This window comes from Mus musculus, chromosome 19 (genome assembly GCF_000001635.26).
Source record: "Mus musculus strain C57BL/6J chromosome 19, GRCm38.p6 C57BL/6J".
Classification (NCBI taxonomy): domain Eukaryota; kingdom Metazoa; phylum Chordata; class Mammalia; order Rodentia; family Muridae; genus Mus; species Mus musculus.
In genome coordinates this window covers 24,056,085-24,274,846 of record NC_000085.6, presented here as the reverse complement: position 1 = coordinate 24,274,846, position 218,762 = coordinate 24,056,085, and the positions used below count along the sequence as shown (strand labels likewise).

At 45.1% G+C, this 218,762-nt stretch overlaps 2 protein-coding genes and 1 long non-coding RNA gene across 13 annotated transcripts in view; 2 read left to right on the top strand and 1 right to left on the bottom strand.

The window, feature by feature from the left end:
* The window catches only part of Fxn (frataxin), a 21,046-nt gene extending 5,744 nt beyond the window's left edge, over window positions 1-15,302 (top strand). Inside the window, exons 3-5 of one of the 2 annotated variants that reach the window (NR_157400.1) lie at window positions 2,380-2,543; window positions 7,448-7,545; window positions 12,794-15,302. Coding sequence is in view for 1 of the 2 variants with exons in the window: in NM_008044.3 (NP_032070.1) it covers window positions 2,380-2,500; window positions 7,448-7,545; window positions 12,794-12,944 (370 nt within the window). In the remaining variant the exon portion in view is untranslated. The remainder of the gene's footprint in view (window positions 1-2,379; window positions 2,544-7,447; window positions 7,546-12,793) is intronic. The other variant, NM_008044.3, reaches the window with a different exon arrangement.
* A 34,416-nt stretch (window positions 15,303-49,718) lies between these two features.
* On the top strand, window positions 49,719-180,351 carry Tjp2 (tight junction protein 2). Of its 10 annotated transcripts, NM_001376368.1 has the most exons (24): window positions 49,821-49,996; window positions 81,018-81,138; window positions 136,015-136,068; window positions 139,873-139,997; window positions 142,139-142,241; window positions 143,374-143,992; window positions 149,039-149,142; window positions 150,126-150,279; window positions 152,476-152,584; window positions 152,689-152,822; window positions 153,944-154,010; window positions 154,752-154,902; window positions 160,663-160,771; window positions 161,891-162,101; window positions 163,228-163,421; window positions 163,731-163,826; window positions 165,037-165,116; window positions 165,992-166,202; window positions 172,850-172,950; window positions 173,933-174,145; window positions 175,284-175,394; window positions 176,532-176,846; window positions 178,178-178,263; window positions 179,257-180,351. In NM_001376368.1, exons 3-24 carry the CDS (start codon window positions 136,024-136,026, stop codon window positions 179,420-179,422), a joined length of 3,504 nt encoding a protein of 1,167 aa, NP_001363297.1. In that variant the 5' UTR covers window positions 49,821-49,996; window positions 81,018-81,138; window positions 136,015-136,023; the 3' UTR covers window positions 179,423-180,351. The 10 variants fall into 10 exon arrangements, with proteins under 10 accessions (NP_035727.2, NP_001347321.1, NP_001363297.1 ...); NM_011597.5 differs by lacking the exon at window positions 81,018-81,138 and having other exon boundaries at window positions 49,719-49,996; window positions 179,257-180,345; NM_001360392.1 differs by lacking the exon at window positions 175,284-175,394 and having other exon boundaries at window positions 49,719-49,996; window positions 179,257-180,345.
* A 3,730-nt stretch (window positions 180,352-184,081) lies between these two features.
* Gm41824 lies at window positions 184,082-193,916 on the bottom strand. The gene is made up of 3 exons (XR_877775.1): window positions 193,863-193,916; window positions 189,435-189,631; window positions 184,082-184,615 (listed from the first exon to the last, which is right to left on the bottom strand). It is a non-coding gene; the product is annotated as a predicted gene, 41824 (long non-coding RNA).
* Between the last annotated feature and the right edge of the window lie 24,846 nt (window positions 193,917-218,762).

Sequence of the window (218,762 nt, the reverse complement as noted above, 5' to 3'; positions counted from 1 at the left end):
CATGCTATTAAATAATAAAAGTAAATCTTCAAATTAGGAGAGAGAGAGAGAGAGAGAGAGAGAGAGAGAGAGAGAGAGAGAGAGACTGTCAGTAGAGCCTGGGCAAGCACCCTGCTCGCTCCAAGTCTAATATTAACCCCTTTAGCATAGCTGCCATTCTGATCTATAGCTGCTTGAATTGGCTTTTATGGTTGTTTATTTTGCACACACTCCATGTGGCTGAGTACCAATGTGTCTGTATGCAGCTCATCCCATCACTGTCATTTGTGACATCTGTCACATTGCTCTCAGAGTCTTAGACGATTCTATCTTGTTAGGTGGTGGTCCTTAGCTGGAGCTCAGTGCAATTCTTCTCTCCTGTTATCTTCATACCTGGGCGTTTCCCAGTTTGGTGCTATGAGATAGCTTCAATCCAACCATGCTAAAATAATACACCTCCTGTAGTGACCCTGGGAGTTTCTATTGTGCATATTCCCGAGAGTGGGCCTGAAGGGCCACAGGAAAGGCCACAGCCTGTGAGCATGTTCCACAGTGGTTTCCAAAGCAACTGATCTCTGCCTGCCCCTCAGCAGCAGAAAGCCCTGCTTGCCCCACCTCCTGTGCCTTTCATGACATATCTCATTTTTAAATCTTCTTTTTAAAATATTAACAAAGTTGATCATGCTCACAGGTCATGTGGCCATCTCTTATGTAATCGGTGCACACTATTTTACCACTTTTCTGTTGGATATTCCTCTTATTGATTTGTATTCTGGTTTAGTCCATTTTCAGATATATATAATACAAATATTTTTTCCCCACTTTGTGTCTTGACCAACAAATATTTAGTAACAAAAGCAATGAAAACAGCCCCAGTGTCCAGCAAGAGTGGATGTGTAAAATACAGAAAATATAATGAACTAGACACAGTAGTAGAGTACACATCTTTAATCACAGCTGCTTGGGAAACTGAGGCAGGAGAATTGTAAATCCAAAGCCAACCTGAGCTACCTAGGAAGAGCTTGTCTCAGAGAAAACAAACAAGGTACTTCGTTCTTATATTTTTAAAAATTTAAAGGCGTCTAGGAGATCACAGAAAAGACTTGGCAGATGTGACTGCCTCTGGCGATGGTCGCCATTTGGAAAAGAGGCTGCTTTTCTCTGTAACTCCTTTATGCAGTTAAAGTTTTTACTCTGTGCATGCTGGGTAGTTTCCATCAATTTAAAAATATAAATGAGGGGCTGGAGAGATGGCTTAGTGGTTAAGAGCACTTGGTGCTGTACCAGAGGACCCCGGTTCACTTCTCAGCACCTACATGGCATCTCATGACTGTCTGTAACTCCAGGTCCAGGGGCTCTGACACCCTCACACAGACATGCAGGCAAAACACCATGCACATAAAATAAAAATAAGTCGTTTAAAAACCGATAAACTGGGGCCTAGCAAACACAGAAGTGGATGTTCACAGTCAGCTGTTGGATGGATCACAGGGCCCCCAATGGAGGAGCTAGAGAAAGTATCCAAGGAGCTAAAGAGATCTGCAACCCTATCGGTGGAACAACATTATGAACTAACCAGTACCCCAGAGCTCTTGACTCTAGCTGCATATGTATCAAAAAGATGGCCTAGTCGGCCATCACTGGAAAGAGAGGCCCATTGGTCAGGCAAACTTTATATGCTCCAGTACAGGGGAACGCCAGGGCCAAAAAATGGGAATGGGTGGGTAGGGGAGTGGGGGGGTGTGTGGGGGGGACTTTTGGGATAGCATTGGAAATGTAATTGAGGAAAATACGTAATAAAAAAAAAAAAGAAAAAAAACCCGATAAACTCAATTGTCATTTAAGAACTAAATGAGCTGGGCAGTGGTGGTGCACGCCTTTAATCCCAGCACTTGGGAGGCAGAGACAGGCGGATTTCTGAGTTTGAGGCCAGCTTGGTCTACAGGGTGAGTTTCAGGACAGCCAGGACTACACAGAGAAACCCTGTCTCGAAAAAAAAAAAAAAAAAAAGAACTAAATGAAAGGTGAGTGGATGAGAAAAGCTAGGCCTGGTGTCTCTCACAGCTGTGACGTCAACAATTCTGAGGCTGGGGCAAGCCGGAGTGCTGCTGTGTGAGTTTGAAACCTCCCAGAACTACCTAGCCAGACTCTGCCTCAAGACCCAGGAAAGATAAAGGTAGATACATCATTTTGGTGTTAACGGGAAGTGACTTGGAGAATCAAGGTGGCTGACGGAGCAGGAAGGACTGTTGTGAACCCTAGTGCTTGGGTCTCACCCACACTCCATCTTGCTAGCTGGTTACTTCTGCTAGAAAGCCTTTTTTTTTTTTTTTTTTTTCAGTTTGTATGTATTTATTATGACTGCAGTTGGTAACATTGTCTGGGGTTTTCCCCCTGCAGCTCTCTAGACGAGACAGCGTATGAAAGACTGGCGGAAGAGACCCTGGACTCCCTGGCCGAGTTCTTTGAAGACCTCGCAGACAAGCCCTATACCCTGGAGGACTACGATGTCTCTTTTGGGGTACCTCTTGGCTCTGTTGCGTTCTGTCTTCTCCTTAATAACGGTAACTTAGGCTGGAGAGGTAGTTCGGTTGGTGGAGTGCTTGCCTGGCATACACAGAACCTTGGGTTCAATCCTCAGCGCCACCCACAGTTAGGCTTAGTAGCAAATCCCTGTAGTCCTAGTTAACTCCGGAAGCAGAGGCCGGAGGATTAGAAATTCAAGGCCATCTCCAGCAACATTGCAAGGTTGAAGGGAGCCCAGGCTATAGCCCTGGGCGAGGATCTGGATTTGCAAATCTTCCCTGTGTGTGGCTGAGAGAGACTTCGGAACTGGTTGAAGCATTAGCCCAGCCGCTGTAAGTGAGGGAAGTTTACATGCTGGCCACCAGGTGGCAGGCTAAGCAAGGATCTGCTTAAGCTTTTACCATGGGAGAAATATGTGTCTCCTCCTCGTGTTCTTACCCGTTCCCCTCCTCCACACTCCCAATCCGGGCAGAGGTTAATCCTCTTGAGAGCAATTCATTAATACCAGGAAATGTCATGAAGTGTGCATTTTGGAGTGAGTCATAGGGCTATGTAGGGCAGATGGCTGTCAAAAGGGGGGGGGGGCGGGAATAAAAAGTACTTTCAGATTCATTCTTTTTATTCCTTAGTACGTCACATGTATGTGAAGGTACATGGTTTATCATGACATCTCCCATTAGGTCTATTTCTACTTCTAAGGGTGACCAGGAGACAGCCGTCTTTGCCGTTTTAGTTCCTGCAGGGCAGGGCTGGCTAATCTTCACTGGGCCTAAGCCTGGCCAGCTAGGATTTGTTCTGCTCTGATTGGTTGGTGCGAGGGTCTCCTCTGATTGGTCACCGTTCCTTAGCAATTGCTTAGTAGTTTGTTTTTCTCTCTTGTGGTTTGATCTGTGTTGAAGGCCAGGTTCCCAGCTGAGAGGTGACTGGGTCATGAGGTCCCTGACCTAACTGAAGCATTGATCCAAGGCTGGCGTCGTGACTCTGTGGACCACAGGGGAACAGTGGAGAGTATGGCAGGAGCTGGGGGCTGTGGGAGGTTGGAAGAAGTCATTGGCGGAATGTCTTCAAAGATGCTCCTTATCGGTGGCCTCTTTCCCCTCTTTGCTTCCTGGCTGCCATGAGGAACAGTTTCCCACCATGCCCTTCTGCCATGAGGAACAGTTTCCCACCATACCCTCCTGCCGCTGTGTGCCATGCCTCAACCCTGAAACAACACAGCCAGCCACCCACGGACTGTGTCAGTCTTCCCTTATGTTTTCTCAAATATTTGTCACAGCAAGGAAAGTCTGCATAACACAGTCCCTTCCCCTGATCTTAAATATACCCACACTCCCAAAATGGACTCACGTTGGCTAAAGAACGGCAGTGGGGAGCTGAAAACCTTCCCTGTGTAATCTGCTTGCAGACAGTTCTAAATGCCTTAATGCCCCTGGTAAGCCAGCATAGCAGCTGGCTTATCCCCCCCCCCCCCTCGGCCTTTGTCATTTGGGATGGCTGGAAGTCCTAGGGGAAGCGTCTAATCACTGTAGCCTGGCTGATAGCCGGCACTGAGCTCCGTAGTCTCCACCTTAGCAACCTTACCCTTCACTTCGGCAGATAGTACCATAGGGTGTCTGGTCACTGTCTGTCCATGGGTTCATCCATCCACAAACATAATATCATTCCCGTGTTTGGGCTGAAGCATGTAAAATGTTGACGGAGTCTGAGATTGAGATTGTCTGTTCTTAGGGGCTCAAAATGGTGGAAATGGTGGGGGGACAGCAGGCCCCCTGACATACAAGTCGATGCAGAGGCAGTTCAAAGCAGGAGATAGTCTGTAAGGACTCTGCCAAGTGGAGAGCCCCAGGTAGCCTTCCCAGAGCCACCTGCACAGTCCCGGAGCAAGAGGGGACTTCAGGGAGGATGCTGGAAGACAGCCCAAGCACTGCAAGTCAGGTCTCTCATGGGTGGCTTTCTGCTTGGCTTATTTTGGTTTTGGAACACACAACTGTTTAATTAATATCCACTCCTGGATCTCTCCAAAGACTGGGGATCAGAGAGTAAATTGAGAACGCAGTGGTTAGGAGAGCTGTCCCTGGTGTGGTCACCTAGCTGTAGAAGGTGACAGGTACAGGTGTGGAGCCCTTGAGGAGGCCAGGCAGATGTTGGGAGCCAAGCCAGAGTGATGCAACTTGTGCAGGCCCAGGCTGGTTAGGAAGGAGAGCAGACCTGGAAGTCACATCTGGAGAGTTAGTCCTTGGCATTCATTTGCGCTGGACCTTCAGGCCTCGCCACGGGTGGAACACCCAGGGGGACATTTATTGCCTGGGTAAGTCAGAGGTGACTGATTTCACTGAGTGTTAGCCTATAGCTAGCAGCAGAAAACTGTGGAATTGGGTAGAGAGCCATGTGTTTGGGAGAAGTTAACATTGAATGTGTATACAGGGTTTCAGTTTTTACAATGTGGGGGTATTTCTGAATGGCTCTAGAGTAACAATATGAATGGACTCAATACTACTCCACTGTGTAACTTAGTTAGTTACAGGCAAATTTAATGTTTTTTTTTCCCAAAGATAAAAGAGAGAAAATATATAAACTAGCAGCCGAGAATGAAGGTTCCAGAGGGGGAACGGGTTGCCTACAAGAAAAACTGCTTTTGAGCCCAAACGGCCCTGCTTTTCAGCAACTCTACTGGTTGCTAATATTTTGCTTTGTTTTTTGCCACCATGAACCTCTTTGGCAAAACTGAGATAGTGAGTCCTACCTCCACACTGTGGTCTAGTTGAAAACAGTTACCTTGTCCAGACACAGATCCAGGCACACACTGGGCTCTAAGTCAGAGGTTCTCAACCTGTGGCTTGTGACCCCTTTGGCAAACCTCTATCTCCAAATATACATTATGATTCATAACGGTAGAAAAATTACAGTTATGAAGTAGTAACAAAAAGTGTTATGATTGAAGGTCACCACAACATTAGGAACTGTGTTGTACTAGAAAGGTTACAAACCCCTGGCCTAAATAAAGAGAGATTAGTATGTCTGTAGAAGGTCTGTCTGGGTTTGTTCTGCCTGAATGCCCACATCTCCATCAGGAACTTTTGTGGGGTTGGTTTGTGTCGCTTGTTTTTGTCGTTGTTGTTGTTGTTGCTATCTTGTTTCATTTTTTGATAGGGTTTCACGTTGCCCAGGCTGGCCTCAACTAGGATGTAGCCAAGGATGGCCTTGAGTTTCTGATCTTCTACCACCTGAGCCCTGGGATTACGAAGCCTGACCCCTGTGGGGAGGGAACCCAGAGCCTTGTGTGTCATAGGCAAGGATTCTCCCAGGGGAGCCTCAGCATCAGACCTATCTCTTCCTTGGCAAACAGAGGCACAAATATTACAAGGTTGTTACCTTCCTGAATTACCTAATGAAACCCTATCTCAGAGAGAGAGAGAGAGAGAGAGAGAGAGAGAGAGAGAGAGAAGAGAGCACTACTGTCCCCTCCCGTGTCTATTGGTTACATTATTATCCATCCCAGCCTCTAGTTTATATAAATGGTTGGCTGTGTTTCTAAGAGTGTGCTGTGAGAATCCGTCCAAGTCTCCTGATTGGATTGGCCCTCTGCAGAGTGCACAGAAAGGCGGGGGTGCATCTGGGCAACAAGAGGCTCCCACCTGCTTTCCAGAAGCAATACCCGGCCCCTTTAAAGTGTGCTTAGTGCCTAGCCTTTGTTTCATATTCTGCATTCTAAGGAGACTAAAGCCCTCAGAGTGAAGGGCTCCTTTGTGGGGTGCTTTCAAATTTAAATGTTCATTTATTGGGTAAAAATGGACTGGCCAGTCTTTTGAGAGTGCAAGGCTTTTTAGAGGGAACTAAAGCTGTATGGAGTCTGGAGCACTCGCTGGATGTCTGGGAAGGGTCTGGAACTAACACAGGTAGGCCTGGGCCGCTCCGTCCGCTCTTCTAAGACAAACGAGAAAGGGCATGGATTACTTTCTTCTCCTTTTCTGTTTTGCGTTCTGTGGTGCAGCCTGCTGGCCTCAAACTCACCATCCCCCACCTTAGCCTCCCAAATCCTGACCTTACAGATTTTGCCACCACAATCACTTTCTTTCCGTGTTTTCGTGATGGACTCAGGTCTGACACTTGGACAGACGCTGTTAGAGTTTAGTCTGCGTTAGTACGTGTTGCGGTTGGCTAGCGGTCCTGTTTACCATGGCTGAGATCTCAGGCAAGACTTAACTTGTCTTGGCGACCACACAGGCAGAGAGAAAGCGCTATGAGCTTCAGGCATTCATCGTATGCTATTACGATTCATTCACTCGTGGTGGCTGCAGAGATGGCTCCGTGGTTAAACGCTTGCTACTTTATCATGAGAACCAGAGCCTGGATCCCAGCAGCCATATCACATCAGGTGGCTTATAGATGCCTGTAACTCCGGCCCTGCAGCTGTCCTGTGTGTCTCTGGCCTCTAAGGGCATTCATGCACATACACGTGAACAGAAACACGTGCATAAATAAACGTAAAACAAACCTCTGACCCTAAGAGTAACGTTCTTACCATACAAGCTCCTGTTTTTGAGCATTAAAGTTTGTTTGGTTTTGGTGCCAAGAATTGAACATGGGGTTTCCCAAAGCCAGAACACACTGCCAGTGGGCTGTATCCCCAGCCCCCTTTTCTTAATGGTGTCTGTTATATCCTTGGATACATGAAAGGCATTGAGATATGAGCATGTATATGAACGCGAGTGTGTATGTGCATACGTGTGTGTGTGTGTGTGTGTTTGTGTGTGTGTGTGTTTGTGTATCCAAACATAGGAGCTTGTATGGTAAAAACATTACTCTCAGGGTCAGAATGGGTCAGAAACGTATTTTATTTTTATTTATGTTTATATATTTACGTGTGTGTGTGTGTGTGTGTGTGTGTATCACAGTACTAACTAATCTATTTTTTCACACTTCCTGCCACCTGACCCCCTAGGATGGCGTGCTCACCATTAAGCTGGGCGGGGATCTAGGGACCTACGTGATCAACAAGCAGACCCCAAACAAGCAAATCTGGCTGTCTTCTCCTTCCAGGTATGTTCAGAAGTCAAAATCCATAAGGGGTAAACTCATCTGGAATGCGGTGTTGGGGACCGTTTGAGAGGGAGTCAGTCACTGGCTTTGCCGTGACTTTACGGCTGTCTGCCTCGGCAGGGAGGCTGGCTTGTAGTTGAACCCTTCTCCTCATTGATACCCGGGTTGCTATGCAACTCAGGCATCAGGATGTTGACAAGACCTGAAGCAGAAGGAACTGTTCAGAGCCTGGCCCAGACTGGTTTTCTCCAGTATATCATTCCCCAGAAGAGAAAAACCACTGGCTTGCCTTTGAAAATGATACTTTTGCCAGACACAGTCTTAACATAGCTATAGTCCCAGCACTCAAGAAGTAGAGGCAAGAATTCAAGGCCTGCCTTGGCTACATAGCCAGTTCAAAGGCTAGTCTGAGCTATCATGTAAGACCCTATAGCAAAAGCAAATAAGCAAATCTGGTCCATATAGTGCGTTCCAGGATAGCCAGGGCTATCCATAAGCCACTTTTGTTAGGTACAGTGGCACATACCTGCGATTAAAAATAATAATCATTCATTCATTCATTCATTCATTAAAAAGCTACTTTGAGGGAACTAGAGAGATGGCTCAGTTTGCTCTAGAAATCCTGAGTTCATTTCCCAGCAGCTACTTAGTGGCTCACAACCATCTCTGATGGGATCTGATGCCCTCTTCTGGTCTGTCTGAAGAGAGCGATAGTGTACTCACATACATACAATAAATAAATAGATCTTTAAAAAAAAAAAAAGCTACTTTGAAGGCTGAGGGCATATCTCAGTGGGAGAGTGCTTATCCAGTAATCTATAAGCCCTGGATTCAGTTTCCAAAATGGAAAGGTAGGAAGGAGAAAGAGGGAGGAATTTTTTATATTGTAGTATCTGAGAAAACTTGCACTTTGTCCTCAAAGTAAGTTAAACTTTAACTCCTGGCCTACTTTGAAGGTCTCTGTAACTCTGCTGGCAGAGCTGGGCTCTGACTCTGTCACAACGGGACGGGACGGTGATTTTTATCAGCAGCCCCAGGGCCCCCAGCCTCATGCCTGCCTGCCCCGTGGCAATGCCTGCAGTTGAAGGAGCAGCAGGATGCACTGCAGTCAGACCCTGTCTCAGAACTAAGGACTTACTGATAAGTATACAGCTGCTGCCTCAGTGGTCTGGGAACAGCCTAGCGATGCCCACAGGGAGCCTTCACACTAACCTCCCTGAGGCTCAACAGCAGTACTGAAGGAGACATTTTGAAGGAGCCGTGGGAAATCTCAGCTAGAAGCAGTGTGGAATTCTTTGGAAGCCTAATGGTATTGGCAGTTTTTAAAAGGTGCCAAGGTGTGGCTCAGTGGCAAAGAACTTGCCTAGCATGTGAGAGAAGGCCCTGGGTTGGAATACCACCACAACAAACACACAGCAAACAAAATGGTTACCACTCAGGCTGGAGAGATGGCTTAAGAGCCCTTCTGCTCCAGCACAAGGGCTAGAGTTCAAATCCTGGCATCCGTGTCAGGGTAGTCACTTACAAGAAACTCCAAGGAAACTCTTTTTAAACCCGTAATTGGAGCTGGAGAGATGGCTCAGTGGTTAAGAGCACTCACCAACTCCTCTTCCAGAGGACCCAGGTTCAATTCCCAGCACCCACATAGCACCTCACAACTATCTGTAATTCCAGGTCCAGGAGATCTGACACCCTCACACAGATAAATATGCAAACAAAACACCAATGCATATAAAACAAATACATTTAAAACCTGTAATTTTAGGTGCTAGAGAGATGGCTGAGTGGTTAAGAGCGCTGACTGCACTTCCAAAGGTCCTGAGGTCAATCCCCAGCAACCACATGGTGGCCCACGACCATCTATAAAGGGATCTGATGCCCTCCTCTGGTCTGCAGGTATACTTGCAGACAGAGCACTCATATATCAAAACAACATAAAAGCAGTTAATTTAAAAACCAGATTATCTGTTTTAAAAACTAATGTATATGAGAGGCTTGGGGGGGCGTCTCATAAGTAACCCCGCTTCATCACAATTACGTCATAAAGGGGGACGGGCCTTTATATGTCTGTGGGTGTGGATATGGATGTGGTTGAGTGTCCATACCTACAGTAGCCAGCAGAGGGAGCCAGATCTTCTGGAGCTGTAGTCACAAGCAGTTGTAAGCAGCCCAGGGTAGTGAAAGACATCAAACCAGTCCTGCGGAAGAGCAGCAAGCGTCCTTAACCACTGAGCCCTCTCTCCATCACCCCGGAAGTAATATCATATTTATCCAGACTGTCTTTCACAGGGCCATGATTATAACTTCTTATTTCAGAAGAAAACCTTTGAGGTCCTGTGGAGACAGAATTTCCTGGCCCCCTTGCCATAGAATGTGGGGGACGCCTGGGCCCCAGAATCTGGGCGCAGAACCCTGGACAATGTGGAGGGGTCTTGAGTTGTTCCAACTCTACCTGAGAGCAGGGCTGTGGTGCAGGATCAAAGAACATTCTTTGGTTTCTCCTGGTTTTGTTTTGCTTTCATGTGACCGGGGTACTTTGTGTTCAGAGAGGTTTCTGCTCTTGTAACGGAAGCCCTGCCTGTCCATTTGCCCTTTTCTCTGTATGTCCAGCATTTGATTGGCAGTATTAAAAGCCCTCGTGTATCTATACCTACACAAGATACTTCCCATCTCTTCCCTCTACCCTGCCTTCCCACCACACCTCAGTCTCCTCATGGTTTTGTGATGCTGGAGATCTAACAATGCGGTCACCACGCTGGGACCGCTCAAGCACTGTGCTGCTAAGCTGTGTCCCCACTCTTCTAGTGTGGGGTTCTTCGAAAGTTCCCTCGAGTGTTCTCAGTGGTGAACTCTCAGGGTTCATTGTCTGTTACTGTGTCCACTGTTCTCCAGGCCATGAGGAGCTAGAACGTGAGACAAGGGTCTTATACATCTGGAATAACAAATCATGGCCAACACCAGCTACCGATTTGTCCGCAGTACCGTGTATTAGTCAGCTTCACATCGCTACCCTGAATACCTGAGACAAGTTACCGATAAAAGGGAAAGGTTTCTTTATCTCGTGGTTTTCAAGGTTCAGGGTCCAAGACTGAGGAATGCAAGGGACGGCTACTTTAGCCTCTTATACAATGGTGTACCCTGATGGGAGAATGTGTAGGAACAATGTCCCATCTTAGGATGGGAAGCAGAGAAAGATCAGACAGGTCCCCCATTTCCTTTTGTGGACACATCGCAATGACCCCAGGAAGTCACTCCTCTTAAAGGTAGCAAAAGGAGGTAGTATAAAACCGCATCCCAAATGCTTTCTCCTCTCACCTGAAGAGTGGGGTAGATGCAGCAACAGAACGGGAAGGAAGGGGACACACTGATAGAGCTCTCAATTTCACAGCTTTAATTTTCAATAAAGAAAACTACTTTTAGCTAGAAATTATGGAGCAAGCCAGTAATCCCAACACTTGAGCGATAAAGGCAAGAAAATCAAGAGTTCAGGGTTATCCTTGGCTATAGAAGGAATTGGAGGCTAGCTGAGGCTATGGGAGACCCTGTCGAAAGAAGAAAGTTTTGTTTTGTTGGTTTTTTGAGGCAGGGTCTTAACTTGTGTGCTGGCTGGTTTTGTGTGTCAACTTGACACAGGCTGGAGTTATCACAGAGAAAGGAGCCTTCCTTGAGGAAATGCCTCCATGAGATCCAGCTGTGAGGCATTTTCTCAATTAGTGATCAAGGGGGAAGGGCCTAGCCCATTGTGGTTGGTGCCATCCCTGGGATGGTAGTCTTGGGTTCTGTAAGAGAGCAGGCTGAGCAAACCAGGGGAAGCAAGCCAGTAAAGAACATCCCTCCATGGCCTCTGCATCAGCTTCTGCTTCCTGACCTGCTTGAGTTCCAGTCCTGACTTCCTTTGGTGATGAACAGCAGTATGGAAGTGTAAGCTGAATAAACCCTTTCCTCCCCAACTTGCTTTTTGGTCATGATGTTTGTGCAGGAATACAAACCCTCACTAAGACACCTTGGATCCCTGGCTGGCTTGGAATTTGCTGGAGAGACCAAGCCAGCTTCTGTCCACTAATCGCTGGAATTAAAGGCCTGTACCACCATGCCCAGCAAAGTTTTTAATAATAGCACAGGTGGTAGCCAAGGCTGGAAGAGGCAAGGTAGCTGATTAGTAGGTATTAGGGCTTCTTTCAGGGTAATAGGGGTGTTTCGGATGTAGACAGAGTTAGTGGCGACACAGTAGTGTAGGTTGGGCATTGATCAGCACATCCGTGGTACAAAATTAGCATCACTTCCCAAACCTGGCTGTAAGATAGCATCTGTCCTAGGAAAAAAAGCGATGGAATGAATGTGCTGCAGAGAGTTTCACGGGGGCGGGGCTGTGGAGTGTTCCAGAGGACAGACTGCACAGTCAGTCGCCCTCAGGAAGGTGCTGAGGAAAGCAAAGGCTCGCCTCACTGCGTGTCACGCAAAGCCGCACTTGGTCTCTGGGTACCGGCAGCTCTGGATTCCGTTAGCTCTTCACTGAAAGGAGGAGGCATTTGTTTTTGGTTCACGGTGTCAGAGACTTTAGTTGCCGTTGCCTTTGGGCCTACAGTGAGACAGACCATGGCCAGGGAGATTTGATGGAGGGAAACAGGACGGACTCCCCATCGCCCATCCAAGGCACACTGCCAGTGACCTAACACACCACGTCTAGGCCTTACCAGATCAAGTTCCCACCCCCTGCAGTAGGGTCATGAGCTAGATCGTGAGCTTCTAACCACAGCTGCCGTGGGACTTTTAAGATTCAGTCCAGCCAAATGTGGTTGCTGATAATCCCAGCACTTAGGCTGAAACAGAAGAGTGCTACAAATTGAAGGGTAGCCTTGGCTACACAAGTGAGGTCCAGGCTACCTGTCCGGGGATACAGATAGGAATCTATCTTCAAAGACAGATCGATAAGCTGGGCAGTGGTGGCCATACGCTTTTAGTTCCAGCACTCAAGAGGCAGAGACAGGTGGAACTCTGAGTTCAAGACCGCCTAGTCTACAGATACAGTTCAAAGACAGCCAGAGCTACACAGGGAAATCCTATCTTGAAAAACAACACAAAAGTAGATAGATAGATAAATAGATAGATGGATGGATAGATAGATAGATGCATGTATGCATGCATACATACATACATACTCACACACACAGATTGATTTAGTCCAAACACAGTGGCTCTCCTGAAGAGGATCCTCACTAACTTACCATGAATTTGTTTTGTCTCGCAGCGGCCCCAAGCGCTATGACTGGACCGGGAAGAACTGGGTGTACTCTCATGACGGCGTGTCTCTGCATGAGCTGCTGGCCAGGGAGCTGACTAAAGCTTTAAACACCAAACTGGACTTGTCTTCATTGGCCTATTCTGGAAAAGGCACTTGACTGCCAGCCAGATTCCAAGACATTAAACACTGTCAGGTGAAGACCCCCAGCCTCCTCCTGTAGCTGAATGTCTGCCTTCCCATACCTGCTCCTGAAGATAGTCACACCGTGTGTGACAGCTCTGTGAAAAAAGTGTGTTCCCTCCCACCCTGTCCCCGGACCTGGCTCTTCATTTCTACAGACATTTGTTAGGATTATGTCATTTGCTCCCCAACCTGAGACCTCTGGTCTCTTAGAAAGTCTTATATGCTGGGCAGTGGTGGCGCACGCCTTTAATCCCAGCACTCGGGAGGCAGAGGCAGGCGGATTTCTGAGTTCGAGGCCAGCCTGGTCTACAGAGTGAGTTCCAGGACAGCCAGGACTACACAGAGAAACCCTGTCTCGAAAAAAAAAAAAAAAAAAGAAAGAAAGAAAGTCTTACACCACAAGTGTGTCCATGATATAACAGCCTCAAAATGTCTTACACTGTGTGTGCTAATAACCTACACCATGTGTGCTAATAACCTCCTGAAAAGGAAAAAGGCTCAGAGGGAGACATGAGTCGTTCCCACTCTTCCATTGTCTCTGAAAAGATACTCTAAAAGTAACTTCTAAATGTACCCAAGACTCCAAGTATGTACACTTCTGAGTCCTGAGCAGCAAAGAGTCAAAAGAAACCATCTTAAAATGCCCTTTCGTGCTTTGTCACCTACACTCGGTACCCAGGACCTGGTGCTATTAACTCTGTGCCTTCATAGTGGGGGTCATTTACACAGTTGGCAGCTACGACATGGACCTGAGATGTCTGAAAATTTTGAAAATTGAGCTGGGCATGGTGGGGCATGCCTTTAATCCCAGCAATCAGGTGGCAGAGGCATGCAGATATCTCGGTGAGTTTGAGGCCAGCCTGGTCTATAAATCCAGGAGAGTCAGGCCAATTACACAGAGAAACCCTGTCTAAGGAAAATACGAAGAAAATTTGAGCTGGAGAGATCACTTAGTCCACACAAGCATGAAGACTCAAGTTTGATCCTAGGCGTCCACGTTTAAAGCCCAGGCATATTCTTCACTCGGAAAGTGGAGATGAGGGGCTTGCAGCCTCAGCAGTAAGCCTGGGGTCTCTGAGAAACACTATTTCAAAGAAGGAAACTTGCCTGGCTTCAGTTGACCTGTCCTACACATATGTGCACATGCACTAGTATAGACATAAACATGCACACAAATTCACACATGTTAAATAAATGCAGAAATAACTACAGGCAAGGAGGACAGACAAAAATCCCTACCATAAACCAAAGAACTAAACAGTGTCATGGAGCCGAGGTCTCGGTTATCCATGAGAGAGATGTCTGTACTGGTACAGAGAGCCCGGCCCTTCATTTCCAATCTACTCAGGGAGAGGGTAGAATATAGCTGATACCTGACATCCAGTGGAGTGGACCTATCAGGCCATCCACAAAGCTCTCCTTGTTCCCACTGGGTAGGTGGAAGAAATGGTATTGTTCTTGCTACTGCTCTGTTAGAATTTCAGATGAATTCCTAGGGAGCTAGCAGCTGCCCCTTGCTCTCTCTGCTGAATCCGGAGCACCATTGCCCTGCCTTAAGTGTGACAGGCTGCGCTTTGTACTGGAAGCAACACAGCTCCAGAACACCCACACGGAGCAACTCTAAACTCGGGTTTGTTTCGGGTTCAGTTCGTTTCTAACTGAAGGAAAATTGAGAGCAGGGACTCTAGCCCAGTGTGAAGGCTTGCCTAGCATGCAGAAGGGCCCTAAAGTTCCATCCCCACACTACAAAGGGCTGAGAGATTTGTCAGTGACAACTCTTATGCAAATGCCCAGCAGAGGCTATGCAGGGTGAACTGAACACATTACATCATAGACAAAACAATGGAACAGTGTAAACAGGCTAAGTGACTATTTAAGATATTTCCTTCTTCACAATTTTTTTTTTAGTCTGGTGGAAATTTTTGAGTGGTGTAAGTCGGTGCTAGAGAGATAATAAATAGGACCATGTGTGGACATGCCTATGGGTGTCCCTTTGTCTTCTTATGAAAGACACACACACACCCCACACCCCGCTTGACCCTTATCAGACCTTCAGAATGTGCACAGGGCGCGTTCTGAATGTGTATGGACGTTAGGGAGTCAGATGTTATGGGCTCCTCCTGGACCAGTTTTTGGACTTCTTAACTTTCACTTTATGTATTTCTCTGACTGGGTTTCAAGGCAGCCTCGATCACACTTAAGAGAGAGTATGAACACTGTGTTGTGTGAGTCAAGTCATTCTGAACTCCAGGCATGGGGATGCTCTTCTGTAGTCCTGGCACTTTGAACTCCAAGGCTCAAAGGTAAAAGAAGGATGGAAGTTTGGACTTGAGATTTTGTTTGGTCATTGTTTTTGTGACATTGATATGTAGCCCAGACTGACTTGGAATTTAAAATAAGTCTCCTGCCTTTGTCTCAAAGTGCTAGGACTACAGGTGTGCCACCATGCCTGATGAGTTAAAATTGTGATATACAACTGCCTAGGTTTTCCGATGCACAGTTCAAGATACCACTATCCAAAGACGACAGTAACTGTGATGGGGTATAAATGGTGCCACCCACCAAGAACTGCTCAGACTGAACTGCAGAGATAGGAGCATCGAAAATTCAAGCCTGAGCCACATAACAAGACCCTGTGTGACTCATATCCTAGCCAGGCATGGTAGCGCACATCTTTAATCCCAGCACTCAGAGGCAGAGACAGGATGATCTCATGAGTTTGAAGTCAGCCTCGTCTAAGTAGTGGGTTCTAGGCCAGCCACACAAAAGATAAACTCATATTCTGGAAGCAAGCTGAAAATAAACCCCACACCATGAGCCACAACACAAGCCTAAGACCCGGGAGTGTTTCCTCATTCCGTAGTCTAGTCACCACAGACAACATTGTAGCTACATTGCTACATGTTCGGTCTATAAACACTAGAAAGCTATTTTGTTGTTATTCTAGATTTGTTTTCTCTGGTGCTGGGGATTGGACTCAGGGCCTTAGCATGCTCACTGAATGTTTTGTCGTTGAACTATGTTCCTAGCTTCTGTGTGTGTGTGTGTGTGTGTGTGTGTGTGTGTGTGCACGTGCACATGTGTTAGAGCTAAGTCTAATAAGTTTGATATTTTCATTAAATAGTCACTTTGTAATAAGCCTTCTCACATTGCACCTGCCCCAATTTAAACCCATTAACCACCTCTAAAGAAAAAACAATGTCTGTAAGGGTGAACTTTGTGGGGATCCAGGGTTGCCAAGGGAACTCACTACCTTCCATCCTGTAAGGCCAAAGCAACAGGAAATCATATCCCATTGAATTCTTGGCACAGGCTTATCTTTTACAAACTGAAGCGGCTGTGTGCCACACAGAGAGGAAGACGGCCCAACGCTCTGAAGCTTCTTATAAATATAGACGACTTTTTGACTGGGGATTAAGTTCCGTTGGTAGAATACTCTTGCCTAATGTGGACAAAGTTCTGAGTTCAACTCCCCAGCACTACATAAGTGGCCTGGTTGCCCATGCCTGGAATCCCATCCCTTGTGGGGGTTACGGCAGGAAAATCAGAAATTTAAGAATATAGCAAGTTGAAGGTCAGCTTGGAATATGCACATGAGAGCCTGTCTCCCACTGTTCAAAAGAACTTTGACTGTGTGTACATGAGACATTCCTTGGAGGGCCTGGAGAGATGGCAATGTTGGTAAAGTGACTGCCACAAAAGCTTGAGGACCTAAGCTCAGACTCCTAGCACTTGGTTGCTAGGGCATGGCACACCCTTGTCACCTCAGAGCAGACGTCATCGTGAGACAGGTAACTCTCGAGTTCCCTGGCCATGCGCCACAGATTCAGAAGGACACCCATCATTCTGTCAGGAGCCTCTCACCTCCACACGTGCACACATAAATAAGTGTCATGTATCCTTGGCTTGTGTAGTAGAACCAATCCAAGCTTATCCCCAACTACGTTACAAATATATAAGACTTATACTATGGTTATTTTATTTGGCTTTGACAATTACGGGAGTAACCCCTAATCTACTCTTCTTTTTTTTAAATATTTTTTATTACATATTTTCCTCAATTACATTTCCAATGCTATCCCAAAAGTCCCCCATACCCTCCCCCCCACTTCCCTACCCACCCATTCCCATTTTTTTGGCCCTGGCGTTCCCCTGTACTGGGGCATATACAGTTTGCGTGTCCAATGGGCCTCTCTTTCCAGTGATGGCCGACTAGGCCATCTTTTGATACATATGCAGCTAGAGTCAAGAGCTCCGGGGTACTGGTTAGTTCATAATGTTGTTCCACCTATAGGGTTGCAGATCTCTTTAGCTCCTTGGGTACTTTCTCTAGCTCCTACATTGGGAGCCCTGTGATCCATCCAACAGCTGACTATGAGCATCCACTTCTGTGTTTGCTAGGCCCCGGCATAGTCTCACAAGAGACAGCTACATCTGGGTCCTTTCGATAAAATCTTGCTAGTGTATGCAATGGTGTCAGCGTTTGGAAACTGATTATGGGGTGGATCCCTGGATATGGCAGTCTCTAGATGGTTCATCCTTTCGTCTCAGCTCCAAACTTTGTCTCTGTAACTCCTTCCATGGGTGTTTTGCTCCCAAATCTAAGGAGGGGCATAGTGTCCACACTTCAGTCTTCATTCTTCTTGAGTTTCATGTGTTTAGCAAATTGTATCTTATATCTTGGGTATCCTAGGTTTTGGGCTAATATCCACTTATCAGTGAGTACATATTGTGTGAGTTCCTTTGTGAATATGTTACCTCACTCAGGATGATGCCCTCCAGGTCCATCCATTTGGCTAGGAATTTCATAAATTCATTCTTTTTAATAGCTGAGTAGTACTCCATTGTGTAGATGTACCACATTTTCTGTATCCATTCCTCTGTTGAGGGGCATCTGGGTTCTTTCCAGCTTCTGGCTATTATAAATAAGGCTGCTATGAACATAGTAGCTGGTCTGACTACCTCGCCAGCAGTGTACATCAGATAACTTGTTTCTCCTGGCCCCAGTGCTCATGGTCCATCTCCCCTCATGACAGCTTCCTCCTCTCTTTGTTGTCCTTCCGGATCCTGGTCTCTCCTCGCTCCTCTGTCTTCCCCAACCCCAACCAAGTCACTCAAAACCTACCTACCTCCAATCCCTCCAGCAATTGCCTGCAGCCAATTTTATTTAACCAATGAGTTTTTGTTTGTTTGTTTGTTTGTTTGTTGTTGTTGTTTTGGGACAGGGTTTCTCTGTGTAGCCCTGGCTGTCCTGGAACTCACTTTGTAGACCAGGCAGGCTGGCCTCGAATAACCAATGGTTTTAAATCAAGGAACAAGGTTTGCACAACAAAATCCTGTAAAGGAGAGAATTCACTCCTATCCTAGACCTTTGGGTACAGAATTTAGCATTATAATACATAGCAACAGACCAAACCTCAACAGGTTTGACTTAACTAGTGATGGTACTGGAGTAGACACTGAGGCCTTGATTAAGGGCATGGAATGTGTACAGGTACTTACATTATTTTTGATATTGTTTTTCTTCATTCCCAGGAACTTAATTTAGGGTGTCACACATTCTAGGTAAACCTACCTCTGAGCTATACTTTCAGTCCAGCCTGCATCTGCTAAAGACAAAATGTAAAACCCAATGTCCCATCTCCCCTGATCGTGTTGATGAAGAAATAGAATGTACACGAATAGGTTTATTGAACTGTTTATTAGAATGTTGAGAAAAACACCCATACCCACTGGCGACATTGCCTCCCAAGGACTCCTTCCTATCTAAGAGAAGAGTCAGGCATAGGAGGCCACTGTAAGCACAAAACTTAGTTTACACCAGGCCTTTGCAGACCACTGGAGTCTCTATGCTCTGCCTTGGCATTTGGAAGCCCACTTGATGTTGTTACTGTTTATCTCTTTCAAAAGAATGTGTTTGAAGCTGGACAGTGGTGATTCCTGCCTTTAATCCCAGAGCTCAGGAGACAGGTAGGCAGATCTCTTGAGTTCCAGGCCACCCTGGTCTACAGAGTGAGTTTCAGGATAGCCAAGGCTACACAGAGAAACCCTGTCTTGAAAAAAAAAAATTCATTTGTGGGACTGCAGCAATGGCTTGGTGGTTAAGGGTGCTTGGTGCTGTGACAGAGGACCAGGGTCTTCAATTCCCAGCACCCGTGTATAGCAACTCTCAACTGCCTGTAACTTTAGCTCCAGGGGATCAGATGTCTTCTGGCATCTGCAAGTACCCCCATATATGTAGCAGTGTTGTGTGACAATTTTTTTTTAAGGAGATGCAACCCTAGATATGGAACTCATGGCAGACCAAAGTCCAAATACCGCCAAAGTCCAACTTGGTGAACCAATGGATTTTATTGGGGTTACTTCAGGAATATGGGGTTATTATGAGAACAGAAATGGCTCAAAGACAGTTGCATCACCAAGGCCCACTGTAGCATGGGTGACAGCTCACAAAAGCTGAGAAACCCAGATCATGCTGCAGAGCCTGCAGGCAGCTCTAAAGGTTAGAGAATGTCCTTTCCAAGAGACTCCGGTCTCTTCCAGGAAGCTCAGCTGTTCCTCCCAAGTAGCTGGTCTGGTCTCAGAGTCTTCTTTGCATCTTATCTGAGAGAGATTCTCAGCTTTTATTGCTTACTCTGGCAAGGAGGGGCCTAGTGAATCTGCTCAGTTTCCGGAACTTCTAGAGGCTTTTCTGAGTTTTTTGCCTTCCTGTTTAAGACCTTTCTTATATAGTGGAATGTTTTAATCTCAGAGGAAACTGTTATACAACAGGTATACATTCATACACACACACACACAATATATATATATATATATTCACCACTCATTAGACAGAGGCAGGTGGATATCTTGAGTTTTGAAGCTAGCTTAGTCTATGTATCAAGTCAGAACAACCAAGGCTACATAGTATGACCCTGTCTCAAAAAAACAAACAAACAAACAAACAAAAAAAGACAGGTGGAAGAGTGGCTCAGCAGTTCCTAGCACCATGTGATAACTCATAAACCTGTCACTCCAGTTCTTGTGATATGACTCCCTCTTTTGGCACCAGGCATGAACACAAGCACACTGGCATGTGCACACACACACCACACAGACACATACATACACACAAAAAAAGCAAAACACTGATACACATAAACTTCTGAAAAGAAACATAGTATTTGTTACAGAGTCGCTTGACTCCATCTTGAGCTGAACATGGAATTTCTGTGTCCAAAAGGATTTTGTTCACTTATTTTTACAAATGTTAAAGTGTTCAAAATACAATATTTATTTATTTATTGTTTATTTATTTATTTATTATTAGAATTTGGCATATCTAGAAAAGGCTAGAGGAAGTCAGAACCATTCACTGTGTAAAACCAGGGAAGAAATCAACAATTCCAAATTCTTCATTAGGTCAGGGTCCTGAGTTGAGATCACATCTGCTACAGGTGTTTTAAGTCAGAACTGCTGTGTTTTGTAACTAAGGAGCCCAAACCTAGACTTGATTAGTGAAGACTTACAGGTGTGTATGAGTAACAGCGTTCTAGCAGCCAATTGGCTGATTCTAGCATGCGTGCTATTTGGCTTGTAAAAATTTTATAAATATTTCTTAAATCCAGCCTCCTGGTTCTCGGAAATCAGTTGCCTTCATCTGATTCCAAGACCTGTTTGAACAAATAAACACCTTCTATTTCCCCTTACAAGATCACACACTTAAGTGTCAGCTGCCTGTGGATAGATGCAGAGAAAGCAGGTCCTGCTGTGAGTTTAAAAACCAGCTGGTAAGGTGTGTCTTTGAGCTAAGAAAGGCCCACACCGCCACCCCCACGGAGCCCTTAAGTAACCATCGCCCAGCAGCTGCTAATGAGGGCCCTCTTTATTCATCAGCTTTCAAGACAGCTTTTCCCAGGGGCAGTTTGCCCATTGAGCGTGCCTCTCCAGTGCTTTAGGGGTAGGTAAAACAGGGTTTCCCTTGGAGGACAGAGTCAGACACACAGTACCAGACCCAGTGACAGAAGTTCCAGGGTCCCCCACCAGCCAAGGGGGAAGTGAGAAACAGCCACCGAATTCCTTCCGGGAGAATTTGAAAGTCTCTGGATGACCTAAGCACTTTCCCTTCTCCCAACCCCCAGGGCCAGCTCAAGCGGCCAAACTTAAGACTAGAGCTCTATAATGCCAACGTCATTTGCTTAAATAAATCCTAAGAGGAAAGAGAGACCCTAAAACCTCTAAGGTTAAAAAAACAAGTAAGCAGGGGGCTGGAGAGATGGCTCAGTGGTTAAGAGCACTGACTGCTCTTCCCAAGGTCCTGAGTTCAAATCTCGGCAACCACTTGTTGGTTCACAACCATTTGTAATGAGATCAGATGCCATACTTCTGGTGTGTCTAAAAACAGCTGCAGTGTACTCATATAATAAGTACATCTTTTAAAAAAAAAAAAAAAGCAAATAAGTTTAGATTTAGAATTATAGTTTGTTTTATAGCCCAGACTGAGTTTAAAACAATCCTCCTGCCTCTGCCTCCCAAATGCTTGGATTGCCGGTGAGCCACCATGCTTAGCAAGAGTTAACATTGTGATGCAGAGCTGCCCAGACTTTGCATTGCACAATTCAGGATGCCAATTTTCAGACACGACAGTAACTATGATGATGCCACCAGACCCTGCATAGGCCATCTAAAGTATGTCCACCTCATCCTGCTAGACCTTGACTTGCCAGTCCACTCACAATCCATCGGGTTCCACAAAAAACACCCTCCGGTCTGCCTCAGCCAGTAACTTGCTGATCAGGCACCCCTGTTAAACATCCTGAGTGCTTAGGCCAGAGAAGGCTGGCTCCACCCTCTCCCTCCATTCTTGCACTACACAGTGGAGAGGTGGCTCAGTGGTTAGGAGTACTCATTATTGCTTCTGCAGATTTTGTGGTAAATAGTATTGGGGGCTTCTAGCCCACCTTAGATCATTTAGTTCCCAAAATAAAAGACACAAAACCTTTCTATTTATAATAAGCCTTAAAGCACTAAAGCTGGGCAGATATCAACCCTCTATGTTATTTTGTCTACTCTCCCATCAATAATCCTGAGATACCAGTTGCCACATTTTGTCTGGGCTGCTCCTACTCTAACTGGCTGGCCCTCGTGGCCATGTGCTCACCATCCACCTACCCCATGCGCCTCCTTTCTTCTTCCCTATTTGTCTATGCTGTAGACCCCAAATCTGAGGACCCAAAGCCCCCACCTACCTCTTTTCTGCCCAGCTACAGGTTGTAGGCACCTTTATTCAACCAATAGTTTTAAATTAAGGAGTAAGGTTTGCACAACAAAAGCTGGTATACATGAGCATTCATTCCTCTTGAGGCAACTAAACCTTAGGATACAGAATTTAGCAATGCAGTACATAGTAACAGAGCAATAGCTGAGGACCTGGGTTTGGTTCCCAGCATCCACATGGTGGCTCAAAAACATCTGTAGGTCCAGTTCCAGAGGATCTGACACTCGTTTCTGACCTCCTCAGGCACCAGGCATTTATGATGCGCATAAAAATGTTCAAGCAAAACATTCATAGATAATTCATACATATAGAATAAAAGTAAAAAAAAAAAAATTTTTGCAGGATACACCAAAAGGTAGAAAACGACCCAAGTCGGAAGGAATGCTGTTTAAATATACAAACAAAGCCCTGAGCCACAGGAGGAACAGAGAAAAGGCTACGCCCTGAGCAGCAGGGCAGGAGAGCTTAGAGACGACAGAACCATTCCATTCCCATCTGGAGGAGAATCAAGACCTTTTCTTTCTTCCTGCTCAGAGAGGGGGCGGAGGAGGGTAATTATTTCTTGGATCCAGTGGAGTGGCTATCTGCCTTCAGAGGAAGTGGAAGGCTGCAGAAGAGGAAAGAAAAGGGGGTCTATTAATAGCCCTGGCTGTGTCCGAAGCACAGGGATCTACAGAGCTGGAGGGAAGGGAAGCCTGAGCAAGCAGTCACTTCCATTGCTGTGCCTGGTGGCAAGGCTTTGACAGGAAGAAGGAAGGAATCCCAAGGGAGGCTTGGAAAAGGGGGAGACCCCCCCTACATAGCTACAGTCCCCCCCAAAAAAACGCATTCTTCACTAGGGTCAGTTAGAAGCGGTGAGAAGTCGTTTAATGTAAACAATAAGCCAGGTGTGCTGTTGCAAAGCAGTAATGCTAGCACTTGGCAAATAGGAGGATCACCACCTGAAGCAGAAGGCAGTAGCGTGAAGCAGGGGGATTACCAGGAGTGTAGGTGCATAGTGACTTCCAGGACAGTTTGGGTTACAGATTGAGATTCTGCCTCAAACGATAAAAGAGCAGATCTTGGTGGTGTTGGCCTGAATCCTAGTGTTTTGGAGATGAAAGCAGGGGGGTGAAAAGTTCTGGGAACTGAAAATACCCCTCCTCCTCGGTGGTCAAGGGTGCTTGATGCTCTTCCAGCGGATCAGACTTTCTTCCCAGCACCCACTTTGTGCAGCTCACAGCCACTGCTGACTGCAACCCCTGGACATCCAATAGCCTCTTCTTGTCGCGGTAGGCATCCAGGAACATGTAGCATACATACACAGCCACACACAGAGACATGTAAATTAAAATTAAAATCTGGGGCTGGAGAGATGGCTCAGTAACCACTGAGCACCGCCTGCTCTTCCAGAGGTCCTGAGTTCAATTCCCAGCAACCACGTGGTGGCTCACAACCACCTGTAATGGGATCCAATCCCCTCTTCTGGTGTGTTTGTAGACAGCGACAGTGTATTCAAATACATCAAATAAATACACCTTTTAAAAAAAATTAAAATCTTGGAAAAAAAAGTTTGCAAGACCAGTTTTAGCAACATACGGGGATTTGAGCCCAGCCTGGATGCCATAAAACCCTGTCTCAAAAAACTACAATAGGAAGGAAGAGGGGTGGTTAGTGGTTGGTTAGACCAAAATTAAAGATGCATAAAACTCTTCATGAAAACCAGTTATTTTGCTTATTGAAGATAGTTTTGGTTTTTTTTTTCATATTATATATTCTGATTATGGTTTCCCCTCCCCCAACTCCTCCCAGATCCTCCCCACCTCTCCACCCACCCAAATCTATACCCTTTTGTTAGCATTCCTTCTAGGATCCACCCCACAGTTACCTGGCAACAGCCAGGTATGCCTGACTCACTACAAAAGGGGCTGCTTGCCCCCTCCTCACTCTCTTATCCATTTATCCTCTTATTCTCTGCCCCTTCTCCCTCTTTCCTCATCCCCCTCCTCCACGTTTCTGCTCTCTCTCTCTCTCTCTCTCTTCCCTCCTCTCTGTCCCTTCTTTCCCCATACCCCCATTCCCCTCCTCCCTCTCTCTCCACTTGTCTATGCCCGCCTCTTCTCTCTCTCTCTCTCTCTCTCTCTCTCTCTCTCTCTCTCTCTCTCTCTCTCTGCCTTTCTCTGTCTCTACTCCCTCCTCAACTCCCCTCCCCTCCCCTAAATAAACTCAATTCCATACTATATGGCTGATCCCTCAGGGGGAAGGGATGCCTCAACATGGACCCGCAAAGGCACCCCCCTTCCACCTCACTATACCTCACCTCTACAAAACATATACTGCCTCTCTTCTTTTTTTTATAAAACACAACACTTTTCTTGCTTACTCTCTTTAAAAAACAAACAGAGGCCTGACAATGATGGCACATGCTTGAAATCCCAGCACTTGGGAGGCAGAGGCAGGTGGATTTCTGATTTCCAGGCCAGCCTGGTCTACAGAGTGAGTTCTAGGACATCCTGGGCTACACAGAGAAACCCTGTCTTGAAAATATACACACACACCACCACCACCACAACAATAACCAACCAACTAAAGCCATGCATCTTAAACAATATTTTAAAAAATTAAAATAAAAAATAAAAGGATCAAAGAAATAAAACACCAGAGATACATATCATGTATAGACACAGAGACACACACTCATTTACACACACAGAAATCCCATGAAGACACAAAACTAGAAACCATGATACAGCAGGGAAACAAAACAAAACAAAACAATGGCCAGACAAAGCATTATAAGACAAAAATCCCTGCAGAAATATATACAATTAAACATGGCCATCTACTGTTGGGCGTGGGGCCTGTCCTTAACTGTGGAAAACTAATTAATTACTTTAAAATCTAATTTAAAAATATTTTTTTAAAGAGGGCGCAGTTTTGTGGGGAGCCAAGGAAGCCCTGAGTGAGTGTTTAGTGTCTGACATGGGCATGCCCTTGGGAAATCAGCAAAGCCTTCCCGCTTGGTCAGACTGGGAAAGGTGAAACCTTCTAGCAACTGCAGGCTCCTCCTCCTGGGAGTTTAAAACCTGTGGCTGCTCACTTACAGACACCCCCAAACTACCTAACTCCTCTCACTGTCCTGTACAATACAAATGCACCGAGCAGCTGAGTGGTCTGCATCACCCATTACAGTCCACACAGCCCATCTGACCCCAGCGTTTCCGTGTATGCGTTTGTCATTTCCTTTGCACCACTGTCCTTTCTTCATTCCCTTCTCCACCCCTACTCAGAGTTCCAGGACCGAGCCACAAGGGATGTGGCAGGGTTCCCTGCAGGTACCTTCCTCCAGCAGGCACAGTTATTACATACAAATCTCTATGTGCCTGGGGTGTACAAAAACTCATGCAGGCACACACACATCCACATAAAGATGAGGAGAGAGAGAGAGAAAGAGCCATAGGAAGATGTGAGGAGTACCTCTTGGTGGTGTGTATTGTGTGTGGGAGGGGGTAACTGAGGGTGGATATGATCAAGGTATGTTATATACATGTATGAAATTGTTAAGGAATAAAAGAAATCTATTTTTAAAACAATTAAGAAATAATTAGTAGTATTAATAACACAGGCATAAGTAGTGTTGACATTGCTTCTCCAAGTTGCTTACAGGCTCGGGAAGGACAGTGACAGAGTTTAGTAGACAAGAATTATAGGATTAGCACACGCAGCTATGGAGATGATGGCTCAGAAGCTTCGGCTGATTTTCGTTTGGATCTTTCCGAGTAGGTAGGGGTGCCTGTGTGTGTGTGCGTGTGCGTGTGCGTGTGTGTGTGTGTTTAATGATTTTTTAAAGATTTATTCTATTTATATGAGTGCACTGTAGCTGTCTTCAGACACACCAGAAGAGGGTATCAGATCCCATTACAGATGGCTGTGAGCCACCATGTGGTTGCTGGGAATTGAACTCAGGACCTCTGGAAGAGCAACCAGTGCTCCTAACCACTGAGCCATCTCTCCAGCCCCCGATTTTTTTTTTCTAGTCTCTACTCATTTTAAAAAGTAAAATTTTAAATGGTGAAATGTGGCTAACACATGTGATAATCTGCGTTTATGTTAAAAGAATTGCCTTGGTAGCATGTGATGTGTATGGCCACATCTCAGAACTTGGGAGACCAAGGCAGGAGGACTGGGGATCTCTGGCCAACCTGGGCTACAAAGTAAAGCTTTGTCTCCAAAACAAGCAAAACAAACACAGAGAAGCAGAGGCGGGAAGATCCCGAGTTCACGGGTAAGCAGAGGGCAGGGACTATGAAGCAGGGAAAGTATGTGAGGGGTGAGAGGTAGACAGAGAGGCCCCACTTGAGCATGTTTCTAGTATTTGCTGAAGTTCTAAGGCTAACGGCAAAGTTCTATAGTCCCAGTAGCTTGGGCTGACCAGTCCTAACATGATAGTGAAGGAAGGGGACAGAGGTGATGCCTAGAGAGAGTTAGCCAGTGTGATCATGTGACACACATGGAATTCTGTCACCTCCAGTCTCTCTGCAGGACTTCAGGACTCCCAGACTGACAGGGAAGGGAGCAAAGGAGGAAGTGGATGTCTGTTAAGAAGGTGATCTGAGTCTATGGTGGTCTGACCTATGTCATATCTTAGTCCTGGTTCTGCAAGACTTCTGGAGATTATGTCTTTTCTGTCCTTGCTCCTTGTAGGAGGAATATGGGGCTATGCTTTTCAGTTACATAGCCTTATTAACTACTATACGAGACGGTTATGTTCAGAGAAATGAAGATGTCATGCTGGCTGCTAAGTTTGGATCTCTGCCATGATAACAAGCCACAGCCAGTTTGGAGGATTTTTTAAAATTCTCATTATTCATGGAGTCATTTTGCTTATGACAAAATATCTTTATTACTTCTTATCTGAGACTGGAATCTGGAGAGATCATGTTAGCATTTATTTTCCTTTCTATTTTGAAAAACGGCATGTGCAGGGTTTTGTTGGGTTTTGTTTTTGTTTTTATTTTTTCCCCCCGAACATGAAAAAAATTTAGGGCCTGGGAAAATAATAAGAGCAGGTTTGTGGTTTTAAAAGATAACCTTGATAACTTTGGGGTCAGCATTCAGGACGGACTGGATTAGTAAGGAAGAACCAGGCATGGAAAGAATAATTTCAGACCTAACTTTCCTGCTCTTTATTCATTCATTCATTCATTCATCCATCCATCCATCCATCCATTCATTCAAAAACTCTTTAGGAATGTCGGTAATATCTCAGGTACAGTTGTGGACATCATGACACAACAATAAATAAAGCAATTGCCATCTTGGGGCTAACTCTTCACTGGGGAAATATCATCAACAGGGTAGGAATGGTGCCAATAGCTTGTCAATATCCAGCATTGATACTGGGAAGTGATGGGGAGAACAGCTAAACAAAAGAGATGGAGTATGCTGGGTACATTGTAGTAAATGGAATTGACAGGAAATTTACCATAGTAACCACCTTTTAAGAGTACAATTCGGTAGCATTGAGTTTACTGACACTAGTGTGTGGCTGTCATCGCCAACCATCTCTGTAACTTTTTCAGGTGGCACTTTCTGATAGGGTGTTTGAAGGTCCTGGTAATATCCAGTCATATGGGAGCCGAAGCCTGACGGAGGTAAGAGAATGAGTCTTGCACATCTTCACATAGGGAGATGTGGTCCAGCCCCTGGAAGCAGCCTAGACTATTTCCATAGCCCAGCTAAGAGGTGGTGCACAAGTTCTGTGTTGCTGAAACTACTGCTCAGAGCATCGGTGAGGATGGGTTGGGTATTTAGTCTAGCTAAGAGGCAAGTCTCAGTCCAGGAAGAGACAATTCATTGCTGTTTTCATTGGGTTTCTGTTGCTGTGATAAAATCCTGACCTAAAGCAAGTTGGAGAGGAAAGGATTATTATTTGGCTTGTGTGTCCAGGTCACAGTCCATTAAGGGAAGCCAAGGCAGGAACCTGGAGGCAGGAACTGAAGCAGGCCACATGAAGGGGTGCTGCTTACAGCTCACTCTTCATAGCTTGCTCAACCTGCTTTCTTATACAACCCAGGACCACCTGCCCAGGATGGCATCCCCTCAAAGTGAGCTGGGCCCTCCCACACCAATCATTAATCAAGAAAATGCCTCCACAGACTACAGGCCAATCTGACGGAGGCAATTTCTCAGTTGAGCTTCCCTCTTCCCAGATATATCTAGGTTTGTGTCACGTTGACAAGAACCAACCACACAGTTGCTAAGCACAAGAACGATGCTTTTAGCATGGAGAGGATTTTCCAATGTGTCCTGTGATTTAACGTCAAAGAGCACATGGTGATGGTAAAGGAAAATTTATGAGACGGGGAACAACTCAAATGTGTTCCCTTTCTGCCTTTCTTTCATCAGACGCGAGCCTGGACTCATGAATTTGTTTTGGAATACACCCTTTAGCCTGTTCATACATGTTTTGCTTCTGATAGGGACAGTTACTCATACATTATTAAGCACGTTCCATTTTTCTGGGTACAGAGGGCAAGAGGGAAATGGGCACATCTGTACTTGGTAAACAGAAATACCTGTAGACCATTTGTCGGTCAACAAATGTTCATGCAACCTTTGGGTGTCCTGTACCTTGTGTCCAATACCAAGTTCTTCTCAGAAAGCAAAAACGAAAACAAAAACACAACAAGATCTCCATCTTGATTTTCTGACATGTCCAATATTTGAAAGATTGACTCTCTGTGGTAAGGCCACACACAGGAGTCACAGAACCAGGTCCGTGTCTCAAAGGTCCCAAGTTAGTGAGGAGATTCACGAAGTTATGCCATGTGTCGGCCTTTGGAGTCAGTCTTCTGCCTGTCTTTCTCAGGAAGCTTGCAGAGAGACTTGGGCATGTTTGCTCTGGGTGGATGCTTATTTTCTTACTGATAGGAAAGCCAGGAAGAGGAAATGGCTTTGCTTCGCCCATAAGGAGGGACAGCCCCTGTAAATATAGGCAGGCCAGTATACATTTCTGCTGTTAATGTTTTCTTGGGAGTATAATAATTTTGAAATTTTTTTCTACAAGGCTGATAGGGTATGCCATTAGAGGAAGGGCTGATGCGCTGTAAAGTGTTTGGGCCCAGATTCTCCTCTAAGAAAAGTGTTTCACATGCCATTTACAGGTGTGGTGAACAACACGCCTGTAGCTGCTCACTTTCTAGAGGTCTCAGGTTACAGGTCCCTACTCTTTTATCTGTTCTTACTGGTTTTTGAGACAGGGTTTCATGTATTCCATCTGGTCTAGAACTTAGTAAGTACCCGAGGATGACCTTGAACTTGGGATCTTCCTGCCTCTGCTTCCCAAGTGCTGAGATTACAGGCGGTTTGCCTCTCCATATGGTTTATGTGATTCGGAGAGCAAGCCCAGGACTTGGCTCATGCTTAGTAAGTGATGAACCAGCTGAACAATATCCCTAGTCCTTTATCCAAAGCCCTTGAGCCGTGAATTGTAGAACTGCTCATTTTTAAAAGAAATATGGTAATGCATGTTATTATAGAATGCCTTCAGGAAAGACTGGGCCAGTACTCTATAATTCAGCAGTCCTCAGCCCATGAGTCAGAACTCCTTTGGGGGGGGGGGGAGTCAAATGACCCTTTCACAGGAGTTCCATATCAGATATCCTGCATATTAGATATTTACATTGCGATTTGTAACAGTAGCAAAATTACAGTTATAAAGTAGCAACTATGGGTGGAGATCACCACAGCATGAAGAATTATATTAAAGGCTCACAGCATTAGCAAGGTTGAGAGCCTCAGCTATAATAACAGGATGTGTGCCCGTCAAAGCGTGCAACTATTTAATACTGATAGATGAAGGATCGGAATGTATCTACTTCAGTGCAGGTCAGATTTTGCTGCCAAAATATTTTTGGGCATCAGACTTTTAGTTTCAGAAATAAAACACTAAATAAAATTTCAGAATTATAGTAATGATATCTTAGACTTGTGTAAAACTTTATTTAATTAGGGAAACAGAGGCAGGAAATTCACTGCAAGTTTCAGGCCACCCTGGTCTACACAGTGAATCCCAGGCCAGTCTTTAACAGAGTAAAACCTTCTCTAAGAGCTGAGGAGGATGTGGCTCCGAGGCACAGTGGTTACCTTACACTCAGTGTGCCATGGGTTTGATACCCCATACTGCAACACAATAAATAGAAGATAAAAAAAAGCAACCTCTAAGTAACTCCAGAAAACAAACAACTGTGTGGCCAATCCTATGAGTAGCTGTGCTCAGTGGAGCTAGACAGGGTGGATTGGGTAGAATAGAAGCCTTTCTGCTCTATGCCACGCACCTGCGTACCAGTCACCAGGAGCTGCTGAAGGGACATAGAAGCACTGTTAACATTCACCTCTGTCCCCAGTCTCTGCTTCTGGGTCTTGGCTACCTGAAGAAAGAGGTCTCCATTTGGTAAACACAGGGATGTAACTCTGCCCACCGAACCCCCTTAATCTGAATATCTGAAACCCAAAATGCAAGCTCCAAAACATTTCCATCAATGGACCCTCCACCCCTGCTTCCCTGCTGTTTCCTCTCAGGTCAGGCCTCTCTGGCATCAGCATCTGCCTTAGTTAATGTCTCTAGTGCTGTGAAGAGACACCATGGCCATGGCAATTCTTATAAAAGAAAACATTCAACTTAGAGTTCAGAGGTTTAGTCCATTATCATCGTGGTGGGAAGCATGGCAGCATGCAGGCGGACATGGTGTTGAAGAAGATGCTCAGAGGTCTATATCAGGAGCGACAGAGACACACTGAGCCTGGCTTGAGCATCTGAGACCTCAAAGCCCACCCACAGTGACACACCTCCTCCAACAAGGCCACACCTACTTTAATACGGCCACACCTCCTAATAGTGCCACTCCTTATGGCACTGTTTTCATTCAAACAACCATAGCATCCTTCCACGAATGATGGATGCATCTGTAGCACAAGGCCCTTATGTGGAGAGCCTTAGGGTATCCGACTGGGACCTGCAGAGACATAAGAACTGATGGATATGCTTTTGCTAGCTGCCTGTACACTTCCCAGAGGCAAAGCCCTATGACTCATAACCAGGTAGGTAGTTACAGACAACTGATACCTCCCAAGGGGGTTAGAAGGGATCTTGTTGCGAACGATCCTCTGGGAGTTGTTGCTTTGGGAACCATTAGGTGAGGATAATTAACTCAGCTACTTGTTTTGTCAACTCCCGCTTTTTCCACACAACCTTTTACAGATACGGCAGCCTGACAGTTGCTAGATCCATCTGGGACACTCTCCTTATTCTGGAAGGCTGGCAGAACTTGTGGTTGTTCTACTGAGGAGAGGGTGGGGACCACGCTTTCTAAACAGGCCACACAGTGAGCGATCTCTGATCTGTCTCCAGGGATTCCAATTGGCCAGTGCCATGTACTGCTACCTGGGCAGTGAGGTTTGGAAGATGGCATGGAAAACAGGTGAGAGTTTTGTTTGTTTGTTTCTCACTGAGGGCTTTAAGTACTGAAGGAACATAAGAATAGTAACAGGGATATTGCATCATCCCATATCAAGTCAAGAAATTGATATTTCATTCTGATTTATTTAATAATCTAAGAAATGTATACTATTTGTGGAGTCTATTCTATGAGCTGTTTTGTCAGATATGGGCTCTATCTGTAAAGAGCTTAGACTTGCATCAGGTATTTGGGGTATATCTGTGGGTGTGTGCCTATATAACAGAGGGAACTTGTAAGATGAAGGGCAAGCAAACAGAAAAGCTAACACCCAGGGCAATGGAGAGAATCAGAAACGATGGAGTAGGCTTGAGCGAACACACATAGTGGAATCCTAGGTCGAGTGCATGGGTACATAAGGTTTTCACTGGGCAGTTAGAGGGTAGGAGGATGCCTCAGAAAGAGTATCTTTAAAACAAAACAAAACAAATCAATCAATCAAACAAACATAAAAACCAACAGCCCTCCTGGGAGAAGTCCATTATCTAGAGAAGCACTTAGGAAAAAAAAAATACATTGAGTTGTTTTGTAACTTGAGTGCCAGACAGCTAGGGGCTGCTTCTTTTAGGACGGCAGAAAAGAGGTCTAACCTGGAGAACTCGTTCAAAGGAGCTCAAGCTGGATGTGATGTCACGGCGGCGGGAAGGAACCCCGGGTAGACAGCCTGAGTCCCACAAGATCTACTAACAGACAAGGAGAATGAGGGATGCAGCTGCGGGGGAGGGTGCCATGGAAGCCTTGGATGGAGCTGCTGAGTAGGGTCACAAGCAGGTCAGGCCTGCCGGTAAGGATCAGGCCGTTTGCAGCTGGGGTTTCATGTGAAGGGCGGGTGCTGATTCATGAAAATCAAAGCACAAGAGGAAGTCTCCCCTGCAGTTCCCTGCTCAGGAGCAGAGCAGGTCAGACGTTACAGATGACTGTGTGCAGCCAAGGCAGGAGAGAATGCTTTCTTGTCACTTGCTCTCTTTTTACAGTTTACCCTACTGTATGCTTTAGCTTTTTAAGTTGTGAGATGTGACACGTGGAAAACGTATAAAACAACAAAGAGTTGTTTGGCAGAGTTGGGGTAGAGATTTGACAGAGGCATTACTCATGCTACAACCACAGCACCAACAAGGTCTCACCATGTAGCCTTGGCTTGCCTGGAGCTCACTATGTAGATATCGGGCTGGCCTCAAAATCACAGAGATCTGTCTGTCTCTGTCTCTGCCTCTGGTTCCCGAATGCAGATAGTAAGGGCATACATTACCATGTTTGGCTGCATGCATAGATTTAATTAAGGCTCAACCCTCCAGGATCATAAGGGGGCATCAGATCCCTGGAACTTGGAGTTAAGGGCTGTTATGGGTTGCCATAGAGGTGCCAGGAACTGAACTGGGTTCTCTGCAAGAGCAGCAAGTGTTCTTAACCACTGAGCCATCTCTCCAGCCCCAAGGCTCAATTAATTTTTGTGAAGCCAATGACTCTGTCACCACTTCCCAAGTACAGGGACAGCACACCTGCGGCACACCCAAAGCCTCTGGGTCATGTGATCCTTTTTCACGAGAGAGAGAGAGAGAGAGAGAGAGAGAGAGAGAGAGAGAGAGAGAGAACTTAGCATCATTTAGACACATTTCAAGTTCAGCCGCCGGGAACCGGTTCTGTCTACCCCGAGGAGGGCCAGTTGCTGAAGAGTTTGAGCTAATTCTTAGTGACAGGGATAGGAGAAAAGGATGGGGGAACTCAGAGCTGTTAAAAACCTGATGTGGAGAAGGTGGGCTGCCAGATGCAGACATATTAACAGTGACCAGGGGCTTCGGTGTAGCTCCGTGGTAGTCTAGTTGCCTGGTAATGTACAAGGTCCCATGATGGATCTCCAGTATAATTAAAAACTAAATAATTCCTTCCCAGAATGCCTCGAAATGAGGACCAGCCTTAGGCTCTAAATGCAATGACCATCAGGCAAGCTAAACAGCTTGCAAGCTGACTCAGACTTAGATCGAGACATGATCTTAGACCTATAGGGTTCGAAGCCACAGGCAAAGATGACAGGACAACCCTCCCCCCCACCAACCCCCAAAACCCTAGGGAAACCTCATCCACTGTTTCAATCGGAAAGTTACTATGAAAACATGGGGCAGTCTGCCTTCATATATTTTATGATATAGAAAGAAAGACAGAAAGAAACCCTGCAGCTAATCACAATCCTAACATAGTACCTTTCTAGCTGTTTCTCTATGAGTACACATGCATGGGATTTTTCAGCACTAAGAAACCTATGAGGTAGGTCATACTATCTTCTTCTGTTGCTGTTGTTTTGAGATAGGGATTTGCATGGAGGTCTTCTGGGATCAGAACTTGCAGTGTAGATGAGGTTGGCCTGGGACTGACAGTGATCTTCCTGTCTTTACTCTCCTTTCTAAAGGGAATGCAGGCTCCTTTAGGTCCACTCACATGAGTAGAAAGTGACAGAATTATGACTTGACCCCAGGTCTGTGGGATTTTTCTCCTGAACAACATGCCCTTATCTAAGCCTCTTCTTCAGCTGGCGGGGAAAAAATACAGTGACTCTAAGAACTTGAGCCATCGGCACTCACATAAGTTTCTTGAAGGAAGGGGAGTTAGCTAAGATGACTGTCTTAGTCAGGGTTTCTATTCCTGCACAAACATCAGGACCAAGAAGCAAGTTGGGGAGGAAAGGGTTTATTCGGCTTACACTTCCATACTGCTGTTCATCACCAAGGAAGTCAGGACTGGAACTCAAACAGGTCAGGAAGCAGAAGCTGATGCAGAGGCCATGGAGGGATGTTCTGTACTGGCTTGCCTCCCCTGGCTTGCTCAGCCTGCTTTCTTATAGAACCCAAGACTACCAGCCCAGAGATGGTCCCACCCACAAGGGCCTTTCCCCCTTGATCACTAATTGAGAAAATGCCTTACAGTTGGATCTCATGGAGGCATTTCCTCAACAGAAGCTCCTTTCTCTGTGATAACTCCAGCTGTGTCAAGTTGACACAAAACTAGCCAGTACAATGATGTTATCTTTTCAATTCCGGATGCTTTCAGTGCAGAGGCAGAGTTGCAGATGTTTCACAAGCATTGGTTATTATTAAGATTTATTTATTTATTTATTTATTTATTTAAAGATTTATTTATTATTTTATGTAAGTACACTGTAGCTGTCTTCAGACGCACCAGAGGGCATCAGATGTCATTACGGATGGTTGTAAGCCACCATGTGGTTGCTGGGATTTGAACTCAGGACCTTCAGAAGAGCAGTCAGTGCTCTTAACCACTGAGCCATCTCTCCAGCCCTGATTTATTTATTTTTATTTTATGTCCATTGGTGTTTTACCTGCATGCATGTCGGTGTGAGAGTGTAGGATCTCCTGGAACTAAAGTAACAGACAGCTGTGCACTGCCATGTGGTTGCTGGGAATTGGGAATCCTCTGGAAGAACAGCCAGTGCTCTTAATTGCTGAGCCATCTCTCCAGTCCCCATGCTATTATTTAATCAGTGATAGTCTTTCTTGTTATTACTGTATATATACACACACACACATACACAGAGACAGACAGACACATATATATAATTTTACATTTGTGTGTATGCTCAAGTATCTACATGTGCATATATATGTGCATATGCATGTTCATGTGCATATACATGTGCCTGCACACATGTGAGCACATGCATGTGAAGACCAGAAGATGGCCTTAGGTTTCACTATCTTTTTAATCAGTCAATCAATCAATCAATCAAACAAACAAGGGGCATCCATGTATTCATGTATACTGTGTGGGAGTGCCTCATTTTGAGTGTGGTAGTCAGAGATATCTGTGTTCTGCAAATAGAACTCGGGTGACCAGGCTCATGTAGCAAGTACCTTTGCCCACTGACTCTTACCTTGGGTTTTGAGGCAGGGTCTGTTCATTGGCTTGAAGCTCACTGATTAATCTAAGTTGGCTAGGCCAGTCCGTGAACCTCAGGGATATGCCTGTCTCTGCCCTCCAGCACTTGAAGCAAAACTGCACACCACCATGCCTGGTTTTTCCGCCTGGGTCTTGGGTTTCAAGCTCCGGGTTCAGGCTTCTTCAGCAGGCATTTATTAAATAAGAGGCTCTCTGCTCAGCCTCTCCTTTGATATTTTTAAGGAAACCACCAACTCCAGGCTTTAAATTGTTGCCAAAGAGGAATTAGGACCTGGTTTTTGTGGCCATTGGTGCATGGAGTTCATTTCTACACGGGAGTGATTATAATTTGTGAGTTTCGCATGCTCTCCTTTCTACTGGACATTAACTACACATTTCCTCAGGAGCTCCACTGAAGCAAAACCTGCCATTTTGTGCACAAGTGTGCTGACAGAGTATAAAGCTGGCTCAATAGCCAGAATAAATAGTGCCGAGTGTCCTTCCTAAATAGTATATATGTCCTTTTAGTAAGTATACATTAATTTACTTAACTTTAAAAATTATCATGTGTTTTAATTGTTTCTATATGTGACTTTTATGAACGAGCTGGTGAAAAGTTTATATAATTTTCTCCTTTTTTCCCTGAATTTACATTTTATTGTTCTGTAGGAATTCTGACAGTAAAATTAAGAAGGCAAATTATTTAATACATGCATTATATATATGTGCATGCACATGCCACGTGTGTGTGTGTGTGTGTGTGTGTTGTTTTATTTGAGACAGGGTTTCTCTGTGTAGCCCTGGCTGTCCTGGAACTCACTCTGGAGATCAGGCTGGCCTCGAATGCTAAGATTCTCCTGCCTTTTCCTCCCGGTGGGGGAAAAAAAAAAAGAAAAAAAAATTGTTTTGTGCTGTGGCTTAAGCCCAGAGCCTCATGCAAGCAAAGCACCTGTATATCCTTGAGCTACAGGCCAGGCCTGCAAATGCTTTTGTAAATGGCTGGAGCAGTTTGATCTATAGCTTGGTGGTTCAACTCCCAATGCCAAAACCAACAGAACATTACACAACAGGCTGGAACAGTTTCTAAAGGCAATAAATAGCAAGATACCTGACTTCGCACACGTGAATCTGCCTTGGGTTTCCTTATTTTTATTTTTTTTTATTTATTTTATTTTTTAAAAATATTTATTTATTTATTTATTTTATGTGTACACCATAGCTGTCTTCAGACACAACCAGAAGAGAGCATCAGATCCCATTACAGATGGTTGTGAGCCACCATGTGGTTGCTGGGAATTGAACTCAGGACCTCTGGAAGAGCAGTCAGTGCTCTTAACCGCTGAGCCATCTCTCCAGCAAGATACCTGACTTTGCACACGTGAATTTGCCTTGGGTTTCCTTATTTTTACATTGAGGCTACCGAGCAAGGTTTTTTGTTTGTTTGTTTGTTTGTTTGTTTGTTTTCTGTTTGTTTGTTTGTTCTGGTATAGTATCTCACTGTGTCACCCACTCTGGTCTTGAACTTGAATCCTTGTAAGTCAGTGGCTGGGATTACAGCTGTGTGCCACTGTGCCTGGCTCGATGTTAAACATGAGAACCTTGTCATCAGTTAGCATGCCTCTTTAACCTCAGTTGCATGTTACAAAAATGATGTACCACCGATATACTCATTAAATAAGAGATATTATTATTTTGGTTGTATCCCCAATAGCCCCACTATTACCCAAAGCATAGTAAGAAATTATGTGCATGCAATTCAATTGTATCTCTGCCCCTAATTTCACTATTGGTCTATGTAAAAAAAAATGCCCATTGTAATTAATACCAAGCAATTATAGTATTTCATAGTGCTTATCAGTTTTTAAGCCTAACAATGAATGATGTTGTACTGGCTAGTTTTGTGTCAACTTGACACGAGCTGGAGTTATCACAGAGAAAGGAGCTTCAGTTGGGAAAATGCCTCCACGAGATCCAGCTGTAAGGCATTTTCTCAATTAGTGATCAAGGTAGGGGAGGTCCCCTTGTGGGTGGGACCATCACTGGGCTGGTAGTCTTGGGTTCTATAAGAGAGCAGGCTGAGCAAGCCAGTAAGTAACATCCCACCATGGCCTCTGCATCAGCTCCTGCTTTCTGACCTGCTTGAGTTCCAGTCCTGACTTCCTTGGTGATGAACAGCAGTATGGAAGTGTAAGCTGAACAAACCCTTCCCTCCCCAACTTATTCTTGGTCATGATGTCTGTGCAGGAATAGAAACCCTGCCTATGACAGATGTCTTCACTTTCTGCAAAGGTACCCAATCACTATACTCGTACTGTTCTGTGATAAAGTGTTTCCAGGGGAGACTATAACACACATGTCTCTTCACCCCAAACAGAAGCCGATGACAGATCAAAGTGCAGATACCACTAAAGTCCAGCTTGGTGAAGCAATGAGTTTTATTGTGGTTACTTACAGAACCGTGGAAGAGGGGTTATTTGCAGGAACAGTAATGACCTCAAGCCAACGGCATCATCAAGCCCCCCCACCTCCCCACCCTGCCAAGTATGGCTAATTGCTCACAAAAGCTGCAAAACCTGGAGTGCTTTTCACAGCCTGTCATAGGGCAACAGTGTCCTTTCTGACTGATCCAGTTGGTCTAAACCTCTTTCGGGTAGCTCAGCTGGTTTCTGTTTCTCTCGGGTGGCTCATCTCTTTTTTTCTGTAGCATGGCTTGTCTAAGAGTCTTTGAAGTTTACAACTTACTCTGGGAGGGAGGGAGGCTAGTAAGTGTGCTCAACTTCAGGGACTTCCTGAAGCAACTTTTGAGCTCTTTCTCTTCCTGCTAAGGAGTTTCCCTTCAGGATAGAATGCTTCAAACTCCAAGAAACAGACAATTCACGTCTCTCTCTCTATATATATTTTTTTCTGTATTTCCATCTTCCTCACTGCAAATTCATAGTCAATCCAGGCTCTAGAGAAATTATGACTTTCTATCTGAATTTAAAATTAACATCCGCCAAAGGCTTACCTAAAATGTCAGTGATCTTCGGACTATTAACAAATGACTAAAAAGAACTGGTAGATAGTTCAAGTCAGTCAGTAAAGTGCTTGCCTTCCAAGTATTAGTAGGACCTGAGTTCAATTCTCAGAACTCATATTTAAACTTTTTTTTAATGATGTAATGCTGTGTACTGTCCTCTCAGCCCTAGGAAGGCAGAGCTAAGCACATCCTTCAGGCCTGCTGGCCAGCCATCCTGGAAAGGAAGACTATCACTTCAGGACCCCAAGATCAAGTTCTCAGCACAAAGATTCATTTTCCCCAGAGGAACAGAGGGCAGGGAATAAAAGACAAAGACAGGAGATGGAGGATGAAGGAGAAGGGAACAAGGGAGAGGGGGGAGGGTTGTTTGTCCCGGACTGAGACAAAGGACAGCCTCTGGATAAAGAGGAGACAGATGAGGCACACAGGAAAATGGTGGTTTATAAAGCTACCAGGGAAACCCTGTGTTAGGATGAGGTGTTAAATTTTAATTGGGCACATTAATTAGGTGAACCAAAGGGGCCTTTTGATTGCTGGGCTTCAATACTTTGATATCTGGACCTTGGTAGTCAGCCTCAGGAGGAGGAAATGGCCAAATAACGGAATAGAATTTGGGATAGAAGCCTTAGGAATGTAATCTAACTTTATTCTTTTTTTTTTTTTTTTTTTTTTTTTAGCAAGGCAGAGGAAATGGCAGAGAAGGGTGGCAAGGTCTGCCAGAGCCATGCTCGAGCTGGCCAGAGTCCCTTCAGTCCTAGCCTGCCTGGTGAGTTTCAGGCCAGTGAGAGACCTGTCTCAAAAAACGAACTGTACACAAAAAATAGCACTTGAGGTTTCTTGCTGATCTCCGCACACAAATGCACAGCATACATGTGCCTCCCCCATACACGTGCACAGCAGCACACAGAGGAAAATCATGCCAATATACCAAATGACCAACACACAGGGCTAGAGAGATGGCTCAGCAGTTGAGAGCACTGGCTACTCTTGTAGAGGATTTGGTTTATAGCACCACATGGTAACTACTGGCTCAGAGGATCTGATACCTCCTTTGGCTACTATGTATATTACATGCATGTAGGGCACAGACATACATGCAGGCAAAACACCCACATACATAAAGCAAAGAAAAAAAAAATCTTTAAGAATGACCAACATAGGGCTGGTGAGATGGCTCAGCAGTTAAGAGCACCGACTGCTCTTCCAAAGGTCCTGAGTTCAAATCCCAGCAGCCACATGGTGGCTCACAACCATCTGTAACAAAAATCTGATGCCCTCTTCTGGAGTGTTCTAAAGACAGCTACAGTGTACACGGACATAATAAATAAATAAATAAATAAATAAATAAATAAATAAATAAATAAATAAATCTTAAAAAAAAAAGAATAAGCAACATAGAGTAGTTATGAGCTGTTTACCAGAGTCCATGTAACCAATGTCACTGAATGCTGACTGAAGTGGTGGGAAGGCCACCAATTTGAACTGATATACTTAAAAAGGCTTGACCAAAGAAATGATGAATTGAGACTTAACCGTTGGCTCTGAACTACTGCATAGAGGGTTTAAATTGAGGGTTTGCCGCACATAGCATACACAGTTGTTCTCAAAGCACCCGGGGGGTTGAGGCAGGAGAATTGAGAGTTTGAGAACAGTCTGAGTTTTTAGCAAAATCCTTTCTTGGGAAAAAAAATAGAATCAACCAAATAAAGACAACACAGCATAATAGAGTAGATTAAAAAGTATGTTAAAGGGGGTCAGAGCTACCTTTAACCCAATGGCTTCTGGGTATGGAAAACGGAGAGTTCCTGACTGTGGCTCTTGACTTACATCCCCGAACTGAAGTGGGCTGAAAGTCAGCTGCTCACAGGCTCCATTTTGCTGCCGCTCAGAGAAGGTGGAAGGTACGTCTACTGTCTACTGAGCTACTTCCATTAAGTAAAGACCCCATGGTACTCCAGATCCACTATGGCCCCACCCTGAGACTGTACGGCTGGGGATGAAGCCCTTGTAAGAATGTTGAGAGGGTTCTCAGCAATCACACGACCTTTGCATACCAGGCTGACCTATTTCTTAGAGCCACACCCGGTTCTAGTCCGTGTTTAGGAAGTGCCAGGATTTCATGGCCTCAGCCTCTTACTGGGTCTCCTCTGAGACCTCTTCCGTGTCCCTAGGATAACCGCACTTACATGTCTTTAGTCCATTATTTTCGCTTTGGACTTTACTATTTTGTTCATTTGTGGGCTTAGTTCTGCCATGCTGAAGAGTGAACCTACAGACTCATCAACACTCTGTCAGTGACCTACATCCTGCACCCCACTTTGGCTTTCAGTTAACATTTAAAACTGTTCTGAGATGTGCGGGTCAATCTGTACCACCCATCACCTCACACCATCTGGTCCCCTCCTTATCCATGGGACTACTGTCACCAAGTTGCTGGGCCTCCTTTCTAATGTTTTCCTGCTAATTTAAACACACGTGCTATGGTTTGGATGTAAGGTGTCTCCCCCTGCTTATGTGAATGCTAGGAATAGAACCTGGGTCTTCTGGAAGAATGGCTAGTGCTCTTAACCCTTGAGCCATTTCTCCTGGCCATCGTGTGTTTGTTTTACTATATCCTCCCAATCTTACTAAGATGCTATATGTTTGATTTTGTATCCATCAGATATTATATAATACCTTTGGGGATGGTTGAGCCAGAGTCTCATGTAACTCAGTCTGACCTTGAAGCAGATGATGACCTTGGACTCTTGATTCTCTCTTCCAGCCTCTGCTTTCTGCCCACTGCTGAGAGTTTGGGCATTACCATTATTCCTCGTTACATAATAACATTTTATAAGTTAAAACACTAGCTTTTAGAAAGACACTACTAAAACATATACAGTGAAAGCGTAAATGAAATGGAAGTGTTAGGTTTGTAACGTCTATTAACCAAACACTCATTTTGGAAGCGAAGCAATCTGTGGATGTCCCATAGAAAAACTACCTTGTGCTGACAAGATCATTAGGTGTTTGCTGGCAAGCCAGATGACTTGAGTTTGATTCCCAAGACACACGTAGTGGAAGGACACAGACTGACCTCTGACATAAACACACACATGCACACACACACACACACACACACACACACACTAAATCAATTTAATAAAAATTAAAAAAAAAAACCCAGACATAGTGATACACACTTTATCTCAGCATCCAGGCCTCAAACTCACAGAGATACAGAATTTGCCTGCCTTTGTCTCCTCAATGGGAATTTAGCATTTTTCTTTTCTATTATAGACAGGTAACTTGGATATTTTGTTTTTGTTTTTGTTGTTGTTATTGTTGTTTTCCTTCTGTTCTTTAGTTAGATTACAAAAGAAGAGTTGTGGAGAGGGTACAGTTTATGACCACAAAGGCATCAAGTAGCAAAATCAAAAGGGGGAACTAAGGTCCTTTCTGGGGCTGCACAGTACCTTACTGCATGGTACCCCATTGCAGGTTACATCACTGTACAGTACCCCACAGCACATTACATCACTGAAAACTACCCCAGTGCACAGTACCCTCACTGAACAGTATCCCACTGCAGGGTACATCACTGCACAGTGCTTTACTGTACAGTACATCACTGCACGGTACTCCACTGCACTGTACATCACTGCACAGTACCCCACTACACAGTATCCCAGTAACCCTACTGCACAATACCTCACTGCACAGTACCCCACTGTACTGGCTAGTTTAATGTGTCAACTTGACACAGGCTGGGGTTATCACAGAGAAAGGAGCTTCAGTTGGGGAAGTGCCTCCATGAGATCCAGCTGTAAGGCATTTTCTCAATTAGTGATCAAGGGGGAAAGGCCCCTTGTGGGTGGGACCATCTCTGGGCTGGTAGTCTTGGTTCTATAAGAGAGCAGGCTGAGCAAGCCAGGGGAAGCAAGCCAGTAAGTAACATCCCTCCATGGCCTCTGCATCAGCTCCTGCTTCCTGACCTGCTTGAGTTCCAGTCCTGACTTCCTTGGTGATGAAAAGCAATGTGGAAGAGTAAGCTAAATAAAACCTTTCCTCCCCAACTTGCTTCTTGGTTATGATGTTTGTGCAGGAATAGAAACCCTGACTAAGACACCCACTGTCAGCTAGAAAATTAGTCTCGTCGGGGGGGGGGGGGATGCTCGCTTGCCCACCCCCACCCACCCCCACTTTTTTTGAGACAGGGTTTCTCTGTGTAGTCCTGACTGGAATTCACTCTGTAGACCAGGCTGGCCTCGAACTCAGAAATCCACCTGCCTCCCAAGTGCTGGGATTAAAGGCATGTACCACCACTTGCCCCTTCTTGTCTTCTAGCTTTTATATGAAGCACAGCACCAAGTCTAGCATCTCAGCGCACAGGGCATAAGAGCCCTCTGTCACCAACGGCAACAGAACAGGGCTTTGTCCCCCAGAAGGGCTCCCTGGCTTCCTCCGAAGTGCCTCGGTGCCACGACTGCTAAGCGGGTACTGCTGTGCCACTATCAGAACTCAGAGTTCATGACCCCTTTTCATGCCATTGCCCTTGTGACCCGTGGAGGTGGCTCATTTTATCTTTTCTGAGCTAGTTTAAAGATGGTTAATCTTCAGAGTAGATGTGTTTATTAGCTACTGAGAATGCTGTGGTCCTGATGACAGAACACACAGACAAAGGAGTACATACACACAGCTCGTACCCAGCAGAAGGAGTGGGAGAGGAGACAATGGCACTGTCAGACCAGAGGCCTTCTGTCCTACCCGAAGAGCCTCACAGTAAAAGCCCAGCTCTGTTGGAAACGCCCATCTAACTCATTTCAGATACGGAAAGAAACTCAACAGATGTTTTCATCTTGTGTTGCGTATGTAAATAAATACTTACAAGTATGCCACTCACATACACACCGGAGCCACAGCAGCCCCATCTACTAAAACAATATGAATACATCATTTAAAACATTGGCGGGAGGCTGGGTGGTGGTGGCACATTCCTTTAATCTCAGCACTCAGGAGGCAGAGGAAGATGCATCTCTGAGTTTGAGGCCAGCCTGATCTAAGAGCTAGCTCCCAGACAGCAAGGCCTACATAGAGAAACTCTGTCTCAAACAAACAAACAAACAAACAATTTTTTGGTGTTTCTCTGTGTCTGGCATATATGTGTTTGTGTAGGTGTGTGCACATGTGCATTCATGTATGCAGCAGTGGAAGCCAGCGGGCTTAGGCTTGGTGTCTTAATCTATCGCTTGCACTCTACATTCTTTTTTGAGGCAGGGTCTCTCACTGAACCCAGAGCTTACCAACTCAGCTAGACTGTCTGGCTGATTTATTTCAGGGATCCATCCACCTGCCTCTTCCTGCCCCTAGCACTGGGGTTACACATATTCCTGAGCCCAGATTTTCCCAGGGTGCTGGGGATCCAAACTTGTGGGAAGCCACATGTGCCGTTGCAGAGTGGTGCTGACTACTTCTGGCCACCACGCATAAGTTTGGACAAACAACCAATGTGTACATATGCAGTAAAGCTTTTTGCCAAGTCACTGCCTGGCCCGGGCATGTTAATGATGTACTGAGAATATAACAAATCAGATGTGAGACATGCAAATGAGGTATGTTAATGAGGTTCTGTAAGGTACTGAGAGAGAGTAGATGAGGAACATGCAAATGAGGCATAGTGAATAACCAATCCGGGTGTGAGACACGCCTCTCCTAGGCCTATATAAGCAGCACCAGTTCTGGGCTCGGGGTCTCTTTGCCTCTGCAATCAAGCTCTCCCAATAAATGTGTGCAGAAGGATCCTGTTGCAGCGTCGTTCTTGCTGGTCGAGTCGGGCGCGTGCAAGACAAACTCAGATTTTTATGGTTGCCAGCAGGTACTTTACAGACTGAAGTATCTTCCCGGCACCTCATTTTATTGTTTCTTCCTAAATTTTCATTCGCTTAGAGAACACAGAACCCCAGACTTGTTATGCAGCTAAGAATGACTTTAATCTTCTGATTCTCAGGCCTCCGAGGCCCAAGTGCTGAGGACTGAGCCTAGGGCCTCACACACGCGAGTAGAGAGCGTGCTACCAGCCTATCTGTATCCCTAGTCCCCACCTCTGTGTGTGTGTATATATATATATATATATATATATGTACACACATACACACATATACATATATATGTATAATATGTGTATATATAAAACACATATATAAATATATTTATATAAAATACATTATATAAATTTATATTACATAATATATCAAAATGTTTTATACACACATATATGCATATATACATATATATACATAATGCATATGTGTATATCTATGTATATATGTGTGTGTATGTGTATATATGTGTGTGTATATATACATATACATACATATATACACACACACACACACACACACACACACACATATATATATATATATATATATACATACATACACACATACACACATAATTCATGTGGAAGTAGAGGGCAGCTTTCAGGACTTGGTTTTCTCCTATCATGGGGATGGATCCTGGGATGGAACTCTGGTCATCAGGCTGAGTTGCAAGTGCCTCTTACCTGCTGAGCCATCTTGCCTATCTTCTGAGCCATCTTGTCTGTCCCAGCTTCGTTGTTTTGAGACAGGTCTCATGTAGTCCAGGCAGACAGGCCTTGAACTTGCTGTGTAGCCCTGATATTGAAATTCTGGCTCTGTGCCTGTACCTTCCTAGTTCTGGTACCAACTTCTGTCTTATGGTTTTACTGCTGTGAACAGACACCATGACCAGGGCAACTCTTATAAGGATGACATTTCATTGGGGCTGGCTTACAGGTTGATAAGATAAGTTGAGTCTATCATCATCAAGGCAGGAGCAGAGCAGAGTCCAGGCAGGTCTGATGTAGGAGGAACAGAGTTCTACAGCTTCATCTGAAGGCTGCTAGAAGACTTGACTTCCAGGCAGCTAGGATAAGGGTCTAAAGCCCATGATGACACAGACACACCTACTCTACAAGGCCACACCTACTCCAACAAATCCACACCTCCAAATAGTGCCACTCCCTGGCCAAGCATATTCCAACCACCACATTCCACTCCCTAGGCCCCATAGGCTGGTTCAAACACATGAGTCTATAGAGGCCATACCTGGCCATAGCATCATAAGAAAAGAACAGATAGTCCAACTTCCAGAGTCCCCGTAGGCTATAGCAGTTTCAACAATGTTAAAAGTCCAAAGTTCAAAGTCTCTTCTGAGATTCATCCAATCACTTAACTGTAATCCCCAAGGCAAGACAGGAAACCACCTAGACACAATCCAAACTCTGCTTCTCTGTGTCTGATGTCAAAATGGTCTTCAGATCTCCACTCCTTTTTCATCTTTGTTGACTACAACCCACTTCTTTCTCCTGGGCTGGTTCCACTCCCTGTTAGCAGCTTTCCTCAGCAGGTATCCCACAACTCTCACAGCTCTAACATCTTGGGGTGTCCAAGGCAACTTCAATGTTATAACTTCTTGTTCCAGTGTGTCCCGGATCCACACACGATCTTCTGGGCTCCTCCAAAGGGCTTGGGTTACATCTCCAGCTCTGCCCTCTGTAGTATTCTAGGCTCTGGTTGACTCCACTCCACTGTTGCTGCTGTTCTTGATGATCATCCTATGGTACAGGCATCTCCAATACACTGGGGTCTTGCTGCAACTAGGCTTCACCCATATCCTCTCATAGGCTCCCTTCATGGTGCCAAGCCTCAACTTCTTTGCATGACCCCTTCAGTACTGGGCTATCAGCTGCAACTGAGGCCGCACTTTTACCAATGGCCTGCCCTGGCCTCTGACAGTCCCAGTCCTCAGCTGCTCTTCATGACTCCTTCATGTCTTTAAAACCAATACAACCAGGGATGGGGGGTGGGTGGGGGAGGGTTGACTCTTACCCATTACCTAGTCCAGCTGCAGCATGAGGTACGACCTTGGCTACCTCTGGAACACAGCTTCTTTGTGGTCTCAGGTAACACTTCCCAGAAGATTTCACCTCAGTGGTTTTGGTCTCTTCTTAATCACTGCTAATTTCTTAGCTCCAACTAGCCAGCATCAATTGTCCCAGTAGTTCCTTCTATCTTGACTGTAAAGCCAGAGCCACATGGCCGGCCGAAGCTCCTGAATCCTGCTGCTTGCTGGGATTGGAGCATGGCTCCCCTTATCATATCAACAGCTTTCTGTTTTCCAACTCCCTCACTTCATAAGCTTGGCTGCCCTGGAACTTGCTCTGGAGATCGTCCTTGAACTCAGAGATCTGCATGGCTCTGTCTCCTGGGATTAATGGTGTGAACCTCCATGCCTGGACCTAAACTTATTGAGCTTGGAGAAGCCTCTGGCTATACAGATAATGTGAGGATCACTTAGACTTTTAGATATCTCCAGGCCTGGTTATGGGAGCTTGGGGAGTCCCTGGCTGTAAGGGTCATTTAGACTACTAGCCACTGCCAGTCCTGGGTGTGGGAGCTTGCTATGGTCTGGCTCACTGGTAACATACAACACCAGGCTATAAGTCGCTTCTAGTTCTCAGCTTTCTCAATGGAACAACAGGTTTTGGGTTGTTGATTCTGTTTGTTTGTTTGTTTGTTTGTTTTACATCTTTCTCATTGGAAAGGCAATCCTGTGTGCTTAACATTCCTGGTTTCCCTGGAGATTTGTGGGCACAAGGACTTCACGCTGTACTCCCAACAGGGTCTCAGGCTAGCAATAGACTGTAACTCTACTTCCAGGGAATCCAATGGCCTCTTTTAGCCTCTGACAGTACCAGACATGTACACAGTGCACAGACATACATGCAGACAAAACAACCATACTATCAAATGCAAACATAAATAATTTTTTAAAAAAAATTTACTTATTTATTATATGTAAGTACACTGTAGCTGTCTTCAGACACTCCACAAGAGGGAGTCAGATCTCATTATAGATGGCTGTGAGCCACCATGTGGTTGCTGGGATTTGAACTCAGGACCTTCGGAAAAGCAGTCAGTGCTCTTAACCGCTGAGCCATCTCTCCAGGCCCCCCATAAATAATTTAAAATGCACACACACACACACACACACACACACACACACACACACACACACACACACACACACAACTGGACATGGTAGTTTTTTAACTCTGCCCCACAGTTACCTGGCAATAGCCAGGTGTGCCTGACTTACTATAAAAGGGGCTGCTTGTCCCCTCCTCACTCTCTTCTTCTCCTCTTCCCTCTCTGTCCCTTCTCTCCCCATTCCTCTCCCCCTCTTTCTCCACATGTTAATGGCTGGCCTCTGCTCCTCTTCTCGCTCTCTTTATCTCTCTCTCTCTCTCTGTCTCTACTCTCTCGACTCCTCATGCTCTAAATAAACTCTATTCCATGCTATATCTGTCATATGGCTGGTACCTCAGGGGGTTGGGATGCCTCAGCATGGGCCCAGAGTCACCCCTTCACCGTACCTCACCCTACAAACATATTCCAAGTTCTTTCTCTCTCTCTGTCTCTCTCTCTTTTTTAAAAACACAACAGCAGTGTTCACCCCATTATTCCAGTACTTGGGAGGCTGAGGCAGGAGGATTACCCCAAAATTGGAACCAGCAGGATTGCATGGAAGGGCCATTAGGGCCATAGTAACTAAGACCTCAACTCAAAAAAAGAAAAAGCAAATTCATGGGTAGGTGTTTTTCCTTTCTTAGTAAATGGAGGCACAATTGGTATGCTTTTATTTGCTTAACAGTTTGCTTGTGCTCATTTTTCTTAAAGTGATACTTTCTTAAAGCCTGAGCCTTCAGGTTTGATCTTCCTTTGCCTGGGGCGTGTGTGTGTGTGTGTGTGTGTGTGTGTGTGTGTGTGTGTATTGGCAGGTCTGATAACACCTGTTCCTCAGGATCTGTCCATGTTGGTTTATAAGACCGGGTCTTTCATTTTTCGGGGGCTGGTAAATCCAAGGATCTGTCTCCCCAGCTCTGGGATTACAAATCTGTGCTACCACTCCTGGTTTCTCTTGTTGGGGTTTTGTTTTTGTTGTTGTTGTTTTTGTTCTTTTTTTTTTTTCCTTGAGAGAGTGTCTCAGTTGACATAGTTACTCCTGGCGAAAGGGTTTTGTGGGGAGGAGAGGGCGCTCGTGCGCGAAGTTGCCTGGAATAGAACCTCAGCATCCTTTACAGGATTTTTAAAAAAGCAAACTAAAATACTTAAAATTGCAACGCAGTGGGCAAGTGCGAGCATTCACACCGCACAACTATCACCACTATCCATCTCGCCATCACCACAACTTTTATCCTGTACCCTGGAATCTTCTTAGGATTTTTTTTCCCCCCTGAGACAGGGTTTCTCTGTGTAGCCTGGCTATCCTCGAACTCACTCTGTAGATCAGGCTGGCCTCGAACTCAGAAATCCGTCTACCTATGCCTCCCAAGGGCTGGGATTAAAGGCATACGCTACCACTATCCAGCTTTTCTTTTTATTTTTTTTTTTTTCTTTTTCTTTTCTTTTCTTTTTTTCTTCCTAGGATTTTTTAACCAGACTAGGTTAAATGGAAGGCGAACTTGCGCCCCGGGTGCAGCCTTGGGCACTAGGCACATTCCTCCTTCCCCGCGGTGTGACTAAGCAGGCTCTGGGCTTAGTGCTCCGCCCTCACCTATTGTCCCCCGAGAGGAACCGGTATTTCCGGATTGGAGCCTCAGAGCCAGAGAACCAGGGAGGTTGGAGGGGGAGGGGGATTGAAATTGATCTTAAAACTTATCTTTCACCGATACCATTACCCGTTTCTCTTCTTCCCCAAACAAAAATCAACCCGTTCCACTCCCCTACCGTATACATACAGTGACCCACAAACACCCTTCCCGTGGTTTCTGAGGGGTGACTGACCTTTCCTCGCCAGCACCTGCGGAAAGACTGAAAGCAGATCTGGGCACGAATTAGATAAACCCTGCGAATGTTTATACTCTTGAGCCGAAGCTTGGGGGTTTTGCTGAGAAAAGAGGCGGAAGCGTCGCTCAATCCCTGCCCCACCGCTGGGTGGCGCCGGTGAGGCCTCCCCCTCCGCCAACAGGACGACCCAAAGTGGCGCGAGCTACTTTTTTTTTTTTTTTCCGGGTCTGGAGGAAGCAGGTGATGGCCACCGCCCATCTACCCTCCCCCTAACCACACACACTCTAGATAGGCACTTGTCCCCCTTTCTTCTAGCCCTCCAAACAGGAAATAGGTTGAGTCACAACAATACCCAGGAACGGCCGGTGGCGGAGGTCACTGGCTCCCGCCTGCTGCGGCAGCCCGCGGCACTCCGCCTCCGGACAGGCGCTGCCCGCGCTGCGCCGCCCGACGCCTGGGACCGTCGCTTTCTGCGCGCTGACTCTGCTGGCTGCCGCCGCCCCCCTTCTCCAGGCGAGTACCTGCGGCTCTGTCCCTCCCGGGGTACAAGATTGCTCTGGAGCCTTGGCTCGCCGCGGGGCAGCGTGCGTGAACGCCGGTTGTCCCCGTGGGGTTTGGGATGTGATTTCTTGAGCACTGCTTTTTGCGTGCGTACTTCCATCTCCCACCCTTGGGCAGCCTCGCATCACCGGGGTTGACTTAGGGTCACCCGGGATCTGAGTTTACGCCGCTGCTACAGGTGCCTGGCTCCTCCTTGTCCTTCCAGGCGGGGACATTGTTTCGCTCCCGCAGAGCGTCTCTTCTGCTAGATTCAGAGGGCCTTTGGGTTTCTGTTGGCAGCGATGGTATCTAAGGGGTGGGTGACCTGAACGGGCGCGGAGCGAGGGAAAGCTGGTGTCTGTGTGCAGGTGGGGGCGATCCTGGTGACCATGAGTCTGCCCCCTCCCCCGCCGCCGACAGGAAAACAGTCCCGTCGCTTTGTGAAACATTTAATTCGACTTTGTGTGTGTGTGTATATATATATTTGGGGTCTTTCGACTCTTTTATAAAGGACGAGCCGAGTTGTCAACACAGGGCGTTGTCAGCTCTCCAGGGCTGCTTTCCGTGGCTTTTCTATGGGACTCTCAGTCAAAGCCGAGTTGGAGATTTTTATGTTGGAAAAAGGCCACCGAATGCCAAGCATTCTCCGAGCTTGAAAAGGGTGTTTTCCAGGCTGCTGCAGTGTGCGAGAGGGTTTCTGAGCTACTGTCTCTGAGTTGTCCACCGCGCCTTCCCAGGTCCGCAGGTGTGCGGGTTCTGTTCAGAGGCTCCTCTGGCCTCTAAAAGTTTCCCGACTTTCCTAGTTCATTTGAAAGACCAGTTTCCTGGTAAGGAGAGAGGGATTCTGGGACATTGCCTGGGGGCCTCTTGAAAACCCAGGTTTCAGGCCGCACCCTAGACCTGTTAGCCCTGGGATCTATTTGCACTTTGACCTTTGGGAACCTTTGGCCCAAGAAAAGTGGCGGTGCCCAGCTAAGGAATGAATCACGTCGGACTCCTACTCAGCCTTAAATCTGAATGCTATTTTAAAAATGGGGACAGACAGTACAGCCACACTGGACCTACCCACTCCGCCCCCAGAGCCATTGGCTCTTTATTGAGATTTGAAGATATTTGGCTAACATATAAGGCTGCAGGTTTTTTTGTTTCTGGCCTTGAAATGTGCCTTAAAATGATACGGAACGTGAAATTGAGCATTTTAACCTTCCTAAATGTTAAGTTAAACGGCACCGAATGCCCTCAGTTTTCTTCAGGGGGCTGAGAATCCTGACTAGGAATGTAATAGGCAGAATAGATGCAACATTACTAAGTGGCCAAGGTAGGCTAGCTGCAGGATTCTGTTGTGTGCTTTCCATTAAGGAAGATAAAGAGCCAGGAGGGTTTTCTTTTGTCTAGACTGCAATGGAATGGAGTCACCTAGGGAGTGGACTCAGCCCGCATGAATTAACTAAGTATAGATTCCCCGAAATCTCTTAATTCCTCATTGCCTTGGTACTAAGTAATGAAACTGCACTTAAAAAAAAATTACAGGGCTGGAGAGATGGCCCAGAGGTATTAGCACTGACTGCTCTTCCAGAGGTCCTGGAGTTCAATTCCCAGCAACCACATGGTAGCTCACAACCATCTGAAATAGGATCTGGTGCCTTCTTCTGGTGTGTCTGAAGACAGTTACAGTGTACACATATGCATTAAATAAATAAGTCTTTAAAAAACTTACTTTTTATAACAGAGCTTGGTGGCACTCAGCTTTAATCTCAGCGCTCAGAAGACAGCAGGATGAATTCTGTGAGGTCCAGGCCAGCATGGTTACTAGCAAACTCTAGGCTAGCTAATGAGTGTTTTCTCCTACCTTATGGGTCCTGGGGTGGGAGGGAGCCTTAGACTTGGCTGCAAGCCCCTCTACTGCATGAGTCTTCATTGCTACCCCCACCTCCACCCCACCCCACCCCCTTGTGTGTGAGTGTGTGTGTGTGTGTGTGTGTGTGTGTGGTTGTGTGTATGTGTGGTATGTGTATGTGTTTGTGTGAGTGAGTGTATGTGTGTGTGTGGTATGTATAGTGTGTGTGTATGTGTGTGTGGTGTGAGTGTGTTTATGTGGTGTGTGTATGTGTGTGCTTGTGTGAGTGTGTATGTGTGTGTGTATGTGTGTGTGTGGTATGTGTGTGTTGTGTGTATGTATGTATGTGTGTGTATTGGTGTGTGTGTGTGTATGTGTGTGTATGTGTGTGTTTGTGTGTGTGTGTGGTGTGTGAGTGTGTATGTTGTATGTGTGTGTGTTGTGTGTGTGTATATGTGTGTGGGTGTGTGTGTGGTGTGTGTGCGGGTGTGAGCGCTGTATGCACCGGCATGTGGAAGCCAGAACTTGACATCAGGTGGCTTCCTACCTTCTATCCTGAGGCAATGTCTCTCTCTCACTTGAACCCAGAGCTTCCTGATTTGCCTGTCCAGCTCGCCAGCTTGCTCTGAGGGTCCCTGTCTTCGATTCCCAGTGAGATTACAGTCTGGGCTCTGCCCCACAGTTACTGTTGTCCACAAGTGAAGTTTGAGTGGCAAGTTCTTTACCCACTGAGCGGTCTCTCCAGTCCCTCCCCTACTTTCATATATATATATATATATATATATATATACACACACACACACACACACACAAACACACACACACACACACACACACACACACACACACACACACACATATATATATATATATTTATAGTAAAGTGTATATGGGTGTTTTGGTGTTTTGCCTGACTAAAAGTCTGTGAGCCGTGGTCTGTCTAGTGCTCTTGGAGACCAGAAGAGGGCATTGTATTCATTAACTTTGAGGTTACAAATATTGGGTTTTGGGGAAATCAAACCTAGGTCCTCTGGAAGAACAGCCAGCGCTCTTAACCACTGTGATGTCTCTCCAACACGCCGCCCTCCCCACTTCATTTAACACGGACTTTTAAGTTTTAAAAGTAGCCTGAATGAACTTTAAGAAAAAGCTTCTCTCCGCAAATATTGGAGCCACAGCAAGACTTGAGGGGACTAAAAAAAGATTTTAAATAGAAATTTAAAATATTTCCACCTGTTTTTAAAATATATTTGTAAAAGATTTATTTTATGTTTGTCTATGTGTCCATGTGTGGGTGTGTGCCCGATAAGACCGGAAGAGGGCGTTAGATCCCTTGGAGCTGTAGTTCAAAGACTGGGTGTGTTGGGAACCCAACCTTATAGAGTTCTGCACTTAACCTCTGAGCTCCAATCCCTTCCTGTTATGTTAATGTTCAGGGTGAGGGTCCAGTAGCCCCATCCACAGTAATAAGGATGTTTCTATAGCTTAGGAAATTGTTATAGTGATGAGTTGTTTTCATTTGTTAAAAGCTTCAGTTTGTGGTCTGGCGGCACATTTTCCATGAGAACATAAATGTGAACAGGTCTCAGAAGTCATTGTGATAGATCAAGAACATGACTCAGGACACACAGCAGACGGGGCGCAACGGTGCTGGGCACTTTAATAAATAACTGCCTAGTGGCAGGTCCTTCAAACAGGCTCCTTCTTTTCTTTCTTAAGACTCATGACTGATTGTGTTGGGACTTTCATCTGAAGGAGGTACGCACACGGAGGAAGGAGTTTACAGCTTCCTTTGATTGAAAAGTCCCTTTGAAATTGTTGACAATAACTCAGCCAAGATCTAGCAAGAAAGTCTGTCCATTCCCCGCCCCCCCCCCCCCCCCCCAGAGATTCCGGCATTCACAGCGTTCCAACCGCTAATTCTTCTTACTTCTGCAAGGCTGAGTGGAGCGGAGTTTCCCTCCTTTCTTAGAATAGCTTTGAAAACATACTGTAGTTTCATGTTTTATCTAGCGACAAATGCTGTTTTGTTTGCAGTCCACAGAGAAGGGGGAAAAATCTTTAGGAAACAACCGAGGAAAAATGTTATTAAAAATGAAAACCTGCCAAGTCTTTGGCTCACTAAATCCGGGGTTTATATTGGAATATGTAGGTGTAGGCACCTGTAGTGGTTCTCTTATATAAACAGGTTTAGGAGTCAACTCGGGAAACTGTGCATGCACACACACTTGAGTGGACATTCAAACTAAGACACTGTTTTAAACTTTATTATTTTATCAATTCTTATGTATGGGCCTTTTGCCCATGTATAGGCCAGTGCACCACATCATTTAGTGCCCTCAGAGGTCAGAAAGGGCATGTGGTGCGCAGATGTACATTTGAACAAAACACCCATACAGAAAGCAGAGGATAACAACAATAAAGACATAAGAATCAGTCTGAGCCGGGCAGTGGTGGCACACTCCTTTAATCCCAGCACTTGGGAGGCAGAGGCAGACGGATTTCTGAGTTCAAGGCCAGCCTGGTCTACAGAGTGAGTTCCAGGACAGCCAGGGCTATACAGAGAAACCCTGTCTTGAAAAAAACCAAAACAAACAACCAAACAAAAACTCAGTCTTAGTTTGCCAGTTCTAATCTGCACCCCCTCTCCTCTTCCTCCTCCTTTTTTGAGACAAGGTCTCTGTTTATAACCCTGGCTGTCCTGGGACTCATTCTATGGACTAGGCTGGTGTTGAAATCATAGATAGATATCCTCCTGCCTCTGCTTCCCAAGTGCTGGGATTAAAGGCATCTGATCCATCACCATGCCAGGCCTCTCTTTTTCTAAATGAATGCTTCTTGATACTAGTCTTCATGGAGATTTGGAATACTGGTTTCTCCATAAGAAAGATTAAGGCATTTAACTTTGATTTAGTGTTAGTAAACACTTGGTGTATGATCATTGTAAACCAGAAATTTCTGAATATACTGTGATCCAATCGCCTTCACAATAACCTCAGAGGGCTCTCCAGCTCCTCCCTGCAGCCCCCTCCACTCCTCCCTGCAGCCCCCTCCAGCTCCTCCCTGCAGCCCCCTCCAGCTCCTTCCTGCAGCCCCCTCCAGCTCTCCCTGCAGCCCCCTCCAGCTCCTCCCTGCAGCCCCCTCCAGCTCTCCCTGCAGCCCCCTCCAGCTCTCCCTCCAGCCCCCTCCAGCTCCTCCCTGCAGCCCCCTCCGACTCTCCCTCCAGCCCCCTCCAGCTCCAGCTCCCTCTCCAGTCCCCCTCCTGCCACGCCCCCCCCCCCCCCCCAGCCTCTCTCCTCTCATTTCACAGAACCGACATTGAGGTCGCCCTGATCATCTTGCTTGAAACCATGGTTCCTTCTCTTGTCATTCACCCGTATCAAATCAGAAGCGCTTGGCTGCCTGTTCTCGCTCACTGCCAGGAAGCTAGATACCCACCCATTCATTCTTCATTTGATTCTTCTGGAATATCAGGTTCTGCACTATAAGTGCACTAAAGTCAATGGAAAAAAAAAAAAGAACCAACACAGAAATAAATGCCAAAGGAGCAGAAGGTTCTTTTGTTGGTCCTTGAGACCTCCAATGACCTTGCTGATGCTTGGCCTGACAGTAGTCAGACTAGCGCCTGACAAGCCAACTCTGGAACACTTTTATTACTGACAAGGATGGATAATGTTATTCTCGCATGCCAACCTGAATGTACTATCTGGTACCCCAAAATGCGGTCTAGCAGCACACAGCTGGATGTGGAGACACACGTCCACCTGTGAGAGTGTGCTCCCAGCGCTCTCGAACTGGGCAGGAGGATGGAGAGGTCTGTGCTCGTCTGTGCTACCTAGCAGAGCTGACCCTTACTTCCTGGTGCAATCAACAGGAGCATATACCACAAACTCAGAGATGCTGCAAGCTTTGTGTAAAATTAGAGGAATAATTATCTCCTTCTGGGTTTGTAGCGAGGCCTCAAAAGCTCTTACGTGTAAAAGTGCTTGTAAACTGTAAAATGGCAACAAAAGCTGCATCTTCTCCCTGTCGGGAGGAATTTATAATGCAAAGGAGCTAGGAAAAGCCACCCAGCTGCCTAGCGCTCTGTAATTTATCTAACACTTCTCAGTTAACAAGTCTGTTTGTAATTCTCTCAGTAGATTTAAGCCAATTAAAAAACATTTTTTTTCCCACAAAATGTGAAGCTGGGCATGGTGGTGTATGCCTTTAATCCCAGCAAAAGGCAGGCAGATCTCTGAGTTTGAGGCTAACCTTGTCTACACAGGACCTAGCTTACACAGTGAGACCCTGCTGCAGGAATAGACAGAAACACACACACACAAAAAAACGGATTTTATTTTGGTTACTCATTTACCATCCAATTCAACTACTATAATGAATAATTCAGTGTATATTCATTGTATAACTATCACAATGATGATCAATTTTAGAACTTTTTAAAAAAAAAGATCTATTTGTTATGCAAGCAATGTTCTGCTTGCAGGCATGCCTGCATACCAGAAGAGGGCACCAGATCTCATTATAGATGGTTGTGAGCTACCACGTGTTTGCTGGGAATTGAACTCTGGAAGGGCAGCCAGTGCTCTTAACCTCTGAGCCATCTCACCAGCCCAATTTTAGAACATTTTGTCTGCCTGAAAAGAACACTTTCTCCCTAAGATCTTCTACTTGTCTGGCATGACTCAGTTTCCCTCCCCAAATGTCCCAAGGGTAATCATTGGTCTCTCTCTCTTAGGGTTTCTATTGCTGAGATGAAACACTATGACTCCCTACTCCCTCTACCCTCCCCCAAAAAAGAAGCAAGCTGGGGAGGAAAGCATTTATTTAGTTTACATTTCCATATCACTGTTCATCACTGAGGGAAGTAAGGACAGGAACTCAAACAGGGCAGGAACCTGGAGGCAGGAGCCAAAGTAGAGGTCTTGGAGTGGGTGCTCCTTTCTGGCTTTCTTATGGAACCCAGGCCTAGGGATGGCCCCACCCACAATGGGCTGGGCCTCCCCCATCAATCATTATTTAAGAAAATACCCACAGGCTGCCTATAGCTTGATCTTATCAAGGCTCCTTCCTTTCCTGTGACTCTAGCTTGTGTCAAATTGACACAAAACTAGCCAGGATGGTCTTACTGCTCATAGATTGATCTATTTCAGGCATTATCTAATTTATAAATTTGTTTTAGTTTTTTTTTTTTTTTTTTTTTTTAAACAGGGATTCTCTGTGTAGGCCTGGCTGTTCTAGAACTCGATCTGTAGACTAGGCTGTCCTGAACTCACAGAAATTCACATTTCTCTCTCCTTGAGTGCTGGGATTAATGGCATATACCTCCACTGTGTGATCCTGTTTGTTTGAGACAGGGTCTCACTATGTAGACCAGTCTGGCCTTGAACTTTTAGCCATCTTCCTGCCTCTGCCTCCCAAGTGCTGGGATTGCAGTCAGGAGCCATCACCCATGACTACCATTCTTTATAAATGAGATTATATAATATGTAGTCCTTCATGTTGGCTTCAACTTCGCCCTACTCAGTGTTCAAGATTTTGGTAGAGCTGGAGGAGTCGAGAGCTTTACCCATGTTAATCAGTGTTTTCCCAGTGACTTAGATACCTGGTCCCGACTTGATTTCCTTTTGTTGATCATCATTTTGATATCCATTCATCTACATTTTGGCTAGTGTGAATATCGATACTGTGAGCATTCATGTAGAAGTTTTTTTTTTTTAAGATTTATTTATTTATTATATGTAAGTACACTGTAGCTGTCTTCAGACACACCAGAAGAAGGAGTCAGATTTCGTTAGGGATGGTTGTGAGCCACCATGTGGTTGCTGAGATTTGAACTCAGGTCCTCCAGAAGAGCAGTCGGGTGCTCTTACCTGCTGAGCCATCTTACCAGCCCCCAGAAGTTTTTGTATGAACATACATTCTTGTTCTTCTTGGTTCTATTCCTAGAAGTGGAACATCTGTGGCAAGTCTATAGAAATGGGGGTCTGCTGAGCTGGTTTCCACGGCGACTGCGTCGGTCTGTAGGCAGCAGCCTTGTTAAACTGGCTCTGTTCTTCACATCTTCATCCGCTTGAATGGCTGTAGCTTTCTGTATTTTTTTTGTGTGTGTATGTATGTGTGGTGTATGAACGAATGTGTGTGCGTATGTATGGGGTGGGATTGAGTTCAGGTGTCTTCCTCTATTACGTTCCATCCATCTTGCTTAAAAAAAAAAGATTCATTTATTTTTATTTTATACTATTTTATGCAAACACTGTTTTATGAGTGTTTTGCCTAGTTGTAAGGGCACTCTGTGTGCAGTGCCCTTGGAGGCCAGAAAAGTGTGGAATTATATGTGGTTTCAAGCTGCCATGTGGATGCTTGAAACTGAAACTGAGTTCTCTGAAAGAATAGCAAGTGTTCTTAACCTCAGCCGCCATCCCTCCAGATGCCCCTCCATCTTTTTTTTTTTTTTTTTTTTTTTTTTTAAATAAATAGAGTCTTTCCTATATCTGGAACTCACAGCTTCAACTAAACTTGATGCCTGTCTCTGTATCACCCAGGCCTGAGGTTACCGTCAGACACCACAGTGCCTGGGTTGTATATGGGTGCCGGGGATCCAAATTCAGGTCCTTATTTCTGTGCAGCAAGGTTGTTGACTGAGCCATCTCCCCCGCTATAGGGTTTATTTAGGGTGTCCACTGGCCTGGGGATGTAGGAAGTTGACTGGGCTTGCTCCATACTGACACCGAGCGGGCTGGTGTCGGGGCTATGGAGTGGAGTCCCACAGTCTGGGATCCCCGGGACAGCCGGAGCTGGCTGGTCCTCAAGCTTTTGAGCACCCAGGCACCGCAGAATGCCACGGAAGAACTGAGAACGGAGTGGGGGCTCAAGGGCTGGATGTAGCCCAGGCCGAAGGGGAAAAGAAGGGAGAACTCTGCCTGGGTCCCTCGGGGTGGAGAGAGTCCTCGGCTTGTCTGCAGGCAGCTTGCTTGGCTTGGTGGATCCAGACCGTGGCTGGGAGCGCTGAGAGGCCTTCTGAGGGAGATTAGGCTGTCGGCTCTTTAGACGAAGGCCTGTTCCATGGCTCCCCGAGGTGGATCCCGATGAAAAGAGACAGTCCATGGTTTTAAGACATTTATTGTCATGGCGGAAAGTAGGTGAATAAAACCATACTCCACTTTCTCAGGGCGGTCCTGTGGTTAAATTCCTTTTGCAGGGAGGAATGTCTGGGAAGGGGAGTTTATTGGCTAAGCCTCCAGGCCTTTAGGTACTTTGTTAAAAGGGAGATCTGTCTTGAGGCTAAGTGACCTGTGGTCACATCTTCTACCTGTAGAGGGACTTGGGCCATTGCCCTATGTGACTGATGGCCACAAATCTGTGGAGGACTGGGGCCTCCTGTCAGGAGCCTGGTGTCCAGGAACGTGGCAAAATGCCTTCCATCCCTTCAGGGTCATCGGGGTTTCAAGCCTGTGCTCGGCCAGAAACCAGGCCACCTTTCACTGCCACCATGTTCTGGGTTTTTAATTTGAGCTCTCTAACTTGGCATGGAGTGGTGTTGATTTGTGTTTTTCTGATAGCTGATGATGCTTGGTATCTTTTGTAAATGATTTGTTTGTTTGTGTTTGTTTTTTGGGTTAGGGTAACTCTTATTATTTAGCCCTGACTGTCCTGGAACCTTGATATGAAGACCAGTCTAGCCTTGAACTCATAGAGATCTGTCCCCTCTCCCTCCAAGTGCCCAACTTATTAAATTGTTTTTAAGACAGAAACTCCTGTAGCTAAGATTGGCCTCCAACTCATACATACATAGCTAAGAAGGACTTTGACCCTCTGACCCTCTGCCTCCACCTCCTGGCGTGTTTTATGAGATACACGCCTGGTTCGTGTGGTGCTGAAGGCTGAACTTCAGGCTTTCTGTGTGGTGTTCTCTCTAGGCAAGGTGCTCCAGTAAATTATGTCCCCGGCCGCTCGTGTGTTTCTAGGACCGGTTTTTCTTGGCATGTTTTCCCCTTGAAAATTAGACACAGAAGGAAATCTACTTTGAAGTAGACTCTCTGATGAAGTGTAAGTTGAGCTCTTTGTTCTTCTATTTTGTTTTGCTTAGCTTTTGATTTGCTTCAAGACTTGATGTAGTTCCTGATCTTCCAAAAGATTTGACTGAAAAACTAGTAAGTACACAGAGCATCTTTGCAGTGTGTATTTGCGTAGGTAAGCGAGGACCAGTTCCATGGGCCGACTTCATGTCTGTAAAAACAATGTGCTCCTGCCCTACTTAGGGTGATTGTTGCTGTGATGAAACATGATGACCAAGAAGCAAGTTGGGGAGAAAAGGGTTTATTCGGCTTACATTTCCACATCACAGTTTACTGCTAAAGGAGGTCGAGACAGGAATCAAGCAGGGCAGGAACCTGGAGGCCAGAGCTGATACAGGGGCCATGGAGGGATGCTGCTTACTGCCTTGCTCCTCGTGGCTTGCTCAGTCTGCTTTCTTATAGAACCCAGGATCATCAGCCCAGGGATAGCACCACTTACAATGGTCTTGGCCCTCCCCCACTAATTGAGAAAATGTTCTACCAGTTTGTCTACATCCCAGTCTTATAGAGTCCAACCTCTCAAGTGACTTTAATTTATGTCAAGTGAACATAAAACTGTCCAGCATAACACCCATCCAAATGTTAATAACATGATAAGAGGTGACCATTTAAAAGTTCTTCTTGATTAGCATCCGTCCATTCTACTCATTAAAATATCCAGTGAAACTGGAACCGTAGCTCAGTGGTAGGGTGTGTGCTTAGCATGCTCAAGGCCTTGAGTTTTTCCTCAGCACCTAAGCTGGGTTTGGTGGTAGATAGTTCCATCCTTGCCTGTGGAAGGATGAGGCTGGAGGCTGGAGAGTTCAAGGGCCAGCCTGGTCTCCAGGGTGAGCGAGATTCTATCTCAAGCAAAACAAAACAGAAACCCAACACCAAAAGTAAATAACCTATATACACTGTTATACTTTAAAACCCCGTTAATATAATTTACTGAAGGATATCTAGTATCACGTTCCCTCAGAAGAGGTCTTAGTATATTTGTTATTTTCCAAGCTTCCTGTCAGGATTTCTTCTTTGTTGTGTGGGAGATTATCTATCTTCATGTTGTATAATCAAAAATCAGTATTGGATTTCTTAGTTGCCCGCTGTGTTTTATGGGGGCTCAGTTTATCAAAGTCAAGTTTTAGTTTCCTATGATGAGGAAAGGCTAGGAGCCTCAGGAGAAATGGAGAAATGAGCTGTATGTAGTACAAGAGAGTTATTTCCTGTTGAGCACTGCCTGAGACAATGGTGGCCGGCTGGCTTCTCAAACATGAGTCTATGTCCGCACCATAGGAGAGCTGGGTAAAACACGGGCCTCTGTCTGACCTTAGACCTTTCCGCTGGAAGTCTCTCTGAGGGAGTCTGAGAATGGATGTCTCTAACAAGCCCCTCCTCAGAGCAGATGGTGCTGACACGGCAGGGGAAGCTTCCAGGCTGAGAGCTGATATGATGGTTTGTGGGCATTTGACAGCAGGGCTGGATTGTGTGAGGTGGAAAGGATGGAGCGGGGTTGGGCTCCTGGCACTCGGGTGTTTGGTAGAGTCAGGGGTGTGATGGGGGTAGGGGACAGCCAGGAGTCAATCACTGACTGCAGGGATGTTATAGGGAGTGGGGTGGGGTGGGGTGGGGTACAGGCTGGAAGGAGAACTGGAGCCTCCAAGGGATTAGAGGTAGCTGACAGAGGGTGGGGACATGACCAGGGTAGCCAGGGCCTACTAGCTCTCCCTAAAAAAGGAGAGTAAGGACCTGGGAGGTACTGGTTTCAGGGGAGGGTCTGAGCTGCCATCAGGGGGCAGGCTGGAGGAATCGGAGGAATCTAGGTCCTGCTTTCCCAGGGTTTCTGGAAGGCACACTTTGCCAAGGGTCCAGTTGTGCAGCTTACAGTCCCAGGACGGGTGTGGACTTTCCTTTAAGATATCAGGACCCTCTTTTGTCCTTCAGGCCACAGTCCCAGGACTTAGGATGGTCTCATCCCTCTTCTCGCCCAGCATCGCTAATTGGCCTAGAACCAAGGTGAACGCTGGGATTCTTTCTTGTACACAGAGCCCACATCACTAAAACTCACTCCCCTCCTTGGCCGTACAGCTTAATAGCTTTAAAGATTTGTGCAGCCCTGGGCCCAGTGTTCTTAGCATAACTGGATATAAGCCGATTCTGAGAGTGGGTGCTGACATGCGCGAGTGTTTGTGACAGTCCTCATCGTGAAGGTCAGAAGGTTTGCTACAGGGAAGAATTCCCGGCAGGGTGGTGGCCTGTCACTCAAAGCCATCAGGCCTTCTACCCTTCCTGCGGGGTGCACAAGTCCAGGTTCACATCCTCTTATTTGCTTGCCTATTCCAATTGGAAGGAATGTTTAGTACATCTGAAGATGTAAAAGATTCTCTTAGGTTTGGGGAAGAGGCACTCGTTTGTCCTAAGCATTCTCTCGTCTGGGGAACCTGCAGCCAGCAGAGCGTGGTTATTTAATATCTGTGCTTTATAACCGCCTGGCTTTGTCTGACTGCTGAGCAGGGCCTGGGTAGCTTGGACATGCTTCAGACATTCCAGTCTGTCCTCCCTCCTTCTCAGGCCTCTGTATGCATTCACCTTCCCATGTTCCCCAGAGGATGTGTGAGGTTCCTGCTTAATGGCCAGGAACCATGGACAAGCTTCCTTCTGTGGAGTGGTTGGTCCCCAAGACCATAGCCAGCTTTGGTAGGTTCAGGTGGATTCATCAGGCTCAGCACATGGCTGTACTTAGGACTAATTTATTATAGTGCATGGACACACTAGCAAGGGGACAGTGGAGCAAAGCTTAGAGAACCCAAGAACCAGCTTGCAGTGCCACTGGAGCACCGGGGGAGTCACAGCAGACATGTTTAATTCCCACGGCAACGTATTATCAACCTGGGAAGACCATTAGAGCAGCGTTTCTCAACCTGTGGATCGAGACCTCCTTTGGAGTTGAACAACGCTTTCATGGGGTTGCCCAAGACCGTTGAAAAGCACAGCTATTTACATCGCAATATGTAACAGTAACCAAACTACAGTTATGAAGTAGCAACAAAAATAATTTTATGGTGGTGGTGGGGGAGGGGAAATCACCGTCACCGCAACATGAGGAACTGTGTTAAAGGGCCACAGCGTTAGGGAGGTTGAGAGCCACTCACTACCTCAGAGGCTCAGCACCAGGGATTTGGTTGGGGAGTTGTTACATGGGCATTTGCTGCCAACCTGTGCCAAACCCCCAAATTCAAATTCCGTAAAGGAACTCAGATGTTGAGCAGAACCCGTACTTGTGTCAGTAGCTTAGAGACAGTCAGCCACTCTAATTGTTTCAGTTCTGGGACTGGGAAGCTCTGCCACCCATTGAGCAAGACCCGAGGGCAACCCCAGTCGTTCCCCCCTCCTCCCCGACTCCCCCTGTGGAGGCAGGATCTTTCTGGGTAGCTCAGGATGTCTTGGAATTTACTGTGTGAGCCAAGCTAGCCAGCATCATACTTGTGACACCTCATACATCCAGTCCCGGCTTCCTAAGTGCTGAGATCATAGGTGTTCTTGTAGGGCCACCCTTGTAAGCGGTATCCTCAGAAGGACAGCAGGCTGGTCTGGGATGTTAGCGTTTGTGTGTGTGTAGATAGGAATAAGACTAGTGAAGTTGGTGGTGGAGTCCTTGAACTTGAGACGGGGATCTATACAGAGTCTGTGCTGCAGGAGAGGGCAGAGACACGTGTGTCCCTTTACCTTACCTTCGTCTTGACTGGCATGGTAGCCCGGAATGCTCACTACAGAGACATAATGTGGTAATGCTCTCTGGAACATAGTTGAAAGTCCCGTTCCTCCATTGCTTTTTGTTTGTTTTGAAACTGTAACTGTAACCCCAGCTGGCCTTGAGAGCGGAGCAGTTTCTCCTCTTCCGTTTCCCACATGCTGGGGTTATAATTGTGAGCCACCATGCCCAGCAATTCATTCATCCATCCATTCATTCATTCATTCACTCACTCACTCACTCACTCACTCACTCACTCACTCACTCACTCACTCAATCACTCACTTTTTTTCACTGTTCACACGGCTGGCCCCGAAATCACAGATCTGCCTACCTCTGCCTCATAAGTGCTGAGATCAAAGGCCCACGTCATCACCCCCAGTTCATTCTTTTCATTAAGAAAAAAATATTGCATGGGTGGTTTTGCTTGGATGTGTACCTGAGCACTCCTGTGTGTCTGGTGCCTGAGGAGAGGTGTCAGAAGAGGGTGTCGAGATCTTCTGCAAACTGCAGTGCAGAGGTTTGTGAGCTGTCACATGAGTGCTGGCTGGGACTGGAACCCAGGTCCTCTGGCAGTGTTCTTAACTGCTGAGCCTTCTCTCTAGCCCTCATTCATTCATTCATTCATTCATTCTTATTGTGCTTATTTTTATTGCCGCTTATATACTGGCTAGGCAGAGTCCCAGGTAATGGGTATACAGCGTTGAGCACCGAAGTCTCTGGCCTCATGAGACCTGTGTTCTAGGGAGAAATGAATATGTTCAGTGTCAATTACATCACTCTGAGAGGTCCATTCCAGGGTCCCCAGGGCAGCCAGGCTTCTGTTAGGAGGACTGGAAGGCTTTAATCAGACTAACCAGAGAAGAAATCACATCTCCACTATTAACTGTGAGGCCTTTTTCAAGTCACTTATTTACAGCGGTGCCTTTCTTCCTTCAAAGACATGGGGCATTTATAGTCAAAATAGTCTGAAGGCTATTTTGAGAAGTAGACAGGAGAGTGTAACTAGAATGTTTATGTTGGTGACTGTCACAAGAGAAGTGTTCACTAAATGATGGTTTAGTGACAGCTAGCCAAGGGGGAAGCTGTGTCTGTCAGAGGCTGTCATCTGCTAAGCTCCTGATCTGTGTAGCCCAGTCAGGATGCTTCTGTCCCCCAAGCTCCAGCCCTGGTTCACAGGCTCACAGTATGTCTGTGTTTTGAAGCAGGGTCTCTCCATTGTATAGTCTTGGCTGTCCTGCAACTTGCTACATAGACCAGGCTGGCCTTGAATGTTGCGCCCACCTCATCCGGCAAGGGAAACGCAACACGGTCGGATTCTTCTCAACAGCTTTATTGCAGGAACGCCTTGATGCTTCGGGAAGCCCAGGAACCCAGGGAGGACTCCTTATATACACCCCCAGCACTGGGTAGGGCTATGTGTCCTCCTGGGATTGGTCAGTCTGCCGGCCCCTTAATTTGCATGCACCCCCTCAGGAGGGGTTGGCGCCAGATTCCGGCTAGTGCGCAGTGGTGTTGTTTACAGCCACAGTGTACCGGAAACTGGCGCCATCTTTTAGGCATCGGCTGCCTACACTTACTTGAACTTGAAAAGATTGTCTACTTCTGCCTCCTGAGTGCTGGGATTAAAGGCGTGCACCAACATTGTCAAACTTCCCACAGCTCATTAGCTGGGAAGCCGGATTCAAACCCAGGCATCTCATTCTAGATTCAGGGACCTAGCTTTTCTGCTGCCTAATCAGAGAGAGAGCTTTAATACTAGTCTCTGTCATTTCATATGCTGGTTCCTGAGAAAGGAGACATGTATTAGAGATTCAAGGATGAATGTTGTATCAAACCCCTTTTTAGGTCCTTTCAGAATGCTCAAGTAGACAATTTGTACAAACATCATTCTTTCTAGGCTGGTCTTGAACTCATTATGTAGCTAACTATTGACTCTGACCTCTAACCCTCCTGCTCCTACTCTCTCGTGCTTGCGTGTATACAGTATTGTGGTTTGAATGCCGAGCTTCACACACAGCTAATAAGCACCGTGTTTATAGCCAAACAAAAACAAAACCCCACCCTTTCTTTTTCTCTGTGTGTGTGTGTAAGTGTGTGTGAGTGTGAGCACGTGTGCCGCATGCCACAGCACCCATGTGGAGGCCAGAGGACAACTTAGAGTCAGTTCTCTCTTTCTGGGTGGGCCCTGCAGGTTGAATCCAGGTTATCAGGTGGAGATGGCCAAACAGAGCCCCTTGCTCAGTCTGTAGCCTCTGGCCACAGGTGGGTGGGTGTATCTCAACACCTTGGTGCCTTCTCCATTGGGACTTGGAGTAGACTGTCTTTGTCCTTCAATTCAGCTCCTAATTATATTTTCCCAGAGTAAATGGCTAAGCACTTCTCGCCTTAAACTAGCTCCTATGGTGTTCTGAATCCGGGGTCAGGCCTAGTTGCTCCTGTGATCCCAGGCAAGAGCCATCCCTGACTCCCTCCCCCTTTCCCTCCCTCCCCTCCCCCTTCCCCTCTCCTTCTCCCTCTCCCTCTCCCTCCCTCCCTCCCTCCCTCCCTCCCTCCACCTCTCTTTTTGGACTTAGGGTATTTGTAGGCCTAGTCCTCATAGAGGTCTTCTTACCTCAGTCACTGAGTGTTTGAATTACAAAATTGAACCAAGTCTGACTGAGGAAGATTTGGTTTTTGAGGCCAGGTCTTGCTGGGTTTCTGTAATAAAAAACTACACTTCTTGCTCCATAAGGGACTAAAGGATAGTGTCTTAGTTAAGGTTTTACTGCTGTGAACAAATATCATGACCAAGACAACTCTTATAAGGACAACATTTAACTGGGGCTGGCTTACAGTTTTAGAGGTCCAGTCCATTATCATTAAGGTGAGAGCATGGCAGCATCCAGGCAGGCATGGTGCAGGAGTTGAGAGTTTTACATTTTCATCTGGAGGTTGCTAGGGGAAGACTGATTTCCAGGTAGCTAGGAGGAGGGTTTCAAAGCCTACTCCCACAGTGACACATTCCTCCAACAAGGCCACACCCACTCTAACAGAGCCACGCCTCCTAATAGTGCCACTCCCTGGGCCAAGGATATTCAAACCACCACAGACAGTTTATTTGGAACCAATATGCCCAAGGGCAAGGAACACAGATTTGGGTTGTCCTGAATAATGCATTCCAGAGAGAGAGAGAGAGAGATATCACATGGGTTTTTATAGTCACTAAACAAGAAAGTCATAAACCAATGTGTTTAGTAAACACCTCTGGGACCAGTGGGTGGGTTCCAGCAGATGGAAGCCAGAGCTCTGCTAAATGTAACAATAAGTTTGGAAATTTTTCTTCTAGTAGTTACAAAGACAATAGGTCAGACATAGAGGTTGGAAGTAAATGTCTATTATAATTCTGGCTCTTAACTTGCTACATTCTATCTCAGCCAGTCCATCTGCAGGATCCTCAGCACACATATGTCTTCTTCAGACAGTTACAGTTCACCTGCCCAGGGTTGGTCTTCAACTCCTGGGCTCAAGTGGTCCTCCTGCCTCAGCCTCCTGAGTAACTTGGACCATAAGGAGCAGCTGATTGTATAATGGTGTTTCTGCACCAAGCTTGGAAAATTCTCTTTTTAGTGAGGAGGGGAGGGAATTTCGAACCCTATACAGTGTTTCTCTGTATAACCCTGGCTGTCCTGGAGCTCACTTTGTAGACTAGGCTGTCTTCGAACTCAGAAATCCGCCTGTATCTGCTTCCTATAGTGCTGGCACTAAAGGTATGCACCACTACACCTGAAAATTAGATACCACATCACAAGGAAAGTTTCTTAGATCAGGATTTTGCATGAGAAAAGATGGGCAGAAGAAAGCTCAGATGTGAACCTCTGGAATGAATGTGCTCTAAGGACATGTCTGGAGGAAGGAGGTGAGTCTGACCTGAGCCCCCTCCCCCTTTTTAAAAACTCCCTGACTTTTCTACTTTGAGTTCAGGCTTTTCCAGCCCCCTGAAAGTAGACCACACCCAGAGACACAGGCTGTTTGCAGGTATTTCCAGTTTTATGCTCTGAAAGCAAAGGCATGGTTAAAGTACCCACCGGCAAAGGATGCCTGCTCTTCTTTAGTAAAACATAGGAATGGCTCAAAAGAGCACCAGGCTGAGCTGGGATTTTTTTTTTCCCCTTTTGAGATGAGGTCATGACATATACATCCCGGCTTGGTCTGACAGTCACCGGATCGACTGCGCAGGCCTAGAACTTTCAGGGATTCCTCTGTCTCTGCCTCCTAGCTGTTGGAGATATACATACAGCCATACTCCTATGTCTGTTGGCTGATGTGTGGATTTTGTATATTACGTTTTTTTTTTTAATTTATTTTTATTTATGTGTATGTTTGTAGTTGTGTGCAAGTACATGCTGCATATTGCGCAGTTGCCCTTGGATGCCCGAGGAGGGCACTGGGGCCACAGGTAGACATGGGTGCTGAGAACCAAATTCATGTCCTCTAGAAGAGCAGCAAAGACTCATAATTGCTGAGCCATCTCTCCAGCCTCTACATTCAGGTTTAATCTTCTGGAGAGAAAACTTAAACATCTTGATCTTAAAGTTTTTTGGGGTGAGAGATATTTTACATTTTAAATAGCTATTGACGGATACCTGTAATTCCAGCACTTATGAAGCTAAGGCAGGAGGATTACCTGGATTTGGAAGCTAGCCTGGGCTACATACCGAATTCTAGGTCAGCCTGGGCTACATAGCATGACCCTATTTCAACAAACAAACGAACATACAAACTAAAACTTAAAAACAAAAACAAGACCACAAATGTAATGTAATGAATTCACAAATAAAAACATCACACAGCTAAATAAAGGTGGCCACTCAGACATACACTTGTTCGTCCCAAACTCAAGCTCAGTGAATTTCTGTGCAGTTACAGCAGCCATTCTAAAGCACTGGAGCTTCAAGTAAGGTTTTTGTTTGCTTGCTTTGGGTTACTTTAAAGCACAAGTTGTATGTGTAAAGAATTTCTAGAACTCTAAGCCTGACACCTTTAATCCCAGCACTGGGGACCCACAGGTATCTCTGAGTTTGAGGCTAGTCTGGTCTACAGAGCCTAGGATAGCCTGGGCTACACAGAACAACTCTCCCCCCCCCCACACACACACTTTTTCTTTCAAAAAAGAATTTCTATAACTCCAAGGAAATAGGAAATTAGCTTCATGAATACACATTTCTAAAGAACCTTTAGAATGCTAAAGAACACATCACATATAGAAGGGGTATTTTATCCAGATTAAATTTTTCTATATTACTGTCTGTATTACAAAGGGATTCACACAAAGATGATAGTATAAGAAATAAATAAATACATCAGAAAGCTGAATAATCTAATTTGGGTTTTGTTGTTGTTGTTGTTGTTGTTTCGAGACAGGGTTTCTCTGTATAGCCCTGGCTGTCCTGGAACTCACTCTGTAGACCAGGCTGGTCTCGAACTCAGAAATATGCCTGCCTCTGCCTCCCAAGTGCTGGGATTAAAGACAGGCGTGCACCACCACGCCCAGCTTGAATAATCTAATTTGTAAGAGCAAAGTCAATTCCTTACTGTATTTTCTAATGTATAATTATTTTCCTAAGGAAAGATCCAAATTTAGTTTTGTGTGAGGTCATCGTCGATAAGAATCATTTTGTAAGAGCTCTGGGTTAAATGTTGGGATAAAAAAAAATCCAGTAGCAAATGACACTTGACAACATGCCATGTATAAGCTATTTTGGCATTTCACCATACATAGTAAAACAGCTTCCATGGCTAACAAGTTCAACTTGATTTTTTTCCTCCTGTGGTTAGCTCAGGCCTCTTATTTGGGAGGGTTACATAGTAATTTTTATCACACTCATTAGAAACACAATTTGTTAGAACAAAGTCTGTTGCAAAAGTGTAATTACATCTTCCTGTGTGGTTAAATGAGGGCTGAATGGAACTTTTTCCAGGGGTGGCAGATGTAGCTTGCCAAGTTCAAGTTCACCCTATAAAAGAATTCTTGTGCTACTTGTTTGCAAAACAGCCAGTGGGAGTAAAACTCATGAAAGCTATGGAAATGAACTCTTTCAATACCAAACGGGCTGTCTCATGTTTTTCTGCTCTGTTTTCTGTGTTGTGGTCAGATGATGCTAAATTGCTTAACTGGACAGAGTGAAGAGAGCACTTGGTCTTTTATAGTTGTTAGGAGGAATCATATCTTGTATGTCCTCAATCTTCTCACCGTTAAAAATGGGAAAAACGGGACTGGAGAGATGACTCAGTGGTTAAGAGCACTGACTGCTCTCCCAGAGGTCCTGACTTAAATTCCCAGCAAGCACATGGTGGCTCTTATATAACCATCTGTAATGGGATCTGATGCCCTCTTCTGGTGTGTCTGAAGACAGCTACAGTGTACTCATATATGTAAAATAAACAAAGAAATCTTAAAAAAAAAAAATAGGGAGAAATGGACCAGGCATGGCAACCTATGTCTTTTATTCCAACACCTGGGAGGCTGAGGCATGCAGTTTCTGTGAGTTCGAGGCCAGCCTGGTCTACAAGTTCCAGGACAGCCAAAAATAGATAATGAGACCTTTTATATATATATATAAAAGATTATATATATATAATCAGAGAGAGAGAGAGAATACACACACACACATACATAAAATCTTAGGGTAAATATTATGAATACATAAAATCATAAACACTCAAGTTTTGACTCTTATTTATTCTTTGACAATTTTATGCATATATACATTATATCTTGACTCTATCCATTCCTAGCTATCACACTGCTACCCCCTTCAGTGGCTCCCCAACAAAGCTCCTCCTACCTTTACTTCTTTTTCTCTGTACCCTGCGATCACGTGAGTGCTACTCTTGGAATGGTGAACGATACTCTTGACTTACCTTGGGTGGGTAACTGCAGCTGTGCTGAGACAGGAGTGCAATGGTTACATCATGTCCAGAGGACAGCACTTCCCAGCATCCCTCCCATCCTCTGACTCTTACAGTCTTTCCACATCCTATTCAGTGTTCCCTGAGCCTTGGTGGGGGAGGGGTTTGATATAGTTGTCCCATTTAAGACTGAATACTCAACAGTCACTTATTCTCCACACGTTGACCAGGTATAAGTATTTGCATTGACCTCTACAGTGCAAAAAGAAGCGTCTCTGGCCAGAGTTGGGACCAGCACTAGTGTACAGGTACAAACGTATTGGGTTGAACCCTAGGGCCTTTGAGCCAGGAGCTTTTGAGTAGGTTTATAGTACTAGGTATGAATTTATCTTGTGGAGCAGGCCTCAAATCACACAGAAAGCAATTGGTTACCCCCATGACTTAGTTAGAGTTTTACTGCTGTGAACAGACACCATGACCAAGGCAAGTCTTATAAAGGACAGCATTTAATTGGGGCTGGCTTACAGGTTCAGAGGTTCAGTCCATTATCATCAAGGTGAGAACATGGCAATATCCAGGCAGGCATGATGCAGGAGGAGCTGAGAGTTCTACATCTTCATCTGAGGGCTGCTAGCAGAATACTGATTTCCAGGCAGCTAGGACTAGGGTATTATAGCCCATGTCCACGGTGACACACCTACTCCAACAAGGCCACACCTCCTAATAGTGCCACTCCCTGGGCCGAGCATATACAAACCATGATGCCCCATAACCTTCATGCCACTGTGGCACTAGTGATGGCCACTTAGGCATCTTGGCTGAGAGGTCAGTTTTGTACAATCTTCGTTGCTGGCTAGTCCTGTTGACATCTTGCCTCCCCAGCAGCCTGCACATCACCCTGCAGCACCATGAAAGCTAGCTGGCAAAACCAGCTACAGCTTGATGTCTCTATGTCCTGCAACAGACTGTATTATTGTGTCTTCAGCAAGAGGGTCTGTCCATCTAGTGATGGTAGGCAACCAACAGAAATGGCAGTCGCGTATGTCCTGGTCAATAAAAAGGAGGTATCCCACATCTAGCACTGAGCGTTTCATTTCATAGTCCATAAACATTCAAAAATTAAGGAAATATATGTGGAAATGGAAAGTTTCAGTGGTTGACTTGAGTCACCCTGAATGTGTCGTCGTCGCATCATCATCATCATCATTGTAGTCGTCGTCTAGTGTCGTCATCTTGTCTCGTCGTCCTCGTATGGACGAGGGTCCTGGACTGAAGCAAAACGTGAAAAGGGGGAAAGGCAGCTGAGTACCAGCTTTCCCTCTGTCTGATTCAAACTGCCACCATGTCCCCTTGTCAAGATGGACCCCAGCCTCTGAACCATGGGCCAAAATTAACCTTTTCTCTTTCAAGGTGGTTCTTGTCAGGTATTTGGTCACACTGTCAGGAAAAAGAAAAAAAATACACATGGTTTAATGTTTTCTTATTGAATTTCAAGGAATTTGAGAGACTACTAATTTAAGTCGTGGGGGTGGCGCACAGAAAAAGAGAGAGAGAGAGAGACAGAGACAGAGACAAAGTCTAGGAAAAGCTGTGAACATGGAACATTTATAGAAGTAGAATTCTCGAGAGGAGGGGGTGAGGAGGCTGAGACACCTGTGTTGATCGGAACCGCTAGTGGATGGCTCCTCCTCGTTTTATGTTCCCTTTATATGTGGGTTTTCTTAGACAAGGAAGGACAGCGTGGTTCTTGACGGCTGGGAAAAGAGAACTGGGGGCATGTTCTCATGGATCCCAGGCTGTGTAGCCAAGGGTGGCCTGAAACTTCTGATCTTCCTGCTTCCACCTCCTGATTGCTAGGACTGTAGGTATGTGCTCAAAACCCAGTTTGTACCATGTGGGGAATTGAACCCAGGACTTTGTGTATGCTGGTCAAGTGCTCTACTACCTGAACTGTATTCTCAGCCAGCTTTTCCCTCTCTCTCTCTCCCCCCTCCCTCCCTCCCTCCCTCCCTCCCTCCCTCCCTCCCTCCCTCCCCCTTTACCTCCTTCCCCTCCTCTCCCCCTTCCCCTCTCCTTCTCCCTCCTCCTCTCCCTCTCCAATCTCCTGGAATAGCCGGTGCCTTGCACACAGCTGAATCTAGAAGCCCAAAGGATGCCGTTTCTTTCCATGTTGTTTTTCTCGACCTCTTGTCCTACCATGAGGTAGGACATGTGGCTGCTAACAGTCTTGTCTCCCTGCCAGCTTCTGTTACTGACTCTAATGCAAGAAGGCAGTCCTTTTTTTTTTTTTTTTTTTTTTTTTTTTTTTTTTGCTGTTTTAAAGATTTATTTATTTTCTTTTAAGTGTATGAGTGTTTTGATTTTATGTATATGTGGACCATGTGTACACACATTCCGGGTACTCATGAAGGTTACAAGAAGGCACCACGTCCCCTGAACTGAAATTATGGACGGCCATGAGCTACCATGTGGGTTCTGAGACCCAAACCCAGGTCCTCTGCAAGAGCCACACGTGCCGTTAACCACTGAGCCATCTCCTGTCTTGGCATTCCTCTTTTAAAGTCATATTCATCTCAGAAAAGACTAGTGATCAGGTCTGGATCATGTGCACCATGAGCCATCATTGGATGGGGTCCACTTTACCACGTGAGCAGAGAGTGAGGAAGGCCCTTCAAAGGGAAGTCTTACAAAAAGGAGGAGGGATGTGGTTTCTAAGTATCTCTAGTCCAGATTTTTCTTTTTTGCTGTTCTTAAAGATTTTATTTATTCTATGTATGTGAGTACACTGTAGCTGTCTTCAGACACAGCAGAAGAGGGTATTGGATCCCATTACAGATGGTTGTGAGCCACCATGTGGTTGCTGAGAATTGAACTCAGGACCTCTGGAAGAGTAGTCAGTGCTCTTAAACACTGAGCCATTTCTCCAGCCCCAGGTTTGGGATATTTTTATTTGAACAGGGTTTACCTGTCTTGAGTTTTATGATATTTCAAAATATCCTAAGAAGGAATAGACAAGATGTGATGCCCAGGCCTGTCATCTCATCCCTTAGGAATAGACAAGATGTGCTGCCCAGGCCTGTCATCTCATCACTTAGGAAGCTGAGCTGGGAGAGTCCCCACGAGTCTGAGGCCAGTCTGGGCTACCTAGTGAGACCCTGTCTCAAAACAAACTAGTAATCATAAAAGAAACAGTCCGAAGATACCATGATGACACCTTATTTACAAATTAATATGTTAGTCTTTTTAAAAGAAAAAGATAAAAATAGTCATTCGAATTTAAAAAAAAAAAAAACCCAAACGAAACAAACAGAATTGTTTGCAATTAATTAGACTTTGCTGTTGGCCCAAGCAAGCAGTTCATAGCCGAGGTGTATTGCTATAAAATGGCAGATGGAATTCCTTTCTCATTTGCCAAAGCACAGCTTTCCCGGAGGGATTTGCAGAAAGAGCAAATCTGTTCCTGATTTTAATACATCCACAGGCAAGTAGGCTTTTGACCAATTACTACAGGTCCCGAGATCAATCACCTACGCCATTAGTACGTGAAGGATTAGTGGCCTCAAAGATTTATGTGCGGATTAATCGGGGAGTGTACATTAGATGCTGTGTTTAAAGCCACCCTCATCCCTGCAGATCATTTCTGTTAGTGCTTTTTCGCAGACTCGTTAGCTTTACCTAATACTGACGTTGTGGGATCTGAAAGACCTCTTTCCGTCCGCCCTGGCTTGGCTTCCCCACACCCCCTACCCTCGATGATTGGACAGGTCCAGCCCAGGAGACACAGAGCACGGTAGAGATGGAGCAGTAGCATTGAGCAGAGCAAATGCTGAGTTGCTGTAGTTGAACAGTGACCACAATTTATGGGACTGTGTACCGAGAGAGACAAGATGAGGTACAAGAAATACATAGCTATTCTGGAAGCGGCCGTGGGTATCACCCCACTTAACAAAAGAGAGCTCCTACCCGAGAGCCGGAGACACGTAAACCTTTGGCAGCACCCTGGGTAAGCAGAGGTCTGGGCGTCTCTCCTAATGATGGAAACCAGTTTTGGGTGTGTGTGGAGAGAGAGAGAGAGAGAGAGAGAGAGAGAGAGAGAGAGAGAGAGAGAGAGAGACCTCTCTTGTGGAGATGACAGCATTAAGTTCAGCACTGAGAATGGTTTTTCCTTCTTCCTTGATTCGTATAGTGCTCTCAAACAGATTTTACAATATCTAAAGCAGACAACTGAACACACAAGAAGATGAAGTAACGGGTGTGTTAGAACCTCTTTTACTACTTAGCCTTTTAATGTTCTAAGTGTGTGTGCCTTGGGGCATCCAGGCCATAGCCCACATGTAGAGGTCAGAAGACAACCCTCCTGAGTAATACATTCTTCCCTACTGCCCCTACACGGCAGACACTTCAACCTGCTGAGCCACCTCCCCGGCCTGATTTTGTGTTCATAGCTACTTTTCCTTTCCTTTCCTTTCCTTTCCTTTCCTTTCCTCTCTCTCTCTCTCTCTCTCTCTCTCTCTCTCTCTCTCTCTGTATAGTACAAATGTTTTTCACTATGGTGTACTGTATGTTGGCGGTTGTGGGCTCAGTATTCTAACACTTGGCTAGAAGGATGGTGAGGGCCATTCCTAGCACTGGTGTGAGTGTGTGTGTGTGTGTGTGTGTGTGTGTGTGTGTGTGTGAATGTGTATTCGGTATGTGTGTGCACAAGTGTGCGTGTACTGCAGGGATATTTGACCTGAAGCTAGTCTCCCTGCTCCCATTTTTTGTCATGCTGGAGAAAAGCTGAGTTCTTTGTGCAGGGTCATAGGTCTTAGTGCAAACATTTCTAAGGTCTTTCTTCTGTTTCTTCGCACGATGACAGTAACTTTAGGGTCCTGAATTTTATTTTTAAGCTGCGTGAGTTACGCAGCAGCAGTCACCATCCCACGTGGGTGGGATTTCTCCTTAAAAATTAACATCACCGGCTTCAATATACATTCATTATGGAAGACATAGAAAATATAGAAACACGAGTGGATTATTTATAGTTCTTCCTGAAGAGAATCTCTAGAGTCATGAAAGTTAGTGCTTTTCAGCATAGGAAGAGGAGAAGAATTTTGCTGTCTACTCCCAGGGGACGTTTTGTACTGTGTTGGAGCATTTTTGGTTGTTAGAATTCAAGGTTGGTGCTGGCACCGAGTGGAGAAAGACCAGGGCATGCCTACCTACCTCCTGCCGTGCATAAGCACAACCGCTCCACACACTGACTCAGCTACAGCTGCTCCTGAGACATTTGGTTCGGGTAGATTTCCTGTCTGTAAAGTAAGGGGGGGTATTTTTTTAGACAGGTCCCCCCCCCACACCCCCTTCATTAATTCAGGCCTGCAATTGACTTTGGAGACATTACTACTTATTATTATATCATGTACTGTTTATCTTCCTAAAGTGTGGTGAAGTCGTGCTGTAATGAAAAACAGATTTTCTGTTGCTGTTGTTTCTTTTTTGTTATCTGAGAAAGGCTCCCTCTGTGTAGCCTGACTGTCTAAGAGGTGACTACGCAGTTCAGGCTACCCTTAAACTCACACACGTCTGTTGGCCTCAGCCTCCTGAGTACTGGATATAAGGCGGATCGTATCACACCTAGCATCTTTTTCTTTCTTTCCTTTTTTTTTTAGATTTATTTATTTATTATATGTAAGTACACTGTAGCTGTCTTCAGACACACCAGAAGAGGGCGTCAGATCTCGTTACGGATGGTTGTGAGCCACCGTGTGGTTGCTGGGACTTGAACACTGGACCTTTGGAAGAGCAATCGGGTATTCTTACCCACTGAGCCATCACACCAGCCCTCTTTCCTTTTTTTAAAAAAAAAGATTTATTTTTATGCCAAGCAGTGGTGGCTCACACCTTTAATCCCAGCAAGAGACAGAGGCAGGAGGATCTCTGTGAGTTTGAGGCCAGCCTGGTTTACAGAGCTAGTTCCAAGACAGTCAGGGCTACGCCAAGAAACATTGTCTTGAAGAACTAAACCAAAAAAAAAAAAAGTATTTTTAGTGGAGTTCTATCAAATTTATTTTCTTTAATTTTTAAAAAGTATTTGTGTGTGTGTGTGTGTGTGTGTGTGTGTGTGTGTGTTGCCTGTGTGTATTTCTATATATCATAGGCATGCCTGGTACCCATAGAGGCCAGAAGATGTTGCATTTCCCAGAAGAACTGGAGTCACAGAGAGTTGTAAGCCACACGTGGGTGCTGGGAATTGAACTTAGATTCTCTGGAAGAGCAGCCAACGAATGCTCTTAATCGCAGAGCCATCGCTTCAGTCCTGAAGCTATTATTTCTCTTTATTTAAAAAATTTAAATATAATTACTTTATTCTCCCCTCCCCCTTAACTATATATTGTGTGTGTGTGTGTGTGTGGTATATGCATGTAGTTCCAGGGGCCCTTGGAGGGTAGAGGCATTGTATCCTCCTGGAACTGGAGATGCAGGCAGCTATGAGCCACTTGACATGCATGCTGGGAACAGAACTTGGCTCTTCCGTCCGAAAGAGGAGAACTTGCTCTTAACCACGGAGCTATTTCTCCAGCCCCCAAACTGATTCTTGAGGGAGCCTCTGAGTGTGGCCACACTGAATGAAGCTTAGACCTTGGTCTAAGAGGAGCAGAATTGTAGAGCTGTGGTGAGATCCTCTGCTGGGGAGGCCACCAGTTTCTGTGGCACACAGGTGCCAGGTGATGGGGGCCACTGGAGAGTCTGGCTGTCGAGGAGCTGGAGGACAAGTCTGGGCTTGTTAAAACTGAATCAGGGATGCTCGTTCTGAACACAGAGTCAGGGAATTGGGAGCTATGACATGTGGTCTGTGTATTTTCCGTTTCTGAATTCTAATTTAGTCTTTACTTGTTAGATTGTGAAATAGCCTCATTAAAGTCATCATTACAGAGGGCTTGGTCCTCAGACACAAGCTGCATGTCTTTACTGTCTGGTCTAGGGCGGCTTGTGATGGTGTTCACCCCTAAACTGGCAGATTAGTAGTTTGTTTAGAGATTCCTAGCAACTGGCATGAATAAGTCTCATATGGAGAACCATTTCCTCTCTGGTCCTTGTCTCCCTAAATGATGCAAAACCATTTGTTGCAAACTGGTCCTTCATAAACAAAGTTACCCTCTGGTTTTGCTCTTTGCTTCTGAGCAGAACATTCCTGCAGGCCTGAGGCACTGGCCACATTGTCCTAAGGAGTGACCTGCTCCTCCCATGAATGAGGGCTCACTGCTTTGAATTCACCAAAACACAATGTAGTTTCCCTTATTTCCACACAGCTTTGTTGGGACCAGACTTTCATCTCACACTAAGCTTAGTGACCCCCCCCCCCCTTTCTGGGTATCCTAAGAGGGTTGATTTCTTGTCTATGTGTTAATTGATTTTGGTTAATTTTTATGTGTATTGGCATTTTGTCTGCATATATATCTGCACCACATGTGTGCCTGGTGCCTTTGGGAGACCGAAGAGGGCGTTGGACAGAATAGGGTAATTCCCTATTACTGACTGGAATTATTGGTGGTTGTGAGCCATCATATGGGTGCTGGGAATTGAACCCAGGATCTTTACCAGAGCAACACGTGCTCTTATTCACCGAGCCATCTCTCCAGCCCCTAATGTGTTAACTTCATTCTTTAGTTCTTCATCTTTCACAGACTTCAACATCTTATTTTCTCTCTCTCTTTTTAAAAAGATTTTATTTATTTATTTTTTTAATATATATGACAAGCACACTGTAGCTGTCTTCAGACACATCAGAAGAGGGCATCAGATCCCATTACAGATGGTTGTGAGCCACCATGTGGTTGCTGGGAATTGAATTCAGGACCTCTGGAAGAGCTGTCAGTGTTCTTAACCACTGAGCCATCTCTCCAGCCTCTTATTTCTCTTTTAAATTAATTAATTAATTTTATTTTTTATGTGTATTGGTGTTTTGCCTGCAGGTTTACTGTGTGTATGCAGTACCTACAGTGGCCAGAAGTACAGTTAGTTGTTAGCTGCCCTGTGGGTGCTGGGAATAGAACCAGTTCCTATGGGAGAGCAACCAGTGCTCTTAACCACTGAGCATCTCTCTGGCCCCCAGATGCCTTATTTTGTAAACTTTAGCATATATGTTAATCACTCTGCTAAAATGTAGATTCAGGTTGTCCGTCCACCTGTCAGCCCCACCATCCCTGTTCTTTGCGACACAGATTTACTGTGTTTTAGCCCCAGCTGGGCTTGAACTCTTGGCAGGCAGGCTTCCTTCTTCAACCTGTTGTACTGTATTTGCATCACACTCACAGGTGGTGCAGAGGGGCAAGGTGCTGATATGGGCTTGGTCCATGGGTCACACGGGGAGCATCCAGAGTTACACTTCCCATTGCACTTGCTGTGTGTCTTGAGACCTTGTACTTTCGGATTATCCTGCTGGTTTTCTATCCTCATTCCTTCTCTCCCAGAAACTGTTCAAGATCTCAGAGGTAGGAAGGTAGATTGTTGGCTGCACAGGTAAAATTTCCAGTGAATATTCTCCATGAACTGGGTGTGCTGGTGTGTAGAGGCAAGAACTATAGAGAAAGTTTGAGGTCAGCCTGGACTACATGAGATTGTCTCCAAATTAAAGGAAAAAAGAAAAAAAGAAAAAGTAAGTTAAATCCAGGATGTTTAGATACACACACAAAAAAAGTATGTTAAAAAGCAAGATGTTTCTCTAGAAGAAACTGTTTAGAACTGATACCTGCAGGAAGAAAAAACCAAAAAAACAAAAAACTTCACATTCAGGCCAAAGGCAACCAAGTATACCTTGATTTGCTTGCCAGTTTATTTATCTTTGGAAGTAATAATAGAAACTACGAATGGGCTGGGCTCCATCTGCGGCTTGCTTTGTAGGAAGTCCAGATGACCTCGGCTTAGCCTCAGCCTACATTTCCTGCTGATCCTTGGAGCTGGGGGGGTGGGGGTGGGGGTGATGGAGCGGGGGTGGGGGGGTGGGGGTGGGGAGGGGACAGGGACGGGACAACGACACAGGGAAGGCCTCTTGCCTGAACAAACAAAATCAACACCGTCCTTCACTTCTAGTTTGGCGGTCTAGGAAGAAGCGAGCTTAATGAAGATAGCCAGTATCTTTTTGTGCCACAGAAAGAAGAATGGGCCCAGAAGCGGCCAGAGGGCACATTCTCCCTCCCAGTGCAGGGTTCCCCAGGACTGCCTCCGCGGATTCAGTACAGTCGCCCTGTGGCGGTGGGTAGGCATGTGTAGGGTTAAATGTTTTTTTATTGAGAGATACAAAGGACCTGTCTCCTGAGATGCTGGTGGTCAGGAACATAGATTCAAAGCAATCAGCCAGTTTTACTGAAGTCATACAAACAAACCCCTTTGTAGTTTCAAGTGTTTTCTCTTTTCATGCTTTAAAATGCAACATTTTAGGTACATTTTACCATATTAAAGTTTTCTTACCAGGCCCGGGAGACACATCTGTAATCCCAGCCCTGGATGGGAGGGAAGAGGAGGGTTGTGAGTTTGAGACCCCGTGTTAAAGGGGACAAAGGTTTTTCTACTTCTCACTTGTTTTCTTATCTGCTGAGTTTCCCCTCCACCCCTCCCTCCATTCCCATGAAGGAAAAATCTCTGAAATTCTTGTATTTGGGGATTATGCTCAGGTGGGTTGGGCCTAGCCCAGCATCTCTCTCATAAATTGTGGTTTGTCCTTATGGTGGGATGCTATTTGGCTGCTAGAAGTAATGGGGCATCGAGGGCTGGAGAGGCAGCTCAGTGGTGAAGAGTGTACACTGCTTTTGCCGAGCACCAGAGCTCAGTTCCTAGCACCAACATTGGGATTCTTGCAACCTGCTGTAATGCTAGTTCAAGGGACTCCGCCACCCTCTTGTGGCCCCTGTAGGTACTGCATACACATGGTGCCCAGACAAGCAGAAACTCATATACAGGAAACAAAAATGAATACATTTTTTAAAAAAGATTAAAAAATATCAGGTAACTCTCTAGAAATATAAGTGAGACTGGTAATTGCCTGGGCCCGGAGGGCAGGAGAGAATTGATGCTGGGTTTCTTTGTGGGGGATAATAGGTGTTTGTGTGTGTGTGTGGGGGGGGGGGGGGGAGCTGGAGAGATGGCTCAGCGGTTAAGAGCACTGATTGCTCTTCCAGAGGTCCTGAGTTCAATTCCCAACAACCAAATGGTGGCTCACAACCATCTGTAATGGGATCTGATGCCCTCTTCTGGTGTGTCTGAAGAGAGTGACAGTGTATTCACATACCTAAAGTAAATTAATCTTAAAAAAGAAATAGATGTTGGGTGTTGTGCGATAGATGACAGTGCCTGCTGTATAAGTCTGTGTCTATTGCCATCCTGGATGAGCTATGATATTCAGACGTCAGTGTATTCTCTAGGAGCTCATCGGGCTGAGTGAGGGTGAACACTTAGATCTAACCAATCTGTCTTCTCCAGGGCGCGGAGTCCTGCCTTACTCTCTTCTCCCTGTGAGTGGGACTGGCACCCAGGCTACAGCTCCAGGCCCAGGTACTCAGGAGGCCACAGACCGGTGTCCACCTACAGCCTGCTCTCCCAGGTACTTGCTGACTTGTCTCTTAGTAACCGAGTCACTGGCTCACACAAAGTTTGATCTATTATTTCACATCATAGATAAAGACAAGGTCACTATGTTCCAGGTTGCCAGAATGTTTATGTGTGCTTTCTCAAGAAATCTGATTGTAATCTCTTTTTTGTTTGTTCTTTTGTTGGTTGTTTTGTTTTGTTTTATTTTGTTTTGTTTTAACTAGGTGTCTCTGTTTAGTTTGATTGTCCTGGAACTTACTTTAAAACCAAAATGGCATTGAACTCAGAGATCTGCCTGTCTCTGCCTCCCTAGTGCCAGATAAAAGGTGTGTGCCACCACTGCCCACCTGTACTGCCCGCCTGTTGGTGATATCTTTTTTACAGAGTGAAGAGATGAAGTCCTATCTGGGCTGTAGACATAGTTCGGACTCTAGTCTCAATCTCCATTCTTTCATAAAAAATGAAGGAGGAGGAAGGATGGCTTAGCCTGTTGCATCCTGCCAAGGTTGGGTGATGTATTTTCTTGGCTGAGGCACGTGTGTAGGTAGAGCTCTTATGACTCATGATAACCCCATAGCTGGTGGGAGTAGTTTTTGGTATGCCTGGTGTCTGGCGTTGGCGATCATTTTGCTGTAGATCACATTTAGCTCATCCTCATTGAGATGGAAAAAAATTATTGTTCTATCGAATGGTACTTGGGAGTAGATTAAAAAAAGAACACACTGGCTTCTAAAGATAGAATATTTACTTGATTTTAGTGAGTACTAAGGGCATTACCTATTTCCCGACTCACTTTTAAGGATGAATTATACAAGATTTACAAGGTATTAGGTATTATTTCGACAGATGTTTGGGCGTGTATTTATTCTTAGTTACGGTTTAGTCCTGATGTGGCCTGTCTGTGGCAAGCCCACAATGGGGTTGGATTTTTCTTCATGTACTTGGTTCATAATTCCATCTGCGTTAGCGGGCATCTCCTGCCTGGGTGGAGAAGTGGAGTCTAGTGGTGTGTGAACTGCATACCCTCGATTGACAAGTAGCTGCTCAGGGCCCAGGCTGTATCGTGTGGTCTTAGATACAGGCCTTATTGCTGTGATCCTCAGATTCAGGGCAAAGTCAGCCTGGAGCTTAACCATCAGCAGGGAGAGATGGGATGGACACAGGACAAGGTACAGTCACAAAGACTCGTCCCCACCATTGAGTTCCTACAGCCAGGGCCAACCTAAAGCAATGGTTCTCAACCTGTGGGTCGCCACTCCTTTTACAGGGGTCGAATATCAGATATCCTGCATATAAGATATTAACATCACAATTCAAAACAGAAACAAGGTTACAGTTACGAAGTAGCAACAAAATAATTTTATGTTTGGGGGGGGGGGTTCACCACAACAGGAAGAACTGTGTTAAAGGGTCGAGGGGCATTAGGGAGGTTGAGAACCACTATACTAAAGCTTCTAGCGCTTCTCCAATCTAGAGACCTTCTCTTTAATGCATGGATCTGGGGTAGACATTTCACATTTAGTTCCAGCGAGCACACTTGACCGGAGTAGGTCTCCATTGAGTCCCCAGGGTTATGAGTGCGATGTCCTATATAGCATTCTGAAAGGTTTCGAATTTGCTTATCCAGATTGCAGAAGTGCTTTGTGACATGAGAGTTGAGAGTTCTATATGGGATCTGCTAATTTAGTCAAATCAACTGGAAGGACATTGTAGACTATGGCAGAGTGTGCCTTGGGCCTTCCGAGATGCTGTAACAAAACTTAAGCTGTGTAACCTAAAAGCAATAAATCTGGGCTGGAGAGGTGGCTCAGTGGTTAGGTCCTGAGTTCAATTCCCAGCAACCACATGGTGGCTCACAACCATCTGTAATGGGATCTGATGCCCTCTTCTGGTGTGTCAGTGTATTCACATATATAAAACAAACAAATCTTTAAAAAAAAAACCCAAAACAATAAATCCCTCTCCTCCCTCCTTCCCTCCCTCCCTTCCTCTCTCTCTCCCTGTGTGTGTGTGTGTGTGTGTGAGAGAGAGAGAGAGAGAGAGAGAGAGAGAGAGAGAGAGAGAGACAGAGACAGAGACAGAGACAGGGTTTTACTGTGTAGCTCCTGGTTGTCCTGGAACTCACTCTGTAGACCAGGCTGGCCTCGAACTCAGAAATCAGCCAGGCTCTGCTCCCCAAGTGCTGTGATTAAAGGTGTGCACATCACCACTGTCTGGCTTTTTTTTTTTTTTTTTTTTTTTGAGGCAGGGTCTCACTATACCACTCTGGTTGACCTAGAACTCATTATGTAGACCCAAGTGGCCTCAGATTTACCAAGATCTGCCTGCTTCTGCCTCCTGAGTACTGGAACTGAAGGTATATGCCACCTCCCCCTTTATGATTTTTGAGACAGGGCCTCCCTACTGTGTCCTCTTGGCTGACCTGGAACTCTCTGTTGTAGAACAGGCTGGCCTCGAATCTCTGGTGGTCCCCTGCTGGAGTCTGAAAGAACGGTCTCCTCCACAGGACACAGTGGTAGTAGCTCACCTGGACCACCGTGTGCTTGTCCTAACACACACACACACACACACACACACACACACACACATTTGAACCACCTGGGTGTGATGGTACTTAGGAGTTGTCTTAAGGCGTGATTCGGTTATGAGGATTCTGCCCTCAAAACTAATGCTTTTATAAAGGAGGCTCCAAGCCAGCTATGGAAGCACCTCACAAGACAGGCTTTCTTAAAAGTCGATCAGGAGAACTGACTTTCAAGGAAGCCTGGCTGCTATGGGGAAGACTTGCCAGTCAGAGTTGCAAAAATCAGAACGTAGAAGGACCTCCTAGGAGCGAAGCTGCCCCGAGTTAAGGATTCCTAGATGCTCCTAAGTTCATTGAGCAAGGACGCTATGATCTACTAGCACTGTCTGGCCTGAGGGGAGGAGGGTGTATGCAGAGCCTCCTCTGGATCATTATCTGTCTTGTTCTTGGGGTCTCCTCTCATCAGCACGGTTTGAAGGTGGATTACTGAGTTCCAGCAGCCTGGTCTACCTAGTGAGTTCCAGGTCAACCAGGTCTACCTAGTGAATTCCTGTCTATAAGAAAGAAAGGGGCAGCGTTGTTATAGGCTGGGTGGAATTTTATGGCAGAACATTTGACTAGCATGCTTGAGGCCCTGGTTTTCACTCCTGGTACTGCAAGGAAAAAAGAAAAAAGGGTGACGGTGGCTATGTTCTTCCAGATGATACTCTTGCTGAGTTTTAAGTGTTTTTTGTTGTTCTGGTGTCTGTGTGTTTTTGTCTGTCTGTCTGTCTGTCTGTGTATGCACACAGAGGCCAGAGCATTGAATCCTCCTGGAGCTGAAGTCACAGGCAGGTGTGAACTGTCCACCTGGGGTCCTCTTAACGGCTGAGCCATCTCTCCAGCCCTATGCTTTTAGTCCGAGACAGGCTCTCATTGAGTTGCCCAGGCCAGCACTGAACTCGAGCCCTGTCTGCCTCTGTTTCCTTTGTAGTTGGGATGGGAAGCCTGTGCCACCAGTCCTGGCTCTGTTATCCCCTTCCTTCCTATCACTTGTCACTTGTAATAGTTTTTCCTCCATCAATGTCAGCCATGTTGGGTACCTGTCACTGGCTTGGGATCCCCCACAGGCCACACCCAGCTCTGTCTGAGGAACTCAGATGGACAGGCTATATATGCACTTAGAGCTGTGGTTCTGTGTACTTCAGCAGCCAGTCACATTGCTGTGTGTAGCTGTCCTTTGGGTCCCTCTTATGGTGGCTATGTGTGGAAGCCTAGAAGAGTTTCTTCTATGATTTCAAGGAACCTGGGGAGATGGCACCACAGCTTCTGGCTGATAGCAGGTCATCACTGAGCCTTGGTTTTGATATTGTGCATAAAGCAACTGGTGACAACAGTTTTCAGTTTGTCCCCAATTTGGGTTCATTCAGAGGTCATGTGTTACAGTGGGGATAGAAATGATGGCAGGCAGCATGCTCCCTCACACCTCACTCCAATTATTTATTTGAATTTCCACCAAACATATAAGACTATTTAATTATAATTATTGCTACTTGATGTTGATGTTAAGATGTAATAGTCAAAGTAATAACATACGTGTAAGATTCGTTTTGATTTTTTAAGTTTAAGCTTCGTTACTAAAATAATTAACTCCATTAATATACTTTGCAAAAGGTTTCTTTTTTTAAAGATTTATTTATTTATTTACTTATTATATGTAAGTATACTGTAGCTGTCTTCAGACACTCCAGAAGAGGGTGTCAGATTTCATTAAGGATGGTTGTGAGCCACCATGTGGTTGCTGGGAATTGAACTCAGGACCTTTGGAAGAGCAGTCAGTGCTCTTAACCGCTGAGCCATCTCTCTAGCCCTGTAAGAGGCTTCTTGTACAGGCTCAAGTCCACAATCCCAGCACCCAGGAGTTAGAAGCAGGAAAGCAACTGCAAGTTCAAAAGCCCGGATAGACTGACTACATAGTGAATTCCAGGCCAGCCAGAGCTACATCGTGAAACTCACTGTCCAAAAATCACAACTCCCAGGAAACAACAACAAATGAACAGGCAAACAAAACAAAAAAAGAAAGAGGCTTCCTTCTGATAGTGGCTTGTGCCAGGAGAGAGAGAGAGAGAGAGAGAGAGAGAGAGAGAGAGGGAGGGAGGGAGGGAGGGAGGGAGGGAGGGAGGGAGGGAGGAGGGGGAGGGGGAGGGGGAGGGGGAAGAGATATGCTTTCTCAGTCTGCTGAACCAGAGATGCTAAAGGAAGGCTTTAACTGGATTATGGTTCCAGCAGATCTGGAAGAGAAAAGACATTCAAACAATAAGACCACTAGGATAATAACTATAATTGCTTCTGATAAAAATAGCAAGATTTTTTGGGGTTTGGGGTTTAGAATGTAAATCTCAAGGAATTTGGGCATCTCTTGGAAGTCACCCTTGCCTACTTTGTTTTAAAACACAGATCAGCCAGGTGGCGGTGACACATTCCTTTAATCCTGGCACTCAGAGGCAGAGGCAAAGGTATCTCTCTGAGTTTAAGGCCAGCCTGGTCTAAGAGGCCCAGGACAGCCAGGACTATACAGAGAAACCCTGTCTCAGGAAACAAACAAACAAACAAACAAACAAAAGCTAATATCAGTGCTGGCAGTGGTGTGCTAGAGGCCAGCCTAGACCACAAAGTGAGTGCCAGGACAGGCAGGGTTAAAAAGAGAAACCCTGTCTTGAAACAACAAAACAACAACAACAACAATAACACAGACCAAAGACTCTCCCTTGATTGTCTGGGGTTGCCCCCCTTTGGGTCTGTCTTATTTTCTTAACTCTCTTAGAGGGCCTCCTGGGTATGTCATAGCTGACTTCCGGGGCACCTTTCTTAACCCTTGTGCTGAAGCCTATGTCAGACATCTTTATTAAAACCCAGCTGCTTTTATGAACAACTAGACCATAACTTGGGAGGCAGGAAAGGTTGCATGCATTCTGGAACTTGAATAACGTTTTTCATTACTGAAGTAAATGGGATGGTACATGCCTGCAAACTCATCACTCAGGTGGAAGATTGCTGCGAGCCTGAGGCCAGCCTGAGGTATATAGTAAGACCCTGCCTGGGGAGAGAAAAAAAAAGTTGTATTTGTATTTTTAACTTGGCCTACACATCCTGGATTAGGAAAGACTTTGATTTGCCCTCTTGTACACCTTTCTTAGGGCCCTCACCCTACCCACTCCAGAAGTGTGGGAGTAGTTTGGTACAGTCAGCCTCTGAGAACATGAGAATACTGCCAAGCAAGCGCTCCCAGAAGTCCCTGGGGCAGAGGCAAAAGCATTCAGACCAGTCATCCCAAGTCCCACTTATTCCACTTAAATATACATGGGGAGAAGCAAGGCAAGAGAGATGGGGCCTTTTGATATAATTAGGATGCAAATGGGACAGTTGGTTTACAAAACACTTACCTTTCCAAGCTGGCATGTGGCCACAAAGACCAGATGAGCCTGTGCCACCAGTCCTGGCTCCATTATTCCATGTCCTTTCTATCACTTGTCCTCTCTGTAATAGTTTTTCCTCTACTAATGCCAGTGATTTTGGGTACCTGTCACTGGCTTGGGATCCCCCACAGGCCACACCCAGCGCTGTCTGAGGAACTCAGATGGACAGGCTATTTATGCACTTAGAGCTGTGGTTCTGTGTACTTCAGCAGCCAGTCACTGAAGTCATGGCTGTCCTTTGGTTCCCTCTTATGGTGGCTATGTGTGGAAGCCTAGAAGAGTTTCTTCTATGATTTCAAGGAACCTGGGGAGATGGCACCACAGCTTCTGGCTGATAGCAGGTCATCACTGAGCCCTGGTTTTGATATTGTGCATAAAGCAACTGGTGACAACAGTTTTCAGTTTGTCCCCAATTTGGGTTCATTCAGAGGTCATGTGTTACAGTGGGGATAGAAATGATGGCAGGCAGCATGCACCCTCACACCTCACTCCAATTATTTATTTGAATTTTGACCAAACATATAAGACCGTTTGGGTATAATTATTGCTATTGCACTAGAGGGTTCAGCAGAGGGCAGGTGTCTGAGGCCAGCTTTGCTTACCTTGTGGTAAGGACCCACCACAGCCTGCCTGGCCAATAGCTGTGACCCAACAAGAATCAGTGTTTTGTCTTCAGTTCAGGGAGGTCTATATGGGGCCAGGATATGATGTGTGCCCTCTGTGGGTAACCATTGTAGGGATGTCAGCTGTCAACCCGGAGAGAGTATGAGTTTGGTTTTATTATAATACTGTTTATAAACTATATTAATAACTTAAATAGCAAATCATGAGATACTGTAATTATATAAAAATACAGTTATGGACTGGAAAGAAGTCTTAGCAATTAAGAGCACTGGCTGCTTTTTCAGAGGACCACATAGTGAGTGGCTCATAATTATCCGCAACTCCATTTCTAGGGCATATGCTGTCCTCTTCAGTCCTCCACTGGCAGCATAGCACACAGACATACGTATTGGCAAAGTACATATAAAAATTTTAAAATATGGGCTGGAGAGATGGCTCAGTGGGTAAGAACACTGACTGCTCTTCCAAAGGTCCTGATTTCAAATCCTAGCAACCACATGGTGGCTCACAACCACATGTAATGAGATCCGACGCCCTCTTCTGGTGTGTCTGAAGACAGCTACAGTATACTTATTTATAATAATAAATAAATCCTTGGGCCAGAGCGAGAAGGGACTGAGTGGGGTTGACTGGAGTAAGCAGAGGTCCTAAATTTAATTCCCAACAACCACATGAAAGCTCACAACCATCTGTATAGCTACAGTGTACTCATATATAAAATAAATAAATAAATAAATATTTAAAATACAATTATAAGTATTACTATTAAATTATTTAAACTTATTCAATAAATATTATGAGTTGAGATTTATTTTCTTGTTACATCCCTTCTGTCATAACACCTGGTCCAGTCTTTAAATATATATCCCATAGGTTATTAACTTCTCTAATTAGGTTATTGTATACACTTAACTAGTCATATAGTTTATGCCTGATTCTTTTTTTAAATTTTTTTTTCAAGATTTACTTATTTCATTTATATAAGTACACTGTAGCTGTCTTCAGACACACCAGAAGAGGGCATTGGATCCCATTACAGATGGCTGTGAGTCACCATGTGGTTGCTGGGAATTGAACTCAGGACCTTTGGAAGGACAAGCAGTCAGTGCTCTTCTGAGCCATCTCTCCAGCCCTTAGGCCTGATTCTTAAAGCTGCTTCTACACTATTTGTGTTAAAAATAAATCTGGGGGCTGGTGAGATGGCTCAGTGGGTAAGAGCACCCGACTGCTCTTCCGAAGGTCCGGAGTTCAAATCCCAGCAACCACAGGGTGGCTCACAACCATCTGTAACGAAATATGACGCCCTCTTCTGGAGTGTCTGAAGACAGCTACAGTGTACTTACATATAAAATAAATAAATCTTTAAAAAAAAAAATCTGAAGAGTTTCATACATCTTTTTTCCTAGGTCTATGTGCTAATTTTATTTCTCTTATGTTTAAAATTATTAATTATTATTATTATTATTATTATTGTGTGTGTCTCACAACAACTCAGTGGAGTCGCTTTTTCCTTTTTCCTTTAAGAGGGGATCAGGTCACCAGGCTTATGTGGCAATTGTTTCATATTCTACATGCTAATCCATGCCCATCATGGCAGGGAGCATGGCAGCAGGCGGCAGGCATGGTGCTGGAGCACAAGCTGAGAGTTCGCATCCTTATCGACACAGAGAAGGCTAACTAGGAATAATGCTATCCACACCTGGTGGCACACTCCCTAATCAAGACCACACCTCCTAATCCTTCCCCAACAGTTCCACCAACTGGAGGCCAAGCATTTAAACACATACGCCTATGGGGGCTATTCTCAGTCAAACCACCACAGCTCCCCATCACTGGAGTGGGGTCAAGCTATGGCCCAGAACCCACTGACAAGACTGAGTATGACCTCCGCCTCTGTCGATGGCCTGAACAAACCTGACACTTTGCCTTGGATGTCTCCTAAAAGCAAGGGCCCACATAGACTATAGCTGCCTCTTTCCAACTTAAAATTTCCTCCAAATAGCAGTGTAGCCCTCCTCAGGGGGTTTAAAAATATGTATTTATGTCCGTCTGTCTGCCTGCCTGCCTATATGTATGTCTGTGAGAGAGAACACATATGTGTCATGGTACGTATGTGGTCGGAGACAACTTTCAGGGGTTTGTTGTAGCTGTGGGTTTTGCCACCTATATTCAAGTTCCTTGAAAGAATGACTCTGAGACTTAATATTTTATGAATAAATGTCCAGGCCAATAGATTTGATTTTTTTCTCTGACTAGCTCATAACTTAATTACCCATTTATTCTATTTTATGAATGCCACATGGTTGGTGTATCTCTCTTCAACTTCAAACGACTGTCTCCTTCCCGAGCCTTTCTCTATCTGAGAATGTTCTTTTTCTCTGTCAGATGTCTTACCTTCTAATCCTGCCTCAGCTTGGTGGCCATAGGCTTTTTTTATTGACAGTTGAAGCTTCTATACTATATATGGCACAAGAGATTCTAGCGTCCATTCTCTGCTTATATCATGTGGGTCCTGGGAATAGGGGTCGTCAGGCTTGGCTACAGGACAAGCTTTGCCCACTGAGGCATCTTGGCAGGCCTCTTTCCCAGATTCTTAAACTGCCTAGGCCAAAGCCGAATCTGAACTGCAGAATCAATTCTTTTGTCACTTTTTTTTTTTTTTTCTTGGAGACAGGGTTTCTCTGTATCGCCCTGGCTGACCTGGAACTCACTGTGTAGACCAGGCTGTCCTCGAACTCAGAAATCCACCTGTCACTGCCTCCTAAGTGCTGGGATTAAAGGTGTGCGCTACCACCGCCTGGCTTCTTTTGTCAATTTTGAGGTCAACTGAACTCATCATACTCAGAAATATTACTGATCCTTAACACCAAGCGGTGCATGCTGGGATTGGGATATTTCCGGCGGGGAGGCGGAGGAGGAGGCGGTGGAAAGGTATCCTCTGCTAAGAAGTTATCCCTGTGAGTCTGACTACTTGGTACTTACAACATCTTTTCATCACAGCGATAGCATTCATGGTGATGCATTGCCAGTGATAACAATGTAGCTCAGAAGAGGGAGACGTGGCTAATCGGCTCCTTTGCTTTCTTTGGCGGCGACCTTTCTATTGTGCTCCTTCGACTGAACTTTCTCTAGCCAGACCACCCAGGGCTCCGGGCCTTTTCATACTGGTCCTATGTTCCAGAATGGTTTATTTATTAGACTCTATTAACTGTATCTATAACTTAGATCTCTACTCTGGGCAGTGCTTGCTGGTATCCACTCAAGCGGCGCTTCCTACTTGAGGCAGAGAAAGGAATCGGGGCAGGACGCCAGCCATGCCCATCTGTAAATGTGGAGGACTGAGGCAGGAAGAAGATCACAAGTTGTAAGCCAGGCTGGGTGCTTGTGTTCCAAACACAAAGCAAAAGAAGGAGGAAAGGGGAAGGGAAAGGAAGGGGGGAGGGAGGGAGGGAGGGAGGAAGGGAGGGAAGGAAGGAAGGAAGGAAGGAAGGAAGGAAGGAAGGAAGGAAGGAAGGACGGACGGAGGAGGAAAGGTCCAGGTCCAGCGAGAAGATTCTGGAACATGAATGACTGGGGCAGAGAATCAGAAGCCACAGCCACAAAGAAATCCAAGCGTGATTGCGGGCAGTGAGCTTGCCCGTGAGGTTGGAGAAGATGGGGTGGCCTCATGCGGACCTTGGAGGTTGTTTTGGATCTGGCTGCTGTAGCAAGCTACTGTGCACTGGAGGTAGGGGACTCAAGGCTCAGATGTTTCTCAGTCCTGGAGATGAGGCAGTCCAAGATCAGCATGCTGGATAATTCTGTTCTTTTAAATTTTTTTAATGTAATTTTATTAGTTTGTGTTTTTACCTGCATGTGTGCAGTGAATGCCCTTGAAGGCTAGAGAAGGGTGCTCTGGAGTTGCAGGGGTTGGGAGCTGCCATGTGGGTGCTGGGGACTGAACCCAGGTCCCTTTTAAGAGCAACCAGTGTTCTTAACTGCTGAGCCGTCCTTCCAGTCTCCCTAGATTCATTTCTTGATGAAGACCCTCTCTGTTTTGGCTGGCTGGAAGAGACTTCCTTTTGTTTGTTTGTTTTGTTTTGTTTTTCGAGACAGGGTTTCTCTGTGTAGCCCTGGCTGTCCTGGAACTCACTCTGTAGACCAGGCTGGCCTCGAACTCAGAAATTCGCCTGTCTCTGCCTCCCAAGTGCTGGGATTAAAGGTGTGCACCACCATGCCTGGTGAGACTTCATTTTTTAACATAGCATTTCCTCAGGATGAGGTGGGTAGGGGCAAAATGCCAATGAGTCCACTCATCCCATTATGAGGATACCACTTTATTTATTTATTTATTTATTTATTTTGCATGTCCATGTGTGAATTTGTATGTGTATGATGTATGCAGACGTGTGTGTGTGTGTGTGTGTGTGTGTGTGTGTGTGTGTGTGTGTGTGGTGTAGGGACAGAGGTTGATGTCAGGTTTCCTCCTGGATTACTTTCTACCTTATTTACTGAGCTGTTTCTTACTGGGCTCACAGCTTGCTGACTTTGCCTAGTTAGCTAGCTTGTCCGGGCATCCCCTCCTCACGTCTGTGCCGGGATTGACACGTACGTGGGTACCAGGGCTCTGTCTTTCTGCTTGTGTGGCAGGCACTTTATCCAGGGAGCCACCTCGTCAGCTCCCAAGGGTCCCACTTCTAAATCTAAGTTTAGACTGGTGACTTTATGAGTGCTTGGTGACCTCTCAGGTCTTTAAACAAGAAAACCAGCAGGATCTCCCTTTCCCAAGACAAAGATCCTCTTGGCTTCCAGGGGAACTGGAGGGGAGGGGAGACAGTGAGGCTGGGTCCAGGGCAGGCACCGAAGAGGCAGGTTTCGAGATATTCCACAATAAAAACACGTAATCTCAAAAATAAAAATAAAAGATGATCTCATAATGTTTTCCCTTTTGATTGTTATTAATTCCCAAAGTATTTTTGGAAACTCACTTCCGTAAAACTGTCTGTGGGTGATTCCCATCTTTACTCGTTTGATGATATTTTTGGAGTTTCTTCAACATGTTATTTATTTATTTAAATGTTCTTCAACATGCTTGCTTGCTTGCTTTCTCTCTCTCTCCCTCCCTCTCCCCTCTTTCTTTCTCTCTCTCTCTCTCTCTCTCTCTCTCTTTCTTTCTCTCTCTCTCTCTCTCTCTCTCTCTCTCTCTCTCTCTCTCTCTTTCTTTCTTTCTTTCTTTCTTTCTTTCTTTGCTCTGTCTGTGTCAACGCCTGTAAAGGGCATCAGATCCCATTACAGATGGTTGTGAGCCACCGTGTGGTTGCTGGGAATTGAACTCAGGACCCCTGGAAGAGCAGCCAGTGCTAGTTAACTGCTGAGCTGCCTCTCCAGCTCTCTCTCTCTTAAGTTTAAAAAAGAATGTATTCATCTTAGTTTATGCATATGAGTGTTTTGCCTACATGTATGTATCTAAGTGTACTACTATGTGCCCGTCTTTGGGGGGCAGAAGAGGGTATCAGGTCCACTGCAGTTCTGGATGGTTGTGAGTTGCCATGTGGGTTGTGGGAGTTGAACTTAGGTCCTCTACAGGAGCACCAAGTACTATTCATCACTGAGACATCTCTCTAGCCCATAGACAGAAGTTTTCACCGCTTAATAGATAATATGCTTTATTTTTAGACACTAGGAGTAATTTTTTTAAATCACAAGGTTTGGGGGCTCAGCAGTTAAAAGCATGTATTACTCTTAACAGAGGATATATCAGAGGGCTCACTGCCACATTTAACTTCAGCCCCAGGGGATCTGATGCCCTTTTCTGGCCTCTGAGGGCACTGCATTCATGTCTGTTGTCTCTCTGTCCGGCTCTCTCTGTCTGTCTCTCTGCCTCTCTTGTCTTTCTGTCTCTGTCTCTCTCTGTCTCTCTCTCTCACACACAGAATAAAAATAAAATCTATAAAATCTGAAAAGTTTTGAGTTTCTTTTTAACTCTAGTCATGATATATAAGCTGAAGTCCTACTGAGCATATTTTCTAACAGGTGTGAAATCACAACAGACTACATCAATTAAAATATAACCAACAAGTATTTTCCAGCCATATACCGTGTAATTTTTTGTTGAATTTAGGCCATTATGTATGACATAACGGCTTCACTTTGGGAATTAGATCGTCTCCCTTCCTCTGGCTTTCTCTTGGTATTTATCATGGATTATAATTTTTTAGTTTGTTTACTTTCTTGATTCTCCATCTCTATTTTTAAATTTCTAGCTCGTGTGCAAAAAAACTGGATTTCATTGACACACACACACACACATGTTATATCTTGCTCATATTTGCAGAAATACGGGGTTACTTCATGATTCTTTGTGCTGGGGTTGTGCCCATCTCTGTTCATCTCTGACGTTGATTCGAATGAGGACCTCAAAGTTCTAACGCCTGAGGATGTAGCTCAGGTCGGGTATATGTCTGTTAGGAATGTGCTTGTGAGGCCCCAGGTTCTGTCTCTAGCACCGTGGAGATGGGAGAGGAGGAAATAAGTCATTATTCTATCAGGGCGGACAGGTTAGGCAAGAACTACAAGTTCCACTGTTCAAGTAAACAGTTCTTTAGGAATGTAGGATTTAGAAAGCTAGATAGCCAATCACCTGTCTCCATTCTCCACAAAAGAAAACAAAATGAATCAAAGATGGGTAGTTTAACCACTGTTTCGAGTAAAAGGACCAATATGTGACAGCTAACAAGGAATGAGTAAAGTGGAGATGCCCCACCCCACTCCCAAGTAACTTTAGGGGATGGGGAGTGCAGCAGGGTGGCGCAGTAGAATCTGTCCTGAAAGGCTAGTGTTTGGAGTGAGGAGGGTGCAGAAGCCAGGAGAGAAGATGTGTTCCCCAGGGAGGGAAGAGAGGTTTGCCATTCTCTTGAGAAGTGTCAGGGATCATATGGGGCTTTAGTTGCTGCTTGGGCAATTCTTTTGACTCTGTCATTTGTCATCTTTTGTGTGTTTATCTTTCTCTTCATCATACTGTAGGCAGCTTTCTGTTATAAGTTGTCCTTATCTCTCTCTGCCTACCCTAGGGGATAGGGTAGGCATTTAAAAAATGTTTGTGGGAGGGGTGGGTCTGTATGATTCCAATCTGCCTTAGGTGCAGAGAGCAGCCTAGAGACTTTTCAGTGTGAGTTTACATTGTTTCCAACTGAAGAAACTAGGTAACCATGTTGTAAGTATATACACACATAGATACATATGTATATAAATATATTCTCTGTATGTGTGTGTGGTACAGAATATCTCTGCATATAGATCTCAAATCTTAACTTACTTTTTCTTTCATTACTGGGCTAGATGCTGATACAAACTAGGCAAGCACTTTAACCCCACCTCACCCCCCTTTTTCTGTTTAGGTTTTCCTAGAACTGGCTGTATAGTTCAGGCCGACTTTGAACTGGAGACTTTTCTACTTCAGCTAGTATGATCTGGTTTCTTTCTTAGAACCCTCTCTCTCTGCTGGTGAGAAAAATCTTAACATTCCATAGGAAATCTGACTAAGTGCATTAAGTTTGTTATGTTTGTTTGAGTTATTTTATTTTATTTTATTTATTTATTTGAGATGGGGTCTTACTTTGTAGCCCTGTCTGACTTGAAGCTCACCATGGAGACCAGGCTGTCCTGCAACTCAAGAGATCCATTCTACTTCCAGTGTGCTGACACAGATTTATTTTAACTAATCTATTTCAGAGACTTAATAAGTCATAATTTACAAACTACAGAAGCATTGTCTGTAATTAAAAAAAAAAGATTTATTTATTGTTATGAATAAGTATGCTGTAGTTGTCTTTAGACACACCAGAAGAGAGCATCAGATCTCATTACGGATGGTTGTGAGCCACCATGTGGTTGTGGGATTTGAACTCAGGACCTCTGGAAGAGCAGTCAGTGCTCTTACCTGCTGAGCCATCTCGCCAGCCCCCATTGACTGTAATTTTAAGAGGAAAACTCTATTCATAATGCTGTCATCAAAACATTTTCCAAGTATACTTTCTTTTTCTTACATATTTTTCATGCTTTATTAATGTGATCATAGGTTAGATAAAACTTGTGTTCATTCTCATTGACAGATTTTTGTTTGTTTGTTTCTCAAGACATAGTTTCCCTGTGTAGCCCTGGCTGTTCTGGAATTCACTCTGTAGACCAGCCTGGCCTCAAACTCACAGAAATCTGCCTGCCTCTGCCTCTTGAACGCTGGGATTAAAGGCCTGCATCACCCTTGCCCGGCCCCTTGACAGTTTATTAACATTGTCATTATTATTCTTGCTATATAAATTTTCTCATATTGTAGTTAACCCTTCTGTACTGGCTAGTTTTGTGTCAACTTGACACAGCTGGAGTTATCACAGAGAAAGGAGCTTCAGTTGAGGAAATGCCTCCATGAGATCCAGCTGTAAGGCATTTTCTCAATTAGTGATCAAGGGGGAAAGGCCCCTTGTGGGTGGGACCATCCCTGGGCTGGTAGTCTTGGGTTCTATAAGAGAGCAGGCTGAGCAAGCCAGGGGAAGCAAGCCAGTAAGTAACATTCCTCCATGGCCTCTGCATCAGCTCCTGCTTCCTGACCTGCTTGAGTTCCAGTCCTGACTTCCTGGGTGATGAACAGCAATGTGGAAGTGTAAGCTGAATAAACCCTTTCCTCCCCAACTTGTTTCTTGGTCATGATGTTTGTGCAGGAATAGAAACCCTGACTAAGACACCCCCCCCCCTTTAGTTTTGTCTATACTGATGATTACACATGGCCTCCTACATGCTAGGCAGGAATTCTACCACTGAACCACATTCCTGGTCCTTGAGATAGGATCTTGCTAATTTGCTCAAGCTAGTCTGGGTAGGTCATGACCTTGAACAGCTCCCTTCCAAGCAGCTAAACAGCTAGGATTACGGGCCTGACTAGTTTATGTGTTTGTATTTATAGTTTTGTTTTTCATTGAAGCAGAGCCTCCCAGGGAAGTTGAGGCTGACCTGTAACTCAAAATTCTCCTGTAAGAGTGCCAGGTTATAGACATCGGTTACTACACTATGCCTGCTTTCTGTCAAGTAGGATAGGATTTAATAGCTCTTTATCCCTGGCCATAGATGACTTCCATCTCTTCTGACTAGGAATGGACACCTTGGGAAGTAATGAAACTTTGATATGGAACAATTTTGGCCAACTTCAGCGGTGGGTCTATCTGAAGCAATTAGGTTCAGAGTCTGTATTTCTTCTCATTTCTCTTTTGAAAGAGGGATGATGTCATATAGCCCAGGCTGGCCTTCAACTCAGTATATAGCAAAGGGGACATCTAATTCTCCTGTCCCCAACTTCTGAGTGTGCCACCACATCGTTTATGTTGTACTGGGGGTCAAACTCAGGACTTCCTGTGCTGGCTAAGTCTACCAACCAAGCTGTATCTCCAGTCCCAGTCAGTTCTTGACTGACTTCCTCACAGTTCTGTGTTAACTGACTATGTTCCCCCTTTTAAAGCTCACTCTTCCTATGGCTTTTTGACCACCTTTCTCCAGAAAGTGTCTTCTGCTTGTTGTGATCTTTGCACAGCCTCAGTAGGACCACACCAGGCCAAACAGTTCCATGTGAGGTTTATTGAGAGAGAGAGAAGGGCAAGGTGGTGATGGAGAGAGAGAGAAGGGGGGAGGAGAGAGATCAGAGGGACCTTTATATATGGATGGTGACATAGTCAGGTAAAGGTGGGAGGTGGAATGGATTCTGGGAATATGGTGGCTGTTGCTTGGCAACAGGTGTGCCGGTTGTGCCGTGATGTCACGGGTTTTGGAGGTCCTGATACCAACACTGCCCTTTCAGGTTTGCTTTGATTTTTATTTACTTATTTTTTTGTCCAGCAGAGTTTGTAATTCCTATAGGCAGGTCCTGTCTTTGGTCCACCTTTGCCTCTAACTGCATCAGGTGTCTAAAAGGTGTCATGCCTTCTCTTGCCTTCTCTTGATGGCAACTTTCACAACTCATTGGTGACTTCCAGAGCTCTCTAGCCAGGTGCTCATTAATACCTCGTGGAGCTGACATGCTCAGTGTGGAGCTACTGAGCATCTCCACCTGGATGACACATAGCCCTTGACTGCTCTACATCCCTAAACTCATTCATTATCCTTCCTCGGGCCCCTCCCAAGGTATGCTCGGCTCCTGAATTCTCCATTGTAGTCAAAGCACTGTCTACTTAAATAGGCCACACACCCGAGAGTCACACTGGGCTCACTTCCCTTTTGTCCTTCACAGCTAGTTGGAGTTACCCAGCCCATTGAGCTACTTCCTCTGTTTCTTTGGAGTCTGGCTTCCTTTCATCTAATGCTGCATTCCATTTTGCCTGCTTGCCCACAATGGTAGTATGTACAGGTCAAATTATTTATTTATTTATTTTCGAGACAGGGTTTCTCTGTATAGCCCTGGCTGTCCTGGAACTCACTTTGTAGACCAGGCTGGCCTCGAACTCAGAAATCCTCCTGCCTCTGCCTCTCGAGTGCTGGGATTAAAGGCGTGCGCCGCCACCACGCCCAGGGATTTATTTATTTATAAAGATTTATTTATTTTACATCCGTGAGTACACTGTCACTCTTGCTGTCCTCGGACACACCAGAAGAGGGCATCGGATCCCATTACAGATGGTTATGAGCCACCATTTGGTTGCTGGGAATTGAACTCAGGACCTCTGAAAGAGCAGTCAGTGCTCTTAACCACTGAGCCATCTCTCCAGCACCCCAGATTAAATTCTTACCACTGCTCCCCAGACTATAAGTGGTATAACCGTCTTCCCAGACTACAACAGAGCGATCTATATAAAATGCACCTGAATCCCACTTCTGTAAGGATGCTCAGCGCCTGCTGACCTGGGTCACTTCACATTGTTACACTCTCAGGAAAGGCTGGGGGCTGCCTTCTTTGTTTCTACACATTATTTTCACCAGGAAGACCTTTTCCTTTAATTTTGTCTCACACGTGCATCCTTATTAGTGAGCTATCTCCGGGAAGCTTTCTGTGAACCCAGTCCTTCCATATCAGTAGGGAAACACTTCCATTTTCTCCTTGCTTGCTTACTTCGAGCTGTAATGGATTACCTGAGGCAGGAGAAAGGCTAGCCTGATCTACATAGTGATACTCTGCCTCTAAGGGGAGGGGAAATTCCAGGAGTAGGTTTGAGATATTGTATCTCTACGAAATACATTGCTTCCCAGAAGAGTGTAGTTAATTTCGCTGTAATCTCAGCACTTCAAGACCTCAGGGAGGCAAATCTCTAGGTTGAGGGTGGCCTTTGCTACATAGCAAGAGTATTTCACACATTCCAGAGTTGTATGGCTTATACTGCCATCACAAAGACAGTGTAGCAACTGAATCGAGTTTTCAATCGTTGGTGGAATGCATCCATTCCGGTGTTGGGTCAGAAGAATTGGTATTATGGCGTCTAAATCTGTCATCATTTGTCACGATGGGAATATTCTTTATTTGTTCTGCCCAGTCCAGTCATTAGGCACATGTGACGGTCATCCCTGGAATTGTAGGTATTATGACCGAGAAACCGAAACGTTCATTGCCTCTAATGTTAGTCAACTGAAAGTGAAATGTAAATACAGGCAGGTGGCAAGGACTGCCCAACTTGGACAGCCCCACTCTAGGGAGGAAAAGGTACCCAAGGTGTAATTGCTGCATCCTGGACCTTTCCTCCTTTGTTGATGCTTTGTTGACGTAATGCGCCCGTGAGAGTAAGGTGTGACCGACCGGTTCATAAATGCAGTCATTACCACTCTAAGTCACCACCACCTAATTTGGAGACCCATTTTTAAATAGGTGCTTAGATCAGGAGGAGAGCAACACAACGCGCCAGTCAGGAAGACCAGCCCCGCGTCCCTGTGGAAACTGGCGATAAAGTGGGAAATGTTACTCACAGCGCTTACTCAGAGGCGGGGACTTCCTACTCCAAAGGAGGCCAGCAGCACCATAACGCTATGAGGGCAGCATCTGTAAGACTTGTTTTTCCACATATACTGCCAAACTTGTTCTGATTAGACCGGAAGTGAAGGCACTTTTCAGAGAGCCCGCCGGCATCTGGATCTTGTCACAGGGCTATCCAGACCTTTCTACCTTTTATCTTTCCATTGTGGACCAAGGCTCGGGGTTGCTCTCCAATTTAAGGGAAGAAAACCGGGGTGTGAGGGGTGCAACTCTTTCATTTCTAATCCCAAATCATGTGTATCAGTTTTGACTCTCAAAATACTCAACGTCCTTCTATAATAGGACAGTTTATTTGAATCGCACGATTCTTGCACAAGGGGGACTCTGAATAAATCTTGTGGGATCAGCTTTGTGACCACCTGTCTTTTATAAACAGGCGACGGAGAGGAATTTCAATCTCTCTTGGAGTTGCTGGTCATATGCCAAGGAGGTAACCTGGCCGGCATTGTCCTAAAAAGTCCCGCTTTACTATTTAATCCAAACACCTTTGAATCCTTGGAATCTGGGTCAGCAGTGGAGCTGCGAAATTTGGGGTGCAACACTTGTCTGGGCTGGCTAACTCCAAAGCAAACCTTCGTGCTTTCCCCAGTTGTTCTCTAGAAGAGAAGGCAAGCTCTGCCTGTCGGAAGCCCCGCGATGCTCTTTAAAGAGTGTTCCCCCCGGGCCCGCCGCGCGACCTCCCGGGCATCCGCGGACGCGGGCCCTCCTCGCCAACGCGCTGAGCTTCCCCGGGCGCGCGCTCGGCTGGACCTGCTGGCTTCTAAGCGCGCGGCGGAGCGAACCATCCGGCCAGCGAGGCGGGGGTGCAGGCGGGACGCGAGAGCTCGGGAGCCTCCTGCCGCTCCAGGTCCTCCGCCGCCGGCCGGGAGTCAGAGTGCATGACGCTGCCCGCCTCGGGGCCTCGGGCGCGGCGCCGGCGAGCTCTCCCCTGGCGGCGGGGGTGGTAGCGGCCGTTGGAGTTTCCCCGGCCGGGCGGCCGGCGTGGGCGCAGCTAGGCGCGGGGCGGGCCGGCTGCGCCGCGGGAGGAGGGACAAAGGGGAGGCTCCCGGTGGTGGCGAACCGGGTCCTCCACTGCAGCTTGTAGTTCTGAGCCGCGGCGAGGAGGACGTGCGGGAAGCGCGCGCGAGATGCCGGTGCGGGGAGACCGCGGGTTCCCACCGCGGCGGGAGCTGTCGGGCTGGCAGCGCGTAAGTTTCCTCCCGGGCCGGGCGGCGAGCGGTTGCGTGGGAGCTGGTGCGTTCCGTGAGGCTCCCCACTATCCGCCGGCAACTCTTTGGGCTGTAGTTAGCAAGGGTCCTCCCGAAGGGGAGGATCGGGAGGATGGCGCTGATGACCTTTTGAAGTCACTTGGCTTTGAGATGAAATCGCAAGTAGGGGAAAGTGTGGAGTCCAGAGCCCTGGTGTTGGCTCCCAAGACTTTCTGTGCCTATGGTCACCGACTGGACGCCTGTGTATGTGTGTGTGCTCTTTCCAACTTAATGCAGAAGTTCTGAGCCATGTACCGAGAAAAACAGAGGACTCTTTGGTACCCAAATCCTCACTTTCCTTTTCAGTCAGTCCTTTTCAGCCTCTGTGTTACAGCTTATTTTGCAGTAGGGAATGGAGATGGGGTTTTGGAAGAAGCCCCAGAAGGGAGTGATGAATGGTTTGTATTCTGGTAGTATCTTACCTGTCATCAGTCTCTTTTATTTTATGTCTCCATTTGTTAAGTTTCCGCTTTTACACAGTAGTTTATTTTAAGGTTTAAATAATCAGGGATTTCGACCTCAAGGCCTTTTCACATTCTTGAAATGGGAAGAACTTGGGAGGGAACCTGCCAGGACTCAGTAATGGAATATAGCCTTCCCCTCGATTTCAGTTGTAGTTCTGAGGCTGAGTTGCTTCTCTGGCGACTGTCTGACCTGAGTAATGGTTGTGGCTTTCCTGAGGTTCCCAGGGAAGAGTCATCCCCTCCCAGAAACTGCCCTGCGCTGCGCACTCCCTGCTTCCACTTTGGAATCCCAGCAGAGGCAAAGACGCCTCCATAGCTTCCTCTGTGGTCTGTGTTTGCTATGCCCACAACCCTTTACAGAAAACAGGTCTATCCTGGGAAGAAGGTAGTTTTGGCTGACAAGTTAGGAAGTAGTAATTGTATTTGTCACAAAGGGCCATTCAGTAATCCTGGTTAGGATAAGGATTATTAGCCAATCCAATATGTTTTCTTGACTGATGCTGCTTCAGTGTGGGGAATGCAAAGGTAAGTGAAGGCCGTGCGTTTGTTTCATCCACAGTTTTGTAGGGAATGGGTGGCGTCAGTAGTGCCAGTTAGGAGTCTGGGCAGGGTGCTGTTCTTGGGAGAGGTGAGAGAAGAGAGTGCGCTATAGTCAAGTTAACAGTGGCTTTTGAGGTTTTTGTTCTTGTTTTCCCTCGACAGAGCTTCTTGCAAAGATTGAATAAAGAGAGGCTTTTTCTTTTTGAAATTCTGGTACAATCCGGTGTGTGCCAGAATCACCCAACTTACTACTAGTTTGGTGAATGTGTTTGTTTGTGTGTTTCTGTGGGTGCGGGGGAGTGGTGCTGGGGATTGAACCCAGGGCCTTAAGCATAGTTTTTTTTGAGCTTTATCCCCAGTTGTAGCTTTCTAGTACCATTGAGCTACCATTTAATGAGCACCTACTTAGTGCTAGTCACCTCTCGGACTTGACTGAGTCCCAGATTGACTGGATCTCTGCTTGCAGGAGTCTAGTGCACACGAGTATGGCGGACTGCTTTATTTAGATGGCTCTGGCTTTCGATGATCCCTGGCACTGAGGGAGAGATGTGTAATACAGATGCACACCCTGCTATTCAGAGGTGCAACAAAGGGTGGGATTGTCTTCTCGGCATCCCTTCGGGGATTCTTTCAGGGAAGAAAGCATGTGAGCAGATACTTCCTCATGCAAGTCACCATAGAGAATGGCTGGGAATGCATTTACCTCACGGTGCACTGGCAGAGAGTAGGCGCCTAGGGACACAGTGGTCATGGGTCCCCAAAGTTAAGCACGAGAATCAAGTGAAGGGTTTTGGGTTGATAAGGGAGGCGAGGTCTAGAAATCTAGAAGTGCCAGATAATTGCCAATGGAAAGTCTGAGAGGCCAAAAAGGTGGTACAACTCTTTTTGGAAGGCCTGGGATGGCACTGACCCAACCTTGGGAAGGACAATCATAGAAACTCCTAATGTAGTAATTAGTGGTTCGGCTCTCCTAACAGCCCAGTGAGCTGCGTTCAGAGTAAAGGCCACTCCACTTCCAACACGGTAAAGGGTCCTCTTTTTGAGGTTTGCTTAGGACCAGTTTCATCTTTGTATCGCCTTATGGGGAGTTTGTTTGAAGTGACTACTGCCTGAATTGGCTTCACTCTTGATCTAGTTCCTTGCACGTGGACAGCAGATCGCAGCTAACCAGCTATGTCCTGTGTGTGGACAGATCACAGTTAACCAGCTGTGTCCTGTGTGAGGACAGCAAATCGCTGCTAACCAGCTATGTCCTGTGTGAGTGGTGAGCTCTTCTTGAATGTATCTGAGTGCTTGGGCAATGACAATATCCCCTCTGTTAGCTTTCTTTTCTTTTTTTTTTTTTTTTTAAGATTTATTTATTAATATATGTAAGTACACTGTAGCTGTCTTCAGACACTCCAGAAGAGGGAGTCAGATCTTGTTGCAGATGGTTGTGAGCCACCATGTGGTTGCCGGGATTTGAACTCTGGACCTTCGGAAGAGCAGTCGGGTGCTCTTACCCACTGAGCCATCTCACCAGCCCCCTCCGTTAGCTTTCTTTTCACACAATTTTCCCCCCTCCTGAGGTTATTTTTTAAGGAGACAGATTCTTGAAAGTAGGTGTGAGGGGGGTTACCTTAGGTCACTGTAGCTCTGTGTACAAGAGTAGTTGTTTAAAAAGACATTTGATTAGGTTTTGGCTTGAGATGTGGTAGCCATAGGGCAGCAGTAGAATTGGGGAGGACCAATGATCACTCGACTTTCATCATCTCCCAAGATAACTAGCCATTAGGGAATTCCTTGCCTAATCCCTAAAACAAATCTCATTAAGCAGCCTGACCATATTAAAGCTTTATCTCAAATAAGAGCTGTCTCTCAATAAAATGCCTCGTTGGTTATATATATCCTTAGCAACAATCAGGGATGCAAAAACTTGTGGCCCCAGTGACCTTGATGTTGTGAGATAAAGATGTTTTGGGTTTGGGGCTATCTTGTGCATGGTTTCCCCAGGCTTGGGTGGAGGGGAGCTAAAGTATCCTGTCAGCCCGTCTATTGAGAGTCTCTGGATTCCAAGCCCAAGAGTCAGGGCCATAGACTGAGACACCCAACCTAATACCAGTGTGGTGAATTTAAGCACATCAGAGTTCATGGAAACCAGGTTTAAAAATAGAGAATGGGGGCTGAAGGGATGGCTCAGCGTTTAAGAGGACTGACTGCTCTTCCAGAGGTCCCTGAGTTCAATTCCCAGCAACCACATGGTGCCTCACAACCATCTGTAATGGGATGCCATGCCTTCTTCTGGTGTGTCTGAAGAGAGTGACAGTGTATTCATATACATTAAATAAATAAATGAATAAATAAATTAATCTTAAAGAAAAAAAGAACAGAGAGCCATGTAGTGGCCAGTTAACCAGTACAGGAAATGTTGTGATGCCCCGTCCTCCTTTTTAGTAGCAGCTCTTACACCTGTGACATTCTAAGGAGGTGTTAGCTTTAACTGTTAAAAAGAACGATCCTGGTATCCAGTATCCATCATTGCAATGGCTAGTGTTTATTTGGGAGGTACCTGGGAAGGCAGTCCATAGGCTTGCAGGGTTTTTGTGTAATGCTGAACTGTGAGTTGGAGTTCTTCTCTTTCTTTCCACTTGATTTAGACTTGTGCTTCTAAGAATTTGGCAACTGCGCTAATTTCCTAAGCACCCGGAGGTCATTGTGTGCTTGGGCCGTGGTGTTGCTGATCAGAAGTGTGATGGGCAAGAACCCTGATACTGGGCTGCACCACCGCTCTCTGTCCTGGTGGTGTGTGTGTGTTTTTTTTTTTTTTTTTTAAATGACAGGTGCCTATTATTTTGGCCATTATCCCTAAGCCTCTCAGAAAACACACTAAGGACTTTGACCAGCCATTTGATTGTTTTTTTGTTTTTGTTTTCCCCCTTTGGAGTATTTTCTCAGTTGTGGTTCATAAAAACTTGCAGTACAAAAGGTTCTTTAAAATGTAATTAATTAGTTTTATGTGTATGCTGCTTTGTTGCATGGAAGTCTATATATTGCTTTTATGTGTTTGCTGCTGGAAGTGGGGATTGGATTTCCTGGGACTATAGTTACAGATGGTTTTATGAGTAGCCATCTTGGGGCTGGGTCCTCATCAAGAGCAGCAAATGCTTTTAATGTTGGGAACCACTTCTTCAGCCCCGTTTTTGTTTTGCTTTTGTTTTTCCAAGACAGGGTTTCTCTCTGTAGCCCCGGCTGTACTAGAACTCCATAGACCAGGCTGGTCTTGAACTCAGAGATCTGCCTGCCTCTGTTTCCAGAGTGCTGGGATTAAAGGCATGTACCACTTTTAATTTAGATAATTTAATTAATAAGTTAATTTAAATAATGAAACAGCAATAATGGAGTAATCCAGCCGCTTGTGGCAGCACACGCCTTTAATCCTACCACTCCTGGAGGGGCAAGTTTGCAGATCTCTGTGAGTTCTAGGTTAGCCTGGGCAACATAATAAGATCCTGTCTCAAAATAAACACAAACAGAAAACCACCACCACCACCAAAACCTACCCAATAATTCTCTTCGACAGGAATTAAATTCTATCTTTTTTATTAGCTTCTTGGATGGGACATATTCTGTTTTTCAGTTGTTATACATTAATATCGAGTGAGGAGTGGAAGCCAAAGCCAGTCAGCATTCCCACTTATTTGAAGGTTGGGTAGCTTAGGATGAAACAAAAATAAATGTGAAGTAAAACCGCATTAAGATTTGTGAACTTTTCATGGTAAGTCAGTAGTAGACTGTACAAATTGAAAGCATGAAGGCTATTGCTCTCTGAGCCTTGGGTGTCACTGTGTAAAGCACATGTGACTTGGTTCAGGAGAGCTCTCGAGTATATACCTTCCCAGCCCCACCATACCTTCATGAGCAGCACATGCAGAGACATCCTGGGAGAGCAGAAGTGTTGAGCACATGGCCTCTGTCTTGAGCCTGTGGACAACCCCACTCCCCCACCCCCATCCCCCATTTCTGCAATTCTTCTGACTGTTTGCCCATGGTGTGTCTGTGGGGCTCTTTTAACATCTGGCTGGATTCCCTTCCTTTTTCTGCTTTCTCCGAGTAGGTGATACATCGAAAGTTGCATGGCCAAATGCTGTTCATTCTTTTGTGATAAAGTGGTGGGGCGGGGAGGAGGTACTCCCGCCCTTCCAGGGAATAGCACTTTGTTTTCAAGTGCGGCCTGAAGAATGCAGATCACCAAATAGCTTGCCACGCGTAAAGGTTTTAACTTCTCAGGGTCTTTACAGAATGTGTTGTGTGGCGGGATTCTTGGTTTTCGTTAATGAATTAGCTTTATGGTGCTGCGGATGGAACCTACTTATATACTTCTGGTGCATACATGGAGCTATAAAGGGGGCTCTGACAAGGATGCTGTAGGAACCGCAAAGTTTGAGGTAGAAAAACAACCCCTTGCTTTGACTTAAGGAGGACAGTTGAGGTGCACGCTGATGTGAAGGAAAAGGAAAAGGAGACACTCTGAATTATAGCCGTTCTCTAGTTGTGTGCCTGTGGCGCCATTTGTGAAGTGTCCGAAGCCTCTGGCTGGTGACTTGTATTTAGTCATTTCATAGCAGGACATGCTATTTGATGAGTGCCGCCTGGCAGATGGTTACAGTTGGGTCTTTAACAGGATACAGGCTGCCATCCAGCCACAGTAGAGTATACTTTGTAATGTGCTTATTTGAACTTAGACTAATGTTTTAGCCTGACTAGACTTTGATGGGTGTGGCTTTTATGTTTCTCCTCCTCCTCCTGTTCTGTGTGAGGAGTAAATATAGTAATGGGGAAAATGTAATCTTGACACATCTCTGAATGAACACCTCCCGTCCCCTTTGTTGCTTCAGGAAGCTGTGGGTGGAACCCAGGGCCTGGAATATCCTAAGTACCTGCTGTGCCAGGTACTTATTAGAGTTAAAATTATTTTATTATATGCCTGCACTTATATTGCACAACAATGGGTACCTGTTGTCCCTTGGAGGCCAGAAGAGGCTTGGCAGATCCTCTGGGTCTGGGCTGACAGGTGATTGTGAGCAGAGAATGAAGTTCTGGGAATCAAACCCTGGTCCTTGGCAAGAACAGCTAGTGCTTTTAACTGCTGAGACACCTGTCCAGACCAGGTTTGTAGCTTTTTTTGGTGGTAAGTTTTTAGACTGTACACCAGTCTCAAAGTCCAGTTACATTTTTGCCATCCTAACAAAGGAAAACGTGGATCGTGATAGAGAAACTTTAGTTCCTTGAGTTGAAGGTAAGGCGAGCCAGGTGTTGTGTGACTTAATTTTTTATTTTACGGGGTGGACAAAACACTCAATCCCAGATTGGGAACCCATGATACACCCAATTTTTAGTGGTAAGGATACCACCAAAGTCCAGCTTGGCGACCCAGTGAGTTTTATTGGGGTTCCCTACAGGAATCTGAATTCAGGAATAGAAATGATCCCATATGGATGAGCACAGATCACCCCAGAATAACTCTTATCGCCAAAGTTCACCCCGGCATGGGTGACAGCTCACAAAGGCTGGGAACCTGGACCACACTGGACAGCCTGCAGGCAGCTCAGCAGATTGGAGGGTCCTTTGCAGCTTCAGGTGGCAGAAATGTCTTCCAAGCAGGTCTTTTTGCTTGAGAGTCGTCTTCCCCGCAGGGGTGTGTGTGTGTGTGTGTGTGTTTACCTCCCTGCCTAAGGAGCTCCCCTGCAGGACCAAAAGTTTTTAAGGTCTAATGCTTTCTAGTAGTATTTGTTCCTTCTAGGGCTTGGAGCTTCTAGGGCCTTTGTTCTCAGGAGGAAGGAAAAAGAAATTTGTCAGCCGGCCTCATTGCTTTAATGTCCGACTATAGCAATTTGTTTACATGATCTGAGAGCTGATCCTACCCACTTGGCTCAAGTTCAGTTTCTTCTTTTTGCCTTACAAGGATAGCAGGCGCACCTGAGAACCTGGGTGGGTGGGGTTTCACCCAGGAGAGTCATCCCTGTAGCTCGGAGACAACACCTTCACGTCACCGGCCACTCTCAGTCTCCGGAGGATTCAGCGGAGTAGAATCGATGAGATTAGTGAGGGAGGTTCTTAGCAAAACTAAAGGACTTCCTGGTGAGCTCAGTTTCCGACCGAGGAGCAGGCTTCTTCCTCTTTAGCCCTCTTCAGTGAGGAGTCAGCTGCTCGGCTGTGTGGGATTGGCTGGTGTACACCTGCCCCTGTTTCCTCCGGCCACTGCATACCGCCAGTCACTTCCCATTAGCTGTGAGCCCTGCCCTTGTGTGAGTCAGAGTGGTAGGCACAAGGGCTCTCGGGGCAGGGCATCAGACGAAGTCACTGTGTACTTATCAGATTGACTCGATTTGGGAAGGCATGAGCTAGCATGACTCAGACTAGTGGCGAACTTAATTGAGAGAATTCCTCATATTTCTGTAGCGAATGGATGATAGTTGGATGAACTAAAAAGTCTTAACCAAAAAAAGTGTAGAATTGCTTCTGGACCTCTCAGTGTGCTGTTGTTGAGATGGGGCTGTGTTTAGCTCAGGTTGGTCTCCATTAAAATTGTTACTGTGTTGCAGAACTTAGGCCCAGAAGCAGCAGAAACTGCAGCGCTAATTAACTGGCCACTTTATGTGAGTTGCAGACCTCAGCTCTGCTTAGTTTAGATGGCTAATAAAGTCATCTGTGGCCCCTAACTTCCTGGGGGCTCTCAGTGCTCGAGTGTAAAGCTTAGAGAACATTCTAAGGAGTTTGGAGCAAGATATTCCAAATTACTTGCTCTTTCAGCTATATGTGTGTGTTATTTTCTTATTTTTTTTCTTTTAAAAAGGCATCCATTGGATTCTTTCAGAAAGACGTTTTTAAAAAGACATACTGTTTAACGGCAAAGGTCCCAGGGAGCCTGGTAGTTGCTTAGCTCACAGAGCAATGGAAAGATCTGTTATTAAGTTGCAGCTTGAATAATGTACTAGCCAGAGCCACAGGGTTCTCTTCCCTCAAGCCAGTAGCGACTGTCTTCTCCTCCCTTTTCCAGATTTTATTTTAATTTTTTTCTGGAATTATTTTTTTCTCTATATGTATGGTGTTTTGCCGTCTTGTATGTCTGTGTACTCGGTGGTTGTTTGCGCCTTATACTCTCAGAGGCCAGACAAGAATCTCACATCCCTGGAGCCGGAGCTAGAGACTTCCTTTTTCCTCCATCTGTATATTAGGTCTGGCTGTGTGTCCTGGAGCTCACTATGTAGACTAGGTGAGATCCTCCTGACTGGGATTAAAGATGTGCACCACCATGCCCAGTTTATAGACACAGACTTGTTAAAAGGAAAAATGTGCGCTTAGCACAAAGGAGATGTATTTGCTCTGGAGGGACAGAGGTCAGGGTTAAGGGATGAGACAGGAGCCAGAGGAAGAGGGAGAACGGAGAGAAAAGAAAGAAGAGGGTTATTTGTCTTGGAATGGGATAAAGGGCTGCCTCTGGATGGAGAGGGGACAGGCAAATGATGGTTTATAAAGGTGAAATGGGAAACCCTGTGCTGAGATGAAGTGTTTAATTTTAATTGTGCATGTTAATTAGGTGCCTGAAGGGAGCTTTTGATTGCTAGACTTTACAGCTGGACCTTGGTAGTCAGTTTCTGGAATAGGAATTAGCAATAAGGAAATAGACCATGGGGGGTTAGCCTTTGGAATGGATAGCAGTTTGGTGTGTTTGTTTGTTTGTTTTTGTTGTTGTTTTTAAGCGAGGCAGAGGGAATGGAGGAGAAGGGCCAGGTCTGCTAGAGTCATGCTGGCCAACTCAAGGTAGCTAGAGTCCCTTCAGTTGTGAGCTGCCCCGTGGGTCCTAGAAAATGAACCCAGGTTCTCTGTAAGAGCAGCAAGTGCTCTTATCCACTGGGGAGTCTTTCCAACCCTTATTATTTAAAAATAAGTTTGGTTTATTATTTTTTTTAAAGATTTATTTATTTATTATATGTAAGTACACTGTAGCTGTCTTCAGACACTCCAGAAGAGGGCGTCAGATCTCATTACGGATGGTTGTGAGCCACCATGTGGTTGCTGGGATTTGAACTCAGGACCTTTGGAAGAGCAGTCGGGTGCTCTTACCTGCTGAGCCATCTCACCAGCCCCCGGTTTATTTTTAATGTGTATGTGTGCACCCACATATCCCTGGAGGCCTGTTGTCAGATTCCCTGGAGCTGGGCTTACAGGCAATTGTGAGCCCCCTGATGGGGTGCTGGGAACTGAATTCAGCAGAAGAGGAAGCACTCTGAATCACCCCCTGGACTGGAGTTCTAAGCAGTTGTGAGCCGCCTGCTGTGGCTCCTGGGAACGGAAGGAGGGTCCTCTAAAGAGCAGTAAGCCTTCCTCCCTCCAGCCCCACTCCAGCTTTCTTGGAGGGCTTCTTGAGAATCCATTTTCATTCTTTTCTCCACCTTTTCCAGGCAAAGCTGCTTGTGGGGGAGGGTGGCGTCCCGGGGGAGGGTGGCGTCCCCTGGGAGGGGGAAGCCTCCCACACACCCTTGCCTTTTGCCATAGACTTTCCCCCCAGGGTGAACTTTTGCAGGGATGAGCACAGAAGGGGCCCCAGGCTGCAGTTGGGAGCCTCTTCTGGCTCCCCTTCCAGCCAGGCTAGAAACCAGACTTCTGATTGATGGTTGCGAGAGGAACTTCCTCATTCAGGGACTCCTGTGAAAGTGCTTGCTCTCCGTTGCTTCAGCTGGAGTCCAGCACTTCTGAGCATGTCCTCCAGGAAGGCACTTCTCCAGCCTCAGGCTGCTCTGGTTAGTGTCTGGGTGAGTTTTAAGAGGGGAGAGAGATTTGTGGCATCTTAGACACTCCCTGAAATTTCCCAGGTATGAAACTGAAAACGTTTGTTTCTTTCCTCCTAGTGTTATTGTTACCGGGGCAAATCAGGCTGCTGGAGACTCTTGGAAAGTAAGAGGCCCCCAGGTGGTCCAGAGTTGCATATGGCCTGTGTCAGGATTTATTTTCTTTCCTTTTTGGGCTGCTGGGAAAAACTCAGGCCTCTGTTCCTGTTAGGCAAGCGTTCTAACCTCAGAGCTACAGCCCTAAGCGAAGCCTATGTGTTTGTTTTTTCTAAGATAGAGTTTTCCTGTGTGCTTTGGCTGTTCTGGAAATCACTCTGTAGACCACGAACTCAGAGATCTGCCTGCCTCTGCTTCCAGAGTGCTGGGATTAAAGGCAACCTGGCCTAAAGTGAAGGTTTTAATCTAAAGTCTGGGAGGCGTATTAGTTGGATACACTGCTCAAATGCCCAGCTTGGCAGCTGACTCTAGGAGGGAGTGGTTGGAGAGGGAAAGAAAGATACTCTGAGCCTTCTTAAGAACTGGAGTTTAAAACAGTTTGTCTGGAATGTTTCCATACAGAAAGAATTTACCAAAGCAACAGAAGGATCCAGGAAAGATCTGCCCTCTACAGTCTACAGAGTCATTTTCAAACATTTTCTAGATTGCCATGTTTATGGTGTTTGGTGAAGTATTTATATATAGATTTGTGTTTACTTTTCAAATAAAAGGCTTAATTTTTTTTTTTTTTTGGATTTGGTGCTGAAAGTAAGGGTATTTTATTGTGGTAAAGTATAATATTAAATTTAATATTTTAAATATATGACTCATTAGTACTTGTTCTGTGTTGTGCCATCTAGTCACAGGCTTCCAGGAAGTCAGTGGTGTGGTTACCATTTGGATAGAAAGGTGGACACTTTGTATCATCGTCAAACTGGCCCCACCAAGAGAACCTTATTTAATTCCCCTCTCCGGGAACAGTTTTGTTTGACATGAAGACTTCAGTGTTTATGGCTTCCTTCTTTCCAGGGAATCTCCATGACATGTCTGTGTTGTTGTGTGAGACTCACTAGTTCGTTTGTTGCTTAGTAACATTCCACGCGTGCGCATGTGCATGTTCAACTTCATTCCACGTGTGCATACCCAACATCATCCTATGCCTATGTACATGCATCGTCATTCCATGTATATACATGCAGCGTCTTCCCATGTGTGTGCACACTCATCACTCCATGTATTACACATGCAGCATCATTCCTTGTGTGTGCACACTCATCACTCCATGTGTATTCACATTCAGCATTTTATTCTTTTGATGGACTTTTTTTTAAAGTTGCTATTATGAATAAAGCTCTTTTAAAAAAAATTCCTGCACATCATTTTGGGTACACATACATATCTTTCAGGTGTGAATTCCAAGTATTCGAATCCTTATGTTGTGACCTATGGATGATTGTGTCAATCTGTAACTCTGACGTCCCATAGACCTGACCATGACTTATTTTATCTTGTTGCTTCTTTCCCTGATCAGAAGCAGTTTACTATTTATCATGTTCAGTCTTTGTGTCTGTAAACCAGGCATTAAATGCAGAGCCTATTGGTCAGGGTTTAGTCAGGAGAAAAAAATATATAGGTGTGTGTGCGTGTGTATATATATATATATATATATACACACGCACGCACACACACACACACACACACACACACACACACACACACACACACATATATATAGGTTATTTCTAGGAAAGAGAAACTAGTGCAGAATATTGGCATTGCCAGTCCACCAAACAATTGAAGGCATAAAAACCAGGGTTTCATCACCAGCATTCATATTTGCCCCACAGACTCCGGTTGTACGAGGCTCCTAAGACCCTTCCTCAGCCTTGGTGGTCCTGAGGCTGGCGAGGGGAAGGGAAGTGGGGAATCCGCTTGCTGCTGCTGGTGAAGAAAGGAGGAACGCTGAAGGCTTCAGCTTTCTTTCATGCGTTCAGATCATCCATGTGTACTTCCCTGGCCCCGGGTTCTTCACCCAGAGATCTGGAGGTGTCTGGCCTCTGGTAAAAGAGCTCTCTGTGCTAGAAAGGCCTGGGTGCCTCTTGGGATTGCTCTGAGGTACTCAGTAGTCAGTGGAAGTGGCTGTCATTTCTTATTTTCTTCATCATTTCAGGGGAGTACTAGACTTTCTGGTTGCACGCTCCCAAGGCTGTCCTTTGACTTTATAGTCAGTCACCTGATACAGCCCAGGTGACCGGTAACAGCTACCTTCTCCATAAGGTATCTTACCTTTGGAAGGGCCTGCATCCTGAGGTTTAGCTCTGTTTCCTGCTTCCCATCACACTATATTGCTTATCTAGACTGGTCTCAAATTCTGTTAGGGACCACAGGCAAGTGCCACCATTTCTGGCTCTGCTATAGGAGGAATAAGCTTGCAGAGTTACACTCCAAGGCCAAAGGGTGTTGCTTACTGGTGGAACACCTGCCTAGCGTGTTCTAGGTCCTGGATTCACTCCCCAGAAATGGAAAAAAAAAAGAAAACCAGATAGCTGTGGTATCAGTCTTGCAATATCAGCACTTGGGAAAGCTAAAACAGGAGAATTAAGAGCTTGAGGCTAGCCTGGGCTACCTAGCAATCTTAGGCTATCAAGGGAGACCAAAGAATAATGATTTTCAAATTTACAAGTTAATGAATAGAAGATGGCTTAATTCCGTTAACTTAATTCTTTGATGAGTTACTTATCAACCCCAGTGAGTACGTTGTCTTAGACATCCTTCTCATCTGATTGTATAAGTATATAAATCTGATTTTTTTTATAATGAGCCCTACTCATCTTTCACTTCTTTTGAATTTTGTCAAATGAAATGGACAGAGATTATATTTATCCCAGTTTGTGCTTCATATCTCATGCTGACCGAATAGTCCGTCAAAACTGTGGGCAGTAGTGATCTCAGCCATTTGCGTTTGTTTTATAAAATCTTAAGTTTTTTAAAATGTTAGCTTTAAAAATCTTTAGCCCCATTGACAATGCCCGCTGTCACCCCTGGGGAAAACTTGACTTGTTTCTTTTCCCCCCTAACTTTGGAATATTGGTGAATTTTTTCTCCTTCATTCAAATTATCTTCTCTACCACTCCAACCCACTCTACCCTGACTGTCTATTACTGTTACTAATTGTTAGCGGGGAAACAGTGGCCACCAAATACCAAATGGTATTTGATTCACCAAATACCATTTGAGGCTCCTGGCCGCACAGTACTGCTTCTCCGAGAAACTGGAAGCGCTACGCGGAGAGTAGACTTGTAAGCGACTGCACTGGGAAGCCCAGGACCCGTGACTGAGCTCCTACCCTGGAGTAGCTGGAGCTGCCTATTTGCAGAGCTTGTGTGGATTTGAAAGTACCAGAACTATATTCACAGAATCCATTTTATCCCCCCCCCCCAACCCCCCAACTCCAGACTTGGAGTCAGCCAGAGCTCACAATAGATGTGCAAACAGTTTACAGTGTCTGAGACAATGAACAAAGGGTCCCACTGTGTGAGCTTAGAAAACGGAGCTGCAGGGAAACTTCTGGGGAGTGACCTAATTCACTCCCTCAGCAGCCCTCCTTGTGCTGGAGCTTAAATATATGTGTATGTGTGTGTGTGCCCGCGTGTGTTTTATTTTTTGCTGGGGATGAGACCCAGGGCCTCATGCATGGTAGGGAAACATTGACTACCTATTTCCACCTGTAGCTCCCTGCACATACACATGAATATGTATTCATTCATATTCTCTCTCTCTCTCTCTCTCTCCTTCCCTCCCTCCCTAGATATCTATAAATATTTAGGCTTAGTGTTATAACTTGAAGAGGGATCTGTCCTGTTGCTTTATGTATTTTTTTGTATAGTACAGTATTTATTTTTATCTTCATTTATTTATTTTAAGTCAATTTCTGGAGTTGACTGGTCTTTGCCACACAAAAGTCAGGAACTTCAGAAAGGCAGCTGACAGTCTTCCTCCGCAACTTGTTCTCTGGCCGGAACGAGGCATCTGCTGTTCGAAGATAAATTTCTCACTGGGCTTTTCTGCTGAAAAAGATGGTCAAGCAGAACTGGGTTAAAAATAAATTTAGCTTGGGCATTGCCAAGTTTCTAAGTGTCGTGTTTGTGATTGACTTCTAAGGCAAACACAGGAGGTCATGCTTGAGTTCCACGCTCTTGGCAGAGAGGACTCTCTTGTCATCTGGGTAGCACCAGGCACGTCCCTCGGGCTTCTGAATAGGAAAGAGCAAAGAACATCCATCTAGTGTGGGTTCCGACCCTCACTAAGACAACTCAGGCTGGAGAGATGGGATGGAGATGACTTGTTAATTAAATGCATTAGCAGTGGGGGGGGGGGTTCCTCAGCTCTAAATCACCGCTGCACTGTGTCGTGCCCCCCCCCCCCCCCCCTTCATCTGGAGTGTAATTTGAAGACTTAAATGTCAGGGCTGGTTCAGTTGGATCATGACCTGGCAATGAACTGTCCTAAGGACACAACGGTAGCACATCCCGCCCGACAGTTCCCAGCCGTACGCCTTTGGCTTCATTCTTAGGATAGTGATTTATGGATTGACAAATGTTATACGCTGGGAAGCTGACATCCCTGTCTGTCCCTGGTCTTGATTGTTCCCACCTGGCTACTATCATTCACGGTGTAAACAGCAGAGGCCCTTTGATTGTGGAGAAGTTGACTATAACTTGCTCTTTGAAATGGTGGGCTTACAAAAATGTCCTCAAAAATAGAAACCCAAGTATCCTTTGAAATGTGTGTATATAATCAGAAGATCAGAGAGTTTTTTTTTTTTTTTTTTTATGTGTACACGTGTGTGCCTGAGTATAGGTATATGTACCAACATGTGTCCAGAAGTCTGTGCACACAAGTCAGAAGAGGGTGTTGGATCCCCTGGGACTGAAGATACAGGTGGTTGTGGGCAGCCATGTGGGTGTTGAGCACTGAACCTAAGTCCTTTGTAAGAGCAGCCAGTGCTCTTAACTAATGAGCCACCTCTCCAGTCCATCCTTCTAGTCCCAGTCTGAACCATACTGGATATATAATCCTATCGGAGGCAGCTTGGGGCAGACGTTACTGCTCGGGGAATGAAAGAATATGCAAAGAAGAGAAAGGAGAACCTGGATCCTAAGGACTGGGACTTCTTGCACTCCTCCCTGCTCCTCCCTACTTTCCTGCTTCAGCATCTCTTCCCTTCTCTCTTTTAGATTAATAGGAAGGCATGTTTATGGCATACATGTTTATGTATATAAATATGTACGCACACGCATACATATGTGTGTGTGTGTGTGTGTGTGTGTATATATATATATATATATATATATATATATATGATTATGGCCGGGATGCAGGTCAGTGCCCTCCCCCCACATCCACCCACCCTGAGAAGCACCTTGCAGAAGGCACCTTTGGAGTGACAAGTCTAAGATGCTCCTGAGTGAAGCTTGCAGATGGCTCGGAGTCCATGTCCTGGTTTTCACTGATGCTGCGGTGTTCACTGGGGACAGGTTCATTTCAGCTCAGCTTCCAAGCCTTGGACAGAGCTCTGAATGAGATGCCTCATCAGATACCCACAGGACAGGGTGAGGCGCCGCTCTGGCCTAGTGCTCTCACACTGCGTTTGGTTGCGTGTTTTTTTTTCTGGGGGAAGCTGGGGCAGGAGGTCTCAGGGTTTAGTAATGGTAGGCCCTGGGTATAAAGCTCACTGAAGTTTTCTGGACAGTTGGGAAGGAGGCGTTGTATTCATTTTATAAGCTAGGAGACCAGGGCTCAGAAACAGTGAGCACGTACTTGATGTATGTTCCGGGGAAGAAATGTGAGCCCCAGTCCATTTGAAACCTGCAGGTAATCTTGATTCCGCCAGCTTCTGTGTCTTACCTCAGACTGGAAGCGAGCAAGAGGAGAAGGCCTTCTAGCACGCTGAGCCTTCAGCCCAGGGCACCTGTGAATGTAGCCTATAAATTGTAAACATATTTAATGCAGGTCTCCCCTTCCTCCCATCTCAGGATCTCAGGAGGGCCCCAAACTTTGTAGCTGAGGATAGCCTAGAACTTCCGCGTGCTGGGCTGACCAGGCACAGACCATACACGAGGTTTATGTGTACTGGGAATGGAACCTAGGGCTTCGTGCACGCTTCGCAAGGAACCTACCAACTGAGCATGTCCCCAGCCCACGATATGAGATCTACTTTGGTTTACTACGACTACTACTACTACTCTTATTATTATTATTATTATTATTATTATTATTATTATTACTTGGTTGTGCAGTATTCAGATACATATTTTGTAAATGACAATGCTGTGTCTCAGGTCAAAAGGTTGCATATTCTCTGTTTATTTCTCAACGTGTAAACTTTATTCCTGAAAGTATGTAGGATGAATTTTTTTGCCACTGGGCAATCATATGTAAAAATTATACATTAGTATTCCTTTTTGTTTTTTTTTTTGAAACAGGGTTTTTTTGTGTAGGCCTGGCTGTCCTGTAACTCTTTCTGTAGACCCTGCTGGCCTTGAATTCACAGGTTGACCTGCCTCTGCCTCCTGAGTGTTGGGATTAAAGGCATGAGCCACCACAGCCTGGCTGATATATCAATATTTTTCTGTTTTAAAGATGTATTTATTTTATGTCTATGAGTGCTCTATTTGCATGCCAGAAGAAGGCATCAGATCCCAGTACAGATGGTTTTGAGCCACCACATGGTTGCTGGGAATTGAACTCACCCTCTGGAAGAGGAGCCAGTGCTCTTAACTGGTGAGCCATCTCTCCGGCCTGAAACAATATTTTTAAGAGCTGTTTTCTTCCAGAGACTCTGTGTCTCCAGGACTTTATGAGGTCCCAGAGACTCAGAGATGAGTAAGACACAGGTTAGAGGAGGTAGATTACATAGACACCTGGCTAAAGCCATACCTTTAATTATAGAAGTATTGTCAGCCCAGTGTGTTTTCCTCAGGTCTTCATGGCTTCTGGTAGAAATAACTGTTACCCCTCAACCCAGTTGGAAAGCTATTATTGACATCAAGGTATTTCGTGGCTCCAAAATGTGGATTGAGAAATAGAAAAAAAAAATAACCGTGCTGGGAAACTTGCATGTTGTGAGGGTCACAATTCTGTAAGTTGTATTGCGGTCAGAGTACAACTCTTAAAACATGAGATGTCTCTAGGAGGGTTAGGGTCCACGCTTTTACAGCAGACCTGTCTGAGTTCTTCTCATTTGCCTGGAAACACATGTGTTGGTAGAGTGGGAGATGTTTGTTTGTTTGTTTGTTTGTTTGTTTGAGACATGGTCTCACAATGTAGCTCTGGCTGGCCTGGAACTCACTATATAGACCAGGCTGGCCTTGAACTCACAGATCTACCTGCATCTGTCTTCCTGAGTGCTGGAATTGAAGGTGTATAGTCATGCCACTGCACCTGACTATAGTGGGAATTTTGACTTTGGAGCCAGACAATTGTGGTGACGGGGCAGATACAGAGCATCAGTTGCTGCCCTAGGGTCCAGGAAGGAAGCCCATGAAACCTGGGCCAGCCAAACCAGGGGCTAGAAGGGGCTGGGAAGACTTTCCTTGGAATTTAGTTAGGGCTGTTTCTATTTCTTCCTGGTTTTCTCACGGTATGGTTCTCTGCCAGAGTTAATGGGTTAATGGTGTTTGCATGGGCAGCTTACAGTTGTTGCACTATTCAAAATGTTGTTTCTCAGTTCTAAGCTCTGTTCTGCCCAGTCGTGGACATACAGTTATGACTGGATTCTTGGCTGGACGTCATTGAGGGCAGAGGCAACAGCTAGAGTTTATGCTTCCTCTTTTACATGTGTCATCTAAGGCTTTGGGTTGTGACTGTCACTTCTCTAGTGTCTTTAACCACACTCTGGCTTGGAATCAAGACACACAGGTTTGGTCAGAGGATAAAGTGTTTGCCTCCTAGGCTCAGTGACCCAAGCTCCAGCTCCAGGACCTGTGTAAAAGGTGAAAGGGGAGACGCGACCCCCGGAAGTTGTCCTTTGACCTTGTGTCTGCCTGCTTGAGTGCACATACGCGTCACACGATAAATTTAAAGTTGTTTTTTTTTTTCTTTAAAGGATTTATTTATTTATTTTTTACTTCTTTTGTTTCTTCCACAGAGTGAGTGTCTCGAGGGACCCATGTGTAGTGACTGTTCCTGACAGGAGTTAATGATCTACCTGGGATTAAGTAAAGCAAGATTTTGCTCTCAGCTAGCCTTTCCTTGCATTGTGTGTTTAGAAGCTGTGAACAGTTTGATTTTTAGTTCAAGGGCAAAACAACCTGGAATCTTCATTGCTACCCAAACCCAGGGAGCTTACCTAATTTTGGTGGATTATCTACGCACTGAGAGTTTATCCCTTGATAATTAAACAAATACATAAACAAAGAAAACCATGGACAACAGGATTGTCACTTAATGGCTGTGCTGTAAGGACAGATGAGCTCTCTGAGGGGGTAAGGTCCACAGAACGCAGCTGTGGTCCTCTTGTAGGCGGGCACTGTAAGTGATGGCCTGTATGTCAGGCAGCTGGCCTCTTACTGAGCTGTACAATAGATATCTGCCGGGAACTGCCAAACCATAGCCTGCTACTTGCCTTTCTTCTGTTTTCCTGTCCTCTTAGTAAGAAACATTCTCAAATGTTGTTTTTGTTTTTGTTTTTTTTTTTTTCGAGACAGGGTTTCTCTGTGTAGCCCTGGCTATCCTGGAACTCATTCTGTAGACCAGGCTGGCCTCGAACTCAGAAATCCGCCTGCCTCTGCCTCCCAAGTGCTGGGATTAAAGGCGTGCACCACCACGCCCAGCTTCAAATGTTTTTTGAATTACATTTTATTTAATTTTTAAAACTGTGTGTGTGTGTGTGCTTGCATGCGCACGCACGAATGCATGTGCTGGTGTGCATGCCACAGTGTGTTCCTGGATGTCAGTCTCCACCTTCCACCTTGCTTGAGATAGTCTCTTATTTATTGCTGTGCATACCAGGTTGTTGCATGCATCAAGTTAGCTGTCCCACGGGCTTCTGGGAAATCTCATGTATCTGCCTCCCACCTAGGAGTTCTGGGATGATAAACACACGCTAGCACATGGGGCTTTATGTGAGTTCTGGAGATCCAATCCTAGATCCTCAGTTTCTGTGGCAAGTGCTTTACCCATTGAGCCACTTGTCCTTCATTAAAGGGTTAAATTTTAAACGGTCATGCTTTCAATTTGAAGTCCGGTGTCTGAAAGTGTGTGATGGAAAATTCAAGAAGGAAACAAACTTTGAATAATCTTTATTGCATTATGCTGTTTGATTATTATATATTTTAAAAAACAATTCCACTTGATCATTAGTAGCTGCAATCTCTTACTGTTCCTTGATTCTGAAATTATATTTTATCATGTACATGCACAATATGTATCATGTACAAGCCTGGTGGCTTGGGATGTACTTGTTCACATGGTGCACACAGTTGCGCTCATCTCTGTCTCATCTCTAGTGTGGCCAGACCCTGGGGGGCCAGCAACATTTGTAGGCTTTTTCAATCATAGCATTGACAGTAGAGGCTGAGTAGCCAATCTCCACCAGGGAGTGCTTGATTACAGCCTTGGAGCAGAGCACCAGGTCCCGATTATCCCTCTGCAGCAGATCACTCTTGCTGGCTGTAGGGAGTTTATTTACTCGAGGATCTTGTAGTCATTTGTCTCCTTCAGGTTTGCAAGGCTGGAGTTGACACTGGGATTGTACATATGTCCTTTGGCTGTTGGATGTCTCACTTCTGCCTCTGCAAGCTGGTGCTCGTGCTCAGCCAAGGAGCCTTCAGCTCCGCAGTGCATGTCTGTTGCTGCTGTACCAGGGAACGAAGGTGCTTAATGCGTTTGTGGCTTGGTAGCTCATCTTTGGGCATCTCTGGGCTGCTGTACTGGTTCCTCCAAGACTCCACTGCACATAGGGCACATGAGATTTTCACCAACACCCCCTTGGAAACAGGTTACGTCATACCTCATGTGTCATATCTCGAACACAGGTCCTTCTAGGTGGTGGGGGCACGTTCCCTTTCACAGAGCTCCCACCCCTTGGCACTTCTGCTTAGTGCCACTCAGGACTAACACTCCAAGTGTTCCATATTAATTATTCCCCGACTGAGTCTTGCTTCCTAGTGACAAGTTTCATGGCCAAGGGATGCGTGTGATGTCACAATCAGGGACACTTGCCCTGGATAAAGCCTGGGTTCTCCCATTGAGGACCTGGCCAGGAAACTCACTGGCTTGCCATAGCCTTTCCTAGATGGCTTCTGTCAGAGGCCAGGCGGTCAGAGGGTGGGGTGGGTGCTAGGTCTTAGTCTTTCTCCATGGAGGAAGAGGGTTGAAGATACTGACCACTCACTCATATTCTGCTGGTGCACATTTGGGCTAATGTGCATGGATGTTAATCATAACACCCTTCCCCTTTTTCTGGCACGATTTGTGAATCTGAATGATCTTGTGAGAGCTTTTAGTGCACTCAATAAAAGCCCATTTCTAATTTCTTCTCAGTTAATTTTAAAATTTTGTATTTGGTAAGAACCAGCAGACGGATTTTAGTATCTGCATTTCTGCGCCCCCTAGTGGACCTTTATATCAGTTACCAGGCAGTGGCCTTTGCCAAGTTTCTGGTAAATGTGGGTGGGTGTCTTCTTAGGTTCTAAGGTCATGTGCTCATTCTGTCTATTAGTTTTGTTGCCAGCCACGTATGGACTCTCTGAGAGGAATTTAATAAAATGTAAGTTTGAATTGAAAAAAATGTCGGCCCCCGTCTGCAAAATCTCTCATGCTAACCGAAGTCAAAGAAACCTGTGCAGAGACAGCTAGCCACTCAGCTCGTGTGTTAACGCCATGCAAGATGCTAAGTTTTATCTTACCTGTATGATTATGTCACCTGCATTATATATGTGTATCATGGTTGGCCCTGCTGCTGCAGCCACTATTCGGCAATGAGCGCTCTAAACCACTGGGCCATCTCGACAGCCTCCTACGAGATGCTGACACACACAGTCCAGGATCAGGGCTAATTTCAGCTCCTGGAGTCTTTTGTTTGTGAGAACTTTGTCATCTGTTTTCTGAAGCCATGGTCATTAGCAGGACTGGCTGGTGAGTAAGTCCCATGTCTTGAGCAGCTTCGACTCTGAGCCTCTCTCTGCTGAGGAAGCCTCACTGTTCCCTCCCTTCCCCATCTCTGCAGCCTGCTCTGACCTGGCCCTTAACCCGCAGCTCTTCACTGTTTTTCCTTTAGATTTCCTAATTGGTTTGGAAGGCCCTCATCCTTGTACAGTGTCCCCCTCCCCGCTCCCCTCCCCGCCCCAATACATTCACTTATGAATCTAGTTATGGCTTTTTTTTTCTAGGTGATGATCGTAGTCTTTGAAAATTTTACACAATGTGTATTATTCATATACATCACACTTTTTTTTTTTGTCTTTGTTTTTGAGACAGGAATTTACTAAGGAATCCCAGGCTGGACTCAAATTTTCCTGGTAGCTCAGGTTAGTCTTCTTGAACTCACAGTAATCCTCCTGCCTCAGTCCTCCCTCCTCAACAGTTAGTTCTAGGATTAGAGATGTGTGTCATCATGCTTAGCTAAAATAAGACATTTGAAATATATCACAAATACTTACACAGTTGAAACCGCAGGCTTTGAAAAAAATATATCATAAGGTAATGGTTTAAAATAAAGTTAATGAGTCATTTTTTTTTCTTGTGCCATTTGAACCCAGGGCACTATACATGCCAGGAAAATGCTTCTCCACTGAGCTGTATGCCCCAACTTCATTTATAGCTCTCAAAAGTACCATTTGCTAAATTTTGTCAGCATAGCTACATTTTTCCCTTGAGGGGGATTGGAGGGACAACCCTAATATTACTAAAAGCAATCTTAAAATGCGAAGCTGTTTTCAAAATGTCTTTTTACCCCCTTTGTGGATAAAGCACAGGAAACATCACATTTGGTTCACGATGACCATAAACGGCTAGAGCCTGTCTCTCATATCGATTGATTGATTGATTGATTGATTGAATTTTGAGACAGAATCTCACTTATGTTACCCCAGCTGGCCTAGAACTTTCTGTGTAGATCAGGCCTCAAAACTTGGATGATCTCCCTCCCTCTGCTCTGTAGTGCTGAGGTCACTGGTGTGTGTCACCAGAGCAGGGAAATACCTGGTGAGCGTGGCCTTTTGGCAGAGGGGGGGATTGAACCCCAGATCTTGGCATGTTGGGTAGCAGCTGTGATGATGAGTTCCATCACAGCCCTCAGAGCTTCTTTTGAATGCAGGGCAATTTTTTACAGTGTTTAACCGTTAGAAACGACTGCTTTTAATCCATGCGTCTCTAATCATGGAAGTGGAGCGAGAAGCTGTCCATTTATGTATGTGTCATGTTTTTGTAAAGATGTGTTTTATGTATGAGTATTTGGCTTACATGGATATGTGTGTACTTTGTGTGCCCCTGGTGCCTTTGGAGCTCAGAAGAGGGTGTCGAATGCCCTGGAACAGGAGTCTGAACTCCTGGGAACTGAACTGGAGCCTTCTGGAGGGGCAGTAAGTGTTGAGCCATCTTTCCAGCCCCTGTAATATATATTTTAATAGTAAAGCATTAGAAACCACTTAAGCCATTGTTATGGTTAACACTTTGTAGAAGGTCTGGCTATTTAAAGTTTTTAACCAGATAAAATTAAATTAAACTGTATACATTCAGTTCTCAGGTCACAGTGGGTCAATAAGGTTAGTGGTCTCCACTTCAGACAATACAACTATGGGACATTGACAGGGCAGAAAATTCTTGGGTACAAAAAATGTTACTAGGGTCTCCATTGTTAATATGCAGTGCAGGGGCTCTAATGGACCTTGGTAAGTCTAGGGCAGGTTGGAGAGTCTGCACTTCTGTTGATTGATATTGCAGTCTAAGGGTGTATTCTCCACTTCCCTGGGCTCCTTCTCCAGTGGGAAAAGTATGTCTGTTGCAGGCACCAGCTTGGCAGCCTTAACCAGGCTCGCTGATAAGGGACAGAAGCACAAGGTGTCTCTTTTCCGTGTGAGCCATCCTTGGATGGTGCCACAGGTCTGGGAGGATCAGTTTACCTTGTGTGTGTCACACAGGGCCAGTCCTGCAAAGCAGCACTTATCCCAGCAGCACTAATGGGTGGTTTTGACAAGGCAGTTTATAATTTTCTTTATCTTAGTGTCTATTATGGGGGTGGTGGTTTATTTGTGTGTTTGCTGTTTTTTAAAGTGAAGCTGTATTTTAATGATAAATGGGCTGAGTCAGATTGAAAATCGCACGTTAGATAGGGCTGGGCCTTTGTTGCCAAATTAGCACCTTTCTTTTGGGCTTATTAATGGCTTCTTTGTAATTACAAATAAGGATGGTCTGTTTAAATTATGCCTTGCAGCTTAGTGTAGGAGAACTGTGAACATAGAGGTCTTAAGTGTAATTATCTGCTAGTGTGTGTTATTCAAATGGCATATTTGTAAATTTGGGATCAAATTCTCACTGGTCCCTGTCATGGGACCACACCATGAACAACCTCAATCACAGGACCCGTGGGTCTGAAGTCCAGTTATGTTCACCAGTAGGGTTTTCAGGCCATGGTGGGTATTTGGTGAATGCGCTAGCTTCTTCAGTGGAAAAGAGACAGGCTGTGTGGCCCCACTCTGGGTTCAGTCGCGCGCGCGCGCGCATGAGAATGAGAGAGAGAGAGAGGGAGAGAGAGAGAGAGAGAGAGAGAGAGAGAGCGAGAGCACATGTGTGTATGTGTGAGAGAGAGAGAGAGCACATGTGTGTGTATATACTTGTGTGTGTATGTTGTGGGGAGGAGTTTGTGTGTGGATGCCAGAGGGCAATAATGAGTATGGTTCATGTGGAGCTGTGTACCAGTTTTTGAGACAGGGTCTCCTCTGGAGCTCACTGAGTAGCCTAGATTGACTGACGTGCCAGTGAGCCCCTTCCTGTCTCCAGCTCCCTGCTCCTGGGGTCACAGACCACAAAGCCCCACCTGGCTTCTTACATGGGTCCTGAAGATGGAACTCAGGATCTCAGGCTCATGCATTTTACTGACTGCGCTACCTCCTAGCTCAACTTCCTGACCAGTCTCCTTTCTGTATAACCTGTTTGATACTCTGAATCCAGTGCCTGCACTGTCTGAGGAGTATCTCCCGACAGCCATAGCGGGCTGTGAAACAGGCAGAGGAAGAGTAAGTGACTGGCTCGTGGCGTTTGGTAGGACATAGGTTTGAGGCCTTGCTTTCAGTTTGTATAATCTAGGAGACAGTTGTTTGGTTTGGAGACCTGGTTTCATGTAGTTCAGACCCCAGTTGTTACTTAGCAGAGGCTGGTCTCGAACTCCCGATCTCTTGCCTCCACTTCTCAACTACTAGAATTACAGGTGTGCACAACTATACCTTGTGATGTGTTGTTTATTAAGACCTATTTTTATTGATGTAATCATTCATTTACCATATAATCAGAGATGTGCAGCTAATAATTGCATTTTTTTCATTCACAGTGTATAGCTCTCACCGCACACACAAAGACTATTAATAATCTTGCTCTAGGCAACTACTCTTCTTGGCTTCTGATGCAAAGAGAGTCATGTGGTACATCCTTTTACAAGGTTTTAATATTATTGAAACTTCATGTGTGTCGTAGCATGTGTAGCCTATGTAGTTATGGCCTTCCTTCTTATGCACGCAGACAGTAGTGTGTGATAAGAGATTACTTTTGTACCCAGCCATCAGTTGTGCACACTTGGGCAGTTCCCATTAATTTGTTCCTCTATATAATGCTTTTAGGAACAGTATTTCTCTGTGTGTGTGTGTGTGTGTGTGTGTGTGTATACATGCGTGTACATGTTTTCAGTTCTTTTGAGTTCCAGGGTAATCTTAGTATTCTTATGAGAAGAATCAAGTAGTCCATTCTAGCCTGGGTGTAGTTGCCACACCCAGCTGCTCAGTGTCATGACTGGTAGTTATGGAGGCCACTTGATCGACAGTGGGCATGGAGTGCACTTTGTACAAGCGCCATGTCATCTAGTCTTCATGGTACTGCAAGGGTTAGGATCTTGAGCCCCATCTTAAAGCTGAGGCAACCGCCTTATTGCGTGTGTTCTTTACAGCATAAGGATTGAGCAGGGAGTTGTTCTGGAGCCTGCAGAGTACACAGCACAGCCGGGAGCAGGCACGAAGCTTACAGGTGTGCTGGGGAGAAGTCTTGGCTGGAAGTCTAGGGATGCTTGTTTGTTTGCTTGTTTTTGTTGTTTCACTTTTGAGACAAAGTCTCAGGTAACCCAGCTGGCCTGAAACTCAACACACAACCCAGCCTGGTCTTAGATTCCTGACCCTGTTGCCTTAACCTCTGAAGTACTGGGATTGCAAGCCTGAACCATCGCAGCGAGCTCCAGAAGTCTGGTTTTGGAAACGTAAGTGTCTTAGCTAGTTGTGAAGAGAGACACCATGACCAAGGCAGCTCTTAGAAAGGCAGACATTTAATTGGCTGGCTTACAGTTTCAAAGGTTCAGTCCATTATTATGGTGGGAAGCAAGGCAGTCTGCAGGCTGAGTTGGTGCTGAAGGATCCAAGAGTTCTACATCTTGATCCCATTATAAAGGCAGCCAGGAGAGAACTCTTCCACACTGGGCAGTGCTCAAAGCCTGCTTGCACAGTGACACACTTCCTCCAACAAGGACACATCTCCATGTATGTATGTATGTATGTATGTATGTATGTATGTATGTATATGTATGTATGTATTTTTCTATATGTATTTGTCTATGCACATGCGCTCAGTGACCACAACAGGGTGTTGCGTCTCCTGTAGCTGAAGTTCCAGGAGGTTGTGACCCTTCCAAGATTCTGATAATTCAACTTGGCTCTTTTGAAGAAAACAAGTACTCTTAACTAGCCCTGGCTGTCCTGGAACTCACTCTATAGACTAGGCTGACCTTGCACTCAGAGATTCACCTGCCTCTCTGCCTCCTTCACGCTGGGATTAAAGATGTGTGTCACCATGTCCTGCTCACCCTAACAGTGTGGTTACATTAAAACTAGTGGTTGTACCCTCGGTGTGTCCTCACGCCCTTCTGTCATCTTGTCCTAATTCTTTATAACATAAATGTACTCCAAAATGAAGGTGTGATGGCTTGTATATGTTGGGCCCAGGGAGTGGCACTATTAGGAGGTGTGGCCCTTTTGGAGTAGATGTGTCACTGCTTTAAGACTGCCTGGAAGCCAGTATTCTGCTCCAGATGAAGATGTAGAACCCTCAGCTCCTCCTGCACCATGCCTGCCTGGATGATGCCATTTTCCCACCTTGATGATAATGGGCTCTGAACCTGTAAGCCAGCCTCAGCCCCAATTAAATGTTGTCCTTATAAGAGTTGCCTTGGTCATGGTATCTGTTTATAGCAGGAAAACCCTGATTAAGACTATAGGATTAGGTTAAAAAGCAAAACTTCTTTTTTTTTTTTTTTTTTTTTTTTTTTTTTGTTTTTGTTTTTTTTTTTGAGACAGGGTTTCTCTGTATAGCCCTGGCTGTCCTGGAGCTCACTTTGTAGACCAGGCTGGCCTCGAACTCAGAAATCCACCTGCCTCTGCCTCCCGAGTGCTGGGATTAAAGGCGTGCGCCACCACGCCCGGCAAAGCAAAACTTCTTAACTGCTGTGTCTCAGCAGTTCGTCAGGAATGCCCATCATTCATGCTGGGGACCTGCCAGAAAGCCTTCTCTAACGCTGTTTTGAGAAATAGGTCTTGCTGTCTTGAGATTTCGCCTCCAGCGGCCTGCTGCCTCAGTGCCCCCCGGCTGCCACCTTCTGTATGTACCTTTACATGGTCTCTGTTCCTTTTAGAAGACATAGAGTTGGTCCTCTGGTCACACATGCAGTTCTACCAAAAGGGTGTTGCTGTGGACCTCAAGGGGATGGGTACTGTTTAGAAAGGAACACTCCATAAAGGTTACCATGGCGAAATCGGAAGCATCTACAGTGTCACTCAGCGTGCTGTTGACATTGGTGAAAACAAGCTATGTTTCCGGAAAGATTGTGGCCAAGAAAATTACTATGCAGATCGAGCCTATGAAAGCCCTCAAAGAGCTGAGATAGCTTCCAGAAATGGGTGAAAGAAAATGACCAGAGGAAGAAGGAAGGGAAAAGAAGAGAAGATGCCTGTGTTCCGCCGCAGCACCAACTCGCTCAGCTCAGGCCCAGGAAAAAAGCAGGCTCTGAGGACCACTGGGAAGGTAGAAGCCTTGTTCCCCGTGACCTAATGACTAAGAGATACAGAAGACGGGCTCTAGGCTGTACATGTATTTTCCTTATTAAACAGAGCTGGTTCGTTCTCTTCCCCCAAAAGGGGGTAAAAATCCTACTCATTGTAGGACGAAGAATAGTTAGAGTAGTTTTCTATCTTGCGGGGAGGTGGAGTAGTTTAATATTTTGCAGGGAATGGTGTATGTTGATTTATTTGACAAGTGTTTCAGAATTGTATCTCATCAGCAGAGGTTTCATTTTTCAGACATAGCCTCATTTTATAGCCTAGGCTGGCCCAGAGCCCTCTGAGATCTTCCTGCCTCAACCTCCCTGAGTGCTGGGATTACGGTTTGTGAGGTATAATACCCTGGGTTGTAGGAAGGGACTCACAAACATTCCAGCTAGAGGGAGGTGGGCTGTGACTAGCAGGTGGTTCTTTGACGAGCTCCCCTGCAGATTGCAGTTGATGTCCTAATGATCTGGCTGACGCAGATAAAAATGCCACAGGGATGCTATAAACAAAGCTATGACCACTGAGTGGATGATGTCATGGGTTTTCCACCCCAGTGTTAGGACTACGGAGGGCCTTGATGATTCGTCTCTGCTCCCCTCCCTTCCTCTTTTATTTCAAGGCAGGATCTGACTATGTAGCCCAGGCTGTCCTTGAATAGTTGGTCCTACTGATTCTGTCTCTCTCCCAAGAGCTGGGACTATGGACATGGCCAGCATCCCTGATCCGCCCTCCTCCACTCTTTCTTCCTTCTCCATAATATCTTCCCCACCCCCTTTCTTCATTTCCTTCTTTAGAGCCACTCTAATATTCATCAAAGGCTTGGTGCGTGAAATGTTCCCATCACCTCCTGTAGTCAGACTCAGGTTCATCTGTGACAGTGGCTGAGCCATGGCTTTAGCTTTCTAACTATAAAAGGGGGACAAGTGCAGCCAGCTCATGGAGTGCGGGCATCCACTAAGAACCTGTGTAGAAGCCCTCAAGTGTGATGCTCTGCTCAGTGCTGCTGCCTGCCTGGCTGCCTGCCTGCCTGCCTGCCTGGCTGCCTGCCTGGCTGCCTGGCTGCCTGGCTGCCTGCCTGCCTGCCTGCCTGGCTGCCTGCCTGCCTGCCTGCCTGCCTGCCTGCCTGCCTGCCTTCCTTCCTTCCTTCCTTCCTTCCTTCCTTCCTTCCTTCCTTCCTCCTTCCTTCCTTCTTCCCAGTCTTTGTAATCATCTTATGGCCTATGGCCTGAGTGGATTTGTATTTCCAGGGCGGGTTTGACATGTTCACATAGAGAACATGCTAATACAGTGTACTTCCTAGCCGCCATCTTGAACACACCTCATAAGTTCGTGACCTTGGATCAGAACATGCTGTTCTTTCCACACCTCACACCTTTCTAGTTTGTCCTCCTTCAGCCAGGAGCTCCTGTGAACTTGTGGGAGAAGGTGCCTCTGCTGTTGATGCTTTCCTCCACCCCAGCTTTCTCTAGTTCACTTGATGTCCTTGCTCTTACTCCTCAGTTTCCCTGAGCTGGTTCCCACCTCAGAGAGTCTTTATACCTACCTGCTGGTGCCTTTCCCTTGACAGCTCTCCAGACTGGCTTATGACTGGTTAATCCTTCCCACTTTCATATCCACAGCATTCATGGGACACGGTGGCTATGCCTATGATCTCAGCTCGTGGGAGGGAGACAGAAGCAGGAACATAGTTCGAGACCAGCCTGGGATACAGATTCAACCCTGGCCTCAAAATAAGATCTAGATGCTTGTAGAGAGAGAGCATGAAAAAGTTGCATTGCTTCCTCAGTTAAACCTTCCTTCCCTCTGAGGGAAGGCCATTTGGTACATATCCCTCAGTGTTTGCAGCAGCAGGGTCTGCCTTAGGGTTGGTACTGGCAGAGTTTATGTTGAATAAATGAGTGTTGAGTTGCTCTGCTGTTTCCTTTACTCTGGGTTAGAATAATTTGCTTAATCATCTCTCCTCCCCACTGACTGGGACCGCCATAGGAGAGTGACACAGTTGTGGTTTATCATAGTATATGGATGACTGCTGTATTGCACATGCTTCTTGACTATATCAGGAATCTATGATTCCTAAAGTCTATGATTGCAGGTGCTCTGAAACCCCTGGTCTTTGCAGACAGGCAGGCAGATGTCCTTCTGACGGAACCAGCGGAAGTGCCTTTGGCAACAGGCTGTGGTGGTTCCGACGGTTCCAAGGCTGGGCTCTGCTGCCGGGGACTTGCCTCATTTGTGACTCTTGCTGATCCTCTGAGGTTCAGGTGGGAAAGGGCATAGCACATCCAGTGTTCTAGAACAAGAATTGTACCTCAGAATTATGGCTTTACGGCTTACTTCTCGGGGACCGGAGAGATGGCTCAGCAATTAAGAGCACTGGCTGCTCTTCCATAAGACCTGGCTTCAGTTTCTAGCACCACACAGTGGCTAACAAAGGTCTGTAATTTTGGTTCCGGAGACTCTTATGTCCTCTTCTGGCCTCCATGGGCAACCCCCATGTCTCCATTGCCGTGGTCCAAATTTAGATAATGTCGCAGTCTCAGACAAACCCGGATGCGCTTTCTTTGCTTGCAGACAGCTTAGCCTGTTGACATGACCCTCGGTGTTGGCAGCAGGAGTTTCCTGGGACTGCCTGGACCACACTTGGCCTTGGGTTGCAAGCCTAGGCATCCCGGGTGTTCAGAATTCCAAACTACACAAGAAACAGTGACAGAGCACTTTGTCATTTAGCTAAGTTTATGGTAAGGTTGGGAGAGGCAAGAACTTTGCTGAGCAAGTTCTCTGCCCCTGAGGTGGTGCCCTCCTGTACCAGCTCTTGTTGTTACCAAGAATGTACAGTTTCTCTTTATGCCTTTTGATTGGTTGACACCAGTATTTCTAGCAGGTCAGTTTCTCTGATGATTTCCTGCTCTTTTATACTTCCGGGATGGAGCGTGTCAGGAGATGAGTTTCTTCTCTGTTCCTTTCCGTAGCCTTGCTCTTGTTCCCAGTCATTCCCTGTTCCCTTGGTTCCAGGAGTCCCTCACACACTAAATCCTGCAGAAGCTCGAGTCCCTTACATAAAGTGGTGTAGCATTCCTGGAACTGGTACTGTAGATCTTCCATGTACTTCCAGCAAGCTCAAGGTTCCTTATAACACGGAATGTAGTAGAAATGCTACTTAAAGCAGTACGATTACTTAGGGAATAATCACCCAAAAAGGCTGAACATGTTTGGTACAGACAGTTTTGTTTTGTCTTGTCTTGCTTTTATTTGTGCCGAGACAGACGCTCAGCACAGGGTACAAACGGGCCACCCATTCCCACTGCCTCATCCCACCCGGAGCCAGGAGGGAAGAGTGGTCTTTTTGTTTTTTTTTTTTTTTTAAATCTTGTATGTGTGTCCTGAATTTTAAAAAGTTATTTATATTTTCATCCATGTGCATGTCTGTGAACGGATGCCACGCGTGTTTACGGAGACCTCTGATTCTCTAACTACAGTTACAGGCACTTGTGGAAATGTGAGTTCTGGAAATCAAACTCAGGTCTTTGAACTACTGAACCATCTTTCTAGGTCCTCAAACTGTTTTTTAATTACACTCATAGGATTTGTGGAAGGCCAGCGGTATCTAATACGTTATAACTAAATAGCAAATGATTGCGTGGCTGGAAGAAAACCCAGAAAATCCCAGTTGCGCTGTCCTCCTTGCGTGGGAGAAAGGCAGGAAAAGACGGCTGTTGGAGTGGTGTGAACCCAGACCGCTTTCTTTTTGCCTCACAAGTAGTGCTTTGAAAAGCACTTGGCGTCCCCGCTGTATGGATGTGTCACTGCGAGATGACAACAGGATTTGCTGGGAATGTGGGCTACTATTGTATCCGCCTTACGTAACCACGTGGAGCGGTGGAAATGGGTGAGCAGCCCAGAAGGTAGGCAGTGGCCAGCCCTGACTCTGCGGAGCCATGAGGGCCTCTCAGGTCCTCCAGAGGATGTGGATCCAGGCAGTTAAAAAGTTGGAGAGATGGAAAGGCCATGTGAGTCCCTTTTAAGCTTTCTCCTTTCTTTGCCCTGCTTTCTCTGCCGGAGGGGAACAAGCCCTTCACACAGTGGCACAGTGACTCCTTTATCCTCGGATTTATTTGTGTCTTGGCAGCTTGCAGTAACAAACTGTGAGATTGCAGAATGTAGCTTGCGGTCAATGGTAGCATTTTAAGTACTCGTCTTCTTTTGAGCAGACCTGGGTGAGATTGACAGCCGTTTACTGGGTTTGCAAGGCGAAGAAGACTGTCATTTCCCATGTGTTGGCAATCTCTGCAAACCTTGGCTTCTTGGTTGGGTACAGGTTAACATACCACTTTGTGTGCACTATAGAATCTTGTGTTTGGGATCAAACACTTAACTTTATCCCACAAAAGCCTATATCCCTATGTGGGAGCTTTCACATTACAGGGGAGATTTCTCACATTACTTTTAGCATATAGGGTGGTGTGGCATGGGTATTTGTTCTTCATGATCTCTCTCACTGGGAAGCAACAGTGTATAGACATAGAGCTTAAAAGTTGGCCGTTCAGGGTCACTACAGGCAGTCGAGACTTAGTTATCTGCCTGTGGCTGTCTTTAAATGTTTCCTTTTGTGTGCGTTGGGAGGCAGAGTACACTGTGTGTGTAAAGGGGCCTTGTGTGTGGAGTCTAGGAGGCTGTTCTTGTGTGGATCCTCAGGAACTGGTGTTTGAGATAGGGTCTCACAGAGCCGGGAGCTTGCCACAACTGGCTAGTCATCGGGGCCTCTGTCTTCAGCTGCCAAGTGCGGCGATTACTGGGTGATTTTTTCCCCCCTCAGTTCTAGGGTTTGAACATGGGTCCCTCTGTCTTCCCAGGCTTAAAGGACAGTTACCTGTTTGGTCAAGGTTTTCCCAAGAAAATGAGCATACAGATAACAGACTGAGTAACTCCCTGCCTGGTTCAGGGCCATTCTTTACAAAGAGTCCCTGTGTGTAGTCGGTCACAGAGTCCCGAACTTTCCATGGCTTCTAGGAATGGCTTGTTCTAGTAAGGAGGACGGTACCTTTAATGTTCCTTCCGTGGAATGTAAAGTCATCAGAGAAAAGTCACAGCGTGCACGTGGAAGCTGCCTTCTGGTGGATGAAATTTTATCCCTGGGGTTGATAAGGTGCCTGGCCCCTTCATGGAGTCAGATCTTTGCAGAGATTGGGATCGCAGATCCTCCTGTGACTCCCTGGTCAAGAGTCATGCCATCTTCGTTTTTTCTAATAAAGTTAACGTTGACCTTTGAAAAAGGAGAGGTGCTGAGGTGTGAGGCTTCCCCACCCCTGATGCTCCCCATCATCTGCTCCCTTGCTCCTGTCTTCCTCTCTGTCCCTGTACCTGTCCGCTGCTCACACTGCCCCACCTTCCTTCCCCCAATAGGAGCTGCTATATGCTCCTTTTTCCCCTGCAGAGTTGAAATCGTATTAAAACACCAGAAACCGGGTGCTTCCTAGGATATTACGTCTTCAGCAAGAAGTCAAGCAGCCCTTGGTACCCAGTGCCCTTCTCCCCCACTATTGGACTTATGAAATGATTAGTATCTACAAAATGCTTATTAAATATTGAAGTATGATGTGTTCTCCTATCCTCACAAGATGTAACACCCAGTTCCCCTTGTGTCCTACCTCTTCCTCTCTCCTGGGCCACTTGATCTTCAGTTTTGTATGTTACAATCCTCTGATTTTTTTTTTTCTTCTTTTGAGACAGATTCTCGCTGTGTAGCCCCTGAGGGTCTGAAACTCACAAGTTTCTGTCTCTGCCTCATGAGTGCTGTGATTAAAATCATATGCCATCATGACCAGCCTACTGTCTTTTATTAAAACAGAAAAAAACGGGGCTGGGAGTATAACTCAGGGTAACAAGTGCTACATGTGTGTAAGACCTTGAGTTTGATCCCAGGTGTGGGGAAAGAAAAGAACACCTCACCCACGCTGTTGTAAAGAAACTTCAAAACAAAGATATGCTAAACAGTTTGGGGGGGGAATTTTCCATCGTTTTTTCCAGTGACCTTTTAGAATGTATTGTATCGTGTGGATCCACATGAATTCTAAACTTCAGAACCCTGCCAACCCACCGCTCCACCCAGTCCCACGCATGCCAAGAGCCACAACTTTGCCTGCCCTCCTACAGCTTCTCACCTTCAGATCTTTTGGACCCTAGATGTAATATAAATTGTAGTTTTTTAATCTTTGAGAATTCTGATCTCCTGGAGCCAGATGGCATGAGCCCTGGGAACGTCCCAGAATTGAGCCCCCCTGGGAGAGGGAGGGAGGAACAAGAGGCACAAATACCTCTCAGTTTGAGTAATCAGTTAAGTCACCCAGCTGTTGGCTGGTCCATCTTCTATGCAAATAGAACTGTGGCTTCCTAACTGGCTGCTTCCAGAGGGAGTGGGTTATCTGGTCAAGGTTATCAGTTGGCATTACTGTCTCTGTGAACATGGAGAAACCCCACAATATCTGGGTATTTTTCAGTACCTGTTGATCTATGTGACTACCATTACCATGGGCCCTCTGTGGGACACCTCCCGGCTTGCAGGCCTGGTGCTGTGTTCTGAATAGTCTCTCTGCATCCGTTTATAACTACTGTCTTCAGCTGCGGAGAGTGTGCAGCTCTTCTCATTTGTAAAAATGACGTTTCAGATGTGTTTGCTTGGTACTTTTGATGGTCTATTGATCACTGATAACTCTACTTTCAAGGAGGTCTTCTAATTTCTTAAAACATGAATTGTTTTATATACTTTTGGGTTGTTATTGATGTTTCTAATACAGCCATTGATCCCATAGTTTGTTTCTTGTAGCTTCCAGTGTGTGTGTGTGTGTGTGTGTGTACATGCATGTGTGGTATGTACATGTATATGCACATGAGTGCATGTGAACTGTGAATTCAGGTTTTTTACATATCTGAGTTTTGTGAAGCCTTTGTTTAAACATGTCCTTTGGAGAAGAGCCTTGCATTTTCCATGTGGTGACATTATCAGTGTCACTTGACATGTTTTGGGAGTATGTGCAGTCGCTTTCTGTAATAGGACTCATTTCCAAACCCAAATTTCACGAGCCCATTGATAGTTGTCCAGAGTAATAATTTCTAGTTATACTCACACTATTTATGAGCTGGGCAAGTGGCTCTGTGGTCCTGTGTTTAAGTATTTTTCCCTCTGCCGTGTTTCCTCTGATCATCCGTTCCTGTCAATGTTGTACTCTCTCTCAGTATCTGCCTGCTTCCGTGCTTGCTGGCTTGTCTGTAACATCTCTAGACATTTCTAGCTTTCTTGAGACTACATGCATTTAATGGATCATTTAGTCTTGAAGTAGCACCACTGTTTTGAGAGTCTCCCTGGAACATGTCTTGGAATTGGGTTAGCAGAGGAAGTCCCAGAGGTCTGTTCTGTACCAACTAATAATGAGAGAAAGCCAGAGGGTCCTCTACTTCACTCAGCTTGCCCTCCTATTAATTCCAAGGCCAAGGGTTTCTTTAAGTTGTAAAAAAAAAAAAAATGTCAAAAGGGCATTTTTGGCAGGAGAGAGAAATGGAAAATATTTTAAAATGCATTTAAAATTCCGTTATATTTTATTTAAGGTGCATATGTGTTCATGAATCTGTGATCACCATGGTGCATGTGTGGAGGTCAGAGGACAGCTTTCAAGCACTGGTTCTCGCTGGCCCCAAATAAGATGTTATTAACACCTAACAGTGGTGTTTCCGAGTGGTTGTAAAAACACTCAGAACTTAACACTTATTCCCCTTTTAGGGCTTCTCACTATGTCTTTCATTTACTATCTTTGTAACGAGACTATCCTTTCCTAGAAGGTTGTATATGATTCTAGGCAGCACGTGTGGAGTGTGAGCTGGAGCTGTGTGGAAGCATACCTAGTTAACGTTGGGTTTCTGGCATTGGGTGTTCCGTGTTACTCATGGCGCCTTTGTCGTCTTGCAGGGTCCAGGCATGGAGGAGGTGATATGGGAGCAGTACACCGTGACCCTGCAGAAGGTGAGTTCTGCGTGTTCCCTGCATCCTCCTCTTAGCTCTCTGTTTCACAGTTCACGGGTCTTACTTTTGCCTGCAGAGTTTTGTTTTTAGTCTCTTTGGGGTGGGCAGGACATTGTTGGAACTGGCTGGTGATGGTGCCTGAAGAGTGACATCTAAGGTTGTCCCATGCACCCTACACACACACACACACACACACACACACACACAAAACTCTACCCCTACACACACAATATACACAATCTGTCCCCTACACACACACAATAACACACAACTATACCTCTATATACACTTTACACACAACCCTACCCCCCACACTGTACATACAACTCTACTCCTTCCACACACCAATGACACATAACTCTACTCCCTACACACACACATATACAGTGTACACACAATCCTACCCCCCTCCATACACACACACACACACACGTACAATGACACACAACTCTACCCCTACACAGACACACAAGCACAACACACAATGGCATACTACTCTACCCCTACAGGCATACAGTGACATAAAACTCTACCCCCTCCACACATAAAGTTTCTGTTTACTCTTTGCTTGGGATTGAAAGTAGAACAGTACATATTTTTTTTTGTTTTGTTTTTCTTTTTTAAAATCACTCCCCAGATGTTACCTTGTACTTCTTAAGAAACTTTTTATTTCTCCTTTGTACATTTCATACCATGCACTCCTGTTCTTCTCTTCTCCCCGTCCCTCCACATCTGCCTTCTGCTCTTGCACTGTCCCCCCAACAAAGAAAAGAACACAAAATCTCGCTGTGGAAGCTGTGGTGTGTCCCAGTGTTGTCACACAGTCACCCTTTTGCCCAAACAGCTTTTCTTGCAAACGTTCATTGCAGTGAGTCACTGGTCTGGTTGGAGGCCTCTGGCTTCTGAAGCTGCACTATCAACACTGGATCTTCACTGCGACTCCTATCGGATATCCGGTTGTTGCCCTGGGTTGTGGAGGTCCTGCGGCTCTGGTTTTGGAAGATCGGTTCCGTCATGAGCTCCAGCAGTTCATAAAAGGGGTGGATTTTGGGATGGGCCAGCTCAAAGCCCTGATTCTGAGCCTGGGTGGCAGCTGAGTGGTCACCCTGACAACTCTCCCTCACCCATGCCATTGGGGTCCAGCTCTCCTACACTGTCCAGGCCATGCCCTCAGGGCTGGCTCATCTGTGTCCCCCACCACCAGGATCAGTTCTGTGCTGCCCGGGATGCTGCCTCTCAACACCAGCTCTCCTGAGTGCTGCAGCCAGTGAGGGGTGGGGCCAGCTCTACCCAGGCAGCACGGCCCTAGGTGGCAGATGTCTGATGGCTTTTGTTGGTCACAGAGTCCCACTGCTGCAGGGCCACAGACCCAAACATGGCCTTTGGCGGAGCTCACCATGCCCTCAGGTGGCATCACCAGTTATTCACATCACTACCCCGACTCTAGCTCTGTCTCTCTCCACTGTGTACACACAGTTCAGCTTCTCTCTCTCCTATCCCTCCACCACTGACTTGCTCACTTGCTCATCTTAGTGGTACCCAGGCCTCTGTTGTCTAGGGATGTCTTAGACAATTCCCCTCCGGTGCCTCATGGCGCCAGGTGGGAGTCATCTCTAGATGTCACTCTCCCAGCCCCCTTTTGGTTTTTTCAAGACAAAGAGTTTCTGTATGTAATAGAGCCCCTAGCTGTTCTAGACATGTTTGTTAACCAGGCCGGCCTTGAACTCACAGAGATCCACCTACCTCTGTCTCTGCCTGTGGCACCACCACACCTGGCTCCAGATGTTATCCTTTTTGATTGCATAAGGAAATACATGCAGCTTCTTTTATTCCATAGATGCTGACATGTAGTTGCTTCTTAATAAATACATGTTACTTCCATTTTTTTCTATCCTGATAATAATATGATAGGTATTGTTAGTCCACCCTGTGTGTCCTTTTGCTTGGGCTGACTACTTTGAAACTTCACTCAGTCATGCCCTCGTTCCTGAACACATGTGTGTGCACACTCGAGTGCAACACACACACACACACACACACACACACACACACACAAACATGTACGCACACACAGGTACGCACACACTCGCATATGGTCTCACTCTAGGCAAGCCTGCTTCTGCCCTGCCTCACAGGCAGTCCGCTTGTGGTCTACAGTCCTTATCCGAGCAAGCTGCCCCCATCCTGGCAGCAAGCTGTGCATATCAGTGTGCATTAGCTGGGCTCCACAGAGATCATCCTGCTTCGAATCTGTCTAAGTTCTGCCACTTTGTAGAAAGATGCTCAGTTCCTCAAAGGGAGAAGTTTCCTTTGACCCTTAGAACTCCATCACTGGATCAGTGTCCACTTTCTAGATCAGTCATCAGAGATTCTTAAGTTACTGTTTGCGCATTTAACTCCAGACATCTCTCTCATTCTCATCTGTGCCTTTTTTTTTTTTTAAACCAGAGATCATGTTTCCCTTGAGATGTGGTCTACAGATCACAAAAGAAAGGGATCTGAGGCTTGGTTTAGAAGATAGAGCTGCCTCTTTCTAAAACCAGGTCCCATGTATTGGTGCTGGTAAATCCAAAGCCATGTGGAGACAACTGGGCAGGTTTGTGATTGTAAGCAGTGCTCCCTCCCTCCCCCAGCTTGTCCTTGGATAAAGATTTTCTCTTATTCTGAGTATAGTTTTGTTTCATCAATCCTGATGTGGGATTATAATGTCATTGGTCCCTATTGTGTGGTTTAGCCTTTTAAACACTGAAGTAAGATGGCACATTTCCTAGGTTCCTCTGTTTGCATTGCTAAACCAATGATGGATAATAAGACTTTACTTCCCATCTTGTTTGAACACTGGGACACTTTTAATACTTTGGTCTTTCAAGATCACAATACCAGCTTTTTACTTATTTACCGTATTAAATGCTTTATTCACGTATGTACTCTCACACTCTCATGCCATGGCACCTTGTGAGGTCCGAGGATGGACGTGTGGGCATGATTTATTTTTACCACGTGGGTTTCTGGGATTGAGCTTGGGCTGTCAGACTTGGCTGCAAGTTTCTTTGTCCATGGGAAAATCTCCCCATTGAGCCCCAGCTCCCCAGCTCCATAAACACCAGTTTCCTGTTCAGGTTTCATTTTTTAAAGTCAATGAAGTTCTTTTCACTCTAAATTAAGATACAATTGCTGTCTCGTCTAACTTGAATCTAAAGATATGCCGTAGTGCTGTTGCTTGTTGGTCTGAGAAAGGGTCTCATGTAGAACTGGCCAGACTCCAGTACGCCATGGATTCATAGCGAACCTTGGGTTCCTGATTCTGTTTCCTCCACCTCCCAAGTACTGGAATGACAGGCATGGCCACATGCAGCTGAAGATAGACTTTAAAATACATTTTCACACAGAATCAATTTTTATTGAAGTCGCTCCAGCTCGGATCAGACAATGCAGTGAATGGATCTACCTGGCATTAAAACTGCACATCCCCCGTTTAGTCAAAAGACAGCCTTCCTTCTCCTGCCTCCTGTGATAATATCAGCCTGGGCTGTCAGTGTTTTCCGACTTCTCCGAGGCTGCTCCCTCAGATAAGCAGTTTCCCTTTAGGACCCTGTCAGCTGACCACCGCGTGCATGCCGCTTTATTTTGTTTCTCATTTGTTTCTGTAAAGCCCATCTGTTCCTGAGCTGTCTCTGGTTATTGATTTGACCTTTTCTTTTATTGAGTGCTTGTAATAAATCCTGAAAGCCACTTACGGCAGGATTTTTTTTTTTTCATACTGTTTTTTTTTTTTTTTTTTCCTCGTCTAATTCTGACGAGCAGGATTCCAAAAGAGGATTTGGAATTGCCGTGTCGGGAGGCAGAGACAACCCCCACTTTGAAAATGGGGAGACGTCAATCGTCATCTCAGATGTGCTCCCAGGTGGACCCGCTGATGGCTTGCTTCAGTAAGTTCCCTCCCTCCCCGCCCCCTGGCAGCCCTGCGCACTGACACTTGATAGGGGCGTTCTGGATGTCTGTGCTTACTTAGTCTGAACTGAGAATCAGGGTCATGGCTAATGCATTCTGCTTTAACAATCACTAGCCATAAAGATATGCCATAGGGCTGTGGCTTGCTTGTGTGAGAAAGGGTCTCACGTAGACCTGGCCAGACTCCGATACACCATGGGCTCATGGAGAGGAACTTAGGGGAACATCCAGACTTAGAGGGAAGAGGAGCATCCTGTGCGTGGAACCTCCCACCTCCCATAGGAGGCTAGAATGATCACTTGTGAGCTATGGAACCTTGTAAATGTTCTGTTGCCCCTGTGCCCGCCTCTCCCTCTCTCCCTTAACTTTGTTGACATTGTCTGTAGCCCCGGCTGGTCTCCCAACTCCCTACACTAGATGACTTTGCATTCTAGTTCTTTGTCCTCTGTTTCCTATGTGCTGGGTTTACAGATCTACAGCACCAGACACAGTTTATGCAGTGTAGGGAGTGACTCAGGACTTCATGCGTGCTAGAGAAGCATACCGACTTAGCTACATCCTCAGCCGGTGGGAACCATTTCTGAATGTGTAGCTTATATCACCGTGACAAAACACCCGAGGAAATAATTTCAGAGAGGCACTTACTTATTTGGGCTCCCCTCTCAGAGGGTTTAGCCTGTTGTGGTAAATGTGGGAAATGTGCTAGGACGGAGCAGTTAACAACATGGTGGCTGGGCAGCAGAGAGCAGGAAAGACGGAGGCAATACCTGCCCTTTCTGTCTTTCTCCTTTATTTCCTCAAGCACATAGGATGGGATCACCCACATTCAGGGCGGGTCTAGCACCCCTTAATTCTCTTGAAAACATCTCCCCACACTGAGAGAGGGCTTTACTAACCTTCTGGGTGCTTTTCAATCCAACCTACATTGTTTTAGGATTTAATGAAGATGGTTAGGGAAGTACCTCAGTAGTAGAGTGCGTAGCATATATTAAGTAAGGCCTTGGGTTAATCGTTAGCAGAACCCCCCCGCCCCCCAAATAAAAACCTAACGAATATCTCCCCCAACAGATTCTTTTTTTTTAAGATTTATTTCTTTATTATATGTAAGTACACTGTAGCTGTTTTCAGACACTCCAGAAGAGGGAGTCAGATTTGTTATGAGGGTGGTTGTGAGCCACCGTGTGGTTGCTGGGATTTGAACTCAGGACCTTCGGACCTCAGTGTTCTTAACCGCCGAGCCATCTCTCCAGCCCCTCTCCCCCCAACAGATTCTAATAGGAAGATTCACGATAGTTAAACCCAAGTTATCCAACTGTCAGCCTTCTGTTCTGAAGAGATAACCCACTTTAAAAGATGGGTTCTGAATCCTATCAGGAAAGAATTTAAAGGTAACTCTGTGGCTATATCAGCCAGATCATGAAAAAGTTGTATCTGTGTGAGATTTAAAATCTGTGTTCCTATCCTGTTAGTTGGTAGTCCTATCAAAGTTAGTCTTTTATTCAGAGTAATATAAAATTTTAAGCTAACATTGAATGAGCCTAAATAATAGGATTCTGTGATTTTGAAGTTTCTTCAAGAATCTTGAGGCAATGAAACCCGGCCTGATTTGTAGTCTGCGTGTTCAGGAGATGGAGCCAGACACAGAACGATCAGTAGGTTATAGCCATGGCTGGCGAAACAGTGAATTAAAAGCCAGCTTGACCTACATGAGACCCTTTCTCTAAATAGTAAAAGAATCTGAGGCAAGCTTTCGACCTCTTTTCCTGCCAACGTTACCCAGATGAATGTGTGCCTAGTTCAGGGCTTATAAGAGGGCCTTTTGCAGCGCACAGGACAGTCACTGAATTCCTATTGCTGTCCATGCCGATTCATGCTTTCTGGAGTGACCCCGGGGTGTGGGTAGACAGACCTTGTACACAAACATGGTGGTTCTTAATAAACATCCAGAAGCCGAGTGTGTGGCTTGTGGTTTCTTACCTCTGAAGAGCTCTCAGACCAAGTTGGCATGACTTGTGAGCCATTGCACCCTGAGCCCTTCAGTACACTTCTCGGGCTCATTTGCTGCTTCTGTTTGGCTCTCCGGGGTTCAAGATGACTGATGCTTGTTTTGTGTTTACAGAGAAAATGACAGGGTGGTCATGGTCAATGGCACCCCCATGGAAGATGTGCTCCATTCGTTTGCCGTTCAGCAGCTTAGGAAAAGTGGGAAGATAGCAGCCATCGTAAGTCCTGGCTGGGATGGCACTCGGTGTGGTCGGTACATGCTTGTAAGCCAACATCCTTACGCGTAAACCGTAAATAAATTAAAAAACAAAATCTTCAAAAATGTATTTTTTTATCAGAACACAAAGGTGCTGAAGAGATGGTTCTGTGGTTAGGCGCCCATATCGTTCTTGCAGAGGACTTGACTTTAACTCTTGAGCATTTCTTTTCTGTGTCCAAAGAAAATAGCCGCTTGCTTCTGAGCATTTGGACAGAGTTACATGGCCTGGGGCCAGCGTACTTCTTGCAGCCTTGATGGTTTTCTAGGCTGCTGTTGCAGATGTGGTGAGCTGTGTCTAAGCTAACCTGTTGAGGAAGGTTGCAAGCATCCTGCCTAACGACTGATGGCACACATCTCCTAAGAATAGGGCCATCCTAGCCGGGTGTAGTGGCGCACACCTTTAATCCCAGCACTTGGGAGGCAGAGGCAGGTGGATTTCTAGTTCGAGGAAAGCCTGGTCTACAAAGTGAGCTCCAGGACATCCAGGGCTACACAGAGAAACCCTCTCTTGAAAAAGAAAAAAAAAATAGGGCCATCCTGACAACAAACCTGAGAGCTGTGCTGTACCATCTAATACCCACTCCGTATCTCAGCATGGCTCGTACACATCTTCTCGGGTCCGAGTTTACTCACTCACGGTCCTTTTTAATCTAGAAGGGGTGTCTTTCCCCTCCTCTTCCTGTAACACGTGCAGGAATGTCAGCAGTTATATACAGAACATCTCATTTCCTGGCTGTTCATTTGACATCCATGAACTGACCAGAGCCGTTGGAGCTTTGCTTACTTGTCAGAAGTGGATTTGGAGGTGTTCAAAAGCACTATATTCACTACTGCAGTCGTTTTTCTCTTATTCTAACTTAGTGAGGTTTATTGACCTTGGATCTGGACAAGGACTTGGAGGGTTGTCAGGGATACAGATGTTTAAGGTTTGTTGTAGGTTTGTTTTGGTTTGTTTTTGTATGACCCTCCCACCCTCCTCACACACACTGAGACTAGAGACTGACAGTTTTAATTAAAACTGGATCCAGGCCCACTGCCCTCCCAGGTGTGTCTCTGCCGCCCTGCATCATCTACTCTATTTGTCTGAATAGGTGGTCAAGAGACCCCGGAAGGTTCAGGTGGCCCCACTGCAAGGCAGCCCCCCTCTCAGTCATGACGACCGAGGTTTTGAAGTGATTGAAGAATTTGATGGCAGAAGTTTCCGCAGCGGCTACAGTGAGAGGAGTCGGCACAGCAGCCACGACATGCTCAGCCACAGCTGGGAGGGCAATAGGGAGAGGGGGCGACCCCATCAGCGCACACAGAGCCGGGAGCGGGAGCGCAGCCGTGGCAGGAGCCTGGAACGGGGCCTGGACCAGGAAGACTATGGGCGCAGCCGTGAGCGCAGCCGTGGCCGGAGCCTGGAGCGCGGGCTGGACCGCGACTTTGTGTCCAGGGACCACAGCCGTGGCCGTAGCATCGACAGGGACTACGACCGAGACTATGAGCGCTCCTATCACGAAGCTTATGAACCCGACTACGGAGGCGGCTACAGCCCATCATATGACCGTAGAGCCCATCCAGAGACCCGCTATGAACGGAGCCGCAGCCGAGAACACCTACGTTCCCGAAGCCCCAGCCCCGAGTCTAGGTCACGGCATGAACACAAGGGCCAACATGATCCCGACAGGCCCATCGGGGTCCTTCTAACCAAAAGCAAAGCAAATGAAGGTAGGCACACATGGTGTGGGGATACAAGCTGTACCTGCAGCAGCATCACCTGGTGCTCGCCTGGCACCTGCCAGTGTTCAGCGTCAACCCGAACTGGCCAGCACCTATGGACTCATTTAGTTATCACTGCCATAAGAGAGTCAGAGATGCAGAAGGGTCCATTGATCTGGACGTAGTTGTCCCAGTGGCAAAGCCAGGTCTTAAGAGATGTTCTTAACTTCCACGTTGTTTGTAAACGTAACTTTCATTCGCCCAGGTGATTTTGCTTAACTGCCTCCATCTTTTAACCTAGGCCTAGTCCTGGAAGCTTCTAGCCTCTCTACAGTCTAATCTAGGCCTAGAATGTTTTCAGCCTCTGAGATGTACTGCTGAATAAGCTCACCCTTTCTAGTTATTTCTGAACTCAGGCTGGCTGGTTCAACTCAGCTTTTCTGGCTCCAACTCCTCTCCAACCTGACTGATTCAGTCTGGCTTCTCTTAAGTTTCTTCCTGAGTTGTTCTGCTTGGCCTCAGACTTACTTTGGCAGTCCGTTGTAATCTTCTGCCTCCTCCTCATTCTCGGGCTCTCTCTGTCTTCACCTGTGTCTAGCTTGTTCTCTCTGCAGCCTGTCTCTGTAAAACTGTCCCGGTAAAACTGCCTTTCTTTGTCTTCTCTCTGCACGGCCCCGTAAGTAGCTTTCCAAATTTGCTCTCTTCCCGTGAGAGTGGGCGGATCCTATTCATCAATCTTTCTCTTGATTCGTCACTTTGCCTCTCAATCAGACATCACTCTCAAACTTGGGTGCTTCCTTCTACAAACTAACTTTACCTTCATTGTTTAGGGTTAAAGGTGTGTGCTAAGAGCCGAGCCACCCCGTAAGGATCAAAACAGGGCTTTTCAGTAAATAACACAATCTAGGGGTTCACGGTGTGATCACACATCTTACAACACTTGCTAAAGTGAGGATTCTCAGTCTCCCACCAGGCCCCGGAACCAGGGTCTGGTGTGTGAACGGACTCTGCTGGTGAGCCTGGTGCTTCTCAGTGTGGGAAAACAAGGCCGAAGCTTATCCTGATGGAGTTCTATTCTAGACTGGGGATGGTGTCTCTTTCTTAATCCCCCTAAGACCCTTGGAGGTAGGAGGCCTCGTTCCTGTGTTACAGGTCAGGGGTTTTGGTATGTACGTGGAAGCTGGCTCTGGCTTAGTTGGCTTGCTCCACACTGCATTCCTGGAGACGTGGGCACACTTAATCCGATCCAGGATTGATTACGTTCTGTGCAGTGACGCTGTTAGTACTGTTCGTATATAGGAGGGTGCTGCAGCAGTGGGGAAGCTGGGACTCACCCTGGGCTGATCTGAAGGGAGGAGATGAACAGAAGCTGAGCCATTTCCAGTCTGGGGTCTTGTCTGCCTACTTTTCAATTTTCTTATAACTCTTGTCTAGTTGATTCTATTACTAGTCAAATAAGAAAAAGGAGTAGAGCCCTTAAGGCAAAGTGAAGGAGTCATTGTTCTTTAGCTCAGGATTTGTATTTTGTAGTAGATTGTAAATGAAAAGAGTCTGGTTTCTAAGGTTTTCCTACTTAGGTAACTGGAGTGATGTAAGGTCAGTATTGGGGTACTGGGAGCATGAGGCGGGAGATGGAAGCGGAGATTGCACCCTTGCTGAGGAGAGGAACATCCTTGTCAGCAGCTCTGGGGACATGAAGATCTCACCGACTCTTCATAGCGATTAGTGAGGAGATGGCCCTTCACTGGTCCCCAAGCCAGATCCAGATCAGAAGGTGGAATACAGACAAGTTTTGAAGGAGAGCGCCTGGCAGGAGACCTCCTTCCAAGAAGTCTGACTCATTCTGAGGGACATTGCTTTTAAAACCTGTCCTTATTTCCTGTTCCTCCTTTGCCGCTTCTTTTCTGTCCGGTCATAGGAACAACCGTATCAGGCTTTATAGAGACACCTTTGTATGAGTCATGAGTCAGGGTTCTCTAAAGGAACAGAACCGATAGGATGAACTTGTGTGTGTGCCTGCGTCTGCGTCTGTGTGTGTATACACGTGTATGTAAAAGAATTCATTAGAGTGGTCACAGCCTGCGTCCTGATAGTCTTAGCAGTGATGGTTTCATGAAAGTCACAGACAGGCCAAGCATCTGGAAGCTGTATGGTCCAGGAGACTGAATGTCTTATCTCAGCAGTCTGGTGTCTGCTAGACTCTGGGCGGTATTTAGTCTATGTTGGAATCTGGCTGTAACAACAGGGGAAAATGAGCTGGCCTGGGGAAGTGAGGACAAGCAGACACAAAGCCAAGGCTTCCCTCTTCCATGCCCTATCACGTGAGCTGCTGCTAGAGGATGTAGTTCAGATTTAGGGTATCTTTTCACCTCAAACAATATGATTAAGAAAATTCCTCAATAGCGTGATCAACAGCTTGGGTTTTAGTTGATTGCCGATATAGTCAAGTTGACATGCAAGATTGGCTGTCATATTTGTACATATAAAAACTTAAAACAGAAATCTTATGGACTATTACTTATTCTGTGTGATGGACTTTGAGTTGCCATTGCAGTGAAAATTTAAAATATTGTTAGAAACACATTAAACCAATTCAAGACCCACTAATGAATTGTGATGCATAATTTAAAGAGACACCGTTGGGCTAGAGAGGTCACTCAGTGCTTAGGAGTGCTCGGTATTCTTCCAGAGGGTCTGAGTTTGGTTCCCAGCACCCATGTCAAGCAGCTTACAACTGCCTGTAACTCCAGCTTCAAGGGATCTGATGCCATCTTCTGGCCTCCACAGGCACCCACACATCATCCCCTCACCCCAACACACACACACATACACACACAGACACACACACATGAGTAGAAAAGGAAATCTTCAAATAAAGTAAAAGGAAGGGATTATCCTATGAGATTGTCCAGGCCATAACTGGTCTTGGTTAAGTACAAAAATAAAGGACTGAATAGTCCTCTCCTGATGGGCTGTTTTTCTTTTAACTATTTTGTTCTCCAAACTTGGAAAAGATTAACCAACTTTTGGTGCTGATAAAGATCAAGGCTAGCATATGCCAGACACGTGCTCTTGCCTGATTGCACTTTAACCACCACCAACAAAACCCCCCTCCCATGATTTTATTCATTTATGTTTAAGTGTGTGGGTGTTTGTTTTGTTTGAATGTATAAAAGTGGAACTGGAGTGGTGGATATCTCTGAGCCACCATGTAGGTGCTGGGAATCGAACCCAAGTACCTTGGAGAACAGTCAGTGTTCTTATCCTTTGAGCCATCTCTCCAGCCCCTCCACTGAAAAAAACTATTATTATTTATAATTTTGTCGATGGTGAGGGCCAAGTGTACTAGAGTGTTTGCATGGAGCTCAAAGTATAACCCCGAGAATCTGTTCTCTCCTTCTGTGGGTTCAGGTTTTAACTCACTTTAGGCTTGATATCTTTCTTCACTGAGCTATTCACTGGCCCCAATTTTACCCTTCCTTTTTTTTTTTAAGATATATTTGTTTTTATCTTATATATTAATGTTTTGCCTGCATGCGTGTGTGTGTGTGTGTGTGTGTGTGTGTGTGTGTGTGTGTGTACCACGTGCATGCCTGATGCCTGAGGTGAGGAGGGAACATCAGATTCCCTGGACCAGGAATCACAGGCGGCTGTGAGCCACCACATGGGTGCTAGAAACTGAACCGGGTCCTCTGTGAGAGCGTCAAGGACTCTTAAACTGCTCAGCCCTCTTTCCAGTCCAGGATCCCACTTCTGTGCACATGAATTAATTAATTTATTTATTCACTTTACATTCCAATAGCCACTCCCTCTCTACTTCATGATTCCACTTTTTAAAAGAAAAAAATTGCCACCTTTTGCTACAATTACCCAGTAACCTAGCTATTTCTGGGTGAGTCATGTGAAAGTGGTCACATGAAAATGAATCTTGTAAGAAACGCTGTAGTAGGTGGGAGCGTCTGTAGATTATGAATGAACACCACTGCCAGTTCCCTGGTGAACACCACAGCTCATTCACTGGTGTTTTGTTTTGTTGTTTTTAAATTTAAGGAGTGTCCATACAGATCCGAGTGAGCCTGTTTGCAGACACTCCTATATTACCATGGGAACGTTAAAACTCTTAGGAGGATTGGTGAAATGTTGCTATGTAAGAAAAGTTCATCAGATTTGTCTCCGCCCTCTGTGCACTCTCTAGCCATCCACAGGAGAGATGCTGTAGCCCTCGGATAGAGTGAACTGTGCCCAGTACTTCTTTTTCTTGTTGTTTGTGGTGTTAAAGGTAAACCTAGAGCCTTGCAAAGGTCAGATGCTCACTGTACCCCTGAGGACCACAGCAGCTAAGCACTTTGTATCTTTGTAAGAAGATCCAAGGCTAATAGGTTTACTGAAATTGATTTTTTTTTAAACTACTACTTCTGTGACCACAAGAAGGTGCATTCCCCATGTAGGAAATTTGTTTTGAAGAAAGCGACTATTTTGTAAGTATGCAGTTATATCCGTCAGAACACTAGTAATAATAATTTAAAAACTGAATGTGTTTGCTCTCAAGCTGTGATGGCTTTCAGAGTCACTACAGCTCACTCTTAAAATCTGTCTTTTTACAGTTTAATAAATAAAATCAGGAAAGTCTATAGAAGACTTGCAATATCTATAGAAGACTTGCAGTATTAAAATACGAGCATCCCTTCTAACTGCAGTGTTGTTTTTCTGTGAGAACAGTTCAGAGTGCAGCCGACTCTCCCTGCCAGGCCGTTGGCTTTGCCCCAGCTCAAACCCTGGGCAGTGTCATACTATGTCCACAGCATCATGTGGGCCACCTTAGGGTCAGCACAATTTCCTGTTAAGATACAGAGCAGACTGTTGTTATCCAACTTTTTATTTTATTTTATGAGTTCATTCTGCATCAAACATCTGCATAGCCTCTGCCTAGCTAACATGTTTACAACATTGTCTTCTCTGCTCCTCCCTCGTCTTGTTTGTTGGTTGGTTGGTTGGTTTGTTTTAAAGTTTTCTGAGTCAGTTGAGAACATGTGTGTTCCCTTGCTTGTCTTCTAGAGTATGGGCTCCGGCTGGGGAGTCAGATCTTCATCAAAGAAATGACCAGAACAGGACTGGCCACCAAAGATGGCAACCTTCATGAGGGGGACATAATTCTCAAGGTAGGACATGGAGCAGTGTGTGCCTGGTGCATTCCTCGCCAGCACCCGCACTGGCACCCGCACCGGCACGTCTGCAGACCAGGTCACAATCTCTTAGTCCATGGAGAGAGGTGGAAGCAGGAGGAGCAGGTTGATGAGGTGATCTTTGCCATAAGAACAAAAATAAACTGAGATATAAACAGGAGAGAGAGATGCAGAAGAGCCGGCCTGCTCCCCGCCACTTGGGAGCCCTGCTCTCTCTCTAGCTCCTGCTCCCCTAAAAATCATTTAAAAAGGAAAAGGAAAAGCAAGCCTTAGGGTCTGTACTAATTTAGTAATCAAGGAAGAACCTCAAGGAATACTTTCTCTTCTTCCTGTTGATTTAAAGTTGAAGTTCCTGTTCCCCTACCAAGGGAAAAAAAAAGTCTGAGAGCCATTGATCTATGGTGGCTTCATGTGTTTGATAGGGATTTTTGTTTGTTTTGTTTTGTTCTATTTATTTATTTATTTATTTATTTATTTTTGAGACCGGGTTTCTCTGTATAGTTCTGGCTAACGAGAACTCACTTCATAGACCGGACTGGCCTCGAAAACTCTAGAGATCCACTTGTGTTTGCCTCCCAAGTACTGGAATTAAAGGTGTATGCCACCACTAGCCGGCTATGTTTGATAGTTTTTTTTTTTTTTTTTTTTTAAAAAAAAAAAAACTTCTCCAATCAGGAAGCATGTTCCAGCAGTAAACCAAGCTGTAGATTTGAACTTGGTTGTTAAGTAGATTAGCAGAGCAACCTAAATATTACTCTGACTCCTTCAATACCTATTCTGGGCATGTGTGGTTACATTTCATTTGAAGGATAATTCACATTCATTAAGTCCTCCTGCAGTCTGGTCTGAGTGTCTTCGCAAGTTCTTTCCAGTTCTCTAACGGGAAAATAGGAGTTTTGAGCTTAGCTGCGAGCAGTTGTCCTACATACGAATGACGCTGCCATGCTTCGTCTGCGCAGATCAACGGCACTGTTACTGAGAACATGTCTCTAACGGATGCTCGGAAGTTAATAGAAAAGTCTCGAGGAAAACTGCAGCTTGTGGTGTTGAGAGACAGCAAGCAGACCCTCATCAACATCCCAGCCCTAAACGACAGCGACTCTGAAGTGGAGGGTAAGAAGGAGCCCGTGGGCTGGGCTGGGAGTCAAGAAGTCCAGTCCCAAGGGGCAGTGTAGCCTTCCTTCAGACTTAAATTCAAAAAGAGAAGTATTCCTGGTCTTTGTTTGTTTGTTTGTTTAAGCATCTTTTGAAATTAGATTTCTAAGAGGGAATTCTGCCACAGGTAATTAGGCCACTGAGAACCAAACTTACTAGCATAAACAAAGCGTTCATGACCGGCCGATGAGCTAAACATACCACTTAGACATTTGCTGTGTGCTCGTGCAGATACCGATAAAGTGTAGACTTTTTGTGAGTCTTTAAAAATGACAGAAGCCAAGCATGGAAAAACCTCTAATCCCTCTCAGCAGGCAGAGTCAAGGCCAGACTGTCTACCTAGCAAGTTTCAGGCTTTTAAAAACTGGCTGTGGCCACACCTATGCTCGTGGCTCTGCCTTCCTTTCTCCATGAGGCCTTTCTTTATCTTAACTCTAGTGTGCTTAAAATCTGTGTTAAAAATCTCTTAATAAATTCCATCTCTGCTCAAGAACAACAACAAAGGCAGTTAGTATTCTGACCTTTAGAAGGTGGCATGGAGTGTGTAGACGCTATCAGTCAGTCAGAATGGCTCAGTATTATGGTAGTGGTTGCTTACTAATGTATGTAATGTGTGTCCCTGTTCCTGGTTGTTACTGTTTGTTTGGTTTGAAACTGGGATAAATACATTTGTTCCAGCTCCACATGTTACTTGCAAGGGGAGGAATCAACTGCCCTTTCATACTGATAAACACTTAATGTTGAACTACCGGGGCCAGCTCTAAATGTTTGCTAATGATATAAAAACTGGTTATGAGTGCAGGTGTGGTGTGTTTGAGTTGCAGAGTTAAGGTTGCCGCCTTACCTTCACAGGGAGTTTTAGAAAAGCAACATGAAGCCGGGTGTGGTGGCGCACGCCTTTAATCCCAGCACTTGGGAGGCAGAGGCAGGTGGATTTCTGAGTTTGAGGCCAGCCTGGTCTACAAAGTGAGTTTCAGGACAGCCAGGGCTATACAGAGAAACCCTGTCTCGAAAAGCAAAAAACCAACAACAGCAATAACAAAAAAGCAACATGAGAAAGAAGGCAGTAAAAGGGTTGCCGTACTTTCTCACATGCGTCTTCTCAAAGCCACGCTATCTAGAGGATAGATTTGTAATACCCCCAGACTGGGGAAGTAGCTCAGGAGAGAGCTTCCATCCTGTGTACAAGCTCCCAGGGTGTGGCTCCATCCCAGGCCCCACAGTTGGCTTTCCCACCAGTCCCCTGTTTACACTACTGGGTGAAAATAGCCTGGTGGGATGGCAAGATGGCTCAGCAGGCTGAGGCACTTCCCCAAGATTGTTACCATGCGCCAACTTGCCTTGTTTGGAAAGTTAATTTCCTTTCTGGTCTATCAGACGTCTAATTGGTTGGTCTGGACTGTGAGGACAGGACAGGGCAGGAAAGCGTACCATACACTACCACACCGGATCGAGGCAACCCGGTGTGGTAGTGTATGGTGTGGTAGTGTATAGTTCATTTTCTTACATCACGTACAGCATCAGTGTCGGGCAGCTTGGTTCCAACAAGATCTCTACGTGGTTTGAATACATGTTAAATGTGAGGAGCACTGGTCTGCTTGGTGAGAGTGGTTTCTGTAGCCTCAGATTCTGGCAATCACGGGTTGAAACTGCGTCGGGGTGGGTGGGTGGAGTCGAGAAAGATAAGGTTTCTTTTTTTTTTTTACTCTATCAACAGTACAGTTTAACCACAGTATATGATACGGCATTTGTAATGTGTTATGTATTATAGGTAAAACATGCAGGAGAACATGGATAGGCTACATGCTCACATTTAGTATCTTATATAAAGGACTTAATCACCTGCCGAGTTTGGTTGGGGAAATGGGTCTAGAACCAATTTCTACAGCAGTAACAGAGGGACACTCCTTTGTAGCCTCCTTAAAACAGCTTTAAAAGCTAGTGGGCCGAAGGAAGTGTACAGTTCTGAATTTGACTCTCTATTCATTCAGTAATGTCTCTCTCTGAAAATTAGGAAGACTTTTCCCCATCCCTTAGTAAAAGAAAAAACTGCCAAACTGATAGCCTTCCCTCATGCTTCCGACTCTTGGAGACTAGTGTAATTTTGGTACTTACGTATTTCGCTGAATTGGACTTTCCTTATTTTGAAACCAGATATCTCGGAAATAGAGTCCAACCGGTCTTTCTCTCCAGAGGAGAGACGCCAGCAGTATTCTGATCAGGATTACCATTCCTCCACTGAGAAGCTGAAGGAGAGGCCGAGGTAAGGCCGGTGGGCCTCCGTTTCTGTTAGTCACTAGTGCGTGCACTTGGGTGTGTGTCACAACTGTGTTATCTGCTGAGACATGATCATGGTCTGTGTTTCAGCTCAAGAGAGGAGACCTCAGGCAGACTATCCAGGATGGGTGCCACTCCCACGCCGTTCAAGTCCACGGGGGACATCACAGCTGCGGGGGTCACAGAGGCCAGCAGGGAGCCCAGGTACCAGGAAGAAGGCCCAGGTGAGGCGTTAGGCCATTCTTTTGTACGTGTGTTACACACAAGCTGGTTCATGCTTCCAGCCCAGATCCACTGATCGGAAGAACTGAGTTCTTAGACTGTGGTTGGAAAAAAAAAAAAAAAGCAACATTATTTAAAAAATAATTTGTCCAGTGGAGGAAGCCTTCTTTATTTTTCTCTTAATGTGAGAGGTAAAATCTATCCTAATTAATGATCAAAATGGGTCACATTTTGACACATTTGAATACTTCCTCTTGCCCTCTGTCCATGTGATTATCATCATAACTCTAAGTACACAGGGTTTCTCTGTATAGTTCTGGCTGTCCTGGAACTCACTTTGTAGACCAGGCTGGCCTTGAACTCAGAAATCCACCTGCCCCTGCCTCCCAAGTGCTGGGATTAAAGGTGTGTTCCACCACTGCCCGGCTACATCAATATTTATATGTGGGGGAAAAAAACATAATATTTTCTGTCTGTACAGAGCCCTGCTTCATGCTTGTGTACCTTGTGTTTGGTGTTTCTTTTCTCTTTGAGAAACTGTGATAACTGTAAATGCCCAAGTTAAGCTTCATCTGTCTGTCTGTCTGTCTGTCTGTCTCTCTCAGTAAAAGTGAATACAGTCTAAGAAAGGAGTGGGCTAAGGAGCAGGGAAGGCTGTGCTGTTGTTAGGTGGGGTGGTGCAGTGTGGCACCATGGTAAGAGGTTGTACTTAAAGCCCGTGGGTTTTGCTCTTTTATATTAAGAAACAAGCTTCGGATCTGGATGATGAAGAAGATTTTCGTCTCGCTTTGTTATGATTTGTTTACGTGGTATGGGGATTGAATCCACACTGTGCTGCATGTGAGGCAGAGCTACACACTTCAGCTGCACAGTCAGCCCACACTAAACTTTCTTAAAATCCAGAGCAGAGTGCCTGGGGACTGGAGAGATTATTCAGGGGTTAAGTGTTTCCCATCATCCCTCTGGTGGCTCTCAACCCTCTGTAACGCTAGTTCCAGGGGATCCGATGCCCTCTTCTGGCCTCCACAAGCACTAGGCACCCACATGGTGAGTTTGTGTGCATGAAAAAAAAAAAAATCTCACAGGCATAGACTAAAAACAAATGAAATCTTTAAATCCACAGTTCCTCAACCCAGAACAGCTCCAAGAGTTTTTCTTCGTCCTAGTCCCGAAGATGAAGCAATATATGGGTATGTAATACACCTTCATTACTCTGATGCTCCTCCTTCCCCACTCGGCATACGTCTCAGCCCAAGTCTACCCCAGTGGCCAGTTTCTGTTCAGCCACCTTTTAACCAATGCTTAGTCCTAGTGTTCACAAGAAAGAGGAGTCATCCATGAGAAGAGCAAACTTGGGGATTGGGTGAACTTTACGGCATTGGTATCTGTCCGTTTATTTACCCGACTGCTTGTCTTGAATATTTTGCATCCGTCAGATGTATAGCTCCAAAAGGGTGGAGCAGCTCTAGAATGTAGTGCTTCAGTGGAGACTGCAGGGGTGCCATGATCCCTGCGTGGTGGGGAGGGAGAAGGGACCATGTTGAGTGGTGTCTAGATGGCAGTTGTTGGATTAGGCCTGGCTTCCTTGGATCTGAACTGTCTTTATTTGACTAAACTTGTGGTAGAATACATTTGGGAGGCCATCTTTTTATCAGATAGCTAGAATCAATCCCTAATTCCATACTCTCTCATCTTAGATGAGTTAATGTGGTAAATTTGGTATTTTGTTCTGTTGTGAGCTGGTAGACGTTTCTCATCACTGTCCCAGGGAGATTAAATTATAGAACAGATGAGAAAAACGAGAGGGACTTGTATAAACCGTAAAGTCACCCCTGAGCTAGAAAATAGTTAAAGTCTTTAATCTCCATGAGAATCCTCCTCTTTAAACAGTATATTTTTGTCTCTTCTTTCTGAAACCAAACCTACTTCAGCCCTAACACCAAAATGGTGAGGTTCAAGAAGGGAGACAGCGTGGGCCTCCGGTTGGCTGGTGGAAACGACGTTGGGATATTTGTGGCTGGCATTCAGGAGGGCACCTCCGCAGAGCAGGAGGGCCTGCAAGAAGGAGACCAGATTCTGAAGGTAAGGAAGCCCCGCCTTACAAGGGGCTTTGATGGATGTTTTTCAGTTTAGGGGTTTTTCTTTATATCTATGTGTGTACACACACAGAGAGACTTTGGTGGAAATTCCACAAGGCATTAACCGGGGGTCTGGTAAGCATTTCTGTGCCAAAAGCAGAGGGCAGAAGAAGTTGCAGAATCATCCAGGGAATCAGACCTCAAGGCAGAAGAGTGTGCCCGCTCTCTGCCCCTGCTCTCTGCACTCTGCTGATATGGTCCAGAGTGGGAGGTCCCAAGCCTTGCTCATTAGCATTGCTAAGCTTTCCAGTGAAATTCTGGGACCTTCTTTGGGTCCTGGGAGGGCCCAGGAAGACGACCCGAGTGAACCTTGAGGCAGCACATGATCGTAGGACATCTTTTCAGCTTCCCATGCTACTCATGAAAATCTTTTCAAATGCCAGCCCATACTAATTTGTACTCAGCGAATGTACAAATGAAGAGAAAGCGTGCTTTTGGCTACTGGGAAGCCAGAGGTTTAGAGCCTTGCTCATTAAAGTTGGAGAATAAGATAGATTTCTCTTGTGGAAGGGACAGTACATGTGAGTTTTATGAAAGAGAAGTAGAGAATTCACCTAGGGTTTCAGACACCCAATTTCTGTATAAAACAAAGACAAGGAGAATTGCTTCCATAGTCAGAACTTTCCTAGAAAGGTGGTTTTGTTTTGTTTTGGGCCATCACCATGGTGACCAGGAAGATGCTGGTGGCCGCTGACTTCTTTTGCAGTAGTCCTCGGTAGAGGTCAGGCAACAGGTGGCCTTGCTAATCACTCAAGCTGACTGTAAAAAAGTCGTCTTTTTTTTTTTTTTTTTTTGGTAAAAGGCTGAGAAATATTGATCTCCCCTAGCTGGGCAGAGAGGCAGCTGCAGCACAGTGAGCGGGAGCTGATACCAAATCCTCCCCAGGCTCCCAGCACACCCAGCCCGGCCCTTCGCACTGCGCTCAGATAATGAAAGGCGATATTTGTGTGTTGGGAAGGACCGAACAGTCTGACCTTGAAGTACAGGAACACTGGCCTATTTCCACTGTAGTGTGTCAGCCTGAAGACACGAAGGGAACTGTTAGCATAGCCTGGCCACTTTCTTTTTGTTGGTGGCTTTTTGAGAATGCCTCTGCCTTTCGTAGGTAAGGCCTTATGTGTATAGTTCGCTGTACTGCCGCTGAACCCAGCGGGTCTTACAGATAACAGAAACATGACTGCTTTGATTTTTATTTCCTTTCCCCTGCTTATTTTAACTGCTTCTTTGTTATTTATATGATGTGGCTGGTATTTCTCTTTCAAAATCTGTTTTGGAATGGAAAAGACAGTAACAAAACCAAACTCATTTGTGGGGGGTGGTTGTTAAGTCACATGGATTTTAAAAACTACATCTCATTTGTGTGTGTGTGTGTGTGTGTGTAGTGGGGGTGGGGGTAGCAAGAGGAACACTTGTGCCATGTCATGCATTGGATGTCAGAGGACAACTTTTGGGAGTCATTTCTCTCTACCACATGGATCTTAGGGGTCAAACTCAGGTCATCAAGTTTGGTGGCAAGTGCCTTAATGTTAGCATTGAGCCAAATCGCTGGCCCCGGGTTTTAAAATATAGCTTGCAAAGTATGTTTTAATTTTGACAATTATAGCTTTGTTCCTAACAGAAGGTCATAGAAATGGAGGGACCCCTGAAGCCCTGTGTGCCCTTTTATGTTTAAATAAACAGATAAATATGAGCATTTACAGTGTACATAGAAAGCATTCATAGATGCAGATGAGGCTACACAGATGACACAAGAGAGGGTTAGACAGCAAAGTTCTGTGACCTCTGTTTGGGGACAGAGGCAAGAATGGCAGCATCTTACATGGTAACATTGTTTCACAGAGGAGCTGATTGCCTTTGCAAATCACTTTCCTCTTTATTTTCTGCTCCCTTTTCCATGATGATCCCTGAGCCTTGCCCAGAGGGGATCTAGTACAGATGTTCCATGTAGAGCTGAGTGCTCCACACTCTTCAGGCTGAGTGCTCCACACTCTTCAGGCTGAGTGCCCCACACTCTCTTACTTTCTATATGTTTACAGGTTGTGGGTCTTTTAATTAGTCATTATTGACTGCATAAAGAAACTTCTTGGAGTCAGGTATGGTAGGCTAGGATATGCCTTTAACCTAGCACACTAGGAGTCAGAGACAAGAGAGATCTCTGAGTTCAAGACCAGCCTGGTCTGCAAATCGAGTTACAGGACAGCTAGAGGTACACAGAGAAATCTTGTTTTGGAAAAAAAGAAAAAAGAAACTTTTCTGTCTGGTGTTAAGTGGTATACTAATCTATAGGTATAAGAATAAGAACTTAGGGGGCTGGTGAGATGGCTCAGTGGGTAAGAGCACCCGAATGCTCTTCCAAAGGTCCAGAGTTCAAATCTCAGCAACCACATGGTGGTTCACAACCATCCATAACGAGATCTGACTCCCTCTTCTGGAGTGTCTGAAGACAGCTACAATGTACTTACATATAATAAATAAATAAATCTTTAAAAAAAAAAAGAATAAGAACTTAGTGGTCAGTTTATTACTATTTCCATTTAGCAGAATTTAGCACTAAGTTCTCCCATGACAGAGTCGGCCATAGGCTTTAGCCAAGTTAAGAGTATCAGATTGGTTTCTGAATCCCACCAGAACCTGTGCCGGTTTCTACCAGTGGGCCTGGGTGCCAGCAAGTTATCACTGTAGGGTTTCTTGATGGCTTTTCTCCACTGGTAGCATGCAGTGAACCCTCCAGCACGCTGAAAACTTTTAGCTGATAGAGAATACATCTTCCAGCATAGTACATGACTGATTTCCCTGTAGCCCATGACTCGAGTATGTTCCACCTTCAGTAGTAGGATCTTACCGTCATGTTATTGACTATATTAAAGACCTCAAATCTTCTAAAGCTAATTAAACATATTCAGACAAGTATCTAGGCACAAAATAAACACAAAAATCATTAGCCTTTTATATATCAACAACAGACATAACCAATAAGAAACAAGGGAAACAATCCCATTTACCATGGCCTAAAGAAAAAAAAAATCATGAGATGAATCTAACAAAGAAGGTAAAGACTTGTACAATGAAAAATTTAATACACCAAAGAAAGGATATTGAAGATAACACAAGATAGAAAGGTCTTCCATGTTCGTGGGTTGGCAGTGTTAATATTGTATAAATGGCCATCCTACCAAAAGTAATCTCTAGATTCAACCAATCCCCATCAAAATTCCAGTGTAAATTCTTTTTTTTTTTTTTTTTTTTTTTTTTTTTGAGACAGGGTTTCTCTATGTAGTCCTGGCTGTCCTGGAACTCACTCTGTAGACCAGGCTGGCCTCAAACTCAGAAATCCTCCTGCCTCTGCCTCCCAAGTGCTGGGATTAAAGGTGTGCGCCACCACTGTGGGGCTCAGTGTAAATTCTTAACAGAAACTGGGGACGGGATGTGTCTCAAAAGTCATATGAAATCACAAAAGACCCATGATCGCTGATACAATCCTGGAGAACAAAAACATTACCGGAGGGGTCACTGTCTCTGATTCCAAGTTATCCTGCAGAGCTGTGGTAGTAACACCAGCATGATGGTGGCAGAAAAGAGACACATTGACCAGCGGAATAGAATTGAAAACCCAGGTAAGCCCACAAGTGTTGAAAGCCCAGAAATACATACTGGAGAAAAGACAGCGTCTTCAACAAACAGTGCTGGTCAAACCGGTTGTACAAGAATGAAGACGGATCATCCTCCCTCTTCACAAGATTCAATTCCCCGGTGAATCAAGGATCTCAATATACAACCTGAGACCCGAATCTGGCAGAGAAGGATGTAGAGGACATGGTACCACTTACAGGCCCAGGAAAGGACTCTGAACAGGATCCCCGTAGCCCAGGCATAACACCAGCAGTTGACACACGGAATCTCATGGTACTAAGAAGCTTCAGAGGCTCCAGACAGAACACCGTCGTTTGAGTGACAAGGCCACTTACAGCAGGGGAGGAGTCTTTAGGGAGCGCTGGTGTCTGGAATATACTTCAGAAAGAAGTAAATACTAAGAAAATAAAGGTTTAATTGAAAACCAAGCAGGAGGGCTGCAAAGGTGGCTCAGAGTTGAGTCTGCTCTTCCAGAGAACCTGCGTCTGATTTCCAGCCCCCGCGTGGTAGCTCACAACCATCTGGAACTTCAGTTCCAGGGCATCCAGTGCCCCTATCTGACCTTTGTGGTCAGAAAGACACACATGTGATGCAAAGAGGTAGAAGCAAGCAAAGCACTCTACACATAGTAAATATTTTTGATATGTTGGGGCCTGAAACTAAATAGAACCTTCAATAGAAGAAATGCCAATGGACAAGAATCCCCCCCCCCCAAATATTCAACATCTTTAGCCATCAGGAAAGTGTGAATTAAAAGTACTTCCTGGCTTTCTAAGTTATCTTACAGCATCCTTCCCTAGTGTCCCCCCTCCAGGCATTGTGGGATAGATGCTGTTGACTCTTTGTTAGAAGGATGTATGGACCAGCAGCTTAATGATACAGGGGCCCCTTGCTCTTCCATGTCAGACTAATGCACCCGATTTCACAAACACATGTTAAATGTTTTTCTTTGTTTTTGAAACAGAATCCCACTGATCTTGAACTCATAATCAACTTGCCTCAGCCAAAAACATTGGGATTAGTGTCAATGGTTAGATAGCTTTTGAGAGATGAGGGTTACAAGAGAAAGGTTGAATTGAACTGTGAATGTGCCTTCAAGGTTTTATTGGAATTAATGTTCAAGAAATAGGGTTCCAGATCTGCTTATTATAGACCCCACCGTTCGGCATTGGTTATAGTTATCTGTTTATTACTTACTTTGGGAGACTTAAAAAAAGAAGGGAGTCAGACAGAATGACAAATCCTAATCGATTCAGTGACAAATTCTTCATTTGAAGGACTGTAAGGTGTGATGCCATGTAGAGACCTGAAGAAGGAAGGTAGGGCAATATTTGTAGTTGCCTGGGCTTATTTACTGGGTCCAGGTCACCTGCTATGGCTTCGGGGAATTAAATTAAGTCTATTGGAGGGGCCAAATCAAGACTGAGGCTGTGACAATTTTGTTGAGAGCAATCAGAGTTTTTATACCCTTACCAGAAACAGAATATAGTGGCAGTTGCCAGGATTAATACAATTGTCGTTGCCAGGATACAGTGAAGTTTACAAGCTGTACGGGGTACACAAGATTAATGTCTAAGACCAGTTGTCCTGTCCAACTTCCATGTTTCCTTGACTTGCAAGGGAACAGGCAGAGAAACACAAAGTGGCCTGAATGCTTTACTGTCTGAGGGAGTGCACCAGTCTCTCAGGAACTGGAAGACATATTGTATCCCAGGAGCCATGGACTCTAACCTGGAAAACCTATGACACGTGCCTCTCAAGGCAGCTAGGGCAAGCCAACTTAGGGTTCCTGCGAGTGCTCGAATAGTGGAGGTCATTAGGAAGGTGCTGGGCAGGTGGACTGAGCGGCAACTGTACAGACTTGTGCATCGTCTGCTTTTGCTCCGGACAGGCCCTCGTGGGAACACACAGACATTTAGGAGTTACCTTTTAAAATACTTGGTACTCCTAGGTATCTAATCAGTAGTAACCACTGAGTAATTTCCCCTGTGTCATCAGGACTTTACTAGCGTAAGTCTGCCTGTCTGTCTGTCTGTCTCTCATTTTTTATTTCTGGTTTTTTACCTCCGGCCAGGTGAACACACAGGATTTCAGAGGGCTAGTCCGGGAAGATGCGGTCCTCTACCTGCTAGAAATCCCCAAAGGTGAAACTGTGACCATTTTGGCTCAGAGCCGAGCAGACGGTGAGCAAGTTTGGTGATCTGTTTTATTTGAGGGAAGTGGGAAGGATGAGCGGGATATCTTGGGACCAGAATACACAACATTGGGTCAGTGGTGTGTGGAGAAAATTTAGGTACTGTTCATTTTGTATGAAAATATTTTCTGCCGGCTGTGGTGGCACACGCCTTTAATCCCAGCACTTGGGAGGCAGAGGCAGGCAGATTTCTGAGTTCGAGGCCAGCCTGGTCTACAGAGTGAGTTCCAGGACAGCCAGAGCTACACAGAAAAACCCTGTCTAGAACCCTCCCCCCTCCCCCCAACTTTTTTTTCCTTCCAACTACCGAGATAGCTTTGCTGGTTCTGGGTCATTTGGAGTTAAACTGCTTCTCTGAGCAGCGTGCACCCTCAGTGCTGATGGGGTTGTTAGAGAGTCTCTGTATGATGGGTGCTATTGGCTCCTCTCACCAGCCTCACAAGTTGCTTCACCTTTCTGGGTCCTCTCCTCTGAAGGGGGGGGGGGGGCAAAAATAGTCCCTTCCTGTTTGTATGGGAAGTTTGATGAGCAACTGTATTAGGCAGAGGTCATCATGGAAACAGAAGCTGTAAGAGTCAAAGACACATTGTTAAGGACTTGGTTGAAGAGAATGTGCGGGTTGACAAGTCCCACATGGGACACACCTAGCAGAACGGAAGACTCAATTTTGGGTTTAGCCTGAAGGCCTAACTACTAGGAGAACTGGAGGTGTAGAGACAGTAAGAACTCAGGAGGAAGGCAGATGGAAGGCCTTGGGGTGGGAACAGTAATTCCCTGTGGCTTCACAGAATATTCTACTCAAGTTTTCAACTAATCGTTGAGGAACAATTTACTTTGTTCAGTCTTTCCGTTTGAATGGTAATCTCATTTCTCACACACCCGCCATGTCCTCTGAGAAAGGCCTAGTCTAATGTTTAATCGATTGTATAGGCTCCCCCATACACAGCCAGGTTGACACATAAAATCCGCCATCGCAGCACTTCAGGAAGTTAGTGCTTCTTCCTCCCAGTGGAGCGTGATTCCACCATTCCCATAATGCACTAGAATGGGGGAACCCTGAAGGGGTGCTCTTCAGTTGAGCACAGCCAACGTTACTTTTATTCTCCAGTGTACAGAGATATCCTGGCTTGTGGCAGGGGAGATTCGTTTTTCATAAGAAGCCACTTTGAATGTGAGAAGGAAACTCCCCAGAGCCTGGCCTTCACCAGGGGAGAGGTCTTCCGAGTGGTAGACACGCTGTACGATGGCAAGCTGGGCCACTGGCTGGCCGTGAGGATCGGGAATGAGCTGGAGAAAGGCTTGATCCCTAACAAAAGCAGGTAACTGAGCCGACTTCCTAAGCATTCCTTTTAATCCCCTGTTCACCAGAAAGCAACAGAGCTGCCTCTGAGGAAATCAATCCCACGGGACCTCATCATTGGCCACCATTAGGTGTTTATGGAAATAGAGCCAGCACCTCTTTAGTTTTGAGCACAGCAGGCTTGGTTGCCACCCTTGGCTTATTTGAGGAGAGCCTGCTGCCTTGGTTATGGGAAACACTGTGTGGCCCTAGTCCCTTGCCACTCCTGGTCTCCATCTTTAGGAGAGGCTTGTACACCCTAGGGAACACTTGCTGGTGTGGCTGTAGGACTTAAGAATGGTGATCTGTTTGTTACATACATTTATATCACACAGCACATGAGCCAAACATGGCACGCTCTGTACGGAGTTACTGCTTGTGGAGTTCAGAGACCCTGTCCCTTTGATAAGACACCTGAGGAGGGCCAATGGGGATGCTGGGCCTCAGCTCGCTTCCTCCCTTGTGGTCAGTGTGGACCTCAGCCCCTGGGAAGATGCCGTCTATTCAGGGTGGGTTTCCCTTTCTAGAAATCCTGTCAGGTTGACAGTGATGCTCACACACAATGTTTTCTGGCTCCACTGTCCCCTTTATTGTCCCCATTGTCAATCTGTGTCTGCACTGGTTTTTTTGTTTTTGTTTTTGTTTTTATTTATATATATGTACTCTTTTTTTTTCTTTTTAAGATTTATTTATTATTATATATAAGTACACTGTAGCTGTCTTCAGACACACCAGAAGAGGGCATCAGATCTCCTTATGGATGGTTGTGAGCTACCATGTGGTTGCTGGGATTTGAACTCAGGACCTTCAGAAGAGCAGTCAGTGCTCTTAACCACTGAGCCATCTCTCCAGCCCCTATATATGTACTCTTATCTGAATATATCCCTGTATGCCAGAAGAGGGCATCAGATCACAGTATGGATGGCTGTGAGTCACCATATGGTTGCTGGGAATTGACTCAGTACCTCTGGAAGAGCAGTCAGTGCTCTTAACCCCTGCGCCAACCCTCCAGCCCTGCCCTGGGTTCTCGCGTGACAGTGACTGCGTCTTAGTAATAACCTGTTCCCATGCTGTGGAGAATGACTTCTTCCGGCTTCCTCTCTCAGAGCCGAGCAAATGGCCAGTGTCCAGAATGCCCAGCGAGAGAACGCCGGGGACAGAGCAGACTTCTGGCGGATGCGTGGCCAGAGATCCAGCGGCGGCGTCAAGAAGAACCTCCGCAAGAGCCGGGAAGACCTGGCGGCTGCTGTATCGGTTAGCACCAAGTTCCCTGCCTACGAGAAGGTTCTGCTTCGGGAAGGTGAGGCAGCTGCATGGGCCCGGGAGTGAGCTGCTGAGCTCTGAGCCGCTCCCGCCAGTGTCTCTGTAATCACTCAGTTCCAACTTCACCTAAGTCACTTACACCAGAGGTGTCTGAGGGGATCATGTCCCACGGGGAACCTGAGTGGGGAGGGCAGCGAAGGCTTGTCTTTTGGGAAAGCAGTGGAGTCCAGGCGAGGTGGGAGAGGTCAGTTTCTAATGCCGAGATTGCAGAAGTGTACACAGGGCATTTGCCTCTCATCTGGACACTGTAGGTGCACATCTGATAACTTCCTGTTTTTCCTTTCAGCTGGCTTCAAGAGACCCGTGGTTCTGTTTGGCCCCATAGCAGATATAGCAATGGAAAGGTTGGCAACTGAGTTACCAGACCTGTTTCAAACTGCAAGTAAGAGTGTTCATAGAATTTTGCTCCCGGAGTGTTTAATTTGGCAGTTCTCTGGCACACAGAAGTTGGAAGAATAAGGAATATCCACACACCCTGCCTGGAGTCACTGTATCATGTTGTCAGATAGATATACTTTCTCTCCACCGCTTGCTCACAGACAGACACACAGCCCCAGCTTTTGAAACTGTTTGCTGAGCCAGTCCAGAGTTTAAATTGCAGAGCTCTGAGACTTCATTCGAGAGTATACCCGTGAGTCTCCTCATAATATAATATTCTTTTACATATTGAAAATACCACTGTCCCTTCAGTAACAAAGAGATTTCATATTAGTGTTATAGTTGAATGTTGCTAATCTGAAACATTCTAAAACTGGAACATTTTGAGCGTCAACATGATACAGCACAAAGGGAAAATTTCATGCTTGCTCCCATACAAGTGATAAGTGTCTAATGCAGGTGTACTAAAGATGCTCTGTAAAATTACCTCAGTCTGTGTATATGAGAGAAAGATGACAGAAATATTTTTGGGAGGTGTGGGGAGGGAGCAGGGTCCCTCAGATAAGCCCAGGCTGGCCCTGAAATTACTGTGTAGCCGAGGATGACTTTGCATTTCTGATCTTTCTGACATCATCTCACAAGTGCTGATGTAACAGGAATATACAACCATGATTAGCTAAACCATGAATGAATCTTATATTTAGGTATGGGTCTCCTTTTTTTGTAGATATTTTAAATTATAAATAATTAAAAACTGGTAGCGTTTCTGGTCCCGAACATTTTCTTTTCTTTTTTTAAGTTCAGGCTCATCCATTACAGTTAATATTTATGACTCTTTAGGGACTTTTATATTTCCAGAAGAGATCAACAAGGTACTCCCTGCTGTTAGGTCGACCTAACAATTTCTTCTGATTAGTTTCCACTTAATAGGGCTGAGGTTGTAGCTCAGTGGTATGGCATTTGCCTCATATGAGTAAAACCTTGGTGTTTGATGTGTAAAACACATGCACACAAGCACTTAAACACACATGTGAACACTCTTGTGTATACACACACACACACACACACAGAGGAATGCACACATGGTTTCATCTCTCCGAGTGCCATGAGCTGGTGCCCAGTGTTATTTGTCCCACTGTGCTGATGTTAGCCTGGGGCATGTGGTTGTCACCTGCTTTCTAGCAACATTACTTAGCCCTGTTTTTCATTTGCAGAAACAGAACCCAAAGATGCCGGATCTGAGAAATCCAGTGGAGTGGTTCGGTTGAATACCGTGAGGCAAATTATTGAGCAGGTGAGAAAACTCCTCAGAAGCTCATGTTGTCAACAGCTGGACCGTGGTTTGAAGTAGAGGGTGTATTTTAATAAGACACTAATGATCAAAGCTCCTGTAGATAGGAGCCTTTTCACTGTGAAAGCCAGGGGCCATTCTCTTACAGGGCTCCCATTACGAAACTAAATAACACCTATTAGTGGTCCTTCTTTTGGAAGGACCCAGTACCCCCATTAGGTGTCTGAAACCATGGGCATACCAACATGCCGTGTGTGTGTGTGTGTGTGTGTGTGTGTGTGTGTGTGCGCGCCTGTACACATAAGCACTCTTTTCTTCACAGGTATATCTGTGATGATTTAGTATGTGAATTGGAAAGGTGGGAAATACATAGCAATGACTGAAAACAAAGTAGCCCGGGCATAACAATATCCTCCAATAAAGCGTGTACAAATGAGGCCTGTGCCCCCATTCCCATTGAGAGCCTTGTACTATCCTCACCCTTTTTGACTTCCTGTTGACCTCAGGGGAAAACTGGAGGATGATGCCATGGAGTTTGAAGGTCACTGCCATCCTTCTGTAAGAAGTTTTAACTGATAATATGGAAATGGATATAATACAGAAAGAAAATATTTTTGGCTTTTTAATATAAATAAAGGCCAGGGTATGGTGGTGCATGTCTTTAATCCCAGCATTAGAAGGCTATGCATTAAAGGCTAGCCTGGGCTACGTAATGACTTCAAGTCAGTGTTACACAGTGAAACTCTTGTCTTCAAAAAAAAAAAAAGTTTTAATTTAAATACATACATTTTATCTGGTACAGTCTTTCCCTGGGAGAATAGACCCCTCAGTGATGTCTTTGATGTCACCATGTGCCACCCTTTGTCCACCTGTGACAGGACAAGCACGCCCTGCTCGACGTTACCCCCAAAGCTGTGGACCTGCTCAACTACACTCAGTGGTTCCCTATCGTGATTTTCTTCAACCCGGATTCCAGACAAGGTGTTAAAACCATAAGGCAGAGGTTGAGTCCAACATCCAATAAAAGTTCTCGCAAGTTATTTGATCAAGCCAACAAGCTCAAAAAGACCTGTTCTCATCTTTTTACAGGTAAGTGAAGTTCAAAAAAGGCCCACGCTCAGAATGAGCAATCAGGAGCTTATCAAGAGTGAGGGATGCAGAATTGAGCTCACGACTCGTTCAAGAATAGTTGATACCGTGGGAATGGATATTAGACCTATGGCAGTTGTATGTTACACTTTGTGATTTTGATAGCCAGAAATGATTGTCAAGGTGCAAAACCTGTAATAACCAGTCACCTTCGTGGGCGCTAGATTTCCGAGGTAGACTCAAGGCCAATGAGTCTCGTCTCGTGTCTTGTTAACTGCGTGTTCCCCGTTGTCTCCTTATTGTCGATGATGTATTAACTGTGTGATAGGGACTCACTGCAGTGATTGACAGTGTCTCCCAGAAATGGAATCGTGACCACTCTGAATGTGGAATATTTAAACATTTCTACTTCGACTCTCGAGGTATAATGATACTGCGGATGTTTTTTTCCTTAATTACTACCCTTATCTTTTACAGATAAATACTACATAAAAAAATCTTTGTAAGTTATCTGGTAGGCTTGCTAGAATTTGCATAGCTAATCTGCAGTGAGGGGAGCAAACGGAATACTGATAGCCTGGCCAAGCGCCTTGATGCAGACGTGGGTGCTGCGTACGTATGGGAGACTTTAGAGCCGCCTTCTACTTGGTCTGCATATGAACTCTTCCAAAATAAGATATTTTTAAAATGCCAGAAATAAAACCACATTGCAGGCATTGCTCATGACAGTGAGCTGGTGTCTAAAAATAGGGCCTTTTCTGTGCTGTCTTCATGAGTAAGCGGCGTGGGTATGACGTCATTTACAGTCTAAGCGACTTACACACTTCTTGGTTGTGCAGCGCTCTGTTTTGTGGGAACACCATAAGGATGCTACAGTTGCCACCATTTCCGTTCATTTGGTGGCTTTAGAGGTCAGTGACAGTTGTCTCAAACTTTGATGTTTGGGAAGACAATTGAGGTGAATGGCAATGTGTCCACATTTGAACATTGTTCCTCTGTTGTCTCACCTGTCTTGTTTAGAGATGTAGGTCTGAACATTATGGTGAAAGTTGTAGCTAGGATATAGTATAGCCAAATGCCCAGGAGAAAAGTGTTAGCCATGAGCCACTTCGGTTCTAAGTGGGCCTGTAAATTGAGTACTATGCATGTTTTTTTGTTTTTGTTTTAAGATTTATTTTTATGTGTATTGGTGGTATTGGTTTTTTGTTTTGTTTTGTTGTTTGTTTATTTGTCTGTTTGTTTTTGCTTGTGTGTATATCTCTGTGAAGGTGCCAGATCCCCTAGAAATGGAGTTACAAACAGTTTGTGAGCTGCCATGTGGGTGCTGGGAGTTGAACCCGGGTCCTATGGAAGAACAGCCTCTTAACCACTGAGCCATCTCTCTAGACCGATGTACCTTACCAGCTTGTATTTTTTTGTGTACTTAATCTTGTATCTTCCTTCATTTTTACTGCTAGCAGTAGTAACTTACTTTGTAGAGGCTAGTCTGACCTGAGTTCCGCCTAAGTGGGCTGGTAGAAACCATTACAGGGTCACAGATCCTAGTGTAGCTGAGACCAGACTACAACTGGTTTCTCTGACTACATCTCATGTCCTTTATATAACCCAGCTAGGTAATTCAGATGTCAGAAAGGATCATGTGTAGTTTGGTTATCCCTTGTCTAAAGTGCTTACGATCAGAAATGAGTCGTATTTTAGATTTTGGAGTGCTTTTATAAGCATTTTAGAGATGAGACTCAAGTCTGAACATGGGATTCACTTTTTTATTTTATTTTATTTTTTTTGCATGTGTCGTAGCCATAGAGCCAGCAGGTGATTTTCTGTGATCATCTTGATAGTTCTGTATATGACAGTTTCACAGTGTGGGATTTTTACTCGGGCGTGGTGGTGTGCACTCTTAGAAACTTTCAAACCTCGAAACATAATCTGATTTGAGATTTTGAATTAATCAGTACTGTATTAATAATTCTTCATTTTAACAGATGAAAAATGGAGCCCACATGATAACCATGTGAAACCAGGGGACTCATTTAACCTCCCCAACCCCCATACTTTGGTTCAAGTCTATTGAGTGGCTGGGAGGTTCCCTTAGAGGGTCAGATTTGAGCTTTATGCAAGGATGTGAGAAATCAGTAGGGGAAGCCTAGGGTTGTGGAAGAAGAGCCAGGCTTCTGAGCTTGCAGAAGGTAGCTGGTACCTGTGGGTGCTTCCTGTCCTAGCTAGGAGTCGGCTGTTGGCTCTGCAGCACAGGCCATAGACACTGGCACAGAGTCCGTTGAGGATCGGGAAGAATGTCATATGTGGAAAGAGTTTGCCCTGGATTGGATTTCAAGACGCTTGAGAGGAGAACTATGACTGAGGTCACCATCAGGCCTCAGAAATAGGCTCTGGCATAGTACAGTGTTTTCTTTCTTTTTTAAAAATTCGCTTATTTATGTGTATGGTATTTTGCTTATATGTGTGTGTCTATGTACCACATGTGCACATGTGAGCACTGCCCAGGTAGGCCAGACACTCAAACATGGGTCCTCTGGAAGGGCAACCAGTGCTTTTAACCACTGAGCCTTGTCTCCAGCCCCAAGCACATCTTTTTTTTTTTTTTTTTTGGTTTTTCAAGACAGAGTTTCTCTGTGTAGCCCTGGCTGTCCTGGAACTCACTTTGTAGACCAGGCTGGCCTTGAACTCAGAAATCCGCCTGCCTCTGCCTCCCAAGTGCTGGGATTAAAGGCATGCTCCACCATCACCTGGCCAAGCACATCCTTTCTGATGTAGGCTGATTGAGAAGCAAGGCATTCAGAAGTGAAGCTAGAGGGTCTGTGGAAGTACCACTGAGTGTCAGATTGGCCTCCAGTTCTTACTGTACATTGCGTGCCTGATACAGTGAGCCATGTAGTCTTCAGGGCAGAAAGTACAGGCTCATTGATTGCTTGGACAGAGAATCCCATTTCTCTTTTTTTTTTTAATTAATTTTTTTTAATTACGTATTTTCCTCAATTACATTTCCAATGCTATCCCAAAAGTCCCCCATACCCTCCCCCCCCACTCCCCTACCCACCCACTCCCACTTTTTGGCCCTGGCGTTCCCCTGTACTGGGGCATATAAAGTTTGCGTATCCAATGGGCCTCTCTTTCCAGTGATGGCCGACTAGGCCATCTTTTGATACATATGCAGCTAGAGTCAAGAGCTCCGGGGTACTGGTTAGTTCATAATGTTGTTCCACCTATAGGGTTGCAGATCCCTTTAGCTCCTTGGGTACTTTCTCTAGCTCCTCCATTGGGGGCCCTGTGATCCATCCAATAGCTGACTGTGAGCATCCACTTATGTGTTTGCTAGGCCCCGGCCTAGTCTCACAAGAGACAGCTATATCAGGGTCCTTTCAGCAAAATCTTGCTGGTGTATGCAATGGAGAATCGCATTTCTATGCAACTCTTTTCATACGGTTCTTCCACTATTAAGCCTGACTCCTAAAAGCCACGTAGAGGCTACACAAAGCCTTTTTATTGCCCTTTCACCCCAAGTCCATCTACAGGCTGGGGCTGGTTTTTAGGCCTAATCAGAAGTACCATGCGCTATGAATTAGTAAATGGAAGTGCTAGATTTGCTCTGGTGAGCACAGTTTAAAGTCATGTTTTCTGTCCTATGCGGTCTCCTTAGGCTCAGTATCCTATTCCCTGTTTCCTCTTTGTATAGTAATAAGAGAATGCTTCCACAGAGAAGATTTTAATTATGACGATATTAAAATCTTTTCCATTATGAGCTTAATATGCCCATTAAGACATACTTTATTTAGAGACTTGCTCAAAGGCAAGTTGGCTTGTCAAAATACTTTAAAATGTTATGCCTGCATACCTCTGTCTCAGGGGAAATATTTAGTATAAAATGCATTTTTACATATATAGCATAAAAGTGAAATTTGAACTGCATGTGTTCTTAGAGCCTTTGAAATGCTCAGTTCATGGTTTAAAGACTGCCTTATGGACCTAGAGACCCAAACTAGGCCACCTTTGCGATAAGCTGGCCTGTCAAAGCACCACGGGCTAGTCCAGATATTTCACCTGCTTTCCAGACTCCGTCAAAATGAAGTTTTTGGTGTTCAGCTCTGGAATTTTGGAGGAGCTTATAAGTGCTATCACTGTAATTATTATCTTTCTATATCATGTTATTGGAAAATGTTTTATTTTATGTAGTATTTCTGTTTGTTTGCTTTGGCCATTGTTTAGTCTTTGAAAAGTTCCCGAGGGGAAATGAATCTTGTATCAGCTGAGAAAAATCCAAACTGCCGTAGATGCTACTTGGATTCCTAGGGAAGTGTAGGGAATGTTGGCCACAGGAAAGAAATAGGCTGTGGGGTGGCTTGCCTGTTATGATGGTATCGCCATGTGAGTGTTAGGTGACCACAGGATAGCTCTCCTGGGGTGCAATTTGTATACTGTGCCATTGACACCATTTGAACAACACGTTTCTGTGGGTTTTAGATCCTTCAGAGTTGTGTAGCCATCACCACAGGCACTTCAGTCAGAAACCTCATTTGTTAGCAATCTTTTCCAGTTTGCATGGTGCCTTTTGGTGCCTCTCTGACGAGGGGTGGGAAGGTACTGCCATACATACCAGAGCTGGGCATGGCTGCCCTGAGGTATGAGCATGCTAGCAGGGACATTGGCAGTGGGAGGATCATTTCAGAATGTCAGTTCCTTGAGTTTGACCGTCCCAGGAAGCCTCTTGAGAAAGAGGTAAAGTGTATGAGTTGGGTACTGCCTCTGAGTGGGACCTAGAAAGGCAGCATTTTCAGGGCTTTGGTAGCAGTGTCCCAGCCCTTGGTTGCCAGTGAGACTCTGGGGTTTTGTTACATTCACCTTGGAGGCGGCACAAATGGGTTTCTACATTTCTTAGCCCCTAAACTTCAGGTTTTCTTTGTGATGAATTCAGACTGTATCAGACAGCTGCGAATAGAAACCTGTCAAGGACCACTTCAGCTTTCTTTATACACCTAGTTCAAGTCACTTGTTTAGTCCCTGGGTGCAGAGTCTCACTTCCACATTTGCATCTCGGATCATATGCTAGCTGTGATTATGATAATCTTTGTGAAGTACCATGATAAATAAGGACACAAGAAAATCCATGACATCAAGGTTAATTTCCTTGGGCTAGCCAGTGTTTCCGCTCTGTCCGATGCTGTGAATTATTAATAACTAAGGAAGCTGTGAGCTCATTCATAATTGCCCAAGGTCAGAGGTGGAACTTTTTCAGGTTTTCAAGACAGGGTCTCATGTATCCCCAGGCTGGCCTCAGACTTACTGTAGCCAGTGATGGTCTTGAACCTCAGATTCTTGCCTCTACCTCCCAGGTAGGTACAGATAGATAGACACCACCATACCCCTCTTTGAGATTAAAGTTTCGTAAATGAAAGAAAAGTCAAATTTGGTTAAAAGAAAACTTAAAGCTTGATTACTCAGAGATTTTGTGTAATGATTCCTACATAATGATTCATTTGGCTTTAGAAAAGATATGTACTGCCCTCTACTAAAGAGCCATGAAAGCATAATTTGAATGGCAGTTTTAGTTTATGTGCATCCTGATCGTTTGCATTTTAGATCAGTTTTATATTAGTGTAATGTTTTTGTGTGTGCATGCGGGCATGTGTGTGTGCATCATGTCCATCAGGCTGGTTGGCCACTGAGTGCCCAGTATCCGTCTGTCTTCACTTTCAGTGCTGAGGTTATAAGCACACACACCATGCCTAGCTTTAATTTTACAGGAGATTTGAATTTCATGTCCTCCTGCTCTCAAAGCAAGCGTACTTACCGTTTTGGAGCCGTTTTTCTTGCCTAGTTTATCTTTCTTACATCCATATATACAGATTGCTGAACAGACGCGGGGCATGTGTCTGTTAGCATCTGCCGCCTGTGCTCTAAGTTGGTGCCTTTGTCTGAGCTGTGTAGGACAGTGGCCCGGGCTGCAAGCTCAGAAAATAATTTTCCAAGTTTGTACATAGATTTCTTTATTTGCTTGGTGTGAAGTATAAGGCTCTTTGTTCCCATCCCATGATAAAAATAGCCTGACAAAAGTTGCTAAAGGGAATAGGTTTATTTTAGCTCACAGTTCAAAGTACAGTCCATTTGCTCTGTGCTCTTGAAAATATATTTTCTCTCTCTCTCTCTCTCTCTCTCTCTCTCTCTCTCTCTCTCTTTCTTTCCCTCCCTCCCTCCCTCTTCCTTCCTTCCTTCCTTCCTTCCTTCCTTCCTTCATTCATTCCTTCCTTCTTCTTCCTTTCTTTTTTGATGGACAGGGGCTATGACTCAGTGGTGGAAGGCATATATGGCTTTTGTGATGACCTGAATTCTGTCCTTGACATTGCAAAATAAATAAAAGAAAACCACGTGTGCGCGCACACACACACACACTGGTAACACACTGTAGCTCTTTTGAAGAAATACTTATCGTGAAAATAAGCTCATACAGTCTGTAATGTAAACTAAAACAGCTTTAGTTGCATTTGACCAAAAAGGTTTTATGTTTAAGGAACATATATACTTCCGAACTTGGCAAGTTTTTCTTCAAATACGGTATAAATAGAGATGATGTGAATAGCTTCTAGATTCAAGGTGGCTCTGAGAATCGATGCTGACCTTCTGGCTTATGTCTGTAGCCACAATCAACGTGAATTCAGCCAACGATGGCTGGTTTGGCAGCTTGAAGGACAGCATTCAGCAGCAGCAAAACGAAGCAGTCTGGGTCTCTGAAGGAAAGGTATGTGGCCTAGATTCGCTGCCGTGAGGTGAGAGTCTGTGTTCTCGATGCTTCCTCCAGAGGGCAGTGAATGTAGTAAACCGTGATCCAAAAGGGATCAATGTGATCACCAAGTCGGAAGCCTTATCATTCTCCCACAGAGCAATAAAATGAAGGCGGAATGTGATGAACGCTCGCCTACATTCACTTCCCCTCTACTTTTTAATGTAGTAACTAGAAATTGCATTCCGAGTACTCTAATCAGAGCTTACAAGTTCTCCTTCCTAATGCCACACCATACTAAGGACATGGGAAACTCAGAGTGGAGATGAGAGGCAAGGTTGAGAATCATGGGGAATGGCAGTTGAAAAGATACCAAGAGAGGTGCTAACAGCTGGTTAGCAAAGACATCAGTGGAGAACGCATCCAGACGGAGAGCTTGAGTTAGGTGATGTAAAAACACTAGTGATCTTTTCTAGCCCTCTCAAGTCGGATGCTATCCCAAATGTTTAGTTGACTCATGTAGCATCTGCCGAGTGCTTAGTCTCCACTGCTCCCTCTAGAGGACAAATTGAGCAGGATATAGTCTTTGTCCTCAAGATCTTGGCGATGGAACCCAGTTAATTCTGAGAAACATCTCTGCCTGGGTCTGAGAGCCTTGGAAATGGATAGGAATGTGCACAGCACGAGGTAGAGACAGGGATCAGCAGAAAAGCTGGAGAGAAGCTGATTCCCGCAGGCAAGGAAGCTTGGCTCAGCTGGCGTGGAGGATGTAGCAAGGATAGACCAGAGGAGGGTCTTCAGTTTGTGTCCCTGTGCAGAAATTAACCCAAGCATCTATATCAGTTCAAAGCCAAGTGACAGCAGGGAGCTCGAGGTCCCTTCCCTTGCTAGCACATGTCAAGGTTCCCAACACTTGGCTCAGCCCTTGGGAGTTTTCCCGAGTCCCCACTCCCAGGAGCCATGCCACATCCCACTCACCCTTCAAAACAAATTCCTCTAGATGGAAGGGATGGATGATGATGCTGAAGACCGCATGTCCTACTTAACCGCCATGGGCGCGGACTATCTGAGTTGTGACAGCCGTCTCATCAGTGACTTTGAAGACACCGACGGCGAGGGAGGCGCCTACACTGACAATGAGCTAGAGGAGCCGGCGGAGGAGCCGCTGGTGTCTTCCATCACCCGCTCCTCGGAGCCGGTGCAGCACGAGGAGGTGAGGCGAGGCACAGCACACCCTTGGGCAGCTTGCTGCAGGCTGTGAGGCCACGAGGGCGCTGTGGAAAGTATCCTCAAAGGATTGGAGCCCAGGACTGCTAGGAAGGCGCACGGTGAGCCCGTGCCTACATGGCCGTGGCTGGGATCTGTGTGGAAAGTGAAGCCAGATCATGACCTTGGGAAAAGGCTGCGTTTTGGTACCATTCAGTACTCTCTTGTCCTCAGGGGCGATAGATAAATAGATCGGCTTTACGTCCGATGTGGCTGTCCAAATTATAGATGGAACTTTATAAATACGTTGTTGCTGCATTTGCTTGTAACCTTTGATTAGGCCTCTCTCTGTACTCTTAGGAGCCCTGCTTTTCTTCTCATGACCTTTAACCTCCTAATGCTATCCAGGTTCCTGAGTGTTTCCCCATCAGTTTCCTTCTCTCTGTATGTCACCTTTTAAATGCGTTTCACACATCTGATCCAGATGCGCTGGGTACCCAGTGCCACACACTTACACACTGCCAGGGAGCACACACTTACACACTACCAGTGGGCACTAGTATAGGGCAGAGCGATTATTAGTTGCACCTCAGAGGACATCGGAGTGATGATCTTTGTGGACAATGTTATCTGAGTCCTTTTGGATGATAATTATGAAGTCCTCTTTAGCCGGTTAGCTCATTCCAGTAAATGATAAATGATAGAAGTACTTCCCCCCTCTCCCAAGAAAAATCAAGGAAGAAAAAGCCCCCCCCCCACACACACACGTGCGCACACACAGACTATTAATATATAACAGATAAGTAGTAAAGAATAAGCTAATAACGACAGACGTAGGAGGAGCTAATGCTTACGATTACTGCAGGTAGTGACACAGACCTTTAGATTATAGGAGTATTTGACTTGGTTTCTCTTCCTTCCTTTAAAGGTCAGAGCATGGCTGCCTTGTACTCCCACTCTAGTGAAGTGTGTCCTAAGCTTTCTCTAGGGAAGGATGGTGGGTGTCTCTCTTCGCAGTAAGAGAGAGCTGCCCTAGCTCTTCAGCTTCTTAGTTCCCACAGGTGTTCAGAAATCCAGCGGAGCAGAGTGCTCTCTTCTCTCTGCTTGGGCGTTCTTGGTGTGAATGAACTTTTTATGTTTTATAGAACATAAGGAAATCCAGCCCAGAGCCACGAGCTCAGATGAGGAGGGCTGCTAGCAGAGACCAACTTAGGGATGCTAGCCCGCCCCCAGCCTTCAAGCCAGAGCCGCCCAAGGTATGTGGCTGGGAAGCCCAGGATGGGAAGGAGGAGGACACGGGCGCCTTGGAGCCCCTTGGCACCCGGGGGGACACACAATGAGGCTATGTACTGTGTCCTTCAGACCATTGAGTGAGCCATAAAAACCAGGGAAGAGCGAGAGATAAACCCAAAAGCCACTGTGAGAACAAGCTATGATTTTAGGCTTCATGGTGAATGAGTTAATTTGTTTACTTTTTATTTATTAATTTTGGTAGAAAAGTGAAATACTGTCCCAAATGCTGCCCGCCAGAATCACTAATCTTGGCGGTTTTGCTTATTTGTTTTGTTTTGTTTTGTTTTTGTTTGTTCTTTTTCTACCCAAAAAAATTTTTCTGCCCGTAATCTAATTTGGACATACCAGAAACTCCTCACTGATGATCTGCTGAGAAAAACTCGCAACGCTGATGCGTAGAATGCCTCTCACTATAAAAGTATCTTAACTTACTGATTTAGTAAATTATCTAGAATCAACGAAAGGGCTTCAGGGCATGAGTCATGCGGTTTCTTGCCCCAGATCATAATCAGCCAATAACGGTAGGCTTTTCCTTATAGCTCAGTTAAAATTTTTTTTTAACTCAGTAACTTGGATGAGAAGGATTAGTGACTATGTAAGCTGTCAGCAGTAATTAGTTACTTGATATAAGAGGGCACCAAAGGCCTGCGGCAGGGTTGGAACTGAAAGTGAAGGCGCAGCGAGCGCTGGAATGGGGTCCTGTCTGCCCTTTCCCCACTCCAGCTTAGCCTTGCTACCCCACAGCCATGCATAGCTCTCACTTTTTGGCCCAGGCTCATACCCTCCAGGCAGGTTGATCCCAGACAAACCTACTTTTTTCCTCTCCAAAACTGATGTCTTCTGTGAGAGGCCACCATGAAGTGACACTGTTCCACCTCTAACTATTGCTGGCCACCCCACTCTGCCAACACTTCTGTCATTCACAGGTGGGGCTCAAGATGCCGGCCAGGCTGTTTGCCTTGTCATAGTTGACTCTGTCAAGATGGTTACATTGTCCACCTTTGGAAACTGATCAGGAAACACAATGTATTAAATCACTAATGTAGCTCTGAAAAGAAACTAAAAGCCCAAGGTCAAAGGCATGCTGTTGCTCTCTGCAGGCAAGAAGCCAGAACAGAGAAGACTCCTTCGACTACTCCAAGTCAAACCTCCCCGCCACAGCCGGCAGTGAAATCCCGGGGGGATCCACCAAAGGCTATCCTCCCCCTATTGCAGCGAAGCCTGCCTTTGGGCGGCCCATCCTGAAGCCTTCCACTCCAGTCCCTATGCCTGAGAGCGAGGAGGTTGGAGAGAGCACCGAGGAGCAGGAAGATGCTCCCAGATCAGTCCTGGGCAGAGTGAAAATATTCGAGAAGATGGACCACAAGGCAAAATTACAGAGGATGCAGGAGCTCCAGGAGGCCCAGAATGCGAGGGTAATTGTTTTCAACCACCAGGGCATCTTAGCTTGCCCCGTGTGAGAGTTTCAAGATGCTTGCTCGAGGTGTAGCAGGGCACACCCCTTTCCCCACTGCCAGAGTCATGCCAGGCACAGCCACCCACACAGTTCTCTTGTGCTGCTTCTAGCTGGTAGCGCAGCCTTTTCACTTCCAATCGAGAACCTTCCAATCAGTGCCGGGTGTAATGGGGCACGCCTTTAATCCTAGCACTGGGGAGGCAGAAGCAGGTGGCTCTTGGTGAGTTTGGGGCTAACATAAGCATAATCTACAAAGAGTTCCAGGACAGTCAGGGTTATACAAAGAAACCCTGTCTTGGAAAACAGAAACAAGTAAAAAAAAAACCAAAGCCAGATAAGCAAGTTCAGTCCAGATGAGCAAGACTCATCTCCATTCTGCAGATCTGTGTCCCGGTCTGAGCTGGGGGGTTAAAGTCAGTACCTCTCAGATGTTATTGTAGCTGGAATATGGGTGATGGTTAGTTGGTCCTCGGGCCTTTCATGTGTTCCCAGATTTGCCATAGCATACTGGCAGCCATTGGGACAGTGGGCCATAGTTTTTCAGCTGGTAGAATGTTTGAGATGCACGTGAGATATTTCAGTATCAGAGAACCTGTGACCACAGAAGTGGGAGCAGGGCTACAGTCGGCAGGAGTCGGCCAGGGCAGGAGAGTCACTGGAGCCCAGGAGTTAGAGATCAGCCTGGGTGACAAGTGAGGCCTTCCCTTAAAAGTGAGGGGGACAAAGGCAGGACAGGCTTTCTCCCAGTCACCCTCCCCCTTCTCTCTCCTTATTTTTGAAACCTTGCTGATGTTGCCCTGGGTGACCCAGACACAAGATGCACTCCAGCTCCAGTCTCCTAGGTAGTTGGATCCACAAGCCCTACTAAACATAGCATTTATCATTTCAGTCGTTTGTGAGTGGACAGCTCAGTGGTGTAAAGTGTATTTGCCTCACTCTGCAGCCCACACTTCCATCATTCTCAGGACCTTCCCCAATTCCCAAGTGAAACTGTATTCATCTGACAGTGATTCCCCCATCCCCCATCCCCTCTCCCTCCCTCCAGGCACAGCCACACCGTTCATTCTACCCTGTGCCTCTCGGAATTTGATGGTTTAGTGTACTGTCTCAGGGCTCCCCTTCTTCACCATTTGGTGTCTTCCACTAGGCCATACCCAACCACGAAACAGGCTTGCATCTATTTTTCTATTTATGAACTAGAAGGTGGTAGGACCCGGGGACAGGGTCGGGCCTGACCAGCAAGAGACCCATGCAATTGCCCATTCTCTTCCTGTTTCCTCATTACCACAGATCGAAATAGCTCAGAAGCACCCTGACATCTATGCGGTTCCAATCAAGGCCCCCAAGCCAGATGCTGGCCTCCCCCCGCACATGAGGTAAGGGCTGTTTGGTGGGCTGGTCAGAGGAGGAGCTTCCGCAGCAACTGTATTTGGAGAAAGAAAGTACTCTACCCAGATGTCAGAGAGTTAAGAATTTCCTTCCCAGGCTGACTGTTAACCTTACCCTGTCAGTCAAACTTAACTATTAAGATTACAAAATCAAAGGCCGGGCAGAGACAGGCAGATCTCTGTGAGTTTGAGGCCAGCCTGGTCTTCATAGTGAGATCCAGGATAGCCAGGGCTATGTAGAGAGACCCTGTCTCAGAAAGATCACAGAATCGGAAGTTTCTGGCCACTTGCCCTGTGCGCCCAATGCCACATTCGAGCCTTCCATTGAGTTAGGAGGTCACGTGAGCAGATCCCTAGGGCTTAGGTTTCTTTAGTCACTGAAGTTTAGTAGCTCATAGCCAAGCTCCTTAATTCCTTTGTATCACCACGCACAGTCAGGACTCTTGTGCCAAACTGGGTCAGAAGGACTTCGACAGTCAGTGGGCTAGCACAGCATTTCAATGCTGAGCAGGCACTAGGCAGTATCAGTGTCTTTCTGTGGTGATCTGGAGTTGAGTTATGATTTCCTGCTTCAGGAAGCTGGACTCTTGTTTAAAGCACTGAAAAAGTAAGAGGCACGTAGATGGCTCTGAATGGCAAGCTGACACTGACAGAGGTACAAGTGATTGACACTGAAGAGAACTCTTTGCTGGGGGGGGGGGGGCCTGTAGTGGAGCACCTAGGAGAATACATCTTCCTGTGTTAGTTCAGACAACAGGTAGCTGACCAAATAGGCCATGGCCTTGACCCATATCGTATCTCTTCCCTTATCACCCTGTGAGCCAGAAGAGGGGCCAGCAGTGCCCTTCCTGGTGGTCATATGTGCTCAGGGGTTAGGAAACAAGGAAACAATCAGCCCTGCTGGGTTCATAGCTTCAGTGACCCCCGTGGGCATCTAGATGATATTCGCTGTGTTTGATAGCCTCTTTTTTTTTTTTTTAGTTCTAGACCCCCAGAGCCCCAGAAAGCTCCTTCCAGACTTTACCAGGACACCAGAGGAAGCTACGGCAGTGACCCCGAGGAGGAGGAGTACCGCCAGCAGTTGGCAGCACACTCGAAGCGTGGTTACTACAGCCAGCCCTCCCGGTACCGAGACACGGAGTTATAGAGCTTGTATGCGTGGACTCCTGCGAGGCCACCTGGAGATCTTCTCCAGTTAAAACGCACTGCAGAGATACGGTGGGGACCCAGGCAACAGATGGCATGAGTTATCAACTGAAGGCTCTGTTTGTGGGACTGGAGTGAAGTTGATTCTGACTTTCTTGAATGAAGAGAAACAGTCTGATAACTGTTACTTGCTTTGGTGTGGACCAAGATCTGTATTAACCTCTCTGTATTTTTTAATATGTATATCGAGCAATAACTATCTTTCCTCACTCGTGGCTGCCTTCCTGCACAGCTTCAGTGTGAAGCAGATGTGAAGAGGGAGTTAAAAAAAAAAAAAAAAAAAGGACTCCGTCTCAGACTAAGTTCAGAAGTATTTTATCACGACTCTCTAAGTGCCTTTGACAAAATGTGTCTCACGTTTGCCTCCCTCCCTGACGCTTCATGCAAACCCATAATGGACTAAAACTTTATTTTGACTAAATTTTTATACCAGTTTAGCAGCTGTGACTGCCCCTGCACCATGCCACCTTTTCAGGGCATTGTCTGTAGTATTTTCCACAAATTCTGACTGTACATAGGACAGCGACCCTCGGGAGTGTGTCTGCCTATCAATTCTGCGTAGCTCGGAGGCCAAGATTTTAGAGTGTTTGTCCGTTGTCTGGAACCACATATTCCACAAAGGCAGAGACTTGAGAAAAGGGTATTTTGTTTCCTCTCTATCAGAGTATGTACTGACATCGGGTGGTTTTGTAATTTAATAAAAAGGAGTACAAGAATGAGTTTAGTGCTGAGTCTCTACACACCTTCCTTCTGGGCAGTGTGGGGGGAACCCAAGGTCCTCATGCATTCAGAGTGCTGCTTCACCACTGAACTACACCCCACTCTTCCTGATTTATTTTAATTAAAAAAATTTTTAAAAAGACATAAAAATGTGTGTATGAATGTTTTTCCTGCATGCATCTGTGTGTGTCACATGTGTGCCCAGTGCCTGCAGAGGTCAAAGAGGGCATCGGATTCCCCCCAAAACTGGAGTTACATTGGTTGTGCTCTACCATGTGGGTGCCAGGACTCAAACCTGGGTCCTCTGGAAGAACCAAAGGTTTTCTAAAGCTCTGAGCCGGTTATCTGGTTCCTCCTTCCTGTAGTCACACAAGTGAGAACTTACACAACAGGGAATGGAAACATGGGAAGAAGAAGAAGAAAATAACCCCTTCACAGGTCTGATCTTTCTCCAGTCCCTTATTCATGAGTGTCTGTTGTGTGTCTATTGCGTGTCTGTGGGAGAGCCCCGAGGCTAAACTGTGTTGTGTGTAGTTTTACGTTCTATCCATCTTTGCTCCAGGAGATGACCATGCAGCTTCCCTTGAATCATCAGATAAAAGACACAGACACACAGTTGTTCCTCCTTTTCAACCTGCCTTAAGACACAATTAATTGCTGGGTGTCACTGGCCTGGAAAAGCATGCCCTCATCAGTCTCTCCTCCCACCTGCCCTCCTGCCAAACATCCCTGACCACCCGCCTGGAGGAGCTGCCTGTGTGGCCACTCCATTTTGAGATCTCACATGGTTGCCCAGTTCTCCCCTCCAAAACATGGAAAACTCCTTCTCCTTCCTGTGTCTCTCTGCCTGCCTCCCAGGATCTGGAAGTTCTGCCTGTCCCTTCCACTCAACAATTGGTCCATGGCTTTCTTTACTGACAGTGTACTGGCTAGTTTTGTGTCAACTTGACACAGCTGGAGTTACCACAGAGAAAGGAGCTTCAGTTGAGGAAACGCCTCCATGAAATCCAGCTGTAAGGCATTTTCTCAATTAGTGATCAAGGGGGAAAGGCCCCTTGTGGATGGTGCCATCTCTGGGCTGGTAGTCTTGGTTCTATAAGAGAGCAGGCTGAGCAAGCCAGGGGAAGCAAGCCAGTAAAGAACATCCCTCCATGCCCTCTGCATCAGCTCTTGCTTCCTGACCTGCTTGAGTTCCAGTCCTGCATACTTTGGTGATCAACAGCAGTATGGAAGTGTAAGCCGAATAAACCCTTTCCTCCCCAGCTTGCTTCTTGGTCATGATGTTTGTGCAGGAATAGAAACCCTGACTAAGACAGACAGATTAAGAACCAACTGGGGGGTTGGTGAGATGGCTCAGTGGGTAAGACTGCTCTTCCGAAGGTCCGGAGTTCAAATCCCAGCAACCACATGGTGGCTCACAATCATCTGTAAGATCTGACTCCCTCTTCTGGAGTGTCTGAAGACAGCTACAGTGTACTTACATATAATAAATAAATAAATCTAAAAAAAAAAAAAAAAAAAAAGAAAGAAACAATTGGGGAACAGGACCTTAGCATAAGAACCGCCCACTACAGTGCTGGGTTTGTGCTTCTGTTCCCTATTCACGTTTTATCAAGAATGTTCTTTCACGCAGTGAAGAGCTCCGGGCCCGTCGTGACTCATCACCACAGACTAATTTTGTTCACTTGCTTCATAAGTGAACGCTCACCTATTGATCAGTTTGACTATGTTTATTTCTCTATCATGTTAGATGCGCTCCTTTTATCTAAGCTGTGCTTTGTGTGCCAGCCATCACGTCAGCCCTCCAGCAGGTAGATTCTCAGCACTGGAATTAGCAAGGTGAAGTGGTGGACTTTTAAGGCTTGTGTTTACTACTAGGTTGCTTCCTAGAAAAACTCAGCTGTGTGACAGTTTAGGAATTTAAGCTCTCCTACAAAACCTGTATATGTTCCAGATGCATGAGAATGCTTGAGCCCCCGCACACTCCTGATTTTTGTTTTCCTATCTTCTGGCAAATTTTTTCTCTCTTCTTTGTCAGTTCTAAAAGCCCCTGTGATGGCTAATCTTAGTTGTCAACTTGACATACTTGGGAAGAGAGAACCTCAAAGAATTGCCTCAGCCAGCACGCACACGCCTTTAACCCCAGCACTTGGGAGGCAGAGGCAGGTGGATTTCTGATTTCGAGGCCAGCCTGGTCTACAAAGTGAGTTCCAGGACAGCCAGGGCTACACAGAGAAACCCTGTCTCGAAAAACCAAAAAAGAAAAAAAAAAAAAAAAAAAAAAAAAAAAAAAAAAAAAAAAAAAAAAGAATTGCCTCTACCAGACTGGCCTGTGCATGAGATCTTGATTGATGATTCATATGGGCGGGTCCAACCTGCCGTGGGCGGGTCCAATCTGCTGTGGGCGGGTCCAGCCTGCGTGGGCAGTGCCATGCCTGCACAGGTGGTTCCTGGTTGTATGAGCAAGCTGGCTTAGCAAGCACAAAGGACACAGATCTCCTCGGGGCCACTGCCTCAGTTCCTGTCTCTAGTTTCCTGCCTCGAGCTCCTGCCCTGGCTTCCTGCAGTGAAGGGGTAGAACAGGTGGGCTGAAATAAAGCATTTCCTCTCCAGATTGCCTTTGGGAATTCAAACGAGGACAACCCCATTTACCCTTCTAGGTCTAGTTAATACTTGGCCTACCATAGTGTCTCTGATTTTCCCAGTCAAACTTATCAACTCCTTTAGCAATCGCATGGCTCTTCATGTATGCCCATCCATCTATCTATTTTCAAGAGTAGTCTAGCATGCTAGAATACTTCATACATGTGGCCTTCACTCACACAGAAACATACCATATACATAAATAAAAATATAACTCACAATTTTAAGAAAGGAGATGGGCTGGAGAAGAGGTTGAGCAGTAGAGTGTATGTCTTGCCTTCAGAGCACCTGAGTTCAGTACCCAGTTCCCATATTGGGCAGCTGACATCTGCCTGTAACTCTACTTCCAGTGGCCATTGGTACCCATACAAGTTTAGCATTAACTTACACACACACATGCACAAATAAAAATAATAAAGATTAATTAAAGTAAAATACTCTAATCATCAACCACAGATCTGTTGCCCACCTGTTTCTAATTACACTAAGGAAGGGATGCCTATATTTGCTTTCATGATGACCACAGTTTGTGGGACATATGAAGTGGATAACGTTTATCTTTTATCACTCTTAATAGGAAGTATTCTTCACATGTTTTGAACACTTGCTCCCTAGCTGGTGGCAGTACTAGGGGAGGTGGTGGAAATTTTAGGAAGTAAGATCTAGCTTGAATATGGTTACTATGGGAATGCTCTTGGGAACTGTATCCACCCCTACCTCTTTCTGCATCCTCTGTAGTCTCAGTATTTTTCTGTGTTCCCTGCCTCCAGTGTGCCCTGAAGAAGTCCTGCCAACACACACTCACAGTAGGCGAGGAGCCAGTGGTTACAGCTGATCCCTCTGAAAAGGTGAGTCAAAATACAACATTCTTCCATGACATTGTCTCTGTCAGGCCTTTGGTCAGAACTGTGGGGGAACAAAACCTAACTACAGCAATCTCAAAGGAGAGTAAAGCCGGTAACAAACTTCTTACACTATGTTCATGTCAACTTCAACAAGTGACACAGTAATGATCCACGCAAGATAAGTATTGGCAACCATGTTGATTAAGCCAGTTAAAAGTTTTAAGTCCTTTTTATTGATAGCCAGACCACGAAGAGCCGAGTTGTGCATATGAAATCTCTTGGTACCCAAGTTCAGTGGTACAGAATTTTGTAGGCAAAAAGCCACAGACCATAATTTACATCCAAGTTGGATGAGGGTCAGAGTAACCTTGAAACATTCATTCCTGGCAAAGCATGGTAGTTATCTTAGACGTAACATGCCATTTATCTTTTTACCTATATTTTTTTCTAATTACTTTAGCTTAATTATTTTGGTTAATACATCTGGATGGGTCATGGCCAAGGCCATGAAAATGTCAACTATGTTGCCAAGGCAAATGTGATCACTTCAGGGAGGTCAGAGGGCTGAGAATTGCCTAAGCAAATATAAAATTGAGTCATAACAGGACCGAGTTACCTTAGTCATTTCAACATCAGTTTATGAGCTGAAAGTGATTAGAAGAAGATGTGCAGAAGAACTGTGATGCTTTGGGAGTTGTGGTACATACCCATAATCCCAGCCCTAGGGAGGCTGAGTCAGAAGGTTTGCATGGTTAAGACCAGCCTGGGCTATAAAGTGATCTAATAAACCAATGGGAAAAAAAATAAAACAACTGTCATGAATTTAGCATGACCAGGCAAAGACTGGCTAGTGTGTAGAGTTAGGATCTTCTTGTATCAATAAACTGGGCATGTCAAACATTCTTCTCAGCTCATTATGAGGGGACCTAGAAGTTAAAATATAAGAAAGAACATGAGGAACAGTGTTTGGGTGTGGGAGAGATGGCTCAGCAGTTAAGAACATCCGTGCTCTTGTGGAGGACCCAGCATCCATTATCAGCACCCACAGGGCAGTTCACAAACACCCATAACTCCAGATCTAAGGGATTTATCTGACCCCTTCTTCTGACCTCTGCCAGCACCAGGAGCTAATGACATAGTGCACATACATACATGTAGGCAAAACATTCATGCACAAGATACATCTAAAAGAAAAAAAAGAAAGGAAAAGACTGGCATATGAATGAGGTACATTCAAAATTACTTAATCTCCTACAGAGCAGTAAGTGAAAACCTCTGTGAGTTATCTATTCCACCAGACAGAAACTAGGCATGCCTTTCAGACAAACATCTGCACACCAGTGTTTAGATTTAGAAACTTGGATCAATGGTGATAGCATCCGTCCATCACTGTGTGAGTCATTATACTGAGTAATCTCACATGCTATTTTGTGGCTCGTTATAAAAAAATCAATCTTTACATTTGGATTATAGCAGGAAGGAGTGTTAATTAGAAACGCTTACTGCATGCTTCTGTCAATAAACGTAGACATTGTAGACTGGCAATGACTTATTCTCTGCCTTTGAGAAGTTCACATTCTAGATGCTTTTGCTTGCATTATTCATTAGAGTGTGGGATTTTTCTGGTCTGAAAACTTGCCTTGGTCTATAGCCATGCATAGTAGGGTCCAGAGCAGTTTCTGGCTTCTGAGTTTAATTTCCCATCTCCTCATCTAGCAGTCTTTTCTAGAGAGTTTCTTGAAATGGTGTGTTGAACCTATTGTATAGTTTTCTCCTTCAAGAAATTGTAAGGCATTAATGTGCTTTAGAGAACCTAGTTTATAAAATGGCAGAAAGTAATTTTTAACAGCCACGGAACAAATCTCATTCAGGAACAGGAATTTCTTGGCCTCCATGGAACAATGAACTTTACAATGACGGGCTGGTGAGATGGCTCAACAGGTACAGGTACTTGATGCCAAATCTGATAGCAGTTCCACCTCTGGGTCCCATGTGGTAGAAGAAAGAGAACCAACTCTCACAAATTGTCCTCTGGCCTTGCATATGTGCTGTGGCTCACACGTGTGCTCACAAGTATACACAAAATAAATGCAAAGACATTTTAAGGATTAATTTTAACTTTAAGCATATGGGTGTTTTGCCTACATGCATGTTTGTGTATCACATGCATGCAGTGTCTGAAGAGGATGTCAAACCCTTGGAACTGGAGTTATAGACAGTGGTCTACCATGTTGGTTCTGGGAGTTGAATCAATCATCTGAAAGAGCAACAAGTGCTTTTAACCATGGAGCCATCTCTTAAGCATGCATATATACATATACACATGCACACACACATACACACACACATACACACACACACACACATACACATACATATACATATGTGTATATGTGTATACATGTATACATGTATATGTGTATATGTGTATGTATATATACACACACATATTACTGAAAAATCAAATTTTAGATAACAACCAAGATTTCTTTTTCTTTTACAAAGGGTAGACTAGGTAGTGCTGAATGTGTGTTTTTTCACAGTAGCAGCAGGCTAGAGCTGAGTGGGTAGTGTTATAAGCCAAGGCCTTGCCCAGACTCCTTTACAGAGCTGTATAGACAGATAAGGCCAGACTTGCCCACACTTGTTCACCTCTTTCTATTTTCTTCTATTGCCTTCCAGTGCCAAGCAGTGAATAGCATCCACGTAGCCACAGGGAAGCCAGTGTTCTGAACACACACACACACACACACACACACACACACACACACAAGCAACAGTGTACCTCTCTGGGAAAGTTCCCAGCATTCTCACAAAAGAAGCCAATACCTCTCGTCTCTGAGTGCTGTACTTTAGATGTGTTGGAATGAGAAATAGAGATAGGGTGGGCAGCTGCAGTTGATCCTCTGTATCTATGGATTCCACACTTTGGGATCCAACAAACCACAGATTGAAATGTTTGTTTGTTTGTTTTAAATTTTAGGGACCAGCAGTTAAGAGTTCTTGGTGCTCTTGCAGAGGACTTGGGTTCAGTTCCCAACACCCATATGGGGGTTCACTACTCTCTGTAAATCTAGTCCCAAGGGATCCAATACCCTCTTTGGCCTCCTCTCTCTAGTATCTGGCACACACATGATGCACATATATAAATGCAGGCAAAATACATACTTAAAACAAACATAAATAACTAAAAAGTAATAATACAAAATTTTAAACCAATGCAGGTATGCTGGTGTTTGCCTAAAATAGCAGCACTTGATTCAGGCTAACCTGGGCTACACAGTAAGCTCTACTTTTAAAAACTAAAACTAAAAGACAGACAAGCAAAACTAAACCAAACCAAAGCCCAATGCAGTAAATATTTATGTAGTATTATGTTGTGTAGGAATTTTAAGTCCTCTAGAGATAGTGTCAAGAATAGAGAGAGAAGCACAGGTTATTGCAAATGTTGTGGCCATTTCATATAAGGGACGTTAACACCTGCAGCTTTGCATATGTGTGGGGAGTCACGAAGCCGCTCTCCCAGAGAAATCAGAATAGCAAGGAACAGTTGTGTCTTCTTGTGGCTGTATCAGTTTCTGTTCTGTTGTTGTGACCAACAGCAACATGACCATAACCAAAGACAACTTAAGGAGGAGAGAATTTATTTTGTCTTATAGACAGGCATGGCAGAGGGGTGACAGCAATTGGCAGCCATGGCAGCAGGAGCCAAAAGCTGAGAGTTTACATTCTTAAGGGCAAGCATGTAGCAGAGGGAGCAAACTGGGGGGTAGATCAAGGCTATTTTATTTCTATTGCTCTGATAAAACATGATGAGCCAGGCAACCCTTATTTGGAACGTACAGCTCCAGGAGGCGAGGATTCCATCATGAGGGAGAGCATGGCAGCAGCAGGCAGGCAGACATGGCTCTGGTGCAGCAACCCAGAGCGCACATCCACATCTACAAGTCGGAAGGAGACTGCGCTAGGGATGCTGGGAAGCTTGTGAAGCCTGAAACCCCACCCCCTACCCCCGTGCTGCTTCCCAAAAGGCCACACCTCCTAGTCCTTCCCAAACAGTTCTACTGACTGGGGATCAAGTGTTTAAACATAAGAGCCTATTGGAACCATCTTTATTCAAGCCACAGCAGTTATGAAGTCTCAAAGCATGTTCTCTACCTCGTGATATACTTCCTTCAGCAAGACTTCCTAACTAACTGCTCCAACAACAGTATCCCTCAATGTTCAAATTCCAGACTCTGTGGGGGTCATTTGTCATTCAAATCACCTTGGTAGTTTTGGAAATTATTTTTTCAAAGCTGTGCTGAATTAAGACCAAAGGGGGAAAAAGAAATTGAAAGTGGGTGGGTCATTGGGATGTGAACCCAGGACGTCACTCACAGGCTTCCTGAAGGCTTGTGGTCCATTCTCAGTAGCAAAGTGATCTTTGCAGCTACCCAGCCCCAGATAGATACTTCAAAAGGAGCAGCCCTTGTCCTACCCTTGAAATGTGTTGGCTTCCTTTCCTCTCCACCAATGCCTGGGAAGTAGAACCTCTCAGACAGGAACAAATGAACACAGTACTGTGATAGAGAATGTGGCCCCCAGGCATGCTCTGTGTGTGTGTGTGTGTGTGTGTGTGTGTGTGTGTGTGTGTGTGTTTGAATCCCTGTGAAAACTGATGCTTCTGGAACCTGGTCATAGTGACATAACTTCATACCTCACTATCCTCACCTGGGAGCTCAGGGGACCAATTACACCTGACTAACATGGTTTCTCATGAGGGCCACGTGCTGTATTGCAGGGCTTAGCACGCTGTTGGGTACTCAGCACATTAAATAAATAAATAAATAAATAAATAAGACCTGTTTTTTTAAAACCAGATACACAATTAATATCTTTTAATCTAGTAGCCATTAACATTTAAAACAACATAATTTTCTATTTTCAGTATAATTTAGTATATTTACAATTTCACTCTACCTATCTCCACGACGCTGTCTTTATCCCAAAAGGAAACTTGAGTTATCACTTCCCCTAGTCCCTGGCAACCGTGTATTCACATTCTGTCTCTATAGATTGCCTGTCCTGAATATTTTCTCAAAATGGAAGAATGCAACATGTACCTTTCGATGTCTGGCTTTTATTGCTTAGTTTAACAGCATTAAGGTTCAAATCCACCGTTTCCATTATTAGTCCTTTGTTAATTTCCCTTGTCCACTACTCTAGAATCAATAGATTGCTTTGGACAAGATGAAGATTTCCTTAATGAGTTCTTTGTCATTTTTATGTGTGTGCATATGTGTGCAGGTGACCTCAGACACCAGAGGAGGGTATCAGGTCTCCTTGAGTTGGAGTTACAGGTGGTTGTGAGCCACCCATTGTAGGTGTTAAGAACTGAATTCTGGTCCTCTGGAAGAGCAGCAAACACTTTTGATCCCTGAGCCATCTCTCTCATTTAAAAAAAAAAAAAAAGAAAAGAAAACAAACAAACAAAACCAACTAGAATGTTCCTTTGGGGCAGATGGAGCCTTTTTTTCTGTAAGTCTAGGTGTTTGTGATTCTCGACTGAGTGGGAAGCAAAGATGTTTCCAGTTTGTTGGAGCCCCATGGAGGCACAGAGACCAGGGTTGGCTGAACTGCTCTGTGAGCAAGGAGGACAATTCAGAGGATGGCTTCTTGCCAGAGTTGCTATACATGAGTCTGGCAGGGAAACCCCAGCCTTTAAGAACTAGAATGGGAGCCAGCCTGAGAATCTGTACTTACACAGATCTTTCTGGCAGATGCCATGCAGGAGGGATTGTGGTGGGCAGGTGAGCTTCTTGGAGATGGCCCATCGTTTTGCATAGCTGTGAAGGATGTACCTTGGAGAGACACAGTCCCGAGGGCTGGGATGGGGGTTCTCTCTGGATTGCTTCTTGATGCTGCTGTCTCTCCTCCTGTTTGTCACTGCTATATTTCCTCTGTATGGAGAATGAGATGAATGAGTATGGGGAGAACCTCAGTGCCTGTAGTCTGGTGCAATTGCTTCATGGTAGACAGCCCACCCTATTGGACAATTTTCCTGTAGATCAATATAAAGATGAACTTTCATAAAATAACGCTGTTTAAATAAATTAAGGATTTTACAGAATTCCTGATTTGATTTAAATAGTCTTAGGAGGTTAGGGGAGTTGATAAGGAAGAGTCGGAAGATGGTTTAGATGGTTTGCTAGGAAGATAAAACAAAGAATGAAGAGTAGAATGTGCCTCCTCTTTGTACAGTAGTGAGGGCCATACAGGCTAGAAACAGAGTCCGGTGAGCTCTCATGTATTACAGGCACATGGTGGTACTTGTGAATAGGGTTGAGGCAGGTAAACGATCAAAGTGAACGTTCATTCTAGCTTGGCTCTGAGTCCCTGGATCTTGTGATCTAGGGATGTGGTCATAGGTTTCGGTGTGCACCATGAAAAGGCAGGGTTAGGAACAAAATATAAACGGTCCTATTATGAGTGTAAGAATAGAGAACAGAGGATTAGGAGATGCAAGATAAGCGATTTGTTTCTTGGTAAATACAAACCGTCGTCAGCTAGCATAGGGAAAACTGGCTACAATAGACAGCTCGCTTAAACTTCGTTAATCAGTGACAGAAGATTCATTGCCTTGAGGCTAGGATGGACTTGTGGAGAGAAAGATAGATGAGAACTGTTCGGTTAGATGCGGTTTTCAAAAGAAGACTATATAATCAGTAATCATACGGTATTTTCCCTCTGTGTAATGATTTTAAATCTGTTCTTTGAAGTTTTTGTGGCAGTTGTTTTTGGAAAATATGTAACTCATGGCTATGAGGTGGGTTTTTTTCCCTTTTCTTTCCTTTTTAAGATGTATTTACTTTATGAGCATTGTTGTTTTGCCCACATGTATGTCAGTGTGAGCGTGTCAGATCCCCTGAAACTGGAGTTACAGACAGTTGTGGGCTGCCACAAGGATGTGGGAATTGAACCCTGGTCCTCTGGAAGGGTGGCCAGTGTTCTTACCTGTTTAGCCATTCTTGCTAATGATCTGTTCTTCTTTACATAAAGAATTTTGTCTTAGGTGGTATAAAAAGGATAAGAGAATAAATAGAATTAGAATAAAGAAGATTTTGAGCTTGCTTTAACAGTAAGATGTATGTGTGTGTGTGTGTTGAGTATATGTGTGTATGTGAGTGTGTGTATGTGTGTATGTGTATATGTGTGTATGTGTATATGCGTGTGCACTTCCCCCTTTTTGCCAGCACCAGAGAATTAAGTTTTGCTCCCTCAGAGAAAAGGACAGCTACTGTGTGACTAGCCACCGACTCCACATAACCTGTACAGTACAGGTCCTTTGATATCTCTCCAATCTGAGGACCCAGGCAGATGCTAAGCACTGAGCTAGGAACAAGGCCACCAAGAACAAGAACAGAGGAGCCCTGCAAAGGCAGCCCAAAGCTCACCCATGAGAAAAACCTTTTAAATGAATGTCATCTGTGTGACAAACCAGTCACAAGCCTGCCTTGTAGCATGCACTTACTGGGTGTGTGGCATCTGGGATCACAGAAAAGATGGGACATGGGTTGCTAAGAGACTTCTATCTTGAGGTATGAGTGAGTGAGTCCACCTGCAGGGCTGGCCCAAAGAACACAGTAGGTATGGGTTAGTTATTGTCATTACTGCTACTGCTATAGAGACTTGTATGATGGGTAGTTTTTCAAGCTATTGCAGTAGTAGTTGTTACAATAGATGGATAGCTGCATAGACGGGTCCTGGGGTAGGGGATGGGATGTGGGGATTATGTCGGATGCTGGTGTCCCTGTTCCAATTATGCATCCCCTAAGTAGGTAGTTCTCAACCTTCCTTTTTAAAAATTATTTATTTATCTTATGTATATGGGTACATTGTAGCTGTCTTCAGACTCACCAGAAGAGGCATTGGATCCCATTACAGATGGTTGTGAGCTACCATGTGGTTGCTGGGAATTGAACTCATGACTTCTGCAAGAGGAGTCAGTGCTCTTAACCGCTGAGCCATCTCTCCAGCCTGGTTCACAACCTTCCTAATGCTATGGTTCTTTAATATCGTTCTTCATGTTGTGGTGACCACCAACTATTAAAAAAACGGTTGCTACTTCATATCTGTAATGTTGGTACTGTTAGGAATCATAATATAAATATCTGAAATACAGGATGTCTGATATATGACCCCTATGAAAAGCTCATTCAATTTCCAAAGGAGTCTTATGCACAGGTTGAAAACCAGTGCCCAAGAGAAGCAATTACCTTAGGTGGGTCAGAGACCTCCAAGTCCTGAACTCCACTGATTACCAGCCCTTCATAGGTTCTCAGTAACTGGGAGCAACAGGGGCATTTTGGGTCCCCAGAAAGTATTGACAAGGAAAATCCAATAACCAGCCTGATTCACTTTGAAAATGGTTTCAGTCCCCTTGGAGCACATGTGGAAGATACAGATGTCAGGAAGTAAGAGAATTCTTTCCTCCAGGGGCTCAGCCTAGAAAGTGGACAGCATCTCTCTGCTCTGCTGGTTTAAGCTACAGTTCTCTATAGCACACCCAGATCTTTCTACATACTATGGACGAAACAAGAACTAGATATCTAGTCACTTCAATCAGTTCTGGGGACAGTATAATCAACTAGCCCACACCAAAATCTACACTGATTTGGATCCAATCTGCTGTCTGCATTTACCATGTTCCTGGCCATTAACTATAGCCACTTGGCCTCTCTACCCCAGAACCCCACTGTTCTCCTGTCTAAGGAGCTGCCCAGCAAGAAAAGGACCCCAAATCACAGCTGGACCTTTAGAAGTCAGATCTAGTTTTTTGGACACCTATGTGAAAATCTGATTTAAGACCCTTAATCTATTTGTGTGTGTTTTTGCATGTTTATGAGGAGGGCATGCATATCTGTGGGTAGGGGAGCATCCGTGCATGTGCACATATGGGGGCCAGAGGACAGTCTTGGCTGCCATCCCTTGGATGCCATTCATTTCTTTCTTTCTTTGTTTCTCTTTTTCTTTCTTTTAGGTAGCATCTCTTGTTGGTCTGGGACTCAGCATTAGACTAACCTGGCTCACTCGATGCCCTAGAGACTCTTGTTTGCTCCTGTCTCTCGCATCTGCACCCCATGGAACCCCTTTGTCTCTCATGATGTCAGTTTTCATCATGTTGAAAACTGTTCCTGGGATTATTTTTCCATGTCGCTGTGTACTGGCTAATTTTGTGTCAATTTGACACAAGCTGGAGTTATCACGGAGAAAGGAGCTTCAGTTGGGGAAATGCCTCCATGAGATCCAGCTGTGGGGCACTTTCTCAATTAGTGATCTAGGACCCCTTGTGGGTGGGACCATCTCTGGGCTGGTAGTCTTGGTTCTATAAGAGAGCAAGCTGAGCAAGCCAGGGAAAGCAAGCCAGTAAGTAACATCCCTCCATGGCCTCTGCATCAGCTCCTGCTTCCTGACCTGCTTGAGTTCCAGTCCTGACTTCCTTGGTGATGAACAGCAGTATGGAAGTGTAAGCTGAATAAACCCTTTCCTCCCCAACTTGCTTCTTGGTCATGATGTTTGTGCAGGAATAGAAACCTAACTAAGACACACTGTCCCAGAAAAAAAAAAGATGAGATGAATTTTACTCTGATGCAATTGACTTGGATCACATGACTCCCTCAATCAGTTTCTTTAGCCAGGCAGTGGGCAGTGATGGTTAGCATATGCAGGGGAGGGGCCAATAACCCCCTGACCCACTGGTTGAGAACTGGAGGGTGGAGGGCACACACTGCTCAGGAAGTTGGGGGGAACTTTTCCTAGAGGAAGGGGAAGTAGTGAATAACAGATACCAGTGCCGAGCTGGACAAACACCAAAAGGAGCCATGGAGACAATGGGGATAGTGGAGATTTCTACTTTCTTTTCTGTATGTTGCCAGATCTTGAATGTTTAGCCCTGAGAAATATATTCACTATACAACTCTAAGACTATAAAGCTGCCTCCACTTGTTACATTCTGTAAATAGCTTTTTGGCTTTGAGTTTCCCGTTCCCCTAAAGCATGTTCAACAGAATTATTCAGGCATCCTTCTAGGAGTCAAAAAGAAGGTACAGCTGCAGGCACGCTGAGGGTAGGGAAAGTCAGATCTCAGTACTGCAGACTCCCTGCTGCCCACCCTGGCTCAGCAGCACTTACTTGCCTGGCTTGCTCTTCCTTGCTTCAGATGTGCTATTCCGAGTCATGGTAATTATTCAGCCAGTGAGCACGCTCGCTCTTCTGTGACAACTCAGATACCTCAAACTAAGAATAGGATCCTGACGGATGGAGGAAGGTGACAGAGCCCAGGCTGGGAGGGACTCTGCTCTCTGTCAGGGCTTCTGTGAAAGACCTAAGACTCAGATTTCTTCTCTGCTGATGAACTGGCTACTGCTCTGTGCTATTTCTATTCCACATTTTCTGCGAACTCTTGTCAGCTGTGTCTCCATTAAGATACTCTCCAGGGCTAGAAGTGTCTAGGGGAGGGTGCATCCTAGGGACCGTCCCTTCCTGACAGCTCTCAGCTGAGTTCCCTGGGCTAAGTGTTGCCAGACAATGCTGAGTGATACACTTGGACCTCCCGCATCTGCAGAGCCATTCTGCTTTGAAGCCAAATGGACACTGTTTGTATTTTCTAAGAGCTTGTAAGAGAAACCAGTGAAACTCTGACCCCTTTCAGGCATAAACTGGCAAAAAGAGTTTTGGATGAAGAGGGTGGGCACATCTTGATGGCCTTGCTTTGTGGCCTGGGCAGTTGAGGGTTTTTTTTTTGGCCTCTGATTTCTCATCTATGTAGTGCAGAGGAAGCGGAGGATAAAGCTTAGCACCAGATCCTAGCATGTATGCGAATGTGGGGTCAACATCCAACACAGCAAAAGGAAACGGGGGATGGATGGGCGCTCACTTCTCCATGTGATAACAAACGGAATTTGGAAAGCACACAGCACAATGAGTACGTCACAGGCATCAGCCCCTATTTTTCTCAGAAAGTCCCCTGGAGTCAAGTTCCAAGACCCTGAGTCCTGACAGAAAGTGTAGGTTGACATTGGATTCTCCTTCTGCTGGAACTCCTCCCTGAGTCACCTTACAGACAGACCACCTTGCACGTAGGTCACTGAGTTGGCTTCTGCCTTGGGGAACCCAGGATAAGATGGTTACAGGTGTATAGAGCCAGGAGTGTGGCCTCCAGCCGATTATGATCATGTCTTCATGATATTAAACATCAGACGCTTCTGTGAGACTGTGACCACAGCCATGTTCATAGGCTTTGGGGTTATCTGAAGTGGGGTTGCTGATATTGCTGTTACTATGGTTTTCTGTTTGTTGGTTTCCACAGATTTTGTTTTAGGCAAATTTATTAGTAAGGACCAGATATCTACTACTAACTGGAGAGATAGCGCAAAGAAAACCAGAAAACTGGAGGTGATAAGGTAGAGGGGTATGGGCTGATTCAAATCACCATTCCCTATGGAACTTCTCTCATTCCTTAAAAAAGCAGGGAGAGGGAGAGAGCTGTAACATGCCAGAGTTCCTAGAGCTGGAGGGATGCCTCAGCCATCAAGAACACTTGCTGTTCTTGGAGAAGACCAGAGTACAGTTCTGAGCACCCACATGGCGGCTCACAATCACCTGAAACTGAAGTTCCAGGGCCTCTGATGTCTTTTATGGCCTCTGCAGGAACAAGGCCAACATGTGGTGCACATACACACATGTAGGCAAAAACACTTATGCACATAAAATAATAAATAAATCTTTCTTTTAAAAAAAAGACAAAGTTTTAGCAAATGTATTAGGGCTAGAGATGACAAGTGCTAGGCAAATCTATATTTCTTCTATTGTACAGTCAACACGCATCTTTTGCATATCTGCCCATTTCCTGTCTTTCTGACCTCAGTGAGGATGACCGTAGCAGCCATGAGAAAGAAAGACACGGAAAACTGGCACACAGGCATTGCCTATACAGTGGTGCCAACGGATTCTGCCTGCTGTGTTTACTAAAATTTTGGTGGTCATTTGGGGAAAGGAGAAGAGAATCAGGTGTCCAGGCCCTTCTGTCCCTTATAGTCTTTATTAAGGGGGTGCACAATTGACCTCCTCTGAGGATGGAGTGGGTATTGGGCATAGAAGAAGCGTGTTCCACCCTTTTGGGTCAAGCAAGGGTGAAGTCTTTAATCTTGATATTTAGTCCAGCCTTGAAGTAGGCAGCAGAGGGTCACTCTGAGCCTAGAATGTAGGATCCGTGGAAGACGGGGAATGTGGTAGTTTGGATATGCTTGGCCCAGGGAGTGGCGCTGCTTGCAGGTGTAGCCTTGTTAGAGGAAGTGTGTCACTGTGGAGTTGGGCTTTAAGACACCCATCCTATCTGCAAGCCTTCTCCTGCTTCCCTTGGATGAAGATGTAGAACTCTCAGCTCCTTTAGAACCATAGCTGCCACGCTTCCCACCATGATGATAATGGGCGGAACCTCAGAACCAGTAAGCCAGCCCCAGTTAAATGTTCTTATAAGAGTTGCCTTGGACATGGTGTCTGTCTCTTCACAGCAATGGAAACCCTAAGTAAGACAGGGAGGGACAGTGACTAACAGTTTCTAAAGTTTTAAGTCTACCCTCTGGTTGTCTTAGCTGTAGACTAGGAAGGACAAAATAACAGCATCCATTGCTGTCTGTTTACCTCTTTAAAGCCCCTGCCCTTGACTCGTTGTTAACTTTGTCATTTGTTACAAGCAACGGTAGCTCTGTATCATTCATGGAAAAATGGATGCTTGCTGGTTTTTAACATAACATGGAAGACCAATGCGTGAAAGACATGACTTATAAGCAGTTTGGGGATTTTTTTATTTCATGATACTATTTAAAATCTGCCTCCTTTAAAAACGGTTAATTTCCTATAAAGGGATGACTGATCCCTGATCATCATCGCTTCAGGGGAAACTGACATATTGAAAGTCATGCATCTCAGATGGTGTCTGGCAGAAGATGCTAACATCCCGGTTCTGTCCCCTGCCGGGGTCGCTGTCGAGGCTGGATTGGACTTTTGGAAGGGGGACTGGGTTCTTAAGCATCCAAGAGATGATCTGGGAGGCAGCTCTCTCCTTTTGTGATCTTATGTGTTGATTAGCTTTAGCTGTTAACTCTTCACAACCCAGAACCACCTGAGAAAGAAGATAGCTGAAATGGAAAAGTTGTCTCAACCATGTTGGCCCATAGGCATGACTATGTTGGATTGCCACAACTGTAGGAAGGCCCAGCTTATTGTAAGGTGGCACCGTTCCTAGGCACGTGCACTTGAAATGTGTAAGAAGGTTAGCTGCGGATAAGCCAGCCTGGGAGCCAGTCAGCAAATATCCTCTGCTATGGTTACTGTTGCACTTGCTCAGAGGTAATGCTATGTGGAATAGCAGCAAGTTCCCACTTTTACTTCCCCTTCACTAAATAAGTCCTTTCCTACCCAAAGTTGCTTATTTATTATCACAGCAACAGAAATCAAACCAGGACACCCACTTTTACATGGGTTATACATCATTCTTCCCACAGAATCTGTATCCACAGATCCTCAACCAGGTTCAAGAAGACTCTTGGTGGAAAGACTGTAGGCCAGCAATATTGTTGTAATCAGTTTTGGAAAGTCCTGTCTGCCACATGTGTATATAGGTCCCCAGAGGAATATGCTTGCCACATCAATTATCTTTTGAAATGGAGAATGGATGATGGAGTTTTAGAGGAAAAAAATAGATGGCTTTGCTACAATAAACACAGACAAATGTTTGGAGGGGAGAGAGAGAGAGGAGATAAAAATGGAAGAATCTTAGTTTAAAAAATAAACAAGTGCCAGGCAGTTGTGGCACACGCCTGTAATCCCAGCACTTGGGAGGCAGAGGCAGGTAGATTTTTGAGTTTGAGGCCAGCCTGGTCTACAGAGTGAGTTCCAGGACAGCCAGGGCTATACAGAGAAACCCTGTCTCAAAAGACCAAAATTAAAAATAATAATAATAATAAACAAGCAAACAGAGCTGAAGTAAGCAAACAAAGTCACTCAACAGCACATACTGACCATGACAAGAGTCCTTTAGTGGGTCTACTTGATATTGGACCTTACTATGACCTAGGCTAGCCTTGAACTCCTAGAATCAAGTAACCTTCTTGCCTCAGCCACCAACATAGCTGGAACCACAGGCATACATGGTCCCATCTACCTTCGAGTGTTTACTTTTAATTTTTGAATCTTCTGGCAAACTCAGACGCTACTGTCCTGGGAGGGATCAGATCAAGTCTGCCTCTATCAAAGACAGCTTGCACGAGCCTCACGTATCCAGCCCCAGCAACATGTGGCGACAAGAGCATTGCAGGCAGGGTTAGGTGCTGACAAAGATCTAAGAATGAAGACTGTATCCCTTGCTTGACTAGTAGGGGTACATTCCTAATGGCCCACGTGAGAGCTTGTGCCATCAGCACACAGACATCCCAGGAATAGCACAAGCACTGCACACCTCTGCGGACACCGGAAACTTGCATATACTCATTGGCCCAATGGCTGACTCACAGGTATTTGCTCATATTTATTGAGTGACAGTGGTTATCTGAAGTTAGACAGGCATAAGCTTGTGTTGTGCTGACCCCATAGCTTGGGCAGTCCACTGGAATCAAATGAGAAAGTGCAAAGACAAGGAAACAATCCCCAGAAACATCCAGGGTTGGGGAAAGGCAACCCACAGATAAAGTAGCCAAAAGTGGGTAGAGGCTTTGACTCCTGTGTTATCCTGAAAGGCTTGCCTCCACCTCCCCTCACCCCTTCTCTGCAGCTTGTGCATGCGCGCATGCGCACCTTCACATGAGCGCGCGTGCACAGCCCCAAAGCAGAGCAGAGTGACTGGCTAGTGAGAAGCTGTTTATCTTCTCAACCTCAGACACTCTCTTCTCTAGCACGCACCTCCCTCAGGTTGCCACAAGCCCAGGAGGCTGGAGGCATAGTATTGCACAGCTAGGGAGGAGTCCCCAGTTGCTGGAGACTCTTGGCACTGATTGGGGCATTTCTCCACTTCTTCCAAGTATCCCCTTAGGCAGATGTTATCCTTGGCTCGGGTCTTCTAGTTCATATCCACTCTTTCCTGCCCAAACCTCAACGGAATGGTCTTTCCACACGCCAGGTGCAGCCTCCCAAGCATAGTAGAATCTTAGACTCGGGCTGGGTAAGGAAATGTGGGAAAGCCTTGGCCTTGAGCCATTGGAAGGAGTAGGAAGCAATCCCTAGCGCGGTGCTCCTGAAATTACATGCAGAAAAACGTTTGTCAGGGAACGAGATCTGCCACTACCTCTGGAGTGGACAGAGAGCAACGTAGTACCCTGGATGCTTTTCTGCTTCCCTTTGTTTCCTGTCCAGGTCCCCAGCCACCCACTCCCTCCTTTAATGTAACTAGTCCTTCAGGGCTCAGCCTGTCCCTGCACTGTCCTCTCTTCTTCAATGTCATCTGTCACTGGGCTAGTCAGCCTTTTGCCGCTGTGACAAATACTTGAGCAATAGAAGGATTTATTCTGGCGCATGATTTCTGACCAGGCTCAGTTGGCTCTATTGTTTCTAGGCCTATATTGAGGAAATCATCATGGCTGGGTGAGCAGAGTAGAGTAAAGGCCTCTTACTCTATGGTGGCCAGGAAGTACAGGAGGAAGGAGACAAGCTAGAACTAGATAGATAGAACCTTCAGAGACAAACTCCCAGTGGCTTCCTTTCTCCAGCTAGGCTTCAGCTCCTAAAGTTTCTGTCACCTCCCCAAATACTGAAACCAGCCGGACCAAGCCTTTCTCTGTGAGCATGTGGAGGGCACCAGTCACCACCTCCAGGAAGTCTTCCAAGGTCTGTAACCATCCTCTTCCTAGTAGACACCACTTCATTGTCTAAAACGCTACCTCTCTGTGCCTCTCCAGATTCCAAGGTTTGTAATATAGAGACGCTTCCTTCTGCTTCTGCTTTAACATCAGCATTGGGCACATGTGTTGGAGTCACAAGAAAAAAGAGAGGAACTACTTCTCTTTCTTCTCCCTTCGGCTTTCTGCAGAACAAGATACTGAGGAGATTTAGAGGATAGGGCATCCCAAGTATTTTGTTCGCACCCTTGCCAGCTGTTGGGGCAATTACATCAATGGACACAGAGCTAAAAATGGAGGTAGTCATCCATTTTTGTGTTGGTTCTGGTAAATGGCAGTCAGCTTCTCTGTGCTCCCTCTGTCAGATACACAGAGGGACCCATCAGTCAGCTGGATACCCTGTCTTGTGTCCTTACCTCCACAGTCAACGCTGAGGTTCCTTTGTGCTACTCTTATAAGGACAAGATTTAACTGAGGCTGGCTTACAGGTTGAGAGGTTCAGTCCATTATCATCAAGGCAGGAACATGGCAGCATCCAGGCCGGCATGGTGCAGGAGGAGCTGAGAGTTCTCCCTCTTCATCTGAAGGATGCTAGCACAATACTCACTTCCAGGCAGCTAGGGTCTTAAAGCCCACACCCATAGTGACACACCTACTCTAACAAGGCCATACCTTCTAATAGAGCCAAGCATATACAAACCATCACATCCAGCCTCCATATATGAGAGGAAGCATGCAATATTTTTCTGAGTCTGACTTATTTCATTTAACATGATGCCGTCAAGTTCTACACTTCACTTAATTTCCTTCTTTGTGGCTGAATGGAATTCTATTACACCTACACACAGACAACTTCCCTCCCCCCATATAAATGCCACATTGCTTTTAAATCCATTTATCTGTTGGTGACCACCTAGATCGATTCCATCTCTTTGCTATTGACAGGGTAGATTTCAGTGTTCAATACTCAGTGCCCCTGAAAAGTAATCTTGTCTTCTGTCTCATTGGCAATATTCATGATGTTATTTAGTTTAGTTTTTTAAATCTATATTCTGCTTTTGCTACTGCCTGTCTTTTCTCTGAGCTCCTTAGTACCAAGATTTAGGTTTTCCTTGCCATAGGCCTCTCTGAAATTTATGATAGTCAACAGTGATGAACTTGTTTTTGAGAATGAGTCCCATTGGAGGAAGGGCTAGAAGCCATAGCTAATACTAAAGATACACCAAGTCCAACAACATGGATCTGAAATGCAAAACAACAGGAAGGCTGACATCATATATCTGTTGGACTTTGTTCTGGAAACAGACATAGTCAGCTATGAGCCCAACCCTGAGACAGTGGGGACAAGAAAGCATGTTTTACATGAATGAAGTCATAATTTTTATATCCAGCTCAATAATCACAGACTGAGTGCAATATGGGTATTATTCAGGCACACACAAACACAGTTTATCCAAGTGAGCTGGCACATGTTCCTCCTCACTGTAGCACTTGGGAGACTGAGGCAGGAGGATTTGTTTTTGAGTTTTGAGTTACATAGTGAGATACTGTTTCAAGCAAACCAACAGGGTTCGGGCAATGGCTCCGCACATAAGTCACATCCTACAACCAGTGAGCATGAGGGCCAGACTTCAAATCATTAGACTCACACAATTGTCAGATGGGCATGAAGGCCCACCAAGGATTTAGTAGTCAGAGACAAGAAGATCCCCATGGCAAGTTGGCTTCTTAGACTCTAGCTTTATTAGAGTGCTCTGGGTTCAATGGATAGACGTGCCTGAATGGATAAGGTGGCGAATGATTGAGGAAGACTTTTGATGCCCACCTCTGTGCCCCTCCCCCACTCTACCCCCCAGAGCAGGCTAAATAGTTCTTAAGTGCTTGCCCTGGTTGGACCTTAAGGACCCATGTGCAGTCAATTTCCTACAGGATTAGACTGCCCGCTGAGCTTGCTTTGCAACTCAATGCAGCTGAAACAAAGGATGGGTCTGTGGGCTCTTCCTATATAAACAGTGCTGACTGTTAAACTTTGATCAGAAACTTTTGTTTTGACTTCATCCTTCTCTCTGGCACCCAGTCCTTTTCTTTTCCAGCCCCCCTTTCTGGTACCCGGTTCATCCATGGCTGCTGGACAGCTACACATCTCTGCTCCCCCTGCAAATGAGATAAAAAGTGCCCTGCGTTTAATACACCCAGATCTTTACCAAGAGGATTATTATAAGATGTATCTTGTTGAAAGTAAAATTATTAAAAAAAAAAAACCCAGCCCATAGGATTAAAGAATAGCATAGACATGAGACATGTCATCAAATATGCTACCAATCTGCTATAAACATTGGGAGGGGTTTTACTTCTTCTTTAAGGTTGGGGTGCAATTTACATGTCATAAAGCTAAGCCCAGCTCAGGGAGTTTCAGGAAACTGGACCAGATTCACAGCCTGGCTAGGTTTACAAAGCTCGCTTCACCTGCCAGTCCCAATGGCTGTGTGCAGTGATCCTGGCTCCCTTTCTGAGCCACAGGCAAGCATCAGCCTGCTTCCCGTTTCTGTCTTATTTCCTTTTCTAGAAACTTCATGCAAATGGAGTTGGACAACAGGTAGTCTTTTCTGTTAGGCTTCTCTCACTGGCCATAATATTTAAGGGTTCCTCTGTGATGTTACATTAAACGGGTACTTTTAGTATAGGATTTAAATTCCTGAGTTGAAATTTAACAGCTGTTTTTTTTTTTTTTTTTGAAATAGCTACCATGGAACTTAAAGTATATTTTTATCCCTTTTATTCCATTGTATGCTGGCATCATATTCATTTATCAGTTGTACATTGGGGCTGTTCTTATATTTTAGCTACTTCGAATAATGAGTCTGAATACTTGGAAACAATTTCACTTCTCTTGGATTTGCACTTAGGGAAGGCTTGCTAGTCAACACGCTCTGTGTACTTAACCAGGTGCTGAGTGCAGACATTATGGGGTTGGGTGTGAGCACGCCTGGTTTATGAGCTGCTCTTTTTTTTTTTTTTAATCATACCCATCCCCGTGGGTGTGAATTGGTATCCACACAGTGTGTGAATCACAGTGTGGTTTTGACCTGTGTTTTCCTAGTGACGATGCTGGCGAAGGCCATTGCTTAGGCTTGGCAGCTGTTTGTGTGTCTTTGGAGAAATGTCAATTCAGGTCTTTTTCTCATTTTTAAAATAGAATTTCTAGCTATAATTTGACATGTAACAAATCTTATTTTTATCTCCCCATTGCCTTCTCTTGTCCTTCCCTCCTCATCCCATTGGTCCCCACTCTTCTTTCCACATAGTGCCTGTTGTATCTTTTTAAACTTTAAATTTCAGACATGAGATGAAATGTGTTATTTGTTTTTCTGATTTTAGTTTATTTAGTTTAACCTGATATCTATTATTCCCATTTTTTTCTGAAAATCACATACATTTACTTTTTATGATGGAGTAATTCCTCATTATATATGTGTTGTGTAATCATATTTTCCTTATCCATCTACCTATCTTTTTAAAAGGTTCATTTTATTTTGTGTGTGTGAATGCCTTGCCTGCATATGTCTATGCACCGTATGCATGTGTGGTATCTAAGGAGGTGCTGAGCCTCCATGTGTGTGCTGGGACTCGAACCTGGGTCCTTTGTAAGGACAAGTGTTCTTAACTGCTGAGCCAACTCTACAGTCTCTCCATTTATCAACTGACACCTAAGCTGATTCTGTCACTTGACGACTATGAAAGGTGCCACAGTAACCAAGGGTGTGCTGTTTCTCTGGCGTGCTGACTTCAGTTTCTTCACATCCATACCCGGTGATACTATAGCTGAATCATCTATGATATGGTAGTTCCAAACTCAGCTTTTGAGAAACATTGTTACTGATCTTTATAGTCATTGCAATAACTTACACCCCACCAAAGGTGAATAAGAGTGTTGCTATGGCTCGGTGGACTTTGAGTCAGTCATTGTTATATCCCCAGCCTTAGTCTGATTGTCAAAACTGCTTTGACTATTTAGGGTCTTTTCTGATTGCACACAATTTTTTTTTTTTACTCCACCCCCAACCCCCACCCCCACCCCTGCAACTTTTGTGAGGAATATCATTGGGATTTTGACTGAGATAGTATTGAACCTGTAGGTTGCTTTTGATAATAGGGCAAATCCTGCAGTGTTAGTAATTTTGCTATTCCAGGAACATGAGTGGTCTTTCCATCTTCTTTGATTTCTTCATTGTTTTATAATTTTTATTGTAGAGATTTATACTTTCTTGGTCAAGGTTATTACTAGGGCGTTTTTACCTCATTATTTTTGGAGCTGTTATTAATAGGGTTATTTTCCTCTTTTCTTTCTCAATGTTCATTATTAATATATTGAAAAGTTACTTCTTAATGTAAGTTTATTTCATATCCTGCTACATTGCTGAAGTTTATCAGACCTAGGAATTTTATGGAATCTTTAGGATCTTTTATACATAGGAATGTGTTTATCTGAAAATGGAGAAAATTTGCCCTTTTAAAACTTTTGTATCCCTTTATTTCTTTTTCTTGCCTTACTGCTATAGGTAGTCCAAGCACTATGTTCCATAAGGATGCAGAAAATAGGCACTCTTGTGTTGTTCCTGATTAAAAAAAAAAAACATTTAGCCTTTTCCATTTTGGTATAATTTTGTCTATTCCTTTGTTATATATAGAACTTATTATGTTAAAGTGTGGCTCTTTTATTCTTAGTTTCTCTGAAGTATCTTTTCTCTTTTTTTATAGCCCAGTCGTTATCTCCCTCCTGGTCTGCCCTGTGACAGTTCCTCATCATACCCCCCAACCCCCCCCCCCCCCCGTCTCCAAGGTGATATTCCCTCCTTCCACCATACCCTACCCTACCCCACCCCACCCCATCTTACCCCACCCTACCCTGCCAGGCCTCCCCACTCCCTGGGGCATCAAGTCCCTTGAGGGTTAGGCACATCTTCCCTCACTGAGGCCAGACCAGGCAGTCCTCTGGTAACTATGTGTCAGGGACCTCATATCAGCTGGTGTATGCTGCCTGGTTGGTGACGAAGAGTATCTGAGAGATCTTGGGGGTCCAGGTTAGTTGAGATTGCTGGTATTCCTATGGGGTCACCCTCCCTCCTCAACTTCTTCCAGCTTTTCCCTAATTCAACCATAGGGGTCCCCGACTTCAGTCCATTGGTTGGGTGTGAGTATCTGCATCTGTCTTGGTCAGTGTCTTGTTGGGCCTCTTGGAGAGCAGCCATGCTAGGCTCCTGTGTGTAAGCACACCATAGCATCAGTCATAGTGTCAGGCCTTGGAGCCTCCCCTTGAGCTGACTCCCAATTTGGGCCTGTCACTGGACCTCCTTTCCCTCAGTCTTGTCTCCATTTTTGTCCCTGAAGTTTTTCTAGATAGGAACAATGCTGGGTCAGAGCTCTTGACTGTGGGATGGCAACCCCATCCCCCCACTTGATGCCCTGTCTTTCTTCTTTGAAGTTTTTAAAATCATGCATGGGTGTTGAATTTTGTTAGTTTCTTTCCTGCAACTACTAACATTGTTTCATGACTTTTTTTGAAATCATTAATTCTATTTGTTATTTTTAATGGTTTTACACACGTTGAGCTATCTTTTCATTCTTGTAACAAAACCAAATTGTTCATGATATATGATCTGTTTAATGGATTGTCAAATTTGGTTTGCAAGGATTTTACTGAGGACTTTTTCATCAAGTAAATTGGTGTGGTTTTTTGTTTGTTTGTTTGTTTTGCTTTGTTTTTTATTTTTTTGAGACAGGGTTTCTCTGTGCAGCCCGGCTGTCCTGGAACTCACTCTGTAGACCAGGCTGGCCTCGAACTCAGAAATTCATCTGCTCTGCCTCCCGAGTGCTGGGACTGAGCAAGTGCACCACCACCTCCCAGCTCTGATCTGATTCTGATTATTTCTTTTTGTCTGTTAATTTGGGGTTTCATCTGTTATTGTTTTTCCTAAACTTTGCGGTACATCATTAGGTTATTTATTTGAAGTGTGATTTTCTTTTTCAATGGAGGTACTGATAATTATGAACTCTGCCTCACATCTTCCTTTGCTATATCCCAATGATTCAGTAAATTGTATTTTCCTTTGATTCTAGCAATTTTAAGTTTCCTGTTTTATTAAATGAGCCATAGATCATTCAAAGGTATGCTGTCCAGTCTCTGTCTATCTCCTTACGTAGTTTCTTTTCCTGTTGATTTCTAACTTGGTATTATAATAATCTGATAAGATTCAAGGAATTATCTCTTTCTCTCTCTCTCTTTGTATTTGTTAAACATTCTTTATGGCCTAAAATATGGTCAACTCTGGACAGAGGTCCCTGGGCTGCTAAGAAAAATGTATTCTACGGATATTGCATGAACTATTTTATGATTGTCTGTTAAGTCCCTTTGGATTAGTTTAACTCCGAAGTTTTATTGATTTATTTGGAGGGACAGGGATGATCTGTCTCTTTTGAGGGTAAGTACCGAAATAGCTGTTTATGGTTACACCAACCTTGCATGCATATTTACAATAATTACTCTGCTTGGTAGATTGTTCTCTCTATTCATAGTTAGTATTGCTCTTGCTCCTCCCTACTAAATCTGGCTTGAAGTCTGGTTTGTCGGATATCAGCATCATGACTGTTAGTCTTCACATTCTATCTTGGCATGTCATAGTCTGGCCTTTCCTTTTCAGTCAATTTTTCCTTGTCAGTGAGATACATTTCTTAGAGGCAACAACAACAACAACAACAAATCGAATCATTTAAAATAAGCCATTTAGCCAGTCTATGTTTTTTTTTTCAAATTTAAGACTTTTTAAAAAAAATTTGTGGTAATGACTCTTTTATTATTAAGGTATACTAATTTCCTCCTTTAGTTTAGAGGGTTACTGAGTTGATGGTTTTTAATTCTTTCCTAATTATCACTTTTTAAAATCAATTCTTCCAATGAGATTTATTCTTTTCTGTTCTAAGTTCTTATGATTGCATGTATTTTTCTTTCTCTTTAGTTTTTAGTATTTCTTTAAGTATCTCTTGCAATGGTGGCTTGGTGTCATAAATTGCTTTGGTTTATGCTTATTATGAAAGTCTTTTATTCCTCTTTAAAATACTATTGGATAAAATTACTAAAGATAGTGTTGGATGGCAGTTATTTTCTCCCAGAACTCCATCTACTTCACCTCATGGATTCTTAGTTTTAGGATTTCTGCTAGGAGGTTGGCTGTTAGTTTGAATAGGTCTGCTTTTATGGATTACCTGGCAATTTTCTCTTTCAGCATTTTTGGTGATCTTCCTTTGTTATAGAATCTTAGTATTTTATCTATATGTTTCATATAACTGTATAGAAAGGTTCCATTTGGTCATGTCTGTGAGATCATGGTCCTGATACTTTTAGATATAGCCTTTAAGAGACAAGGTATGAGATGCAAGGTATGGAAAGATGTCTCCATGGTTCAGACGATGGGCTGCCCTTGTAGAAGAACTGGTTTGTTTCCCAGCTCCTACATGGTATTTTACAACGTGTCTATAAATAACTCTAGTCCCTGGAGCACTGATGCTTTTTCTGGCCTCCACCACACCAGGGATACACATGGTGCACGCGTATCCATTTAGGCAAAACATTCTGGTGGAGGCCATTCCGTCATTGAGGTTCCCTCTTCATAGGTGACACTAGTTTGTGTCAAAGTGACAAAAAGCAACCAGGATACCAATATATATTATGTCAGGTGATACGTTTGCCAGGTGAATAGCTGTCAAAGATTTTCGGTTATTTCATGTGCTACCTGTTTTATGACTTTCACACTAAGATAATCTGTAAGTTCTGAGATTTCTGTGTAAAACTAAAAGTAGGTTTTCAAAATGACTAAGAAAAAAACACTTATTTTTTTTTCTTTGCATAGGCCTGGCTAAAACAAGGATTTAAAAAAAAAGTTTGTCTGTTTTTAAAAAGGATCTATCTATCTATCTATCTATCTATCTATCTATCTATCTATCTACATATATATGACATAAGCTATCTTCTTTATCTCAAGGGAGGGCAAATATCTATCAGAAAAAATTACATCCTGTAGTAAGAGTAACGACTTTACAGTTAATTTATACCTCCAAACAATACAACCCTTATTATAGAACCAGAATTAGGATAAGGATAAAAAAAATGACATTTTGACCAAAATTGTATGATTATGTATCTTTTGTCCCTAAAAGCAAATTTAATATTTTTTTTAACTTAAAAACTTGCACACACCTTTAATCCCAGCACTTGGGAGGCAGAGGCAGGTAGATCTCTATAAGTTTGTGGCCTACTGGTCTACTGAGTGAATTTCAGGACAGCCAAGTTTGCACAGGGAAACCCTGTCTCAAAAAAAAACAAAACAAAAACAAAAACAAAAACAAAAAACAAAACAAAACAAAACAAAAAAACAACAAAACAAAACAAAAAAAGCATATTGAGACAAATGAAGATATAGAGACCTGACACAAGTTCATGAAATCAGGTGCACCCAGTTTATTAAGAAAGGTAGAAAGTTTATCTCTATTGTTTTTAAGATATAAGAAGGCCTAGGAGCACAAAAGGTCAAAAAGTGAAGTTTGTCCTGTAGACTTAAGGTTTTCACACACACACACACACACACACACACACACACACACACACACACACAGAGTCATCACCCATGCACACACACTCATACTCACCATGCACATGAGCACACAATCACACACACACACACATACACACACACACACACATACACACACACCCTGCAGGGGCTGAGGTAGAAGTGTTCATACTTCCCAAGAAGCTAATTAAAAGAACCAAATTAAAAGTAGAAAACGGGAGGAGGAGGTTTATTCAATGAGGCCACATTGGGATGCTGGGGATAGAGACCCAGCAAAGCCCTCAAGTCTGTCGTCGGGGCCCTGAAGTTCGATCATAGCTTAAATGCCAAGGGTGTGCACACATGCGCACATGTGAGCAGACCTGGGTAAGACGCCATCACACCTAACATTGTCTCATCACTTTCTGGGTTTTAGTCTCATCTCTAAATTGGAAATTCCCTCGCCAAAGAAAGTTCGTCCTCTGGCTGGTGCCCTTTCTTTTCCCAGCACAAGATTCTGGGGAACTTCCATCATCCTTAGGTCCTGTTGTTCCAGTATTCTGATAGCCACATTGAGAGCTGTAAGTGTCTCTTTCATCTGCCACACCAGTTATAGGAGGGAGGGGGTCAGGCTCTATGAAGCTGTTTTCCCCAAAGGTGTCTTTATATGACCCAGGAGCAGGCTGTGGATGGGCCAGAGAAAATGTCTTTTTAATTTAATTTAATTTTATTGATGTTGGTAGCACTAAAACATTTAGTGGGCTTCTTCATAGAACAACAAAAAGGAACACCAAACCACTTAAACAATGGGCCAATGTACCTGCTTGAAGACGGGTGTCAGCAAAAATCCCAGCAATGTGGTGTGTGTGTGTGTGTGTGTATGTGTGTGTGTGCACGGGGGGGGGGGTGATGGCATAGATTTAGCTTGATTTGTTTAAAACCCTGCAGGAGTTCCCATAAACTGTGGGTATCTCAATGCACACCAGGCTGAGATTTTTTTTTAAGGCTGTAAGGAATTTTAGGACTACTGTATATAATAAAGACACTTTACCTTACATACAGTAAAATGAAAAAAAAAAAGTTGCTCAAGGAAAATTATAAATCAAAGAAAAATAATTAAGGTCATAGGGAAAGGAGGGGTAACTTTAGACTTTACCTTTAGTTGATAAACCCTAAAATTAATCTTTTTAGCATATAAGTACTTTTGAAGAGTTCCTTTTTTTGTTATGCATTGCCATTTTTTTTTATTAGTTTTTGTTTTTGTTAGGAACCAGGTCTCCCCAGCCTGCCTTTGGCGACGGAGTACCAACAGCCATGTCATCACATCATCACCAGCCAGCAAATGTGACATGGGTCCCCATTAAAAAGTCCCCACCATCATGGTCCACTCTGTCTGTTGCTCTCTGTCTCTCTCATTTTGTCTCTCTATCTCTGTCTCTCTCTGTCTCTCTCTTAATTCCTGCTCAGAGACAGCCTTTCACCTCTGCAAACCCCCCACAATAAAGCTCTTGTCTGAGATCTGTTGTGGTGTGCCATTTCTGCAGCATTCCTTGATTCCCAGGCCCCTGCCTAATACACCAAGGTACTCTTCAACTGCTAATAACATCGGTGTCGTAACTCGGATAGGATATCCTGGTGCTAGTGCTCCCCTTCAGGGATCTGAGTCATATAAGACCTGTTCCACCTGCAACAGATCCATCTTCTGGCCACTGATCAACGATCGGCTCTCCATCCCTCACCGGAAGTTGGTGAAGGATCCCTCTCAATTGGTGTAAATGCTTCCCAGAGCCTTTGGTTCTTGTAGAGGCGAATGTTAGGTAGCTAGATAGGCAGTATCAGGCTTGGACGCCATTGGGGATGAGTTTCCTCCCTCAGGGTCAGTTTAGATCCCTAAGTTCTGTTACCTTAGTAACCAAGTGTAGGAAGGAAACCATTACAATTGGCTGCCAAAGACTTAAATTACCACATGAAAAGGTGGAGGGCGTTATTGAGACCTATTTAAGAGAAAACCACTTTCTCAGTCAATCTATCAATCACCTAGCCAGGAGTGCCCCTCCACAGGCCCTGCCCCCAATCTACTCTACCCAAAGACGAGTTAAGATAAGGAAGGCTTCCTCTGCTCAGCTCAGCCCTTGTAGCTGTGCAGCACCTGCCAGAGTTTGCGTTCTTTTCATTCGTTTGGCTGATCACGCGTTCCCCTCGCCCTGGGCGTTCCCCTCACTCTCATAAGCTCCCTTCTCTTTCTACTCTGTGGCGACTCACCAACCTGCACCTCTGAACCTGCCTGGTTTCTTTGGACCCTAACTCGAAAAGCATGGCTTCCTCTCTTCTCTAACTCCCTCCTGCATCTGCCAAGGACGTAGCTCTCTCGCCATGTTGTCTTTCTCAAAGACTCATAAGATTATTCACAAGCTTTCTTCTGAATATGTTTTTTTAAAGTTCTTATATTAATAATGTGATTAAAAGCCCCGAAAGGAAGCCTGAGTTTCCCTGTAGCAAAGGTGTGCACGATAGCTCACTTTCCTATGGAAGCTCGCCTTCAACCCGAAAGCTCTGTATCTATCATTCTTCAGGGCTCTATCATTGATGTCTGTGGCAATGGTGCGGTCTGTAACTCTTCTTCTCTGAAGAACAGGTATCCTCAGCTTCCTTCCTGCCAAACCAATGCAAATGAATGTTTACTCCCCCCCCCCCCCCCAAGGCTTTGAAACTGCCTTCTACAGCTTCAATTACTAAGTTTCCCTATGCCTTTCAGCCTGCACCTCAGATCCTTCTTTTACACCCGTCCTAATTGACTTTCTATTGCTCTAATAAAAATACCATGATCAAAAGCAATGGGGAGGACAGGGTTTCTTTGCCTTCTGGGTTAAAGTCCATCACTGAGAGAAGCCAGGCAAGAACTCAAGGTAGGAGCCTGGAAGCTAATCTGAAGCAGAGGTCATGTGCTTCTTGGCTTGCTGAACTACCTTGGTGATACAACCTGGACTACCTGCCCGGATAGCACGTTAGCTCTCACAGTGCTTTGGGCCCTCCCACATTAACCATCAATCATGAAAAATAATCCACAGACATCTCCACAGGCCCTTCTGACGCTCTGGATTCCTTCTTCCAAGGTGAATAGTTTGTGTCACACAGCACACGCTATGAATATTTGGTCTCCTACTCATGTCCCCAGGAGTGGTGGTTGTGGTTGGTCTCTTAATTTGCTTTGTTGTTGAACCTCAGAATTCTTCAACCTTATCTTTAATCTCTTTCCACCATCTAGTCTGTTCTATTGTTACATTAGTTGGGATTTTGTTTGTTTTTTGAAACAGAGTTTCTCTGTGTAGCCCTGGCTGTTCCAGAACTCGATCTGTAGACCAGGCTGGCCTCTAATTTAGATATCCACTGTCTCTGCCTCCTGAGTACTGAGACTAAAGGTGTGCACCACCATGCCTGGCTTACTTGAACTTTTAATTTCTACATTTTTTTTTCCTTCTAATTCTGTCTCTGCTGAATTTCTCATTCAAGTTTGGATTGATTTTTTTTTTTTAACTTAAGAATTGACTTGAATCTTGATTTTTAAAAATAAAAACAAAAAGCCAAATAACTTTTGGCCAGCCATGGTGACATACACCTTTAATCCCAGCACTCGGGAGGCAGAGGCAGGTGTACTTCTGTGATTTCCAGGCCAGCCTGGTCTACCTATCAAGTCTAGGCCAGCCAAGGCTACACAGTGAAACTCTGTCTCAACAAAATAAGGCAAAACTCCCTCAACTTTTAAAATGGCTTCTGTTTTTTTTTTTTTTTCTTTCTTTTTCTTTTCTCTTATTTTTTTTTCCCTCTGGAATTCAATATGGACTTTTGGTAACATTTTTGCTTTATGTCTTTATGTTTCTTGTGTTTCTATGTTGGTTGTTTATCTGTTGAGATGGACAGCCATCCAGTTTCAGATGGGGCTTCTTCGTGAACAGCCTTCCTTGAAAGTGGGGGAGTGCTTGCCTAGCACACAGGAGACTCTGGGGTCAGCCACAGCACCATAAATTAAAAGCAAAGCAAAACTAAACAAAACACTAGAAGAAAAACAAATTAAAAAAGAGAGCCCTGGGGACTGGAGAGATGGCTTAGCAGGTAAGAGCACTGACTGAGTTCAAATCCCAGCAACCACATGGTGGCTCACAACCATCCGTAATGAGATCTGATGTCCTCTTTGGTGTGTCTGAAGATAACTACAGTGTACTTACATATAATAAATAAATACATCTTTAAAAAAAAACAAAAAACAAAAGAGAGGCCTGGAGAGAGGCTCACTCAGTAAGGTGCTTTCTGCACAATCATGAAGACCTACATGTGAAACTTAGTAACTGCTTACAAGTCCCCAAAGCAGGTTATGTGGTCTGTGCTTATGACCCGGGGGGGGGGGTGGGGGGGGTGGGGGGGTGTGTGGCAAGGTGAGGCAGAAATTAGAGGATCTCTGGAGGTTGGTAACCGAGTCAGCCTAGCCTATTTGACAAGTTTGGCAAAAACTACCTGAGGATGACCTCTGACCTTCATATGCACAAGCATGTTTTCCTGTGGCGCTCAAATTCACACAAATGGATGTGTGCATCCGTGCACACACATGTACACACAGAGAGAAAAGGCTGCCAATGTTTGAGAAATGTAAAGGCTAAAAGTGCTTCTAAGGGAAAAGAGGAACACTGTACCTAACAACTTACCTAAAAATACGAAGGTGACAGAATTGTAAGAACATGTGACATCGTGAAAGATGTAGCTCTTTTTCTTTTTCTTGAGACAAGGCTTCAGTGTGTAGCAGCAGCCAGCCTTGAACTTGCAATGTCAACCATGTTAGTCTCAAAATCTCAGAAGTACAATTGCTCTGTCTCTCAGGTTCTGAGGTTAAAGGCGTGTACAACACACCCAGCTTCAGAGCTGTATTTTCAGTAAGCAGTAGAAGAGAAGAATGACTTAGGCACTCTTTTGAGGTAGTAAGAGATTTATAAAGATTGCTTAGCTGCCGTTTCAATAGAGGTCTCAATGTATTTTTAAGATCTAGTACTTCAGCTCCAACAAGATTTTACTAATCATGCTGAAACTAGGAAGACATTTTAAATACCACACATGGATTATAAGCTTTAGAAATAATCTCTTGGGGCTGGGGATACAGCTGAGATAGTGGGACAAACCAGGCATGGTGGCACATGCCTGTCATCCCAGAGTGAGACAGAGTGTTACTATGTAGACCAGGTTGGCCTTGAACTCACAGACTATCTGCCTATTGAGCACTGGGATTATAGGCTTGTGTCACATGCTTGGTTATATTGTTGTTTGAGATAGGAAAAAATAACCTTTATCTGTTTTCCCTCTCCAGATAACAACACAGACTTCTTTTCCTTTAGTCTTCCTGCTCAAGGTCCTTCAGGGCTTTGTCCTACAAGACAGCCACCAGTCAGATGTCATCAAGAATTAAAGAAAGTGCACTCTGACCAACTGGTGGGGTGAAGTCCTGTTCATGACCCCTCACCGGGCTTAGAGAAACACATGACTTACATTTACTCACTGAGAAGCCAAGGTGTCCCGAGCTATTGTTCTCACTGGCAAGAACACACTCGGACGACCGACCGGATTCTTCTGCAGCAAAAGCTTTATTGCTTCTTCAGGAGGGAAGACCCAGAACCCGGAAAATGGTGCTGCTTATATAGCCCTCAGCGTGGCGTGTCAGCACCTGATTTGTTGCTCGCCCATCACCTCATTACTACCTGAGATTACCATTACTGCCCCGAGAGGGGCAGTGACTTGGCGTGAATTCACTCTCGCACCTGCGCACAATGCTTGTTTACTAGTTAGGCACAGCGGGAGCCAGCGCCATCTTGTAATGGCGATTACTTACGGCTCTCCATAGACAGGTAGGCTGAAGATTTGCATGAGGCGAAGTATGTAGAGAGAGGTGAGGAGCAGCCTTGCTCCTACTCATGCATGGATTCTTCTGTTGTCTTCAGGATGCTTCCACAATTGCAAGTCAACTCTGTCCTCCATTTTCCCTTCCTCTTGGAGGATGAAGAACAGGGCTGTGAGGTCCAAGGTCCTTCTCACACTTTCTAGTGAGCAGCCTGTATCTGGGAGCTTACCGAGGACCCACTTTATTAGAACAGAAGATGTTCTTGTCCCCCATAATATCACCAACAGATTAAGAGCTCATTGCTAGGAGATGGAGCAGCAAGGAATGATATTTCATCATTCCATCTCAACAGTAAAGTTCATTATTCCTCTTGAAACCAAACCAAGTTACAAAAAAGTGAGCTGTGTTTAGAATCTACAACGCTAGGGAGGGAGCAAGAAGTAAGTAAACAAATGATGTAAAATAAGAAAGAAAATACATTTTTGAATGTTTTGTTAATTTTTATCTTATACATGTTGACTGGTATTTTACCTGCATGCATGTCTGTGTGTAGGGTGTCTAATCCCCTGGAACTGGAATTAGAAACAGATGTGAGCTGCCATATGGTTGGTGAGAACTGAACCTGAATTCTCTAGAAGAGTGGCCAATGCTCTTAATTGCTGAGCCATCTCTCAAGGAATAATAATAAAGAGTAGTATATATTTTAAAAAAAAGATAAAATTCATGACTGATCGAGAAAAAAAATAGACGCCCCCCTGTAATATGAAATGTTAGGACTAATGCAGTAAAATATTGTTTATACAATTGAGAATTGAACCAACACCTTACATGCACAAGGCAAGCTCTCCCACTGCAGTCTCAGTGCTGCAACTGAGGTTGAAAAGTAAGGGAGTCTGGGTTTGCGGAGAGGATTCAGCAGTAAAGAGTATACATTGCTCTTTCAGAGGACCCAGATTCACTCATGGCTCCAGTGCTAGGAGATCCAACACCCTCTCTGGCCTCTGTGGGCACCACACATGTGGCATGCATTCATACACTTAGATAATAAAATAAGCCTTTTTAAAGCATAAAAGTAAAGGAATCCCAACACTAGCTTCACACCAATAAATCTGACAACGAATGTGGTCAAGACTGCCATTTCCCCAAAATCATTCTTTGTGTTTTTCTCAGTGGTGAGACCTCTAATTTGTCATTGGCAGTGGCTGCTTGAATAAAGAGGGGGCTTTCTAGCACCATTGGGGGCTAGAAAGATGGCTCAATGGTTAAGAGCTTTTGCTGCTCTTTGAGAAGACCTGGGTTCAAGTCTTAGCACCCACATGGCAATCTATATAACAACAGTCTATTATTCCAGTCCTGGAGTATCTGATGCCCTCTTCTGTTTGAAGGTGACACGTGCGCACACGTGAACACACACACACACACACACACACACACACACACACACACTGCATAGACATGACGCAGGCAAAACACCCATACTGATGTCTCTTGTACATGGCAATGCCTACATGACGATGCTGTAACCAGTTGGTATCTGCTCTTTGCTTCCCCCTCCGTCCTTTCTTCAATCAGATAGATGGGCTATGGTGATGATGTCTGCATTGGAAGTAGCTGTATACATTAGATCGTGAGGTGGGAGGCACACGCAGAGGGTAATAGGGCAACAAGAGAAAAGAAACTGCATCCCTGACAGCGTTTGAAGCTGTCTAGCAATGCCATATGGGCTGCCTCCAGATGGGTTTTACGTGTCAGCAGCAAGACCCACTGGGAGCTTTTCGGGGCAATGCTATTTTGAGTTCTCTCAGAGGAGTACTCCATGATTGCTTACATGTAGCTTAGCCATGCTTCTGACATTCACTGTGAGAAATTTCTTGGCATCTGATGGGCAATTCTTTGGCGTGCATCTAAGTTACAATTTAGGGGCGCTTAATCCTTTCTTGTACAGTTCTACAAGGAAAATTGTATATAAATAAAGCTAATTTTTTTCCCTAACAGCTAAAACTAGTTTTACTAACATTAATTTTTCTATTTAAATAATCTGTTTTTAGCACCTTTGGAGATACCCCAAAATTATTTTCCATGGCTAAGTATGGAATAATCTTTTTGAGGATCAATCAACACACGTCTGCCCACACAATTCAACCAAAACGGTAAGATGAACATACTTGGCCAGGTTCAGTTGAAGGCAGCAACAGCTATTTCATGACCACCACTGAAGATCAAAGTGCACAGTCTTATAGACTGTTAGACACAGACTAACTTCACAGGTAATAAAATGCTAAGAATCAATGACAGATAAGACTTCAAGCTACTATATTTTAGAGATGATTTGTGATATGAATAGGGCCAAGTCGATGAAGTTGTAAAAAAAAAATCACTGAGAAATGCCTCTGTCTCTAAAATTCTACCAATTCCTTATTAAGTGGCTGTTGGACCCTGGACAAGATCACTGCGTGACAGCATCCTCTCTGTAGTTACCACAGAAGGAGAAACAGTGTCTAAGCCACTGCCTTCGTATCACGTCGGCCTGTCCCTTCTGTAAATAGCCACCTAGGCTGGGAAAGCTCAAAGTCACCCAGACTGTGGCCAGACAGGGAAGACAAGGAAGCTCAGAGAAACCACAGTCGCATTTGTGGCTGGAGTGTTAGGCTGGGAATGAAGAGCATTTACAGCAAGAATCCTACCATCCCAACACAACAACAAAATGTGCCTTCAACAATGGGTCAGAGCCTTTCCAGACAGGACAGGCTTCCCCTTGTCCCACCCCTCTTTCTGTCTTCTCTAGTACACTGGGAATATCAGAATGTCACTGGGGTCATCTGCTGCCCACACTTTATTTTATTTTATTTTATTTTAGTTTATTTTATTTTATTTGAGTGTGTGTGTATGTAGGAGATGACCTTGGATGATTTTCTCAATTGCTTTCCACTGTAGTTTTTGAGACAAGACTTCTCAGTGAGCCTGGGGTCACCAATTTGTGGGGGGCCAGTAAGCCCCAGGGGTCCTCCTGTCTTGACCTCTCTAGTGCTGGGATTACAGGTGTGTGCCTCCTTGCTAGGCTTCTTATAATCAGGTCTGGGGGTCAAGTTCAGGCCTTGATGCTTGTATAGGAGGAACTTCACTAACTGAACCATCTTCCCTACTTTCACACGCACATATTTAATGTAGGCACCGTTTTGGTTACTCACAGTGAAGTTAGATGTGCACACACCATGATTCTTTGCTTCATTTTTTTTTCTCTAGTCTGTAGTGTGCTTCAATTTTATTTTTATTTTTGTAATGTGGCATGTCTTTTGAAAGGCTGCCACATTACCTATTGGTTATTCAACGAGTAAATAACCCACACTAGTATTTGGTCAGGTAGGCATTCACCATGTATGCTACTCCCTAAGAAATGCTTCAGTCATTTCTGTTGTGGACTCTGAGATACACAGAAATGAGGAGATGCAGACTGCAGTCATCTTAAAAGTACTCCAGTGTATGCAGGTAACGAGCTTGCCATGGTCAGGGCTATGCAGGTGGAGTTCCATATGTAACTATTTTCTCTGCCTTTGTGGATGTAAATACATTCTCTCTTTTTTTGTGTGTGTTGTATATTTTTTGAGACAGAATTTTCCTTATGAAAAAATAATTTCAAAGATTTCATTGAAGTTTTTGAATATTTTTCATGTGTACATGAGTGGTTTTGCCTGCTTGTCTGCGCACCATGTGCATGCAGTGCCTATGGAAGCCAGAAGGGGGTGCTGGATCTCTTGGAATTGTAGTTACATACAATTGTGAGCCTCCATATGACTGCTGGGAACCAAACCAGGGTCCTTTGCAAGAGGCATTTCTGCAACCTCAGAAAAGTGGTTTTGATATGTATTTTTAAAGTTTGTCTAAGGGAGCTTGGTGTGGTGGCACATACCTTTTACTCCCAGTACTAGGGAGAGAGGCAGTTGTGAGTTTGAGGCCAGCCTCTACATAGTGAGTTTCAGGACAGTATGGCTACATACTAAGACCTTGTCAAAGGTCTAGAAAGAATGCTTTTTGATATGTGTCTCTGAAATTGAAGCCATACCTTCAGGTAGAAATACAGTTTAGCTTTCTTAAAGATCTATCTATTTATATGTATATGAATGTTTTCCTGCCTGTATGTATATGTACCCGTGTGTGCCTGGTGCCTGCAAAGGTTAGAAGACAGTGCTGGATCCCCTGAAACTGGAGAGAACTGAGCCATGGCTTTTTGTAAGAGTAGCAAGTGCTTTGAACTGCTGAGCCATCTTGCCAGACCTTGTACTTTATTCTTAAATCCGTGATTCACAATACCTTAAAGATCCAAATAACCCAAATGTTCACCAACAGATCAAAGGCTGAACTTTATGGCATTATTAGTTTACTACCACAAAAAACCACTTTCTAGATCTTAAAGAAAATGATATGGGGAGAATGAGGGGAGGAGAAAACTGAGCATGCGTGCAAAACCACATCTGCATGTGGTCATGAAAAAAACACAGTCTACACAGAGATCTTCACGGGTGACTGTCATGTCCCTAACTGGGTCTCTAGCTCACTCTCCTGCCCACTTTCCTTACTCAAAGGCCCTGGGTTTCTAAGACAGTAGCTGAGGCTACCCACCCAGCCTTGTAGTCAGAACCAAGAAACAGGGCATGTTAGTCAGCTTTCTGTCTCTGAGACAATCGCCTGAGAGGAAGAATTTAAAAAGAGGAAACCACATGGC

Coding starts and splice junctions, on each gene's coding strand:
- Tjp2 (XM_006526904.4), top strand. CDS start 127,921: ATGACCAGAGGAAGAAGGAAGGGAAAAGAAGAGAAGATGCCTGTGTTC. Junction 143,993..149,038: donor CAAAAGCAAAGCAAATGAAG/GTAGGCACACAT, acceptor CTTGTCTTCTAG/AGTATGGGCTCCGGCTGGGG. Junction 150,280..152,475: donor CAGCGACTCTGAAGTGGAGG/GTAAGAAGGAGC, acceptor TTTTGAAACCAG/ATATCTCGGAAATAGAGTCC.